Below are 283,589 nucleotides of genomic sequence, written 5' to 3'. Positions count from 1 at the left end.
TCTTTATCCACCGAGTGGTCCATCCATCAAATTGATATCTCTCCAATTTAGAGAGAAGGATGTCGTGTGGGACAGTGTCAAACGCTTTGCACAAGTCCAGGTAGATGATATCAACTGCTTTACCCTTATCCATCAATTCTGTGGCCCCATCATAGAAGGCCACCAAATTGGTCAGGCAGGATTTCCCCTTAGTGAAGCCATGCTGGCTGTCACCAAGCACCTTGTTGTTATTCATGTGCCTTAGCATGCCATCCAGGAGAATGTGCTCTAAGATTTTGCTAGGCACAGAGGTGAGACTGACTGGTCTGTAATTCCCTGGGTCTTCCATTTTCCCCTTCTTGAAAATGGGGGTTATATTTCCCATTTTCCAGTTGTCGGGAACTTCACCTGACTGCCATGATTTTTCAAATATGATGGCCAGTGGCTTAGCAACTTCATTCGCCAGCTTCTTCAGGACCCGCGGACTTGTGTGCGTTCAGATTTTTAAGATGGTCTCGAACCAGATCCTCTCCTACAGTGGGCCCAAGGTCTTCATTCTCACAGTCCCTGCGTCTATCTTCTAAGACCTGGGTGGTGCAGTCAGAGCCTTTGCCAGTGAAGACTGAGGCAAAGAAGTCATTCAGAACCTCAGCCTTTTCCAAATCCTGTGTAGCCAGTTCTCCCGAAAGCTTCCTCAGGAGCCTATGTTGTCCATAGTCTATTTTTTGTTTGCTATGTACCTGTAGAATCCCTTCCTGTTATCCTTAGCATCCCTGGCTAGGTTTAATTCTAACTGGGCCTTAGCCTTCCTAACCTGGTCCCTAGCTTCCCGGATAACATCCCTGTACTCTACCCAGGCTGCCTGTCCTTGCTTCCATTTTTTATAAGCCTCTTTTTTTCTTTGAATTTTCCTCAGCAGCTCCTTATCCATCCAAGGAGGTCTCCTGGCCCTCCTGCTGCACTTCCTTCTAGTTGGGATGCAGCACTCCTGAGCTTGTAGCAGGTGATCCTTGAATATCAACCAAGAGTCTTGGGCCCCCCTGCCCTCCAGGGCTATATCCCATGGAACCTTACTAAGCAGGCTCCTGAAGAGGCCAAAGTCTGCTCTTTTGAAGTCCAGGGCAGTGAGCTTGCTACACGCTCTTCTCACTGTCCTGGGGATCTCAAATTCGACCATCTCGTGATCGCTGCATCCAAGGCTGCCCTGGAGTACCACATTCTCAACAAGCCCTTCCCTGTTGGTGAGCACAAGGTCAAGCATGGCACCTCTCCTTGTTGGCTCCTCTATTACTTGCAGAAGGAAGTTGTCTTCCACACAACTGAGGAACCTCCTGGATTGCTTGTGCCTTGCAGTGCCATCGTTCCAACAGATGTCAGGGTGGTTGAAATCCCCCATGAGAACAAGGGCCTGTGAGCGTGAGGCTTTTCCTATCTGTCTGTAGAGTAGAAAAAATTAAATCCCCCAAAATGAAATCCCCTTGAGATACACACCGGATTTCCCAGCTTCCCACATTACCCATGAAGTACATCCAGGTCCCTGAGCAAAAGCAATCCCACAAGTGGGTTTGCCTTTACCCAAAGCAGGAATAAACCAGACTGTCTTCCCAGCAAATTCTTTGTGCACCACAGGAACTTTATCCCCCTCTACAGCATGTAAAAGTTCTGATTGGGCTGAGCCAGCCCTGTTGACAGACTCCCTAGAGTTGACCAACCAGATGGCTTTTGCTAAATGTGTATCCCAGTGTTTGAAAGTCCTACAACCCATTGCTCCCAGTGTAGTTTTTACCAGCCCATTGTACCATTTGATTTTCCCAGAGCCTGGTGCATGGTAGGGGATGTGATATACCCACTCAATGCTGTGCTCTTTGACCCTAAGTGTCTATAAGGTTGATCGGGAAATTGGTCAGTTCTCTCTGGGGTGCCGTGTTGCCATAAGACTTGTTTCTCAAGGCCCTGTGTGGAGCACAGCATATGTTTCCAGCCATCTAGTGGTTGCTTCTACCATGGTAAGCACATGGCACTTGCATTGGCCGGTCAGTGAGTGTGATATAGTCAATCTGCCAGGCCTCCCCATATTTGTACTTCAGCCGTTGTCCTCCATATCAGTGAGGTTTTAACTGCTTGGCTTGCTTAATTGCAGCACATTTCACACTCATGAATAACCTGGGTAATAGTGTCCATTGTTAAGTCCACCCCTCGATCACAAGCTCATCTGTATGTTGCATCTCTGCCCTGATGGCCTGAAGTGTCATGGGCCCACCGGGCCAAAAATAATTCACCCTTATGTTGCCAATCTAAGTCCATCTGAGCCACTTCAATCTTAGCAGCTTTATCCACTTGTTGCTTGTTTTGGTATTCCTCAGTGGCCCGACTCTTGGGTACATGAGCATCTATGTGGCGTGCTTTCACCACCAGGTTCTGTACCCAGGCAGCGATATCTTGCCACAGTGCAGTGGCCCTGTTGGGTTTACCTCTGCATTGCCAGTTGCTCTGCTTCCATTGTTGCAACCACCCCCACAGGACATTTGCCACCATCCATGACTCAGTGTAGAGATAAAGCACTGGCCATTTGTCTTATTCAGCAATGTCCAAGGCCAGCTGGATGGCTTTCACTTAGGCAAACTGACTCGATTCACCCTCTCCTTCAGCAGTTTCTGCAACTTGTCATCAGGGACTCCATACAGCTACCTTTCATCTTCAATGCTTTCCCACAATACGGCAGGACACAGTAAACAAGGCATATTGCTTTTCACTTTCTGACAGTTTATTATATGGTGGGGCCTCTTCAGCATTCATCACCTCCTCCTCTGGTGACTTTGGCGAATCCGTGATGACTTCTGGGATTCCTGGATGACTGGTATTTCCTCTTCAAGCTCGTTGTGTAATTAACATGGCCCATCTACTCCATGTAACATCGGTTGTATGATGTGTAGAGTGATTCGGAGAAAACTCCCAGAACAAACTTGTCAACAAAGTTTAAGTTGACAAGCAGGTATTATTTATTGCGGTGCCAGGAGACATGGGGGATAGCTCCTCCTAACGTGTGTCTCTGTATTGCTACACAAGCCATCCTTATATAGTCACTGGGCATATATGCATATTCATGAGGCTACATATGAATTATATCGTATGAATTACATAATTTTTCAGAAAGTTTCCCCGCATGTGCACAAAAATGTGGTGGTGGTCTCTCAGGGTCATTTACTTCTTCCAACAATCTTCATCACTTCCGGCAGCCTTTGAAGCACACACAGTAGATGTTTATACCAGCTTAATTGGTTCATTAACACTACGGTCATAGCAATCGTACTGTCCTTCTACTTATCAGTTAGTTTAGCTGCAGCCCATCCTGGACATCTGCTAGTCCCAGATACTCCCCATTCCCACGTCCTGTTTTTCTATTTTGTTTTTCTTGCACTTACTTTGTACTAAGGTCATAAGGACCTAAAACTGTCAACTACAATGGTTTATCTTATACAAGAATTCTCAGTATGTTCTCTAGCTGCACTCTACTTTTTTTTTTCTGTGAATCATGAACCTCAGTTATTTTCCATTGCTACTGTTACAAAGCCATCAAACTTGATGTTACTTAAAACTGATTCTACAAAAGTTTATATTTCATTTTGTGATTTTGTGCCTCCTTGTCTCAAATCCCCCCTTTTTCTGTCCTTTTGCAAATTCTTTTGCAACGTTTTATATACTACCATTACAATCTAGAGTCTTTTTCATATACTTTCTTGTTTCTACTTGATGCTTGATTTCATTTCTCTTCCAATTTTCATAATTTATCATTGACTGTTTACAATACCAGAAGGAACACTGTATCATACCACAAGTAATCAATATTAAAACAATTCATATTAATATTCCTGCAACCAGTTGCCTCAACCAGGAGAGACTAGGTAACCATGAAGTTAATTTTTTCCATATTTCTTCAAAACCCCAGGAGGTATCATCCTTGGCCATTTCATGAGATATTTTGTGTTGGAGTCGCAGGAGACACGCCTCATGCTCTCATGGTCAGCAAGTCTCGTTTATTTAGCAAGATACATCCACTTTTATAGCTTGCAGGGTTAGTTACATTGTCTGATAAGATACAGCAAAATCATTGGTCAGCCTGTGTCGACGCAGGGGTCTCCAGGTAACTGTGACCACCTCTTGTTTCAACATGTCTCGACATGTCCCAACTTGCCCAAGCAAGACCATTGTGCTATTCCAGCAAGATACCGTTGCTCTTATCTCAGCAAGATGCATATCCTGTTTCTTAAGCAAATCAGGGTAAACATTAACCACGAGATTGCTGTGCCCTGGAGGCCTACATTTCCACCAGCTGCACGGTATCATGCCCTTTGTTACTTAGCCATTCAGTTGTTAAGCTCTCTACACTTCCCCCGTTTTCTTTAACAGCAAGCATAGCCATTTTATGATTAAAAGCGTTCGATATCATTTTCTGTAAGCACTGCATAATACACGGCAAAAGCAATACTGCTAATAATATTACAACCACCACCAAAACAATTTTTTCTATTAAGGTAACAAGCCAGGGAGATAGCCCGAAAGACGCCAGCCAGTTGGTAAAGGGATCACTTGTTTCTTGTAACTTTCGCATATTGTTTCTCAACTGTGCCAATTGTTTGTGAATGGAGTTAGAATGGTCCGAGAGATTCATGCAGCACATACCTTCAAACTCATCACACCCATGACCTTGTGCGAGGAGTAAAAAATCTATGGCGGTTCGATTTTGGAGAACTGCATGCCGGACTCCTTCTAAGTCCATGGCTAGATTTGACAATATGTTTGTTGTAATGTTTATTTGTTTTCCTGTCCAACAATCTAATTTTCTTAATTGAGTGAGAGCTTGAGCAGATGCTATACCCGGAGCAAAAATACTGGCTAAAATAACTTCAGGAGGATCCCAGAGCGTAACAATATCGGAGCACTCTGGGCCCAGTTGTGTGGTGGCTCTTTTACGGCGTATATGAGTTTTATTGGCTTTAAGAACTGTCATTATGTCGGGTGCAAACATTGTTAGCTGGCCTATATAGCAGGGTCCTCCCTCCGGGCTTCTAGGGATTCCCTGCCACGCCCTATCACCGCAAATCAAGAAATATCCATCAGGCAAATAGCCTGTATTGGACGTTACAATGGTTTTGTGTGTGATGTTTTTGCAATAAGCGGTCTCATTATAGGGCCTATTTGAGGAAACATTTACTGAGTTATGTGGAAGCCCAAAAGGGTCCTTCCAAGAGTCAAAGTGAAAACAATATTGTGCAGGCGCAGAACCAAGCAGGTTAAATTCTTGGATTTCAGAGACATTTTTTCTTATATTGAGCTGAAAGGTAAAATTGGCTGGGACGCCTATCAAACATGTTCTAAAGGGGTCAGAAGCTTTAGCAAGAGCAAGGCATAAACTACTTTGGTTAACTTTTTCAGCCCAAGTGACCCACATGTTTTTTCGTTCCTCTATTTTGTTTAGAGTGTCCCAAGCTCCTGTGTTGAGGCCGAAAACGGCGACAAATACGATCCCAATCTTCAGGTTTAACTTGCCACAAAGGCGGAATACCCACATCTTTACCGCACTTAATCTCTAGAGGCACTGTGGCTAGTGCGGTTTGAATCTGGGAGAGAATCTCCTGAACCCGATATTTCAAATATCGTTGTTCCAGATCTTCCCGGTTCTCGACTAATGGATACGTTAAGGGGAGATTTATGGGAGGAGTTATACCTGCCTCCGCCAGCAGTGCTCTATAAGGATTATAATTATGATGGGGATTCCAGGTACAATTTACACAAGCACCATGTGCCTGTAATCGGCTTTGGGACACCCAAACCTTTTGGTGACAATTTCCACACTTAATTTTGATCCAAGCCCTATGATAATCTTGTAAACACGCTAAACAATGACGAGTAGGAGACAAAATCCGATCAAATGTTCTCATAAGTTCCCAAAACAAATGGAGTTCTGCCTCTTCTTGAGTCGAATAGGAAAAGCGAATCCCAAAACGTCTTTCAAGTGGTTCCAGCAACGGACGAAGGATCAGCTGCAGACGATGACGACGACGGAGTTCTGGGCTGTTCATTCGATTGAGCAGCTCGAGTCCAGCGAGCAGGGATCCACTTGGGTCCAAACACCAGGGGCCTGACAGTCGCAACGAATGTGGCCTAATTTTCCGCATCGAAAACACTTCATTCGGGTGGCTGGGGCTGCTGGACGAGTCTGCGCAACTGCCGCCTGAAGAGGTGCAAGGGCTGCCAAAACTTGGCTTTGAACTTTAGATTGGGCGTTAAGACCTTCACCAATTTTGTTAAGGGCTTCCACTACAAAAATTTGACTGCTTGAGGGGAGAGTATTTGCTTTATCTAAGAGATCTTGGATTACCCAGTTGCCAGGAGCAGTAGCGATAAGGGAGCGTGTGACTTGATTACCATTTTGTATAACACACTGCTTTAGGAGTGCGTCCTGCATGTGCTCCGCAACACCAGCTTTAGAAAGGGCTTGCATCAATTTGTCAATGAATGACCCAAGGGGTTCCTCTCGACCTTGTTTAATATTCATATACATAGGGGGCCCCCCCGGCTCCCAAATTTTGTCCATTGCCTTTTTTTCCACCCGCATGACCTCTCTTAATTTTTCTACTCCTATACCAGCCTGAGCATCTGTTCGAGTATAATCACCGTTTCCTAGTAATTCATTCATTGTAATTCCAAAAAGGGGGTCTCCTTGGGCACGAGGTAATGCTACTGAAGCAGCCGCTTCCTCCCCCCATCTTGCATCAAATGTAAGTTTCTGATGAGGGGTATAAATTAAACGAGCGATACCCTTGATGTCTACAGGCAGGAGAATCATTGAATTAAATAAGTAATCAAGCATCTGCTTGGCCGGTTCACTAGTAACCCCAAATTGAGAGACTGTAGCTCGGAGTTGTGCCAATATTTTCCAATCCATTTGAGTGATATCTACCCTATGACCGCCGCCTGGTCGAGGGTGGAAAATAACAGGAAAGGCCATAGAAGTAGCAACATGGTCTTGTGCCGCATCGGCAAGGACCCTATCTCCGTTTTCGACTCCGTGGCGTGCCAGAGCAGCCCAAACTTCCCGTCTCTGACTTGCCATAGCCTCCGCGAGGTCCGAAAGGGCTCCGGGGAACGGCTCCGTGGCATTAGGAGACAAAGGAAGGGAGTTTGGAGGAGACTCAGATGGCCCGTTTTCCATAATAGAGGCAGACGGGGGAGAGGGAGAGGGAAGAGGGGGGGGGGGGGTATCCGAGGGGGGAGGGGGAGGAGGAGGGGGGGGGGGTATCTCGACTGTCGAAACGGTTGGCGGATTAGGGGCAGAAGGATCATAGTGACGATTTTGATCTTGTGCCAAACGGGCACTTTCGGCCGCACGTTTTTCTGCCTGTACCATCAAGAGTTCGTTATGTATCAAGCGCCATAATTTGGATAATTTTTTAGCAATTTTATCATCGTCTAATGTAAGATCCCATAATTTATCGCCGTAGCGACGCCATTCCAACAATTGGTGAATAGAGTGGGGGTCACTAAAAATACCGAGGGACCAAGCATGGGAAAGAAGGGCAGGGAGGTCCTTATCAAAATCTAAGCCTTTTACCCCCCGACGACGGAGGAAGGCAGTAAAAAGATCATACGCCGCTTGCCTGTCCATATTTACTGGATCCGTTGCACCCTCCAGGCGTCGGCAGCGCGTAGCAGCAGAGCCTGCCGATGCAGCACTCTGGGCCAAAGCAGGAGACGAGCAGCCCACCGATGTAGCACTCCCGTTCTGCAGAAGCCGTCTTTAAATCGAGACCTGCACCCAACGCAACTCCTTCAGGCAAAGGGAAGGGTCCCTGTTCGGGCGCCAGTTGTTGGAGTTGCGGGAGACAAGCCTCATGTTCTCATGGTCAGCAAGTCTCGTTTATTTAGCAAGATACATCCACTTTTATAGCTTGCAGGGTTAGTTACATTGTCTGATAAGATACAGCAAAATCATTGGTCAGCCTGTGTCGACGCAGGGGTCTCCAGGTAACTGTGACCACCTCTTGTTTCAACATGTCTCGACATGTCCCAACTTGCCCAAGCAAGACCATTGTGCTATTCCAGCAAGATACCGTTGCTCTTATCTCAGCAAGATGCATATCCTGTTTCTTAAGCAAATCAGGGTAAACATTAACCACGAGATTGCTGTGCCCTGGAGGCCTACATTTCCACCAGCTGCACGGTATCATGCCCTTTGTTACTTAGCCATTCAGTTGTTAAGCTCTCTACAATTTTGTTTCCAAATTTCCTCCAGATGTGTTTCAATTCTGCCACTTTGATCTATATAGGAACAGCAACTTTTATTGATTATAGAACAAACCCCTCCTTGTGAAGCCAGTAACGTGTTTAGAGCCATTTGGTTTTGTAATACCACTTTAGATAGGCTAGCTATCTCTTTTTGTTCCGCTTGGATTATATCAATAGTTTTACTTCCTATTTCCTCTATTGTTGCCAAGATAGTTACGATTGCCTTCTCTAATTCACTTACTCCCAAAGATGGAATTTGACTTCATCTATGGGTGGATTCCCAGCATCCGGCCTGCGATAGATCATCTCTACAATGGCTGACTCCCTCAGAAACTGGATGCCTTTCTCTAGAATAGTCCACCTGGATGAACGACTCATAACATCGTCTTTATACGGAAACCTTTCTTTCACAGCTGCCAAGAGCCACCTCCAAAGTCTGAGGGACCCTTTCTCTTTTGCAATTGCTTTGTCAATTCCCCCTTCTCTAGCAAGTGATCCTAGCTGCTTAGATTCCCTACCTTCTAGTTTGTGACCATCAGCCCCATTGTCCCAGCATCAGAGCAACCAGGTGATGATGTGCTCCCCTGGTTGATGGGTAAAATCTTTTCTCATATTTCATAGCTCAGTTGAAGTCCAGGGTTGAGAAGTCACCTATTCTTCTTCTTCCTCTGATTCACTTAATAATAACCCCTGATCAGATGCTGTCCCTTGTAGTAAGTGCATTGTTTCTTCATCTTTCTTCGCTATACGGGTTGCTTTTTGTGCCTCTCTTTTGCTTGTCCCCTTGTGTACAGGGGCAACCTATATTGGCACAAATTGGTCCTCTGATATAGCTGCAGTGATTATCACTGTGGTTGGAGTGGCTGCAGTATCTGTTGTCGGGGTTGGTGCAGCCACTGTGCTTGGGGTTTGAGTAGCACGAGCAGCTGCGCTGTCTGTTGCTGTTGAGGTTTGGGTAGCTGTTGCACTTGTCGCTGGGGTTGGTGTAGTTGCTATGCTTGGAATTGGATTGGCTGTGTTGTCTGTTGTAGTCAGAGTTTGAGTAACTGCTGTATTTGTCACTAGGGTTGGTGTAGCTGCTGTATTTGAAGTTGGAGTAGCTGTGTTGTCTGTTGCTTTGCTATCAGATCCAGAGACATTTTTTTCCCTTAGAAGGTGCTGGATAGTGTTAAATAGGGCTCTGTAAGCATAGGCCAAGCCCCAGCACGTTGCCATGATTTGTCCCTCTCTGGCATGCCCAGGATGACAACATAACTCATTTAAATGTTTTGCTAATTTTTCTGGATTTTGCACTTATTCAGTGGTGAAGTTCAAAAGCACTGGAGGGGCCCACTGGCCTAGATACTTGCCCATACTATCCCACACACCCTGCCACTCATGACTGTCCAGCCTCAGGGAAAATCTCCTGGTCCTCCTACACCATCGTCTAACCCTAGACAAGACCCAAACCTGACTCCGCTGAACTTTCGAGATCAGATGAAATGGTCGTGGGTAAAACACACTCTGTATGTGTGCCAACATGGTGATCCCCATCACAATCAGCAGGCAGCTCTCAAGGGTATCCAAAGGCCATTCAAAGCATTCAGAACTATCAAATGATGCTGTAAATAGTCTGGTGGGGGAGCTGGGAATGTAGGGGAATGTCTCCTTCACAGGTTGGCCACCCGAGGAGGAAACAAAAGATGTGTAATTGTTAAACACTTCCATTATATACCTTCCGAAGTATAGAGGTGATGACCACACTGGGAACGCAAGCCAGATCACTTTCATGGTCAATGAGTCTATTGTATTACACGTCATTACCATAAAGTACAGTGGAACAAGAACCTTAGCCCAAGCCCCCCAGCCGATAAACACTAAAACAGCAAATACTGGCTGTAAGTAAGGTACGACATGCTGAGACTCCAACATCAAGAGTAATAACTTTGAGAGCCAATAAATCAGCATTGTGACAATTGACTATTAATCCAAAACAATGAATGTTTATCACAAATACAATTAGACACACCCTTGTCAGATCTGTTGTTATCTCAACCCTTCATGCCCCACGTTCGGAGCCACAAAAAACTGTCATGGTTTAAGCCCAGCCGGCAACCCAGAACCACGCAGCTGCTCACTCACTCCCCCTCTTTTCCTTCCCCTGCTCCCGGAGGGATGGGGAGGAGAATTCAAAGCATGTAACTCCCACGGGTTGTAATAAGAACAGTCCAGTAACTAAGGCATAATATAAAACCAATAGTACTCCTACCACCAATAATAATAATGAAAAAGGAAATAACAAGGGAAGAGAATACAATCGCTCACCACCCGCCACCTGATGCCCAGCCCAACCGAGAAGTGATCTAGCCCTTCCGGGTAACTGCCCCCAGTTTATATACTGGGCATGACGTGCTGGGGTATGGAATACCTCTTTGGCTACTTTGGGTCAGGTGTCCTGTCTCTGCTTCCTCCTGGCTTCCCCTCCTCCCTGGCAGATCAATGAGACTCAGAAAAGTCCTTGGTCAGAGTAAACATTACTGAGCAACCATAAAACGTCAGTGTTATCAGCGTTGTTCCCAGGCTGAAAGTCAAAAACAGCACTGCACCAGCTACTAAGACTGAGAAAAGTGACTGCTACTGCTGAACCCAGAACAGTATCCACCCCTTATTCCATACCATTCATGTCATGCTCAGATCCCACAATTTTCAATATACCATCACTCTTATCTCATATATATATATATATATACATCCACGCGCACACACAGATATCATTGCTTAGTGCATGGACCATTTCCTATAATGCTGCTGAGTTCATCCGGTCTATGATGTCAGGCTCCATCTCTTGTAACAGTCTTTCAGAGCAGGAGAGACGGTGTGCAGTGTTGGATGCAACCTGCTGATGACACCGTGGAACTCGTCTGGTAACTGCTGAGCTTGTCTGGTTTCGTCAAGTTCATTCTTTGTTGGGATGATGGTTGGAGGGAAGTCGGGACCAGTCGCTGGTGACCTGAAGACATCTAGCTGTTGGACTATAAAAGTGTTACATAGCAGGCAACAGCATATAATTGAGTTCATTGGCTGTTTTTCCCTAAAATCAAATCCCCTTGAGGTACACATCGAACTTCCCCATCTTCCCGCATTACCCACCAAGTATATCCAGGTCCCTGAGCAAAAGCAATCCCACAAGTCGGTTTGCCTTTACCTGAAGCAGGAATAACCCAGACTGTTTTCCCCAGCAAATTCTTTATGGGCACTACAGGAACTTTACCTCCCTCTACAATATGTAAAAGTTCTGACTGGGCTGGGCCAGCCCTGTTGGCAGATCCTCTGCTGTTAACAAACAAGGTGGCCTTTGGTAAATGTGCATCCCAATATTTGAAAGTCCCACCAACCATTGCTCTCAGTGTAGTTTTTAACAGCCCAATGTACTTTTTGATTTTCCCAGAGGCTGGTGCATGGTAGGGTATATGATATACCCACTCAGTGCCATGCTCTTTGGTCCAAATGTCTGTAAGGTTATTAGAATCATAGAATAGTTAGGGTTGGAAAGGACCTTAAGATCATCTTGTTCCAACCCCCCTGCCATGGGCAGGGACACCTCACACTAAACCATCTCACCTGAGGCTTCTTCCAGCCTGGCCTTGAACACTGCCAGGGATGGAGCACTCACAACCTCCCTGGGCAACCTATTCCAGTGCCTCACCACCCTAACAGTAAAGAACTTCCTCCTTATATCCAATCTAAACTTCCCCTGTGTAAGTTTTAACCCGTTACCCCTTGTCCTGTCACTAGGATCCCTAATGAAGAGTCCCACCCCAGTATTCTGGAAATGAGTCCCATTGTCTGACTCAATTCTCTCTGGGGTGCCAAGTCGCCACAAAATGTTTCTCAAGGCCCAGGATAGTGTTCCGGGCAGTGGCGTGGAGCACAGCATATGTTTCCAGCCATCCGGTGTTTGCTTCCACCATGGTAAGCACATGGCGCTTGCCTTGGTGGGTCGGTTAGAGTGTGATATAGTCAATCTGCCAGGCCTCCCCATATTTGTACTTCAGCCATTGTCCTCCATACCAGTGAGGTTTTAACCGCTTGGCTTGCTTAATTGCAGCACATTTCACACTCATGCATAACCTGTGCAATAGTGTCCATTGTTAAGTCCACCCCTCGATCACGAGCCCATCTGTATGTTGCATCTCTTCCCTGTTGGTCTGAAGTGTCATGAGCCCACCAGTCCAAAAATAATTCACCCTTTTGGCCAGGTTAATATATGGTTAGAAGGGTGGTGCCATAGTCAGGGCCACCAAGGGCCACTCTCGATCAGTTGCTGAGGTGAGTAGCTTGAGAGAGGACGCCTGCAACACCGGAGCGGAGAGGGGAGAGATCAGCGCCCAGGAGCCTCACCTCAAAGCGACAAGAGCCACTGAGGAGGGAGCCTCAAGTCCTCAACAGGACTTGCCCAGGACTCGGAAGCTCAGCTCCCGCGAGGGGCTGACTCACAGGGGGCGGAGCCAGGAGGCTCGGTGTCAGATTCAAACCGGCCACCAAGGGCCACTCTCGATCAGTTGCTGAGGTGAGTAGCTTGAGAGAGGACGCCTGCAACACCGGAGCGGAGAGGGGAGAGATCAGCGCCCAGGAGCCTCACCTCAAAGCGACAAGAGCCACTGAGGAGGGAGCCTCAAGTCCTCAACAGGACTTGCCCAGGACTCGGAAGCTCAGCTCCCGCGAGGGGCTGACTCACAGGGGGCGGAGCCAGGAGGCTCGGTGTCAGATTCAAACCGGCCACCAAGGGCCACTCTCGATCAGTTGCTGAGGTGAGTAGCTTGAGAGAGGACGCCTGCAACACCGGAGCGGAGAGGGGAGAGATCAGCGCCCAGGAGCCTCACCTCAAAGCGACAAGAGCCACTGAGGAGGGAGCCTCAAGTCCTCAACAGGACTTGCCCAGGACTCGGAAGCTCAGCTCCCGCGAGGGGCTGACTCACAGGGGGCGGAGCCAGGAGGAGTGGCACCAGCTGGGAGTGGCTAAAAAACCTTCCCAGGGAGCGCGGCGACCAGGAGCGCGGCGAACAGAGCCGGCAAACAGAGAGCGTCGAGGCAGAGGGTCGAGGCAGTTTGCGCGGCAGCCGGCAAACAGAGAGCGTCGAGGCAGAGGGTCGAGGCAGTTTGCGCGGCAGCCGGCAAACAGAGAGCGTCGAGGCAGAGGGTCGAGGCAGTTTGCGCGGCAGTTCGCGCGGGCAGGCGAGCGGGCAGGGGAGCGTTCCAACCGCCTCATCGAGAGAACTCGCCTGGAGTACAGGAGGGGGAAGGAGTGCTGAGAGACGTAGACGGATTGATTGACCAGATAGATCATGGTTACAACACGATCGAAAGCTGTAGTGAGTACTAATGTGGGTATCCAGACTGAGCCTTCCTGCAGACATGCAGCTGTGCAGGTCTCTGGCTGCAGCGAATGCCTGAGCCTGGCACTTGTGTTGGAGGGAGTCAGTGATACTGCTTGTGTTCGCTGTGAGCAAATAAATGACCTGCTCAGGCAGGTGGCTGAACTGAGGGAGGAGGTAGAAAGGTTGAGAGCCATTAGAGAGTGTGAAAGTGAAATAGATTGGTGGAACCGCACCCTAAGGCAAGGGCAGAGGGAAGTGGTTCAACAAGATATGGATCCCCTTCCCTCCTACCATCAGACAGAAGGAGAGAGCTTAATGGACAAGGATGGATGGAGGGAGGTTCCTCCTCGGAGAGGTAAGCGAAAACCCTCACAATCCCTTCCTCCCTCCCAGTTGCCCTTGAATAACAGGTACGAGGTCTTGGAAATTCAGGGCCAGGTGAATGGAGATGGTGAGGCAAATCTATCTAGTGAGTCGCCCAGGGCTAGTCACTCACCCACATACCTCAGAACTTCCCCAACCAAGAAGAAAAGAAGAGTAATTGTGGTGGGTGACTCCCTTCTGAGGGGAACAGAAGGGCCCATTTGTCGACCGGATCCACCCCACAGGGAGGTCTGCTGCCTGCCTGGGGCTCGGATTAGAGATGTTAAAAAGAAGCTCTCTGAACTGGTGCAGCCGTCTGACTACTACCCACTGCTGGTTTTTCAGGTTGGCAGTGACGAAATTATTACGAGGAACGTAAGGGCAATGAAGAGAGACTACAGGGCCCTGGGACGGCTGGTTAAAGGGTCTGGAGCGCAAGTGGTGTTTGCCTCCATACCTGTTACAAGCGAGGGTGAAGGGATATATAAGAAGACTCTGCAGGTTAATGTATGGCTACGTGACTGGTGCCAAAGGCAGGGGTTTGGGTTTTTCAGTCACGGGCTGCTGTATGGGACACCTGGTTTGCTGGTGACAGGCGGGATACACCAGTCCCAGAGAAGAAAAAGGGTTTTGGGGCAGGAGTTAGCAGGGCTTATTGACAGGGCTTTAAACTAGTTATGAAGGGGGGAGGGGATTTAACTGGGCCTGTTGGGGACAAGCCCAAGAGGAACATGCTAGGGATTGAAGGATGGCGGGCTAAGGAGGACTATCAATCTCTTGTTTCACTTGTGGGAAAGGATAGCTTTTTAGACCCTGTCCCGCAGGGGAAAAAGGGTACTAGGACTGGCTCCCTGAAATGCCTGTACACCAATGCACGCAGCATGGGGAATAAACAGGAGGAGTTAGAAGTCTGTGTGCGGGCTAAAGGTTATGATCTAGTGGCGATTACAGAGACATGGTGGGACAGTTCACATGACTGGAATGTGGTCATGGATGGCTATGTCCTTTTTAGGAAAGATAGGTCAGCAAAGCGAGGTGGTGGAGTTGCTCTTTACGTGAGAGAGCAACTAGAATGTATTGAGTTCTGTCCGGGGTCGGATGAGGAGCAAGTGGAATGTCTGTGGGTACGAATCAAGGGGCTGACTGGCACGGGTGATACAGTTGTGGGGGTCTATTACAGACCTCCTGATCAGGACGAAGGAGTTGATGAGGCTTTCTACAGGCAACTGGAAGTAGCCTCGCGACTACATGCCTTAGTCGTCGTGGGGGACTTTAACTACCCCGATATTTGCTGGAAGACTCACACAGCCAGTCATTCACAGTCTAGGAGGTTCCTCGAGTGCATTGATGATAATTTCTTAATGCAAATGGTGGACGTACCAACTAGGGGAGCAGCGCTGCTAGATTTAGTACTCGCCAACAAGGAGGGTTTGGTCGAAGTGGTGACGGTCAATGGCAGCCTTGGCTGCAGTGACCATGAGATGGTGGAGTTTAGGATCCTGTGTGGGAGGAATAGAATACCTAGCAAAGCCACAGTTCTGGATTTCCGAAGGGCCAACTTTGGCCTCTTCAGTCAACTGCTAAGGGAAGTCTCATGGGAAAGTGTACTAGGTGGTAAAGGGGCTCAAGATAGTTGGTTAGCATTCAAGGACCGCTTCTTCCAAGCTCAGGATCGGAGCGTCCCAATGAGTAGGAAGTCAAGTAAGGGATCTAGGAGACCGGCGTGGTTAAACAAGGAGCTGCTGGGCAAACTCAAGTGGAAAAGGAGAATCTATGGATTATGGAAGGAGGGGCTGGCCACTTGGGAGGAATATCGGACAGTTGTTAGAGGATGTAGGGAGGCAATTAGGACAGCTAAGGCCTCCTTGGAACTCAATCTTGCTAGTCGGGTTAAAGACAATAGAAAGGGCTTCTTCAAACACATAGCAAATAAAACTAAAACAAGAGGCAATATAGGCCCACTGCTAAATGAAGTGGGTACCCTGGAGACAGAGGATATAAAGAAGGCAGAGGTGCTAAATGCCTTCTTTGCCTCTGTCTTTACTCCTGCAGACTCTCCCCGAGGGCCCCGGATTTCTATAGCCCCAGAAGGAGTCAGGACAAAGGAGGAGTTTGCTTTGGTAGATGAGGATTGGGTTAGGGATCAGCTATGCAAACTGGACATCTGTAAATCGATGGGTCCGGATGGAATGCACCCACGGGTGCTGAGGGAGCTGGCGGAGGTCATTGCTAGGCCACTTTCCATCATCTTTGGTAAGTCGTGGGAAACGGGCGAGGTGCCTGAGGATTGGCGGATGGCAAAGGTCACACCAATCTATAAGAAGGGCAAGAAGGAGGACCCGGGTAATTATAGACCGGTCAGCCTTACCTCCATCCATGGAAAGATGATGGAACAACTTATTCTTGACTCCATCACTAGGCATATCAAGGATGAGGGGGTCATTAAGAACAGCCAACATGGTTTTATGAGGGGGAAGTCATGTATGACCAACCTTATAGCCTTCTATGAGGAAGTGACTAGGTGGAGGGATGATGGTAGAGCGGTAGATGTAGTTTTTCTTGATTTCAGTAAGGCATTTGATACTGTCTCCCACAGCATCCTCATAGATAAGCTAAGGAAGTGTGGGCTTGACGATCAAGTAGTGAGGTGGATCGAGAACTGGTTGAAAGGAAGAAGGCAGAGAGTTGTGGTCAATGGCGCAGAATCTAGCTGGAGGTCTGTGACTAGTGGAGTCCCTCAGGGGTCGGTGCTGGGACCGGTGCTGTTTAATATTTTCATCAATGACCTGGATGAGGGAACTGAGTGCACCCTCAGCAAGTTTGCTGATGACACAAAACTGGGAGGAGTGGCTGACACACCAGAGGACTGTGCTGCCATTCAGCGAGACCTGGACAGGCTGGAGAGTTGGGCGGGGAGAAACTTGATGAAATTTAACAAGGGCAAGTGTAGAGTCTTGCATCTGGGGAAGAACAACCCCATGTACCAGTACAGGTTGGGGGTTGACCTGCTGGAAAGTAGTGAAGGGGAAAGGGACCTGGGGGTCCTGGTGGATAGGAGGATGACCATGAGCCAGCAATGTGCTCTTGTGGCCAAGAAGGCAAATGGCATCTTAGGGTGCATTAGAAAGGGAGTGGTTAGTAGGTCAAGAGAGGTTCTCCTCCCCCTCTACTCAGCCTTGGTGAGGCCACATCTGGAATATTGCGTCCAGTTCTGGGCCCCTCTGTTCAAGAAGGACAGGGAATTGCTTGAAGGAGTCCAGCGCAGAGCCACAAAGATGATTAAGGGAGTGGAACATCTCCCTTATGAGGAGAGGCTGAGGGAGCTGGGTCTCTTTAGCTTGGGGAAGAGGAGACTGAGGGGTGACCTCATCAATGTTTACAAATATGTAAAGGGTAGGTGTCAGGATGATGGAGCTAGGCTTTTTTCAGTGATATCCAGTGATAGGACAAGGGGCAATGGGTGTAAACTGGAACATAGGAAGTTCCACGTTAACATCAGGAAGAACTTCTTTACTGTAAGAGTGACAGAGCACTGGAACAGGTTGCCCAGAGGGGTTGTGGAGTCTCCTACACTGGAGATATTCAAGGCCCGCCTGGACAAGTTCCTGTGTGATGTACTGTAGGTTACCCTGCTCTTGCAGGGGGGTTGGACTAGATGATCATTTGAGGTCCCTTCCAACCCTTGGGATTCTGTGATTCTGTGATTCTGTGGGTTTGGGTGTCCTGAACACGGGTCCCAAGTTAGTAGGCAAGGTCTGCTGGGGGCTGGTGGAGCTAGCTGGTCTGACAAAGGGGAAGAGTGGTTTAAGTTGGAGGCTTGCCAGATTGGTCAAAGATGCTTTAAACTAGATGTGTTGGGGAGGGTGGCATCATTCCATCCCAACACTCCCAGTCAGTTGCCAGCCCCTATAATAAATGGTTGGAGCAATGTAGAGGTATTCCAGCTGCTCCAGCCATTGGGCCGTCTTCATTTGGAGCTAGGCTCAGATGCCTCTATACAAACACCCTTAGCATGTGGATCAAACAAGAAGAATTAGAGTTGTGTGCACGTCTACGGGGGTATGATATAATAGGCATCACAGAAACATGGTGGGATGGCTCCTGTGACTGGAGTGCTGGAATGGAAGGTTACAGGTTCTTTCGAAAAGACAAGCCTGGCAGGTGGGGAGGGAGAGTTGCTATTTATGTTAGGGTTAGGCTGGAGAGTACGGAACTCTGTCTGGGGACCGGTGATCAGTCAACAGAGAGTTTGTGGGTCAGGGTTAAAGGGAGAACAGCTATGGGGTGTTGCGTATAAAAGACGGACTCTAGTTACGGTGAAATCTGAAGACCTTTATTTCACATCTAGCATCCCTTTTATAGTGTGCTAAGTGCTAAGCAGTAACTTTCCACTCTTTTACTCCCTTATCTTCCGGATTTAGCAAAACTGCTAGGGGTTAGAAATATTCACACAGTTTGGTCTGTCTTTGAGATGCACATCCTGCTTTATCTTGCAAACCGCCTGCTTTGTTTTGCTAACAGATCTTTACCCTTCATTGTTCTCTTTACAGTTCCCAAGGCTTAGGCCCGACCAGGGCATTGACAGCTGGTGTTTTCTTCAGGGTTCCCAAGGCTTGAGCCCAACCAGGGCAACAGCACCTGGTATTTTCTTTACTGTTCCCAGGGCTTAAGCTGGACCACGGCGATAACGCTTGGCTCCATTTCATTAACTATTTCTATCTGTTGCCCACACCTCCCTCTCCGCTCCAGGAGGGATGGGGAAGAGAATCTAAAGAATGTAACTAACTCCCACGGTTTGAGATAAGAACAGCCCAGTAACTAAGGTATAACACAAACCACTACTGCTACCACCAATAATAATAATGATAAGGGAAATAACAAGGGAAGAGAATACGATACCACCCATTGATACCCAGCCCGACCGAGCACTGAACTAGCCCTTCCGGGTAACTCTCAGTTACATCCTGGGCATGATGTACTGTGGTATGGAATACCTCTTTGGCTAGTTTGGGTCAGGTGTCCTGTCTCTGCTTCCTTCCAGCTTCCCCTCCTCCCTGGCAGATCATGAGACTCAGAAAGTCCTTGGTCAGACTAAACATTTGAGCAGAAACAAAATCATCGGTGTTATCAGTGCTGTTCCCAGGCCGAAAGTCAAAAAAACAGTGCTGCACCAGCTACTAAGAGGGACTAAAAATGACTGCTACTGCTAAACCCAGGACATTATCTGATTCGGAGAAAACTCCAGGAACAAATTCGCCAACAGTTTCAAGTTGACAAGCAGGTATTCTTTATTGCGGTGCCGGGAGACACAGGGCATAGCTCCTCCTAACGTGTGTCCCCGTATTGCTATACAGGCCATCCTTATATATGAGGCTACACATGAATTACATCATTTTCCAGAAAGTTTCCCACATGCATACAAAAAATGTGATGGTGGCCTTTAAGGGTCGTTTACTTCTCCCAACAATCTTCATAACTTCTGTCAGTCTTTGAAGCACCAGCTTAATTAACATTACAGACATAGCAATCATCCTGTCCTTCTACTTATCAGTTAATTTAACTTCTCCCATCCTGGACATCAGCTAGTCCCAAATACTCCCCATCCCCAGGTCTGGTTTTTCTATTCTGCTTTTCATACACTTTTTGCACTAAGGTCCTAAGGGCCTGAAACTGTGTTAACTACCTTCAAGCACCGCAGTTATTTTCCATTACAAAGCCATCAAACTTAACATTACTTAGTACTGATTACAATGTGCTTTTGTGCCTCCTTGTCTCAAATCCCCCCTTTTTCTGTCCTTTTGCAAATTCTTTTGCAACATTTTATATACTACCATTACCATCTAGAATCTTTTTGAAATAGTTTCCTGTTTCTACTTGATGCTTAATTTAATTTATTTTCCAATCTTCATAACTTATCATAGATTGTTTACAATACCAGAAAGAAAATTGTATCATACCACAAGTAATAAATATTAAAACCATTAATATCAATATTCCTGCAACCAGTTGCCTTAACCCGGAGAGATCAGGTAACCATGAAGTTAACTTTTTCCATATTTCTTCAAACCCCCAGGAGGTATCATCCTTGGCCATTTCATGAAATATTTTAGTTTGTTTCCAAATTTCCTCCAGATCTGTTTCAGGAACAGCAACTTTCGTTGATTCTTGTTCTGCTTGGATTATATCAATGGTTTTACTTTCTATTTCCTCTATGGTTGCTGAGATAGTTACGATTGCCTTCTCTAATTCACTTACTCCAAAGATGGAGTTAGCCATCTCACAAAACTATGAAATGCAGTGTTCCTTTCAGCAATAGGGTTAAACCCTCGCTTAATCCGTTTAGCAAAACATCTAACCCATGTTCCAAGATGGGGTATCACAGTTAGGGGTACCAGTTAGGGGTAGGGTATTATAAGCATTTTCTCCACATAACCAATACCATCCTTTCCCTTCAGGAACGGGCCACCACCTGACCACAATACCATCTATATTAATAGTGTGATTGCAATTTGAATAGTGACTTACACCTGTGGCATTTAAACAAACAATCTCATACTCTGCTTCCTGGTGTAATACATCTTTGTAAACAGGTATAATATTCTTTACTTGGATTAGGATTAACTATTCCAAATCTTAAATTTGTCCATGAGATAGTGTTGGAAATTGGAACACAAATTAATGGAAGGCCCTGATCTTCTCCTGATTCAGGCAACTGTGCACACACTCAACAGTCACTACAATTAACAACTTCAGTAACATTCTGCATTAATTTCAGTTATAAGTATTGGTCCCAAGCTGGTACGCCAGTTATCACATAAATCCAAATTATGACTGATGCTATTTCATATGTGAGGGTCCTGAAGTTTCGAACTGCCATGTCTTCTCTGGTTCTGGTGCTTTCTTTATTCTTGAATAATGTATCCAAGCAGGTTGTTCCTTTATCTTCACTGCTGTAAAGATGGTCAATATTATCTGGTACAGTCCACTCCATTTCTCCCGTAGAGGATCTCCTGAAAAATTCTTAACATAACCCCAGTCTCTGGATCTAAAAGGGTGAGTCGGATAATCCATGCCTCTCGCTCTTGTCCCCAGTATTCTCTTATTTCTAATTGTTTTCCCAGATAGACCAGAAACTCTCGGAGATAGCCTTCTCCCACTTCCAGAAGACTTTCTCCTTTAAACTGGGACTGATATGGTCTTCCATATAAAATTTTGCATGGGCTAGCCTCTTCTTTTGACCGAGGTTTAGTTTGAATTCTTAATAGAGCCAGTGGTAAGGCTTGGTAACAATATCTTGGTAAATTTTACTAATTTGTTGTTTGATCATCTTTTCTACTTGTCCACTGGCCTGAGACCTGTATGGAACATGTAGTTGCCAATCTATTTCTAATTTTTGCTAATTTCTTGTAACTATTTTGCGCTAAAGGGAGAGCCTCGGTCAGAAGAAATTGCCTCTGGTACTCCAAAATAAGGTATTATATCATTTAACAGTGTTCCAATTACTTGTCTTGCATTATTTATTATGCAAGGGAATGCTTCTGGCCAGCCTGAAAAAGTATTTGTTAACACCAACAAATATTGGTAACCTCCTGTTCTCGGTAATTCAGAAAAATTTATTTGCCAATGCTGTCCCAGGTAACTTCCTCCCCAGTTGTACCAATTTGTTTTCTATTTTCAATTTTAGGATTATTCTTGAGACAGAGCTGACATTGTCACTAATTGAACTATGGCATATAGATTCCTTTCTACAATTTGTTCATCTAAGTATTTATACAAAGAGTTGCTACCCCAATGAGTTTTATTATGTTCCTCCTGAACTAGCTTCCAGAGTTGGTTAGAGGGGATTACAATTCACCCATCAGGTATCTGAACGCAACCTTTTTTGTTTTCCTGTCCTTTGAGATCGCAAATCAATTTTCTATCCTCCTTAGAATATCTAGGTTTAGATTTCTCAATTGTTAGCTTGCCGTCAGGGATTAGGGGAATGATTTTAGATTGTTCAGCTTCTCGTTTGGCTTCAAAATCGGCCAAATTATTTCCAATTTCCTGATGAGAGTCACTTTGCTGATGCCCTCTACAGTACATAATAGCTACTTCCTCAGAATTTAGCTATCCATCCATTCCCCTTCACTTCCTTATTACTGTTTTAAGCACAAGCCACCCTCCTCCCCCACCAACGAGCCTTGAATTCTGGGTCTCTGAAGACTTGGAGGATTAATATACTGCAAAAGCTCTTTTTAGCTGCAGATAAAAGGAACCTAAATCCCAATACAGGGTTTAAAGAATAGTATATATCGTAAACTCCACCTACACAAAAACATGTACACAAAGAAGTCCCTACATATTCCATACCAGCCTTTTTCAGCACTTTCAGGAGGCTTTAAATAATGCTCAGATGATGACCATAGCCCCTAAATCTTTAGTCTTGTCCTTGTTTGTTTTTTTACCAGTTGAAGCACTACTATAATTACACACAACTTACCTAAATAGCAAGTCTGCTTTCTAGGAACTAATCCACATGGATTTTTTCAGGCAGACATAAGTTCACTTTACATGCCAACCTCCAAGAAACTAGGCAACTACTACTAAGTGCATGCTGAATGCTAGCTGACAGTTGTGACTTTTGGTCAGCTAAAATCACGGGCACAGTTAAATTGTATCTACTTGTACATTGTCATGGTTTAGGCCCACCTAACAGTTGTCAGAATACCAACTCTGTCAGTGTTGGCAACAAACCTGCATTATAGTAATAAGAAAAAAAAAAAAGTCATTCTTTGGAGACTAGAAATGTTTCTCATTGATTCATCTAGTGGTTGAAGAGTAAAAGCCATACAGGATTTAGCCAGTAAATAAAGAAAACTACTTTTTAGCAAAAAATTTTCCTCAGATATGCAAAACTTCATGTAAATCCATCACTCAAGTCCTACACCTGTTCCTGCCTTATTTGATTTCTCTCACTGCTTCTGCATCTGGCCTAAAGTAACATTAAGAAGGCGGATGCATTTAATTACTATTTTTGCACTACTTGTTCCTCATTTTATTCCCCACAGGATCTGAAACATTAGTTATTTTTCTTAGGTCTAGAATTGTCTCTTCAGAATCACATTTTTCAAATTATAAGGAAAGTTTCCTATAAACATCCATAGATCCCTTGGCTTCAACATAATAACCATAAACCAGCATCTGCTGAGTCCCAGGTGTTTTAGCACCTGTCAGAGTAACACCTTGTCAATCCCACTCTCCTATCTCAATTGTATGGTGGGGTTTGTTGCTGTGGTGATTTTGGTTGGTTTGGGGTTTGTTGTTAAGTATCCTTTATCTATGTATCCAGTATATGATTGGAGTCAAATCAATAGCCCTGCTGCATTATAGTACAACTACAAAGCAGTTTAACATGACTTATTAACTTGATCAGAGAGTACCAATATTAGCTCTTTTGAAGATTACAGTACACTATAACACTATACAGAAAGGTGATGGGAAAATTAACACCTCCAAGATTTACTATTAAAATCCCTCACAGGTATTTCCAAGATTGTTTAATGCAAAATACATTAAACATGCAATTCTCAACACATGGAATTCTCAACAATAAGAAAGCAGAACTACAAGAAAACAAACCGCTGAACCAGCGAACAAGAGGTTTGATACAATTACATGAAAATTAAAATGCTGATCTACAGATTTTTACATTGTGTGTTATTAGAAGCATGTACTGATGTTGACACAAACTTGTTGAAGCACATAAACAAAGTGTATCTCTTAGGCAGGTCTGGTATAAAAGGTGCTTTCACTTCAGTAGCAACACGCGCATGCATGCAATATACAGAGCCTATCAAGACTGACAGAAGAAGAAAGAAGAGAATAAAGCAAGACCTAAAACTTAAAACCTGTTCCTTTCATACAAGGACATACAAAGACAAAAATTACCCTTCGATCTCAGCATCTCTGATCTGGTTCCCAGAATACCGACATCAATTAGTAATACAGAAATTAAAACCATGCCCAAACCACTGATTATTAGGGCTATTAGGAATATTAGAGATATTAGGAATGATACCTCTGTGTGTGTGTGTGTCCTGGGTTCAGCAGTAGCAGTCATTTTTCTCCTTCTTAGTAGCTGGTGCAGTGCTGTGGTTTTGACTTTTGGCCTGGGAGCAACGCTGATAACACTGATGTTTTCAGTTGTTGCTAAGTCATGTTTACTCTGACCAAGGACTTTCTGAGTCTCATGCTCTGCCAGGGAGGAGGGGAAGCAGAGAGGAAGCAGAGACAGGACACCTGACACAAATGAGCCAAAGAGGCATTCCATACCACAGCATGTCATGCCCAGGATGTAGAACTGGGAACAGTTACCCAGAAGGGCTAGATCACTGCTTGGTCGGGCTGGGTATCGGTCGGCAGGTGATGAGCGGTTGTGTTCTCTTCCCTTGTTATTTCCCTTATCATTATTATTATTGGTGGCAGCAGTAGTGGTTTGTGTTATACCTTAGTTACTGGACTGTTCTTATCCCAACCCCTGGGAATTACATTCTTTCAATTCTCCTCCCCATCCCTCCGTGCCAGCTCTCTGCCAGAAGCTCCAGGCAGGACCACTCTCCCTGGCTGTGGTGGAAAGTACATCTCTCACATCTTGCCTGGTGTGGACTGGTACAAGTGCAACTGCATCTCATTTGATTTGTTTGAAGGCTTGTTACTGCTCAGGGGCCCATTTGAACTCATTCTTCTTCCAGGTCACGTGATAGAGAAAGCTTACAATCAGACTGTAATTTGGGAAGTGCATTCTCCAGAACCCCACAACACCTAAGAAAGCTTGTGTTTCTTTCTTATTAGTTGGTGGATACATTGCCGTTATCTTGTTGATCACATCTGTGGGGATCTAGAAATGTCCATCTTGCCATTTTATTCCCCAAAAGTGAATCTCCTGTGCTGGTCCATTGACCTTACTCCGTTTTATGGCAAAACTGGCCACCAGAAGGATTTGTATGATTTTCTACCCTATCTCAAAAATTTCTTCCACTTTATCACCCCACACAATTATGTCGTCAATGTACTGCAGCTGTTCTGGAGCTTGCCCCTGTTCCAGTGCAGTCTGGATCAGTCCACAGCAGATGGCAGGGCTGCATTTCTACTCCTGGGGCATTCAATTCCAAGCGTATTGGACGCCCATCCAAGTAAGAGCTAAGTGCGGCCTACACTCTGCTGCCAAAGGAATTGAGAAAAATGCATTGCTGATATCAACTGTGGCATACCACTTGGCTACCTTTGTCTCTAGTTCATATTGAAGTTCTAGAACATCCGGTATGGCAACACTCAATGGTGGTGTGACTTCATTCAGGCTACAATAGTCTAGTACTGGTCTCCACCCTCCATTACACTTTCACACTGGTCATATGGGGCTTTTAAACGGTAAGCAGGTTCTGCTGATCACTCCTTGTCTCTCCAGTCTATGGATCAGTTTATGTGGCAATCAGGGATTCTCGGTTGGTGCAATATTGCCACCAGTGAACTGCTGTGGTTGTGATTGGCATTTGTTCTTCAACCCCACAACAGAAGGATCCTCTGAGAGACCAGGCAAGGTGGACAACTGCTTCATTTCCTTTGTCTCAAAGCAGCTACACCAAAAGCCCATCAGTACCCTTTCGGGTCTTTGAAGTACCCTCTCCTGAGATAATCTATGGCAAGGATGCATGGAACCTCTGGATCAGTCACGATGGGGTGCTTTTGCCACTTCCTCCCAGTTAGGCTGAGTTCAGCCTCTACTACCGTCAACTCTTGGGATCGTCCTGTCAGTCCAGAAATACAAATGGCTTCCACCCTGTCAGGGTGAGGGTGGAGGGGTGTGTGTGGGAAGAGAATGTCTCCTTCACAGGTTGACCAGCTGAGAAGGAGAAGAAAGATGTACAATTGCTAAGCACTTCTATTATATACCTCTCAAAGTATAAAGGTGGTGACCACACTGGGAACATAAGCCAGATCAGTTTCACAATCAATGATTCTATTGTATTACAAGTCATTACCATAAAGTACAATGAGACAAGAACCTTACCCCAAGCCCCCCACCCGATAAACACTAACACAACAAATACTGGCTGTAAGTAAGGTACGACATACTGGAACTGTGAGATCAGGAACAACAACTTTGAGAGCCAATAAATCAGCATTGTGATAAGGGAGTATGAATCTGAAACAATGAATGCTTATCACAAATACGATTAGACACAGTCCTGTCAGATCTGTTGTTATCTCAACCCTTTGGGCTTGAATTGTCAGAAGAACTGTCGTGGTTTAAGTGCAGTCAGTAACCCATGCAGCCTGCTCACTCACTCCCCCCACCCTTTCTCTCCCCCCCCCCCCATTCCCGGAGGGATGGGGAGGAGAATCATAAGAATGTAACTCCCACGGGTTAAGATAAGAACAGCCCAGTAACTAAGGTATAACACAAACCACTAATGCTACCACCAATAATAATAATGATAAGGTAAGAGAATAACAATAATAAACAAGGGAATAATAAACAAGGGAAGAGAATACAATACCACCCGTCGATACCCAGACCGACCGAGCACTGAACTAGCCCTTCTGGGTAACTCTGTTACATCCTGGGCATGACGTGCTGTGGTATGGAATTAAAAAAAAAAAAAAAAAAGTAACTGGTCAGTAGCATTTTGAAAGGAATACAATGGAATACAATAGTACTGGCACATCACAAACTCCACATAGGTCACAACAAAATTTAAGAATTATGTGTTGTGCCAAAAATGCAGAGAAATTTACCATTAGCATATTTAGTTAGCTGCATTAGAAAGCCACTATACCAAAGAAACATCTCCTAAAAAACAAAAAAAAAGTAACAATTCACATTGCATCAGAGAGAAACAAAGAAATTAATCTCTAGACAGCTATATGACACAGGAAAGAGAAAGCCAGAGGTTTGGGGTTTTTTTGCACACACATTTGTGTGTGCTTTGTAGCCATATCAAGAAAAAGAAATCATCCTCTGCTATGCTAAAACTAAAATATTGGATTGTAAGCTTCACATGAGAATCAAGTGCTAATAAATCTTTCTGGAAGTTTAAACACACCGTCTGCGCAGAACCAGGCAATCACACTACCTCCACCACTGCTATCCCATCGACTACAGATCACAATTAGCCTATTTCCTCAGGTTAGTTGATTATTTTTTTAAAAAGACGATAGCAGAAAGATTAAAGCAAAGATTCCAATGCAAGCTAAGAAGGGGAATAAACCATAAGTCAAAATAACTGTATCACCAAGCTCTTCTTTCCCTTCCCATTCAACACCGGAGACCCAGCTTCTGCCAGACACATCTTACCTTCTTCAGAATTTAGAGTTACAAACAGACCCACTCTTTTGGTGCTTGTAACACAGTCCTTGCTTGATTACTCAGCTGAATAAGGCCGTTGTAGTCATCAGGTGCATAATACAGTACAAGTGTGATATATGATAATCAGCAAGAGAAGGAGGCTGTTAACCCAGGAAGCTGGGAAACAGGAAAAAAAAAAACCAAAAAAAAAACCAAAAAAAGGAGGAAGAGGGCAATTAAAAGCAAGGGGCTTCCTCCTAAATCTTTTGTCCCCACCCAGAACTGCTTCCCAGTTATGCAGGGGGCTGATGAGGAAACACACTTGCACCAGAAACAAACGGCTGGTGCACTGGTAAAGAAGATCTCACCTGGTGCTGCCAGGAAAAAGCTGCAGGTCATACTGGTAGGGGACTCTCCTTTGAAAGGAACAGAGGCACCCATCTGTCGGCCTGACCCAATCTCAATGGAGGTGTGTTCCCTACCTGGGGCATGGATCAGGGATGTTGCAGAGAAGCTGCCTGGTCTAGTAAGACCCACTGACTATTACCCACTTCTAGAGATCCGTGTGGGTGCTAGTGATATAAATAGCAGTAGCCTGGAGAACATAAAGAAGGACTACAGAGCCCTGGGAGAGGTGGTTAGGGGCTCTGGAGCTCAGATAGTCTTTTCATCAATTCTCCAGTATAAAGGGGAGGACCTTAAAAAGGCTAGGAGGATTGGCCAGGTTAATAAATGGTTAGAAGGGTGGTGCCATAGTCAGGGGTTTGGGTATCTAAAACATGGGAGGCCAGGTCTACTGGAGGCTGGTGGAGCTGGTCTGACAAAGAGGGGTAAGAGTGGTTTTGGTAGGAGGCTTGCCAGACTGGTCAAGAAAGCTTTAAACTGGATGTGTTGGGGGAAGGGGGCATCATTCCATCCCAGCATACCCAGTCAGTTGCCAGCTCCTTTCTTGGAGAAATATAGAGATATTCCAGCTGCTCCAGCCAATGAGCCAGCTTCATTTGGAGCTTGGCTCAGATGCCTCTATACAAACACCCGTAGCATGGGGAACAAACAAGAGGAATTAGAGATGTGTACATGTCTACAGGGGTATGATGTAATAGGCATCACAGAAGCATGGTGGGATGGCTCCTATGACTGGAGTGTTGGAATGGAAGATTACAGACAAGCCTGGCAGGCGGGGAGGTGCAGTTGCTATTTATATTAGTGATAGGCTGGAAAAGTATGGAATTCTGTCTGGGGACAGGTGATCAGTCAAAAGAAAGTTTGTGGGTCAGGGTTAAAGGGAGAAAAGCTATGGGGGACATTATTGTGGGGATCTGTTATAGACCACCTGATCAAGAGGAATCTGTGGATGAAGCACGCTACAGACAGATAGGAACAGCCTCACATTCGCACGCCCTTGTCCTCAAGGGGGACTTCAATCACCCTGACATCTGTTGGAGGGACGGTACAGCCCGGCAGATGCAATCCAGGAGGTTCCTCGATTGTGTGGAAGACAACTTCCTTCTGCAAGAAAACCACAGCAACTGAATTACTGGTTGTAGAAATAGATTTAAAGTAAATTCATACAGGGATATTCTAAACTGTGTATTTGGACTGTTCCTTATCAAAGGAGGAAAATAGATCAGACCACAAAGTGCTCCTTTTTCCCTTCAGTTTGCAGAATCATGCTTCCAGTAACGACTCTCACTGGGACAGATGAACAGCATGGGAACTGAAGTGGGGCATTAGGAGTGTACGGATCTCATTCATATCTTTCATGCAATCATGGAAATAAACTGCAGCATTCCTAGGGTAGAGCAATAAGCACTCTAGCTGCGTATAATACTTGCATTACATAGACTACACCAGCATAGTTAAAGAAAATCCCAGCATGAATGCACTTTAAGATAAAACAGCATTTATACTAATATAGTATATTTCCATATAGGAAAAAGAAATAAACTATATGCTGTAACTGCATTATGATAGATTTGTAGCAGAATATTAAGATATAGTGACTGCACAGTAGATCAGATCTAAAATATTTGAGATCCTGAATCTGAACAGTAATCATGCATACTGCAGGGCCTGGTACAAATATGAAATCTATAGCCAGAACATAGATCTTGGGGAATACAAAACATTGGCTTATTTTTATATCAATCTTTCCAAATTATGTATCCTGGAAAGAGACTGAGCATTATTGCATATGCTACAAAGACTACTGGAGTGGCTCCCATGATCCAGAAGACAAAATGTTTAGCATAACCCAAGTTATAGAATATCCTTTCAGTGGCAAGAAGAGCTTCCCATCTCCCCCAAAATGGCTATTTCGCACTAATGTTTTAGAGGATCACCAAACGCACAGTGTAGACATGCTATGCTGCCTTCTTTTGATATTCCTGTAACACAAGAAGTCTCCTGACAGCTTAGGGAGAAAAAAAAAAAAGTGTTATATTTGGGCATACCGAACACATTGTATCCATCCAAAGTGAAGTTGAAAAGAAAAAATACCAACCATCACAGTATACACCTTCCACAGAGAAGGATAGCCAAGAGCCCAGAGAACATAAAAGAACCTCCCTGAATTTTACTACTGAATTATAGCCACCTTCACATCTAGACCCATGCCATTAAGTAAAAGACAAATATAAGAAATACTTTCTAGATAGTCTCTGCCAGGGCAACCAGACTGTACAAATATTAGATTTATCAGTTCCCAGACCTGCCCTTGAAACAAATCTACAGCAGCAGAAGCAACTTCTAATCACAAGAAAGGTAAAACCTGAAAGTAAATAAAACAGAAGTTGTGAAAGAGTAAATTCTTCAAATGTACAGATTTCAAAAAGTAGCACCACAAACCAAGCTAGGAAATAAGGTGGGGGAATTCTTATTCCCCGTGAGTGAAATTGAAACTACCACAACTTGCCTGAGTCATGAATCGTGACTTGCCTGATCATGAATACTTCTGATTCTGTCTGCATTTCAGAAACCCATAAGAAAACAAAATACAACCATGCAGGACAAAGTGTACAGCCAAGAGTAAACCCATGAACTCATTGCTCAAAATGGAAATACAGTTTTGCTAGCTTCACCTCCAATGCAAAGGCCAAATTCTGCTTCTACTTAAGACTGATTTCACAAATACCACCTACTGATTTAATGCCCCAGTATAATCAGCTGCAAGTTCACTGAGCTAAATTCTAGTAGCTTGTTTCCTGTATAAATGTTAGTGAGACCCAAGTATGACAATACTGAGATAACATGAAACTTCACATTGCATTTTCAAATATCTACACTTAATTCAAGTAACTAGTAAAAAGTTACCAAATGCTGCAATGATCCCCCTTAATTTTAAGTATAATAAAATTAAAAGCAGACCTCATTGTTAGTACCTCCACTACCTTCCTCTTATCCCACTACCATCTCATTCCCACCTTCCTTGCTTCTCTGAAAAAAAACACAGCCTCTTTCCTCAGAGTTGCTGCCTTCTCCCCTCCTTCCTGTGAGCTCACAGCTCTTGGGGGGAAGTTGAACTTCCATTTTAACCTGAAAGATTCTATCATTCTTCCTCACCCAGGGGTTTCCACTTACTGTCAGTAGGTCAGCAGTATCATTAAAATATAGTAGTCTAGATGATAAAGAGGGGGGACCTATCTCCTAGAATGAATGAAGAACGCAGAAATAAATTCAAACAATAAAGCAATTTCTCTTTTACCTTTGAAGTAGCCATCAAGTAGTCTAGCTTAGTCTAGTAAGGAAGATAATACAAAATACCACTTAAGACCATCAGAAAAGTCAGCCACAGAGCAAAAGATATGGTTCTCAGCATATGCTCAGGTGCTATACCGACTTCTTCCAGTGATCAGAGATAGGAGGTAGGATCAAGAAGTGATCAAGTGAACAAGTGTTGGCAACAAACCTGCATTATAGTAATAAGAAAAAAAAAAAAGAAGTAATTCTTTGGAGACTAGAAATGTTTCTCATTGATTCATCTAGTGGTTGAAGAGTAAAATCCATACAGGATTTAGCCAATAAATAAAGAAAACTACTTTTTAGCAAAACATTTTCCTCAGATATGCAAAACTTCATGTAAATCCATCACTCAAGTCCTACACCTGTTCCTGCCTTATTTGATTTCTCTCACTGCTTCTGCATCTGGCCTAAAGTAACATTGAGAAGGCTCGTTTGGGTCAGGTGTCCTGTCCCTGCTTCCTCTCTGCTTCCCCTCCTCCCTGGCAGAGCATGAGACTCAGAAAGTGCTTGGTCAGACTAAACATTTGAGCACTAACTAAAAACATTGGTGTTATCAGCGCTGTTCCCAGGCCAAAAGTCAAAACCACAGCACTGCGCCAGCTACTAAGAAGGAGAAAAAATGACTGCTACTGCTGAACCTAGGACACCCTCCTAGTCACAGGGAAGGAAACCTAGGCGTAAGGTTTCGATAAACAAATGTTTTTCCTCATTGTGGTTGTTGTCGGGATGGTGATAGTGCAACTTGCTAATCTTTCTGTGGCTTGAATTCATTGTTAGAAAGTGCCAATTCAATTGTTTCTCACTTCTGTCCTCATTTCCTAAATGGTTTTAGGTAGGGACACTACACAAATCCCTGATGAAAGCAGACAACGTGGACTTAAGCGACCAGTGTCGTGAAGTGAGTGGCTTAACACCAGAGGGATTGGGCAAAGATGAACCACTGGACTGGGTTCTTCAGCAGGTGTGTTGCTCCTGGAAGTAGGGGCGATTCAGGGTGAAGCCTGAGGATGAGATTTGGTAAAAGACATAAACTTTAATTTTGCTTTTCAGTTTGAAACCACTAGCAGCAGGCTTTTGTGCTTATTTTAAAGCCAACCCAAAAGAGACCTGAACCATTTGAAATGGGAACCCTGTAGTTCTGAAACAGTTATATACAGTACCAGAGTAATTGATCTGATGCTTTAGTCCTTGGAAGATCTGGCTTCTGATTATTTCAGTAGGTCTACTTCTATTCCCAATTTCTTTTATTCAAAACCTTAAAAAGAGGCTGCTAAGAGCTCTACTTAATTTAGCAGTGCTAATCAAACTTTCAAAATTCAGTTGGTATGTTTTAATCTACAGGTTCACTGCTCTAACGTGTGTTATAAACCTTGTTCTTTTCTGGTTTGTTATTCTAAAAGCGAGCTGAAAACTTCAAAATTATACCTTGATAAAACATCAGCTGTGCTTGTTGTTTCACTCATTTCCAGATGAGCTTAATTAGTTTAGTGAATTATAAAGGAATTAGCGTATTGTGGTTTTTTGCTTTGTGTTTTTGTTTGTTTGCTTTTTGGTTTGGTTTTTTTTTTTCTTCTGTATTTTGCTCTTTGGATCATTTAATATCACACTGAGACAGTAATTCTGTAAATATATATGATCCTTGCTGTTCAAGAGGTCCTAAGTTACCTAGAAGATCTTAATGTAAGTAATGCATACCTATGCGGTTCCTGAAAACTTGCTTGCCTTCACTGTCTTTTCTTTATATGAAATGTGCTTGAAAGGAAAAATACAATTCTGCATTTTGGTGTAACATATAAAACTGACTTTCCACACCTTGTCTGAATCATTTGTAGGTGTGTTTTGGCAAGAAACTTGCTTGGGCAGTAGAACAGGTTTGTGTTGCTGTAACTTCTGGTGACACAGATAACTTGCCAGACTAGGTCCTAACCCTCTTTGATACTGACTGGTTAACTTCACTCTGGAGTTAGTATCTTGGAAAATAGAAATGTGTAACTTTTATGTGTCTCTTTTTGTGTCTTATGTATCTAGCATTAGCTTTGCTAGAGTCCAAGACCAAGAGGTGATATTTGGGGGGGGGTTTGTGTTGTGGTGGGTGTGGGTTGGTTTTGGTTTTAGTTAAAAAAGCTTCAAAATAACCCCTGAGAAAATATGCAGCTGCAGGTTTGATCTTGTCACAGATCTTGCACTAAAGACATCTGGAACAGCTTAGCCTAGTACACTCTGTTTACCTTTACAACAGACACACTTTAATTATACTCAGTACTTTGAGAGATTGTATCTTATTGCTGTAAATTGTACTGTAGGTGGGTCTGCTTTAGCAAATAAAAATAAATGCTACCTTTGTGTGTAGGTGGGTAGAGACTCTTAAAAAATCTCTCTTAAAAAATCTTCCCCCCCCCCCCCCCCCTTTTTTTTTTGTTTGGCATATCTATGCAAATAAATAATGATTTTGCAGTTAATTGTTGGGTGCCAGTTGTGATGTGGCACCCAAAACCTGTCATAGGTTTTCTGGAGCACACTTTACCTAAGCTTATCTCCCTTCCCTTCCATGTGTCCTGATCCCATGGGAGTTAGGAGAGAATGAATTCATCCTCTCTCTTGCAATGGTGGCAAAAAGGAAAATTCCATATTCTCTAATGGCAGATCCTTTTCTGTGCCTTTGAAGACAAGTCCATTAAATATTTTAATTGCATCATGTATTTTAAGGGTGAGTCAGGTATTTGTCAACACATAGTGGGTTTGTTTCTGTGTGTTCTCCCTCCCCCCCCCCCCAGTTAAGTGTTTAGCAAAAGCACAGGTGGGTGAAGAAGTGCTTTTTTGGAAAGGAGGAGGATAAGGAAGTAAACTTGTACCTTGATTGGAGATAATATCATAGAGTATGTGAAACTAGCTCTCTACACCCTGGTTGGATTGTGGTACAAAATTTGATGATGCAGCTGAAAACCTCAGCCGTTCTCTAATTTGTAACTGTTAAGCAGTTGATCAGCTACTGTGGGCCTGGAGTTTTTCCACTGACCACAGAAAGCCTCTTTCTATTACTATTTAGTTCTCATTCCAGCAATGATAGGGCCTACCAGAAATCTAATCTGTGGTTAAGTCTTTATTCTGCTTGTAACAAGGCACTTCTACAAATGATGCGTCATTTAAATTTTACTTCATATTCTTACAGCTTTATATCTCGCATGACTTACTACTTGGGTTTGTCTTAAATATTTTAAAATGGGGTTCCTCACCAATATATTTTTGCTGAGTATTTTTACAAAGTGAGGTTCTGAAGCACAGTGCCCCTGAAAAATGGAGGTGTTTGCTGTGGTGTATGTTCTATAAATTTTGCTGCAAATTTTTAAGTACTTGTGCAGGGTAATGGGCATTTGATTCCACAGATGCAGGCATAACAGGCATTTATGGGATCCAGCTGTATTTTCTGGACACAGAAATCATAAAATGTGTGCCCTTTGGAACAGTCTGCTTGATGTATTTAGTTCACAACGGCATTAATAACTTGCCTGTTGTTGGACCAATAACAGGGAACTTGCAGCTGCTGACTGAGGTGTGTTGCTAGAGTTGTAGAATGCTACTGAGTATAAAAATGTGAGGGATTGATTTATTTATTTATTTTCTTTTTTTTTTTTTTGTTCGGTTTTGCAGTGGTGTTGGTTTGTGGGGGTTTTTTGGGGGGGTGTTGTTTTTTGTTGTTCTTTTTTTTAACAAAGTAGATCACTTGTTCAAGTGTGTATACTAAAGGGAACAGTGTCTTACATTTCTTCCTGCATTACTGGGACATTCTTGCTAGATTTCATTGTTCACATCCTCAAATCACAGGACTGGCTTATTAGCATCTTATTTATATTTTTGTAAATAACTGCTGGAGCTTTGTTTTCCCACTTTGCAAGCTAGTAAGGGAAAAAACTATTTTCAGGTTGTTCTCTGAAACCTTGCAGGAGTGGAAGGTTGCTTTTAAAGAGCCAAACCGAAATGAACTCTGCCTTTCTCTTGGTTCCATTACTTGGTCATTAAAAAGCTGACATCTGAATGTGCTTCTTTGATTCTAACCATGGGGGTTCTAAGTTAAAGATTGAATACTGATTTGAAAGTGTTGTGGATCTCTTAATCCTTCCCATACAGAAAACCTGGCTCAATTGGTGTGACTTGCCTTAAGGCATGCTACTTTCCTTTTGCAAGGCAATATTTGCATTTATCCCTGACAAAGGATAAGTCTAAGTAAAGCTAATAATTCTGGAAAGCTTTCTGCAGTATTTAGCTACAATTACCATTTTACTTTGAATGATATATATATATAAAAAGGGAGAGGCTCTCATGAGAGCTGGGTCTGCTTTTGGACCTGTTGAAAGCATCCAGATTTTATCTATGGATTGACATTTAAGAATTAAAAAATAGCTTGAAAGACTGTCCTAATCTTGCTGAATTTCATTGTGTGAAATACGAGCTCACTCCTCTAGTTGAAATAATAGGGTTTTGTTGAGGGACAAATTCAATAAAGCAAAAGCAACAGCCCTGGGCGCGTGACCGTAGCCAGAGGCATACTGATTAGCATTTGTTACAGGTTTATATACTTTCACTATTGCATTAGCCATATACATATTCACAATTCCCATGTATAGGCGGGGAATATTATAACTAGCTCCAGGAACTTATTATCATAAGTCTCCTCCTCTTGGTGCCTGCACGCTGCTCTCTGGTGATCGTGGACAGGGTCTTGAGGATGAAGTGAGCAGTCTTCCTCATGTGGGCAGGGGTCTTCAAAATGAAGTAAGCAGTCTTCCTCACGGTGTACTTTTCACCTTTGGCACAGTTGGATGCCCCAGTAATCACAAAACTAGCTGAAACCAGCCATATCTGTTATTATCTGATAGCTGGCAAAGTTTTAGAACAGTGTGACCTTCCTGCAAAATTTATTGCAAGCAAAACAGGATGGGCAGACAAGGAATATCCAAAGCTAGCAGATGTTCGGGAGTCACTGTCTCCAAACTGATAATTAGAAGGATGATGTGAAATAATTCACTCATGTTTAGTGGGGCCACTAAATCCTGCTATCTCACCACAGACTTACAACACAAACATTGTTCTTTATCTTCAACCTAAGTTAAGCTAAAAGTACTTTAGCCCTATGTTTTCCAGGCACTAGCTTTCCTCATATCAAGTCATCCGTCCCATCCTCCCCTCCCCTTTTCTTTTACCTTTACAAATTCTTTTGCTATGTGACTCCATTTTGCTCAAGAGTTCTGGCCATTTTCAACTTGTTGTCTAATCTTGTGTCTTTAACAAGCTTTGTTTCTGTTATTGCAAACTCATACAGTTATATCCACATAGCAACACCTATATTTTGCGAAAGCCAATACATTTATGTGTTTATCATAATTGTGTTGTACATCAAGCCAAATACATCAATGATAGATTCAGTTCATATTCTTAAAAACAGTAAGATGAAGCACAACCTTTTTTTCTCCTAGTCTTCTAAAAAACTATGCACAAGTTGAAAATCCTGATATGTTGCCACTTTACCAGGTGGTTACAAATTACCAGTTCTCTGAAGCGAGTTTGGATGCCTATTGATCACCCAGCTGAGCTGCAGGTGCAATTTATTTTCTTGCATATCAACAAATTCAGCAAGAAACAAGCTGGTTTGAGCAGTTGGAAACAAGTGGGATGGGAGAGGCAGAAGAGTCAGTGGATTCCTCTGACCTAATAAATTGGTTATGAGTTTGTTGGGGTTTTGTGGTTTTGTTTTCTTTTTTGAGAAACTTGTTCTGCAGCCTTTTCTTCACAAAGCACCAGCTAAGTTTTCTTGGCTCACTTGCCAGCTGTCACACATTCATTTTGGATAATTGATTTTTAAGAAATTATTTTTAATGCACCTCTGAACCTTCAGACTGCAGAAAAAAAGCCTGAAAAGGCAGGAGGCTTGGTTTGTGGTGTGGTGTGGATTTGTTTTGATTTGTTTTTGTTTGTTTGGGGTTTTGTTCTTTTTCCTTTTGTTGTCTTTGAGTCCTGTGGTTGATGTTCCAGCTTCAGATTATTTGGTGACTGTGTCACCTTAATTAAAATGCCTAACAGATTCTGTGTTTTGGAATATTTGCTGGGTCTGAATTCAGAACTTGTTTTGGAGCAGATATTTCATAAACATTTGGTAAGTGTTACTGAGCAGGCTGTTCTCTCCACAATAGATACTTAGGATGTAGTTTCATAAGATTTGGTTTCAGCAGCAAAGCCAGCTTCTTTCTTGCCCCTGCACTGTACTTTGCCCTCTTTGTCATGTCAGTAAAACTCATTGTGAAGCTCTGCTGTAAACAGGATCACTGAAATGAGCAGGTAGGGTGGGAACTTCTAGGCTGCTTTGCTGTCCAAACTCATGTCCCATGAAACTACACACTTTGGTTGTATTTTCATGATCCAATATGCTTGATGGTGATAACCAGCTTAAGGCGTTTCTGCCCCTGCATCTCAAGCTGCAGCTGAATAAAACTTTTAGTGGCATCTTTCCATTAGGAAGGTGCTGCTACTTGGACCTCCCTCACTAATTGTATTCTCCCAGTACAAAAGTTTTGGGGGCTGCATGTTAAATGAGCAGGGCACTGCTCATAATCTTGCAAATAATCTGGTGTTGCAGTTTTCTGTCTAAGAAATAATTAATTAAAAATGGTCATAAAATGTTCAAATGGCATGGCTTGGACAGATCTATGTCTTGGCAGAAGGCTAGATTTTTGCATTCTTTCCTAGGAAGATTTAATGCTTTTAATTAGCTATTATTTACTTTGACACACAAAGACCCAATTAAAATGAGCCAAAGAAAGAAATAATGTGGAACTTTCAGCCTTAAGACAGTTTATCACAGTCCTGAGTCACAATGGTCTGTTTTCTATGCTCTACAAACTGTCACTGGACAGACAAAGCATGCCAACTGTTGTTCCATTTCTGTATTTCATATTCTACCTGCTCCTGAACCTTGCTAAACAAACCAATTTTTATGCAGAAAATTAGCTGTAGCCTACCCTCGCCTAAGCTTAAAGTTTCCAGTGCCTCTATGTAATTCTGAAGGAGCATGATGAATTTTCAAGTACTTTCCTATGTTTTATGTAATGGAAGGATGTGATAAATTTGGAGAGTACCTTCCATTTTTCTCCTTTGAACTCTTGCAGTCAATATAAGAGGTGTATGTAGGCTGTGTGTGTTCCTGACTTGAGAGCTCTGTGGTGACCTGGTGTGATGACAGCAAGGAGGAGGACAGGATAGTATTCCTTCCTGGAACTTTAGCTTCACAACAACATAAAAGATAAAAGTGTGTTGTGGTTTAAGCTCATCTGGCAACCCAGAACCACACAGCTGCTCACTCCCCTCCCTTCCTCCCCCCACTCCTGGAGGGATGGGGAGGAGAATCAAAAGAATGCAACTCCCACGGGCTGAGATGAGAACAGTCCAGTAACTAACGTATAACACAAAACCACTACTGCTACCACCAATAATAATAATGATAAGGGAAATAACAAGTGGAGAGAATACAACTGCTTACCACATGCCGACCAACCAAACCGACCCAGCCCACCCATGGCCACCCCTGAGCCTCTGCCAGTTGCCGCCGTGGCTGCAAAGACTGAGGACAGAGATGAAGACAGTTTTTTTTGACCCGGGCCCTATTGACCCCAAGAAGGAGCCTGTGCGTGCTCATCAGGCTGCTGTTGCTGCTCCTGAGGTTCTGACGCCTGTTAATTCTGATGCTGACCTGGATGATCCTTTTGACATGGAGCCGGAAAAGAAGCCTGATTTATATCCCCCAGATCCTCATGATAAATGGGCAGCTGTAAAGGGAGAAGTGAAATGGGTGGGGGATGCAGATATATTGTGTACTTTCCCTGTGATGTATGTGCTGGATCAAGACCCGTGGTGGGAAGGTCCCTCATATGCCCTTATCAGGGGTATCGGGCGGGCTGTGACAGACCGTGGACTTGGGGCCCCATATACAACTCATTTGATACAGTCTGTCTGTGATACTCATGTACTAGAAGTTGACAAAAATATCTATGATTCTATTGACGCTTGGAAACCTTTATAGATATTGCTGGCCACTTCTTCTGACATAGGCTGGCCACCTGTGTCAGAATAAGTGTGCATTTTGGTCAGTATAAAAGCCCAAACCTCATGCGATGTGGGGGAGGCAAAGCCTCTGCGGGGATGCTCGCTAGGGCTGAGCCTGCCACCTCACACTGAGATGATGTTTATTGGAGCTGGTTTCCTGATAGTCTTCACAGAGTCCTTGTGCCGCGTTCTGTACGTGGGACTGTGTAGTGGGAGTAATGATTGTCTGAATTTTGTGTTTCAAATATTGTAGTTGTGTGAAGTGTGCTTGTGGGATCCCATATGCATACGTATGTGTGTGTGTGTGATGAAAACAGATGGTGTTCTATGTATTTTTTTTGTTATCGTGTTCATGTAAAAGTTTTTAACAGGTAGTGGTTTAACATTTCAGGCAAGAAAGGGTTAATGCAAAAGTGTGGTTGCTGACAGGTATTTATGGTTGCTGCTGAAGCAGGCAGGCAGCTGTACCTGCTGCTGAGCAGGCTGCTGTTTGTAGCTGTGCAAAGCAGGGTGAACAACTTTTGAAAAAAAAAAAAAAAAAAAAAAAAAGGTGAGAGAGAAGAAAAAAAGGTAAAGTTGCAGAGCATGGGTAGACAAATGCGAATCCAGGTGATAGATTGGAAATCTATTCAGAGAGAGGCTCTGTCAAACAATGATTTTGATTGTTTGCAGGCGTTGCAGGAAAAGATTCTCGCCTTTCCTGTTAAGTACCATATTAACGCTCAAGGTCAGGCAGTAAATGCTGAAATGTCTCCCTTAAATTGGAAATTGCTATCTCAGTTAAGGCAAACTGTTTTTTCTACAGGCATTCAGTTTGAACCCACTAGGCAAATGTTGTCATATATTTGGGGAACAGATTTGCTGTTATATTAAAAGTATTGTGAAATTAATCCTCACCCCTTCGCAGTTGTTGTTATGGAACATGTATTGGCAGGAAGCCTGTCAAGAGGCGGTTGCAGTTCAGCGAGGCCAGGGAGATCCCCTGATTGGGGTGAAATTACAACACCTGATGGGAATTGGACAGTTCTCCAGTAAGGAGGCTCAAGTCCAGCTAGGTCCAGAATTGTTAAAAGAATCTATGAGACTAGCCTTGCGAGCTCTATCACAGATTAAAGATACTAGTGCAGCTCCTGCCTACATGAAAGTGACACAGAAAAAGGACGAGCCCTTCAGTACCTTTGTGAATAGGGTAGCTGATGCTATAAGAAAGTCAGGTACTCCAGTATACATGCATGGTATTTTACTGCGTCAGTATGCAATACAGAACTGGTGCCCTAATTGTCAAATGGATAACCATTGTGCTGCTACCTGTCGACGCAAACAGAACCGGTTGGGAAACAGGCAGCGGAGCACCATGACCCATCGCACAATGATCCCAAGCATGGGTCCTACAGCCCCTGCACCTCAACGTGTGTACGTAGCAAGTCAAACTCCATTGCCTTGCAACCAGCCACTGCCGACAACCTCGGAATGGACTTGGCAATCACAGTAGACACTACCTTGTAGTTTTTATCATCAGTGTGACCCTACAGTAGAATTGTATTGTGGTGGTTGTCAATCTATAAGATATCTTCACCAGAGTTGGCTGAAACAAAGACTTTTTGTATAGTCTGTCAAAATAACTTTTATGTAACCCGCTTATAGCACTTCAGAAATATTTAGCTGATTTTAGAAGTACAGATTTTGAATTACTCAAGTTTTTGAAAATCGAGGTTCGCTTCATAGAACTACATATACATTTGCTTTACAAGCTGCTTCGCCGTTATAGGTCTTATAATTATAGGGGGCTTGTTGCTTGGTTGCGCTTTGCAATGTTGTTCTGCTTGTTTACAATGACTCCTGACTCAGTCCTTATTCCTTTATAAAGAAAAAGGGGGAATTGTGGGGGATTAGCTTGTCGAAAAAGGTCATGTTCCCATCAACGAGCTGAAACAAGACATCTGTGTAGAACATGGTGCAGACTTACTAGCACCAGATAATGAGGAACTGAAGGACACCAGCAAACAGCAACATGCTATGACCAATCACAGCCAAGGACACTAAGCGATAAGTGCATGAGAAAGAGGATGGTGGGGGGGTGCACGGTGTAGCTGCAAAAGTGTAGAGCTTACGCAATACCTTATTTGTGCCAGAACCAATCAAGTGCCTAGTATTTGCATATTTACTGTTATATTAACCGAAGGTAGAAGCCCAATAAACGAAGCTTGCTGTTAACTCATATTGAGTCGTCCAAGTCTTCCTTTCACGATACAACCTGAGCAGTGATCTAACCCTTCCGGGTAACTGTCCCCAGTTTATATATTGGGCATGACATGTTGTGGTATGGAATAAGGGGTGGATACTGTCCTGGGTTCAGCAGTAGCAGTCTTTTTTTCTCCTTCTTAGTAGCTGGTGCAGTGCTGTGTTTTTGACTTTCAGCCTGGGAACAATGCTGATATCACCAATAATTTTAGTTGTTGCTCAGTAATGTTTACTCTGACCAAGGACTATCTGAGTCTCATGCTCTGCCAGGGAGGAGGGGAAACCGGGAGGAAGCAGAGACAGGACACATGACCCAAACTAGCCAAAGAGGTATTCCATACCAGATGGATTCCAATCCAGATGGATTTAGCTTGGCATCATAAGGGTGAATTATTTTTGGCCCGGTGGGCCCATGACACTTCAAGCCATCAGGGCAGAGATGCAACATACAGATGGGCTCACGATCAAGGGGTGGACCTAAAAATGGACACTGTTGCCCAGGTTATTCATGACTGTGAAACATGTGCTGCAATTAAGCAAGCCAAGCAGTTAAAACCTCACTGGTATGGAGGACGATGGCTGAAGTACAAATATGGGGAGGCCTGGCAGATAGTTTATATCACACTCCCACTAACCCGCCAAGGCAAGCGCCATGTGCTTACCATGGTGGAAGCAACCACCGGATGGCTGGAAACATACCCTGTCCAAAATCTTTGCCCTCTGACCAGTTCATGATGACTTCTAGAATTCCTGGATGACTGGGATTTTTTTCAGTTGTCCCTTTGGTCTGAAGGTAGGGTGGTTAGGCAAGCAGACATCACTTATCCAAGGAAGGGAAAGACACTGAAGGCCACAGCAAGCTCCATGTGCTTACCATGGTGGAAGCAACCACCGGATGTCTGGAAACATACACTGTGCCCCATGCCATGCCACTGGAACTCTATCTTGGGACTTGAGAAACAGATTTTGTGGTGACACGGCACCCCAGAGAGAATTGAGTCTGACAATGGGACTCTTTTCCGGAACTACCTTATAGACACTTGGGCCAAAGCGGTATTCCATACCACAGCACATCATGCCCAGTATACAAAACTGGGGGCAGTTACCTGGAATCACAGAATCACAGAATCTCAAGGGTTGGAAGGGACCTCAAAAGATCATCTAGTCCAACCCCCCTGTAAGAGCAGGGTAACCTAGAGTACATCACACAGGAACTTGTCCAGGCGGGCTTTGAATATCTCCAACGTAGGAGACTCCACACCCCCCCTGGGCAACCTGTTCCAGTACTCTGTCACTCTCACAGTAAAAAAGTTTTTCCTGATGTTCACATGGAACCTCCTATGCTCCAGTTTACACCCATTGCCCCTTGTCCTATCACCGGACATCACTGAAAAAAACCTAGTTCCATCATCCTGACACTCACCCTTTACATATTTGTAAACATTGATGAGGTCACCCCTCAGTCTCCTCTTCTCCAAGCTAAAGAGACCCAGCTCCCTCAGCCTCTCCTCATAAGGGAGATGTTCCACTCCCTTAATCATCTTTGTGGCTCTGCGCTGGACTCCTTCAAGCAATTCCCTGTCCTTCTTGAACTGAGGGGCCCAGAACTGGACACAATATTCCAGATGCGGCCTCACCAAGGCAGAATAGAGGGGGAGGAGAACCTCTCTTGACCTACTAACCACACCCTTTCTAATACACCCTAGGATGCCATTGGCCTTTTTGGCCACAAGGGCACATTGCTGGCTCATGGTCATCCTCCTATCCACCAGGACCCCCAGGTCCCTTTCCCCTTCACTACTTTCCAGCAGGTCAACCCCCAACCTGTACTGGTACATGGGGTTGTTCTTCCCCAGATGCAAGACTCTACACTTGCCCTTGTTGAATTTCATCAAATTTCTCCCCGCCCAACTCTCCAGCCTATCCAGGTCTCGCTGAATGGCAGCACAGCCTTCTGGTGTGTCAGCCACTCCTCCCAGTTTAGTATCATCATCAAACTTGCTGAGGGTGCACTCAGTTCCCTCATCCAGGTCATTGATGAAAATATTAAACAGCACCGGTCCCAGCACCGACCCCTGAGGGACTCCACTAGTCACAGACCTCCAGCCAGATTCTGCCCCATTGACCACAACTCTCTGCCTTCTTCCCTTCAACCAGCTCTTGATCCACCTCACTACCTGATCATCAAGCCCACACTTCCTTAGCTTATCTATCTATGAGGATGCTGTGGGAGACAGTATCAAACGCCCTACTGAAATCAAGAAGGGCTAGATCACTGCTCAGGTTGGGCTGGGTATCGGTTGGTGGGTGGTGAGTGGTTGTATTCTCTCCCCTTATTATTTCCCTTATCATTTTTATTATTGGTGGTAGCAGTAGTGGTTTTGTGTTATACCTTAGTTACTGGACTGTTCTTATCTAACTGTCCAGCCTTGGGGATCATCTCTTGGCGGTCCTCCTATATCGTCGTCTAACCCTAGACAAGACCTGAGCCGGACTCTGCTTAACTTTCGAGATCAGATTAAATGGTCGTGGGTAAAACACATTCTGTATGTTCTTTTTATTCCTGAAGGTTTCCCTTTTAATAATAACCAGAAGATGACACTCCTGAATAAGGTTTTGTTTTTGTTTGGTGTTTCTTGTTTGTTTTTCTTTTCAAAATGCTGATCTAGGATGCTAGCATGTTCACATTCTCTTGACATGTTTTCTTTATCCCAAGTCAAGTATCGTCTGTCTGTCTTGTGTCTTAATTTTTAGTTGGAGCAGGTGTGATTTGTCCTCCCACCTAGGTGTAAAGATAGCATAGAAGTCAAAATGAGCAGGTTTTTTATATGCTAACTTGGCAGAAACTTGATTGCGTATTCATGTATAAATCATTAAATTATCTCTGGCAATTTGATAATGTGATTCAAAGAAATTGCTTCACAGTGAAATAGAGAAATATAGGCTGAAATATAATCTGTTATAAGTAAGTAAATTAGTTCTGCTTGGTGATCATCCTTGTATAAATCAGTGTGCATACTATAAGGAATTTGGATGTTGGAAGTGAGACTGCCCTAAAAGGAATACCCACAAGGTGGCTCCAGTGACTGAATTAGAACTAGACTGGCGGGGATCTGGGGAATCTGCCCTACCAGATCCACTGGTTAAATTAAAGCTAGGGACTAGAGGAATTGAAGTGGAATTTTTAGTGGATATAGTAGCAACATATTCGGTGTTAAATCAGAGGGAAAAGAATTTGTTACAGTTGTGGGAGCTACTGGGCACCAAAAAACCAACCAACCAAACAAAACCCCATTCTTTCTGAAACCTTTAGAATACAAATTGGGAAAACAAATAGGAATGCATAAATTTTTATGCATGCCAAATTCTCTAAAATCTTTATTAGGGTGAGAAGCAACATTTAAAGAAGGCAAAATGGAATTTAGAGTTAAAAATAATCAATTAATTGCAGTTTTGAGTTTATCTTTAATTCAGCAGAAAAGCAAACAGAAGGACCTCCCTGAAATAGAAGAAAACCTTAATCAGGTATATCTGGGAGTATGGGTATCTGAAGTTCCAGGCAAGGCGAAAAATGCTTTGCCTCTTAAAGTGGAAATAAAAAAGGAGGGGGCTTGCCCAATTAGAATAAAACAATATCCCTTAAAATTAGAAGATCAAAGGGAATCAAAAATCACTGATAAATTTTAAAATATAGATTATTAATTGAATGTGAATTGGAATATAACACTCCTATCTGGACAGTAAAGGAATATGATGGGAAAAGTTGCAGACTGGTTCAAGATCTCAGGGCAATCAACAAAACAGCAGAGGATATTCATCCAGTAGTAGCTAATTCGTATGACTTATTGACTAAATTGAATAATAATTGGGAATGGTTTGCCATCCTGGATTTAAAGGACGCTTTCTTTTGCTTACCATTGTCTGCCCCTGGCCAAAGAAAATCAAAATTTATTGGCTTTCAAATGGGAAAACCCCTGAAACAGGAAGAAGGACACAGCTCACTTGGACAGTGTTACCTCAGGGATTTAAAAACAGTTTGACCATTTTTGGAAATCACTTGGCACAAGAATTAGAGTCCTGGGAAGCACCCACCCAGACAGGCACTTTACTAGAACATGTTGACAACCTGTTAATTGCTACTGAAACTGAAAAAGAATGTGTTCAATGGACTGTAGAATTGTTAAACTTTCTAGGACTTAAATGGATACTGGGTATCTAAATCAACAGCTCAACTAATTTGAACTCAAGTATCTTATTTTAGGATATGAAACAACAGGAGGACAATGAGAACTTGGAGCAGCTCAGAAGGAAGCAATCTGTCAAACACCATGACCATCCATGGTTAAAGATCTCTGGATATTTCTGGGAATGACAGGGTGGTGTCGACTCTGGATCCACGATTATGGTGTTCTGGTAAGACCACTATATGAGCTGCTGAAAGAAAATCCAACCTTTCTAAAAATGGACAGATGAAGCTGAAGAGGCGTTTAAAAGTTTAAAGACAGAACTCATGAGAGCTCCAGCTCTGGGGCTCCTGGACATAACCAAACACTTTTGGCTATATTCCTGTGAGAAACAGGGAATAGCCTTGGGGGTTTTGGCTCAAAAATTGGGACTTTATAAAAGAGCAGTGGCCTGTTTTTCAAAACAGCTGGATGAACCAAGTAAAGGCTGGCCTGGATGCTTGAGAGCAGTGGCAGCAGTTATCTTAAACGTCCAAGAGGCCAGAAAATTTACACTGGGACAAAAGATCACTGTGTTAGTGTCACATGCAGTGTCAACACTTCTAGAACAAAAAGGTACACACTGGCTTTCGCCATCATGTTTCTTGAAATATCAGGCTATCCTAGTAGAACTTGATGATGTGGAAATTGTGATCACTAATATTGCGAATCCAGCATCTTTCCTTCAGGAAACCCCCACTGAACTGTTGGGTCATGATTGCTTGGCCACTATAGAGGCAGTATACTTGAGCCAACCAGACCTGAAGGAGGAGCCTCTGGAGGGTGCAGATTCCTGGTTCACCGATGGCAGCAGCTTTGTTAAAGACGGTAAATGACAAGCAGGATATGCCATAACTACAACTTCAAAGATAATAGAAGCTAAACTATTACCCTTTAACACCTCAGCACAAAAGCCAGAAATAATAGCCCTGACTAGAGCCTTGGAGTTGTCAAAGGACAAGCGGATAAACATATGGACTGATTCCAAATATGCCTTTGGTGTAGTTCATGCACATGGAGCAATTTGGAAAGAACAAGGACTTTTAAATACCCAGGAAAGACAAATTAAACATGCGATGGAAATTCTGCGATGGTTAGAACCTGTACAATTACCTAATGAAGTGGCTATCATACATTATAAAGGACATCAAAAAGGTAACTCTGATCAAGAGATTGGAAATAATTTGGCTCATCATGAGGCTAAATGGGCAGCAGAAACAGAAAGAGTTGAGGTGATGTCCTTAATTTCTGACGGTAAACTGGTAATTGAGCAAAATATGCCTAGGTACTCCAAAGAAGATATGAAACTAATTGAAGACTTGGAAGGACAGGAAAATGAAAAGGATTGGATAAAAATACCTGATAGGCGAGTAGTGATCCCCTATAATCAATTATAGAAATTGATACAAGAAGAACATAACAAAATTCATTTGGGAAGTAATGCCTAGTATAAACATTTAAACAAACAGATCATAGGAAGAGATTTCTATACCATAGTGCAATTAGTGACAAAACAATGTCAACTATGTCTGAAATATAATCCTAAAACTGAAAACAGGAATCAGGTTGGGACAATTGGAAAAGGGAATTATCTGGGACAACAGTGGCAAATAGATTTTTCTGAATTACCTAGGAAATGAGATTATCGATATTTGTTGGTATTGACAGATACTTTTTCAGGTTGGCCAGAAGCATTCCCTTGCAGGGCAAATAATGCAAAACAAGTGATTAAAGTGCTATTAAATGAAATAATACCTCATTTTGGGGTACCAGCAACTATCTCTTCTGACCGCGTGTCCTGGGTTTAGCAGTAGCAGTCATTTTTCTCCTTCTTAGTAGCTGGTGCAGTGCTGTGGTTTTGACTTTTGGCCTGGGAACAGCGCTGATAACACCGATGTTTTTAGTTGTTGCTAAGTCATGTTTAGTCTGATCAAGGACTTTCTGAGTCTCATGCTCTGCCAGGGAGGAGGCGAAGCTGGGAGGAAGCAGAGACAGGACACCTGACCTGAACTAGCCAAAGAGGTATTCCATACCACAGCATGTCATGCCCAAGATGCAGAAATGGGAACAGTTACCCAGAAGGGCTAGATCACAGCTCGGGTCAGGCTGGATATTGGTCGGCAGGTGGTGAGCGGTTGCATTCTCTTCCCTTGTTATTTCCCTTATCATTATTATTATTGGTGGTAGCAGTAGTGGTTTGTGTTATACCTTAGTTACTGGACTGTTCTTATCTCAACCCGTGGGAGTTACATTCTTTATATTCTCCTCCCCATCCCTCTGGGAGCGGGGGGAGGAAGGGGGGGAGTGAGTGGGCGGCTACGTGGTTCTGAGTTACGGCTGGGCTCAAACCATGACACCGCGATACACAATTCAGTATGAAATTATTACAAGAAATCAGCAAGAAATTGGAAATTGATTGGCAATTACGTGTTCCATATAGGCCTCAGGCCAGTGGGCAAGTGGAAAAAATTAATCACTTCATTAAACAACTTGGAAAGATTTGTTAAGAAACTAAGTTATATTGGCACCAAGCATTACCATTGGCCTTATTAAGAATCAGAATAAAACCTGTCAAAGGAAGGAATTAGCCCATTTGAGATTCTATATGGAAGGCCATACCAATATCAATTTAAAGGGGAGAGCCTTCAAGAAGTAGGAGAAGAATACCTTCAACAGTTCTTAGTAAACTTATGAAAACAGTTAGAAGAAATAAATGGCAGTGTGTTAGGGACCAGGGCCAGAGGTTTAGATTATCCTATTCATCCTTTTAAGACAGGAAATTGGGTTTATATTAAGAACTTTACAGGTAATCCTCTTAAGGAAAAGCGGCATATCAGGTGCTGCTGATCACCTTCACTGCAATCAAGATAAAAGAGCAACCTGCTTGGATACATTACTCAAGCATTAAGAAGGAGCCAGAAGCAGAAAAACAACAGAACTGAGAAAAAGTATGGTGCATCGAGTCTTCAGGACCGACACATGTGAAACTACATTGATAATAATTTGGACTTGTATAATAATAGGTGTAGAAGCATGGAATCAAAATCTATATCTGAGATTTGATACAAAATGTTACTTGTGTCTTAAACAAGAGTGATCAGCTACCTAAAACGGGAGAGAGACCGGGTATTCCTTTAATTGGCCTCCCTATCCCCTTTAAGACAAATTGGAATAGATTGTGGAAAGATCCTATTTATACTGACAACAGCTGTACAAATTTATAGGTTTTAAGGATTCAAGCCTCAAATATGTCGGAAATTAAATGTGACCACAAACAAAACTCTTAAGGCGACATGTTGGTAGGAAATTGCCCATGTTGCAGCTGGGCAATGCAACTTCACCTTCAAAAACCTTTAACTAGTTATTGGAATGTTCCTGAAGGAAAAGGGTGGTATTGGTTATGTGGAGAAAATGCCTCCTAACTGGAAAGGAACATGCACACTAGGAGTAGTGGTTCCCGACTTACAGTAATTGACATTCATCCCTCTGGAACCTGGGTTTGTAGCATTAATAAAAGAATCAAATGAGGATATAATCCCATAGCAGAATGAAACACTGCTTTCCATAGCTTTGTTAGATGGCTTATTCCATCTCTAGGTGTTAGTGAATTAGAGAAAGCAATTGTAAATATCTCAGCTGCAATTGAGGAAGTGGAAAATTGAACTGCTGATGCTATTCTAGCATTACAAGAAGAAATAACCAGCCTGTCTAAAGTAGCACTCCAAAATCAAGTGAAATTAGGTACACAGTTAGCATCCCAAGGAGGAGTTTGTTCTGTAATCAATGAAAGTATTTCATAAGGTGGCGCAGGACGGCACCTCATGGAGATTTGAGGAAATTTGAGAAAAATTAACATCATGGGTGCCAAGTCTCTCCTGGTTGAGACAGTTGTTTTTAACTGTATTAGTAATAATAGGAATGGTTTTGATTACATATATGATGGTCCAATGTTCCCTTTGGTGTTGCAAACAACTAGTAATAAACTAAGAACAGAGTTAAACATCAGATAGAAACTGGAGAGTATTTTAGAAAAACTCTGGAACATAACGGAATGATTTAAGAAACTTTTGCAAAAGAATTTGCAAAGGAACAGAAAAAGGGGGGATTGAAATAGAGATATATAGGCTGAAATATAATCTATTATAAGTAAGTAAATTACTTCTGCTTAGTGATCATCATTGTATAAGATAAATGACCGTAGTTGACCTAGTTCTAGGACCTTGTAACCTTGTACAAAATTTATGGCAAGCAAAACAGAACGTGTAGATAAAGCTTATCTGAAATGAGCAGATGTTCAGGATGAGTTGTAGCTGAGTTAACTGGTAAGTAGAAGGACGGGGAGATATCATTCAATTATGTCAGTGGTGTTACTAAACTAATTAAGCTGGCATAAGCATTTATCTACTGTGCATGCTTCAAAGGCTGCCAGGATGAAAGTTCAAGGAATGTCAAAGTGATGAAGATTGTTGGAAGAAGTAAACGACCCCCAAAGACCACTACCACATTTTTGTGTGCATGCGGGAGAAACTTCCTAGAAGAATGATGTAATACATAAGTAACCTCATGAATATGCATGTACATAATGAATATGTATGCATACTGACTATATAAGGACTGATTGCTTAGCACTTCGGCAGAGACACGCTAGGAGGAGTTATCCCCCATGTCTCTCGGCGCCGCAATAAATACCTGCTTGTCAACTTAAACTTTGGTGAGTTCCTGGCGATTTCTCCGAGTCAACAGTACGTACTGTAGCACAGACCTTTATTGGCGCTGGGAGCACGTGGGGGTTCAAACCTCCATACACGTCCAAAGCACAGTAAATTTCAGGGTTTTCTTTTTTTTAATACTTTACTTTTCCAGCTCGATGTATCTGTGATATCTATCTTTAGATAAAATTATAATTTGGTAAGTTACATAACTGTATTTCTCTTATCCCACTGCACACTTTAGGGCTACAACAGTCTATTGGTTAGTGATAATCAAGATTCTTACAGATTTTTACCTTTTAGCTTAGTATTATTGATTAGCTGCTAATACCTGCAAGCTACGTGCTTAGTTCTTCGTTCAGATTGTTATCATATCTTACCATTAGGGATGTCCCTGCTTAGAAGCAATTTACAGAAGTTTAAGTGCTGAGTTATATTCATGCTAAAAAGTAAAGTTTTATTTTAACTAAGGCCTAACGGCTTGGTCTCACATGCTTGTCAATACCACTGATTTGAAACCAGATCCCCACACTATGAGGACCATCCTTTGTGTAAAGAATACTGATAAATCTAATAACTTACATCTGTTCCTGAGAAGAAGGATATATGTCTAGCTTAATTGTGGACTACAAGCTAAGCTTGTTCCTGGATTTTTACATTACTCTTTACCATAACATTTCAGGCCTAGTTAAATTGCAAGGATGCCTTTAATTCTGAAGCTTTGTGAATAATTTTGTATCTTGTCTGGTGCCATCAGCTGTGATAATGGTCAGTAGGCCAAAAGAAGCAAAACAGAAAACCTTTTTGCATTGCTAAAGGAAAGGATCCCATTTTGAAGACTTACTAGGAACTGCTAGAGGTCTGATGAGTAAGCAGTAGCTAAATTTTCTGTTATTTCTCAGAGGTGAATTAAAGAGGCAATCCCTCAGAGTATCCTGGTGTTCTAGAAATGGTTCAGTTGACAGCATGGATGTATTTTGTAACTAGATTATCTCATTATTTCATTACCATGTCAGGCACAGATGCAGTGGACTTTCTCAAGGATGAGAGCTATTTTTAGTTAAGGAAATAGGAATATCCAAATAGCTAGAGGCTTATTTTAGTGCTTTATCAAAAATTAATTATCAGATGCTGAAGAAAAATTTTTAAAAGTCCCCAAAGCAGTCCACATGAGGGCTGCTTGGTTTTCCATGATTTTTTTGCTTATTCTCAAATTTAAATTATTTTCATCTTTGCCTGTTTCAAGTATTAAACCCAGTTAATTTCATAATAACTTTGCCTCTCTTTCAGTCCTCTAGTATCTCCCACCACAGTGGGGTATCTTGCAGCTCCTCCAGGAGCTGTTGCTGCTGCTGCTGTCACTGCCACCCACACTCTGATTCTGCTCCAGCCTGGAGCACTGGTTCATATGCAGAGCTTGCCATATAACACAGGAATGAAGGAGATCCTTAGTTTTGTACAGGGGTATCAGGTCAGTATTGTTTTGGAGAAAACTCCAGGAACAAACTTGCCAACAAAGTTTTCAAGCTGACAAGCAGGTATGCTTTATTGCGGTGCCTGGAGACACGGGGGATAGCTCCTCCTAATGTGTGTCTCCCCTATTGCTACACAAGCCAACCTTATATAGCCACTGGGCATACATACATATTCATGAGGCTACGTATGGATTACATAAATCTCCAGAAAGTTCCCCGCATGTGTACAAAATTGTGGTGGTGGTCTCTGAGTTACCCAGAAGGGCACGGTTTCTCTTCGGGGGGGGGGTCGAACTCGTTCGGCGGTGGTATTGTATTCTCTTTCCTTGCTATTTTCTCTTATCATTATTATCATTGGTGGTAGCAGTAGTGATTTGTGTTATACCTTACTTACTGGGCTGTTATCTCAACCCGTGGGAGTTACATTCTCTCAATTCTCCTCCCCATCCCTCCAGGAGCGGGGATGGTCGGGGGAGCGGGGAGGGTCAGGGGGGTGGGGGAGGAAAGAAAGAGGGAGAAAAAAAAAGGGGGTAGGGAGTGAGTGAAAGAGCTTTGTGGTTGGGTTTAAACCACGACATTGTTTTGTCACTAATTGAACTGTGCTGTAGATTCCTTCCTACAATTTGTTTGCTAAAGTATTTATACAAAGAGTTACTACCCCAATGAGTTTTATTATGTTCCTCCTGAACTAATTTCCAGAGTTGGTTATAGGGGATTACAATTCGCCCATCAGGTATCTGAACCCCACCTTCTTTATTTTCCTGTTGTCGTGGTTTAAACCCAACCACAAACCTTGTTCACTCACTTCCCCCCCTTTTGCCCTCCCCCTGCTCCTGGAGGGACGGAGAGGAGAATTGAAAAGAATGCAACTCCCATGGGCTGAGATAAGAACAGTTTAGTAACTAAGGTATAACACAAATCACTACTGCTACCACCAATAATAATAATGATAAAGGAAATAACAAGAGGAAAGAATACAACACCTCAACACCAGCCGACCAATAATTCGCCCCACTCCCCCCAGCCAAGCACCAACTGATACCTCGTCCCACCCTGCAGTCCTTAGCCCTTCCGGGTAACTCTCTGTTACATCCTGGGCATGACATACTGTGGTATGGAATACCTCTTTGGTCAGTTTGGGTCAGGTGTCCTGTCTCTGCTTCCTCCCAGCTTCCCCTCCTCCCTGGCAGAGCATGAAGCTCAGAAAGTCCTTGGCCAGACCAAACATTTGAGCAGCAAATAAAAACATCAGTGTTATCAGCTCTCTTCCCAGGCCAAAAAATGAAAACATAGCACTGCACTAGCTCCTAAGGAGAAAAATAACTGCTACTGCTGAACCCAGGACAGTATCCACCCCTTATTCCATACCATTCACATCATGCTCAAATCCCACATTTTCAATGTACCATCACTCTTATCTCAGTGCACTCTTATCTTAGTGCATGAACCAGTCCCTATAAAGCTGCTGAGTCCATCTGATCCATGATGTCAGGCTCCATCTCTTGTAACAGTCTCTCAGAGCAGGAGAGGCTGTGTGCAGTGTTCACACTTGTGAATAACCTGGGCAATAGTGTCCATTGCTAAGTCTACCCCTCGATCATGAGTCCATCTTTATGTTGCATCTCTGCCCCGATGGCCTGAAGTGCCATGGGACCACCAGGTTCAAAATAATTCACTGTCCCCTTCAGCAGTTTCTGCAACTTGTTGCTGGGGACTCCATACAGCTGCCTTCCATCTCCGATGCTTCTAAAGCACTGGAGGGGCCCAGTGGACTAGATACTCGCTCATACTGTCCCACACACCCTGCCACTCATGACTGTCCAGCCTTGGGGAAGATCTCTTGGTCCTCCCATATTGTGCTCTAACCCCAGACAAGAAGCAAACCTGACTCTGCTTAACTTCTGAGATCAGACAAAATAGCCGTGGGTAGAACACAATCTCTGTGTGTGCCAGCATGCTGATCCCCATCACAATCAGCAGGCAGGTCCCAAGGGTACCCAAAGGCCATTCAAACCCTTCAGAACTCTCCAATGATGCTGCTGTACTTGTCAATGGGGCTGGTGTAGCTGCAGTGCTTGCCGGCTCTCCCACCACCAGCTTCTCTTTTCCTGAGTGCAGATCTTCCTCCTCTGCCTTGCTGGGAAATGCTGCCTGGACTCCTGCATCCTCCTGGGGCTCGGCGGGAGGCTTCCGGGGGATACTCTCGGCCGCCGCGGGGCTGGGCCCCACCGCGGGGCTAGGCTCCTCCGCGGGGTTCGGCTCCTCCGCGGGGCTCGGCTGCTCCGCCGCCTCCTCCCGCTGCTCAGCAGCCGCCTTACTCCCGGCCTCCGGCCCCGCTCCCACCGCCGCCTGGCCGCCGGGGCCGCTCTCCCGGGCCGCTTCGGCCGCCGCCGGCTCCCGGGGCTGCTCCCCCTCGGCTCCCTGCAGCCTCACGAAGACGGAGGTGAGGACAAGGGCTAGGACGGTGAAGAGCAGTGGTACGGCCAGGTACAAGTCCACGGCCACATCCATCTCTCCCTGCTGCCGGAGCCCAACCGTATTACAAGCCATTGCTATAAAGTACAGTGAAACAAGAAACTTAGCCCAGGCCCCACACTTGATAAACACTAACACAGCAAATACCGGCTCTAAAGTAATATACTACATTCTGAAACTCTGAGAAAAAGAGAAACAACTTTGAGAGCAAATAAATCAGCATTGTGATGACTATTAATCCGATCATCTCTGTCGTTATCTCAACCCTTCGTGCCCCACGTTGGGCGCCAAAAAAGTACTGTCGTGGTTTAAACCCAACCACAAACCTCGTTCGCTCACTTCCCCCCCTTTTGCCCTCCCCCTGCTCCTGGAGGGATGGAGAGGAGAATCAAAAAGAATGCAACTCCCACAGGTTGAGATAAGAACAGTTTAGTAACTAAGGTATAACACAAATCACTACTGCTACCACCAATAATAATAATGATAAAGGAAATAACAAGAGGAAAGAATACAACACCTCAGCACCAGCTGACTGATAACTTGCCCCACTCCCCCCAGCCGAGCACCGACCCATACCTCGTCCAACCCTGCAGTCCCTCTAGCCCTTCTGGGTCACTCCCAGTTACATCCTGGGCATGACGTGCTGTGGTATGGAATACCTCTTTGGCTAGTTTGGGTCAGGTGTCCTGTCTCTGCTTCCTCCCAGCTTCCCCTCCTCCCTGGCAGAGCATGAAGCTCAGAAAGTCCTTGGCCAGACCAAATATTTGAGCAGCAAATAAAAACATCAGCATTATCAGCTCTCTTCCCAGGCCAAAAAATGAAAACATAGCACTGCATTAGCTACTAAGAAGGAGAAATGACTGCTACTGCTGAACCCAGGACACCTGTCCTTTTAGATCTTGAATCAACTTTCTATCCTCTTTTGAATACCTAGGTTTAGATTTTTCAATTGTTAGTTTGCCATCAGGGATTAAGGACATGATTTTAGATTGTTCAGCTGCTCGTTTGGCTTCAAAATCAACCATATTATTTCCAATTTCCTGATCAGAGTCACCTTGCTGAAGCCCTCTACAGTACATACAGCTACTTCTTCAGGTAGCTGAAGAGCTTCCAGTAGCAGTAGAATTTCTGCAGCATGTTTAATCTGTTTCCCTTGTGTTCAAAAGTCCTCGTTCTTTCCAGATAGCACCATGTGCATGTACCACACCAAAAGCATATTTAGAATCAGTCCAAATATTTATCCTTTTATCTTTAGCCAGTTCCAGGGATCTCATTAATACTATTATTTCTGCCTTCTGGGCAGAGGTGTTTGCTGGTAAAGGTTTAGCTTCTATTACCTGTGAAGTGGTGGTAATGGCATATCCTGCCTTTTGTTTACCATTTTTCATGTAGATACTACCATCAGTAAACCAAGAATCAGCATCTTCCAGAGGTTTTTCTTTCAAGGTTGGTCGGCTCGAATACACAGTCTCTATGGTGGCCAAGCAGTTGTATGTTGGTGGTTCTGTCGATCGTTCCTGCAAAAAGGATGCTGGATTCACATTAGTGACCACAATTTCTATATCACCTTGTTCCACAAGGGTGGCCTGGTATTTTAAAAAATGTGAAGGAGATAACGAGTGGGCTGCTTTCTGTTCCAGGACTGCTGATACCACATGGGACACTACCACAGTAATCTTTTGTCCCAAGGTGAATTTGCAAGCCTCTTCAATATTCATGACAACTGATGCCACAGCCCTTAGGCATCCGGGCCATCCTTTGCTCACTTCATCCAGCTGTTTTGAAAAATACGCCAGTGCCCTTCTGTAGGGTCCTAGTTTCTGAGCAAGGACCCCCAAAGCTATTCCTTCTTCTTCATAGGAATATAGCCAAAAGGATTTAGTCACATCCGGAAGTCACAGAGCTGCTTCTCTCATTAGCTCTGATTTTTAAATTTCTCAAAGCTCCCTCTGCTTTATCAGTCCATTCTAAAGAGGGAGGGTTTCCTTTCAACAGTTCATATAGTGGTCTTACCAGAACACCCTAATCCTGGTGCAATTTTGTTGATTGCCCTGAGATCTTGAACTAATCTGCAACTTTTCCCTTCATATTCCTTTACTGTCCAGATAGGAGTGTTATATTCCAATTCATATTCAATTAATAATCTATATTTTAAAATGTATCAATGATTTTTGATTCCCTTTGATCTTCTAATTTTAAGGAATATTGTTTTATTCTAATTGAGCAAGCCCCCTCCTTTTTTATTTCCACTTTAACAGGCAAAGCATTTTTCACATTACCTGGATCTTCAGATGCCCATACTCCCAGATATATCTGATTAAGGTTTTCTTCTATTTCAGGGAGGTCCTCCTGTTTGCTTTTCTGCTGAATTAAAGATAAACTCAGAACTGCAATTAATTGATTGTTTTTAACTCTAAATTCCATTTTGCCTTCTTTAAGTGTTGCTTCTCACCCTAATAAAGATTTTAGAGAATTTAGCATGCATAAAAATTTATGCATTCCTATTTGTTTTCCCAATTTGTACTTTAAAGGTTTCATAAAGAAAGACTCTCTTTTTTTTTTTTTTTTTTCCCCTCTTTTTCCTGGTGGCCAGTAGCTCCCACATCTGTAACGAATTGTTTTCTCTCTATTTTGTCACCAAACAAATTGCTCCTGTATCCACTAAAATTCCACTTTATTTCCTCTAATCCCTAATTTTAATTTAATCAGTGGATTCCCCAGGTCCCTGTCAATCTAGTTCCAATTCAGTCACCGGAGCCACCCATGGCACTGCCCCCCCCTCCCTCCCCCCCCAGGGCAGTCTCACTTCCAACGTCCAAATTCCCCATAGCACGCACACCTGTCTGGTTCCACAGAAGAAGAGCCCACTCCCCCACCTCTGCCCGACATCCCTCCTCCCATTCTCAAACACAGGAGCTGCGTAAGCTCTTTTCACCCTTGGTTTTCCCTTTTTTTTTCTCACAGTTGCTCACCCTGCTCTGCAGGGGCTGAAGATGGCTGTCTGTGCAACAGCACTTCTGGTTTAACCCTTTCTTAACTCTGAATGTGAATCTGCCTCTTGTTGCCAGTGACAGCCGTCTCCTCCTCCTTATGAATATCTGATAGGACAGATACAGAGGGTGCTCCTCTCAGAGGTATTTGTGATACATAATTTTCCAACCTATCTTCCTGATTACTGATTTTAAACTTTAAACATCTTTCCCCAATATCACAGGCTGAACAGCATCTCTCCATCTTAACTTTCAGTTTTTTCCTGTTCTCTTCCAAAGCCAAAATTAAGGGATCTGGCGGAGCTATATTAATTTTGCATTCAATCTGTCACTCCATGTGGTTTCTTAAAGTCAAAAACATATCTGCATACATTAGTTCATCCCATTTTCCTTGCCACCTCAAAACAACATTAATTGTAACAATGTATTATAGTTCAGAGTTCCATTTTTAGGCCATTTTTCCTGATCTTCCAAAATATACAAAGGCCACTATCGGTTACAATATTTTATCAATGTTTTCTCATTTACCGAGCCCTCAGGAAACCCTCCAAGTTCTTTCCAGTGTGCAAAAATGCACCCTAAAAGACTTTTTTTCATGATCTCTTCACTCTGCTGATTTTCCATTATCAATCTCACATTCACACACACACACGGGATCCCACAGACACACTACACACAGTTATAACACTTGAGACAGAGACTAAAATTCAATCAAACAAACAACAGTTAATAACACAGTTATAACATCCTGTCACCAATACCAAATCACAAGACCAAATTCTTTACTGTAACAAGCCACAAAATAAAACAAATACCAGTAGAATCAAAAGCAATACTCCCTAACCCCTATGGCTTAGACCATATTGTAACATTAATGGGGGGTTTTCCTTGAACCCTTTATATTTGACCAGCCTGTCAGTGTCTCAAGAAGGACGAGACCCTTATGTCTGACCAGCCTGTCTGCGTCCCACTGTGGGAACTGTACTGGACAGCCCACTGTATTGGCGGGTAATTCGACTAACTTATTCAGGGACCCACGCTGACAGCATCACGAATCAAATCCCTTATGGACTGTTGATAGCACACTGGACCCAAAACCATTTCCACAAGATACCCCCTGCGTCTTGTATGACCCAAACCACAAGATGCCCTCTTGTCGTGGTTTAAACCCAACCACAAACCTCGTTCGCTCACTCCCCCCCTTCTTGCCCTCCCCCTGATCCTGGAGGGATGGAGAGGAGAATTGAAAAGAATGCAACTCCCACGGGTTGAGATAAGAACAGTTTAGTAACTAAGGTATAACACAAATCACTACTGCTACCACCAATAATAATAATGATAAAGGAAATAACAAGAGGAAAGAATACAACACCTCAGCACCAGCTGACTGATAACTCGCCCCACTCCCCCCAGCCAAGCACCGACCCATACCTCGTCCAACCCTGCAGTCCCTCTAGCCCTTCTGGGTCACTCCCAGTTACATCCTGGGCATGACAGTGCTGTGGTATGGAATACCTCTTTGGCTAGTTTGGGTCAGGTGTCCTGTCTCTGCTTCCTCCCGGCCTCCCCTCCTCCCTGGCAGAGCATGAGGCTCAGAAAGTCCTTGGCCATGTGAGGAATGTGGGTGTGATTCGTGTCAGTAACTTAGAAAACTATTGAATTTACTTTTACATTTAACTGTATTAACCAAGATAAACTTTAAACTAACACATGCTTAAGCAAGGTTGTAACCTCAAGCACGGACGTATAGATATGCTGATGCTAAGCCTGATGCTAACTGCAGATATCCGGTAATGTAAACAAGGCTTGAGACCTATTGTGTAGAAGTCACAAAACAGGAAGATTTGAGACCTTCGATTCAGCAATCTTCAAGGAAGGAAGATAAAGACCTCTAGCAGCAGACTGGCGCAGACTCGGATCATACCATAAAAGGACACTTTACAATATGTGAAAGGACACGTATACCAGATACAAAAGAGTATAAAAAGAGAGAATCTTTGGAAATAGGGGTGCATCGTAGGTGGAGCGGAGACTCCCCGGCGCACCCAGCACTGCTTGCTTATTGCCTCTCAATACTAATCAATTGTAAATAAAATTAATCAGACAAATTCACATCTGTGGCAAGTTTTTATAACAGCCAGACCAAACATTCGAGCAGCAACTGAAAACATTGGCGTTATCAGCACTGTTCCCAGGCCAAAAGATCAAAACACAGTACTGCACTAGCTCCTAAGAAGGAGAAAAATAACTGCTGCTGCTCAACCCAGGACATTATCCACCCCTTATTCCATACCATTCATGCCATGCTCAGATCCCACATCTTCAATATGCCATCACTCTTACATATATATATACATCTACATATACACAGAGAAAAACATCATTTCTTAGTGCATGGACCTATAAAGCTGCTGAGTCCATCTGGTCCATGATGTCAGGCTCCATCTCTTGTAACAGTCTCTCAGAGCAGGAGAGGCTGTGTGCAGTGTTCACACTCATGAATAACCTGGGCAATAGTGTCCATTGCTAAGTCCACCCCTTGATCATGAGTCCATCTCTATGTCGCATCTCTGCCCCGATGGCCTGAAGTGTCATGGGACCACCAGGTTCAAAATAATTCACTGTCCTCCTCAGCAATTTCTGCATCTTGTTGTCGGGGACTCCATATGGCTGCCCTCCATCTCTGACGCTTCCAAAGCACTGGAGGGGCCCAGTGGACTAGATACTCGCTCATACTGTCCCACACACCCTGCCATTCATGGCTGTCCAGCCTTGGGGAAGATCTCTTGGTCCTCCCATACTGTGGTCTAACCCCAGACAAGACCCAAACCTGACTTTGCTTGACTTCTGAGATCAGACAAAATGGTCGTGGGTAGAACACACTCTGTGTGTGTGCCAACATGCTGATCCCCATCACAAATACCCAAAGGCCATTCAAACCCTTCAGAACTCTCCAGTGATGCTGCTGTACTTGTCCCTGGGGCTGGTGTAGCTGCCGTGCTTGCAGGCTCTCCCACCACCAGCTTCTCTTTTCCTGGGTGCAGCTCTTCCTGCTCTGCCTTGCTGGGAAATGCTGCCTGGGCTCCTGCATCCTCCTGGGGCTCGGTGGGCGGCTTCCGGGGGATACTCTCGGCCGCCGCGGGGCTGGGCCCCACCGCGGGGCTAGGCTCCTCCGCGGGGTTCGGCTCCTCCGCGGGGCTCGGCTGCTCCGCCGCCTCCTCCCGCTGCTCAGCAGCCGCCTTACTCCCGGCCTCCGGCCCCGCTCCCACCGCCGCCTGGCCGCCGGGGCCGCTCTCCCGGGCCGCTTCGGCCGCCGCCGGCTCCCGGGGCTGCTCCCCCTCGGCTCCCTGCAGCCTCACGAAGACGGAGGCGAGGACAAGGGCCAGGACGGTGAAGAGCAGTGGTACGGCCAGGTACAAGTCTAAAGTAATATACTACATTCTGAAACTCTGAGAAAAAGAGAAACAACTTTGAGAGCAAATAAATCAGCATTGTGATGACTATTAATCCGATCATCTCTGTCGTTATCTCAACCCTTCGAGCCCCACGTTGGGCGCCAAAAAGAACTGTCATGGTTTAAACCCAACCACAAACCTCGTTCGCTCACTCCCCCCCTTCTTGCCCTCCCCCTACTCCCGGAGGGGCGGAGAAGAGAATTGAAAAGAATGCAACTCCCACAGGTTGAGATAAGAACAGTTTAGTAACTAAGGTATAACACAAATCACTACTGCTACCACCAATAATAATAATGATAAAGGAAATAACAAGAGGAAAGAATACAACACCTCAGCACCAGCTGACTGATAACTCGCCCCACTCCCCCCAGCCGAGCACCGACCCATACCTCGTCCAACCCTGCAGTCCCTCTAGCCCTTCTGAGTCACTCCCAGTTACATCCTGGGCATGATGTGCTGTGGTATGGAATACCTCTTTGGCTAGTTTGGGTCAGGTGTCCTGTCTCTGCTTCCTCCCGGCCTCCCCTCCTTCCTGGCAGAGCATGAGGCTCAGAAAGTCCTTGGCCAGACCAAACATTCGAGCAGCAACTGAAAACATCGGGGTTATCAGCACTGTTCCCAGGCCAAAAGATCAAAACACAGCACTGCACTAGCTCCTAAGAAGGAGAAAAATGACTGCTGCTGCTCAACCCAGGACACCCCTGCTTAGTTATAGCAGTCTGTCACTGATACCAAAATCACAAGACCAAAATCCTTAATGTAACAAGCCACAAAATAAATCAAATACCAACAAGATCCAAAACCATTTCCACAAGACACCCCCTGTGTCTTGTAGGACCCAAACCCCAAGATGCCCCCTGTTTCCTGGGGGTGTATACCAGTAAAATCCAAAACCTTTTCTGCAAGATGCCCACTGTGTCTTAGAAGGACCCAAATCACAAGAAGCCCCCTGCTCCTTGTGGGTATACACCAGTAAAATCCAAAACCTTTTCTGCAAGATGCCCACTGTGTCTTGGCAGGTCCCAAATCACAAGAAGCCCCTTGCTTCTTGTGGGTGTATACCAAACAGATGCTAGCAGCCGGGTATACGCCTTTAGCTATGAGATTTCCTATCTCGATTTATGGAAGGCTTCCAAACCTTGCGTACGCTTACCAAACCAACCCAATTACCAATTTAGTCTTTATGCAAGATGCCCCCTGCACCTTACAGACTATACAAAAGAAAAGAATACCTTTTATGAGATGGTCCTTGTCTGCTCCCGCAGCGATCTGAATGAGTCGAGGGGTCCCCCCGGGAAAAATTAACAAGGGCCCTAGAGAGCCCTGTCTTCAGCAGGTCCTGCAGCCGAGCAGAGAGCGTCCCTTTGTGGTCGCCAAATTGTTTCAGAAAAAACTCCAGGAACAAACTTGCCAACAAAGTTTTCAAGCTGACAAGCAGGTATTCTTTATTGCGGCACCGGGAGACACGGGGGATTGCTCTTCCCAACCTGTGTCTCCCCTATTGCTACACAAGCCGTCCTTATATAGCCACTGGGCATACATACATATTCATGAGGCTACGTATGGATTACATCAGTTTCCAGAAAGTTCCCCGCATGCGCGCAAAATTGTGGTGGTGGTCTCTGAGGGTCGTTTACTTCTTCCAACAGTCTTCATCGCTTCTGGCAGCCTTCGAAACATGTGCAGTAGATGCTCATACCAGTTTAATTGGTTCGTTAGCACCAGAGACATAATAATCCTCCTATCCTTCTACTTATCAGTTAGTTTAACTGTAGCCCATCCTGGACACCTGCCATTCCCAGATACTCCTTATCCCTGTGTCCTGTTCTTCTAGACTATTTTTCTTAGAACTATGTCAACTATAACAATTTATCTTGTACAAGAATTCTCAGTGTGTTCTCTAGCTGCACTCTATTTTTTTTTCTGTGTATCATGCAACTCAGTAATTTTCCATTGCTACTGTCACAAAGCCATCAAACTTAACATTACTTAAAACTAATTCTAAAGGTTTATATATTCCATTTTGTGATTTTGTGCCCCCCTTGTCTTAGTATGCAGCCCCTCTCCTTGATACTGAATTTGGACCCCCAAATAATGATCAGTGGGGATAAAACTGAGCAAGTGGGCGCTCTTCGAAATTATTGAACAAGTGTGAAAGCTCAGTGTCGGATATTGAACTAGCAGACTAAAGTCTAATATACAACTTGCCTTACTTATGTGATAAACATAGCCTAATTTGAAAGCAGTGGTTTAGTGTCTAGGGTTAGGGTTTGAGCTTGGGGAGGGAGAAGGCACAGAGGCCCAAGGTGAGCAGGACTGCCTAAAGCTTTCAGTCCCGGCCACATTTTGGTGGGAGCCCTACATATAGGGGTCAGTGTTTGACCTTCAAGACTCAAGTGTTAAAGCCTATTGAGACCAAACTTCTAGTACAAAAGGCTGTGACTTAGATGTGATAAGGAGAGGGACAGATGCCTCTGTCAGACAAATTCCAGGGCTAATTATTTTGGTTACAGGGAGGAACATTTTTTCCATTAAGACTGCATTACATGTTAACCTAAAGGAAAACTGCATTCACCAAATCATTTTGGACTGATAGCAAGTAGCATGGGGAACAAACAAGAGGAATTAGAGATGTGTGCACATCTACGGGGGTATGATATAATAGGCATCACAGAAACATGGTGAGATGGCTCCTATGACTGGAGTGTTGGAATGGAATATGTCTTGTTTAACATCTTCATCGCTGACATGGACAGTAGGATTGAGTGCGCCCTCAGCAAGTCTGCTGATGACACCAAGCTGTGTGGTCTGGTTGATATGCTGGAGGGAAGGAATGCCACCCAGAGGGACCTTGACACGCTTGTAAGGTGGGCTGATGCCAACCTTATGAAGTTCAACCATGACAAGTGCAAGGTCCTACACCTGGGTCGGAGCAATCCCAGGCACAGCTACAGATTGGGCAAAGAAGAGATTCAGAGCAGCCCTGCGGAGAAGGACTTGGGGGTGCTGGTCAATGAGAAAATGAACATGAGCCGGCAGTGTGTGCTCCCCCCACTTCTTGCCCTCCCCCTGATCCTGGAGGGACGGAGAAGAGAATCGAAAAGAATGCAACTCCCATGGGTTGAGATTAGAGCAGTTTAGTAACCAAGGTATAACACAAATCACTACTGCTACCACCAATAATAATAATGATAAAAGAAATAACAATAGGAAAGAATACAACACCTCAACACCAGCTGACCAATAACTCGCCCCACTCCCCCTAGCCAAGCACCGGCCGATACCTTGTCCAACCCTGCAGTCGTAGCCCTTCCGGGTCAACTCCCAGTTACATCCTGGGCATGATGTGCTGTGGTATGGAATACCTCTTTGGTCAGTTTGGGTCAGGTGTCCTGTCTCTGCTTTCTCCCGGCCTCTCCTCCCTGGCAGAGCATGAGGCTCAGAAAGTCCTTGACCAGACCAAACATTTGAGCAGCAACTAAAAACATCGGCGTTATCAGCTCTCTTCCCAGGCCAAAAAATGAAAACATAGCACTGCACCAGCTACTAAGAAGGAGAAAAATGACTGCTACTGCTGAACCCAGGCCATACTGTTACAAAGCCATCAAACTTAACATTACTTAAAACTGATTCTAAAGGTTTATATATTCCATTTTGTGATTTTGTGTCCCCCTTGTCTCAGTCTTGACTATTAAAAGAAGGCGCCCTGTTGCCTGAGAAGGAAGATTCAGGAGGCACATGCCATGGACTACCCTATGGTTTTATCTGCAGGATCATGGAAAAAACATGAGGAACGGGGATGGAAAATCCACCTCGGTTCTGGAGGAATGGGTGCATGAACTGAAAAGGAAAGAAAATGTCAATGATGATCCTCCCAAGGAGGTTGCTGCTTCAGTCTTTGGTGAGCAGCTTCCCAGATGGGGTGGAAGAGCTGATTTCACTTCAACTCCTGTGGTAAGAAATACTAATCCCTTTATACAAGAAGTAAATGGAGAATCCTATGATCATTGTTAGTGGGGCTGTGCCTCCAGCCAGGTGGAGGAGAAGGACAAATGGTTTTACTGAACCATGTGGATCAGGTGGACTGGCACATCAGTTCCACAGGAGTATAAGACTCTAGTAGATACTGGTGCACAGTGTACCCTGATGTCATCAAACTGTCAAGGGGTGTGTCCCGGGTTCAGCAGCAGCAGTCATTTTTTCTTCTTCTTGGTAGCTGGCGCAGTGCTGTGGTTTTGACTTTTGGCCTGGGAACAGCGCTGATAACACCAATGTTTTTAGTTACTGCTCAAATGTTTAGTCTGATGAAGGACTTTCTGAGTCTCATGCTCTGACAGGGAGGAAGGGAAGTCAGGAAGAAGCAGAGACAGGACACCTGACCCAAACTAGCCAGAGGTATTCCATACCACAGCACGTCATGCCCAGGATGTAACTGAAAGTTACCCGGAAGGCCTAGTTCACTGCAGGGTTGGACTAGATATCGGTCGGTGCTCGGTCGGGTTGGGTATTATTGGTCGGCAGGTGGTATTGTATTCTCTTCCCTTGTTATTTCCTTTATCATTATTATTATTGGTGGTAGCAGTAGTGATTTGTGTTATACCTTAGTTACTAAACTGTTCTTATCACAATCCATGGGAGACGAATTCTTTCTATTCACCTTCCCATCTCTCGTGGAGCAGGGGGAAGAAAAGGGGGGGGGGGAATGAGAGAGAGGCTGCATAGCTGATTTATGGCTGACTGGGTTTAAACCACGACAGTCCTTTTTGGCGCCCAACTTGGGGCAAGAAAGATTGAGATAATGACAGATCTGATTGGAGTGTGTTTAATCGTATTTCTGATAAGCATTCATTGTTTTGGATTAATAGTCACTTGTAACAATGCTGATTTATTGGCTCTCAAAGTTCTTTCTCTTGATCTCACAGTTTCATCATATTGTACCTAGCTTACAGCCAGTATTTGCTGTGTTAGTGTTTATCAGGTGGAGGGCGTGGGCTAAGGTTCCTGTCTCACTGTACTTTATGGTAATGACTTGGTCAGAAACAAAGAAGCACATTCAGATGTCAGCTTTTTAATGACCAAGTAATGGAACCAAGAGAAAGGCAGAGTTCATTTCGGTTTGGCTCTTTAAAAGCAACCTTCCACTCCTGCAAGGTTTCAGAGAACAACCTGAAAATAGTTTTTTCCCTTACTAGCTTGCAAAGTGGGAAAACAAAGCTCCAGCAGTTATTTACAAAAATATAAATAAGATGCTAATAAGCCAGTCCTGTGATTTGAGGATGTGAACAATGAAATCTAGCAAGAATGTCCCAGTAATGCAGGAAGAAATGTAAGACACTGTTCCCTTTAGTATACACACTTGAACAAGTGATCTACTTTGTTAAAAAAAAGAACAACAAAAAACAACACCCCCCCAAAAAACCCCCACAAACCAACACCACTGCAAAACCGAACAAAAAAAAAAAAAAGAAAATAAATAAATAAATCAATCCCTCACATTTTTATACTCAGTAGCATTCTACAACTCTAGCAACACACCTCAGTCAGCAGCTGCAAGTTCCCTGTTATTGGTCCAACAACAGGCAAGTTATTAATGCCGTTGTGAACTAAATACATCAAGCAGACTGTTCCAAAGGGCACACATTTTATGATTTCTGTGTCCAGAAAATACAGCTGGATCCCATAAATGCCTGTTATGCCTGCATCTGTGGAATCAAATGCCCATTACCCTGCACAAGTACTTAAAAATTTGCAGCAAAATTTATAGAACATACACCACAGCAAACACCTCCATTTTTCAGGGGCACTGTGCTTCAGAACCTCACTTTGTAAAAATACTCAGCAAAAATATATTGGTGAGGAACCCCATTTTAAAATATTTAAGACAAACCCAAGTAGTAAGTCATGCGAGATATAAAGCTGTAAGAATATGAAGTAAAATTTAAATGACGCATCATTTGTAGAAGTGCCTTGTTACAAGCAGAATAAAGACTTAACCACAGATTAGATTTCTGGTAGGCCCTATCATTGCTGGAATGAGAACTAAATAGTAATAGAAAGAGGCTTTCTGTGGTCAGTGGAAAAACTCCAGGCCCACAGTAGCTGATCAACTGCTTAACAGTTACAAATTAGAGAACGGCTGAGGTTTTCAGCTGCATCATCAAATTTTGTACCACAATCCAACCAGGGTGTAGAGAGCTAGTTTCACATACTCTATGATATTATCTCCAATCAAGGTACAAGTTTACTTCCTTATCCTCCTCCTTTCCAAAAAAGCACTTCTTCACCCACCTATGCTTTTGCTAAACACTTAACTGGGGGGGGGGGGAGGGAGAACACACAGAAACAAACCCACTATGTGTTGACAAATACCTGACTCACCCTTAAAATACATGATGCAATTAAAATATTTAATGGACTTGTCTTCAAAGGCACAGAAAAGGATCTGCCATTAGAGAATATGGAATTTTCCTTTTTGCCACCATTGCAAGAGAGAGGATGAATTAATTCTCTCCTAACTCCCATGGGATCAGGACACATGGAAGGGAAGGGAGATAAGCTTAGGTAAAGTGTGCTCCAGAAAACCTATGACAGGTTTTGGGTGCCACATCACAACTGGCACCCAACAATTAACTGCAAAATCATTATTTATTTGCATAGATATGCCAAACAAAAAAAAAAGGGGGGGGGGGGGGGGGGAAGATTTTTTAAGAGAGATTTTTTAAGAGTCTCTACCCACCTACACACAAAGGTAGCATTTATTTTTATTTGCTAAAGCAGACCCACCTACAGTACAATTTACAGCAATAAGATACAATCTCTCAAAGTACTGAGTATAATTAAAGTGTGTCTGTTGTAAAGGTAAACAGAGTGTACTAGGCTAAGCTGTTCCAGATGTCTTTAGTGCAAGATCTGTGACAAGATCAAACCTGCAGCTGCATATTTTCTCAGGGGTTATTTTGAAGCTTTTTTAACTAAAACCAAAACCAACCCACACCCACCACAACACAAACCCCCCCCCAAATATCACCTCTTGGTCTTGGACTCTAGCAAAGCTAATGCTAGATACATAAGACACAAAAAGAGACACATAAAAGTTACACATTTCTATTTTCCAAGATACTAACTCCAGAGTGAAGTTAACCAGTCAGTATCAAAGAGGGTTAGGACCTAGTCTGGCAAGTTATCTGTGTCACCAGAAGTTACAGCAACACAAACCTGTTCTACTGCCCAAGCAAGTTTCTTGCCAAAACACACCTACAAATGATTCAGACAAGGTGTGGAAAGTCAGTTTTATATGTTACACCAAAATGCAGAATTGTATTTTTCCTTTCAAGCACATTTCATATAAAGAAAAGACAGTGAAGGCAAGCAAGTTTTCAGGAACCGCATAGGTATGCATTACTTACATTAAGATCTTCTAGGTAACTTAGGACCTCTTGAACAGCAAGGATCATATATATTTACAGAATTACTGTCTCAGTGTGATATTAAATGATCCAAAGAGCAAAATACAGAAGAAAAAAAAAAACCAAACCAAAAAGCAAACAAACAAAAACACAAAGCAAAAAACCACAATACGCTAATTCCTTTATAATTCACTAAACTAATTAAGCTCATCTGGAAATGAGTGAAACAACAAGCACAGCTGATGTTTTATCAAGGTATAATTTTGAAGTTTTCAGCTCGCTTTTAGAATAACAAACCAGAAAAGAACAAGGTTTATAACACACGTTAGAGCAGTGAACCTGTAGATTAAAACATACCAACTGAATTTTGAAAGTTTGATTAGCACTGCTAAATTAAGTAGAGCTCTTAGCAGCCTCTTTTTAAGGTTTTGAATAAAAGAAATTGGGAATAGAAGTAGACCTACTGAAATAATCAGAAGCCAGATCTTCCAAGGACTAAAGCATCAGATCAATTACTCTGGTACTGTATATAACTGTTTCAGAACTACAGGGTTCCCATTTCAAATGGTTCAGGTCTCTTTTGGGTTGGCTTTAAAATAAGCACAAAAGCCTGCTGCTAGTGGTTTCAAACTGAAAAGCAAAATTAAAGTTTATGTCTTTTACCAAATCTCATCCTCAGGCTTCACCCTGAATCGCCCCTACTTCCAGGAGCAACACACCTGCTGAAGAACCCAGTCCAGTGGTTCATCTTTGCCCAATCCCTCTGGTGTTAAGCCACTCACTTCACGACACTGGTCGCTTAAGTCCACGTTGTCTGCTTTCATCAGGGATTTGTGTAGTGTCCCTACCTAAAACCATTTAGGAAATGAGGACAGAAGTGAGAAACAATTGAATTGGCACTTTCTAACAATGAATTCAAGCCACAGAAAGATTAGCAAGTTGCACTATCACCATCCCGACAACAACCACAATGAGGAAAAACATTTGTTTATCGAAACCTTACGCCTAGGTTTCCTTCCCTGTGACTAGGAGGGTGTCCTAGGTTCAGCAGTAGCAGTCATTTTTTCTCCTTCTTAGTAGCTGGCGCAGTGCTGTGGTTTTGACTTTTGGCCTGGGAACAGCGCTGATAACACCAATGTTTTTAGTTAGTGCTCAAATGTTTAGTCTGACCAAGCACTTTCTGAGTCTCATGCTCTGCCAGGGAGGAGGGGAAGCAGAGAGGAAGCAGGGACAGGACACCTGACCCAAACGAGCCTTCTCAATGTTACTTTAGGCCAGATGCAGAAGCAGTGAGAGAAATCAAATAAGGCAGGAACAGGTGTAGGACTTGAGTGATGGATTTACATGAAGTTTTGCATATCTGAGGAAAATGTTTTGCTAAAAAGTAGTTTTCTTTATTTATTGGCTAAATCCTGTATGGATTTTACTCTTCAACCACTAGATGAATCAATGAGAAACATTTCTAGTCTCCAAAGAATTACTTCTTTTTTTTTTTTCTTATTACTATAATGCAGGTTTGTTGCCAACACTTGTTCACTTGATCACTTCTTGATCCTACCTCCTATCTCTGATCACTGGAAGAAGTCGGTATAGCACCTGAGCATATGCTGAGAACCATATCTTTTGCTCTGTGGCTGACTTTTCTGATGGTCTTAAGTGGTATTTTGTATTATCTTCCTTACTAGACTAAGCTAGACTACTTGATGGCTACTTCAAAGGTAAAAGAGAAATTGCTTTATTGTTTGAATTTATTTCTGCGTTCTTCATTCATTCTAGGAGATAGGTCCCCCCTCTTTATCATCTAGACTACTATATTTTAATGATACTGCTGACCTACTGACAGTAAGTGGAAACCCCTGGGTGAGGAAGAATGATAGAATCTTTCAGGTTAAAATGGAAGTTCAACTTCCCCCCAAGAGCTGTGAGCTCACAGGAAGGAGGGGAGAAGGCAGCAACTCTGAGGAAAGAGGCTGTGTTTTTTTTCAGAGAAGCAAGGAAGGTGGGAATGAGATGGTAGTGGGATAAGAGGAAGGTAGTGGAGGTACTAACAATGAGGTCTGCTTTTAATTTTATTATACTTAAAATTAAGGGGGATCATTGCAGCATTTGGTAACTTTTTACTAGTTACTTGAATTAAGTGTAGATATTTGAAAATGCAATGTGAAGTTTCATGTTATCTCAGTATTGTCATACTTGGGTCTCACTAACATTTATACAGGAAACAAGCTACTAGAATTTAGCTCAGTGAACTTGCAGCTGATTATACTGGGGCATTAAATCAGTAGGTGGTATTTGTGAAATCAGTCTTAAGTAGAAGCAGAATTTGGCCTTTGCATTGGAGGTGAAGCTAGCAAAACTGTATTTCCATTTTGAGCAATGAGTTCATGGGTTTACTCTTGGCTGTACACTTTGTCCTGCATGGTTGTATTTTGTTTTCTTATGGGTTTCTGAAATGCAGACAGAATCAGAAGTATTCATGATCAGGCAAGTCACGATTCATGACTCAGGCAAGTTGTGGTAGTTTCAATTTCACTCACGGGGAATAAGAATTCCCCCACCTTATTTCCTAGCTTGGTTTGTGGTGCTACTTTTTGAAATCTGTACATTTGAAGAATTTACTCTTTCACAACTTCTGTTTTATTTACTTTCAGGTTTTACCTTTCTTGTGATTAGAAGTTGCTTCTGCTGCTGTAGATTTGTTTCAAGGGCAGGTCTGGGAACTGATAAATCTAATATTTGTACAGTCTGGTTGCCCTGGCAGAGACTATCTAGAAAGTATTTCTTATATTTGTCTTTTACTTAATGGCATGGGTCTAGATGTGAAGGTGGCTATAATTCAGTAGTAAAATTCAGGGAGGTTCTTTTATGTTCTCTGGGCTCTTGGCTATCCTTCTCTGTGGAAGGTGTATACTGTGATGGTTGGTATTTTTTCTTTTCAACTTCACTTTGGATGGATACAATGTGTTCGGTATGCCCAAATATAACACTTTTTTTTTTTTCTCCCTAAGCTGTCAGGAGACTTCTTGTGTTACAGGAATATCAAAAGAAGGCAGCATAGCATGTCTACACTGTGCGTTTGGTGATCCTCTAAAACATTAGTGCGAAATAGCCATTTTGGGGGAGATGGGAAGCTCTTCTTGCCACTGAAAGGATATTCTATAACTTGGGTTATGCTAAACATTTTGTCTTCTGGATCATGGGAGCCACTCCAGTAGTCTTTGTAGCATATGCAATAATGCTCAGTCTCTTTCCAGGATACATAATTTGGAAAGATTGATATAAAAATAAGCCAATGTTTTGTATTCCCCAAGATCTATGTTCTGGCTATAGATTTCATATTTGTACCAGGCCCTGCAGTATGCATGATTACTGTTCAGATTCAGGATCTCAAATATTTTAGATCTGATCTACTGTGCAGTCACTATATCTTAATATTCTGCTACAAATCTATCATAATGCAGTTACAGCATATAGTTTATTTCTTTTTCCTATATGGAAATATACTATATTAGTATAAATGCTGTTTTATCTTAAAGTGCATTCATGCTGGGATTTTCTTTAACTATGCTGGTGTAGTCTATGTAATGCAAGTATTATACGCAGCTAGAGTGCTTATTGCTCTACCCTAGGAATGCTGCAGTTTATTTCCATGATTGCATGAAAGATATGAATGAGATCCGTACACTCCTAATGCCCCACTTCAGTTCCCATGCTGTTCATCTGTCCCAGTGAGAGTCGTTACTGGAAGCATGATTCTGCAAACTGAAGGGAAAAAGGAGCACTTTGTGGTCTGATCTATTTTCCTCCTTTGATAAGGAACAGTCCAAATACACAGTTTAGAATATCCCTGTATGAATTTACTTTAAATCTATTTCTACAACCAGTAATTCAGTTGCTGTGGTTTTCTTGCAGAAGGAAGTTGTCTTCCACACAATCGAGGAACCTCCTGGATTGCATCTGCCGGGCTGTACCGTCCCTCCAACAGATGTCAGGGTGATTGAAGTCCCCCTTGAGGACAAGGGCGTGCGAATGTGAGGCTGTTCCTATCTGTCTGTAGCGTGCTTCATCCACAGATTCCTCTTGATCAGGTGGTCTATAACAGATCCCCACAATAATGTCCCCCATAGCTTTTCTCCCTTTAACCCTGACCCACAAACTTTCTTTTGACTGATCACCTGTCCCCAGACAGAATTCCATACTTTTCCAGCCTATCACTAATATAAATAGCAACTGCACCTCCCCGCCTGCCAGGCTTGTCTGTAATCTTCCATTCCAACACTCCAGTCATAGGAGCCATCCCACCATGCTTCTGTGATGCCTATTACATCATACCCCTGTAGACATGTACACATCTCTAATTCCTCTTGTTTGTTCCCCATGCTACGGGTGTTTGTATAGAGGCATCTGAGCCAAGCTCCAAATGAAGCTGGCTCATTGGCTGGAGCAGCTGGAATATCTCTATATTTCTCCAAGAAAGGAGCTGGCAACTGACTGGGTATGCTGGGATGGAATGATGCCCCCTTCCCCCAACACATCCAGTTTAAAGCTTTCTTGACCAGTCTGGCAAGCCTCCTACCAAAACCACTCTTACCCCTCTTTGTCAGACCAGCTCCACCAGCCTCCAGTAGACCTGGCCTCCCATGTTTTAGATACCCAAACCCCTGACTATGGCACCACCCTTCTAACCATTTATTAACCTGGCCAATCCTCCTAGCCTTTTTAAGGTCCTCCCCTTTATACTGGAGAATTGATGAAAAGACTATCTGAGCTCCAGAGCCCCTAACCACCTCTCCCAGGGCTCTGTAGTCCTTCTTTATGTTCTCCAGGCTACTGCTATTTATATCACTAGCACCCACACGGATCTCTAGAAGTGGGTAATAGTCAGTGGGTCTTACTAGACCAGGCAGCTTCTCTGCAACATCCCTGATCCATGCCCCAGGTAGGGAACACACCTCCATTGAGATTGGGTCAGGCCGACAGATGGGTGCCTCTGTTCCTTTCAAAGGAGAGTCCCCTACCAGTATGACCTGCAGCTTTTTCCTGGCAGCACCAGGTGAGATCTTCTTTACCAGTGCACCAGCCGTTTGTTTCTGGTGCAAGTGTGTTTCCTCATCAGCCCCCTGCATAACTGGGAAGCAGTTCTGGGTGGGGACAAAAGATTTAGGAGGAAGCCCCTTGCTTTTAATTGCCCTCTTCCTCCTTTTTTTGGTTTTTTTTTCCTGTTTCCCAGCTTCCTGGGTTAACAGCCTCCTTCTTTCCTCCATGAGCTACGGTAGGCACTTGAAGCCCCTGCACAGTTTGGGCCTGGAGCAAGCAGTCCCGCTTCCTCTCAGCTTCCCTGACATCCTTTAGCTTATTGACAGCGTCCCACAGCTCAGCCACCTGCTGCAGAAGGACCTCCACCAGTGAGCCCTGAGTGCAGCCCTGCCCATTGTGCACCCTTGCCTCAGGAGACTAGTGCAGGCTCTCTCTATACTCCGAGCTCTGCACTGCAGCCTCCCCTCTCATCGGCTCTGTCTGGGTGCCTACGCTGGCCACGGCTGGGGCAGCCAGAGCAGAGCTCCCAGCCTGGGTCCTGGTCATACGGTGGGCACTCACCATCCCACTCACCTGCCCACATGAACTACAGCACAAGCTTTCTCTACCCACCCTGTTTACCACATTCTTGCTCACTCATACTCCCTGGGGCAGGTTTTTAACCAGTCAGGGCTGGTGCCTCTCCTCCTGGCTCCGCCCCCTGTGCGTCAGCTGCTTGCATCAGCTGAGTTGCCTGCTCCTGGGCAAGTCCTGTCAAGGACTTGAGGTTCCCTCCATAGCTCTTGCTGTTCTGAGTTGAGGTTCCTGGATGGTGAGCTTCCCCCTGCTTAGGTGTTGAAGGCGTTCTCTCTCGAGCTACCATCATGTTCTGAGAGACATTCTGAGTGTTTCTCTATGGAACGTTTAACTTTTTCTGCAGTGCTTTAAGACTCCAGGAAGAACTACGTTACCAGTGCTTGCTAATGGGTTAAGCTATGCACGGGCAGCTTGAGGTGCTTTCTCTTCTGCTCATTTAGACATGAGCTGCTGGCGTTTTCTTCTGTCTATGACTGTAGGTATTTCTTTGCAGCATACATCAATTGTGCCAACGTTTAACTCGGTATTTTTATGAATAAAGGTGTCAAGTGAAAAATGTCATAGAATGGCTTTTTGGTAGGTAGGGAGGGAGAGCCCTTGTAATGGGAGCAATCACAACACTCTTCCAGCTCTTACCAGGAAGTGTCACAACAATGACAGTAAGGAACAAATAAGGCTGGTTTCTTGCTTTGTTCTTCTGTTTCCAGACAATATTTAAAGATAATAAATGTCAATAATGATAAACCAACAAAACCTCCACTCTAAATTTGCAGAAACAGCTCAGACAACTTGTATAGCTTGACTTCTCTAGCAGATGAATCTTTTCTAAAACAAAATTCATGGCACATAGAGGTCTTTGCAAAACAAGTATCCTGTTTCTATTGCTTCTTAATCTTAAGGTCTGTTCTCTTTTACATGTAACATGTTACTGGTAAGTTACAGTAGGTAACAGTAGGTTAATGTAAAATAATTTGTTTCTTAGAAAATCTTGACAAACTACAATGCTTTTTGTGTGCCAAGAATGATGGATAAACATTATCCTTTTTAGTAGACAGAATAAACTTCCATTACCAGAGAAGTCTGTATGGAAAACTGCACAGTAATTGAAATATATTAAAATACTTTCTTTTCTATGCTGGACTGAGTAAGATGGCCTTTCACATACCTTAATACTTTAATCACTACAACAGTGGCTAGTTCCTGAATATTGTAAATTAATTAAAGCCAAAGGCCAAATAAAAAAGGTGGGGGGACCATTTGGACAAGATCTCAATCCTCCCTAATTGCCTGCAGTGGAGCAAGTGCTGGATTTAAAGTATGCAGTGGCACTGTATGTAACACAAGTAATGTGGTGGAATGTTGTAAGGAAATAATATCTGCAGTAAGAGAAGTAAAAGGCCTTGATTTCTGCCAGTACTTCCTTTGGGTTTGAGTCCTAAATGAACAGGAACTTCTGGTTACTCTTTTAAAGGAACTAACATTCCTCCTCTCCAATTACCTGAAGTTACAAAACAGCGTTCTGCGATGTAGAAATGATGTTTTCACAATGCCTGGAATAAAGTACAGCAGATCCAGGTGTCAGTGTGAGTGCTTAGGGTTAGCCACGCTCTGCTTTATAAATGCCTTGGCATGATTACATTTCCTATCATCTCTCCTGTCCCATCAATCTTGGTGAATCAGCCTTCAACCTATTTGTGTCTGATAGAAGACTTGAATTGACAGTAAAGTATATGCTGTCAATCCATGGATTATTATTAGTGCTGGTATGTGCTAATTATATACTGGGTAATCATACTAGAAAATAAGCTTGTGCTATTTTTAGTAAAACAGATATAATTACTTTGTGTTCATTTACTGGCACTGTAGCCACCCTTTTCTGCTGTATTTATAGATAGGTAAAAAACATTGGTGAAGGTAATCAGTTGGGATGTGCATTCTAAGATAAAGAAGCTAATCCCAAGATGGCCCATGTTCTCCCTGGGCAACATGTAAGAGATCACTGTGTGATTGCTGCTCCTTTTTGTGCTTGGGCAGGTGTGTATTGCCAACCAAAGGCCAGAGCTTCTGCTTCAGTGCTGAGTTTGGAAAACTTGTGTACATTAACAAGGATTCTACAGAGAAGTAAAAGACCCTGTAACCAGAGCTCAAGGGAGATAAAAATATTTTCAGTAGTGCTAATATCATTGAGATGAGAGAGAGATTATAAGGCCTGACTCTACTGTGTCATTCCCAAAGGCATTTCCCTCAGCATTCAGTCGAGATTTGGCAAATTATGTAGAATAATAGGAATTTTACATTTATTTCTGGAACAGATTAACTGCATCTTCCCTATGATAATATCCCTCAGGAATGGCAATTACTGTTTATGATGTGCTCTCTTGAATAGTAATTTCTGGAGTAATTTCTCAGAATAGTTCTGTGATTGTCTAATCATATAATCATAGAATAGTTAGGGTTGGAAAAGACCTTAAGTTACTTTCAAGTAGATCACCAGTTACTGTGCAAGCTGAAATGCTGTCAGCACTGCTGGTCATTATGTGTGTATGGGCTCACTGGTGCTGGCTCAGAGTTGAGCCCTAAACTCTTCTCATATTGCTTCAAAATCACCACTTTTCTAGGGGGAATGTTAAACGGCCCTCACTTCCTATAGCACAACTGCACATAGCTGTTTACTGTTGCATCACAAATAGGGAGTTTCTTCCCACCCTGTGTTTGGGTCTGCATTTTAAATAAAGGACAATGCATTTGCATTCTTTTCATTTATTTGAACGTTATAATTTAAGAGCCTAAATGCAAGTTTTTCCCTTTATTTCTGCAAGTACCACTGCATTCATAACTTACAAAAATGTTTAAAATACAAAATGTACATGAAATTACAATGCAAGGCTCTGTAAACATCTAGAATTTAATCTTTATTGTCCCACATTTTTAAATATAAAACTTTAATTTGAACAATTTCCAAACCTCAAGGAATGACATCCTTTATGAGTATCAAAAATATAATTTCAAAGCTTTGTTTGTATTGGAACAAAACCGTGATGTTATATTAATTCTTTGGTTTAAAAAGGATGGTAATTACCCTGATAACACGTAAGTTTTACTACAGAAATTCAGATTGCTAGTTTGTGGTGATCTCAGAAATCACCCCTCTATCCCCCTGGATGAGTATACTACCACTTAATTTTTTTGGTTTAACATTGACCTTTGACCCTCCTTATAGAAAAGCTACCTCATCATTAAGGCTTTCCTTCAGGATAATCTAAATTATTAAAAAGTTTTTGAAAAGTACTTGGGGAGAAGAAAGGACTTAAGGGTAAGGAAGTGATGTCAACAAAATATCAACAGTTATTGAGTTCTGTGGTTTAATTCAATTTGCATAGAATCATAGAATGGTTAGGGTTGGAAAGGACTTTATGAGCACCTAGTTCCTACCCTCCTGCCATGGGCAGGGACACCTCACACTAAACCATGTTGCCCAAGGCTTTGTCCAACCTGGCCTTGAACACTGCCAGGGATGGAGCATTTACCACTTCTTTGGGCAGTCTGTTCCAGTGCCTCACCATCCTCACAGTGAAGAACTTCTTCTTTTTATCTAACCTGAATTTCCCTTGTTTTAGTTTGCTCCCATTACACCTTGTTCTATCGCTACGGTCCCTGATGAAGAGTACCTCCCCAGCATCCTTGTAGGCCCCCTTCAGATACTGGAAGGCTGCTATGAGGTCTCCACACAGCCTTCTCTTCTCCAAGCTGAACAGCCCCAACTTTCTCAGCCTATCTTCATACGGCTGGTGCTCCAGTCCCCTTATCATCCTCGTGGTCCTCCTCTGGACTTGTTCCAGCAGCATCATGTCCTCATGTTCAGGACACCAGAACTGCACACAGTACTCCAAGTGGGGTCTCATGAGAGCAGAATAGAGGGGCAGGATTGCCTCCTTTGACCTGCTGGTCATGCTTCTTTTGACGCAGCCCAGGTCCAACCAACTTGTGGTTGATTTCTGGGCTGTGAGCTCACACCGAAGCCAGCTCATGTTCATTTTCTCATCAACCAACACCCCCAAGTCCTTCAGAGGTTGTGCACTTTTTATATCACTAAAATTATGTAAGATTAACAGTCTTTCTTTACTCTTGTTATCATACAAGCTAAAATAATGACCCCTGTATTGAAGCTTTTACAAGGCAAATACAAAACTGCTTTAGTATCAAAAGCTTTTTTTTTAAAAAATTTCATTTTTAAATAGGAAAGCATCTCTATGTCTACAGGCATCAAGGTATTTAAAGGCATCAGAAAATTTAGTGCATAGCAACTGCAGATTGTTTGGGCTCCTATATTTTAGGTACAGTGTGAATTCAAGCTACTTGGAGAACTGACAAGGAGAGTCTGTGCCAGTAGGATTAAGGAGCATAAATCCCATATAGTATGAAAAGCTGAATCCTTTTCTAGGTTCTTTAATGTAAATGAGTAGAGGACAGAGTAAAGCACCATTGCTGAGGGACAATTGCAGTATCACACTTTTCAGATTACAGCCCTGCCCATTTTTTTTCCTGCAAATTTGAAAATTTGCACTGCTGAACAATACATTCACAAAAAGGATGCTGAAGATTGCCAGCACACACATAGTGTCCTTGCATTAAGTTATATGAAATAACTATGAAACATCAAGATAGTAGCCTTAGGCTGCACTCTTAAAAGGAAGTACATGATAAAGAGTTATAACTTCACCCGCTTAATGTATGGTCTTCTAAAAAGTTCATGATTCAGATTATTACAAAGATGTAGTTACAACTACTTGTAACTACTATGGTATTGCTTGGGCGATGACTTAAATGTAGGTGTAATGTTGTGCCTGCAAAAGGCTCAATGGAAATTTTTCCCTGTGACTGTCTGCTAAAATGCAACAGCAGTAGAATCTGTTTGCTCTCACAAGTATTAGAATGCAATTTTGGTATCCACTTTAAGACCATTTTACTGTCACTTTAAGAATCTCTGGTAAATTTTCTACAGAAAGACACATGTGCTCCACATATGTTAAACGGCTAAAATGTCTCAAATTGTCTTAACTAGTTTCAATGCAAATACAATTTCTATATTTGGAGATTTTAGAGTATATTTGCTCTTAATTTTCATTAGAACATCATGGCTCACCCAAATGGGGAACTAGAACTAACACCCTCAAGTGTTTTGAGGTTCCATGTATTTCTGATCTTACTTTGCCATGATTGCTGTACCCTGTGTGTTCCATGTTAGAAAGCTTTGTAAGCAACAGTGTCTTCTGGTGGAGGGAAGCATTTGTGGCCTGTGTAGGCAGTTTCAGATCCTCTCCTAGGTTTCTAATCATAGAGGCCTGAGATTTTTAATAACTATGTAAACAGATTGTCTCAAATGTATCATATTATGCAGGTAAGGGAAATGCATCTTTTGAGCACAGCATAAAGTTTACTGCTGCTATGAATCTCGTGTGTTTCTCTGGTAGTTTCTGCTTCCCACATTCACAATTAAACAAGGGAAAATTACACTACCTAATCCTTAATTCACAATAAATTACTTTTTAGCAAACTGATGTTTATAAGCATCTTAAATTTAAGGAACTGTAATTGTCATCTCCTCAGGACTTCCAAGTGGCATGGTCAGGCATACAGCATATGAAAGATACATGTGATCAAACAATTTATTGTATGAAAAACTTGAATGCCACTGAATCTGTGATTTCAAAACTGTATTCTGCAGGGATAACAGGAACACCTAGATCCTCAGCAAATATTGAAATTTCTCCTGTAACTATCATGGCTTTGATGTTGCTGTTCTTTAATCTAAAATCCTACTGCTCAAATTAGATTACAAATGTAACTTTCTAAAAAGCTATTTCAAGAAGGAGCCAGTGCTAATAAAGAACAGGAAGATTATCCACAAAGTTATATAAGTTAAATTTTGGAATGTCCTTTCCCAACACTTTCATGATGGAATGGTCTTTTTGCAGCCTATCAAGTAACATTTTCAGTTTATAAACAAGTGCAAATCTACATTTGGCTTTGCTTCCTATGAATCTAAGAAAGAAAACACTACAGTATTTATATACACAATGGCTTCCATGGCACTGGCTTCAGATGGCAGGTATGATTTGCCACTGGAAGATTGTATTAAAAAAAATAAACAATAGAAGCTTTAAAGGCTTTCCAAAATGACCAGAAGGTGTTACAAATCACCAGTTACAAACTATACTACCTCTAAGGGAAAGGAGCACACTGAAGATGTGTATTAAGTCTTTTTCCACATTCAGTACTGTGAATATTATAAGAGCAAACTAACATCGCCACACATCTGAAGCACTTACAATATAAAAGTATTCTATTTAAATACAGAAAGCAAAGCTTGTTTAACTTTAAAACAGTTAAAATATCTGGTGTAGATTCTGTGTCCATTTTAAGAAGTCTCTTTACAATATTTGAGGAACTATAACTAAAATGCTCTGTCTCTACATCAGAAATGTAACCCACTGAAAGGGCTTTGCAAGGATCCACTGTTCCATTTCATAAAGGCCACAGAGTTGGAAGCACAGTAAGTCTAAAGAGGAAGAGGATGAAGAAACATTTAGTTGTAAGCTTATCTGTTACTGGATTCCATCAGATATTCTTGTCTCCAGAGATCCAGGACATGTATGTGCAGACTGGTTGGCCATTGTTGGTCCGTGTAACACTGGGATCTGTGACATATCTCTTCCTATGATCTCATTCACTAGAAATAAAGGAAAAAAAAAGTGACTGGGTTTATGCTTTCCAAAAGGCAGAACTTATCAGTGTATCCCTTTTAAAAAGAAATATTTCAGTGCTAAGCCTTGATGCAGTTAAGTAACAGAGGATTAATAAGGAACTTTAGTAACAGTTGAGCAAGGGAGGGGGGGGGTGTGTCATATTTTCTCTTAGTATTACACTTTGCACTTACCATAATCCATGTTGGAGAATCCCTAAAACACCAGAAGAAAATAAGCATGTACATATTCATGACAACAAGGTAATTGAAAGGCACAACATAGGGCGGTCTAGTACAGGTTTTCCCATGGAACTCCTCCTGTTCAAGGGTGTTACAGGCACAACAAATACCTCCAGTAACTATTGGCTCTTTCAAGCTACTTATGGAACTTCCTCAGAACTTGGATTAAACTTCTTTTTAACACAGATACCTATTTAATTGGCCAGTTTTCTGAATACTTCCGTTTCTGAAACTGCAGTAAGAAAATCTTCCTTAGTTATGAGTCAGCTTTTTTCCAGTGAAGAATTAAGAGTGACTAATAGCAGGTCACATCAGGCTGTGCGTCTGTGTGTGTGTCAAATTCAGCAGAGATCAGTCAACCGTTACTACTTAAAAGTGATGGACATCATGGTGAATATGATAAAGCAGCACTTAAGTTATCAACAGATGACAATTTTGGAGTGATACACTAAAGCCTGGGCAACTGATTCCAGTCCAACTGACTTTGGAAGATGACAAAGATCCAACTCTAACTATTCTATGATTCTAAATGCAGGTACATAAATGTCCATTTTACTAAATGGGCAATGGTAAGTTTAAGAAAAGGGAATATTTTAAGTGGAGATGAAAATTATCACATTAAATAGTAATGAAAAATTTTAGATGACAACAAAAATTATTTAATAGAAGAGACAGTCATTCCTGTTTGTTGTTTTCCATGACTGAGTGGCAGTAGGTATGCAGTATGTCTTATTCAGCAGGAATATGAATTACAGTAATAAAAGAAAACCCCTGATATGAATTTGTTTAGACCTTCTATAAACAGGCATTTAACGGGATCCTTTTGTTGAATAAGGACCATTCCTAGTAAAAATAAGAAATTTTGTTTTGCTAGATAGCTGTTTCTGTTTGTTTAAAATCTTAGCAGCCTTGGAACCTAGGCTTTCACTCTTCTATTCCCCATTGGGTAGCTTCACAGAAAAATATTGATATACTTCACCACCTTTAATGCTTCCTTCATTTTCCATAGCAGGATTTAGCTTCCTACTAATCATTCCTGTCTGGTAGAAGCATAACAAAATGAATCTATGGGCAGTGTCGATTGCTCTTAATGTTTATAGGGTATTCAACAGTCTGAGCTTCACCTTTTGCTGCAGCACTAGCATGACTGGGTTTGAAAGAAAATGTAGTAATATTGTGAATGCTCTGAAGTATGTATAATGTGCATAAAACCCAACTCTGAAACCAAGTTTAGTCTAGATTATAGAATCATAGAATCATAGAATAGTTAGGGTTGGAAAGGACCTTAAGATCATCTAGTTCCAACCCCCCTGCCATGGGCAGGGACACTTAGTTAGGAAAGCTTTAAAATCACCTTATGTCATGCACCCATATGTAACCATGGAGGAGGTACTTGTTATCAGTCAGTCAATGGCAATGGTGTTCTCTTGGATGAGTGCAAGGACAGCTTGTTAAAAATGCACATTATTGCAGCCCAAAGGTTCAGATGAGCTATGTAGTAACCAACTCCCTTGAGCATCATGAGACTTAAAATTTATTTGGCTTCAAAAAATCTTTCATTCAATGAACTTCACTTTCACTATGACACTGAAAATTGTGTGACTGCAGGTAGGATCCTCATTCAAGTATTTTTATTATGCCAACACAATGTATAAGTAAACAGCTGTTAAAAAACAAGACTTCTTATTTTATTTTTTAAACAGAATTTAGATGTTCACTTACAAGAACTATGTTCCCATCAGTTTCTGTCAGGCACTCTTAGCTTGCTGTAACCACAGGACCTCTCACAGCTATAATCTTTTCTATGTGACTGAACAATTGCTTTGTGCTAATATAATATTGCAGCTGTTCAGTACTACTAAAACTTTGAGTGGTACAATAAAAACCGACATTAAATAAAACCACCTTCTATATTTTGCAATTCCTGGATGGTTACTTCCTTTAAGTTTTGATAGATGACATGTATCTGTATTGGCAACATCAGGGCAAACTGGACTATACTGTTGCAACGCTTTGTAGTTCCCACAGGCAAGGGTGTTAAACTGATCAACATGTAGCCATGTGGCAATAAATCTTCCTTAAAACATGTTAAACTGGGAATACAATAGCTGCTCGTGTGGTGTTTTATTTGCCAAAGTTCTGCAGGTTAGTTTGTGTTGTGTTGTTTTTAAAATAATCATGGGTTTGTTTACAAGAAGCTGTTTTATAGCTCAGTCATACCTCAAAGGCTCCGTCATACCTTCCCTTTTGCAGTTAGAGAACTTTTTTTTGGCAACATTCTTAGCATGTGGCTAAATACAGACTTATTGAATTTATAAGGATTTACATTAGAAACATCTACCACTTGTAAGGGAAATGCAGTGTCTGGTCTTCTTACCAACAGAAAATTCTAGCAGAGTAGTTTTACTTGCCAAAGTGATTTTGTGAGGATTGCTTATTTGTAAACCCAACCAGTGTGCATTTTTTTTTTTAATTATTTTAATGAGTATCTCACTGTGTATTTGTCAGAGCACCATGCAGGACTAAATGAAAGGCCTGAGTCCTGTTTCTGCTGTGCCTGGCAAAGGTGTTCTTTCACTTTTCACAGACCGTAGCCTCCTGCCTAAGACACCTCCCTATTGTATACCTTCCAAGAGTGCCCGTTTCTGTTGTCAGGAAATCTGTAAGCAACAAATGGATGGGGGAAGCCTGAAGGCTTGGGAAGGCTATATGTTGAGAGAGTTGTGGTCAATGGCTTGATGTCTGGCTGGAGACCAGTGAGTGGTGTCCCTCAGGGATTGGTGTTGGGACCAGTCTTGTTTAACATCTTCATCGCTGACATGGACAGTGGGATTGAGTGCGCCCTCAGCAAGTTTGCCGATGACACCAAGCTGTGTGGTTCGGTTGATATGCTGGAGGGAAGGGATGCCATCCAGAGGGACCTTGACACGCTTGTAAGGTGGGCTGATGCCAACCTTATGAAGTTCAACCATGACAAGTGCAAGGTCCTACACCTGGGTCGGAGCAATCCCAGGCACAGCTACAGATTGGGCAAAGAAGAGATTCAGAGCAGCCCTGCGGAGAAGGACTTGGGGGTGCTGGTCGATGAGAAAATGAACATGGGCCGGCAGTGTGCGCTTGCAGCCCAGAAAGCCAACCGTATCCTGGGCTGCATCAAAAGGAAGGTGACCAGCAGGTCGAAAGAGGTGATCCTGCCCCTCTACTCTGCTCTTGTGAGACCTCACTTGGAGTATTATGTGCAGTTCTGGTGTCCTCAACATAAAAAGGACATGGAACTGCTGGAACAAGTCCAGAGGAGGGCCACGAGGATGATCAGGGGACTGGAGCACCTCCCGTATGAAGATAGGCTGAGGAAGTTGGGCCTGTTCAGCCTGGAGAAGAGAAGGCTGCCTGGAGACCTAATAGCAGCCTTCCAGTACCTGAAGGGGGCCTATAGGGATGCTGGGGAGGGACTCTTCATCAGGGACTCTAGTGATAGGACAAGGGGTAACGGGTTAAAACTTAAACAGGGGAAGTTTAGATTGGATATAAGGAGGAAATTCTTTCCTGTTAGAGTGGTGAGGCACTGGAATCGGTTGCCCAGGGAGGTTGTGAGTGCTCCATCCCTGGCAGTGTTCAAGGCCAGGTTGGATGAAGCCTTGGGTGGGATGGTTTAGTGTGAGGTGAGGCAGGGGGGTTGGAACTAGATGATCTTGAGGTCCTTTCCAACCCTAACTATTCTATGATTCTATGATTCTATGATGGTAAAAGTGCTTCAAAGAAAGACCTGCCTGCAGAAGGCAACAGCCGAGATCAAAGCACTCCAGTCTTTGTGGTGCAGCAGCTTGGCTGCTGGGCAGGGTAGTGCTGGGCATGATGTGGTGACAGGCTGGGGGCAAGGGCCGGCTGTCTGATGGGCTGTGCACAACATGCTTGGGAGCTGTGGAAAGGATGAGTTAGAACCTGAGGAGTCCCGAGCTAGCATGCAGGCTAGCAGATGGCAAATGGGTGTTTAAATCAGAAGAGCAGCATTTCTAGATAAGGCTGGTTTTTACAGCCTGAGAAAAACATTGTAAAGAAGCCATACTGGGTATTTACCAAAATTAGGCAGCCTGGAAGTCCTTTGGAACAGCTCTCTGAAGAGCTGCACAACTGAGCTTTAAGGCACCAAATCCTGAGATGCCACCATGTATCTAATCCGGAAACGTTTAGCTTTATAAGAAGGTCATTCTGTGTTTACCAGCACTGGTGTAATTAACTTGTCTTACTGACAGTGGAGTGGCATAAATTAAAGACAAACACTTAAAATGTAAATCACGTAGTCAGTTCCAAGAGTTAAAATCATGCATAGAAATGTACAAGACTGAAGGTAAAACCATACCTATTGCATTTTCCTTTTTGTATTAATTTGTTATAGAGAAAATTGTATTTTTTTAAAGGCTTAAACAAAAATCCATAGGTTATCATTTGAATGCCATATCATTTGAATGACATATTACTTTCTTCCATACAGGGTCAATCACAGAATGTTTAGTGGTCTGTGATTAAAGCTGAAAAGTTAAGAGCATAAACACAGGTTTTCTATAATGTTGTCTAGCAAAATACAAGTTCTTGGGTGACAAACTGGGAGAGGAAATCAACTGCAACAGTCCTGAGCAAGAACAGAATTCAGGCTATAACAATGATTTGCATGCAGCAAGCTCACCACCCTGGACTTCGAGAGAGCAGATTTGACCTCTTCAGGAACCTGCTTAGTAAGGTTCCATGGGATATAGCCCAAGGGGGTGGGGGGGACCCAAGACTGTTGGTTGATATTCAAGGATCACCTGGTAGAAGCTCAGGAGTGTTGCATCAAATTAGAAGGAAGAGCAGCAGGAGGGCCAGGAGACCTCCATGGATGGATAAGGAGCTGCTGAGGAAACTTAGAGGGGAAAAAAAAGAGGCTTATAAAAGATGGAAGCAAGGACAGGCAGCCTGGGAAGAATAAAGGGATGTTGTCAGGTGTCGTGGTTTAAACCCAAACCACAAAGCTTGTTCACTCACTCCCCCCCTTCTTGCCCTCCCCCTGCTCCCGGAGGAGAATCGAAAAGAATGCAACTCCCATGGGCTGAGATAAGAACAGTTTAGTAACTAAGGTGTAACACAAATCACTACTGCTACCACCAATAATAATAACGATAAAGAAAAATAACAAGAGGAAAGAATACAACACCTCAACACCAGCAGACCAGAAACTCGCCCCACTCTCCCCAGCAGAGCACTGACCGATACTTCATCCAACCCTGCAGTCCCTAGCCCTTCTGGGTAACCCCCTGTTACATCCTGGGCATGACGTGCTGTGGTATGGAATACCTCTTAGGCTAGTTTGGGTCAGGTGTCCTGTCTCTGCTTCCTCCCAGCTTTCCCTCCTCCCTGGCAGAGCATGAGGCTCAGAAAGTCCTTGACCAGACCAAACATTTGAGCAGCAACTAAAAACATCGGCGTTATCAGCACTGTTCCCAGGCCAAAAAATCAAAACACAGCACTACACTAGTTATTAAGAAGGAGAAAAATAACTGATACTGCTGAACCCAGGACATCAGGGAAGCTAGGGACCGTCTTAGGAAAGCTAAGGCCCAGTTGGAATTAAAGTTGGCTAGGGATGTTAAGGATAAAATAAAGGGATTCTATAGGTACGTATCAAATAAAAGACAGAGTAGGGAGAAAGTGGGCCCTCTCCGGAAGCTATCAGGAGAACTGGCTACCCTGGATTTGGAGAAGGCTGAGGTTCTGAATGACTTCTTTGCCTTGGTCTTCACTGGCAAAGGCTCTGACTGCACCACCCAAGTCTTGGAAGGCAGACGAAGGGACTATGAGAATGAAGACCCTAGGACAACTGTAGGAAAGGATCTGGTGTGAGACTATGTTAAGAAGCTGAACTTACACAAGTCCATGGGACCTGATGAAATGCATCTGCATGTCCTGAAGAGGCTGGCGAATGAAGTTGCTAAGCCATTGGCCATCATATTTGAAAAATCGTGGCAGTCAGGTGAAGTTCCCAACGACTGGAAAAAGGGAAATATAAGCCCCATTTTCAAGAAGGGGAAAATGGAAGACCCAGGGAATTATAGACCAGTCAGTCTCACCTCTGTGCCTGGCAAAATCTTGGAGCAGATTCTTCTGGAAGGCATGCTAAGGCACATGAAAAACAACAAGGTGGTTGATGACAGCAAGCATGGCTTCACTAAGGGGAAATCCTGCCTGACCAATTTGGTGGCCTTCTATGATGGGGCTACAGAACTGATGGGCAGGGGTAAAGCAGTTGACGTCATCTACCTGGACTTGTGCAAAGCGTTTGACATTGTCCCGCATGACATCCTTGTCTCTAAATTGGAAGGACATCAATTTGATAGGTGGACCACTCGGTGGAGAGAGAACTGGCTGGATGGCCACATGCAAAGAGTTGTAGTCAATGACTCAATGTCAGGCTGGAGACCAGTAACGAATGATGTCCCTCAGGGATCGGTGTTGGGACCGGTCTTGTTCAACATCTTCATCGCTGACATGGACAGTGGGATTGAGTGTGCCCTCAGCAAGTCTGCTGATGACACCAAGCTGTGTAGTTCGGTTGATACGCTGGAGGGAAGGGATGCCATCCAGAGGGACCTTGACACGCTTGTGAGGGGGAGCTGATGCTAACCTTATGAAGTTTAACCATGGCAAGTGCAAGGTCCTACACCTGGGTTGGGGCAATCCCAGGCACACCTACAGGTTGGGCAGAGAAGAGATTCAGAGCAGCCCTGAGGAGAAGGACTTGGGGGTGTTGGTTCATGAGAAACTTAACATGAGCCTGCCGTGTGCACTTGCAGCCCAGAAAGCCAACCATATCCTGGGCTGCATCAAAAGGAGGGTGACCAGCAGGTCAAAGGAGGTGATCCTGCCCCTCTACTCTGCTCTTGTGAGACTTCACTTGTAGTATTGTGTACAGTTCTGGTGTCCTCAACATAAAAAGGACATGCAACTGTTGGAACAAGTCCAGAGGAGGGCCACGAGGATGATTAGGGGACTGGAGCACCTCCCCTATGAAGACAAGCTGAGAAAGTTGGGGCTGTTCAGCCTGGAGAAGAGAAGGCTGTGTGCATTCCTCATAGCAGCCTTCCAGTATCTGAAAGGGGGCTATAGGTTTGCTGGGAAGGGACTCTTCCTTAGGGACTGTAGTGATAGGACAAGGGGTAACAGGTTCAAAGTTAAACAGGGGAAGTTTAAATTGGATATAAGGAGAAAGTTCTTCAGTGTGAGGGTGGTGAGGCACTGGAACAGACTGCCCAAAAAAGTGGTAAATGTTCCATCCCTGGCGGTGTTCAAGGCCAGGTTGGACAAAGCCTTGGGCAACATGGTTTAGTGTGAGGTGTCCCTGCCCATGGCAGGGGGGTTGGAACTAGATGATCTTAACGTCCTTTCCAACCCTAACCATTCTATGATGCTTTAGAAACAAAACAATTTTTTTTTTCTATACTTCCATAAGAACACTTATCCCACCTTTCCTGTTTTCGACTATGTGGTGCATGGGCTATGCTGTCCTAGGAATACAGCTAGAAAGATTTCATATGCCTTTTTGCTTAACCTTAAAAGCCATCCAGTTAGCAATTAGATACTGGAAAACCAAGTTGCATGGCTTTTTTAATACATAACCTTATTTTTTTTATAGAATTTCCTTTCTTTCTTTAGCACAAGTTTCTAGGGGACAGCCGCAGAGCTTGTTCTGTGGTCAGGAATGTGGATCTCGAGTATGTTCTTAAGTGTCTCTATGGTCTGTCCAACAGGTTCATTTGTTTTGTGTAGTTTATACTTCTGTTGCCTCTTTGAAGAGAGCTGATCTCATGAGACTTGAGATGGAGGTGAACAGTTATGTGAGCAGGACCTTGATGCCTTCAGTCTACTGCCTTCTTCCTGCCCCCAGACTAAATTCCTGCCTGTTGGGTATGCTTGGTGCCAGGTGAACTGACTGCTAACCCCATGCCCTGGAGGTCTACTATCACAAGATGAGGAACCAGAAATGCATTGCACACTAAATTTTACACACCTACAATTGTTTTGGATGATCAGTGTCAAGTGAGTGAATAACATCAAAAGTGTTATCAAATGTTTTATGTAGTAACGGGCCAGGTTGCTAATCTTGAAATAATAACTGTATCAGATCAAGAGAGGGGTGGCACACACTATACTGCGTAGAGGTGTGGTGGATTCCTCCACTACAAAAGTGATAACTGCACTTGGAAAACTTGTTTGTCAGAAATGGCATGAATTAAACGCAGTACAGGTTTTTTTTTTATTGTTTCAGTTATATGGGGCTGTGAAATGGAAATTATTTTAACAACTTTCTTATGTCTATTTAACTGACCTCTTTGGCAGTTATCCCAAATTTCAGATTTTCAGCTGCTACCTTATTTGCAATAGTTTCACCTTTTTCTTGCCCAGTGTTTATACATCGTGTAAGCTGGCTGGTAAATTTATACCAATAGTTAAAAATAGATTGTCCAAAACAGAACTGAACATGGTGGGGAGAAATCCTTCTGCTACAGACAGATTAGACTGGACCTGTCAATAATAGCAATACTGTAGTCTTGTGTTGCAAAGGAGTGTTTTTTGTGGTGGTTTTTATTTTGTTTTGTTCTTCCTCTTCTTTGCTGTACTGAAAAGCCCTGGAATTCAGCCGGAGGCTCAAGCCCCTATAACCTCTCAAAAAACGCCATGAAGCAGCACACTAACATCAGTACCAGCAGAAAAACAGAGTAAAGATAACCAGCTCTGACTTCTGGACCTGCTATCAGGCTTGTAAAATCAGAGCAACCACCAATTCTGTTCGACTGGATTGTTCCCACTGTTTTGATTGTAAATAGTGTTCTGTTTGGTTTTTTAAGTCCCTACTGACCCACACACAACAGCCAAGCTACTGAGCTTGACAGAAAGCTGGGCCACAGCCCCTTGGAGGCTTCCCCCTCTCACCTTATCCTCAAAGCCAAGGGCTTTGCCTCTTGGTCACTGAAGGCTCGCTTGGGACAGAGCTGCTCCAGCTGTTTGCTGCATGAACAGTCAGACTGGTCCTGAAGATGTCTCTCATAAAACTTGCAATTTGCAATCCAGACTTCTAAGCACCCCACAACACAACATCTAATGCTTCTGGGACATCAGGGACAAGATGTGGGCATGTAAGAGATATATATAGTAGCATTTCTTTATTTCTGATGGCTTTCTAAATATTCTTACAATTAATCCACCCTTTTAAGACTGTTTTTAACACTATGGAGCAAGCTTTCATGGAATTGTGCATTTTAAATTTAAGACAGCTTTAAATGAGAACAGTTCAAAGAGCTTATCCCTGTATGTATGGAATTAGAGCAGGGTTTTGTCCTTCACTTACACTAATTTCCAGTCCTTTAACTGATTTTCTTTAATCGCAAGGTCTTCCTGTAGAGATTTCTAGACAGTTTGGGATTATTTCACTACTTTCAATTGCTGAGCAGCAGCAGTGTCACATCTACCAATTCCCAGTACCCTGGCTCCAAATAAGATTTAAGCAAGAGGTTATATATTACAGTTAATATTTCAACTGTTGCTTACTCTTTCAGAGCTGCTGTCTGGCATATCATCTATCTGAGGGGAATAGTCACTGTCTGTTGATCTGCTTGTTCTGAAACTGTTTTACTGACACTTAAAGGGTGGCTACAAAGCAGATGGAGACTCCCTTTTAACAAGAAGTCACACATAAAAGACAAGGGGTGATGGGCAGAAGTTCGTTACCACTAAAGAGATTACAACTGGACATGAGGAAAATTTTTCACACTGAGAACAACCAGCCACTGGAAAAATCTCCCTAGGGAAGTGGTGGATTAATCAGAGAATCATAGAATAGTTAGGGTTGGAAAAGACCTTAAGATCATCTAGTTCCAACCCCCCTGCCATGGCGTCATGGTTTAAACAAAAGTCATCCATAAATCATGCAGCTGTTCACTCACTCCCCCCCCTTCTTGCCCTCCCCCTATACACAGACAGACAAAGAGGAGAATCGAAAAGAATGCAACTCCCACGGGTTGAAATAAGAACAGTTTAGTAACTAAGGTATAACACAAACCACTACTGCTACCACCAATAATAATAATAATGATAAAGGAAATAAGAGGAAAGAATACAACACCTCACCACCAGCCAACCAATAACTCGCCCCAATCCCCCCAGCAGAGCACCGACCGATACCTCGTCCAACCCTGCAGTCCCAGCCCTTCTGGGTAAATCTCCGTTACATCCTGGGCATGACGTGCTGTGGTATGGAATACCTCTTTGGCCAGTTTGGGTCAGGTGTCCTGTCTCTGCTTCCTCCCAGCCTCCCCTCCTCCCTGGCAGAGCATGAGGCTCAGAAAGACCTTGGTCAGACTAAAACATTTGAGCAGTAACTAAAAACATCAGTGTTATCAGTGCTGTTCCCAGGCCAAAAGTCAAAACGCAGTGTTGCACCAGCCACTAAGAAGGAGAAAAATAACTGCTACTGCTGAACCCAGGACAGTATCCACCCCTTATTCCATACTATTCACGTCATGCTCAAATCCCACATTTTCAATATACTATCACTCTTATCTCAGTGCACTCTTAGTGCATGAACCAGTCCCTATAAAGCTGCTGAGTCCATCTGATCCATGATGTCAGGCTCCATCTCTTGTAACAGTCTCTCAGAGCAGGAGAGGCTCTGTGCAGTGTTCACACTCATGAATAACCTGGGCAATAGTGTCCATTGCTAAGTCCACCCCTCGATCATGAGTCCATCTCTATGTTCCATCTCTGCCCTGATGGCCTGAAGTGCCATGGGCCCACCAGGCTCAAAATAATTCACTGTCCCCTTCAGCAGTTTCTGCAACTTGTTGCTGGGGACTCCATACAGCTGCTTTCCATCTCCGATGCTTCCAAAGCACTGGAGGGGCCCAGTGGTGTAAATACTAGCTCATACTGTCCCACACACCCTGCCACTCATGACTGTCCAGCCTTGGGGAAAATCTGCTCCTCCTGTATCGTCGTCTAACTCTAGAAAAGACGCAAACCCGACTGCTTAACTTTTGAGATCAGACAAAATGGTCTTCTCTTTTTCTGAGTCCAGATCTTCCTCCTCTGCCTTGCTGGAAAGTGCTGCATCATCTCCTGCATCCTCCTGGGGCTTGGGCTCCTGGAGCTCAGCGAGCGACTGCCACGGGATGCTCTCGGCCACCACGGGGCTGGGTTTGGCCACGGGGCCCGGCTCCTCCACCGCCTCTTCCCGCTGCTCGGCAGCCACCTCCTTCCCGGCCTCTGGCCCCGCTCCTGCCGCTGCCTGGTCCCCGGGGCTGCTCTCCTCGGCCGCTTCGGCCACTGCCGGTTCCCAGGGCCGCTCCCCCTCAGCTCCCAGAAGCCTCACAAAGACGGAGTCAAGGACAAGGGCCAGGACGGTGAAGAGCAGCGGGACGGCCAGGTACAAATCCATGGCCACGTCCATCCTGCGCATATTACAAGTCGTTGCCATAAAGTAGAGTGAAACAAGAACCTTAGCCCAAGCCCCACACTTGATAAACACTAACACAGCAAATACTGGCTCTAAATAATGTACAGCATTCTGAAACTGTGAGATCAAGAGGAACAAATTTGAGAGCCAATAAATCAGCATTGTGACGAGTGACTATTAATCCAACCAGATCTGTCGTTATCTCAACCCCTCCTGCCCCACGTTGGGAGCAGGCGGAGGGCAAGAAGGGGGGGGGGTGGGGGGTGAGTGAAGGACTGCGTGATTTATGGATGACTTTTGTTTAAACCACGATATATGGGCAGGGACACCTCACACTAAACCATGTCACCCAAGGCTTCATCCAACCTGGCCTTGAAAACCACCAGGGATGGAGCATTCACAACTTCCTTGGGCAACCCATTCCATTGCCTCACCACCCTCACAGTGAAGAACTTCTTACTTATGTCTAATCTAAACTTCTCCTGTTTAAGTGTGAAACCATTACCCATTGTCCTACCATTACAGTCCCACAGGAAGAGTCCCTCCCCAGAATCCTTATAAGCACCCTTCAGATACTGGAAGGCTGTTATGAGGAATGCACGCAGCCTTCTCTTCTCCAGGTTGAACAGACTATCTTCATATGGGAGGTGCTCCAGTTCCCTGATCGTCCTCGTGGCCCTCCTCTAGACTTGTTCCAACAGTTGCATGTCCTTTTTATGTTGAGGACACCAGAACTGTACACAATACTCCAGGTGAGGTCTCACAAGAGCAGAGTAGAGGGGCAGGATCACCTCCTTTGACCTGCTGGTCACGCTCCTTTTGATGCAGCCCAGGATATGGTTGGCTTTCTGGGCTGCGAGTGCACACTGAAGCCAGCTCATGTTCAGTTTCTCATTGACCAACACCCCCAAGTCCCTCTCCACAGGGTTGCTCTGAATCTCTTCTCTGCCCAACCTGTAGCTGTGCCTGGGAATGCTCCAAACGAGGTGTAGGACCTTGCACTTCGTTAAACTTCATGAGGTTAGCATCTGCCCACCTCACAAGTGCCTCAAGGTCCCTCTGGATGGCGTTCCTTCCCTCCAGTGTATCAACTGAACTACACAGCTTGGTGTCATCGGCAAACTTGCTGAGAGCTCACTCAATCCCACTGTCCATGTCACCGACAAAGACTTTGAACAAGACTGGTCCCAACACCGATCCCTGAGGGACACCACTCGTTACTGGTCAACAACTGGACATTGAGCCATTGACCACAACTCCTTGCGTGTGGCCACACATCTTTATCCACCGAGTGGTCCACCTATCAAATTGACATTTCTCCAATTTAGAGACAAGGATGCCACGTGGGACAGTGTCGAACGCTTTGCACAAGTCCAGGTAGATGACGTCAACTGCTCTGCCCCATCCATCTGTTCTGTAGCCCCATCATAGAAGGCCACCAAATTGGTCAGGCAGGATTTCCCCTTAGTGAAGCCATGCTTGCTGTCATCAACCACCTTGTTGTTTTTCATGTGCCTTAGCACGCCTTCCAGGAGAATGTGCTCCAAGATTTTGCCAGGCACAGAGGTGAGACTGACTGCTCTGTAGTTCCTTGGGTCATCCATTTTCCCCTTCTTGAAAATGGGGCTTATATTTCCCATTTTCCAGTCGTCGGGAACTTCACCTGACCGCCACGATTTTTCAAATACGATGGACAGTGGCTTCACAACTTCATTCGCCAGCCTCTTCAGGACATGCAGATGCATTTCATCAGGTCCCATGGACTTGTGTAAGTTCAGCTTCTTAAGATGGTCTCACACCAGATCCTTTCCTACAGTTGTCCTAGGGTCTTCATTCTCATAGTCCCTGCTTCTGCCTTCCAAAACTTGGGTGGTGCAGTCAGAGCCTTTGCCAGTGAAGACTAAGGCAAAGTAGTCATTCAGAACCTCAGTCTTCTCCAAATCCAGGGTAGCCAGTTCTGATAGCTTCCGGAGAGGGCCCACTTTGTCCCTAGTCTATCTTTTATTTGATACGCACCTATAGAATCCCTTTATTTTATCTTTCACATCCCTAGCCAACTTTAATTCCAACTGGGCCTTAGCTTTCCTAACCTGGTCCCTAGCTTCCCTGAGAACATCCCTGTATTCTTCCCAGGCCACCTGTCCTTGCTTCCATCTTTCATAACCTTCTTTTTCTCCCCTCTAAGTTTCCTCAGCAGCTCCTTATCCATCCATTGAGATCTCCTGGCTCTCCTGCTGCTCTTCCTTCTTGTCAGGATGCAAGATGGGGATTCCTCAACACAACTCTGAACATCAATAAAGAAGCCTTTCTAAGTTCATTTATCTAATTGTAACTGAATTACTGATTTATCATCTGTGGGCCAGGTTAACCCAACACATTTAACCTAGTAATTTTCATGTTCTCTTCTGTTCTCTGCATTTGGAAGCAGTTTGTAGTCTCTCTCACTGCAGAGTAGTTGTACACTTAATCTGAACCCTCATAAATAGTTCTCATACTGCTCACAACTATATCCTTTTGACCAGCTGTTTTTTTCTTAAGTAAGTTTTATTGTTTTCCTGTAATTCCCCTTCTGAAGTTCATCACAGCCTGTAATGTTGAAACTGCTACTAAACAAAGTAAGACATTTAATTAATTTTTTTTAGGCAGTTTCTGTATGCTCCTTTGGACCAAATATAGAGCTGTTTCTCCTTGTGGGTTCTTATGATTTAGTGCTCCATGAAGCAGTCATCACACCCATTCTGAAAAGCATGACTCAAATATTCTATTAGTGTATTTCCTGTCTTTGTTGATTGGTTGATATCTTCCCACACGATTGTTACAGCTGCTCTCCTGTTCAGCAGTGTAATTTAGAACCTATGCTCTTCCTAATTTAAGCCTGAAATCTGAATCTGGAAGCATTCCATACTACTAGTTGATACAGTCAGCCTGTCTGATGCTAAGCATTCTTCAGTGTACAGAACTATTCTACTAACATTCCCTTTGTGTCCACAGTTGAGGGCAATGGTATTTGGGGGTTTGCTCTTCAACAATTACTCTGCACCTACCAGATTAAGTTGCACAGGACATACATAGTCTAGAAAGCTAAAATAATCTAAGATATAACTGCTATCTTATTAATTGATTTGCTGTTTCAAGATGTAGAAATGTTAACTCGTTTTGTGTCCTGGGTTCAGCAGTAGCAGTCATTTTTCTCCTTCTTAGTAGCTGGTGCAGTGCTGTGTTTTTGACTTTCAGCCTGGGAACAATGCTGATAACACCGATGTTTTTAGTTGTTGCTAAGTAATGTTTACTCCGACCAAGGATTTTCTGAGTGTCATGCTCTGCCAGGGAGGAGGGGAAGCCAGGAGGAAGCAGAGACAGGACACCTGACCCAAACTAGCCAAAGGGGTATTCCATACCACAGCATGTCATGCTCAGTATATAAACTGGGGGGAGTTACCTGGAAGGGCATTATAAATAGTAGCCACTTGCTTTACTAGTAGCATTTTGATATGTAAGGAAAGCAGAACTATGTCAGTTTTTTGAAAGGTGGTAAAGCATTGTGATTTATTTTAGGTTCATGCGCAAACTTAAGATCAGTCTACACACTCACTGTGTGAGAGTTTTAAGGCTACACACAGAGCTTGGTCACTTTCCTGGTAACAATTCCAAATCAACTGTAAACTTACAGGTATCCCCCTTTAAAAATCTATGGGGAAAGTTAAATGTGTTATATGTGCTTATATATATATGGGGAAAAAAGGGTCGGTATTGTTTAGCATTTTAGGCATGTTTATAATTAAGTGAAAAACACTTAAGAATAAGTATAAACACGAACATGACCAATATACCATGCATCAATTTCTAATATCATTATTTAAAAGTCACAGTGCAAAATTATCTCCTTTATATGTGACATGAAGAAGCTGAAAGCATCTTAAAATAAATCCAGTCGATTCTTCCCCATTAAGAAGTGCACATTCAACTAGAAACCTATTTATGACTCTGTATCCCAAATACTTGGATTGACTGTGCATGCCACTGCATTCCATCTATTTAAATTGACATTACTTCCTCTTTTTAAAAAGGGGAAGCATTCTATATTTGTCACACTTAACCGATCTGCCCACTCTACAGCCTTGCCCATATCTGACTTAAGATTTTTCATATCCTGTTGCTGAACTAGATCCTACAGCACTGAGGAAGTTCTGTGGCAGTTACATATGCTTTCAGTGGGGTTTTTTACTGAATAAGTGAACACCTGGTTCACAGCTTCTGAATTTCCAACTATTTCAGAATACACAGGTGTGCAATTATAGCAATACTTAAGTATTACATAGCTCCGTTCACTTGTAGATGTTAAGACTAATAAAACACTTTCCCCTTTCCTTCGTGCTCCAATTTCAAACATTTCAGTAAGCAGACTCACCCTCTAGATTTTCCACATAGGAGTTGGACATGAGTGCTGAATGTTGAGTCCATTTCTCTGTTGAACCTGATGGCTGGTATTCCAGGTCAGAGATAAAACTGTCTGTGTCAGAGAAGAAGACAGACATAACTACTGACTGGACTAAACCAAGATGTTACAGTTCACTCAACCAGGAAGTGACTTTCAATTTTCTTTTAATAGCACTAACACTAAATATTTTCACTTACAACTACTACATATGTCAACATAAGTATAAATTATCAGAGTGCCTATTAAAACCAATATCACTTATATATTTAGTTATTTTCAGTTAGCAGCCAGAGCCATAAAGGTAATAGTTAATATTTTTGGATGTCTGCCTAGTTGTATCATGATGAATTTTATACTACATATATCTAATTTTAGTATGTGTGTTAGTTTAGAACATTCCTCCTACAATTTTCTCAATCTGCTTTACTTACTGTGGTTAAATTAAAAGTGCTTATGTCATTTGACAGCACCTCCACTGAACAAGGCAGGCAAAAGAATACTAGTAAAAAACACCTTTATTTTTATTTTTATTTTTCCTAACCTTTCACCAGAGGAAACCATTGCTGTAAACAGGTGTTAGCTTCCCCTTTACTTGTCAGGCTGTCTGCATGTTCTGCCCTAGGTACTGATCTGCAGTCAGGCCACATGCAGGCTGAAGTGTTGGAAACCTAAGCATGATCTTGGTAGAGGTGGCTCTGGCAGACCAAGGAAAAGTCAGAAACAAGGAGGAAGTGGAGAACTGAATTCCCTTCTACTGTTTTTCCTGGAGGAAAAATGAATGTAGACTAGTGTATTTATTATTTTAACTAACAAATGCATGCTTGTTCAGTTGTGATCCATGACTGTGCAGAGTGTGCAAAAGTATACTTGGTTGGGTTTGGTTTGGGGGTTTTTCCCTGCCCAAGAGAGAGCTGCAAGTTTAGTACATCAAGCTTTAATACAATTAACAAAATTACTCTGAAAGCTGGCTAATTTGTGTCTCCCAGATAGAGCCACACATTTGCTTTGCCAGCATGATTTCTAAGCCCTGCTTAGGGATGACTCCTGGGAGAATGAAAGAGTCTGTTCTTATACTTCCTCCTGAAATTCAAGCAGTTCAAATTACTTCTTTGGATGACTTCTTATGCTTGTTTAAACCTTAAAGTTAGAGGAAGTGGAAAGTATGATCTGGGTTTCAATGAAAATGTCCGCTGCCATTTTGAAAGAAAGGAATAGATAAAAGACAAATTATTGTCAAATAATAGATTAAGAAAATAACATTTTTCTCACCAACTATGACAGAACCAGCGAGAAAGTGACATTTAAATAAAGATCAAATGAATCCAGGGAGATGGACAGAAAACTACCTTGGGATGAAACAAATTAACTTTTACTAGTAATCCTCTTTAAATCTCTGGCTTTCAAAGGAGCAGACAGAGAACAAATGCTGACAAAAAGCCTCTAGAAAGGACAGTGGAGTTAATTAACTCTTATAAGCAACAGTCTCTGCACCATAAACTCTGCATAGCTTAGATGATAAGGATTATCTATCACTTTAGCAGAGAAATAAGATTCAAAGCAGCTTTTCTAATTAATTTTGCACACTGAGGGCTCCTAATGAAGCTGCTGACAGCACTGAGGTTTTGCTCTTACAAATCCCTGACAAAACATGTCATGTGTAGCACATCTCCAGCCAGCACCTTCTGGAATGAAGCATTCACTTGCCTCAGGCACCTAATATTTATTTGTTGTTTGTGAAACATGGTAAATAATTCAACAGCCTTTTAAAAGCATGCAGTATAGCATAAAGATTTTGTTCAACATGCGGGACTTAAGGTAGTGGATAAATATACATTAAAATACCTTTCTACTTCATAATTTCATAAACATTTGAGAGAGGTTTTTACTTCCTTAAGCAATACTATAATGTGTTTCATACCCAAAGAATATAACACTAAAATCAAAACTATTACATTGAACTAGAAATGAAGCAAATGGACATCCTGTAGATCTATCTATTTAACTGGTAAAAGATCCATGCTTTTATGAACCACCTCCTTGTCTTGGTTCCTCCCTTAAGTAAAGAAAGGTTAAGAAAAACTTTAAACCCTCAGTTATACGCACCAACTTTGGTTCAAAGGATCTCTTCCTACAGAAGTCAAGAAACTTCATTTTTGTAGCACTACTTGGTTAAAAGTTTAGCCTGTCTATCCCTTACTGCTACTGAACTGAAGAAGGATGTGCGGGCAATGGGACTAGGCCTAAAAGATGTACTGGTTTAAGAAAAGTGGATCCCAAAAATATTCTAGAATTCATGGTTGTTTGCAGTGGTGTTGTGGTTTAAGCAGAGAGTGGGGATTTTAATATGCTTTGCAAAAAGATGTTTGATATAATTGTATAGCGGATCATATCAACTGTCTAGGTTTCACAGCATTTGCTGCATCCGCCCAGGAGTTTGTGGAATTTATAGGACAGGTGAGTGAATTGCTGTACCTACAGGTAATGAGGATCAGTAAACCTCAAAGAACATCATGGCTAGACTGCAGTGCACACTTCCTTGGGGACAGGCCTTTGTCATCTCCAGGTGGAACTCCATCAATCAGCCACATTCATGTGAAGAATCCCTGCAGCTACATCACAGGGGCTAGTGCAGTATATGTAGCCTGGTTTTGACTCCACGTGACCAGCAACCAGTGTCAACTTTCCCTAAAAAAAAAAAAAAAAAAAAAAACCCAAAGGCGCTGCCAGGCTATAATTAACCCTCAGTGCTCTCTGCTGTGGAGCAGACAGCTCATTCCGTTGGTCTGTGATCAAAACCAGTTGTATGGCAGGCTGTGTTTGCAATGGCAAGCTATCGAGGATGTGGTGGGTTGCCTTGCAAGTTATCCCAAGCTATAAGACAAGGTTTCTTCAAGTAATTTCAGGTTCAATGCCAACTTTACTAAGAAGTACTTTTTTTTTTTTTTATTTTTTTTTATTAACAGATAAAAAGGGCTGTTTGAAATGTTAGGAGGAATATAGTTTTTCTGTGCTTATTATGTTTATAGCTACATAAACAGACTGAATGTGCCTGCTGAGTCACAGCACAAGCTCTGCAGTTATTTGGTTCAGTAACAAATATCCCTGTTCATGTCATGGTTATGTCATCACACTCCAAATTTACGTATCATAGTGAACCACCTCATCTCATTTACCCTTTTCTCTCATGCAAGAAGATGGACGAGTCTAACATAGTAAGTATAAAGCATGAACCTTGGAGCTGGAGGACGCATGCTGCGCAGCAGAAAATAGTGTGAAAGCATTTAAGTGTATTTTAGCTGGTATCAGCAGGGCATGCCTAATGCCTTCCAGTTCCATTACTATTGTGAGTGTCTGCACCATGATGTAGACATGTCACCTGTGTTCACAAAGTAAGTTTCTACTCTTCTAAGTCTTAAATGGGAATCTTTTTGCAGTGGTGCAACTAGTTGAACTTACTTTGAATCTGTTACAAGGTGCTCTGTGGCTCTCGGGGCAATGGGAAGTCATATGTTAGCTGGTCATAGATGGCTGAGGATTTATCTGAGTTCTTTACACATCAGCAGTCTCTAAATGGTCTTCTCACCAGGTGCCTTGCTGGCACACATTTTATGAACACAGTGAATGAACCCACTAGAAGACATGACCGCTGACAGCCCATATGGATAACATCCTCTTCACCTTTCCTCACTGTTCCAACCTTTTCCTTTTAATATACTGCTCAGTCTGGATCTTTCTGTTTCATTCATAACACCCACCCATTTCTAAAAGTAAATTCCCATTCTCTTCCAATACATTTCAGGTTCTGACTTGTCATCATATGCTTATGAGGAGAATTAGAATTCCACACTGCTTTTTTTTTGTTATCTATCTCCATACTGCTTGACAATATATATTTAATATACAGAATACTAAGGAGGAGTCTGAACACAACCTTACTAAAGAATTTATACTAGTATAATTTTGGAAATGCCTATTATCAACACGAATATTCTGAGGGTTTTGTGTACAACGTAAGCTAGAGTTCTTGTCACACAAATCCTGCCAGGCATTCTACAAGATGCAACATTTTGTTCTGTGCTTCTGAGACAGCAAACCCCAAAAACTGAAGTTGCAGACAAACATCTCAAGTTGGAGTAGCACTGTCAAGAAGACAGGTTTTTGAGCTGCTCTCCTCCATACTAAGCTAGACTTTAGCATTCAATATTTTTAATGTTTCTGCAGACCTTCAATGCTCTGGCAGGATGCTGCCTTCATTAAGAATGACTTGTTAATGCGTAAGTTTTAAATATAGAGAAAAATACAGGATACAGTCATTCTCCAATGCTTTCTTACTAGTTACTCCTGTGAGTCTCCACAAGTTAAGCTGAAGCTACAGTAAAACGTTATCTGTGAAGACACACAAATTCTCTAGCAAAGATCAGGATAAACACTGAGCTTCCCAGCAAGAGAATTCATCAACTAGAGACTTATCACAGAACTACTAAAATGAATGAATACAAATGGCTTAGAATTCTGTATGGAATGTGTCTGACAAAGCAGCTTATTGCTTTGTGTACACAAAACTGTTAGAGGATTTCTAGTTATGATTTATAGTAAATCCACAGGATTGCTAGTCTCCAGTTTATATAATGGAGATGCAATGAATAACAAAATATAAGAGGATTAGTAGAAGGTCATCCTGATTTGCTGAATACAGCCTAAAATAATACCTTAAAAATGGTTAAATACAGTTGTGCATGTTAGAAATCTCATCACTGTAGAAAGTAATGAAATCCAAGGTAAACTTACTCCTAAACTGCAAACCACAAGATATTAAGTTTTAGATCAACAGTATTAGAATAGATTTAAATCTAAAACTTGACAGTGGGATAGGTAAACCACCACACTAGGAGCACTTTTCAAAAACAGTGGGGAAATCATATAACTAGATTGAGTCTAACTTTTTTTTTTCAAGTGGGGAAGAAATGGGACCTTTATTAGGGGAACGTACAACAAACAGAGCACAGGATGGATGATGGATGTTGGAAAGGACAAATATCAACAACTGCCTGTTTCTAGTCATTTCAGCTGCCTTGTTTACACCTATTTGCAGCCCTAAATATTCTGTGGTCTATATAGTCAGCTGTTAGCCTGAGGAGCTGGGCAGAGGGCAGACTTCCTGAAAGATGGCAAGGGAAAAAGAAGGTCCAACATACCGGGGTGGGTGGAGTAAAAGTGGAGGGGACAAAGAGCAAGAAGGTACTTCTACATACTTCCAGTCCAAAAGTTTACCCGCTTGTGCAGACTCACTACCGAAAAGACCTAAGTAGAAAGAAGTACTGTTTTTAAGAACACCTTTTAAGTAGTAGTATACAGTACAAATTACTTTAAAATTGTGTTATATTTTAAATGTTTTTTGTAATATCATTTATATTTAATATCTAAGTGTCCTCATGCATTTTGATCCCTTGTTTCTTCAAGTGAATTAGAAAGTGTTTCCTGTAGGAAGCAATTACGGGAAGAAGGGAAGCCAAACAAAAGATCAAATTCAAGGCGGAGATGAGAAAAGCCTAAAGACATCAACTAGATCCTGTTGAAAAACAAGAAAACAAAGAACCACCTAAACTTCATCAGAGGGAAAAAAAAAAAAAGTTAAAACGTGTACTTTGTGCAGACACCCAGGCAGAGGATCTGTCTTTAAATGATGTAATTCCTTTTCACTCTTAGTCTGAACAGAGCCCAGCTTGTTCTGACTGATGAAGGGCAAAGCAACACAAAAAGTTACCCCATGCTGGTCACTGACAAGCGTGCCTGGATCTGCAGAGAAGCTGTAAGTGGTGAATCCAGATGTGATACACTTTCTGGGAGATGCTAGATCGACTAATCCAGATGCTCTTGCCTTGAGCACTGATGTATGAAGCAGCTTTGTAGTTCTGTATTAAGCAGTGGATTGGAGGTTTTGAAGAAAAAAAAGCCTGACTGATCTAAGAAGAGGCAGTAAGATTCACTTTTAGGAGTCTTGCTTAAAGGGATTAGGTAACTACTACCCAGAACGTGTTGGGGTATTTTTTTAAAGAATTTTAAATACTACTCCAGAACAAAAGAACTTTGTAATTCCAGGACTAATTTTAGCATGAGGTAGCACTTCTATACTACACTCAAATTTTGTTAAAAGAAAGAAGATTATTTATGCTGGCAGGGTTGTTTGGGTTTTTTGTTTTGGTTTGGTTTTTTGTTTGTTTTGTTTGGGTTTATTTTTTGAGTTGTTTGTTTACTTTTTTAAGACTACTGATTTAAATATTTAAGGTCAGTAATCCAGACATGATTTATACAGTTCTCAATTGGTTTTGCATTAGTATTTTAAGAGGTTTATTTGCCTTAATTGCTAACCTATAAAAACCTACTTTCCAACTAAATATAGCTTAAGGTTTGATATATTAGCTGGGAGAACATACTGTACCAACATTCATTAATGTGTGCAATTATGTTTAGATTTTTTCCTTAATTGTTATACCATTAATGCAGAGTAACTGATTTGCTATTTGTGTCTAGCTCTATTTGTACAGACACTAAAATTTGATTACAGACAGAAGAAAAATTTTCAAATTATTTTTAAAAGCACAGTAATCATTAGAGACATTATAAAAAAGTGTTCCTGCCCAAACATGGTTTTTATTTAAAGCTGATTAAGCAGGAGAAGTTACTCATGCTGAGAGAATTGAGCAGCTTGTTTCTTTGCACTCTGCCCTTAAAGATTTTTGGAACAGCAGGTTTCAGGTTAGACATCTGATTTGTATTTGCAGATTGGAAATGAAGAAACCCAACCAAACCCCAAGCAGTCATTGAGTGGGTGTACTGTGAAACCCAACTGAAGGTAATCTCTACACTTGCAAACATATTGCTGCTGCCAACTGCTAAGTTCAGTGTTTAAAACCCTGTTCAGTTTTCCATATAGGAAGCTTAAAGAAGGTCCAATAGTTGGTGATTAAACTATAAAATTCTATAGCAAGTGTTATTTACAAAAAGAAACCAATGAAACTGTGGCCATTTGACTCGTGTATTGGTTATTCTTCTCTAATCTATTAGGAAGTGTGGCTCTTGCAGATTTTCCCATGATTCCATGTCTTTGCCAGCACAGAAACAACTTGGTCATTTCATGGTGTTAAACAATGGGAATAGTTTCTAAAAGCAACTAGTATTTGTGCTATGGGGAAAAAAAAAAAAAAAAGAAAAAAAAAGTTTTATTTTTACTGTCCACTGATTTTAATTTTTGAACCAGTACAAACTAATTGCCAAGATGCTCATAAATACTAAACACTTCTACTTATGTGGTGAAAAGCGTGAAGGGAAGAAAGATGAGAAAAAGGTAGGTTCTAATGTGACACAAAAAACCCCCAACAAAACACAACAGTTAAAGCTATTGTGAAAAAGATTCTCATCATCAACATCAAACAGCTTTTACACACCTTTTAAGGCCAGGTCTTCTGTTCTTCCAGTCCTATTAACATGACACGCTCTTTAAATTGCTTTGCATCTATGCCTCAAACAGTCTGATGTTTAGGATCTGATCTCTCGGTTGGTTTTTTTTTTTTTTCATTTGGTTGGACATGTTTGGTAATTGAACACTGTCCAAGTATTTGAAGTAGAGAACTTTACAGCCTGGCCTTTAGCACTAGAATGTCCTTGTTCTGTTGGTATTAAACAAGTGAATTCCTCAAAAGGCTAAAATGGTAAGGAGAAAGCAAACAGCTACTGTGAGCAGAGGTGCTGAATGATGACAGCAGAATTACAAAATGTCTGTGAAGAGACTAAGACAGTGCCAAAATGTCTGTGAAATATTTTCAAAAAATAGCCTGCCCTTTCCAACTGGGACCCCTCCAAGAAACAGAACTCCAAACTACATTTATTGCAACTTAAGATATAGTATGACGACTCTCACTGAAACCTACCAATAAGACCATCAGAAAAAGCTTCAAATTAATTCCTATACATAAGGTGTCAATGTGTAGGAGTTAATCCTCAAACCCTGTTTTATGAAAAAAAAAAACCAACAAAAACAACAAAAAACCCCAACCCACCCCCCCCACCCCCCCAAAAAAAATAATAAAAAGTCTATGGGCAAATTAGACTAAAGTACTTGAACTGCGTAACTACAAATTTACAGCAGTTTTAAACAACTTGTTGCTTTGGACACAAAAATATAACTCCATTTTGATAACACAAATTTACTGCTGTGAAGAGGAGTGTTCTAAACAAAACAAAACAACTCTCCCACACCCACTCTGTAGCTTAATGTAGATTATATCCTGGTATTAAAATACTATATCCACTTACCATCATCTAGTGTGATGTCTTGTAGTCCTATTGTTTGAAAATTCAATTCTTGATCTTCAGGTTCTGGTTTAATGTTAATACCTGCCCCATCTGGCAAGAATGGAGATGAACTGCATGTGGGGTGGTGCACCAGGGATGACTCTGTGTTCAGACTGCCCAGCACCAAACTGTGTGCTTGTGAGGAGTGCTGTTCCGAGTGACTTACAGTGGCTGGTGGGGGAGACAAGGTAGGTCCTGAGCTAGAAGACTGGTAAGGCATAGGTTGGAGCTGTGATGAAGAAGGTCCAGGCAGTGGTGAGAAGACCAAAGGGTGGGAAGCTGTTGGGGATGGGAATGAAGCGGATGCTGGATTTGTAGAATTATATGAGACCTGCTGCAGCTGGGGAGAAGACTGCCCAAGGGACTGACTCATTGCAGATAGGATGGAGCCCTGCCCAGCACTTGGACAGTGATATCCCATCCATGGCAGGTGAGAAGATGACTGTCCTGAATGAGCTGGGTGTGCTAGCAGGTGTCCTGCTGTACTTGATGTTGACACAGAACCTGGGCTTGCAGAATGAAACTGCATCGGTGGTAGGGCTTGGCAGCTAAGATTTATCAAATGAGGTACAGCTGTGCCTTGCTGAAATGAAATAGCATTGAATCCTTGGCTGGAGGCAGAGTTCATAGGAAGACCAGACTGTCCATTGTATGCTTCATTAGACTGCATAGGCTGGTAAGAAGGCCTCACAGGGGGTGCTGATGTTACCTGAAAAGACTGAACCACAGCAGGAAGCAAAACATGACACTCTTCACTTGGACTAAGGTTTCTGCCTTGCATATGTGGCAGGTGGGATACTGCTGAGGTCACCATGGCTGTGTATGGTGGTTGAACGGGACACACGAGGCTCCTGGGTGATGTAGACAGTAAATTGTTGTGAGGATGCCCTTGCTCTGATGAAGGCAATTGAGTTTGGATAGAATGCAGGCCCCGGACATTGCTTGTGTGATGCAGGGCCAAAGATGGAATGGCAGACAAATCCACCTCATCCCTGTGCTCTTGCTTCATTATAACTACAAAAAGTAAAATACTGCATTACAAACCAAACCCATTTGTACCCTGTGATAAATATACAGATATTGCTACCAGGCTTCAAACTTTCCTCAGCCTCTGAGCAAGGTGACTGCTGAACTTTGGCAACACAATTAGTTACAAACTAGCTCGAGTTGTGTGTGTTGTTTTAATTACAGCAGCTCTTTCAGCATATCCCCCAATTTCAATGATGGCAGCAATTGTTCTTATAATACAGTTAGAAACTGACACACAGCATTTATTTTTTAAGCTACTTGTATGCTCATGAAGAGATACTGATTTTAAGTACAAATAGCAGAAAAATGCCAACACAACTCCTAATTACTACTTTATAAAATACACTGTTAAATGAACTGTGATATATATTTATAGATAAAATGGATTTTAAAATGTCTGTGCAATAATAGCTGCAGTTATAATTAAATTTGCTTCTTATTTAAGCAGCGTCATTACTTAATTCCATCATTTAAATAATTTAAATATGGATTTCTCAAACAAAAATATAGTTTTAAGATGCATCTTGTAACTATCTTAGAAGGCAATATTCTTAAGAATGGCTGAAAAAGACCCCATAAATCTGATAACACAATTAATGTAGTGTATCAGATACCTCGCTAACATTGCTTGAATTACACAAGAAGGTAAGTAGGTAATTTTAGAGCACAAGTGAGCAAAACTATTTTAAATTGTGTAAACTAATGGAAGTTGGCTTTGCCAGCACAAACATTAGCTTCAAGAAGTTTATATTAATATTTGTATCTGTCTTGAAATACTCCTTCAGATATCTGACTGCACATCCTCCAAGCAGTACTACAGGGTTTAGCCCCATCACTGGGATCTTGTGAACTCCAACTACTCTGAAGAGGTATGAATTTCTGAAAAGAATGTAAGTGGCAGGCAAAGGAGCAGACATTTTTTTTTATTATTTTTTTTTTTTTAAGTCTTCCTTGTATCTAAACCTGTGTTGGGGGGTTCTGACATTTGAAGGGGGAAAAAATACATAAAACCTGTTCTACGATCTCACTATTCCCCATGTCATCACTAGTGTTACTTAAAGAGCAGCTTCTGAGATTCCTCATCATTCTCAAAGAGAAGTAGAATGCAAATTGTTCTGTAAAACACATTAACAAAGAAATACCTGTCTGTAATCATAGCACTGTAGCTTACTGCTCTGAATTCAGCTTTTCAATTAGACAAGCTTAAGTAAGTTGTTTTACAAACAATTCAAAGCTAATCTTACCTACCTGTCAGGTACAAGATTGTCTGAATTACATTCAAATGTCTACTTTGAAACACAAATTAAAATTCAACTTTTAATTTTTTTATTTAATACCTGGTGTGTAAGTAAAATGTTGAGACTGGCTTTTTTTCCTCTTGCCATTGCAGAGATAAAACTGCACCTGAACTGCGGCTGTAATGGCTTTGTTATGGTATGGAGGAACTTCAAGTATGATGTTTGCCTGTATGAAACAAGAGTTTTAAATGCAAATGAAAATGCTATTAATTACAGAAAAACTAAAGCACTTATTGCAAAACTAGAGCACTGATATTTTGAAATTGGTAAACTGCAAGTTTACGTGCATTAAACAGTAAAACAGTACTATAAGCAAACTTATTTGGAGACTTTTCCCTTCTTTTAAAAACAAGCGTTCTGAAAGTAATACTTTTAATTAAACAGACACATCATCTAAAGGATGCTTTATCTTCCAGAGCATAAAAAACCCCTCTAGCAGTCAAAGAACTGCATCTTGTATCATTTAGCTTTTGAGAAAAATTTTAATGCACTGGAAATTGTCATCTTAGTAAAATTATCTTCAGTTTTCTTTTTTTTCAATTTCTTTTTTTCACTGCATTCACAACAAGCATGCTATTTCCAGTTCCTTCAAAGCATCATCTTAATGGCTACTTTATAGTATTAAGCCAATTTGGAAGTCTCCAATTGTCTATCTGAAACAGCCAATAATCTACTTCACTAAATGAAGCCTAAATTTCAGAACAACAATGAAGATGTCTAGTTTCTTATTTTAAAACAGAAAGCTTCCTAAAGTAAGAAAAATTGTTTCTCACCCCTTGACACTTTTCCCTAATTATTTTCCCTTCTACCTCCCATTGAGGTCGTCCATCTGTTGAGAGAAATTTACAAGCAATTCAAGCAAAAAGCATTTTCTAAAACACTTAAATACTTAATCTTAAAAATACTTAAATAATTAATACAAAACTCCATTTATTTTCAGTCATAAAGAGGCCATTCAACTGACAGAGGTCCTGTAAACAAAGTATGAAGTATAGAGATGCTTTAGAAGTTTCTACAATGTCCACAAGTTGACTGTTGCACAGGATTCTGCATTTGAACAGAAGCTGCTGGTTACATTCAGTTAGAGTCAATTCCAAAGGAGTCAGTGTGCACTGTAAGTATACAGAGGGATTTTTTTATCCCATTTTTCTAAAAACCTTTTTGAAAGGTAGCTAAATTGCTAACACCTACGATTATCCAACACACATGCTGATGACTTCCAAGCCAAGTCACCATGTAAGAGAGAACACAGACCTTCATGCACATACCCACAGGTTATACATGCAAAACAAACACCCTCCCCTGACCTGAAAGGCCTTGTGGTTCAAACACAGGGCAAGCAGTCTGTGTTGTGAGGTGTGAGGGAAGTAAATTGCCCAGTGACCCTATTTCTGCTCTGACCTTACATAACCCCTTAGCCTGAACGTAACTCTCGGTGCTCTTTGTTACTGATTTTTGTACAAGTTATCAGGGAACCTGTTGTCTAGCAGCAGTACTTCTTCAAAAGGCGTTCAAGTTGTGTGTCCAAATGCATTATTACATAAAACCTCCAGTTACCTTGCATTTGCTAATTAAAAAAGATCCAGCTCTTTTACTTAAATATTTAAGGAAACAGCGTAGATGAATTGGACTTGGTTGCCAACTTCTGTTTTTAATGATTGACTTTTGCTACTGTTTTCCCAAAAGTTCAAAACAAGTATTCAAGTCACAGCAAATGATAATTTAGGTTGTTCAAATTTTATGTTCTCTATATTAAAGAAGTATTAAGACAGTTACTCCTAAATTTTCAACTAATTTTCATGCATTTAATCTAAGTAAGAAATATGAAGATCGAGATGCATATCCAGAAGAGCTGCATAAGCAGGAAGGAATGATGAGTAACTGAAGATCTTTGAGTAATATGTATGTATGTACCTAAGTGTGTGTATAATACAAAACAAAAATAAGAAAACTTGCAAAATATTCATTATATCTAGTTGCAGTAAAAGTATTCAGTGGGGTTTTTTTTGGTGGTAAATTCTCTAGTTTATGGAGTTGCATCATTATAAAAGTGATAAAAGAGAGAAAAGAACATGGGTTTAGGGAAACAAAGCAGCTTTCAAACCTGTATTTGCATTTAAAGAAAGATGTTTTAGAAATATTCATCCAAAATCTGCAAGTTTCTTGCTTACTTGGAGAGTCCTATATGTTAAGACTGAAAAATTTAATATTGGTTTTATTTCATGAGGTCAGTATGAAGCAGTTAATTTTTCCTACCAATTTCACTGCATAAAGGACACATGGTGTCTTTAGTACAACTGAACTATGTGCCTGAAATATAATTGTGAACTCTACTGTTCTAATACACATGTGTAAGCCTACTGCAGTTCTCACCCATGACTACGTGCTGCCTAGAAGACTGAACTTGGATTCTAGAGAATGAGAATCATGTAGCAAACTAACTATAACATTTCTGATTTCTTGGCAATTAAGTAATTGACAGGTGTCAAACTCACTGATGTTTAACACATGTACAAGAGGTCACTACTGTTCATACCACTGCTTACTGCCAGTATTTTACCTTAGATGCACACTTGCCTGTTTACAAATTGGACATAGACACAGCTGAAGGATATATTGCACCCCAAATCTGAGCCAGATCTTGAGACTTGTTAAAAATTGCAGCCCTGAAGAGTAACTTCTACATAAAATATTATGCAAATATATGAGGAAAAAAATAATCAGTAGTGTTTTCTAACTAATGTTTATTGCATTAGCTTAGGAGTAAGTCAGTTCCTGTGCAATGATTAAATCAGATGTAACATCAATGCCAAATAGTACATTTCCTTTTAGAATTTTTCTTTTTTTTAATGACAAAATACACAGTAAGATACGTCAACAGCATCTTTCAAATGCACACAATTCCAAGTTAGTCTGTAATTGTCTTCTTGAATCTCAAGTACTACTTCATTAATAATTGTTAACCAGCATGTAGTTCAATGCCCAACCTGGAGTTTTGGATTACTCCTTATGACTATTTTTGTTTTACTTTTAAAAAACATCCCTACTTCCTAAAATCAAGCTCAGGCTTGTGGTTTTGGCTTTTTTTTGAAGCAAAAACTAAGACAGCGCTTACCTTGCCCTTTTTCAAAAAATATAATTTTGGATTCTGGAAGAAAATTGGATCCTGTCACCACCATTTTGTGGCCTCCATTTACTGAGCAACTGTTGATGCTGTACTTCTCAATCTGAGGGAGTTCTTGAGCAGATCGCTGCGCTTTAAAAATAACCCCAAACAATTAAGGGAAAAAGTATTATTCTCAACTTTAAACATAGTGACATGTCTTCTACGATCCTATCTTGAAGAATTGGGGTGAAACCAAACTGACCATCTATTTACATATACAAATATTTTTTGTATTATTTTTGTTTTTAAAATTATATTGAAATGTTATAAATATAGAAAAGAAACACTAAGAAGCCATGAATCCCAACAGTCTCTACTGTTACAGCAAATTTTATATTTAATTTAAGAATATTAGTTTAAAAATTATTTTACTGTTTTGTAGAGAAAATTAATTCTAGGAGAAATTCAGCTTGTTTAAGGTCACATTTTGATTCCTCAGTGCCAGCATTTAACAAATGAACTCTCTAAAAGTTCAGCTGTGTATTAGATAATACTGTATGAAGACAAGTAATGGTATAGACTCTTTTAAATTAAATGGTATTAGTTCTTCCTGAAATTAGTATTTATTTCACAGAGATACATCATCTGCCTCTGCTCAGATTCAGGAATCACTGAAGCTGCTAGCTGCGTGACTGCAGTATTAGGTTTAAAGCCTATAACATTGGTTTTCCTCCAAACCTTCAGGCTGCCACTTGGCAAGTCCCATCTTTCTATAAAGCTGTATTCATTTTTTGTAATTTAGCTCTTTACACACAATGCTTTTTACACACACTTGTTACATATAAATCTGGCAATAAATATTGTCAGAATGACAATACTACTAACACATGCAGAAAACATGAGTACAAATTATGTACAGTTAAAGCAATCTTACAGCATTCAACAGGTATGGAAGCAGTCTGCAGGGATAAGACTTTTCCACTAGGTTGTGGGATGTGAACACGAAACACAAGCCGCACTCTGGTATTCTTTCTTCCAATATCTGTCTCTCCTTTACGGAGCTCTATATCTGAATTGCGAAGTTTCAAAATACCAGCACAATCGATACTGCAGGTAGGTGAGGACAGATGGATCAGAAGAGAAATGGAAGAAAATGAATCAAACTACTGCCAAATATAGTCTGTAAACCTTTCTTTTGTTAAAGAATAAACAGCATTCTGTTTTACCCCATGTTATGCTATTTTAAATGTTATTTTAAATGTCTGAGACTAAAAGATCTGCTAGTGTAAAAAATGGCAGCAACATTTTGTTGTTTGTTGAAACATTTTGCCTTGTAAATGTCTAGCTGCTGCTTTTTTGAACCTTTAAAAGGTTATGTGTTATTGTACAATGTTTAACCTTTATAGTAAGTTATTTAACATAATAAACATCATCAGGAGCAAGAGACCTATATTTAGCTCTGCCTTAGGAAGGACTAGAGAATGACAAAAGTGTAGTCATCAAATCCCAGTTACCATTAAACATAGCTCTTGGTTATTCATATGACACACATACTTTAATCAAGTAATACATATACGTAAACTTGGGAGGAGTATTCTCTTGCACATCATTGTGGGTTCATAGCCTTCAATGGAATTAGCATGAAGTCTGCAACTAGGAAAATTCAGGCTGACTTCAGAAGAAATAAATGTGCTATATAAACAGATGTGCTTTGCTCTGTTCCCTGACCCTCCAAGCTAGAATGGAGCTATTTAATTGTTGCTATAACTAACCATTAAACTATTATTTAGCACATTCTACCTGGCAAGATCTTAAAAGTCAGAATAATGCAACTGCTAAAAATAAAATAATCAGAACAAGGAGAAGGCCTACTATGATACCACAAGTTAAATCACCACATTCAGTCAAGAAAGAAAGAACTAAGCTGTATGACTATTTTCACAGAAAAAAGTTTCATGTCTTCATAAAATCAAAGAAAATCTTCATTGCCAGTAACCCACAGTGGAGTCATATGTATGTATGGATTGTATGAGGAAAAATAATCCCAGAAGTGCTCATCTATTTCCCTGTCAATCTTACAAGCTTCCCTCTCTCCTCCTTTACTTCTGACTACCTGAACACTGACACATTTAAATAGACGTGTCTATCTTAACCATGAACCACATTTGCAGAAAAGATGCTATTCTACAAGATTTTCTTTCACAGAATCACAGAATCACAGAATCCCAAGGGTTGGAAGGGACCTCAAAAGATCATCTAGTCCAACCCCCCCACAAGAGCAGGGTAACCTACAGTACATCACACAGGAACTTGTCCAGGCGGGCCTTGAATATCTCCAGTATAGGAGACTCCACAACCCCCCTGGGCAACCTGTTCCAGTGCTCTGTCACTCTTACAGTAAAGAAGTTCTTCCTGATGTTAACGTGGAACTTCCTATGTTCCAGTTTGCACCCATTGCCCCTTGTCCTATCACTGGATATCACTGAAAAAAGCCTAGCTCCATCATCCTGACACCTACCCTTTACATATTTGTAAACATTGATGAGGTCACCCCTCAGTCTCCTCTTCTCCAAGCTAAAGAGACCCAGCTCCCTCAGCCTCTCCTCATAAGGGAGATGTTCCACTCCCTTAATCATCTTTGTGGCTCTGCGCTGGACTCCTTCAAGCAATTCCCTGTCCTTCTTGAACAGAGGGGCCCAGAACTGGACGCAATATTCCAGATGCGGCCTCACCAAGGCTGAGTAGAGGGGGAGGAGAACCTCTCTTGACCTACTAACCACACCCTTTCTAATGCACCCTAAGATGCCATTTGCCTTCTTGGCCGCAAGAGCACATTGCTGGCTCATGGTCATCCTCCTATCCACCAGGACCCCCAGGTCCCTTTCCCCTTCACTACTTTCCAGCAGGTCAACCCCCAACCTGTACTGGTACATGGGGTTGTTCTTCCCCAGATGCAAGACTCTACACTTGCCCTTGTTAAATTTCATCAAGTTTCTCCCCGCCCAACTCTCCAGCCTGTCCAGGTCTCGCTGAATGGCAGCACAGCCTTCTGGTGTGTCAGCCACTCCTCCCAGTTTTGTGTCATCAGCGAACTTGCTGAGGGTGCTCTCAGTTCCCTCATCCAGGTCATTGATGAAAATATTAAACAGCACCGGTCCCAGCACCGACCCCTGAGGGACTCCACTAGTCACAGACCTCCAGCTAGATTCTGCGCCATTGAGCACAACTCTCTGCCTTCTTCCTTTCAACCAGTTCTCGATCCACCTCACTACTTGATCGTCAATCCCACACTTCCTTAGCTTATCTATGAGGATGCTGTGGGAGACAGTATCAAATGCCTTACTGAAATCAAGAAAAACTACATCTACTGCTCTACCATCATCCCTCCACCTAGTCACTTCCTCATAGAAGGCTATAAGGTTGGTCATACATGACTTCCCCCTCATAAAACCATGTTGGCTTTCACCTCTGCACAAAAGAAAATAAGAAAAAGGCACATACAACTACACAGCTAAGTTACGCTGTGACGTACCTGGATGACATACTATTTTCAGGAAGAAGTGGTATTTCCAGAACTTTTGTGCTGGCAATTATTATCTCTTGACTAGCTGTTGCAACTGTTTTTCCAGTGATTCGGTGCACCTGGTAGAATGCATGAGGTCTTAAGTACCGATCATCTGCTGTGCCAATGAACATCTGTAGGTTTACTGGCTTTTCGCTGTAGCCCAGGAGCTGATGAAAAAGTAGATGTCATATTAAAGTATTAGTTGACTTTTACTGCACTTGTGGATGCATTATATAAATGCACAACTAGTACAAAGGCTTAGGAGTCAAAGAGTAGCATTTAATTACAAACTTTTTTAGTCTCTTCAGAAATCAGAAAACAGAGTACAGGCATCTGTCTGTCCTCCAGTACAATTATCAGGAACAACATTTACCAGAACAAACTAATATCAAAATATCTTTATTGCTTTTAGACCTCTCAATCCTTATGTACAGGATTTCTACAGCAAAGCTATGGTATGCGATAGGTGTGTTTCTGATACTGATTTTAATTAAAGCTAAATTACCAATTGTACTAAGATACACCTAGTTTATAGAAATACAAAAACTGTTTTTAAGTTTAGTTTTTCTATTACAGAATGTGGTAGTGACTTTTATTAAAATTAAGAGGTTCAGTGAATGAAAATGTATCATGTTAGGGCAAAGAAAATTTAATTCATAACTAGATCATGTATGGTTTAACTTTTGGCAAATTAAATGTATGAAAAACCAAAACTGGGTAAATATTAATTCATGCATCTTTCCTTTTCTTAAATATAAGACTAACCACCAATGCACTTGGTTGTCATAAAACCACCTGTTGCTTGAGCTAAAAGTGGTAATTCTAGGCACAAAACACACTGAAACATCAGGAAAAAAATTAACAAACGCTAAAGTAAAATGCTAGTTTTATGAAACTACATTGGTAACAATTATCCAAATGATTTAAAGAAACTAATTTAAACAACCATAATATGCAGTTTTAAATCTGAAAGCTATACAATCTCTTACACATCCATGAAGTCCGCTTCCCCTTCCTGCGGCTGGCAGACTGATGCACAATTGCAATTGATGTGCAAGTTATGCAATTTCTAAAAAGCAATGGAGCAAATTTACATTTCATCAACTTGGACATCAACTGATGTTCAAAGGGAGGGAGGGCCAGACAGTCATTCTTTAAATGTGGTTGTGTCATGTCAATATTTTTGTCTTTAGGGAAGAGTTATTTGGTCACACAACAATATTATCCAAGCTCTTTACATAACTAACACTTAAAGCCCGAAAAAAACCCAATTTAACCTACTTAGAAGAGTAATTTAACAACACCAGTCAGCAGTACAAAAAAGCAAAGCACACCCACACGCAGGAATCAGAAGCACCACTGTGGATTCCTTGTACCTTGATGCTCTACTATCGCCAGGAAGATATATGTACACCAAATGAATGCCTGTTTTCTATATTCAAGTTACCTACCTTTCTCATCAATTTTATTAGAAATTTCTCAATTGAGAACAGAAATTTGGTTTCCAACAAAGTCTGGAACTCTACATAGCCATTCTTGAAGCTTTCAGAGGATGATCAGGGGGCTGAAGCACCTCCCGTATGAAGATAGGTTGAGAAAGTTGGGGCTGTTCAGCCTGGAGAAGAGAGGCTGCATGGAAGACATCATAGCAGCCATCCAGTATCTGAGGGTGGCCTACAAGGATGCTGGGGAGGGACTTCATTAGGGACTGTAGTGATATAACAAGGGGTAATGGGTTCAAACTTAAACAGAGGAAGTTTAGATTAAATATAAGGAAGAAGTTCTTTACTGTGAGGGTAGTGAGGCACTAGAATGGGTTGCCCAAGGAAGTTCTGAATACTCACATCCAGGTTGCACAGAGCCTTGGGTGACATGGTTTACTGTGAGGTGTCCCTGCTCATAGTTAAAAATAATTCACCCTTATGTTGCCAATCTAAATCCATCTGAGCCACTTCAGTCTTAGCAGCTTGATCCACCTGTTGGTTATTCTGGTACTTCTCAGTGGCCTGACTCTTGGGTACATGAGCATCTACATGGTGTACCTTCACCACCAGGTTCTGCACCCAGGCAGCGATATCTTGCCACAGTGCAACAGCCCAGATGGGTTTACCTCTGCATTGCCAGTTGCTCTGCTTCCATTGTTGCAACCACCCCCACAGGGTATTCGCCATCATCCATGAGTCAGTATAAAGTACTGGCCACTTTTCTTGTTCAGCAATGTCCAAGGCCAGCTGGATGGCTTTCACTTAGGCAAACTAACTCGATTCACCCTCTCCTTCAGTAGTTTCTGCAACTTGTTGTAGGGGGCTCCATACAGCTCCCTTACATTACTGATGCTTTCCCACAGTACCGTAAGACCCATCAATAAACAAGGCATACTGCTTTTCACTTTCTGACAGTTTGGTAGGGCCTCTTCAGCACATATCAACTCCTCCTCTGGTGACATTCCAAAGTCTTTGCCCTCTGGCCAGTCCACGATGACTTCTAGAATGCCTGGACGACTGGGATTTCCTGTTCGATCTCATGTGATTAGCGCAGCCCACTTAGTCCATGTGGCATCAGTTGCATGATGTGTAGAGGAGGCCCTGCCTTTAAACATTCAGCCCAGCACGGGCAACCAGGGTGCCAGGAGGAGCTGTGCTTCAGTGTCAAACACTTCTGAAGCCGTTCAAACTCCATAAAGCCATATTTGTCTTACCAATGTAATGCTGTCAGTCTGTAAGGCAAAAAAAAAACTTGCCAAAAGCAGGAAAGTCCTCCCTGCTCTCTCATAACTCCCTACCCCCAGCCCCAAACTATTCATTCTACAGGACAAAAATGGCACATAAACCTGAGTACTATATTTTTTTATTTAAGAATAATAGTTCTCAAACTGTATTAAAGATTTTGCTGTAGTTTATGTGTATGCAATTTGTTTACATCTTTACTTGTATCTTGTTTCAATATATACACTAGAGGATTTAGATTTCAATGTATGCTTTTTTCTTTCTAACTCCCTGTGTGTATATATATATAAGATAGAAGTACTTTTATGTTATGTAGCATGTGTTTAAAAGATATCTGCTGTAGAAGCACTAAATGACTTTGGTTTTATTGTGCTTTACTGCAAAACCATTCCACGTGCAATAAAAGCAGAGCAAAATGTAATGAACCCTGTTGTGATATGTTCATGGATGTCTGAATTTATCTTTTTTGTTAGTGTACAATATGAGTTGTACTTAATGGAATGATGTATGCTTCTTTATATAACAATGAATAAGAGATGCTTACGATATGTATTGGCTTTTCAAAGTAACTTATGCTTTGTTTTAAAGTATTTTTATGGGACATCATATGCCACCATCCATGAGTCAGTATAGAGATAAAGCAAAACAAATTCCTTTAATGCAAATATTAGAGCAAGACAAGCACCCAAGGGAAAAACCTAAAGTTAAAAACCGAATGCAGTTCACAAAAGCTCAGAAGACACTTGTCAGCTAGAATCTCTCGAGTTTCTACCCTCATTAATGATGTGTTTAATTTCAGTTCCAGCACCTTGGGTTATGAAAGTTGTCTCTACGTCTCCATAACTAAAGCAACACAATGCTCAACATGAAGAAATGTGCCGATCCAACTTTCAGATTCCAGCCTAGTCCGGGCATCCTCAATTTTCTCTAGATTGCAACACAGACTTAAACACTTGACCTTGCCTCTACTGTGCTACAAAATCTAGCATGTTTGACAATAGGAGAAAGTTGGAGTTGGTTAGGCCATGGTATTGTCATGAGAAGGAAAACATCGAGCAAATTTGTAGGGAACATGAAAGTTGGATGAAGAGCTCTGATTAAGAATGGAAATGGAAGGATAAGGAAAGATATTCAAGAAAAGATGGGATGCAGATAACCAGCATTTGTTTGGAGGGAGAGAAAGGAAAGATACAAAGTTTTAAGAGGAAAAAAGAAAGAATGAAAAATTTCAATGTAAGCTACTAGAGAAGAAGCAGAGTTCGATAAATAGCCCAAATAATATGATTAGGAATCAGACTGAGAGAAGAAATTCATCAGATAAAAAGCTTACAGGGACGAAATTGCTTAGGCAAGGAAAGTGGAGCAGATAGTCCAAGACATTTAAATCCCGCTGGTAACCTTTATTTATATATATATAGAATCATAGAATAATGAATAGTTAGGGTTGAAAAGGACCTTAAGATCATATAGTTCCAACCCCCCTGCCATGGGCAGGGACACCTCACACTAAACCATGTCACTCAAGGCTCTGTACAACCTGGACTTAAACACCGCCAGAGATGGAGCATTCACAACTTCCTTGGGCAACCAATTCCAGTGCCTCACCACACTTACAGTACAGAACTTCCTCCTTCAATTCAGTCTAAACTTCCCCTGCTTAACTTGGAAACCGTTGCCCCTTGTCCTATCACTACAGTCCCTAAGGAAGAGTCCCTCCTCAGCAAACCTAAAGCCCCCCTTCAGATACTGGAAGGCTCCTATGAGGACTGCACACAGCCTTCTCTTCTCCAGGCTGAACAGCCCCAACGTTCTCAACCTATCATCTTCATATGGGAAGTGCTCCAGTCCCCTGATCGTGGCCCTCCTCTGGACTTGTTCCAACAGTTGCATGTCCTTTTTATGTTGAGGACACCAGAAGTGCACACAGTATTCCAAGTGCACTCACGAGAGCAGAGTAGAGGGGCAGGATCACCTCCTTTGACCTGCTGGTCACGATCCTTTTGATGCAGCCCAGGATATGGTTGGCTTTCTGGGATGCGAGCACACACTGAAGCCGGCTCATGTTCAGTTTCTCATTGACCAACACCCCCAAGTCCTTCTCTTCAGGGCTGATCTGGATCTCTTCTCTGCCCAACCTGTGCCTGGGATTGCTCCGAACCAGGTGTAGGACCTTGAACTTGCCATGGTCAAACTTCATAAGGTTGGCATCAGCCCACCTCTCAAGCGTGTCAAGGTCCCTCTGGATGGCATTCCTTCCCTCCAGCATATCAACCGAACCACACAGTTTGGTGTCATCACCAAACTTGCTGAGGGTGCACTCAATCCCACTGTCCATGTCACTGACAAAGATGTTGAAAAAGACCCGTTCCAACACCGATCCCTGAGGGATACCACTTGTTACTGGTCTCCAGCCAGACATTGAGCCATTGACCACAACTCCTTGCGTGTGGCCATCCAGCCAGTTCTTTATCCACCGAGTGGTCCACCTATCAAATTGATATCCCTCCAATTTAGAGACAATGATGCCACGTGGGACAGTGTCAAACGCTTTGCACAAGTCCAGGTAGATGACGTCAACTGCTCTACCCCTGACCATCAGTTCCGTAGCCCCATCATAGAAGGCCACCAAATTGGTCAGGCAGGATTTCCCCTTAGTGAAGCCATGCTGGCTGTCATCAACCACCTTGTTGTTTTTCATGTGCCTTAGCATGCCTTCCAGAAGAATCTGCTCCAAGATTTTGCCAGGCACAGAGGCGAGACTGACTGGTCTATAATTCCCTGGGTCATCCATTTTCCCCTTCTTGAAAATGGGGCTTATATTTCCCTTTCTCCAGTCTTTGGGAACTTCACCTGAATCTCTGATAAATAACATCTTATTAAGTTTTCTTTCTTCTAGATTTAGTTAAGCATATGTACATTGTTAGTGGTGTGATTATTTTTTTTACACATGCTGGTAAGCCAGAAACATGCATGATACATATTTCTCTTGCAGTAGGACACTTAAGCAGTGTAATGTAACAGTTTACATGCTTAGTTCTCTCATTCTGGTGTCTGAGGAAATGAAGTACTGAACTTGAAATTAAAGCCAGACAACCTTTCTGTAATAAGAATGAAAGGGCGTGTGGGGATCATATTAAGGTAAGGTTTATTTCTCTCTAGTCAGAAGCATCCTGTGCCAGATACCATTTCATCATTAAAACCTCATGACTGAGGTTTTATCACAATCAGGTGGGACCAGAGGGAAAACTTTTTAGATTGAGACTGTTTGCATGAATCTGTTTCCAAGATTTGTCCTGGTGAAGTCTACCAAAAATCTTACTTTAATGTAATTTGAATACTTTGTTCTCCTTTACAAATGGAACACTTGAAAGGTGGCTTATGTCACTGGAGAAGGCTGGGAGTTTGAGGTAAGGACTAAATTTTTTTTTAAATTTTTTTTTTCCCTTCTCTTTGATGTATGCATTTATTCCTTGCAACTGACTTTTTAAACTGTGCTGTGTTGCGGAAACCCTATCAGAGGTATTGCTGTCTTTACATGTGTGTGGTTTGATGGAATAAGAAAAATAAATACAGGAAGTGTTAGGCTTTAATGGTTTCACCAAAGAAGTGGAGTTTGGGAAAGAACTGTGATTTGACTTTTAGTGTTGTTAAAGAAAGGGTCGTCACAATCTGTCATCAGCCACAAAAATTTTTCCACATGAAGCAGCTTATTCTGTGCACAGTCAGCAAAATGCCTTACCTGCACTCATATTGCTATATTAAATAATTAAAGAACAGAATTCGTGTTGTTTGTACTTTGTCTCTTGGTTTCATGCTTCTGATAGAGCTAGTTTGGAGGTGACACCTTTACTCATGTATTTCTGCTCCTATTCTCTTAGTACTGATAGTTTTACCTAGAAATTATTTGTATGTTGGTCTATCCCATGGGGTGGTGGTTCTCTATTTTAATAGCTAAAGCTGTGCTTCCAGATCAGGTGTTTTGCTTTGGAATTTCTTCATTGCAGAGCAGGCTCACATTAGGTGGGCTTACAACTTTTGCTTATTTATGTGAAATAAGGTATTTTCAGCAAACTTTTATTAGTGAAGCTCAATTTCTGATTTACTTAAAAAAATAAAAAAAGCCTTTCAATATTTTCATTTTTGAAATAGTATTTGTTTCAGTTAAAATGAAGCACAGGACTCGCTGTTGAACCAGCTGAATCCTGTTCTGTATAGATCTATATTTGACAATGTCTGTGGTAATAAGTTTTGAGTCTACCGCTTACAAAATCTTCTAAAAGCTGACTGCATCTAAAGATAACCTGAAATATTCTAAAGCAGAAAGCTCTCCTGGTATGTGACAAAGTTTTCCTGTTATATGTTGAGTTTTTTTGTTTGTGTGGGTTTTTTTCTTTGTTTTTTGTTTTGGGTGGGTTTTTTTTCCCCCCAGCAAATTTGCTGGGGAAGACAGTCTGGGTTATTCCTGCTTCAGGTAAAGGCAAACCCACTCGTGAGATTGCTTTTGCTCATGGACCCAGATATGCTTGGTGGGTAATGCGGAAGGATGGGGAAGCCCAATGTGTACCTCAAGGGGTTTTGATTTTAGGGGAAAACAGCCAGTGAATTCAATTATATGCTGTTGCCTGCTATGTAGCACTTTTATAGCCCACCAACTAGATGTCTTCAGGTCACCAGCGACTGGCCCTGGCTTCCCTCTGATCATCATTCCAACAATGAACTCTGACAAAACCAGACGAGCTCAGCAGTGACCAGATGAGTTCCACGGTGACATCAGCAGGCAACAATCCAACACTGCACACTGTCTCTCCTGCTCTGAAAGACTGTTACAAGACATGGAGCCCCCCGACATCATGGACCTGATGAACTCAGCAGCTTTATAGGGATTGGTCCATGCTCTAAGGGACCATAAAGATCATTATTCATTTGTTATTCTGGCCTTGGCACCACTGTTTCTCCTCTCTTACCTTGCCTCATCCCCCATTGCTCTTTTCAGGGTGAAGACTTAAGTCCTCCCTGGAGCTGGCTGGTGTGCCACTGGGAACACAGCTTGGAACCCCATCAAAGGCCAGGCAGCACATATTACACAAGAACTGGAGATAGCTGTGAAGATAACAGGCAAGTCTGTGGAAGTTAGTAACAGGAGGCAGGAGGAGCAACTGTATTGTTATGTTTAACAGCTCTGGTGAGAACTGGGCAGAGGACTGTAGGTGGGTTTTTTTGTCGTGTTGGACATGACAGAGTGGCACAAATGAGGATTTAGCTCATGGGCTACATAAATGTTATAGAGCAGGCAACAGCATGTGATTAAATTCATTGGCTGTTTTTGCCAAAATTAAATCCCCTTGAAGGGTCTATGCCAAGGATGCATGGAGCCTCTCAACCAGTCACAATAGGGTGCTTTTGCCACTCATTCCGTGTTAGGCTAATTTCAGTCTTTAGCACAGTCAGCTTTTGGGATCCTCCTGTCACTACAGAAATACAAATGGGTTCCACCCCTTGATAGCTTGATGGCATCAGGGTACACTGTCCACCAGTATCTACTAGAGCCTTATACTCCTGTGGGACTGATGTGCCAGGCCATCTGATCCGCGCAGTCCAGTAAACCCGATTGTTCCTCTCCTCCACCTGGCTGGAGGCAGGGCCCCACTAACAGTGATCATAAGATTCTCCACCTATGTCCTGTAGAAATGGATTAGAATTCCTTATCACGGGAGTTGGAGTAAAATCTGTTATTCCACTCCATCTGGGAAGCTTCTCACCAAAGACTGGAGCAGCAACTTTCTTGGGAGGATCATCCTTGACCTTTGATTTCCTCTTCAATTCATGCACCTTTATCTCCAGAACTGAGGTGGGTTTTCCATCCCATTTTCTCATGTCTTCTCTGTGATCCTGCAGATGAGACCATAGGGTGGCTCGTGGCGTGTAACTCCTGTATCTTCTCTCGGGCAATAGGGCACCTTCTGTTAGTAGCTGAGACGTGGGTTGATACATGTGGGGAGCTGGATATGTCAGATGTTTTTTTCAATTGTTTGATCTCCTGGGACAGTTTTTTCTACTGCTGAAATGATGGAAGGGGTGAGATTGTCTTCAAGCTCTCAGAGTTGATGACTCAATTAATCGATTGTTGGTGGTTCTGCATCACTCCAGGTCACTGATGCCAATGAGTGGGCATATGATGATGGTGCACTCTGTGTAAGTTTCTGCCGCATGGGTCATGTACATTCAACTTCAGCTGGACCTACAGGTGCATTCCTGCCATCCAGCCTATGATAGGTCTTGTTTAGAATGGCTGATTCCCTCAGGGACTAGAATCCTCTCTCTGTTGTGGTCCACTTGCCTGAGTGACTCATAACATTGTATACTTTCTTTCACATCTGCCAAGAGCTGCCTCCAAAGGCTGAGGACTCGTTTGTCTTTTGCAATCCATTTGTCAATTCTTTTTTCCCTAGCAAGTGATCCCAGCTGCCTGGTTTCCCTACCTTCTTGTTCGTGACCGTTGGCCCCATTGTCCCAGCATCGGAGCAACCAGGTGACTATGTGTTCCCCTGGAAGATGGCTGAAATCTTTTTACATATTCTGCAGCTCGGTCGAGGTTCAGGATCAACAAGTCACCTCTTCCTCTTCATCTAATTCCTGTAGTAATAACTCTCATTCAGGTGGCATCCTCTAGTACTCACATTGGGTCTTCATGTTTCTTCACTGCACGAGTTGCTCTTTGTGGATGTCATTTGCTTTTCCCCTTGCTTACAGGGGCAACTGATATTGGCATGGATTGGTCCTTTTGTTTATCTACAGTGTCTGTTCACTGGGACCGGAGTGGCTGCACTCTCTTTCACTTGGCTTGGAGTGGCTGCAGAGTCTGTTTTTCAGGGTTGGTGTAGCTGCTGTGCTTGGGTGTTGAGTAGCTGCATTGCCTGTTGCTTTACTATCAGATCCAGACACATCTTTTTCCTGCGCCTTAGAGTACAGGGCTATATAGGTGTAGGCCAAGCCCCAGCACGTTGTGGCAAGTTGTCCCTCTCTCGTATAGCCAGGACGACAGCATATCTTGTCTAAGTGTTCTGCTAATTCTTCCGGATTCTGCATTTGTTCAGGAGTGAAATTCCAAAGCACTGGAGGGGCCAGCTGGCTTAAGTGCTTACCCATATGATCCCACACACCCTGCCACTCAGGACTGTCCAGCCTCGGGGAAGATATCTTGGTAGATCGGGATCACTGTGCGGCCACTTTGAAGGCATTTGTTCAAATGGCAAGGCTGGAAAAATCTGTTCTTACATCACACTCACAGAATTTCCTACTTGAGAACAGTGACATACTTACTTCTGAAAGTTTGTCTTGTCCTTTTCCAGCACATTGTAAGAAGGACCCGGCTGATGAATACACCAGGGAGTTCATGGAATATTTACAAACAGATCCTTTTAATGTAGTGGGGAAAATTTATGATACATGTAAGAGAACTGGGAGAAGGCTCAGCTTTTCTATATTGTGTAAGTTTCTTGTGGTAGTGTTGCCACCTTTCCAAAGAGAATCCATTGCACCTTTTATACCAAGCTATATTAAATTTAGGAGGGCGACCCTGACCTTTCATGCATGTCTTGGTTTAAGCCACCAATGACTGTCCAGCCTCAGGGAAGATCTCTTGGTAATATTCTTTAAGTCATTTAACCTTAGACAAGACCCGAGCTGGACTCTGCTTAGCTTCCGAGATTGGATAACATAGGGCATTCTCAGGGTGGTCATGCCATAGGCAAAACAGAGAGAGCATACGCAGCAACAAGCTGGTTCTTAGCAAAAGGAGTAGGGTGCTTTCAAGGGCATTGAAAGGATGTTCAAGTTCTTTAACTTTTCCAGAATCTGTGCCTACTGTAAATGGCCGGGGGGGGGGGGGGAGGGGGGGGAGAGGGGGAGCTGAGGGTGTGAGGTAATATCTCCTTCATAGGTTGACCCCCTGAGGGAAGGAAAATGAAAGATGGAAAGATGTATAATTGTTAAAAATTCCCATTACATGCCTCCCATAGTATAGAGGTGATGACCATGCTGAGAACCCATACCAGCCAGTTTCATGATCAATGACTCTATTGTATTACAACTCTATTGTATTACAGCTCTATTGTATTGTATGACTCTATTGTATTACAAGTCATTACAATGAAATGAGGACCTCAGCCCAGGTCCTAAATCTGATAAACATTAAAACAGCAAATACTGGCTGCAAGTAAGGTATGACATGCTGATATTCTGAGATGAAGCGCAACAACTCCAAGAGCAAATCAACATTGTCACAAGTGACCATTAATCTGAAACAATGAATGCTTATCACAAAGATGATTAGACACACACTGCTCTGATCTGTAGTTATCTCCACCCATTGGGCACCTGTGGAGACGTGGCTAACAGAGAAAGGTCACGTTCCCATCAACGAGCTGAAATAGAACATTTGTTTAGAGAATGGTGCAGACTTACTAACACCAGATAATGAGGAACTGAGGGACATCTGGAGGGAAGCGCCATGCTCTGGCCAATTACAGACAAGGACACTAACTAATAAACAAGATAAGCACATAAAAATAGAGGATATAAAAGTACACAGTTTAACCGCAAAAATAATGAGTTTACGCAATGCCTTACTTATGCCAGAACCAATCAAGCGCCTAGTATTTGCATATTCATGTATTACTGTTGCTATATTAACCGGAGGTAGAAGCCCAATAAACGAATCACACTTATGGATCACAATGGTCATGTCTTGATTCCTCCCTGCTGCAACAGGCACCAGAAAAGAATTGTCATGGTTTAAGCCCAGCCAGTAACTCAGAACCACAGAGCTGCTTGCTCACTTCCCCCCTTCTTCCCTTTCTGCTCCTGGAGGGATGGGGAGGAGAATCAAAAGAATGTAAATCCCACGGGTTAAGAACACTCCAGTACCTAAGGTATAATACAAAACTACTACTACTGCCACCAATGTTAATAACAAGGGAAATAACAAGGGGAGAGTATACAATTGCTCACCACCCACCAACCAATACCCAGCAGTGATCTGGCCTTCTGGGTAACTCCTTCCAGTTTATATACTGGGCATGACATGCTGTGGTATGTGAATACCCCTTTGGCTAGTTTGGGTCAGGTGTCCTGTCTCTGTTTCCTCACGGCTTCTTGTGCCCCTCCTCACTGGCAGAGCGTGATACTGAAAAGTCCTTGATTGGAGTAAACATTACTTAACAACAACTAAAAACATTGATGTGTTATCAGTGTTGTTCTCAGACTAAAGTCGAAAACAGAGCACTGCACCAGCTATTAAGAAAGAGGAAAATGACTGCTGCAGCAGAACCCAGGACAATTTCTTGTCCTAAGAAGTGCTGAATACTAGATTAAATCCTGAAAGTTGATGTTGGTGTCAAAGCCAGTGCTATGCTAGCTTTACTCTTGCTGCTTGCAGAACATCTAGCATTTTCAGAACTTTGGCTTAGGGACTCATGTATTTGATACTAGGTGCTACAGTTAATGTGTAGAGGTGCTTATTGTTTTTTGAAACTGTTTTCTAGAAATATTGGCCTGCCCAGCTGTCAGGGTTTCAAACAGTCTGCTTTCTTGTCTTCTCTGCTTTTCATTAAACGAAGGACCTTTCTAAGTCATCACTCATTTCTCCTTCCCCAGACATGGTAACTTTTAAAAGTAGTTGCTCTCTTTTTCCCCTTTGTTCCATGTGATGCCACTGATTATCCAACACTGCCTTCCCAAGCAGTATTTTGAGGAATGTGGGAGTCCTCTTTAGGTGCATCACTTTTCTTTGAAAATTGTGACATGATCAAAAATTACAGAAAAGACCAGACCAACAGTTTTTCTCATATACTGGAAGTCAGGTGGATAGGAATAAGTACAAGCACATAGCAGGATGGAACTACATGGATCCTAGGAACAAAAGCAGAGTCTGATTATTATGACTGTTGAGGGGCAAACCAAAAAGCAAACACCCAACAAACAGCATCTGGGGCTCAAATACTCAGTCAGTTATTTGCAATACGAACTTTCAGAGAATTATCTATTGACAATGAATTTCTTGATGCAAGGAGCAGGACACCTCTGATCAGAACTGCTCTGTGTTATTTTCAGGCTGTCTTGCTTATCTCATTTCCAGGCCCTTTAGCCCATGCTCCCTTCCTTCTTACCTAGCCTCAGTCTGTTCAGCTTTCTGGAATTTTCCATGCTGTACATCTTTTTGATTTCTTCCAGACCCAACTTTTTATGCTTTCATTGTTTCCCTTTTATCTGTATGGATAACCCAGCTCCTACATGCAGCAGTGTTTATCATCAATATACTTGTCTTTTTTTATTTGATTTGTCATGGTGAATCCTTCTGTAAGAAAAGTTGAATGACAACACTGTCTTTTGAAATAAATCTGCAAGGGCTGAGGCCTTCAGGCATCAAATCACTGATTTGAAGAAGATATTTATATGTACTTTCTAGGCGTCAGGAAGACTACTTTTAACAAGACTGGGGTGGTTAATTAATGACCTTGCATCAAAACACAGCATTACTGACAAAGCAAATGGTGACTCTAAGACTTTTTGTTCTTTGCTTATCTGCCCACCCAGTTTTATTACCCTCCTCTTAAATACTTACATTTCATTATCACAATGTATTTGTGACTGGGTTTCATAGAATCATAGAATAGTTAGGGTTGGAAAGGACCTTAAGATCATATAGTTCCAACCCCCCTGCCATGGGCACGGACACATCACACTAAACCATGTTGCCAAGGTTTTCTGCAACCTGGCCTTGAACACTGCCAGGGATGGAACATTTACCACTTCTTTGGGCAGTCTGTTCCAGTGTCTCAACAGCCTCACAGTGAAGAACTTCTTCCTTTTATCTAACCTGAATTTCCCTTGTTTCAGTCTGCACCCATTAACCCTTGTTCTCTCGCTATGGTCCCTGATGAAGAGTACCTCTCCAGCATCCTTGTAGGCCCCCTTCAGATACTGGAAGGCTCCTATGAGGTCTCCACACAGCCTTCTTTTCTCCAGGCTGAACAGCCCCAACGTTCTCAACCTATCATCTTCATATGAGAAGTGCTCCAGTCCCCTGATCTTCCTCGTGGCCCTCCTCTGGACGTGTTCCAACAGTTGCATGTCCTTTTTATGTTGAGGACACCAGAATTGCACACAGTATTCCAAGTGCACTCACGAGAGCAGAGTAGAGGGGCAGGATCACCTCCTTTGACCTGCTGGTCACGCTCCTTTTGATGCAGCCCAGGATACGGTTGGCTTTCTGGGATGCGAGCACACACTGAAGCCGGCTCATGTTCAGTTTCTCATTGACCAACACCCCCAAGTCCTTCTCCACAGGGCTGATCTGGATCTCTTCTCTGCCCAACCTGTGCCTGGGATTGCTCCGAACCAGGTGTAGGACCTTGAACTTGCCATGGTTAAACTTCATAAGGTTGGCATCAGCCTACCTCTCAAGCGTGTCAAGGTCCCTCTGGATGGCATTCCTTCCCTCCAGCCTATCAACTGAACCACACAGCTTGGTGTCATCACCAAACTTGCTAAGGGTGCACTCAATCCCACTGTCTATGTCACCGACAAAGATGTTGAACAAGACCAGTACCAACACCGATCCCTGAGGGACACCACTCGTTACTGGTCAACAGCTGGACATTGAGCCATTGACCACAACTCCTTGCGTGTGGCCATCCAGCCAGTTCTTTATCCACCGAGTGGTCCACCTATCAAATTGATGTCCCTCCAATTTAGAGACAAGGATGCCACGTGGGACAGTGTCAAACGCTTTGCACAAGTCCAGGTAGATGACGTCAACTGCTCTACCCCTGTCCATCAGTTCTGTAGCCCCATCATAGAAGGCCACCAAATTGGTCAGGCAGGATTTCCCCTTAGTGAAGCCATGCTTGCTGTCATCAACCACTTTGTTGTTTATCATGTGCCTTAGCATGCCTTCCAGGAGAATGTGCTCCAAGATTTTGCCAGGCACAGAGGTGAGACTGACTGGTCTATAATTCCCCGGGTCATCCATTTTCCCCTTCTTGAAAATGGGGCTTATATTTCCCTTTTTCCAGTCTTTGGGAACTTCACCTGACTGCCATGATTTTTCAAATACGATGGACAGTGGCTTAGCAGCTTCATTCGCCAGCCTCTTCAGGACACGCGGATGCATTTCATCAGGTCCCATGGACTTGTGTAAGTTCAGCTTCTTAAGATGGTCTCAAACCAGATTCTTTCCTACAGCTGTCCTAGAGTCTTCATTCTCATAGTCCCTTCGTCTGCCTTCCAAGACTTGGGTGGTGCGGTCAGAGCATTTGCCAGTGAAGACTAAGGCAAAGAACTCATTCAGAACCTCAGCCTTCTCCAAATCCAGGGTAGCGAGTTCTCCCGATAGCTTCCGGAAAGGGCCCACTTTCTCTCTAACTTGTCTTTAATTCACTACGTACTTATAGAATCCCTTTATTTTATCCTTAACATCCCTAGCCAACTTTAATTCCAACTGGGCTTTAGCTTTTCTATCCTGGTCCCTAGCTTCCCTGACAACATCTCTGTATTCTTCCCAGGCCGCCTGTCCTTGCTTCCTACTTTTATAAGCCTCTTTTTTCCTTGGAATTTTCCTCAGCAGCTCCTTATCCATCCAAGGAGGTCTCCTGGCCCTTGTGCTGCACTTCCTTCTAGTCGGGATGCAACACTCCTTAGCTTGTAGCAGGTGATCCTTGAATATCAACCAACAGTCTTGGGGCCCCTGCCCTCTAGGGCTATATCCCACTGTCCGGGGTTCAGCAGTAGCAGTCATTTTTCTTCTTCTTAGTAGCTAGTGCAGTGATGTGTTTTCATTTTTTGGCCTGGGAAGAGAGATGATAACACCGATGTTTTTAGTTGCTGCTCAAATGTTTGGTCTGGCCAAGGACTTTGTGAGTCTCATGCTCTGCCAGGGAGGAGGGGAGGCCGGGAGAAAGCAGAGACAGGACACCTGACCCAAACTGACCAAAGAGGTAGTCCATACCACAGCACGTCATGCCCAGGATGTAAGTGGGAATTACCCGGAAGGGCTAGTTTACTGCAGGGTTGGACAAGGTATCGGTCGGTGCTCGGCTGGGGAGAGTGGGGCGAGTTATCGGTTGGCTGGTGTTCAGGTGTTGTATTCTTTCCTCTTATTTCCTTTAGCATTATTATTATTGGTGGTAGCAGTAGTGATTTGTGTTATACCTTAGTTACTAAACTGTGCTTATCTCAACTCATGGGAGTTGCATTCTTTTCAATTCTCCTCTCCGTCTCTGGGAGCAGGGGGAGGGAAAGAAGGGGGGGAAGTGAGTGAACGAGGTTTGTGGCTGGGTTTAAACCATGACAACCATGGAACCTTACTAAGCAGGTTCCTGAAGAGGTCAAAGTCTGCTCTCTTGAATTCCAGGGTAGTGAGTTTGCTGTAAACTCTTCTCACTGTCCTGAGGATCTCGAATTCGACCATCTCATGTTTGCTGCAACCAAGGCTGCCCTGCAGTGTCAAATTTCCAACCAGCCGTTCCCTGTTGGTGAGCTTCAGGTCAAGCATGGCACCTCTCCTTGTCGGCTCCTCTATTACTTGCAGAAGGGAGTTGCCTTCCTCACAATCGAGGAAGCTCCTGGATTGCATCTGCCGGGCCGTACCGTCCCTTCAACAGATGTCAGGGTGGTTGAAGTTACAGGATCTTTAGAAAATCCCTGCCCCTAGCAGGCGGGGAGGGGGAGTTGCCCTTTATGTTAGGGATAGGCTGGAGAGTATGTAACTCTGTCTGGGGACAGGTGAGCAGTTTACAGAGAGTTTGTGGGTCAGGGTTAAAGGGAAAACAGCCATGGGAGACATTACTGTGGGGATCTGTTACAGGCAGCCTGATCAAGGAGAACCTGTGGATGAAGTACTCTACAGACAGATAGGAAAAGCCTCACGTTCTCAGGCCCTTGTTCTCATGGGGGATTTCAACCACCCTGACATCTGTTGGAACGATGGTACTGCAAGGCACAAGCAATCCAGGAGGTTCCTCAGTTGTGTGGAAGACAACTTCTTTCTGCAAGTAATAGAGGAGCCAACAAGGAGAGGTGCCATGCTTGACCTTGTGCTCACCAACAGGGAAGGGCTTGTTGAGAATGTGGTACTCCAGGGCAGCCTTGGATGCAGCGATCACGAGATGGTCGAATTTGAGATCCCCAGGACAGTGAGAAGAGCGTGTAGCAAGCTCACTGCCCTGGACTTCAAAAGAGCAGACTTTGGCCTCTTCAGGAGCCTGCTTAGTAAGGTTCCATGGGATATAGCCCTGGAGGGCAGGGGAGCCCAAAACTCTTGGTTGATATTCAAGGATCACCTGTTACAAGCTCAGGAGTGCTGCATCCCAACTAGAAGGAACTGCGACAGGAGAGCCAGGAGACCTCCTTGGATGGATAAGGAACTGCTGAGGAAAATTCCAAGAAAAAAAGAGGCTTATAAAAAAGTGGATGCAATGACAGATGGCCTGGGTAGAGTACAGGGATGTTGTCCAGGAAGCTAGGGACCAGGCTAGGAAGGCTAAGGCCCAGTTAGAATTAAACCTAGCCAGGGATGTTAAGGATAACAGGAAGGGATTCTACAGGTACGTAGCAAACAAAAAACAGACTAGGGACAACATAGGCCCCCTGAGGAAGCTTTCGGGAGAACTGGCTACACAGGATTTGGAGAAGGCTGAGGTTCTTAATGACTTCTTTGCCTCTGTCTTCACTGGCAAAGGCTCTGACTGCACCACCCAGGTCTTAGAAGGTAGATGCAGGGACTGTGAGAATGAAGACCTTGGGCCCACTGTGGCAGAGGATCTGGTTCGAGACCATCTTAAAAATCTGAACGTGCACAAGTCCATGGGACCTGATGAAATCCATCCGCGGGTCCTAAAGGAGCTGGCGAATGAAGTTGCTAAGCCACTGTCCATCACATTTGAAAAATCATGGCAGACATCCTTCTCTCTAAATTGGAGAGATATCAATTTGATGGATGGACCACTCGGTGGATAAAGAACTGGCTGGATGGCCACACACAAACAGTTGTGGTCAATGGCTCGATGTCTGGCTGGAGACCAGTAACGAGTGGTGTCCCTCAGGGATCGGTGTTGGAACCGGTCTTGTTTAACATCTTCATCGCTGACATGGACAGTGGGATTGATTGCGCCCTCAGCAAGTTTGCCGATGACACCAAGCTGTGTGGTCCGGTTGATATGCCGGAGGGAAGGGATGCCATCCAGAGGGACCTTGACACGCTTGTAAGGTGGGCTGATGCCAACCTTATGAAATTCAATAATGACAAGTGCAAGGTCCTACACCTGGGTCGGAGCAATCCCAGGCACAGCTACAGATTGGGCAAAGAAGAGATTCAGAGCTGCCCTGAGGAGAAGGACTTGGGGGTGCTGGTCGATGAGAAAATGAACATGAGCTGGCAGTGTGCGCTTGCAGCCCAGAAAGCCAACCGTATCCTGGGCTGCATCAAAAGGAGCATGACTAGCAGGTCGAAAGAGGTGATCCTGCCCTTCTACTCTGCTCTTGTGAGACCTCACCTGGAGTATTGTGTGCACTTCTGGTGTCCTCAACATAAAAAGGACATGGAACTGCTGGAACAAGTCCAGAGGAGGGCCATGAGGATTATCAGGGGACTGGAGCACCTCCCGTATGAAGACAGGCTGAGGAAGTTGGGGCTGTTCAGCCTGGAGAAAAGAAGGCTGCATGGAGACCTCATAGTAGCCTTCCAGTACCTGAAGGGGGCCTATAGGGATGCTGGGGAGGGACTCTTCATCAGGGGCTGTAGTGACAGGACAAGGGGTAACGGGTTAAATCTTAAACAGGGGAAGTTTAGATTGGATATAAGGAGGAAATTCTTTCCTGTTAGGGTGGTGAAACACTGGAATCGGTTGCCCAGGGAGGTTGTGAGTGCTCCATCCCTGGCAGTGTTCAAGGCCAGGTTGGATGAAGCCTTGGGTGGGATGGTTTAGTGTGAGGTGTCCCTGCCTATGGCAGGGGGGTTGGAACTAGATGATCTTGAGGTCCTTTATAACCCTAATTATTCTATGATTCTATGAGGACAAGGGCATGCAAATGTGAGGCTGTTCCTATCTGTCTGTAGCGTGCTTCATCCACAGATTCCTCTTGATCAGGCGGACTGTAACAGATCCCCACAATAATGTCCCCCATAGCTTTTCTCCCTTAAACCCTGACCTATAAACTTTCTTTTGACTGATCACCTGTCCCCAGACAGAGTTCCATACTTTTCCAGCCTATCGCTAATATAAATAGCAACTGCACCTCCCCGCCTGCCGGGCTTCTCTGTAATCTTCCATTCCAACACTCCAGTCATAGGAGCCATCCCACCATGCTTCTGTGATGCCTATTACATCATACCTCTGTAAACATGTACACATCTCTAATTCCTCTTGTTTGTTCCCCATGCTACGGGTGTTTGTATAGAGGAATCTGAGCCGAGCTCCAAATGAAGCCGGCTCATTGGCTGGAGCAGCTGGAATATCTCTATATTTCTCCAAGAAAGGAGCTGGCAACTGACTGGGTATGCTGGGATGGAATGATGCCCCCTTCCCCCAACACATCCAGTTTAAAGCTTTCTTGACCAGTCTGGCAAGCCTCCTACCAAAACCACTCTTACCCCTCTTTGTCAGACCAGCTCCACCAGCCTCCAGTAGACCTGGCCTCCCATGTTTTAGATACCCAAACCCCTGACTATGGCACTACCCTTCTAACCATTTATTAACCTGGCCAATCCTCCTAGCCTTTTTAAGGTCCTCCCCTTTATCCTGGAGAATCAAGGAAAAGACTTCCTGAGCTCCAGGGACCGTAACCACCTCTCCCAGGGCTCTGTAGTCCTTTACGTTCTCCAGGCTACTGCTATTTATATCACTAGCACCCACACGGATCTCTAGAAGTGGGTAATAGTGGGACTTATTAGAGCAGGCAGCCTCTCTGCGACATCCCTGATCCGAGCCCCTGGTAGGGAACACACCTCCCTTGAGATTGGGTCAGGCCGACAGATGGGTGCCTCTGTTCCTTTCAAAGGAGAGTCCCCTACCAGTATGACCTGCAGCTTTTTCCTGGCAGCACCAGGTGAGATCTTCTTTACCAGTGCACCAGCCGTTTGTTTCTGGTGCAAGTGTGTTTCCTCATCAGCCCCCTGCATAACTGGGAAGCAGTTCTGGGTGGGGACAAAAGATTTAGGAAGAAGCCCCTTGCTTTTAATTGTCCTCTTCCTCCTTTTTTTGTTGGTTGGTTGTTTTTTTTTTTTGTGTTACTATTTCCCAGCTTCCTGGGTTAACAGCCTCCTTCTTTCCTCCATGAGCTACAGTGGACGCTTGAGGCCCCTGCACAGTTTAGGCTTGGAGCTTCCTCTCAGGTTCCCTGATATCTTTCAACCTATTGACACCGTCCCACAGCTCAGCTACTTGCTGTAGGAGGACCTCCACCAGGGAGCCCGGAGTGCAGTCCTGCCCATTGTGCACCCTCCCCTCACGAGACCAGTGCAGGCACTCTCTACACTCCGAGCTCTGCACTGCAGCCTCCCCTCATCGTTTGCTCTGTCTGGGTGCCTACGCTGGCCACGGCCGGGGCAGTGAGAGCAGAGCTCCCAGACTGGGCCCTGGTCATAAGGCACGTGCTCACCATTCCGCTCGCCTTCCCATGCAAACTGCTGCACAGACTGCCTTGACCAGCCCTGTTTGCTGTGCATACTGCCTCGACCCCAGCTCCTGGTCGCTTGCGCTCCCTGGGGCAGGTTTTTAACCAGTCAGGGCTGATGCCGCTCCTCCTGGTGCCACCCCCTGTGAGTCAGCTGCTCAAGTCAGCTGAGCTGCTGGCTTCTGGGCATGTCCTGTTGAGGACTTGATGCTTCCTCAGTGGCTCTTGCTGTTCTGAATTGAGGCTCCTGGACCTTCCCCCTACTCAGGCATTGAAGGCATTCTCTCTCGAGCTACTCTCCTCAGAAATTATATATATAACAGCTCTATAACTTTAGAGGTGTTCCAAACCTGATGTAGTTATAAAGCATGACAGAATTTACTTGCCAGAGAGGAGGAATAAACTATAAAAAGAAAAAGATAACATGTTTATACTACAGTATGAGTATGAGAAAAAGAATGGGGACTGATTATGCCAATCCTATGAGCACTTTGCATCTGATCTCACATAGTGGTGAGTTATTTCCAACCACTGGTCTAGGTTAAGTAGATCAAATACATTTTTAAAGTATTGTCTGCTAAAGTGAAATATTAAGTACTGAAACACTGTCTGACATCTTGCTGGAAGAGGAAATATTATGGATTATATCCCAGGTTTTGGGGAAAAGACAAACCCTACTGTAACCTGGATGTCATCAGATTTTTTTTTCCTTTCCTATTTGTCTTATAAATATTTTATAACTGTTGTCTGATTTGCCTTATAAATGAACAGTTAAATATTATCTTAACCTGGACTAGGATTAAGATAGAGTATTAAGCAACATTGAGGTGAATAAGTACAGAGATATTGCTTTCACCCAAGAACATGACAAACTGATAAATCAAGGCAACTTAAGAATTCCTACAGTTCCTTGGCACAATCTTCCCCATGCCCGGTGAATGAGAGGGTGGATTCCCTTTTAAGCTCCACGAGGCATCTATCACCGTAGATATTAAAGGAGACATCAGTGACTATCCCTAACTAGTCCAGAAGTCTTCCCAGCATAGAGTAAGATACTGTGTACACACCTGAACTCCAAAAGTCAGGGAGAAACACATCACAGCTTGCGCACACAGTTATACCTGCATATGCCAAACCCACACATTCTTCAAAGAGAATGACAGCAAAGCTTTCTTATGAAAGCCAAGCCTGATTTACCAGGACCTTACATCTAACTCTGAGCTCAACAATAATTGGATGGTATTTGCAAAGTATTTAAATCATACACTTCAGATGCCATTAGCATTTGAAATATTTAGCATTAGCTAAAGAACCCAGCCAAAGCAATCAGCAATGGCAGGTACCAGTTATCAAAACAGTCAGTACATCAAGACCCTATGTTAGCCAGATGAGGACTGTTGCCTGCACTACTGGATTTTTTTGAAACTCAAAAGAGGGTAGAGTGAAAGAGGGTAGATTTACATTATGTATTAGAAAAAAAAAAAAATCTTCCCTGTGAGTGTGGGGAGGCACTGACACAGGCTGCCAAGAGAAGCTGTGGCTGCCCCATCCCTGGCAGTGTTCAAGGCCAGGCTGGATGGGGCTTGGAGCAACCTGGTCTAGTGGAACATGGCGACATGGTCAAGTGTGAGATGAACTAGATGATCTTTAAGGTCCCTTCCAACCCATTCTATGATTCTGTGATTGAAACTGTCATAAGAGACAATAAATCTTGCATGATTCTGGAACTGACATCCAAAACAAAACAAGAACATAAAAAACAACCTCACCCCCCCAAAAAAGGGCAAGAACAACTCCTACTTGCCCTTATAGATAACCAGTCCAAATCTAATGAAATTAGGTGATACCTTGCTTTTTAAAGACAATAGCTACCATTACACTGAGTAATAACCTTTGGTTCATGCTAAAAAGAGTAAAGTTTAATTTACTCCAAGCATTTAAGTGAAAGTTAACAGAATGTACGGGTACCATTTCACAGAAATAACCTAACAGAAACACAGACAAGAGGCATTTACAGTGTTCAGAAGCTGTCTCAACACCAAAAGATAGATGATTTCTGATTCAAATGATTCTATATCATACTTGAGTATAGCTTCAACTAATCTATTATTGTGATTTTTCTTATCTGTCCTCAGGTGTACCCCTTCTTCCTTAAAGTTTGTGTTGAATACGTTAATACACTATTACACAGTGAATCCATTCACAAGCATAAAACTACATGCAGCATAAAATTGTGACTTTCACTGTAACTGTAGCAAATGAAGTTTTTGAACATGAAAAATAACTTTTGCATTGAACAAGTTACATTTAAGGGAGAAAATCTTACCCGGGAAGGACTGTAAGCTTCACACAAAGTAACAATTCACAGCATTATAAATACCAATAATGGTAGTTAAAAAATTATCTTCTATTCAAGAAAACCAAACTTCCTACCTTCACTACAGGGTGTCCTCCAGTAGACGCTTTTACTGCTCCTCTGCTTCCTTCTGTTTCATAGTGAGCTCTGTGATGAGTTTTAGGCTGGACTTCTATTTTCAGTTCACACTGCCCGTAATGACTTGGTAAAGGCCAATCAAGAGGTGGCAATGAAGATGTGCTGCAATCGAGATGAGCACACTATGATGAAATGAACTATGCTATCTGGCCACAGTACAAAGTAACTTAATTGTAAAATACTGACAATGATGTCACTTTCCTAACAAATGATGACCAAGTAAGAATATCTATTAGCCTAAAACTTACATGAAAATTCAAATATTTTGCTGGTGCATTAAAATATTCAAATTATTTCCTTTGGGGTTGTTAAAGTGGAATTTCTTCCTTCCAATACTCGATTAAAAGAATGGTACTGTATGACTCCCCCTGCCCCACATTGCCAGTGCTATTCTATAGTGGCTTTACATTAATTTTTTTATCCTCATATATATCAGAAAGTAATTTCAAATGTTATTTAGAGAGAACAGTCTAAAGTCAATTTACAAGTCATAGTTTTAACTCTCTGCATTATGATCTTCCAGCTTGTTGGTTTTGGTTTGTCTAAGATTGGTAAGCACTGCACTTTGTTAACAATCATTAAAATGAACCCTATATGATGACTAAAAATTTTAAAGCTAGTAATCCTATCTAACCATAAAGACTTACTGCAAAAACCAAAGACATCTACAGCGCATGCTTAGCTTATCCACAGATTCTATATGCCCTTACACACAGTAGCAAAGTTGCTCCAGGAAAGAAGAAAAATACACAGTAATGGAAGAATCTCAAAGGGAAATAAGCCACATGGTATCACCAGTGTTTTCACACCTATCCTTTTACCTGCATAGATATATAGACTTATGATTCTAATATGGTGAATGGTCAGATTCAAGTCAGTGAATACTTGGTAAAGCAAATTATTTTATGAATGTTTAGAAGTTAATGTTTAGAGCATTGTGTACCGCACAAGAACATTTACAATAACAATAAGCTTCTATTAAAATAGTTTTGTACTACCATACTCTGACCAACAAGGAAAGCAAATGAGGTTTTGAAGAGACGGACAAATATTGGTTTGTATCATCATTTGAGAAAGCTCAAATTCATTACTTTCTTCTTTAAAGGAAGTCGGGAAAACAGCCACCACCAATACCTACAAATTTCCACAAACACTAATAGCCACAGGTCCAAGAAAGATAAATTATACCTTCTTGAGAATTTAGCTAAGACCCATGAGACATATCCACAGTTGAGAAAGAAGATAATATTTGGACTGAACAAAAAAAAGAAAAGAAAGCTCTGCCTTTAGTAAGTATCTGGATGGACTTGGGCTCAGCCTGCAGCACCACACATAGAATCATAGAATAGTTAGGGTTGGAAAGGACCTTAAGATTATCTAGTTCCAACCCCCTTGCCATGGCGGGGACGCCTCACAATAAACCATGTCACCCAAGGCTCTGTCCAACCCAGCCTTGAACACTGCCAGGAATGAAGCATTAACAACTTCCTTGGGCAACCCATTCCAGTGCCTCACCACCTTCACAGTAAAGAACTTCTTCCTTGCTCCAGACCAGAGTGTGTCTAAACGTATTTGTGATAAGCATTTATTGTTTCGGAGTAATAGTAAATCATCATAATGCTGATTTATTGGCTCTCAAAATTGTTGCTCTTGATCTCACAGTTCTAGCATATCATAACTTACAGCCTGTATTTGCTGTTTTAGTGTTTATCAGCTGGGGACCTTGGGCTAAGGTACTTGTTTCATTGTACTTTATGGTAATGACTTGGAATACAGTAGACTCATTGACCATGAAACTGATCTGGCTTGCATTCCCAGTGTGGTCACCATCTCTATACTTTGGGAGGTATATATTAGAAGTGATTAGCAATTACAAATCATTTTTCCCCTCCTTGGGTGGTCAACCTGTGAAGGAGACATTCCCTTACTTTCCCAGCCCCCATCACCAGACCGTCTACAGCATCATTTGAGAGTTCTGAAGGTTCTGAATGACCTTTGGGTACCCTTGAGACCTGCCTGCTGATTGTGATGGGGATCACCATGTTAGCACACATATAGAGTGTGTTTTACCTGTCATCCAGGGGAGCATGTCATCACCTGGTTACGCTGATGCTGGGACAATGGTGACGAAGGTCACAAACTTGAAGACAGGGAAGCTAAGCAGCTGGGATCACTTGCTAGGGAAGGGGGAATTGACAAAGCAACTGCAAAAGAGAAAGGGTCCCTCAGCTTTCAGAGGCAGCTCTTGGCAGCTGCGAAAGAAAGGTTTCCATACAAGGATGATCTTATGAGTCATATGGCAAACTGGACCATGACAGAGAAATGCATTCAGTCTCTGACGGAATCAGCCATTGTAGAATCATAGGTTAGGGATAAAAAGGACCGTGGGATCATATACTTCCAACCCCCCTGCCATGTGAAGAAACACCACACACTAATCCATGTCACCCAAGTCTCTGTCCAACCTGGCTTTGAACACCGCCACAGATGGAGCATTCATAGAATCATAGAATTATAGAACGGTTAGGGTTGGAAAGGGCATGAAGATCATCTAGTTCCAACCCCCCGCCATGGCGGGGACGCCTCACACTAAACCATATCACCCAAGGCTCTGTCCAACCTGGCCTTGAACACTGCCAGGGATGGAGCAATCACAACTTCCTTGGGCAACACACTCCAGTGCCTCACCACCCTTACAGTAAAGAACTTCTTCCTTATATCCAACTGAAACTTCCCCTGCTTAACTTTGAACCCATTACCCTTTGCCCTATCACTACAGTCCCTAATGAATAGTCCCTCCCCAGCATTCCTGTAGGCCCCCTTCAGATTCTAGAAGGCTGCTATGAGGTCTCCACGCAGCCTTCCCTTCTCCAGGCTAAACAGCCTGTCTTCATATGGGAGGTGCTCCAGTCCCCTGATCATCCTCATGGCCCTCCTCTGGACTTGTTCCAGCAGTTCCATGTCCTTTTTATGTTGAGGACATCAGACCTGTACACAGTACTCCAAGTGAGGTCTTTCTAAGCTGCAAGCGCACACCGAAGCCGGCTCATGTTCAGTTTCTCATCACCCGACACCCCCAAGTCCTTCTCTACAGGGCTGCTCTGAATCTCTTCTCTGCCCAGCCTGTAGCTGTGACTCGGATTGCTCTGACCCAGGTATAGGAACTTGCACTTGGCATGGTTAAACTTCATAAGGATGGCATCTGCAAACCTCACAAGCGTGTCAAGGCCCCTCTGGATGGCATCCCTTCCCTCCACCATATCAACTGAACCACACAGCTTGGTGTCATCACCAAACTTGCTGAGGGTGCACTCAATCCTACTATGAATGTCGCCGACAAAGATGTTGAACAGGATCGGTCCCAACATCAACCCCTGAGGGAAACCACTCGTTACTGGTCTCCAGCCGGATACTGAGCTGCTGACCACAACTCTTTCCGTATGGCCATCCAGCTAGTTGTTTATCCACCGAGTGGTCCATCTATCAAATTGATGTCTCTCCAATTTAGAGACAAGGATGTCATGTGGGACAGTGTCAAACGCTTTGCAAAAGTCCAGGTAAATGACATCAACTGTCCTGGGTTTAGCAGTAGCAGTCATTTATTGTCCTTCTTAGTAGCTGGTGCAGCGCTGTGTTTTTGACTTTCGGCCTGGGAACAGAGCTGATAACAACAAAGTTATTAGTTACTGCTCAAATGTTTAGACTGGCAATAGGACTTTGTGAGTCTCATGCTCTGCCAGGGAGGAGGGGAAGCTGGGAGGAAGCAGAGACAGGACACCTGACCCAAACTAGCCAAAGAGGTATTCCATACCACAGCACGTCATGCCTGGGGAGGCAACTGGGAATTACCTGGAAGGGCACAATCTTTTCGGTCGAGCTCGTTTCGGTGGGTGGTATCATATTCTCTTCCCTTATTTCTCTTATCATTATTATTATTGGTGGTAGCAGTAGTGATTTGTGTTATACCTTAGTTACTGGACTGTTCTTATCTTAACCCGTGGGAGTAACATTCTTCTGATTCTCCTCCCCATCCCTCAGGAGGAGGAACCACGACAGTTCTTTCTGGCACCCAACGTGGGGCACAAAGTGTTGAGATACCGACAGATCTGACCGGAGTGTGTCTAATCATATTTGGGATAAGCATTCATTGTTTTGGATTAATAGTCAGTTGTCACAATGCTGATATATTGGCTCTCAATGTTGTTTCTCTTGATCTCACAGTTTCAACATACTGTACCTTACTTGAGCCGGTATTTCCTGTGTTAGTGTTTATTGGCTGGGGGCCTTGGGCTAAGGTTCTTGTCTCATTGTACTTTCTGCTAATGACTCGTAATACAATAGAATCATTAATCATAGAATCATAGAATCATAGAATAGTTAGGGTTGGAAAGGACCTCAAGATCATCTAGTTCCAACCCCCCTGCCATGGGCAGGGACACCTCACACTAAACCATCCCACACAAGGCTTCATCCAATCTGGCTTTGAACACTGCCATGGATAGAGCACTCACAACCTCCCTGGGCAACCAATTCCAGTGCCTCACCACGCTAACAGGAAAGAATTTCCTCCTTATATCCAATCTAAACTTCCCCTGTTTAAGTTTTAACCTGTTACCCCTTGTCCTGTCACTACAGTCCCTGACGAAGAGTCCCTCCCCAGCATCCCCATAGGCCCCCTTCAGGTACTGGAAGGCTGCTATCATGAAACTGATCTGGCTTATGTTCCCAGTGTGGTCACCACCTCTATACTTTTGGTGGTATATAATAGAAGTGCTTAGGAATTACACATCTTTTTTCTCCTTCTCGGGTGGTCAACCTGCAAAGGAGACATTCTTTTACCCTCCCAGCCCCCCTCTCAGACCATTTACAGCATCATTTGAGTTTTGAAGTTCTTGAATGGCCTTTTAATACTGTTGAGACCTGTTTGCTGATTGTGATGGGGATCACCATGTTGGCACGCATACAGAGTGTTTTGCCCACGACCATTTTGTCTGATTTCAAGAAGATATAGGAGGACCAAGAGATTTTCCCCAAGGCTGGCCAGTGCACCGAACAAGTGCAAAATCCAGAAAAATTAGTAAAACACTTAAATGAGGTGTGTTGTCATTCTGGCCATACCAGAGACGGACCTGGCAATGTGCTGGGGCTTGCCCTATGCTTACAGAGCCTTGTTGAACACTATCCAGCACCTTCAAAAGGAAAAAAATGTCCCTGCATCTGAGGGCAAAGCAACAGACAGTGCAGCTACACCACCCCCAGCGACAAGTACAGTCGCTACTTAAACTTTGGCTGCACAGCTACCCCAGCAACAAGTACAGCAGCTACTCAAACTTTGAATGCAACAGACAGCGCAGCTACCACAGCTCCAAGCACAGCAGCTACACCACCCCTAGAGACAAGTTGCTACTCAAACCACAGTGATAATCACTGCAGCTAAACCAGAGAACCAATTTGTACCAATATCGGTTGCTCCTGTACACAAGAGAAAAAGCAAAAAAGAGGCAAGAAGGGTGAAGCAAGATGAAGAAACAATGTACTCAAGACCCGAGCCAGCATTTGATAAGGAGTCATCATCACATGACAAAGAAGAAGAAGAAGAGGTGACTCCTTGACTTCGGACTTCAACTGAGCTATGGAATATGTGAAAAGAGTTTACCCATCAACAAGGGGAGCACATTATCACCTGGTTGCTCCGATGCTGGGACAATGGGGCCGATGGTCACAAACTAGAAGGTACAGAAGCCAAGCAGCTGGGATCACTTGCTAGAGAAGGGGGAATTGACAAAGCAATTGCAAGAGAGAAAAAGTCCCTCAGTCTTTGGAGGTGGCTCTTGGCAGCTGTGAAAGAAAGGTTTCCATACAAGGATGATGTTATGAGGTGTTCAGCCAAGTGGACTACTTTAGACAAAGGCATCCAGTCTCTGAGGGAATCAGCCATCCTAGAGATGATCTATCACATCAAGCAGAATAACGGGGATATACCCAGAGACCCAGATGAAGTCGAATGTACACGACCCATGTGGCGAAAACATACACGGAATGCACCGTCATCATATGCCCACTCATTGGCAACAGTAACCTGGAATGACATAGTGCCACTAACAGTGGATGAAATGATTCATAAACTCCGAGAGCTCGAAGACGATCTCACCCCTTCCATTATCTCAGCTGTGGAAAAACTGTCCCAGGATCTCAAACAACCGAGGGAATGATCTATCTGATTTATCCAGCTCCTCACGTGTACCAACACACGTCTCAGCTATTAACAAAAGGTGTCCTATTCTTCAAGAGAGAAGATACAGGAGGTATATGCCATGGGCCACCCTATGGTTTTACCTGTGGGATCACAGAGAAGACATGAGGAAGTGGGATGGAAAACCTACTTTAGCTTTGGAGGAACTGGTGAGCAAATTGAAGAGGGGAGCAAGGCCCAAGACTCATCATCCCATGAGAGCTGCGGCTTCAGTCTCTGGTGAGCAGGCCCCCAGATGGAGTAGAAGAGCTGACTTTACTCCAGCTCCTGTGATAACGAAGAATAATCCCTTTCAATATGAATTAAGTGTTCAAAGTTGTGATGACTATTAGAGGGGCCCTGCCTCCAGCCAGGTGGAGTTAGGGGACAATAGGATTTACTGGACTGTGTGGATCAGATGGCCTGGCACATCAGTCCCACAGAAGTATAAGGCTCTAGTAGATACTGGTGCACAGTGCACTCTAATGCCATCAAGCTGTCAAGGGGTGGAACCCATTTATATTTCTGGAGTGACAGGAGGATCCCAAGAGTTGACTGTACTGGAGGCTGAAATCAGCCTGACTGGGAGGAAATGGCAAAAGCACCCCATTGTGACTGGTCTAGAGGCTCCATGCATCCTTGGCACAGACTACCTCAGGAGTGGGTACTTCAAAGACCCAAAAGGGTACCGATGGGCTTTTGGTATTGCTGCTTTGGAGACAGTGGAAATGAAGCATCTGTCCACCTTACCTGGTGTCTCAGAGGATCCTTCTGTTGTGGGGTTGTTGAAGGTCAAAGAACAACAAGTGCCAATCATGACCACAACAGTGCACCGGCAGCAATATCACACCAACCGAGACTCCCTGATTCCCATCCATAGGCTGATTTGTAGACTGGAGAGCCAAGGAGTGATCAGTAGGACCCGCTCACCCTTTAATAGCCCCATATGGCCAGTGTGAAATTCTAACGGAGAGTGAAGACTAACAGTAGACTAATGTGGCCTGAATGAAGTCACACCACCATTGAGTGCTGCCATACCACAGATGCTAGAACTTGAACTGGAGTCAAAGGCAGCCAAGTGGTATGCCACGATTGATATTGCCAATGCATTTTTCTCAATTCCTTTGGCAGCAGAGTGCAGGCCACAGTTCGCTTCTACTTGGAGGGGCGTTCAGTACGCTTGGAACCGACTGCCCCAGGGGTAGAAACACAGCCCTACCATCTGCCATGGACTGATCCAGACTGTGCTGCTATAGGGGAAGTTCCAGAACACTTACAATACATTGGTGACATCATTGCGTGGGGTGATACAGGGGAAAAGGTTTTCAGAAAGGGAGGGAAATAATCCAAATCCTGCTAAAAGCCGGTTTATGCCATAAAACGGAGTAAGGTCAAGGGACCTGCACAGGAGATTCAATTTTGGGGAATAAAATGGCAAGATGGACATCGCCAGATCCCAACAGATGTGATCAACAAGATAACAGCAATGTCTCCACCAACTAATAAGAAAGAAACACAAGCTTTCTTGGGTGCTGTGGGGTTCTGGAGAATGCACATCCCAAATTACAGTTTGATTGTAAGCCCTCTGTATCATGTGACCCAGAAGAAGAATGATTTTAAATGGGGCCCTGAACAACAAGAAGCTTTTGAACAAATTAATCAAGTCCATGCAGCAGCTGTTGGACCAGTCCAGACTGGGGCAGAAGTAAAAAATGTAATCTACACCACAGCCAGGGAGAATGGTCCTCCCTGAAGCCTCTGGCAGAAAGATCCAGAGGAGACTCGGGGTTAACCCTTCGGCTTTTGGACTCGGGGATACAAAGTATCTGAGGCCAGCTATACCCCAACTGAGAAAGAGATACTGGCAGCCTATGAAGGAGATCAAGCTGCTTCAGAAGTGACTGGCACTGAAGCACAGCTCCTCCTGGCACCCCGGTTGCCTGTGCCAGGATGGATGTTCAAAGGCAGGGTCTCCTCTACACATCATACAACTGATGCTACATGGCGTAAGTGGGCTGCACTAATTACACAACGAGCTCAAACAGAAAATTTGAGTCACCCTGGAATTCTTAAAGTCATCATGGATGGGCCAGAGGGCAAAGATTTTGGAATGGCACCAGAGGAGGAGTTGATACATGCTGAAGAGGCCCCACCATATAATAAACTGTCAGAAAGTGAAATGCAATATGCCTATATCCTTTGGAAAGCACTGGAGATGGAAGGCATCTGTATGGAGTCCCTGACGACAAGTTGCAGAAACTCCTGAAGAAGAGGGTGAATCGAGTCAGTTTGCCGAGGTGAAAGCCATCCAGCTGGCCTTAAACATTGCTGAATGGGAAAAGTGACCAGTACTTCATGGGTAAACCCATCTGGGCTGCTGCACTGTGGCAAGATATCGCTGCCCGGGTGCAGAACCTGGTGGTGAAGGTATACCATGTAAGATGCTCGTGTACCCAATAGTCAGGCCACTGAGGAACACCAGAACAACCAACAAGTGGATAAAGCTGCTAAGATTGAAGTGGCTCAGATGGACTTAGATTGGCAACATAAAGGTGAATTTCTTTTTGGCTCGGTGGGCCCATGACACCTCAGGCCATCAGGGCAGAGATGCAACATATAGATGAGCTCATGATCAAGGGGTGCACTTAACAATGGACACTATTGCCCAGATTATTCCCGAGTGGGAAACGTGCTGCAATTAAGCAAGCTAAACAGTTAAAGCCACTTTAGTATGGAGGATGATGGCTGAAGTACAAATATGGGGAGGCCTGGCAGACTGATTATATCACACTCCCACCAACCTGCCAAGGCAAGCGCCATGTGCTTACCATGGTGGAAGCGACCACCAGATGGCTGGAAACATAGGCTTGTGTCCCACGCAACTGCCTGGAACACTATCCTGGGCCTTGAGAAACAGATTTTGTGGTGACATGGCACCCCAGAGAGAATTGAGTCAGACAATGGGACTCATTTCCAGAACAACCTTATAGACACTTGGGCCAAAGAGCATGGCATTGAGTGGATATATCACATACCCTGTCATCAGCGGGCAAATTGTCAATCCAGCACTGCACACCATCTCTCCTGCTGTGAAAGACTGTTACAAGAGATGGACCCTGACATGGACCAGATGAACTCAGCAGCTTTATAGGGATTGGTCCATGCACTGGGGAATGATATCTCTCTCTTTGTGTGGGTGTGGAGAAATATATATATATATTTTTTTTTTTTATATAAGAGATGAGTGATGGTATATTGAAAAATGCAGGACCTTAGCATGACGTGAATGGTACGGAATAAGGGGTGGATAACATCCTGGGTTCAGCAGGAGCAGTCAGTTTTCTCCTTCTTAGGAGCCGGTGCAGTGCTGTGTTTTTGACTTTCAGCATGGGAACAACGCTGATAACACCAATGGTTTTAGTTGTTGCTAAGTAATGTTTACTCTGACCAAGGACTTTTCAGTCTCATGCTCTGCCAATGAGGAGGGGAAGTTGTGAGGAAGCAGAGACAGGACACCTAACACCAACTAGCCAAAGGGGTATTCCATACCACAGCACATCATGCCCAGTATATAAACTGTGGGCAGTTACCCGGAAGGGCTAGATTGCTGCTCGGGTGGTGCTGGGTATCAGTCAGCAGGTGGTGAGTAGTTGTGTTCTCTTCCCTTGTTATTTCCCTTATCATTATTATTATTGGTGGTAGCAGTAGTGGTTTTGTGTTATACCTTAGTTACTGGACTATTATTATCTCAACGCATGGGAGTTACATTCTTTCAATTCTCCTCCCCCTCCCTCCAGGAGTGAAGGGAGGAAGAAGGCGGGGGGGAGGAGTGAGTGAGCGGCTGCGCGGTTCTGAGTTACCGGTTGGGCTTAAACTATGAGAAGCACCTTTCCAAGAGCCATGGGAGGAACAGGACTATTTCTCTTTCTTATTACTGAAAGGAAGAAACGTGAACAGTAAATCATCTCCACAAGCACTCAGTTGACAGCAAGGACTCTTCTTCCCCCAGTTAGAATGTCTGATGACTGGTCCTTACACAGCAAGAGTATTTACTGGGTAGGAGAGAACAGGTGATATCAGCGATAACAGAGGGAACTGACAGCAATGCAGTGTACACCCAATCCTTCCAGAAACTTACCACAGGGCAAGACATACTGCCTAAATGCTACTATTGACTATCAACTAGACCTTGCCATTCCCTTTTAATAGCTACTGAAGGAGAACGACTCAAGTCTTCAGTCTGAAAAAGAAAGAAAATGTCAGGATTAGAAAATATTAAAAAGAATTTAAAACGAAATGTAGCATACAAGAAATTTTTCTTTATTATTCCTGGAAACCTCCCCCGCCTATGTAACCAAATATTCTATGCCAAAAGAGCTGGCATACAGAGTGAAGTTCTCACTAAGAGAACTTGGTATAACAACACAGACACCACAGACTGTACAAATTACTGGGAGTTTATTATTAAACTCAGTCAAGCAAAAAGGTATTTGTTGCTTGCGACTACTCTGCATACAGCCTCTCATAGACATTTACATCTTTTGCAATTAGCTAATAAAAACACAGCACAAGCTATATCAGACTTTTCATTATCCTGAAAAAATATTTGGAATACTAGAACAAAAACAGAGACAAGAAAATAACCAAGTCTCAGTATTTTGTCATTCTTCAAAAACAAATATAAAACATCAGCATGACAGAGCAAGCAAGCAAGCACACAGCACTTGTACAGATGCCTAAAACATCACCAAATTTAAAATATTTCAAAATACAGTTCTCCAAATAAATTACATCATCTTCGAGGCTGTGCTTCATCAAACTGATGTTTTCCAGATGTAGCAGGGTAGAGAGTTACAGCTGCTTTCCTTTGAGAGTTTGAGGTTGAATACCCAAGCTGTTGTTTTTCCGATTATTTTTGTTGCTCTCTCCATCACCCTCAAATTCTCAGCAGCAGTGGAATCTTAAAAAGTTCTAGGGTACACTGACATCCACCTTTCTGCCCTGTATGGATATCAGTTTAATATATTTCTGCTTCCATATCACCCCTTTCACTTTTTCCAAGAAAAATGCTGTAGAGATATAAATTGAACTGGATCAGTGATTGTTCTGTGTTCAGCAGTAGCAGTCATTTTTCTCCTTAATAGTAGCTGGTGCAGTGCTGTGTTTTTGACTTAAGCGTGGGAAAAACCCTGAGAGGAGAAAGTGATAAATGCTGAAGAGGCCCCACCAGACAGTAAACTGTCAGAAAGTGAAAAGCAGTATGCCTTGTTTACTGATGGGTCCTGCAGTACTGTGGGAAATCAGAGATGGAAAGCAGCTGCATGGAATACCCTATGACAAGTGGCATAAACTGCAGAAGGAAAGGGTGAATCAAGTCAGTTTGACGAGGTGAAAGCCATCTAGCTGGCCCTGGACACTGCTGAACGAGAAAAGGGGCCAGTACTTTATACTGACTCATGGATGGTGGCAAATGCCCTGTGGGGGTGGATGCAGCAATGGAAGCAGAGCAACTGGCAACACAGAGGTAAACCCATCTGGGCTGCTGCACCATGGCAAGATATCACTGCCTGGGTGCAGAACCTGGTGGTGAAGGTATGTCATGTAGATGCTCATGTACCCAAGAGTTGGGCCACTGAGGAACACCAGAAAAACCAACAGGTGGATCAAGCTGCTAAAGACTCAAGCAGCTCAGATGAATTTAGATTGACGACATAAGGGTGAATTATTTTGAGCCCGGTGGGCCCATGACACTTCAGGCCATCAAGGCAGAAATAAAACATACAGATGGGCTCATGATTGAGGGGTGGACAGGTTATGCATGAGTGTGAAACATGCTGCAATTAAGCAAGCCAAGCAGTTAAAACCTCACTAGTATGGAGGACAATGGCTGATGTACAAATATGGGGAGGCCTGGCAGATTGACATCACATTTCCACCGACCCACCAAGGCAAGTGCCATGTGTGTACCATGGTGGAAGCAATCACCAGATGGCTGGAGACATATGCTGCGCCCCGCACTACTGCCCAGAACACTATCCTGAGCCTTGGGAAACAAGTCTTGTAGCAACACAGCACCCCAAAAAGAATTGAGACAGACAATGGAACTAATTTCCAGAACAACCTTATATTGAGCCAAAGAGCATGGCATTGAGTGGGTATATCACATCCCCTAAGATTCACCAGCCTCTGGGAAAATCAAACGGTACAGTAGGCTGTTAAAACTACACAAAGAGCAATGGGTGGTGGGACTTTCAAACACTGGGATACTCATTTATCAAAAGCCACCTGGCTGGTCAACACCAGGGGATCTACCAACAGGGCTGGCCCACCCCAGTCAGTACTTACATATACTGTACAGGAGATTAAAGTTCCTGTGGTGCACATAAAGAACGTGCTGGGGAAGATATCCTGGGTTATTCCTGCTTTGGGTAAATGCAAACCCACTCGTATGACTGTTTTCGCTCAGGGACCTAGATATACTTGTTGGGTAATGTGGGAAGATGGGAAAGTCCAATGTGTACCTCAAAGGGATTTAATTTTTGGGGAAAACAGACAATGAACTCAATTATATGCTGTTGTCTGCTATATACTTCCATAGCTCATCAGCTACATGCCCATCTCCACCACTCCAGGCTTTGAAAAGAAGATATGCACTGTCAGGATCATCAGCAGAGAACAAAGTCATGAGAGAAGCCAGCAGCAGCAGAACTGTCCTCAGGTCACCATCAACTGACCCTGAGTTCCCTCAGATCATCACACCAAAGAATGAACTTTGATGAAACCAGATGAGCTCAGCAGGGACCAAACGAGTTTCTTGGTGTCATCAGCAGGCAACAATCCAACACTACAAACCATCTTTCCTCCTGCCCTGAAAAACTATTACAATAGATGAAGCCTTACATCATGGACAGAATTAATTCAGCAACTTTATAGGGATTGGTCCATGGACTAAGGAATGATACCTCTCCCTCTGTGTGTATGTGTATATATAAATAGATATATTTATGTGAGACAAAAAGGAATGATATACTGAAAAAAAACAACCCAACAACCCAACAAAAAACAAGATCCAAGCATGATGGCAATGGTATGGAATAAGGGGTGGATACTGTCCTGGGTTCACCTGTAGCAGTCATTTTTCTCCTTGGTAGCTGGTGCATTCCTGTGTTTTTCACTTTCAGCTGGGAATAACACTGATAACACACCGATGTTTTCACCTGTTGCTAAGTAATGTTTACTCTGACCAAGGACTTTTCAGTCTCATGCTCTGCCAATGAGGAGGGGCATGGGAAGCTGGGAGGAAGCAGAGACAGAACACCTGACCCAAACAAGCCAAAGGGGTATTCCATACCACAACACATCATGCCCAGTATAGAAACTGGGGGGAGTTACCAGGAAGGCCCAGATCACTGCTCAGGTCAAGCTGGGTATCCGGAGGCAGGTGGTGAGCGTTCATCACTTGTGTTTATTGTTTTCCTTCCCTTTTCCCCTTATTAATTTTATATTCTCTCCCCCTGTTATTTCCCTTATCATTATTATTATTATTGGTAATAGTAGTAGTTTTGTATTATACCTTAGTTACTGGACTGTTCTTTTCTCAACCAGTGGGATTTACACTTTTTTGATTCTCCTCCCCATCCCTCCAGGAGCGGAGGGAGGAAGAAGAGGGTGGGGTAGTGAGCGAGCAGCTGTGTGGTTCCAAGTTACTGGCTGGGCTTAAACCATGACAGTGATCTAACTTCTTTTCATTTTGAAAGGCAAATTTTTGAATCCTATTAATTTATCAGAGCCCCAGCTTGTCCTGGATTTACCAGTAGCCGTTTTGCTTCTTCTTAGTAACTGGTGCAAGCTCTGTGTTTTAACTTCCAGCCTGGGAAGAGAGCTGATAACACCGATTGTTTTTAATTGTTAAGTAATGTTTATTCTGGCCAAGGACTTTGTGAGTCTCATGCTCTGCTGGGGATGAGGGGAGGCTGGGAGGAAGTAGAGACAGGACACCTGACCTAAGCTAGCCAGAGGTATTCCATACCACAGTATCAGTATGTCATGCCCAGGGAGGTAACTAGGAGTTACCCAGAAGAGCACAGTCTCTCTTCAGGGGGGTCGAACTCGTTCGGTGGTGGTATCGTATTCTCTTCTCTTGTTATTTTCTCTTATCAATATTATCATTGTTGGTAGCAGTAGTGATTTGTGTTATACCTTAGTTACTGGGCTGTTCTTATCTCGGGGGGGGGGGGGGTGGTGAGTGAACAAGCTTTTGTGGTTGGGTTTAAACCACAACACAGCTGTATCTACAGCTGCTTCAAGTCAGCATTTGGGGGGCAAATGGAAACAAATTTACATATATTTTGAGCACTTGTCAATATGAAGCAGTATTAATTTTGTACCAGATGCTGAATATAGTAAAGTAAATCAGAAGCTGCTAGCTTTACTGCATTTACAGATCTGTTCTCAAGAAAATACCTGTTGTGGTTTAAGCCCAGCCGGTAACTCAGAGCCACACAGCTGCTTGCTCACTCCCCCCATTCTTCCTCCCACTGGCTCCCGGAGGGATGGGGAGGAGAATCAAAAGAATGTAACTCCCATGGGTTGAGATAAGAACAGTCCAGTAACTAAGGTATAATTCAAAACTACTACTGCTACCACCAATAATAATAATAAGGGAAAGAACAAGGGGAAAAAATACAACCATTCACCACCTCCCAAAGCAGCAATCTGGCCTTCTGGGTAACTCTTCCAAGTTTCTATACCGGACATGACGTGCTGTGGTATGGAATATCCCATTGGCTTGTTTGGGTCAGGTGTCCCATCTCTGCTTCCTCCCTGGCAAAGTATGAGACTGAGAAAGTCCTTGGTCAGAATAAACATTACATAGCAACAACTAAAAACATCGGTATTATCATCCGTATTACTAAGGTCCTTTGCAACCCTAACTATTCTATGATTCTACAATCTCTAGAATGGCTGATTCCCTCAGAGACTAGATGCCTTTCTCTATCGTGATCCACGTCACTCAACGACTCATAACAACGACCTTGTATAGAAACCTTTCCTTCAGAGCTGCCAAGAGCTGCCTCCAAAGGCCGAGGGCCCAATTCTCTTTTGGAATCGCTTTATCAATTCCCCCCTTCCCTAGGAAGTGATCCTGGTTGCTTGCCTTCCCTACTGTAGTGACAGGACAAGGGGTAACAGGTTAAAACTTAAACAGGAGAAGTTTAGATTGGATATAAGGAGGAAATTCTTTCCTGTTAGGGTGGTGAGACACTGGAATCGGTTGCCCAGGGAGGTTGTGAGTGCTCCATCCCTGGCGGTGTTCAAGGCCAGGTTGGATGAAGCCTTGTGTGGGATGGTTTAGTGTGAGGTGTCCCTGACCATGGCAGGGGGGTTGGAACTAGATGATCTTGAGGTCCTTTCCAACCCTAACTATTCTATGATTCTATGATTCTTGTTCGTGACTATCTGCCCCATTTTCCCAGCATCAGAGTAAGCAGGTGACGTGCTCACCTGGATGATGTGTGAAATCTTTTTGCATATTCTGTAGCTAGGTTGAGAAGTCACCTTTCCTTCTTTCTCTTCCTCTGATTCACAGAATAATAACTCTTGTTCAGATGCTGTCCCATGTATTAAATGCATCGGTTCATCTGTCTTCACTGTACGGGTTGCCTCGTGTTTGCTTTTCCCCTTGCTTACAAGGGCAACCGATTTCGGCACAAACTGGTCCTTTGGTTTAGCTGCAGTGACTATCACTGTGGATGGAGTGGCTACAGTGTCTGCCACTAGGGTTGGAGTGGGTGAAGTATCTGTTCTGGGGGTTGGTGCAGCTGCTGTGCTTGGGGGTTTTAGTAGCATCAGCAGCTGCATTGTCTGTTGATGTCATGGTTTGAGTAGCTGCTGTACTTGTCACTGGGATTGGTGTAATTGCTGTACTAGAGTTCGAGTAGCTGTGTTGTCTGTTGCTTTGCCATCAGATCCAGAGACATTTTTTCCCTTTGAAGGTACTGGATAGTGTTGAACAGGGCTTTGTAAGCATAGCCCAAGCCCCAGCACGTTGCCATGATTTGTCCCACTTTGGTATGACCAGGATGACAACACACCTCGTTACTAGTTCTTCTGGATTTTGCACTTGTTCAGTGGTGAAGTTCCAAAGCACTGGAGGGGCCCACTGGCCTAGATACTTGCCCACACCATCCCACACACCCTGCCACTCATGACTGTCCGGCCTCAGGGAAGATCCTTTGGTCCTATATAGTCATATAACCTTAGACAAGACCCAAACCCGAACCTGCTTAACTTTCAAGATCAGGCAAAATGGTCATGGGTAAAACACACTCTGTATGTGTGCCAACATGCTGATTCCCATTCACAATCAGCAGGCAGGTCTCAAGGGTACCCAAAAGCCATCCAAAACCTTCAGAACTCTCAAATGATGCTGTAAATGGTCTGGTGGTGGGGGCTGGGAAAGTAAGGGAATGTCTCCTTCACAGGTTGACCACCCGAGGAGGAAAACAAAATAAAAAATAAAAAAGATGTGTAATCGCTAAACACTTCCATTATATACTTCCCAAAGTACAGAGATGGTGACCACACTGGGAATGCAAGCCAGATCAGTTTCATGATCAATGAGTCTATTATATTACAAGTCACTACCATGAAGTACAGCGAAACAAGAACCTTAGGCCAGGCTCCCCATCCGATAAACACTAAAACAGCAAATGCTGGCTCTAGGTAAGGTACGACATGCTGAAACTCCGTGATCAAAAGCAATAACTTTGAGAGTAAATAAACCAGCATTGCAATGATTGACTATTAATTCAAAACAATCAATGGCTATCACAAATATGATTAGACACACTCTGGTCAGATCTGTCATTATCTCAACCCTTCGTGCCCCATGCTGGGCACCACAAAGAACTGTCGTGGTTTAAGCCCAGCCAGTAACTCAGAACCACCAGCCGCTTGCTCACTCCCCACCTTCTTCCTCCCCCCACTCCCAGAGGGGAGTAGAGGAGAATTGAAAGAATATAACTTCCACGGGTTGAGATAAGAACAGTCTGTTAACTAAGGCATAATACAAAACTACTACTAATACCACCAAAAATAATACTAATAATAAGGAAAAGAACAAGGGGAGAAAATACAACTGCTCACCACCTCCCAAACAATACCCAGCGATCTGGCTGTCCTGGTAACTCCCCCCAGTTTATATACTGGGCATGACATGCTGTGGTATGCAACACTCCTTTGGCTAGTTTGGGTCAGGTGTCCTGTCTCTGCTTCCTCCCAACTTCCCCTCTTCCCTGGCAAAGCATGAGACTCAGAAAGTCCTTGGTCAGAGTAAACATTACTTAGCAACAACTAAAACCATCAGTGTTATCAGCACTGTTCCCATGCTGAAAGTCAGAAACACAGCACTGCACCAGCTACTAAGAAGGAGAAAAATGACTGGTATAGCTGAACCTACGACAATACCATTCAGCCTGCACTATTAGGTGAGCATCAGCAGTAAAACTGCTATATTTTTAACTCACCACAGCTATTTTATCGGTTGGAAACTGTGCATTGAACTCCAGTGAACTCTGATAGTCCAGAACTTACCTAAGTTTGAAGTTTAGTGCTGCATTACTCTTAAAATACCTGGAACATGTTTAAGAATAAGAAGCTCAGCTGCTTCAGAAATGAGCAAGAATTTGGTATTGGAAAAAGGTTAAAGGTTTCTCTCTTCTGCAGCTTACACACAGCACAGCAGTGTTTGCATTGCTCATAAAGCCACCTGACTTTACACTCAGAATCCAGATCAGCTGCTGACTGTGGAGTTTCTTCAAGTAATTTTAGATGAAAAGATAAAAAGAAATAAGAACCCCTGTTATTTAAACGCCCTAATTTTTCAGATTTTATAGTGAAGCACATTTGTAGACATTTCCACATGTTTAATTACAAAATTCTACCCAGTTCATCACCAAATTACTGTTACAATAGCTTGTGACTTAGTCTTTCACAGAAGTTTTCTAAATTTTTTGTTTTCTTTACATGATTAAAAACCTTATTAACAATGCAGTAGCCTACTATTAAAGTGTCAAATCATGTCAGGAAAAAAATAATGAGTGACAGTCATTCTAAAAGTTGAATTAAATCAAATCTTAGCATGTTGTTGAAACAGCACCAATCTATAAGGATAACAGGAAGGGATTCTACAGGTACGTAGCAAACAAAAAACAGACTAGGGACAACATAGGCCCCCTGAGGAAGCTTTCGGGAGAACTGGCTACACAGGATTTGGAGAAGGCTGAGGTTCTTAATGACTTCTTTGCCTCTGTCTTCACTGGCAAAGGCTCTGACTGCACCACCCAGGTCTTAGAAGGTAGATGCAGGGACTGTGAGAATGAAGACCTTGGGCCCACTGTAGGAGAGGATCTGGTTCAAGACCATCTTAAAAATCTGAACGCGCACAAGTCCGTGGGATCTGATGGAATCCATCCGCGGGTCCTGAAGGAGCTGGCAAATGAAGTTGCTAAGCCACTGTCCATCATATTTGAAAAATCATGGTAGTCAGGTGAAGGTGGAACTAGATGATCTTGAGGTCCTTTCCAACCCTAACATTTCTATGATTCTGTAAGTTGACTTGTGGATCCTAAAATGCTGTTTCATATGCATGTGCCTTGCACGTATTTGTAAGCCAACACAACCTGACATAGAACTTGACATTATGTAAAACCTAAGCAGGAAATGGGGACAAAAGGAGAATTTAAGTGGACAGAGATATCAGACCAACAGATATGAAGTCACTTCACATAGCAAGGTCAGTTAAAATTTGCATGAATGCAAAGTAACAAATCAGGTATGTGTGCTGCCCATGTAAAACAAAGCAAGCTTGTTATCACTGATTAAGTAAAAAGTGCTCTGTCCAATGATTGCATTCTCAAATTGAATTCATGCTTAGGCTAAATCATGACAGTCAGGTGAAGTTCCCGACGACTAGAAAAAGGGAAATATAACCCCCATTTTCAAGAAGGGGAAAATGGAAGACCCGGGGAATTACAGACCAGTCAGTCTCACCTCTGTGCTTGGTAAAATCTTGGAGCACATTCTCCTGGATGGTATGTTAAGGCACATGAAAAACAACAAGGTGCTTGGTGACAGCCATCATGGCTTCACTAAGGGGAAATCCTGCCTGACCAATTTGGTGGCCTTCTATGATGGGGCTACAGAATTGATGGACAAGGGTAAAGCAGCTGATGTCATCTACCTGGACTTGTGCAAAGCCTTTGACACTGTCCCACACGACATCCTTCTCTCTAAATTGGAGAGACATCAATTTGATGGATGGACCACTCGGTGGATAAAGAACTGGCTGGATGGCCACACACAAAGAGTTGTGGTCAATGGCTCGATGTCTGGCTGGAGACCGGTAACAAGTGGTGTCCCTCAGGGATCGGTGTTGGGACCGGTCTTGTTTAACATCTTCATCGCTGACATGGACAGTGGGATTGTGTGCGCCCTCAGCAAGTTTGGTGATGACACCAAACTGTGTGGTTCGGTTGATATGCTGGAGGGAAGGAATGCCATCCAGAGGGACCTTGACAAGCTTGAGAGGTGGGCTGATGCCAACCTTATGAAGTTCAACCAAGACAAGTTCAAGGTCCTACACCTGGTTCGGAGCAATCCCAGGCACAGGTTGGGCAGAGAAGAGATCCAGATCAGCCCTGAGGAGAAGGACTTGGGGGTGTTGGTCAATGAGAAACTGAACATGAGCCAGCTTCAGTGTGTGCTCGCATCCCAGAAAGCCAGCCATATCCTGGGCTGCATCAAAAGGAGTGTGACCAGCAGGTCGAAAGAGGTGATCCTACCCCTCTACTCTGTTCTTGTGAGACCTCACCTGGAGTATTGTGTGCAGTTCTGGTGTCCTCAACATAAAAAGGACATGGAACTATTGGAACAAGTCCAGAGGAGGGCCACGAGGATGATCAGGGGACTGGAGCACCTCCCGTATGAAGACAGGCTGAGGAAGTTGGGGCTGTTCAGCCTGGAGAAGAGAAGGCTGTGTGGGGACCTAATAGCAGCCTTCCAGTATCTGAAGGGGGCCTATAGGGATGCTGGGGAGGGACTCTTCATCTGGGACTGTAGTGACAGGACAAGGGGTAATGGGTTAAAACTTAAACAGGGGAAGTTTAGATTGGATATAAGGAGGAAATTCTTTCCTGTTAGGGTGGTGAGACACTGGAATGGGTTGCCCAGGGAGGTTGTGAGTGCTCCATCCCTGGCGGTGTTCAAGGCCAGGTTGGATGAAGCCTTGGGTGGGATGGTTTAGTATGAGGTGTCCCTGCCCATGGCAGGGGGGTTGGAAGTAAATGATCTTGAGGTCCTTTCCAACCCTAACTATTCTATGATTCTATGATTCTATAAACCTACAAGTGTTCTACTAGTAATACCAAGGGAGTTTTATAATGTGATTAATGCAAGCTTCCAAAAGCTCATACTCTTACCTCATCAAGACTATAGGCTTCTGCCTTCAGCAGCTATTAAAGGGAACTCAGAAGATGGAACCTTTCAGTAGCATCCTCAGCAGAAGCCACTGCATTTAAAATTGTCAGTTCAGTGATAATTTTATCAATATTAATTTAACATTGCTAAAACAGAACTGATTCAGGCTGCACAAATTGATAAGGAAACATCTAATGTTCATCATTAGGATAGCCAAATGTGTCTATATGGACTTCAGTATTCAGACCTGCAGAAGTCAAGGCCCAGCTCATGGGCTGACTATATGCAGGAAGAGACAAACCCCCAAAACAAGATTGCTTGTTTGCATTTTACTGTGGCCCCACAGCAGTACATGTGGGACAGAAGGAAAAACAAAGCCTATGAGAGCCATTAAAAATAATTCAGTTAAAAACATACCTTTCATTTGTAGCAGGCTTCCTGAGTAACTCATAGGACAAATAGCTGGGGCTCTGTGCAGACAAACTGCTAATGCTTATACCTCAGCTGAAGCACATATGCAATTAGCTCAATTAGTCTAATGCTCTCCTGGACTCCTTGCTTAGAAATCTTTTAAACACAGCTGAAAATGATATAACAAATCATTTTAGCCACTCTGTACAACATGTCCCTGCCTCTGTAGTCACTAACTCCAGTTCTTATTCCTTTTGCTGGTTGAGATTCACTTCTACTACAGTGATTCTTTTATTATCTCTTAGTTTTAGCAAAAGTAAGATTTTCCACTTACAGCTCCTCCCAACACATCAACAAGGGAAAAGCTCACTGACCATACAATGGGCATGCCACATTTTCATCCCAAATTTTTGCAGAGATTAACCAACAGCATTTCCTGTGACAAGTCAATGCAAACACAGCAAACAAAAAAAAAAAAAAAACCCACAGCAAACCCCTGAGAATCTCAAACTATAACTATGAACCAATACTATGGTCCTTTTCAAGAATGCTTGTAGAGCCAATAATACTGCTGTGGATGCTCTTTGTTACCTAGTGTCGTGGTTTAAACCCAACCACAAACCTCTTTTGCTCACTCCCCCCCTTCTTGCCCTCCCCCTGCTCCAGAAATCTAGGAATCTAGGAAAAAGCAACTTTTTCCCTGGTGAACTAATTTTGGAGTTAAGATTTGTGGGGTTATTCCAGCTGCCATAGTGGCTTATCAACAGAGTTTTTAAACAATGTTTACATTCAAAACATCACTGTTCTGCTGCTAGCAGACCCACAGTTAACTGTGCTTTTGGAACACTGATACAGTATACTATCAAGTAAAAATCTATAGTCTATAATTTCAGAACAAAGCAGAGAGCCAAATCCCATGTACAACTGTCATGGTTTAAGCCCAGCTGGTAACTCAGAACCATGCAGCCTCTCACTCACTCTCCCCTTTCTTCCCCCCCCCCCCACTCCCGGAGGGATGGGGAGGAGAATCAAAAGACTCTCATGACTTCTTCCCTCCGATCATCACCCCAACAAAGAACGAACTTTGATGAAACCAGATGAGCTCAGCAGTGACAAACTCGGCAGTGTCATCAGCAGGCAACAATCCAACACTATACACTGGCTCTCCTGCCCTGAAAGACTGTTACAAGAGATGGAGCCTGACATCATGGACTGGATGAATTCAGCAACTTTATAGGAATTGGTCCATGGACTAAGGAATGATATCTCTGTGTGTGTGTAAGACAAAAAGCAATGGCACATTTTAAAATATGGGATCTGAGCACGACATGAATGATATGGAATAAGAGGTGGATACTGTTCTGGGTTCAGCTGTAGCAGTTATTTTTCTCCTTAGTATCTGGTGCAGTGCCTGAGAACAGTGCTGATAACACGCTGCTTAAACCACGACAACAGCTCAAAGATCCCATATTAAACACTGCCTGAATTTCTCTGGATTCATTAATGGAGTGCGAACGTTACAGCAATAGCCTAGCTTATTAAAAATCTAAGAAATTCAAAGTTCTCTTGCTTGTCTCATTTAAGTGCTTATTTATCTCCAAAGTCAGCGATTTGCAAATATTTTCACTTTCAAGTTTTTCTAACATAGCATAGCTGGTGTTATTTCTATTCATCAAAATAAGTACTTAGCAGACTAAGCTTGCCTAAAGTCCACTCACATTGAAACATTTAGTCTTCTTAAAATTAAGGCCAAAATCCCAATAGATTAAAATAGTTAATCTAGTTAAACAGTTAAAAATAGAACCTAATTCTGTTCCTCTCTATTCCCTGAGTTACAAGAGGAATCATAGAATAGTTAGGGTTGGAAATGACCTTAAGAACATCTAGTTCCAACCTCCCTGCCATAGGCAGGAACACCTCACCCTAGACCATGTCGCCCAAGGCTCTGTCCAACCTGGATTTGAACACTGCCAGGGATGGAGTATTCACAACTTCCATGGGCAACCTGTTCCAGTGCCTCACCACTCTCACAGTAAAGAACTTCTTCCATATAGCTAACCTGAACTTCCCCTGTTTTAGTTTAAACCCATTACCCTTTGTCCTATTGCCACAATCCCTGACCTCCATCCCTGGAAAGGTGATGGAACAACTTATTCTTGACTCCAACACTAGGCATATCAAGGATGAGGGGGTCATTAAGAACAGCCAACATGGTTTTATGAGGGGGAAGTCATGTATGACCAACCTTATAGCCTTCTATGAGGAAGTGACTAGGTGGAGGGATGATGGTAGAGCGGTAGATGTAGTTTTTCTCGATTTCAGTAAGGCATTTGATACTGTCTCCCACAGCATCCTCATAGATAAGCTAAAGAAGTGTGGGCTTGACGATCAAGTAGTGAGGTGGATCGAGAACTGGTTGAAAGGAAGAAGGCAGAGAGTTGTGGTTAATGGCGCAGAATCTAGCTGGAGGTCTGTGACTAGTGGAGTTCCTCAGGGGTCGGTGCTGGGACCGGTGCTGTTTAATATTTTCATCAATGACCTGGATGAGGGAACTGAGTGCACCCTCAGCAAGTTTGCTGATGACACAAAACTGGGAGGAGTGGCTGACACACCAGAAGGCTGTGCTGCCATTCAGCGAGACCTGGACAGGCTGGAGAGTTGGGCGGGGAGAAACTTGATGAAATTTAACAAGGGCAAGTGTAGAGTCTTGCATCTGGGGAAGAACAACCCCATGTACCAGTACAGGTTGGGGGTTGACCCGCTGGAAAGTAGCGAAGGGGAAAGGGACCTGGGGGTCCTGGTGGATAGGAGGATGACCATGAGCCAGCAATGTGCTCTTGTGGCCAAGAAGGCAAATGGCATCTTAGGGTGCATTAGAAAGGGAGTGGTCAGTAGGTCAAGAGAGGTTCTCCTCCCCCTCTACTCAGCCTTGGTGAGGCCGCATCTGGAATATTGCGTCCAGTTCTGGGCCCCTCTGTTCAAGAAGGACAGGGAATTGCTTGAAGGAGTCCAGCGCAGAGCCACAAAGATGATTAAGGGAGTGGAACATCTCCCTTATGAGGAGAGGCTGAGGGAGCTGGGTCTCTTTAGCTTGGAGAAGAGGAGACTGAGGGGTGACCTCATCAATGTTTACAAATATGTAAAGGGTAGGTGTCAGGATGATGGAGCTAGGCTTTTTTCAGTGATATCCAGTGATAGGACAAGGGGCAATGGGTGTAAACTGGAACATAGGAAGTTCCACGTTAACATCAGGAAGAACTTCTTTACTGTAAGAGTGACAGAGCACTGGAACAGGTTGCCCAGGGGGGTTGTGGAGTCTCCTACACTGGAGATATTCAAGGCCCGCCTGGACAAGTTCCTGTGTGATGTACTGTAGGTTACCCTGCTCTTGTGGGGGGGTTGGACTAGATGATCTTTTGAGGTCCCTTCCAACCCTTGGGATTCTGTGATTCTGTGAAGAGTTCCTCCCCAGCATTCTTATAGGCCCCCTTTAGATACTGGATGGCTGCTATGAGGTCTCCACACAGCCTTCTCTTCTCCAGGCTGAACAGCCCCAACCTTCTCAGCCTGTCTTCATACAGGAGGTGCTCCAGCCCCCTTATCATCCTCATAGCCCTCCTCTGGACTTGCTTCAACAGCTTCATGACACCAGAAGTGCACACAGTACTCCAAGTGGGGTCTCCGATAAGAGAAGCAGCTTTTCCAAGTATATGGCCATATACCACTCTATCTAAACTACTTCTTTTCTGTCAGATTAAGCAACACCGCCAGCAATCCTAGTTTCCAGTGGTAACCACCAGATAATTGCAGGTAACATACTCTCAAGTTGCCATTAAGTATCCATCACTAAAGAGATTCCTGATCTGTGGATGCATCTATCAAAGCCTGTTTGTTCATCACCACTGGAACAAATAAACTACTTTATATCCCATCACTTCTCAGTGCTCTAGATTAAATTTGTCTTCAGACTGCTGCATAACATCAATTTATACAGTAATTTTTAAAATCAATGTCTAAGTGTCTAAGAATTCCATGAGGGAAGACAGTAAAAGAAACTAGGTTTTATTTCAAATTTGTTTAGCATTACTGAATATTGCCTGATTATCTACCAGACACAGAAACACCATCTGTTCCTATCAAATACTTCAGGGGTTAAAGAAAGAAAGAAAAAAAAAAAGTGAACAATTCCTTAAATTTACTACCCTGCAAAGTGCCTATTTGCTTGAGACACAAAGAAACCTGAGACACATAACCTGAAACTTACTGTTCCGCTAGCCATTCATATTTAAGTTTATAGCAAAAGAAAACAAACCAACAAGCCTAAAATCAAAAATAACAGATTCTATAATTTTCAATTCCATCATCATTGCCCACTCTTCTGACAAAATGCACCTTGCTACCTACATCAGTGCTGGCCAGGTCGGTGATGGTTGTTAACTCTAGAACACCCCAACCATGGTTGTTAACATCATAAATGTTGCTAATCTCTTATGAATTGTACTTTTAGTCACAAGTCCTCACCAGAAGCATTATATTGATCACTCAGGAGATGTTTCTGGATCATCCCTATATTCTTTTTATTCCCCTTGATCAAGTTTGTAAAACAGACTTTCTCACAGGAGCTATATATCTTGTAACTAAGAACATTAACTTTTCTAAAGCAACTATGTGTGTGTGTATATATATACATATATCACTTCAAAATACGATTTGCTACTCATCTCCCTTATACAGCAGCTTTGTACTTGAGAGCCTGACTGGACACTAAATAAGAAAAAGTTAATAAAAGGGATCAGTCTTGAAGAGCTTCCCGATATTACATGGGTCCATTAATATTTATGAAATAGCTACTAAATACAAATTTCACAAAGTTTCAAGGACTTAAGGACACACTTAAGATAATTCACATGAGAATACTAACCCCTTTCAGATGGTGCCTCAATGTGAACCAGCACATCAAATTTAGATATTTGAATATGAACACACTCTAGAATAAACACTTTCTCTGGTATTCTTCTGGACTATTTATAACCTATACTGACATAGGCTATCTAAATAATAAAGTGAACTTGAAGCATCTGTTACCCTTCCAATGGCCAATACAGAATTTGGGAAAGGAGCAAAAGAAAAAGAGAATCCAATTAATAAAAGAATCTGAAACAACTATATGGGAAAGCCCAGAAATATGCCTCAAAGAGATTTAGTGAGAAACAAATACACACCTTGATTATTTTTTTTCTGTGAGTAAAACTCAAGCTCTAATAGTAGATGTACAAGAAAGTTGTAAAATCAGCATCTTTATGAAATGTTGGGGTAATAAGCAAATGGGGAGGTCACATCTACTATCACTACATCAAGATACCCAAAAGAAAGGGATTTTCCAAGTGGAAGGGAGGGAAGCATGAGTCACACAGATAAAGCCATTTCCTATCCATCAACCTGGGGAGAGGTTGGGGGGGGTAGAAGAAAGAGGTAACTTAAATAACAGTAACAAGAGTAACTATGCAATAAATAAAATTATCAAATAACTTATTACCTCATAATAAATAAATATTCAAAAAAACATTCCATTCATTAAAAATAAATATTCCCTAAAATTACCAATTTAATCTGCAACCAAAGGAGTGCTCAGCTGCCCAGGTATTTCATTAATGACATCAACAGACACCCTCACTATTCCTAGATACAGGAGACACTACCTAGTTCCTTTTTCCCTATTTGAAAAGAATTGCTGCAGCAGTGGCTCTGTCCATCTTCACTTGTCTAGACTTACCTTTGACAAGGAAGCAGAAGTGTAACTCAGCACATAATGCACACTCAATTTTCATATGCTACATGCTATCAGACTATGGGTTTCTGTGATGAAATAACAAGCTGTCATCTAACAAAAGGGTTTGTATGCCATCTGAAATACTATTAAAAACCTTGTCGTGTTTTAAAAAAAGTCAGCCATAAATCACGCAGTCACTCTCTCACTCCTCCCCCTTCTTGCCCTCCCCCTACATCCAGAGGGACAGAGAGCAGAATCAAAAAGAATGCAACTCACACAGGTTGAGATAAGAACAGTTTAGTAACTAAGGTATAACACAAACCACTACTGCTACCACCAATAATAATAATGATAAAGGAAATAATAAGGGAAGAGAATACAACACCTCAGCACCAGACGACCAATAACTCATCCAACCCCACCCGACCGAGCACTGACTGATACCTCCGCCAACCCCGCAGTGCCCTAGCCCTTCCAGGTAACTCTCCATTACATCCTGGGCATGACATGCTGTGGTATGGAATACCTCTTTGGTCAGTTTGGGTCAGGTGTCCTGTCTCTACTTCCTCCCAGCTTCCCCTCCTCCCTGGCAGAGCATGAGGCTCAGAAAGTCCTTGGTCAGACTAAAACATTTGTGTTATCAGCTCTGTTCCCAGGCTGAAAATCAAAATAGCACTGCACCAGCTACTAAGAAGGAGAAAAATGACTGCTACTACTGAACCCAGGACAGTATCCACCCCTTATTCCATACCATTCACATCATGCTCAGATCCCACATTTTCAATATACCATCTCTCTTATCACAGTGCACTCTTAACTTAGTGCATGGACCAGTCCCTATAAAGCTGCTGAGTCCATCTGGTCCATGATGCCTGGCTCCATCTCTTGTAACAGTCTCTCAGAGCAGGAGAGGCTGTGTGCAGTGTTCACACTCGTGAATAACCTGGGCAATAGTGTCCATTGCTAAGTCCACCCCTCAATCATGAGTCCATCTCTATGTTGCATCTCTGCCCTGATGACCTGAAGTGCCATGGGCCCACCTGGCTCAAAATAATTCACCCTCCCCTTCAGCAGTTTCTGCAGCTTGTTGCTGGAGACTCCATACAGCTGCTTTCCATCTCCGACGCTTCCAAAGCACTGGAAGGGCCCAGTGGACTAGATACTCACACATACTGTCCCACACACACTGCAACTCATGACTGCCTAGCCTTGGGGAAAATCTCCTGCTCCTCCTATAACGTCATCTAACTCTAGACAAGACCCAAACCCAACTCTGCTTAACTTCTGAGATCAGACAAAATGGTAGTGGGTAGAACACACTCTGTGTGTGCCAACATGCTGATCCCCATCACAATCAGCAGGCAGGTCCCAAAGGTACCCAAAGGCCATTCAAAACCTTCAGAACTCTCCAATGATGCTGCTGTACTTGTCCCTGGGGCTGATGTAGCTCCTGTGCTTGCCGGCTCTCCCACCACTAGCTTCTCTTTTTCTGAGTCCAAATCTTCCTCCTCTGCCTTGCTGGGAAATACTGCCTGGACTCCTGCATCCTCCTGGGGCTCGGCGGGCAGCTTCCGGGGGATGCTCTCAGCTGCTGCAGGGCTGGGCTCAGTCGCGGGGCTGGGCTCGGTCGCGGGGCTGGGCTCGGCCACCACCTCCTCCCACTGCTCAGCAGCTGCCTCCTTCCCGGCCTCTGGCCCTGCTCCCGCCACCGCCTGGTCCCCGGGGCCGCTCTCCTGGCCCACTTCTGCCACCACCGGCTCCCGGGGCCACTTCCCCTCAGCTCCCCATAGCCTCACGAAGACAGAGGCGAGGACAAGGGTCAGGACGGTGAAGAGCAGTGGGACAGCCAGGTACAAGTCCACAGCCATGGCCACGTCCATCCCTCCCTGTTGCCAGAGCCCACCCGTATTACAGGTCATTGCCATAAAGTACAGTGAAACAAGAACCTTAGCCCAAGCCCCACACTTGATAAACACTAACACAGCAAATACCAGCTCTAAGTAATGCGCAATATACTGAAACTGTGAGAGCAAGAGGAACAACTTTGAGAGCCAATAAATCAGCATTGTGACGAGTGACTATTAATCCAGTCAGATCTGTCGTTATCTCAATCCTTCGTGCCCGACGTTGGGTGCCAAAAAGAACCGTCGTGGTTTAAACAAAGTCAGCCATAAATCACACAGTTGCTCTCTCACTCCCCCCCTTCTTGCCCTCCCCCTACACCCGGAGGGACAGAGAGCAGAATCAAACACAGGTTGAGATAAGAACAGTTTAGTAACTTAGGTATAACACAAATCACTACTGCTACCACCAATAATAATAATGATAAAGGAAATAAGTGAAGAGAATACAACACCTCAGCACCAGCCATCCGATAACTCGTCCAACCCCACCCGACCAAGCACCAACTGATACCTCCTCCAACCCTGCAGTGCCCTAGCCCTTCCAGGTAACTCCCCGTTACATCCTGGGCATGACGTGCTGTGGTATGGAATACCTCTTTGGCTAGTTTGGGTCAGGTGTCCTGTCTCTGCTTCCTCCCGGCTTTCCCTCCTCCCTGGCAGAGCATGAGGCTCAGAAAGTCCTTGGTCAGACTAAAACATTTGTGTTATCAGCTCTGTTCCCAGGCCGAAAATCAAAACACAGCACTGCACCAGCTACTAAGGAGAAAAATGACTGCTACTGCTGAACCCAGGACAAAGCTCAAAAGCGTGTTCCACAATTTTAAATGTTGCTAAGTATTGCGCACTTACTGAACACAGAAGAAAGGAGGAAAACATGGTCAGGACTTGATAGCTGAACTAGATTACAAACCTTCAGATAGCATTCAGAGAAGAAGGTGCTATCTGCACACTTCACACTGTGACACATGGGAGGCAAGTTACCCCTACTTCTACCAGGGGTCGGGTTATCGCTGCCAAGTGTGCATGCTGCTTGATCGATACTCCAGTTTACTTCATGCACTACTTTGGGCTTGATAAACTTTTTTAAATGTCTTGATTGCATTATTAACCTTAATATATGTCACAATTTATATAACAATATACTGCTATATAAAATATGTAATAACTATATAAATTGCAACTAATATCTAACTATGACAACTGAGGCAGTCACTTTTGGCATCTGCCATAAACTATGTAGAAACAGTAAACAAACAGTAAAATTTTTATTCAGTTCTGCTCAGTTCCCCCCACTACAAGAGGAAGCAAACTTAACTCAATATCTATTTTTGTAACTATTTTATAGTCATCCCACAGAAGAACCATAGATCCACACCCCATCTGGCCACATGCCTATGTGTTCATGTGCTTTTACCCTTCAGTACTGCTCACCATTAACCTGTTAGCCTGCAAGCTGACAAAAACACCAGGTTCAGACTGCTGAGTATCCTACATAATTATAATCCAATACAAACCCACACAAGTAAGAAAAAAAAAGTTATTCTTTTGATAGAATGAAAAGATTCTAGCAACAGACTGAACACCTTTTACTAAGAGATGAGCAAACTGCAACAGAATTAAAGAAAACCCGAAAAACAGTTTCAAAGGGGCTCGAGCACCTCCCATATGAAGACAAGCTGAGAAAGTTGAGGCTGTTCAGCCTGGAGAAGAGAACGCTGCATGGAGACCTCATAGCAGCCTTCCAGGATATGAAGGGGGCCTACAAGAATGCTGGAGAGGGACTCCTCATCAGGGACTGTAGTGATAGGAAAGGGGTAATGGGTTTAAAGTAAAACGGGAAGTTCAGGTTAGATATAAACTATCATCTTTACTGTGAGGGTGGTGAGGCACTGGAACCGGTTGCCCATCGATGTGGTAAAAGCCCCATCCCTGGTGGTGTTCAAGGCCAGGTTGGATAGAGTCTTGGGTGACATGGTTTAGTGTGTGATGTCCCTGCCCATGGCAGGGGGGTTGGAACTAGATGATCTTAAGGTCCTTTCCAACCGTAACTATTCCATGATTCTATGACAGTAAATGTATCTGTCAACACAGTATTTGCATATCTAGTAAACCAGAATTTTCCATCTAGCAGTTTTGAGTCTTTACTGTTAAATATGTTCATAAACGGATATGTGGAAGGATGTTAAATAAGTAAATAAATAAAACCCAACACACAGGAATATATTCAGCAGTAAACCTAAAATGTTCATTGTTAGAATTCAGATGGACACTTAAATCTGTTTGCACCCGTAAGAAGCTACCCTTCAGGAAACTCTTAAAGCTATTATTCACTTGTCTTGTTTTAAGGAAGCTTCACTGTACCCTGAAAGTATTGGTTTATATCTCACACATTTGTGTTTATAACTTCCTTCTCAGGTACTCAATAGTAAAAGTTACAGCTGAATTTTTTCCATTAGTTCTTTGCCTAAAGCATGCTTGGAAAGGGTCAGCTACAGCAATCTTTACAAGATGACCGAGTGCTTCTATATTCCACAAGATGGACACCCCTGAGAATATTCATGAATACTCAGAGAATGGGAACAGGGATTCTAAAACATTTTCTCAACAGGCTTGTTCATTGGAAATAATACATCAAGACGTTAAAATGATGCAAGAATGATACCTGAATTTGGAAAAAGCCACCAGAAATTGAAATTGCATAAAAATTAGCATGTTGCCACAAAAGCCAGCATGCACTTTTCAACAAGTTGTGCTTCCGAGGGAGGGTCCCCAAAAAGAACACTTCTTCAGTAAGCTTGGCTTACTGGGCAACAGTTAATTCCAGATTTCTGTTAAGAATTTAAAACTCTGAGACGGGAGAAAAAAAAAAAAAAAAACACAAACAAACAAAAAAACCCCCAACACCTCCCCCCCCACCCCCTGAAAAGAAAAAACAAACAAACAAACAACAAACCAACCACACAATCAAATACCAAACCCAAAACCCCAACCTCCTACAGGGCATCTCTGTAGAAACAGTTCTTTATTTTGCTTCGCTCACTTTGGGAGAGGAGGTGGGGGAATTTCAAAACCATTAATATTTTCTGAGCCATTCTAAAATTAAAAACACAGAATGAAAACAAGCGCTTTGCAAGGATGAATTTGCAATAAGAACATTCTATTTTGTCATTAACTTTCAGTATTTAAGTTTTGCCTTTTTAAAATTAAAGTATGTGGAGGATCCTAACCTATCCCCTGGCCCCCACTTTAAGAAAGAGAAATTGCTTCATCCACTACATCCTTGAAGAGCAAATCTTGAGCATTGCCTGTAGACAGAATGGTACTATTTTAATCAGTTATTTAAAAATCAATACAGAACAGCATGGAAGCATTTAAACCTATAATATAGCTTTTATACAGATAATTGCACTTTACAGACATTAATCAAATGTAGCTGTCTTACAAAATGTCCTCATAAAATATGCCTGCAGCTCCCAGTACCTCCCTGCCCCTTATTTTTAAAACCTAGTAGAGCAAGGAAAGGTTCAGGAATCAAATAGATAACTTGAATGAGTAATCATAGCATCCATCCATCCAACAGCAATGCTGCTTAAAGAGTTCTCATTTCTACTCCACCCACTGCTATACAGTTGGAAAGACCACAGAACTGTTCCATCTAAAAGGTAACAGAATGGGAAGGAGAATGAATTTTCCCCCCAGAGTGAACTAGTTCCCTCTTCTGAGCCTCCACAAATCCTCCTGCTAGCACGTGACAGGACTACAAAAGGAAAAGATCTAGTTAACTCAGCACCAAGATGGTGGAAATGCCCTTGGAACTACTACAGCCCAGCAATCAATTCTTTTTGGATGATTTTCAGTATGGCATGCAAATTTTTTCTCAATTCTATTTCTAGAATTCTATCAGCCCAAAGAAGCAAGTAAAACCAAAAGCAAATAAACTCCCCACTTTCTTCTGTAGTTTCACAGTTTTACAAAATCATGCATTTCTTCAGCTATATTAAAAATGTTAACTGCTCAGATGGAACAGCAAAGAGTGCAGAAAATCTGCAGACATTTGATTCAGCTGGGCTCTGTGCATGCATGCAAACAAGCTATCTTTAAATAAAACTAATCTGATGTTACAATGCATCTATTGTATTCTTAAAAGAAAAAGATGGATGTTTGGTGTCTCAAATTGGTTTTCCTAATTATATCACCTACCTGCCTAGAAGTAGTTTTCTTTAAGAAGTCTTAATGCATCACTGAAATATAAGCACATTTACATGTCTATTTAAGATGCACAGGAGGGGACAAATGGGAGAGAAGGACTTTCTAATCACTTACCGAAATAGAGGAGTATGACTAGGCTTTGGTTTGCTCCAAGTAAAGTGTGAAGGAACAGAAAGAAATTGCTCTCCAGGCAAATCTTTTTTCAATGTGTGCTGAGATCCAGAGCAGTCATCTACTGCAGTTTCAAGGGATGATGGTAAGTCACCTTGTTCTTCAGAACAGATATCTATTTTTCCAGATAAAGTGACAGTTTGATCCTCTGAGGTCTTTCTTGTTTTTAGAGGAATATCAGTTTCCGTACAACACTGAAATGGTGAAAGGCCAGAATTAAGACCTTGTATGTTATGGATGGAAGTGTTTAGCCAGGTGTCTTCTGTTATGCTTCCTCTGGGAGAATGGCCAGGTGATGGAGTTGGAGAATGGTGAGGAGAGAGAGAACCAGCATAGCAAATCTCAGCACTGGAGTGTCGTCGCTTCCCACAGGGGGATGTAGGTCTTGATGAGGGCCTTGATGTTGGTCTAGGACTTAGCCAATTTTCATCTGTAATACTAGTTCTAGGAGAATGACAGGGAGACTGCCTAGGTGACAAGACATGCCCAAATCCATATGGCTGCTGCCAAGATTCATCACTGGGGCCTCTTGGAGAACCACCAGGGGATGCCAAAGGAGAGCCCAGGGTAATTTGAGTAGCTGCTTCATTTAGCTCTGAGTCTACATCATCATAAACGTGGGAAATAGATTCACAAGAGGAAGCATCTGAAAACCAACTTTTGGATGAAATGCTGCTGGCAGGACTTGGACTAAGGGATGATTCTCTATATGATGGTTCAAGAGGAAGATAGAGATGGTCCCGTGAAGGCCTTTCCATACACTCATTTTCTGTGCTATTTGTGTGCACTTCATCTTCATTGGCTTCAATACCTTGATGACAGTTAGGTGAAATAGATGTAATTTGAATACTAGGACACTCAAAGAGTTTGGGTCTACCTAGTGGATTATATTTGGATTCTGGTACCTCACAAGTTCCTTCATAGTTCTTATGACTCTGAAGTCTTGTTGGTGGTGAAAGAGGAGAGAAGTGAGACTGCAATCCATGGCAAGGAATACAAATTGGCTGATTTACAGAGGATGATGGTTGGTCTACATTAAAGATGTCTATGGATGCACAGTCATCTGACTCAAGATCTGAAAACAACATTAAAAAAGAAAGGACAGAGTCAGAATGCAACACTTGTAAAAATGCCATAAAAAACCCCTTATGTTTCACAGGTATGGTCTGTTTTCAACATTCTAGGCATTTCCTATCACGTTAGCCACACAAAATAAAGCTAATGCTTGATTTTAAAATTTTCACAGCCATATTTACAGCTGAATAGGACTACAGCGTAGCTTTGTGTCACAAATCTTCAATCAGATTCCATAGTTTCATAGAATCGTAGAATAGTTAGGGTTGGAAAGGACCTCAAGATCATCTAGTTCCAACCCCCCTGCCATGGGCAGGGACACCTCACACTAAACCATCCAACACAAGGCTTCATCCAACCTGGCCTTGAACACCGCCAGGGATGGAGCACTCACAGCCTCCCTGGGCAACCCATTCCAGTGTCTCACCACCCTAACAGGAAAGAATTTCCTCCTTATATCCAATTTAAACTTCCCCTGATTAAGTTTTAACCTATTACCCCTTGTCCTGTCACTACAGTCCCAGATGAAGAGTCCCTCCCCAGCATCCCTATAGGCCCCCTTCAGGTACTGGAAGGCTACTATGAGGTCTCCATGCAGCCTTCTGTTGTCCAGGCTGAACAGGCCCAACTTCCTCAGCCTGTCTTCATACGGGAGGTGCTCCAGCCCCTGATCATCCTCGTGGCCCTCCTCTGGACTTGTTCCAGCAGTTCCATGTCCTTTTTATGTTGAGGACACCAGAACTGCACACAATACTCCAGGTGAGGTCTCACAAGAGCAGAGTAGAGGGGCAGGATCACCTCCTTCGACCTGTTGGTCACACTCCTTTTGATGCAGCCCAGGATACAGTTGGCTTTCTGGACTGCGAGCTCACATCTTCAGTGGCTGAAAATACAATATACTCAGAAAATGGGTTTAAAATCTTGAAAGTATCTAAGCTGGAACACTCAATTCAAACGTTCTATATCATAACTACATTCCATTCATAAAGATTTTTAATCATAATCTATTAAAAATATGTTGGACATGAACCATACTATGATACTTTCTGCAAGCCCACTAGGCAGTACTTAAAGGAGATAAAAGCACCAGAATTTAACACCAGAAAGCATCTTACAGTGACTCAAACTTCAATGAAGACTACGAACAACTAAAAATATTCAAGAGACCTAACAAAGATTATTAAAGATATTACAAAGAATCTTTTTTTTGTTGCTTAGAAACTCTCAAGTGCCTATCCCACAGAATATAATTTTTCAAGTGCAGTTTCACAAAGTTTGAGCACAATTTGTTCAGAAAAACAAAACAAAAACAAAGCCTCCAAAAATATTATCAGATCCCATTAACTTATCCAGAACACAGGAAATATTCCAAAGAAAAACAAGCAACTGAGAGGGAGGAGGGAGTGCACGTCCAGGTAATGCAATCAGCAGCTTTGTCTCACAGAACCAAAGCAGATTTTCTTGCCCCACTTCTCAATATTGAATTGACTGCTAGTATGAGACATTTGTCTGAAATGAGTAGAAAACACAGCTTTTATTTTGTAACCAGTATGCTTCCACTCCTGTTTCTTTCCCCTTGTAAAATAGAGTCTTCCTTCTATAATTATAGAAAGTAAGTATACAGGAGACCTGTGGTAGTTCACTAGTTTATCATCCCTTAACAGATGAAATTAAGTGTTCTTGGACCATCTCCATTAGACACTGAAACTAGCCTCAAATCCTGCTAACAATATTGTGTCTACAATCCAAGTAATATATTGTAATGACAAATCACTTTGAGAGCTTTTGACCCATCACTAACATTTAACTTCTTCATTAAGATTATAGTTTCTAGTGTTTTGCATGTGGAGTTTTACTTCTGAAAGTATTTTTTTTTTTTTCCAGCAGTAGGGGAATATTACGCAGAAACATAAATGTTTCTGCAACCTAAAATGCTCCTATATCAAATATGACAAAGAGACACCATATTCATACAATTATTTTCCATAAATCAAGACTGAATGGCATTAATTGTATCTCTGGGTATTAGCTCTTTTTGTCTTTTTAAAATTATCTTTATCCCGAGTATTTGTAGATTATTAATACTTGGTTTGAAATAAATCCAGTCTCCCTCACAATCAGTTAAAATATCCAGACAGGAAGCCATGTATTATAGGTCTTACATGGGGGGGGGGGGGGGGGGAAGTATGTTGATGAAGTCATTCTATTATCAGATTCACTAACAGCAATCAGCTTAAAATTAACTAAAACAAAGCAAAACAGCATCTCCTTAGAGACAACAAGGGAGCATTTTTAAATGGAAAGAAAGCATACTGTTAACAAGGAATGGACTATGTTCCCCAGACTTCAAGAAGAATTAAATTAAAAATCTGATGAAGGCTCATGGGGCAGGGAGCAGCTCTATTAGTAATTTACCTATTAAAGGACACATAAAATTGCATTCAAGACTCGTACTAAGTTTTATAAGCAATGTGTGATTTTTATATAGACTACATATAGTCATACACGTTATCCATATTTGTCCTGGGTTTAGCAGTAGCAGTCATTTTTTCTCCTTCTTAGTAGCTGGTGCAGCACTGTGTTTTTGATTTTCGGCCTGGGAACAGTGCTGATAACACCGATGTTTTTAGTTACTGCTCAAATATTTAGACTGACCAAGGACTTTCTGAGCCTCATGCTCTGCCAGGGAAGAGGGAAAGCGGGGAGGAAGCAGAGACAGGACACCTGACCCAAACTAGCTAAAGAGGTATTCCATACCACAGCACGTCATGCCCAGGATGTAACTGGGAGGGACCCAGAAGGGCACTCTCTTCCCGGTCGGGCTCGTTTCAGCGGGTGGTATCGTATTCTCTTCCCTTGTTATTTCTCTTATCATTATTATTATTATTGGTGGTAGCAGTAGTGATTTGTGTTATACCTTAGTTACTGGACTGCTCTTATTTCAACCTGTGGGAGTTACATTCTTTCTATTCTCCTCCCCATCCCTCCAGGAGCAGGGGGAGGAGGGAGGGAAGTAGTAGAAACTGCCTGGCTGACTTGCCTACAGGGCTTAAGCCACAACAATATTATATAATTAACTACTATTATGTATTATGAGCACAAAAAAATCAGTATAGGTCAATTTCTAAATATGCATACTCTAAAAGGATCAGGATACTCAGGAAGGACTCTTGTTTATAATACAAATAATTAACACAACCTCACTACATTGAAAACCACCAAAACTGCATGTCCCTATCCTTTCACCAGGATAACAAACTTTTTTTAATAAACTTTAATTGGGAGTCTTTCTTTTTGACATTTCCCATCACAAAACATGAAATGCAGACAGCAGGTTTTCCACATCTATCAGTTTATTTGCTTGCAAGATCACGTGTCTTTCCTTCCTAACTCATTATTAGTATTAGAAGCATAGGTGTAATCGATGGGAACCTAACAGAGAGTTGATTCCCTCTCATGACTGAGAATCGTTACAAAGGATGTTGTTTGCCACAGTGTATTCCGTAGAGTAAGTATGTTTATGTTCATTGTGACTGTCAGAAAAAGGCAGGAAAACATAGGTGTGCAGCTGTTCTACGACCTTCATAGAATCATAGAATAGTTAGGGCTGGAAAGGACCTTAAGAACATCTAGTTCCAACCCCCCTGCCATGGGCAGGGACACCTCACACTAAACTATCCAACACAAGGCTCTGTCCAACCTGGCCTTGAACAGCACCAGGGATGGAGAACTCACAACTTCCTTGGGCAACCCACTCCAGTGCCTCACCACCCTAACAGTAAAGAATTTCTTCCTTATATCCAATCTAAACTTCCCCTGTTTAAGTAGTAACTCGTTACCCCTTGTTCCATCGCTACAGTCCCTGATGAAGAGTCCCTCCCCAGCATCCTTATAGGCCCCCTTTAGATACTGGAAGGCTGCTATGAGGTCTCCATGCAGCCTTCTGTTGTCCAGGCTGAACAGGCCCAACTTTCTCAGCCTATCTTCACACAGGAGGTGCTCCAGTCCCCTGATCATCCTCGTGGCCCTCCTCTGGACTTGTTCCAATAGTTCCATGTCCTTTTTATGCTGAGGACACCAGAACTGTACACAATACTCCAAGTGAAGTCTCACAAGAGCAGAGCAGAGGGGCAGGATCACCTCCTTGGACCTGCTGGTCACGATCCTTTTGATGCAGCCCAGGATATGGCTGGCTTTCTGGGATACGAGCACACACTGAAGCCGGCTCATGTTCAGTTTCTCATTGACCAACACCCCCAAGTCCTACTCCACAGGGCTGACCTGGATCTCTTCTTTGCCCAACCTGCAGCTGTGCCTGGGATTGCTCCGACCCAGGTGTAGAACCTTGCACTTGGCATCATTAAACTTCATAAGGTTGGCATCAGCCCACCTTACAGGTGTGTCAAGGTCCCTCTGGATGGCATCCCCTCCCTCCAGCATATCAACCGAACCACACAGCTTGGTGTCATCAGCAAACTTGCTGAGGGCGCACTCAATCCCACTGTCCATGTCAGCGATGAAGATGTTAAACAAGACCGGTCCCAACACCGATCCCTGAGGGACACCACTTGTTACAGGCCTCCAGCCAGACATCGAGCCATTGACCACAACTCTTTGTGTGTGGCCATCCAGCCAGTTCTTTATCCACTGAGTGGTCCATCCATCAAATTGATATTTCTCCAATTTAGAGAGAAGGATGTCGTGTGGGACAGCGTCAAACGCTTTGCACAAGTCCAGGTAGATGACATCAACTGCTCTACCCTTGTCCATCAGTTCTGTAGCCCCATCATAGAAGGCCACCAAATTGGTCAGGCAGGATTTCCCCTTAGTGAAGCCATGCTGGCAGTCACCAAGCACCTTGTTGTTTTTCATGTGCCTTAGCATGCCATCCAGGAGAATGTGCTCCAAGATTTTGCGAGGAACAGAGGTGAGACTGACTGGTCTGTAAGTCCCTTTGTCATCCAATTTCCCCTTCTTGAAAATGGGGGTTATATTTCCCTTTTTCCAGTCGTCGGGAACTTCACCTGACTGCCATGATTTTTCAAATATGATGGCCAGTGGTCTAGTAGCTTCATTTGCCAGCTCCTTCAGGACCCTCAGATGCATTTCATCAGGTTCCATAGACTTGTGTACATTCAGGTTTTTAAGATGGTCTTGAACCAGATCCTCTCCTACAGCAGGCCTAGGGTCTTCATTCTCACAGTCCCTGCATCTGTCTTGGAAGACTTGGGTGGTGTGGTCAGAGCCTTTGCCAGTGAAGACCGAGGCAAAGAAGTCATTCAGAAACTCAGCCTTCTCCAAATCCAGGGTAGCCAGTTCTCCTGATAGCTTCCGGAGGGGGCCTATATTGTCCCTAGTCTGTCTTTTATTCGCTACTTACCTATAGTTTCCCTTCCTGTTATCCTTAACATCCCTAGCCAAGTTTAATTCTAACTGGGCCTTAGCTTTCCTAACCTGGTCCCTACCTTCTCAGACAACATCCCTGTACTCTTCCCAGGATGCCTGTCCTTGCTTCCACTTTTTATAAGCCTCTTTTTTCCTTTGAATTTTCCCCAAATCCAAAAAGCATGCTTAAGACTGTGGAAACAATATATTTGGAAGTCTAAGTCACATGAACCATTTTTAGACATGATCATTAAAGAGGTAGCTTTATTTCAGTTTGCACACACAACCCCCACCCCCCTTACAGTGATGTGTTAAAATAACCCGTTAGTTGATCATACTAAGGGCAACCCTAACTACTATGACCTTTACAAATCATGTCATTAATTCTACTAGACCATTTACCAATAATTATGTTTGCCCTGCAGAGAGAATCCAATCTGGAAGAGAACTAAAATTTGAAGGAAGTAGTAAACATAGAAAGATGAATGTAACTTGGGCAAAAGAAATGAGAAAAAGGAAACAAGAAAAAAAAAAAAAAAAGCCCACCAAAAAAAGCCCAAACCCAACCTAGCCAATAACCCTTAAGATGGAAATAAGTGACAATGGCTCAAAAAGCTCCAAAACAGGTCTTCAAGAAATCAGAGAGTAAACTCAGGCAAGTCTCACAATAGAATCATAGAATCATAGAATAGTTTGGGTTGGAAAGGACCTCAAGATCATCTAGTTCCACCCCCCCTGCCATGGGCAGGGACACCTCTCACTAAACCATCCAACACAAGGCTTCATCCAACCTGGCCTTGAACACCGCCAGGGATGGAGCACTCACAACCTCCCTGGGCAACCCATTCCAGTGTCTCACCACCCTAACAGGAAAGAATTTCTTCCTTATATCCAATCTAAACTTCCCCTGATTAAGTTTTAACCCATTACCCCTTGTCCTGTCACTACAGTCCCTGACGAAGAGTCCCTCCCCAGCATCGCTATAGGCCCCCTTCAGGTACTGGAAGGCTGCTATTAGGTCTCCACGCAGCCTTCTCTTCTCCAGGCTGAAAAGCCCCAACTTCCTCAGCCTGTCTTCATACGGGAAGTGCTCCAGTCCCCTGACCATCCTCGTGGCCCTCCTCTGGACTTGTTCCAACAGTTCCATGTCCTTTTTATGTTGAGGACACCAGAACTGCACACAATACAGCAGGTGAGGTCTCACAAGAGCAGAGTAGAGGGGCAGGATCACTTCCTTCAACCTGTTGGTCACACTCCTTTTGATGCAGCCCAGGATACGGTTAGCTTTCTGGGCTGCGAGCGCACACTGCCGGCTCATGTTCATTTTCTCATCGACCAGCACCCCCAAGTCCTTCTCCGCAGGGCAGCTCTGAATCTCTTTTTTGCCCAGTCTGTAGCTGTGCCTGGGATTGCTCCGACCCAGGTGTAGGACCTTGTACTTGTCGTGGTTGAACTTCATAAGGTTGGCATCAGCCCACCTCACAAGCGTGTCAAGGTCCCTCTGGATGGCATCCCTTCCCTCCAGCGTATCAACCGGACTACACAGCTTGGTGTCATCGGCAAACTTGCTGAGGGCACACTCAATCCCACTGTCCATGTCAGCGATGAAGATGTTAAATAAGACCGGTCCCAACACCGATCCCTGAGGGACACCACTCGTTACCGGTCTCCAGCCGGACATCGAGCCATTGACCACAACTCTTTGTGTGCGTCCGTCCAGCCAGTTCTCTCTCCACCGAGTGGTCCATCCATCAAATTGTTATCTCTCCAATTTAGAGAGAAGGATGTCGTGTGGGACAGTGTCAAATGCTTTGCACAAGTCCAGTAGTACAATAGGCAAGTAGAAGGCAAAAAAACTTATGGAGAAGCCAAAGGGAAAAAAACATTTAGTTATGGAAATCCAGTTACTTAATAGGAGGGCCATTACATCCAAACAATCCTACTGGGTGAGCAAAGGAAGTAAAGAAGTGGAGTTGGCCAAGTCCTGAGGCCTTTACTGCCCATAAAAATATAAGAAGCATTCAAGAAACAGATACTAGCTCGTCAGATTACTAAGGCAGAGCATAAAACCCACCACAAGCACACAACAAAATACAAAGATCAAGAGAAGCAGTGACATTCACATCAAACGCCTGCCATGACTCTGAAAAGTCAGGTGTGTTAAATGCTTTTTTTTTTTAGTAAAGTCAACTGAGTAAATTGCTTACAAAGTTAATAGCAATGCAAAGTGAAGAAAAGTAGACTAAATAAAAGGTTAAAAAGTACGGAAAAATTATGGGCCAGTAAGTTTAACTTCAGGTTTAGAAGTAGTATTAATAGTCTATTTGTTCCAGTAAGCATTTAAAAGGAGACAAGGAAACAAAACAAGTCAATGTTTGCCAAGAACAAAACCATGTCAAACAAATTTTGGTTTACTATCAAAAGAGGTCTTCTGGATAGCTAGCACAGAAAGAAACTCAAGCTTTGTTTTAACTTAGGACTTCTAACACTACCACGCACAGAGAAGCCACTGAGTCTTTAGAAATTTAGTGAAGGCTTCTTCCCCACCCTGCCAAGATCAGGTTTACTGCTGAGGGGTCATGAAGTCAGCAGATGCTCTATATTCACAAAGTGCTTATAAACTATATAAAGCTGTAGACCTTACATCAGGCATCTGTGTCATCCTTAATCCATGAGAAGCAGGAGGTCTGTTATTTTGAATGTACATTTGCTACAGTCAGGAAAGACTAGTTTACAGAAGCTCCTGTTCAGTATTAAAAACAACACCAGCTCATCCCTTACTAAGCTGCTAACTACACTTCAACATAAGCTGTCTAACTGGAGAATATAATTAAATAATACCCAGAACAACTGTGCCTAAAGTACATTCTGCTCACTATTTGCCATATCAGACTGCACATTCAGGACTTGTAATGCTTGCCCATCAGTTGTTCACTTCTCAACAATTGATGTACTGGTACATGCACATGTGCAGCTGTTCAGTGAGCCAGACTTCTCTACAGAAGGAAGGTCAATTACTATCAAATGTCTGAATATGAGCCCTGTGCCAAAATTATCCAAAATACTTTATTATTCTAGGTTTGTGAGCCCATAAGCAAACAGGTTCAGACAATAGGAGTTGTTATAAGGTACTAAGAAAGTGCAACACGACCTAGATCTTATAAAAATACTACTGTGAAAACAGGATCGTCAATCAAGTCCTTTAAATAGCATGAGCAAAGACTTGACCATTGCCACAGACATCATGTGTGTTCTCAGGCAAATCATTTAATCTCTCTCCACTCCCAACCTTTAGAAGAATTATAACCTTGTTTTTCAGTTGTCATGACAGAAATACCTGTAAATAAGAACAAAAAAGCATATGCAGCTCAATTTTTTAAATCCAGTATCCTACTGATTTGCAGCAGTTCATATACTTCTGGGGATGAAAGAGGAGTCTTAATCTTCACAAAGAACCCAAAATACTCAATAGTCATAGTTTTCCTTTTATGTATTTAAAAAGGCAACCGATGAGAATTCTTGCTGGTATGCTACCACATTAAAGCTCTCTAACTGCATATTTGAACTCCAGTTTTTCCATTGCAAGCTGTAAGCTCTCCAGAGACACTTCCTACAAGCTTAAGCAGCAACTTAAAACACACAAACCCCCCTAAAAACCACAGCAATGCATTAGTTTATAAGAGTATAACTGGCTAGTAAGCCACCAAATATGATACTAAAAAAGTATAAATTGTGAAAGCAATTTAGGTAGCAAGGTGAAGCAGGAGAAAGACGCATCCTTACAGACCAAGTTTAGCAACACACAACGCAGTAGTGCAAGTTTATGCTTTCAGAAAAGTCTCTTCATCAAGGATTGTAGCGATAGGACAAGGAGTAATGGGTTTAAACTAAAACAGGGGAAATTCAGGTTAGCTATATGGAAGAAGGTCTTTACTGTGAGGGTGGTGAGGCACTGGAACAGGTTGCCCAAAGAAATGGTAAATGCTCCATCCCTGTCAGTGTTCAAGGCCGAGTTGGACAGAGCTTTGGGCAACATGGTCTAGTGCTAGGTGTCCCTGCCCATGTCAGGGAGGTTGGAACTAGATGTTCTTAAGGTCCTTTCCAACCCTAACCATTCTATGATTCTACAAGTTAGAACAACCATCATCTTACAAAGCAGTTCTCTCTTTTCAATGATTTTGTGCTGTTTCATGGGCACATCAGATTACTCAAAGAGGATAAAAATAAGTTTTACTTGTCAATCATGTACACAAGAGGCAGCTCTATCGTGCCCATCAGGACTTGACTGTTTTTCTTGTACATTTTCAGTATTCTTGCTTAACACAAGAAAATGAATCTTCTCAATAATGGGAGCTTGGCAATGAGTCTTTTCCAGATTCTAGTCTGGATGAGAATTCATTGTCCTTGATAGAAATGCAGAAGAATAATGAAGCTGCATTAGGTTAAGCAAGAGAATAATGCAGCATAAGAAATGTTTACAACTGACATGGAATAAAATAAGAACATACTGGCTCTCAGGGTGTAATTACGTGTTACTTTTTTTAAGCAGCAACTACCCTAACATACACACACACACTCACACACAAAGGGGGGGAGAAATAAGAAGGAAGATATTTTTAACCCAGATGATTTTGTCAATCAGATCTGCAGTGCACTAACATAAACACCTGTATATATATATATATATATATATATATATATATAACTAACAGGATGGCAAGCTTTGGGACATGAGGAGAAATCAACCAGGCCAGAAACTGCAGGCGTTTTCACTATCAAATGAACCTAACATGCAACTACTGACCTGGTATGCATTTAAACTAGAATGGCTGTCAGTGTACATCCAGCTTCACACTGAAGTAACAGAATTGAGTTCCAAATAGAGAAGTAACAGTCATGAAATTTTATTTGGGGTGTAAGAAAAACAGACTAAACACACATGAAAAATCTGCTTAAGCCATGAAGCATATTTCAGAAAATTATGTATTTCTGTTGCAGTAAATGGAGTTAACGTCATTTGAGGTTTTTTGAAGTTCAGGTTAGATATAAGGAAGAAGTTCTTTACTGTGAGGGTGGTGAGGCACTGGAACAGGTTGCCCAAAGAAGTGGGAAATGCTCCAATACAGCATACAAGGCCAGAGCTTTGGGTGACACAGTCTATTGTGAGGCATCCCTGCCCATGGCAGTGGGGTTGGAACTAGATGCTTTTAAGGTCCTTTCCAACTCTAACCATTCTATGATTTTATGAAAGACACTAGCATTTACTCTCAAAAGCCTAAATTTGACAAATTACACTGACAAAATATAGACACTGACCTAATTTAAAGAAGCTATGCAATATACAAAATGGTGACAGATATTCTTAGTTTCTTTGGATTAAACAAGATATTCTCTTGTGGCCTTGTCACTTGAGTACAGCTATCCCAAATGACACCATTAAAGCCTTTTGTAATCACAGTTATTCTATCTCATTAACTTTGTGTTTCTGATGCAGGGAGTAACTACTAGAAAGCATCCAAGATACAAGCGAGTAGTTATAAATCACTGTAGACATTATTACAGCCCATTATGCAGCCATCACAAACAGTGAATCATTGTTACTAATGGTTAATAAACGGACTGTGTTTTCAGCTTCTCATTCTGTTTTTAGTGTATGCTTTCATTTTGGGTATGAAGGGTTACTCTGCAAAACAACTTCAGTTAGAAGGTTTGTGCCCTATCCTAACTACAGTCACAATTCCATTCCCTCTCCAGCACAGTACAAATGCTACCTATCACTCAATTTATGTTTAAGCTGTCTTCCCATTTATTCTATTTACCAAAGCTTAAAAAAAAAAAAAAAATCTGGGATTAAAAAAAAATAAAAAATAAAAATCCAACACATTTCTCCCAGCACTTGTTCCCAAAATGCAAAGTTAGCAGCCACTAAAACATGACGATTCTCATTAAGCACTGAATTGAAAATTATTTGCCTCCTGCAATCTTGAAGAGCCTCATACATAAGAAAGTGGAAAAATAACAGTTTGAAAGGACCTAAGAGTTAAGTCCAAAGAGGAATATTTATATTTCAAAAATAACTCCACTAACTTGTTAAAAAAAAAAATAAATCCAGAACAACTCAACACCATTCAGCAATTTCGCTATATTAAAAATATTTTTCATTTTTTAGAAGTGATGATTCATCTTCAAAATGCAGTCTGAGAGCAATTTTTTAAACAAGCAATTCCTATTAATCTAAAGATTAATATGAATAATATAATTTAAATTTTGGGAGTAATAAATTAGCTGTGAGTACCTGCTTACATTTCTATCTACAAACATGTTTTATGCAGCCTCAAATGAAGTTTATTTCTGCTAAAATTACAAAAAAAAAACCCACAAAAAAAAAAACCAAAAATAATCAAAAAACACAATCCCACAGAACACACACCAAAAAAAAAAAGCAACCAAAAAAAAAAAATCAACACCCCAAAAAACCAAAGAACCCCAAACAAAAAAAAAAATCCAAACAACCAAAACAGCAACACAACACAAACCCAAACTAAACCCAGAGTTCTATTTTCATTAATTTATTGCTGATAGATCACGGGTTTGTAGTCAGATCCCCAGAAAGCTGATTCTTCTCTCCTTCACCCAGGTACATAAAAATGAGGACTGGGCTCCCCAAAGAAAACTGACAAAAGTGTCTTCTACCACACCTATCATCCTTTGTCCGAAAAGTAACCACAAGCATTCAGTGCCACCAAGACATTTAATCAGAAGAGCCATGTAAATGATTAAGTTCAGCTGTTCGGTTAACTCACGAGATAAGCAGGTATTCAGGCTGTGTTGTGGCCCGCACATCAACCAGTTCTGCAGATTTAAACTGGTATTCCCTGAATGACTTTGAACAGTTCCACAATTTTCTTAATGTTCTATTTTTGCCAGTATTTCACAAGAATACTCACAGATGGGTGTAGTAAAGGTAGAAGAAAATGTTGGTTTGTTAATAAGCTTGCTCCTGCCTTGCAATTTTACTTAGCCTTACTATTCATTTCACTCAAATTCCACTGTCATTCTAACCCCTCATGGCATGCCCGGACAAATGCAAGGACTTGGATGTTGGTTTACAGGCTGGGCTTCCTGCCAAGTCTGCTCTACCTACTTCTCTGGCCCACTAGGGCAGCTTTAGGCAACAACTCCCACTTTGTAGCAGTTCTGGATCAAAAGTATGTGATCACAAAAATGAATTTTAACAACAGCAACCCTCAGTCAGCTTACACCTGAAGTTCACAATTACTGCCAGCATCCAGCCCTTAATTTTCCACTCAGTCTAATTATAAGCCTACTCTCTTTCCTACCACAGCTTGGCTTTCTTAGTATTGCTTACTTTAATCACCATCTTAGGGAAAACAACAAAAAGTTCAAGCATACTGCAAACTTCTGTAAACAGCTTAGACTGTTTTCTATTCTCTACCAGCGATCCCTGACAGCAATACCTGTCACGAACACATATTTAAGAAGTGAAGAATACATATTAATGATCAAGGCAAAGCTATAAAGACTAGTTTTATGGTGGTATTTCAGTACAAATCGTTGGTTTTAAGACTTTTACTACACATCTAAATTAAATGACACATACATAGTGCCAATTCTACAGAGATCTCTGCCTAGCTACTAAGAAAAAAAATCAATGCCCTTAACATATGAACAGTCAGAGCACTTAACATATGGGCAGGAGGCAAATGCTGAGCAGCCCAAGCAGCTCACAGAATCTCACAGAAACTGGGTCAGACACGGAAACCTTCAAATGAAAAGATCAGGTATTACTTTGACAGTCACAACAGCAAAGCATATATTTCAATCCTGATATTCAGTAACGACCTCAAACCAGTAAACTAACAGCTCTAAGCTAGAGGGGAAAAAAACTCAAAGAAAAAAAAAAACCCCAAAAAAAAACCTAACACACCCAAACAAGATGTTTTCAAATAAACTAAAGATCCAAAGCCAGATCAAATGTCCTTATCCAGAGTGAGGCTCCAGCTCACAAAAACATTTTGAACTGTCACTGAATTCATCACAGGATGGGGATATTTTCAATACTTTTCATACCATAATGTTGAGGAGAAAAGTAAGAGAGATTGTAAGACTCATCTGTAACAAGATTACTAAATAGTATTACTTAACCAAATATTAAGTCACAGGAAATATGCAGAACCCCATTTTCAGCTTCTTTCAGTTTCCAAGAAAATAAACTAGACATAAACTAGAAGTCCAAGGAGGGTACTTTTATCAGTATTTTTAAAGCACTAATTTTATGGGAAAACAAATAAAATGAACCATGGATGATTACTTATATTAAAAGATAATATGAATTTCTCCTCCTCCACTCCACAAGAACAAAAGGGTGAAATTTCACACAGTACTCTTGTGCCTTATTATTTCTGATGAAGTCTTCTAAGAGCAAAAGACAGTAAAACATTTCAGACAGGATTCTAAACAGCAGTATCAACAATTTGTCACTCAGAATTTCCCAAGTAATTAAATAATTTTCTGAATTTGCAGCCTCTAACTTTAAGTTAGTCCCCATTTTACACACTAATAAAAAAATAAAGTTTGGATGTTATAGAACCTTACAAGATCCTGAATTCCCAGCTTAGTACTACATATTCCAAGTTCTTTAAAGGCCCTGCTCCTCTTTCGCACAGTTTGGCACTAAACACCACATTGCATTCTCAGCAGAAATTTTTAAAGTAGTGTGAAGACCTTAATGCAGTTTGCTTGCTTAATGCTTAATACATTCGAGGAAAACTTCCCAAAATTATATTGTATAGTATTGCAAAACTGGGGGCAAAGGAGATGGGGGCATCATTAGAAAAATATTCAAGATAAATTCAATTTTTCCAATGTCACATACTGCATCCCCATATATGCATATGTGCATATACTCTGGCAATCCTTCTAATAGGATATTTGAAGGCAGAGACCTATTCTAAACCTTGCCCCTGAAGGCCACATCTGTGCACAGCAGGCAAGACCATCTCCAGTATTCTGCAAAGCAGTGGAATTACTGAGTTACAGATGCAGGATTTCTTACTGAAAGTTCCAACAAACAGATCGTTCATGATCCGAAGATCAAATTTTCAAATTTGCCTTAAAAATAGTTTTAACTTATCAAGCATGGAAAATTCTCTATATTCAGAGTAAAATCTGAAGTGCTTGCTAAGAAATGCTACCAAAATACCAATATTAAAGTGAATTGAGTACCACTAGTATTTCCAGTTTTCTGAGCAACTTGTTTTCTCATTCTCATCTACCATTGACAGAGAAACATAGCTCAGACCAATAGTTTTATATTAAAAGAATACTAATAGGGGTGTCATAATTACTTTTGTTGTAATTTGTTAACATTTCCCATTGTCTTCTTACAGTCCTGTAATGCATTTATTTAGCCAGCAGAATTCAGGCCCCTTCTCAACAGTACCATCTTCCTATTCCACTAAATTGGAAAATGGGCAAAGAAAATCTCTCCTTATATGAAGGAATCTATAAAAACTAAATCACAGCATCAAGAAAGTTAGAGATTTTGTAAGAAATCCACCCCAAGTGTTCACTTTGGATTACACACAGACTGTATCAAACAAATATTTTCTATAATCAACTTATGCAGACAACTAAATCAGAGAACAAAACATGGCTGCATCATTTAGCCTGGACAGTCATGTTCCAGAGCTACATTATCATCTATCCAGTTAGACTTAAGATAATGCATTACCGATTAATACTTATTTCAAGTAAGTCAGAAAAAACAGCACACGGCCATCGAGCTCTGGTACAGCTACACACAGCACAGCTGGCTCTTACTGATTCCTCACATCACGATTCACAGGGAATATTTTATATTCTATATTTTAAAGAAATATGAGGATTTTCTAAACGGGATTTTCAGGCTCCAATACTGCAAAACAAAATAAAATGGAAACCCATTTGTTTCCAAGTTTGTAAGAACACACTGGAGTAACTACAATGCTTTTCATACGGGGAACAGTCGAGTCGAAACTTTCCATCACAAGAGCCCCGACAAATCCCGAGCGCAGCCCCATTAGTTTTGTCGCTCCGTGCCCTATGCCAAGTTTAACGAAACACTCACCCAAACCCTGCGGGGCCACCGGAGCCAGCACCGAGGAGGATCACGGGCAGGTCCCCGCCGCTACCTGTGCCGAGACGCGGAGCCGCCTATGTGCAGAGGGGTCTAGGCCCACCCGATCTGATCCGATCCGATCCAACTCAACACCACCCCACCCCCCGCCAAAGCACCACGCCCGAGGAGGCTCCTCCCGCGCGACGACCACTCTAGAGTTTCTTTTTCCACAGAAAGTTATACCGACGGTGAGCGGCCCGGTGAGTCTCGATGGGACGGGTTAGACTGAAAACAGGAAACTGAAAGCCAACATCCCCCCGACAACAGAGAAGCGCACCTGCAGGCCCCAGCGGCGGCCCGGGACTCGGCTGGCCGTCTTCCCCGAGAATCAGTCTGAAGTCGAACTCGTCGGCGGCGCCGCAGTTTGCTGTAGTCATGGGGAGGAGGGAGAAAAGTGTGGCGCGTAGGGAGGAGAAGGAGGAGAAGGAGGAGAAAGAGGAGAAGGCGGCCGCGGCACGGAGCTCAGGCGTGAGTTTATCTCTCCTTACCTTTCCCTCACTCTCTCTTCCCTCTCTCTCTTTCTTTTTTATTTTCTTTCTTTCTTTCTTTATCTTTCTCTCTCTCTCTCACTCTCCCTCGCACAGTGACGTCAGCAACACCAGCGATACCTCGTGACCCGCGCCAACGCTACAGAGGGAGGTGGGGGGACGCCTCGCGGCAGATCACATGCCGTGGAAAGACCGTCTCGGCTATTGTAGTTGGTTGTAGCTGCTTGGGCAGGCTGGAGCGGGCTCCCAATCCGCGGGAGCCAGCTGACATAAAGGGGCTGGGCAGTGGAGTGAGTTGTATTCGGCCTTCGTTTGGCCCGGCCCAGAATTCTCTGGGACACGGGTTTTGTGTTAGTCTGCTAAAGCATTGTGTGTGAATAGGTGCTGCTCTTGGTACCAGTTAACGGCTCGGGTAATTAGGTACGTTGGCGTGAGCTGAGGAATGCAGCTTGCATAACAAATGCTGGCTGAAAGACTAAGCTGTTAGCTACTTTCCAGACTCCTTAGAAGCAACTGCGAAGAGATGAATTAAAAAACTCCTTAGCAACGTGTGGCATCAATGAAGGGAGCTTATGGAGATGTTACAAAGAACACACGTTTCAGAATACTCTGCCTGTACAATAATGTACCATTGCCTACTGTTTTGCTTTGCATTAAGGTTGAAAAGCAAAAGGGTAAAAAAAAAAATAAATTAGAATTCAAGCTGTTCTTCTAGAACATCTGTTTCCAGCAGCAGATGGTGGTGCAGAAACCATAACTGGCCTGATGTGTCTGGAATTTGTAGTCTAAGGAATCCCAGAACAAATTAATGAAACCATCACTGAGTGCTGTGGAATTAGTGAAAGATTAATCCTCAATTATGGAATTTGGGGAGATTTTAGCTTTCTGCTGAAAGCTGGGCATTGATAGGAATTAAGCTACTCGCAGCCAGTCCCATTTGCTTATAGGCAGTTATGTGATATGCACAGCTTTATGTTATGGACTGTGAAACTCATTAATCAAAAATATCATTGCTGTATCTTTTAAACATCAAAGGACCAGGTTTAATTACTTAGTTGAAAAATTAACTGGAGTACAGGAATGTAGAAATTGCAGGTTTATTGGTTTATACTGTTTGAGTCATAAATAACTAATTCAAATTGTTTCTATGCACAGGGTCTTTTTGTGTTTGTTGCTGTTTAGGCATATCATAATCCCATGCATGGATTTCTATCTAGATGTTCCCTTTACAGACTCTGAATGAAAGTGAGAAAAGAAGGCTAACATGAAGAGATATTGGCTACAGTGCAAAATTCCCAGTCCAGCAGGCTTTTACAAGAGTTTGGTTAATTCTGTCTGTGCACTCCTAGAGGAAGATGTAATCTATGCTCAAGAAAACAAGCCTAAATGAAAAGCTACTTTGTGACCCTGCAATTGTAGTGGAAACAGAAAACATCATATTAAAAAACACTGTGTAGAACTTGCAACAAGAGGAGCTTGCCCAAGTGAAAATGGGAAGCTGCTTCTAGTGCCCAGAATACAAAGCAGCCATGTGTTTATCTTTTACTTAATCTTCTAATGCACTGTCCTTTCTACTGTCGCTTCCCCCACGCCACTAGCTATTTCTTTATCTAAAATGCATGAGCAACTACAGCTACTGTTCCTACAATATGTAAAGGTTGATGCTCTTGTTAGGGTAGCCAACTCCCTCTCCTGAAGGAAGCCCATTGGCCTGTAGCCTCTTTTTACCTCTAAATTCAAGGTCATGTAGCAAGAGAAGCTGGAAAAGAATGTGTAATTGCATTAACCATGGTTAAGAAAAAACATCATGCGTTCTTGAATGAAAACAGATCTACGATGAACAATTCAGTAAAATACACTGTATATAAAATGGCTCTTAGCAGCTTATTTTTGTCTAAAAACTTTAGGGTGATCTTTCACATTTTCAAAGCAGATATATTAGAATTTTTCTTGTTAATTGTTGTGTCAGATTACAGCATGTGGAGTAAACCTAGCAGTTTCCTCTTCTGCTATAGCAGTAAATTATTCGTTATGCCTGAGAAAAATACAACCAAACTTGTTCTCTCCATAAGGGGAAATGTGAACACAAACATGTATTTGATCCGTGTTCTTTAATAAGATGCTCCAAGTATATTTCTAAACAGAATGCTACATGAAAAATATGTATATTATTGTCTTGTTCCTTTCCCTTAACTGTAAAACAAATGTTCTCTCCCCTGTTTGAGATAGTATTCATTCAGAAAACTATGATATGTGCAGGTCATGAGGCAGTGCTTTAAGTGCTACCTACTGCTGTTAATTAAAAAGAAAAAGAAGTATACATCCTAAAATAGAGTGATTATGTCATGACCATCTAACTAACAAGAATTTACAGAATATGTGGAAGTTAAGGTGGCATTGTGAGCAATTAATAGCTATTTACAGTCATCTTCATTCAGCTTTTTACATCAAAATCAGATATATCTGTGTTCAGAACTTCCCTTTCTTGCCAGCAATATCCTTTCTATTTGTCTTGTCTTCACCCTAATTTTCATTTTGTTGTCTCTGTCCTTCTGCACCAAAATGAGCATCCTTCCCATTTGAATTTGTAAAAAGAAAACTATTTCCAATCCCTTTCTATATGGCTAAAGAACGATTGGGGGTGTGACTGAGAGTGAGTTGGCAGAAGCCCTAAAATGACTGATGTGAACTTGCATCAATTTCCAGGGACTTATGTCAAGCTCTGTGCTTGAGGTACATGGCAGGGATGGCTGATTTGGCTTTTGCTTGCTATCGAGAGGTGAAACAGTATCAGTAATAAGGGCAAATTTATTTCACTTGTGGTTTTGTGAGCAGGGGTGCTTTCATTTGTTCATTTATTTAATATGCATAGGTGGTTTCTGTCCTTGCCACTTTTAGGCTGCGGTACTGCATCCAGATGGGATACACCTTGGTCTGGTCAGAAACTGGAGATATTGCATGTGTCTCGAGAAGGAAGGAATGAGCTTCCTGTGGTACTTGAATCCTTTCCAAACTGGGGCTATTTTCTAGGCATGTTGTGAATTTCAGCTGCAAAAACCTAAGGGCTGCATTGTGCTGTGTTTTATTTTCCACACATCATCCTATGCTGGATAGCTAGGAATTCTGGATCTTCAGCCACATCCCAGATCTGTATTTGTCTTGCAGCAATAGGGATTCCTCCCCCCTTCCTATGGGTAGCAAATCAAACCCAGCTGTGCAATTGTAGCCAGGGTAGGCTTTGGAAGAAGCATGGTCAGGCATTTGTTCTGCATGATTCAATAAACCAAACAGCCTCAAATTAAGAATATAAAGCATGAGGTTGCATTTTGTGTGCTTGATCTCATTCCCATTTGTGGTTGAATCTGGACCTGTTTAGAAGCCACACATACCAGCATGGCATAGAAAGGGCATATGAGAAAGCACAGAGAAAGACTCCTGGAATCAGCAGATAGTGTTCCTTGCCTGTGTCTATGGTTATGCCTTCTACAGCTGCTATTGAAGAAAGCATAGGTACAAGGGAATTTTTTTGACCAGTGTGAATGTATACTTACACACTTTAACTCATTTGCGAATGTCATACAAAAAAACCTATCGCTACCTTTATGTCTCTTACAGCTAACAAGGCACATCCATTTTTTATGCATGAAGAATGGGGTTATGTGGGAGAAAGACACTATTTCAGTATAGAGGCTATGTTCAAGAAAGTTAAATTGAGCAGTCATATAGAAAAGGGGCTTGCTTTCTGCATTCAGGGTCATAGGTTATTTATATTTAATATGTGACATCTGGCATTTAAAATAATTTCCTTGGCTAATTACCAGTGTCTGGGTGAAATATGAAACTTCTGTCATTGGGGAATTAAAAGGAAAACAAAAACAAAAGTAGATTGTATAGCATTGGAAAGTTTTGTAGGAAAATTAGGAGTTGTCCTAATTCAGGCATTAGGATACACAGTAACAGAAGATAGAGTAAAAAAGAATAATGTAACTGACCATGGGTGAATTTTAAGTTTCCAGTGAAAATCTGCAGTCATCCTTTTCAGACTTCCTGTGTCATGACTGTTAATTACAGGACTCCTATCTAGATCCTGTGCACAGCATTTGATCAATGGGGCATTTGTAATAGCGATTACAAAGTTTAAAAGGGAAAAAAGAGATTGCCTACAAGGTATGTGTTGACAAAACCATACCTACATAAAAACTTAATGAGGTCACACAGTCTCATTTAACCATTTTACAGTTTTCCCAAGAAGTTTCATTGCTCTCCTAAACTTACTGCAGTCATATCAGTACACTTTAATATCTTTTTCTTCAGTATGTTTTCACATTAAACAATCATTGCTTTGCTTTATTGTTTAACATTCTGCCATGTAAAGCAGACATTACCTCATAAAGTTTGCTGCTGCTTTATATTCCTATAGTTTTATGGAGCAGGTTGGAATCCCCCCCCCCCATCACATGTTAATAAGACTGGAAGGTCTAGAAATCTGGCACTTAACTGCATGGCTCTCTTCACAGATTTACATAGTATTTTGCTTTCACTTGATGATCTGAGAGCAATGTAAAATTATCAGCTACACTATTACTGATATCAATATATAAGGACTCTCCAGGCATGGGTATTTGCTTCTGAAATTATTGCTTTTACAGATACCTTAGAGTCTTATTACAAAGCCTAAAGTGGTTTGTGCATGAAATCAGATGATAACTCAGATTGCTACCAGAACAAGAACAAACTCCTCTAGTGCACAGTGATGTTTGCGTAGAGATAAATATTTGTGGAAACTCAAATGAGGTTTCATAAAAGCTCTTAGGCTTGATACAAAGACTAAGGCGGCATTTTACTTACTTTTCTATATTTTACCTTTTTTTTTTTTTTTTTTTTGACTTTTCATTAGCCAACAGACAGTCCTCCACTATAGGACTGGGATATAGAAAATACAGATTCTGTTTCAAGCTTCCAATTTCTTTTAGTCTAATTTTCAGACTTTCTGAAAGCAGCACAAATAACTTGTGCTTTATATAGACACTGAAAACACAGCTTTCATTTCCCTCTGAGTGTCCTGGGTTTACCAGTAGCCATTTTGCTCCTTCTTAGTAACTGGTGCAAGCTCTGTGTTTTGACTTTAAGCATGGGAACAGCACTGATAACACAGATGTTTTTAGTTGTAGCTCAGTAATGTTTCCTCTGACCAAGGACTTTCTGAATCTCATGCTCTGCCAGGGAGGAGGGAAAGCCAGGAGGAAGCAAAGACAGGACACCTGACCTAAGCTAGCCAAAGAGGTATTCCATACCACAGTATCAGTATGTCATGCCCAGGGAGGTAACTGGGAGTTACCCGGAAGGGCACAGTCTCTCTTCGGGGGGGTCGAACTCGTTCGGCGGTGGTGTCATATTCTCTTCTCTTGTTATTTTCCCTTATTATTATCATTGGTGGTAGCAGTAGTGATTTGTGTTATACCTTAGTTACTGGGCTGTTCTTATCTCAGCCCGTGGGAATTACATTCTCTTGATTCTCCTCCCCATCCCTCCGGGAGCAGGGAGGGTCGGGGGGGGGGGGGGGGGGGGGAGGAAAGAAAGAAAGAAAGAGGGAGAAAACGAAAAGGGGGGGGGGGGTGAGTGAATGAGCTTTTGTGGTTGGGTTTAAACCATGACAGTTCTTTTTGGCACCCAGTGTGGGGCACGAAAGGTTGAGATAACAACCCATCTGACCGGATTAATAGTCACTCGTCACAATGCTGATTTATTGGCTCTACAAGTTGTTTCTCTTGATCTCAAAGTTTCAGAATGCTGTAAATTACTTACAGCTGGTATCTGCTGTGTTGGTGTTTTTCAAGTGTGGGGCTTGGGCTAAGGTTTTTGTTTTATTGTACTTTATGATAATGACTTGTAATACAGTAGAATTATTGATCATGAAACTGATCTGGCTTATGTTATCAGTGTGGTCACCACCTTTATACTTTGGGAGGTATATAATAAAGGTGCAACTGATGCTACATGGATTAAATGGGCTGCACTAATTACACAACGAGCTCGAATAGGAAATCCCAGTCGTCCAGGCATTCTAGAAGTCATCATGGACTGGCCAGAGGGCAAAGATTTTGGAATGTCACCAGAGGAGGAGGTGATGCGTGCTGAAGAGGCCCCACCATATAACAAACTGTCAGAAAGTGAAAAACAGTATGCCTTGTTTACTGATGGGTCCTGCCGTATTGTGGGAAAGCATCGTAGATGGAAGGCATCTGTATGGAGTCCTTGATGACAAGTTGCAGAAACTGCTGAAGGAGAGGGCGAATCGAGTCAGTTTGCCAAGGTGAAAGCCATCCAGCTGGCCCTGGACATTGCTGAACGACAAAAGTGGCCAGTACTTTACCTCTACACTGACTCATGGATGGTGGCAAATGCCCTGTGTGGGTGGTTGCAGCAATGGAAGCAGAGCAACTGGCAACGCAGAGGTAAACCCATCTGGGCTGCTGCACTGTGGCAAGATATCGCTGCCCGGGTACAGAACCTGGTGGTGAAAGCACGCCACATAGATGCTCATGTACCCAAGAGTCGGGCCACTGAGGAACACCAGAACAACCAACAAGTGGCTGAAGCTGCTAAGATTGAAGTGGCTCAGATGGACTTAGATTGGCAACATAAAGGTGAATTATTTTTGGCCCGGTGGACCCATGATACTTCACGCCATCAGGGCAGAGATGCAACATAGATGGGCTCGTGACCGAGGGGTAGACTTAACAATGGACACTGTTGCCCAGCTTAATCATGAGTGTGAAACATGTGCGGCAATTAAACAAGCCAAACGGTTAAAGCCTCTTCGGTATGGAGGACGATGGCTGAAGTAAAAATATGGGGAGGCCTGGCAGATTGACTATATCACACTCCCACCATCCCGCCAAGGCAAGCGCCATGTGCTTACTATGGTGGAAGCAACCACCGGATGGCTGGAAAAATACACTGTGCCCCACGCCACTGCCCAGAATACTGTCCTGGGCCTTGAGAAACAGATTTTGTGGTGACACGGCACCCCAGAGAGAATTGAGTGAGACAATGGGACTCATTTCCAGAGTAACCTTATGGACACTTGGGCCAAAGAGCATGGCATTGAGTGGGTATATCACATCCCATACCATGCACCAGCCTCTGGGAAAATCGAACGGTACAATGGGCTGTTAAAAACCACACTGAGAGCAATGGGTGGGGGAACTTTCAAGCATTGGGATACATACTTACCAAAGGCCACCTGTTTGGTCAAAACCAGAGGATCTGCCAACAGAGCTGGCCCAGCCCAGTCAGAACTTTTACATATTGTAGAGGGGGACAAAGTTCCTGTGGTGCCCATGAAGAATTTGCTGGGGAAGACAGTCTGGGTTATTCCTGCTTCAGGTAAAGGCAAACCCACTCGTGGGATTGCTTTTGCTTAGGGACCCGGATATACTTGGTGGGTAATGTGGGAAGATGGGGAACTCCAATGTATACCTTAAGGGGATTTGATTTTAGGGGAAAACAGCCAATGAACTTAATTGTATGCTGTTGCCTGCTGTGTAATACTTTTATAGCCCATCAACTAGATGTGTTCAGGTCACCAGCAACTGGCCCTGACTTCTCTCCAACTATCATCCCAACAGAGAATGAATTCTGATAGAACCAGATGAGTTCTGCAGTGAAGGAACGATCAGCATCAGCAGACAACGATCCAACACTGCACACAGCCTTTCCTGCCTTGAAAGACTGTGACAAGGGATGGAACTTGACATCATGGATCGAATGTACTCGACAGCATTATAGGGATTGGTCCATGCACTAAGAAATGATTTCTTTTTCTTTGTCTGTGTGTGTATGTGAAAGTATGTATATATATGTAGGAGAGATGGTATATTGAAAATGTGGGATCTGAGTATGACGTGAATGGTATGGAATAAGGGGTGGATACTGTCCTGGGTTTACCAGTAGCCGTTTTAGACTCATAGAATCATAGAATGGTTAGGGTTGGAAAGGACCTCAAGATCATCTAGTTCCAACCCCCCTGCCACAGGCAGGGACACCTCACACTAAACCATCCCACACAAGGCTTCATCCAGTCTGGCCTTGAACACTGCCAGGGATGGAGCACTCACAACCTCCCTGGGCAACCCATTCCTGTGCCTCACCACCCTAATAGGAAAGAATTTCCTCCTTATATCCAGTCTAAACTTCCCCTGTTTAAGTTTCAACCCGTTACCCCTTGTCCTGTCACCACATTCCCTGACGAAGAGTGCCTCCCCAGCATTCCTGTAGGCCCCCTTCAGGTACTGGAAGGCTGCTAGGAGGTCTTCACGCAGCCTTCTCTTCTCCAGGCTGAACAGCCCCAACTTCCTCAGCCTGTCTTCATACGGGAGGTGCTCCAGTCCCCTGATCATCCTCGTGGCCCTCCTCTGGACTTGTTCCAGCAGTTCCATGTCCTTTTTATGTTGAGGACACCAGAACTGCACACAATACTCCAGGTGAGGTCTCACAAGAGCAGAGTAGAGGGGCAGGATCACCTCTTTCGACCTGCTGGTCACGTTCCTTTTGATGCAGCCCAGGATACTGTTAGCTTTCTGGGCCGTGAGCGCACACTGCCGGCTCCTGTTTATTTTCTCATCAACCAGCACCCCCAAGTCCTTCTCCTCAGGGCTGATCTGGATCTCTTCTCTGCCCAATCTGTAGCTGTGCCTGGGATTGCTCCAACCCAGGTGTAGGACCTTCTCGTGGTTGAACTTCATAAGGTTGGCATCAGCCCACCTTACAAGCGTGTCAAGGTCCCTCTGGATGGCATCCCTTCCCTCCAGCATATCAACCGGACCACACAGCTTGGTGTCATCAGGAAACTTGCTGAGGGCACGCTCAATCCCACTGTCCATGTCAGCGACGAAGATGTTAAACAAGACCAGTCCCAACGCCGATCCCTGAGGGACACCACTCGTTACTGGTCTCCAGGCAGACATCGAGCCATTGACCACAACTGTTTGTGTGTGGCCATCCAGCCAGTTCTTTATCCGAGTGGTCCACCTATCAAATTGATATCTCTCCAATTTAGAAAGAAGGATGTCGTGTGGGACAGTGTCAAATGCTTTGCACAAGTCTAGGTAGGTGACATTAACTGCTTTACCCTTATCCATCAATTCTGTAGCCCCATCATAGAAGGCCACCAAATTGGTCAGGCAGGATTTCCACTTAGTGAAGCCATGCTGGCTGTCACCAAACACCTTGTTGTTTTTCATGTGCCTTAGCATGCTGTCCAGGAGAATGTGCTCCAGGATTTTGCTAGGCACAGAGGTGAGACTGACTGGTCTGTAATTCCCTGGGTCTTCCATTTTCTCCTTCTTGAAAATGGGGCTTATATTTCCCTTTTTCCAGTCGTCGGGAACTTCACCTGACTGCCATGATTTTTCAAATATGATGGACAGTGGCTTAGCAACTTCATTTGCCAGCTCCTTCAGGACCCGCGGATGGATTCCATCAGGTCCCATGGACTTGTGCATGTTCAGATTTTTAAGATGGTCTCGAACCAGATCCTCTCCTACAGTGGGCCCAAGGTCTTCATTCTCACAGTCCCTGCGTCTACCTTCTAAGACCTCGGTGGTGCAGTTGGGGCCTTTGCCAGTGAAGACCGAGGCAAAGAAGTCATTCAGAACCTCAGCCTTCTCCAAATCCTGTGTAGCCAGTTCTCCCGAAAGCTTCCTCAGGGGGCCTATGTTGTCCCTAGTCTGTTTTTTGTTTGCTACGTACCTGTAGAATCCCTTCCTGTTATCCTTAACATCCCTGGCTAGGTTTAATTCTAACTGGGCCTTAGCCTTCCTAACCTGGTCCCTAGCTTCCTGGACAACATCCCTGTACTCTACCCAGGCCGCCTGTCCTTGCTTCCATTTTTTATAAGCCTGTTTTTTCCTTTGAATTTTCCTCAGCAGCTCCTTATCCATCCAAGGAGGTCTCCTGGCCCTCCTGCTGCACTTCCTTCTAGTTTTGATGCAGCACTCCTGAGCTTGCAGCAGGTGATCCTTGAATATCAACCAACAGTCTTGGGCCCCCCTGCCCTCCAGGGCTATATCCCATGGAACCTTACTAAGCAGGCTCCTGAAGAGGCCAAAGTCTGCTCTTTTGAAGTCCAGGGCAGTGAGCTTGCTACACGCTCTTCTCACTGTCCTGGGGATCTCAAATTCGACCATCTCGTGATCGCTGCATCCAAGGCTGCCCTGGAGTACCACATTCTCAACAAGCCCTTCCCTGTTGGTGAGCACAAGGTCAAGCATGGCACCTCTCCTTGTTGGCTCCTCTATTACTTGCAGAAAGAAGTTGTCTTCCACACAATCGAGGAACCTGCTGGCTTGCTTGTGCCGTGCAGTGCCATCGTTCCAACAGATGTCAGGGTGGTTGAAATCCCCCATGAGAACAGGGGCCTGTGAGCGTGAGGCTTTTCCTATCTGTCTGTAGAGTGCTTCATCCACAGGTTCTCCTTGATCAGGCTGCCTGTAACAGATTCCCACAGTAATGTCTCCCACGGCTGTTTTCCCTTTAACCCTGACCCACAAACTCTGTAAACTGCTCACCTGCCCCCAGACAGAGTTCCATACTCTCCAGCCTATCCCTAACATAAATAGCAACTCCCCCTCCCCGCCTGCTGAGCCTGTCTTTCTAAAGAGCCTGTAACCTTCCATTCCAACACTCCAGTCATAGGAGCCATCCCACCACGTTTCTGTGATGCCTATTATATCATACCCCTGTAGATGTGCACACATCTCTAATTTCTCTTGTTTGTTTTGCTCCTTAGTAACTGGTACAAGCTCTGTGTTTTGACTTCCAGCCTGGGAAGAGAGCTGATAACACCGATTGTTTTTAATTGTTGTTAAGTAATGTTTATTTTGGCCAAAGGCTTTGTGAGTCTCATGCTCTGCCAGGGACGAGGGGAGGCCGGGAGGAAGCAGAGACAGTACACCTGACCTAAGCTAGCCAAAGAGGTATTCCATACCACAGTACGTCATGCCCAGGGAGGTAACTGGGAGTTACTCAGAAGAGCACGGTCTCTTTTCGGAGGGGGGGGTCGAACTCGTTCGGCGGTGGTATCGTATTATCTTCTCTTGTTATTTTCTCTTATCAATATTATCATTGGTGGTAGCAGTAGTGATTTGTGTTATACCTTAGTTACTGGGCTGTTCTTATCTCAACCCGTGGGAGTTACATTCTCTCGATTCTCCTCCCCATCCCTTTGGGAGCGGAGAGGGTCGGGACAGGGGGGAAGGAAAGAAAGAGGGAGAAAAAGAAAAGGGTGGGGGGGAGTGAGTGAATGAGCTTTTGTGGTTGGGTTTAAACCACGACACTGAGGGTAATAAAACTTCTGTTGCTCCTCTTTAGATGAGGGTAATAAAACTCTGTTGCTCTTCTTTTCACTTAGATTGCAGATGGCTCCAAGTAAGAACTCTCAAGTCTGGAATACTTATACACTGTGTTTGATGAGTCAAGCAGCCTGGCTAGTGATTCAGAGGTGATTTGGGCTAATATTTATCTTTGTACTGGAAAAGGAAAAGGATCACACAACTATTAGAGCAAAATGGAACCCCATTCTCAGCCTTTAGGTATTCTATTATAGGATCTATATATAATGTGATACTCTTGTGATATGGTTTTGTTTTGTTCACATGTAATGCCTGTGCAGTTTAAGGTGTACCAGTTTTTCTGTATTCCATATATACATTTGATGTCCTTTGATTAGTTTAGATATAACCACAATTTCATGTGCTTAAGTCACTCCTTTTAAATTGTAATTTAATAAATGATACATAGCCCTTGCTTATCAGTAAATTAAGGTTTCTTTATCAGTATATTAGTTGTCTTCGGGGTAGCAAAAAACCATTTTCCCTCATTACAGCTTTTCACCATAATTCATAATAAGCAACCAGAATAAATGTATTACTAATCTTTTCTTGATAGGCTTATTCCCAGGTTTCTGTATGAATCCTGATGGGCTCACTGTTCAGTGAGAAGGATTGTTACCCTTTTGCAAATCACTCTTTTATCCTTACTTAGATCAGACTAAGCCAACATAAAACAATAGCTTCTAATGCTGCAGAAAACTTTAAATGCTCCCTGGTAGTTTGGATCGTGGACATCTAACCTTTTCTTCATGGAACTGGATCCATTTTGTAGTCATTAGATTATATATGCTCACACCACTTGCCTGATGAGCTTTCTGACCAGACATCTTAATTTGGCTACAAGAACTTTCATCTGAGAGGCAAGAGGTGTTAAGCAGGATTACCATATCCCAACTGTGGCAGGTGCTTGTGTGTCTTATTTGCTGTGATCCATTCCAGTATAAAGTCAAACAGGCCAGCCAGGTGGTTTGCATTTATTTTTAACTTTGCATTGGAATAGAGGCAGTAGTTTTCATTAGCAGCTCGTGCCTCAGTTGTTTAGTTGATTGAATTTCTGCCTGACTTGCTGTCCAGATTGTGTATAAGGGTGTCAGTTCTTCTTTGACAGAGCAGCGGCTGGGAGGTTTAATTCAGTCACAGAATCAATCCTCATTACAGTGTTTCATCTAATATTATGGTGCTGGTCTGGGTCCATATCTTTCTACCCTAACCCCTTCTCAGGAATGGGCTTAGCTGCAACCTCTGGCTCTTTATGTCAGACTGGACTGGGATAAAAGTACTGCTGTATATTAAAAATGTATGGAAAGTAAAAAAGACAAAACATAGAAAGGAATAACTAAGTATTCTTCCAAGCTGGAGAATGAGCTATTCCATTAATAAAGTGATCGCAGTAAGATCTGGAAGAATATCACTGAGTAAAGGTTCACCCATTTAAAATTAATGTATTTTTGCTGTCTTTGCAGATCCTGTATATTAATTCATCAGAGATGTATAAAGAATGGTTTAGCTGTTAATTTATATTGAACAAAACACAGAGTTTAAATGAATGCTCACATAAGACTTCTATTTTGAATACATGTTAAAAATCCATTTTATCCCAAGGATTTATGTCATCTAGGTGGTGAGCAAAACCAAATCATATGGTCAGTCCTTTTGCTTTCATTACAACTAAGGCCACAGATGTCTGAATATGCACAAATTATCTGCCTACAGGTGCAAAATAAAATGCTTGACTTGCTGCTTACTCCTTTGGAGACCAGGGTCTGCTGCTCCCATATGCTGAAATAATATCAATAAGCCACAAGGAAGTAATGACATGCTGCAGAACAAATATTTTCAGATTAAGAAAACTGGTAAGAAAAGACTAAACTTGTTAAATTCAGTATTATGACATTATTATTTGATCAGTAAATAATTCTATGAAGTCCTTACCAAACTTAAATAGATTATCTTCCCATTCTAAGATGAAATTTGTCTGAAACAATTGTATAAGGCCTAACATTAACAGTGATTCATAGAATCATAGAATAGAATAGTTAGGGTTGGAAAGGACCTCAAGATCATCTAGTTCCAACCCCCCTGTCATGGACAGGGACATCTCACACTAAACCATCCCACCCAAGGCTTCATCCAACCTGGCCTTGAACACTGCCAGGGATGGAGCACTCACAACCTCCCTGGGCAACCCATTCCAGTGTCTCACCACCCTAACAGGAAAGAATTTCTTCCTTATATCCAATTTAAACTTCCCCTGTTTAAGTTTTAACCCGTTACCCCTTGTCCTGTCACTACAGTCCCTTCTAAAGCATGACTTTTGAGGGTTCAAAATATTTTTTCTTATGTATTTCACTGCATAATATCCTTTTGAGGCATTAAAACTGCTCAGGATTGACAGACTAAAGATACGATTAAGTGTACAATATGTTATGTGCCTTTATCACTTAAAATGTCATCCACTTTACATTTAAAGTGTTCAAGACTGCATTGGTTACTGTTAAAAAAAAAACCACAAAAACCCTATTCATTTTTATTCTTTCTTAGTTTGATTTTTTTTTTTTATAAAACATTTGTTGATACCAAGGCTCACAATCTGTTGATTAATCAAAACCCAGCCTAAAATTGCAAACTGTGTCACAGGAAAATTGCTCAGCATGCAGGCTACTCTCTAATCCTGTCAATTACATCTAGTTTCTGTCATTGTTAGGCAAAAATGGCATAGCAGTTATATCCAGAATGGTAGTAGCATTTGGGAGGGAAAGAATATGTTTCAACTGATTAAAAAATACCATAGACTTCTACACATAGAATCATAGAATAGTTAGGGTTGGAAAGGACCTCAAGATCATCTAGTTCCAACCCCCCTGCCATGGGCAGGGACACCTCACACTAAACCATCCCACACAAGGCTTCATCCAACCTGGCCTTGAACACCGCCAGGGGTGGAGCACTCACAACCTCCCTGGGCAACTGATTCTAGTGTCTCCCATCTTCAAGGCCTTTTCTACAGACAGAAGACTAAAACAAACCAGAGTTTTAGCAGTGACTGCTATGAAACAAGTATCTGGATGAAAAAGAATGCAAAACCCCTGAATATCTAAAAAAAGTCAGAACTATTGCAAGACAGAGTAAAATGTTCTTTCATAGGGACATAATGAGGTTTTAAAGATAAGTTTTTGATAAAGATAATACAATGGGGAATTTGATTACCATTTGAGAAAGAAAAAAAAATAAATAAAAAAATCAAGGAACAACAAGAAAGATCCACCACCTGGGAATTCATCTAATTACAAGGGAAAAAAGCTTGAAGACTATTATTTTGCCTATTCTGTCTCCCTTTACTCTTCCTTTTTTTATAGACTAAAAGCCAAGCAAAACATTCTCAAAAAGGATGGATAATTTTCCAAGGCAAAATATCTACTGCTGATATGGCATCTAGCTTATAAAATTTTATTCTATGATTATAAAAAAAGAAAATAGGTAGATTGTAGATATAAGGGGATTTTATGTAAACATCTAGAAGAGGAGGATGTTATAAGAGGAGAGTAATGTCAAGAGCTGAGTAAATACACTTACATGTAGGCAACACTAAAAACGCTCTCCACAGAACCCCAGCAAATAAAATGAAGGAAATAGGTACCTTATATACAGACTCTTACCTGGTTAGCCACTGAGACAGCAGGAATAGAGGGTAAAGGACTGAGATCCAGTATAGGACAAGAAAGGACATGCTTTCCAAAGCTTACAGTAGTATGACTGTGCCACTGTCACTGTAAACAGATTCATAGAATCACAGATTATTATGGTTTAAGCCCAGGCGGTAACTCAGAACCATGCAACCACGCACTCACTCACCCCCTGCCCTTCCTGCCTCCCCTCCTGGAGGGATGGGGAGGAGAATCAAAAGAATGTAACTCCCACAGGTTGAGATAAGAACAGTCCAGTAACTAAGGTATAACATAAAACCACTACTGCTACCACCAATAATAATAATGATAAGGGAAATAACAAGGGGAGAGAATACAACCGCCCACCACCTGCTGACCGATAACTAGTCCCAAACGAGCAGAGATCTAGCCCTTCCAGGTAACTGCCCCCAGTTTATATACTGGGCATGACATGCTGTGGTATGGAATTCTCTTTGGCTAGTTTGGGTCAGGTGTTCTGTCTCTGCTTCCTCCCGACTTCCCCTCCTCCCTGGCAGAACATGAGATTCAGAAAGTCTTTGGTCAGAGGAAACATTATTGAGCTACAACTAAAAACATTTGTGTTATCAGTGCTGTTCCCATGCTGAAAGTCAAAAACACAGCACTGCACCAGCTACTAAGAAGGAGAAAAATGACTGCTACTGCTGAACCCAGGACAGTATCCACCCCTTATTCCATACCATTCACATCATGCTCAGATCACACATTTTTCAATATACCATCACTCTTGTTTCATATATATATACAACCAGACATACACACAAAGATAGAGATATCATTCCTTAGTGCATGGACCAATCCCCATAAAGCTGCTGAGTTCATCCGGTCCATGGCTCAGGGCCCCATTTAAAATCATTCTTCTTCTGGGTCACATGATAGAGAGGGCTTACAATCAAACTGTAATTTGGGATGTGCATTCTCCAGAACCCACAGCACCCAAGAAAGCTTGTGTTTCTTTCTTATTAGTTGGTGGAGACATTGCTGTTATCTTGTTGATCACATCTGTGGGGATCTGGCGACATCTATCTTGCCATTTTATTCCCAAAAATTGAATCACCTCTGCAGGTCCCTTGAACTTACTCTGTTTTATGGCAAAACTGGCTTTCAGCAGGATTTGGATTATTTTCCTCCCTTTCTCAAAAACATCTTCCTCTGTATCACCCCACAAAGTGATGTCATCAACATATTGCAGGTGTTCTGGAACTTCCCCTATAGCAGTGCAGTCTGGATCAGTCCATGGCAGATGGTAGGGCTGTGTTTCCACCCCTCGGGCAGTCAGTTCCAAGTGTACTGGACACCCCTCCAAGTAAAAGCAAACTGGCCTGCACTCTGCTGCCAAAGGAGTTGAGAAAAATGCATTGGCAATATCAATTGTGGCATTCCACTTAGCTGCCTTTGACTCCAGTTCATACTGAAGTTCTAGCATCTCCGGTATGGCAGCACTCAATGGTGGTGTGACTTCATTCAGGCCACGATAGTCTACTGTTAGTCTCCACTCTGTTAGACTTTCACACTGTCCATATGGGGCTATTAAAGGGTGAGCGGGTCCTACTGATCACTCCTTGGCTCTCCATTCTATGGATCAGCTTATGGATGGGAATCAGGGAGACTCGGTTGGTGCTGTATTGCCGCTGGTGCACTGTTGTGGTCGCGATTGGCACTTGTTCTTTGACCTTCAACAACCCCACAACAGAAGGATCCTCTGAGACACCAGGCAAGGTGGACAGCTGCTTCATTTCCTCAGTCTCCAAAGCAGCAATATGAAAAGCCCATTGGTACCCTTTTGGGTCTTTGAAGTACCCTCTCCTGAGGTAGTCTGTGCCAAGGATGCATGGAGCCTCTGGACCAGTCACAATGGGGTGCTTTTGCTACTTCCTCCCAGTCAGGCTGATTTCAGCCTCCAGTACAGTCAACTCTTGGGATCCTCCTGTCACTCCAGAAATATAAATGGGTTCCACCCCTTGACAGCTCGATGGTATCAGGGTACACTGTGCACTGGTATCTATTAGAGCTTTATACTCCTGTGGGACTGATGTGCCAGGCCATCTGATCCACACAGTCCAGTAAATCTGATTGTCCCCTACCTCCACCTGGCTGGAGGCAGGGCCCCTCTAATAGTCATCACAACTTTGAACACTTAAGTCATATTGAAAGGGATTAGTCTTCTTTATCAGAGGAGCTTGAGTAAAATCAGCTCTTCCACTCCATCTGGGAATCTTCTCACCAGAGACTGAAGCCGCAGTTTTCATGGGATGATCATCCTTGACCTTTGTTCTCCTCTTTAGTTTGCTCACCAGTTCCTCCGAAGCTGAAGTAGTTTTTCCATCCCACTTTCTCATGTTTTTTCCGTGATTCCTCAGGTAAAACCATAGGGTGGCCCATGGCGTGTATCTCCTATATCTTCTCTCTCGAGCAGTAGGACACCTTTTGTTAATAGTTGAGATGTGGGTTGGTACACGTGGGGAGCTGAATAGATTGGATAGATCATCTCTCAATTCTTTGAACTCCTGAGACAGTTTTTCCACAGCTGAAATGGTGGAAGGTGTGAGATTGTCTTCGAACTCTAAAATTTCTATCGACATTGATTTGCATAATGACGCCCTTTGTGACAGTGCGGGCAGATTCCAGGTGTTCCCATTTTATTATTTACTTTTACTTTTGGACAGTCCTTTCTCAGATAGCCATACTGACCACACAAAAATCACTGCTGTGACTTAACTGACAAGGCCACAAATCACAGAATCACAGAATCCCAAGGGTTGGAAGGGACCTAAAAAGATCATCTAGTCCAACCCCCCTGCAAGAGCAGGGTAACCTACAGTACATCACACAGGAACCCGTCCAGGCGGGCCTTGAATATCTCCAGTGTAGGAGACTCCACAACCCCCCTGGGCAACCTGTTCCAGTGCTCTGTCACTCTTACAGTAAAGAAGTTCTTCCTGATGTTAACGTGGAACTTCCTATGCTCCAGTTTACACCCATTGCCCCTTGTCCTATCACTGGATATCACTGAAAAAAGCCTAGCTCCATCATCCTGACACCTACCCTTTACATATTTGTAAACATTGATGAGGTCACCCCTCAGTCTCCTCTTCTCCAAGCTAAAGAGACCCAGCTCCCTCAGCCTCTCCTCATAAGGGAGATGTTCCACTCCCTTAATCATCTTTGTGGCTCTGCGCTGGACTCCTTCAAGCAATTCCCTGTCCTTCTTGAATTGAGGGGCCCAGAACTGGACACAATATTCCAGATGCGGCCTCACCAAGGCTGAGTAGAGGGGGAGGAGAACCTCTCTTGACCTACTAACCACTCCCTTTCTAATGCACCCTAAGATGCCATTTGCCTTCTTGGCCACAAGAGCACATTGCTGGCTCATGGTCATCCTCCTATCCACCAGGACCCCCAGGTCCCTTTCCCCTTCACTACTTTCCAGCAGGTCAACCCCCAACCTGTACTGGTACATGGGGTTGTTCAGAGACAGATCGTGTTGTCTAGACCCAATATTTATACAAGCAACTAACATATCATCTATGCTAGGATTCGTAAGGGTCGCAATACTTTCTGTCAGTCAGGGTTAGCATTTTCAATAGCAAGTTGTTTGAAAAGATATTCACGTGCTTTCTCATTGTTGATCTGTTTTTCCAGAGCCTCATTAAGTCAGTCTAAAAATTTAAAAAATGGTTCGTTTGCCTCTTGTTTGATTTGGACAAAAGGCTGTCTCTATTTACCGGCTGCAGTAACAGCTTTCAAAGCACAAAGTGCCAATTGTTTAACTTGCTGCAAGCCTGCCTGGCAAATCCTAGCTTGCACAGCATTGGTGCTAAAATCAGCTTGTCCCAGTAATGCATCAGCAGTGACCACTCGCAATGGGTCACGCCCCCCTAACGCTAAGTTTTCAGTAGCCTGGATGCCCATGAGCTGCCTCATTTTCAGTTCCCACATAGTGTATTGCATGTCTGTCATTATCAAATGAAACAATGTTTTAAAATCATTTGGGGTGAATACATGAGTATCACAGAAAGACTGTATCAAGTGGGTTGTATATGGGGCCCCAAGTCCATGGCCTGTCACCGTTCACCTGATATCTTTGATAAGAGCATACAAGAGACCTTCCCACTGCAGGTTTTGATCAGGCACATACACCACAGGGAAAGCACGCAATACATCTGCCTCCTACGCTCATCTCGCTTTTCCCTTTACAGCTGCCCGTTTATCATGAAGTTCTGGGGGATATAAATCAGGCTCCTTTTCCGGATCAATAAGCCCTGGGTCAAAAGGATCATCCAGGTCAGCATCAGAATTATCAGGTAGCAGAGCCACAGGAGCAACAACAGCAGGCTGAGTTTTTGGTCTCATGGCAGAGTCCACCAAAGAGGGTGGTGGTAAGGGAGCCAAAGGTGTCGCTTCTGCTTCCTTTGATTGTGAGCTGACATGAGCTTTTTAAAGTTTCAAAAATAATTCACCAAGGGCTCAATAAAGTGGTGGCAACTTTATCATTTTTTGTGGTGCAGTCCCACAGATTAACACCAATTTTATCCCAAAACTTGGAGGTATAAATATTAGTGGAATTAATAGATGGGTCAGCTTTTGATGCCCATAGAAAAGCATGTTTCAATTCTTCTTCATCTACTTTTTTCCCATACTTCTTAAGAATATTAGCAAAGACTTCTAAAACATTTCTTTGCTCTCCTGTTAAAGCAGTCCCCATTGTTCTCAGCCGCTTACCCTCGTCCTGCGATAGGCAACTGAGTGCGCTGGATATGCTTCCTTTCAGAGTGTAGTCCCTTAGTTCGGCTGAGCTACGCCACTGGATCGACACTGGATTCGTGCCCCATGTTGGGTGCCATTTGAAGCATATTGTGACATGGACTCAGGTTGGTGAGGATACTGAGATAGAGCTTTATTACAATGAAGCCCTTTTATCCCCTTATTCAGTACTTTCCCAGCATGCACGAGCATGCCATGTTCAATCTCATTGGATTCTGTGAAAATACCCTAGGTTAAACACGCATACAATAGTCCAGTCACAATGCTGATCACACGCTGTTCAAGCAACGACAGTTCCTCCTTCTTGCTTCACATCTTGCCACGTCCTCTGACCTTCAACTGAAATTCTTTGTTACATCAACATCCTGGCTTATCGCCCCAAGGCTTGTTCAGTTACATTTCCTGTCTCTCAAAATCCTAACTTATCACCCCAAGGCTTGTTCGATATCAAGGCCTCAGAGATTGTTTTCAAAGTGTTGCTCAAGCTCATCATGCAAATCCTATCGCCTTCACCTCCCACAACTGGATGCTTTTCTCTAGCATGGTCCATTTGGCTGAACAACTCATAACATCATCCTTGTATGGAAAACTTTCTTTCACAGCTGCCAAGACCTGCCTCCAAAGACTGAGAGACTTTTTCTCTCTTGCAAATCCTTTGTGAAGTCCCCCTTCCCTAGCAAGTGATCCCAGCTGCTTAGCTTCCCTACCTTCTAGTTTGTGACCGTTGGCCCCATTGTCCCAGCATCAGAGCAACCAAGTGATGATGTGCTCCCCTGGATGATGGGTAAAATCTTTTCACATAATTTTGTAGCTTGGTTGAGGTCCAAGGTCGAGAAGTCACCTCTTCTTCTTCCTTTTCCTCTGATTCATGTAATAATAATTCCTGATCAGATGCTGTCCTGTGTAGTAAGTGCATTGATTCTTCATCTTGCTTCATCTTTCTTGCCTCTTTTTTGCTTTTCCCCTTGTGTACAGGGGCAACCAATATTGGCACAAATTGGTCCTCTGGTATAGCTGCAGTGATTATCATTGTGGTTTGAGTGCCTGCAGTATCTGTTGTCAGGGTTGGTGCAGCCACAGTGCTTGGGGTTTCAGTAGCACCAGCAGCTGCGCTGTCTGCTGCTGTCGGGGTTTGGGTAGCTCCTGTACTTGTCACTTTGTCTGGTGTAGCTGCTATGCTTGGAGCTGGAGTAGCTGTGCTGGCTGTTTTGGTCAGAGTTTGAGTAGCTGCTGTACTTGTCACTGGGGCTGGTGTAGTTGCTGTACTTGGAGCTGGAGTAGCTGCATTATCTGTTGTAGTCAGAGTGAGTAGCTGCTGTACTTGTCACTAGGGTTCATGTAGCTGCTGTATTTGGAGTTGGAGTAGTTGCGTTGTCTGTTGCGTTGCCATCAGACACGGAGACATTTTTTTCCCTTTGAAAGTCCTGGATAGTGTTGAACAGGGCTCTGTAAGCATAGCCCAAGCCCCAGCACATTGCCATGATTTATCCCTCTCTGGTATGACCAGGATGACAACACACCGCATTTAAGTGTTTTACTAAAATTTTTCTGGATTTTGCACTTGTTCAGTGGTGAAGTTCCAAAGCACTGGAGGGGCCTACTGGCCTAGATACTTGCCCATACTATCCCACACGCCCTGCCACTCATGACTGTCCAGCCTCAGGGAAGAACTCTTGGTCCTCCTATATCATCGTCTAATCCTAGACAAGACCCAAACCTGACTCTGCTTAACTTTTGAGATCAGACAAAATAGTTGTGGGTAAAACACACTCTGTATGTGTGCCAACGTGGTGATCCCCATCACAATCAGCAGGCAGCCCTCAAGGGTATCCAAAGGCCATTCAAAACCTTCAGAACTCTCAAATGATGCTGTAAATAATCTGGTGGGGGAGACGAGAACCTAAGGGAATGCTCCTTTCATAAGTTGTCCACACAAGGTGGAAAAAAAAGATGTGTAATTGCTAAACACTTCCATTATATACCTCCCAAAGTATAGAGGTGGTGACCACACTGGGAATGCAAGCCAGATCAGTTTCATGATCAATGAGTCTATTGTATTGCAAGTCATTACCATAAAGTACAGCGAAACAAGAAACTTTAGCCCAAGCCCCCCAGCCGATAAACACTAAAAGAGCAAATACCAGTTGCAAGTAAGGTACAATGTGCTGAAACTCTGAGATCAAGAGCAACAACTTTGAGAGCCAATAAATCAGCATAGTGATGAGTGACTATTACTCTGAAACAATAAATGTTTATCACAAATATGATTGGACACACTTTGGTAAGATCTCAACCCTTCATGCCCCACGTTGGGCGCCACAAAGAACTGTCATGGTTTAAGACCAGCCAGTAACTCAGAACCACGCAGCCACTCGCTCACTGCTCCCCCTTCCTCCCCCCACTCCATGGGGGATGGGGAGGAGAATCGAAAGAATGTAAGTCCCACAGGTTGAGATAAGAACAGTCCAGTATCTCAGGTATAACACAAACCCACTAGTGCTACGACCAATAATAATAATGATAAGGGAAATAGCAAGGGGAGAGAATACAACCGCTCACCACCCGATGACCGGTACCCAGCCCGACGCGACCAGAGATCCAGCCCTTCCAGGTAACTGCCCCCAGTTTATATACTAGGCATGACATGCTGTGGTATGGAATCCCCCTTTGGTTAGTTTGGATCAGGTGTCCTTTCTCTGCTTCCTCCTGACTTCCCCTCCTCCATGGCAGAGCATGAGACTCAGAAAGTCCTTGGTCAGAGTAAACATTACTTAGCAACAGCTAAAAACATCGGTGTTATCAGCATTGTTCCCATGCTGAAAGTCAAAAGCACAGCCCTGCACCAGGTACTAAGAAGGAAAAAAATGACTGCTACTGCTGAACCCAGGACATCATGAAATCAACAAAATGCCAGATTTCTAAACAAAAGGATGGAACCAAGGGTTTTTTTGGAAAAAAAATAAATTAATATTTATAAAAGAACTTAAAATTATAAAATGCAAGGAGGTGCTAGTATTTTCATGAAAATGTCTTCATTTACTTATTAAGCCCCTTTACTGAACTGTATGTCCTCACAGACAACAAAAGACGATGTCTCTGGAATCTGCTACTTGGTTTTCCATTTTAATTAAAACATATACAGCTTCTCCAGTTTTGCTCAATTAAAAAAGAGGCAACAATCAATCAATCAACCATGAAATGGTTTCTGCTGGGCAGGGATTCAGCAGGAAGTAGTCAGCAGGACTCTATGTACCCACAGTCACTATAATGCATGACTTTTTTAACATGCAGTAGGGTTAAGCTGTCCTGATGGCTTTGACGTGCTTTTGCTCAGCAGGAAAATGCTGAAGGGAACAACAGCTGTCCTTCTCGGTGCTCTCATGCAGGCAGACTAATCCTCTGGGTTTACACAGAAGGGAAACATTAAGAAGAAAAGCCTACTAAAGCACCAGAGGCACCAAATGGGAAACTGCTCAGTTTTACCTATTTTAAGGAAAAGTGGGTTTTATGCTTTTAAAATCTTTACAGTAGCATCTTCCAAAACCAATCTATATTTTAAAGATCCATATCACAGAATACTGCTTCATATTTATTATCACAAAGGGAGGGGTGTGTCTGCTACATTATGACCACAAACTGGAAATGAATCTTTTCCAGTCAAGACAGTACATGGAAGTCATTCGTCTAACAGCTTCCAAAATTGTAAACCAAGTTCAACTGGCTACCAGACTCTGACTGTGTGCTTCATACAAAACAATTGGTATGTACCAGTGAATAGACAAAAGCTCAAACTAAAAATAGTTTCAACATTAGTATTTATATTCCTTCAGAGTATTAAAAACAGACTTGCTGGATTTCTTGCACTTTTCCTCATTCGGAATGCCCTAACAAATTATACTGAGGCTGTTATAAAATTGATTGCAAGAGTTTAAAATTAAGCTTTAAAATTAGACTAGAAAACAATTGTAAGCCAAGAAATGTTAGGGTAAAACTTGAAAGAAATCCAAACTTGTTAAGGCATAGAGCTTCATATAGTATATCCAAACAATGTTAACTCTTTCCTATAGTAGTACTTTAGTCAGAAATTGGATCAATTTTTAATATGATTTTAATCTGGGATTTGATTCGGAGAAAACTCCAGGAACAAACTTGCCAACAAAGTTTTCAAGCTGACAAGCAGGTATTCTTTATCGTGGCGCCGGGAGACACGGGGGATAGCTCCTCCTAACGTGTGTCTCCCCAGTTGCCACACACACTGTCCTTTTATATTCACTGGGCATACATACATATTCATGAGGCTACGTATTGATTACATCATTTTCCAGAAAGCTCCCCGTATGCGTACAGAATTGTGGTGGTGGTCTCTGAGGGTTGTTTACTTCTTCCAACAATCTTCATCACTTCTGGCAGCCTTTGAAGCATGCACAGTAGATGCTTATACCAGTTTAATTGGTTCGTTAGCACCAGAGACTCCTATCCTACTTATCAGTTAGTTTAGCTGTAGCCCATCCTGGACACCTGCTGTTCCCAGATACTCCTTATCCCTGTGTCCTGTTTTTCTAGACTGTTTTTCTTAAAACTATGTCAACTATAACGATTTATCTTGTGAGAGAATTCTCAGTGTGTTCTCTAGTTGTACTCTATTTTTTTTTCTTCTCTATGTATCCTGCACCTCAGTAATTTTCCACTGCTGCTGTTACAAAGCTACTAAACTTAACATTACTCAAAACTAATTCTAAAGGTTTACATATTCCATTTTGTGATTTTCTGTCCCCCTTGTTTCAAATTACAATCTCTTTTTACGGTAAATGATGCCCAACATTTGGTATTAATGTACAGTGTTCCTGCTGTCAATAACTTTGTGAAATATCTAAAACTCTTCTGTTAATTACATATAACATCAATTCACTGTGTGAGGTTTCAGTTTAGGAAATAGCAATATAAACCACGTATAGCTACTAAGAATCACAAATAAGAAAGATCCTAAAAGGAAAGGAATGTTTGCCAGTAAACTGTACAAGACCAAAGGTTAAGTAATTCTCAGAACATGAGGTTATGGGTTGAAGTAGTTAAAGGGAAAATATCCCAGAAATACATTTCAGAAAATGAACTAATTAACCCATAACATCAGCAGAATGACAGGTATTTAAACAGAAGGGTGTGAATAATTCCTTTTTGGGAAATCTACTTCAATATTTATAACATAACTGGCCCAAATATGACTCAAAATTAAAAATTAAATTAGAATTGTGTAGGGTTTAAATTCCTTTGTACTTAACATCTCTGCATTTCTCAGTAGTGGCTCAATCACTAAAGAAAAACAGTATTCTTAAAAGGAAGTTTTTATATTTTGCCTGCTTCAGTTTAGGGTGTATTTCTAATAACACTTTAAGCCAACCTAACTTACAGTTGCCATAGCCTTCCACCCTACCCTTAGCTGCTCAGTGATTTGTGCTGATGTGAGCACTGTGCAGGAAGTCAGCTCAGGGACTTGAGCCAGTTAAGAACTAGCTCTCCAAAGAAAGCAATGTTCTGTCTCTGTTCCCTGAACTGGCTCATTATATGGTAGCATGAGTGGCGCCAGGGAGGGACCTCAGCAAGCTCAGTATCATGCACATTTGATATAAGGTCCTAGAGAACCCCTGGGACCGTCAGCTGTCCAACAGTCAGGGGTTAACCATCTTTATATGAGCCCCATAGCTCACAGTCTAAATAGTGACTTGAACTATAATTAGCTTCAGATTCCACTAATACAGCAGCTAGTAAATTAAACAGATGAAACTTCACTAAACCTGGTACTTCTGACAAGGGAATAGTAACATCTTTCAGCAGAAAGTCACAAATCATCCACCATGACTTGTTATAAATTGTTAGCTAGAACCAATGGAGGAAATGTGAAGTGAGATAGCTGCACCAGTCTAACACTTCCCCATTACAGAAAGGAGTGTTTCTGCATTCTTCCTCTCATATGACCCTGAGAGAACTGACTTAACTCACTAAACCAGATGGAAACATCTCACTTTTGTTGTGTTAATTCTCTGCCTGGAGCATGTGGAGACAATGTTCTTGCAGGAGAATGGACATTTGGTACATGAACTTTAAATAACCTTGAATGTGGAGATGCTGTTCTCATAGGAGAATGGACATCTGGTATATGAACTCTGAATAACCCCGAAAGATACAGCAAGGCCATGAGAGGCCCAAAGAAGCTCGAGCAAATAAGATAAGAAGCAAAGCTAACGAAGCAGCTGGAGAATGCAAGATAAGAAGAAGCAAGGCTATGAAGTAACCACAACATTAACATACGCACAAGAGATAGTAACCAATTATTGTATTAGTTTGGACACATGCTAAGAGATAGTAACCAATTATAGTACTAGTTCAGACGTGTGCTATCATAATGCACAAAGCAAAGCAACCAATTAAAAAATGTGTGATCGTGTGTATAGGCAGTAGAATGATATAAATATACGCTTGTCACACAATAAAGTGTCTTATGCTGGATTCACATTGGATTGGGCATAGTCCATTTCTTCCCTCAGGGGCAGTATATGGTGGGAATGGAATCACTTTCTTTCAGAAGCAGGAGTTATTTTCAGCTCAGCTCAGCCTGCCACCTTTGCCTATGAGGCTATGGATGCCCGTTCTAGTATGACTGCTCCTGGGTTCAGTGGTTACCTCTGCCAGCCACCTACACAGTGATGTGTTCAACACTCCCTTCTCAGTGACAGTTAAAATAAGCCTCATTAGCTCACACAGCTTAAACAGCAGATCTTCCTTAACTGGTTTTGAAAATCAGGATGGAACCTGTACCTTGGTCATAACTTTATCACCTCAGTTTTCTTCACCAACAACCCACCTGCCTATGCCCCAGAGCCAGTTCTCTGAGGTATTTTATGGGTGTGTACCAGAGCTCTTTCATTATGCACCTATTTTGCAATGAGGCCACAACAATGTGAAAGACAGAGCTTTGCATGTAGCTCTTTCTTGTTTCCTGTTCCTCTGCTGTAGCGCCTTCTACACACCTTCCCCATAAAATAAAAGGTAATTTGTACCAACTGAACATGCCCAGATTTAAAAAAAAAAAAAAGGTAATGATAACAATGAACCTGCTGCTTCAACATAAATTGTTGATTGCTTGCCTTGTGCTAAAGTGTAGAGAGGAAAAACAAAAGCTTTTAAAACATGAGGTATCTGCAGGTTGGATCAAAAAACAATCTATGGAGAATGAATACAGGGCAGAAAATGCACAATCCCAGGTTTCTGACCTACAAGACTTGCAGGAAAAGCTAGCTCAAGTCAGGCAGACTACAAAAAACAAAGGAATCGGTTCAACGTGACTGCATGCCAGAGCACACTCTAATCTAGGTGTCATGGTTTAAGCCCAGCTGGTAACCCAGAACCACGCAGCCGCTCGCTCACTCCCCACCCCTTCCTCCCCCCGCTCCTGGAGGGATGGGGAGGAGAATCAAAAGAATGTAACTCCCACAGGTTGAGATAAGAACAGTCCAGTATCTCAGGTATAACACAAAACCACTACTGCTACCACCAATAATAATAATAATGACAACAAGGGAAATAACAAGGGAAGAGAATACAACCGCTCGCCACCAGCTGACTGATACCCAGCCCCACCCGAGCAGCAATCTAGCCCTTCCAGGTAACTGCCCCCAGTATATAGACTAGGCATGACATGTTGTGGTATGGAATTCTCTTTGGCTAGTTTGGGTCAGGTGTTCTGTCTCTGCTTCCTCCCGACTTCCCCTCCTCCCTGGCAGAGCATGAGACTCAGAAAGACCTTGGTCAGAGTAAACATTACTTACCAACAATTAAAAACATTTGTGTTATCAGTGCTGTTCCCATGCTGAAAGTCAAAAACACAGCACTGCACCAGCTACTAAGAAGGAGAAAAATGACTGCTACTGCTGAACCCAGGACAGTATCCGCCCTTTATTCCATACCATCCACATCATACACAGATCACACATTTTTCAACATACCATCACTCTTGTTTCATATATATATACAATCACACACACACACAAAGATAGAGATATCATTCCTTAGTGCATGGACCAATCCCCATAAAGCTGCTGAGTTCATCCGGTCCGTGATATAGGGCTCCATCTCTTGTAACAGACTTTCAGAGCAGGAGTGACAGTGTGCAGTGTTGGATTATTGCCTGCTGATGACACCGCGGAACTAGTTTGATAACTGCTGAGCTCATCTGGTTTTGTCAAAGTTCATTCTCTGTGGGGATGATGATTGGATGGAAGTCAGGTCCAGTTGCTGGTGACCTGAACACATCTAGCTGGTGGGCTATAAAAGTGCTACATAGCAGGCAACAGCATACAGTTGAGTTCATTGGCTGTTTTCCCCTAAAATCAAATCCCCTTGAGGTACACATCAGAGTTCCCCATCTTCCCACATTACCCACTAAGTATATCTGAGTCCCTGAGCAAAAGCAATCCCACGAGTGGGTTTGCCTTTATCTGAAACAGGAATACCCAAACTGTCTTCCCCAGCAAACTCTTTATGTGCACCACAGGAACTTTATCCCCTTCTACAGTATTTAAAAGTTCTGAATGGGTTGGGCCAGCTCTGTTGGTAGATCCTCTGGTGCTGACCAAACAGGTGGCTTTTGGTAAATGTGTATCCCAAAGTTTGAAAGTCCCATCACCCATTGCTCTGAGTGTAGTTTTTAACAACCCATTGTACTGTTCAGTTTTCCCAGAGGCTGGTGCATGGTACGGGATGTGATATACCCACTCAATGCCATGCTCTTTGGCCCAAGTATCTATAAGGCTGTTCTGGAAATGGGTCCCATTGTCTCACTCAGCTCTCTCTGGGCTGCTGTGTCTCCACAAGATTTGTTTCCCAAGGCTTAGAATAGTGTTCCGGGTAGTGGCGTGTGACACAAGCCTATGTTTCCAGGCATCGGATGGTTGCTTCCACCATGGTGAGCACATGGCGCTTGCCTTGGCGGGTTGGTGGGAGTGATATAGTCAATCTGCCAGGCCTCCCCGTATTTGTAATTCAGGCATCATCCCCCATACCAAAGAGGCTTTAACCATTTTGCTTACTTAATTGTAGCACATTTCACATTCATGAATAACCTGGGCAATAGTGTTCATTGTTAAGTCCACCCCTCGATCATGAGCCTATCTGTATGTTGCATCTCTGCCCTGATGGCCTGAGGTATCATGGGTTCAAAAATAATTCACACTTATTTTGCCAATCTAAGTCCATCTGAGCCACTTCACTCTTAGCAGACTTATCTACTTGTTGGTTGTTCTGGTCTTCCTCAGTGGCCCAACTTGGGTTCATGACCATCTACATGGCGTACCTTCACCACCAGGTTCTGCACCCGGGCAGCGATATCTTGCCACAGTGCAGCAGCCCAGATGGGTTTACCTCTGCGTTGCCAGTTGCTCTGCTTCCATTGCTGCAACCACCCACACAGGGCATTTGCCACCATCCATGAGTCAGTGTAGAGGTAAAGTACTGGCCACTTTTGTCGTTCAGCAATGTCCAGGGCCAGCTGGATGGCTTTCACCTTGGCAAACTGACTCGATTCGCCCTCTCCTTCAGCAGTTTCTGCAACTTGTCATCAAGGACTCCATACAGATGCCTTCCATCGACGATGCTTTCCCACAATATGGCAGGACCCATCAGTAAACAAGGCATATTGATTCTCACTTTCTGAAAGTTTATTATACGATTGGGCCTGTTCAGCACAGCTGAAGCAGCTGCAGGATGAGGCCAAGAGCCGGGGGAGGAAGGGGGGGAGTGTGCGAGCGGCTGCATGGTTCTGAGTTACTGGCTGGGCTTTAAACCACAAGTTCTTTGTGGCACCCATCGTGTGGCACATAGGGTTGAGAGAACAACAGATCTGACCAAAGTGTGTATAATCATGTTTGTGATAAACATTTATTGTTTCAGAGTAATAGTCACTCATCACTATGCTGATTTATTGGCTCTCAAAGTTGTTGCTCTTGATCTCAGAGTTTCAGCACATTGTACCTTACTTGCAACTGGTATTTGCTCTTTTAGTGTTTATCGGCTGGGGGGCTTGGGCTAAAGTTTCTTGTTTCGCTGTACTTTATGGTAATGACTTGCAATACAATAGACTCATTGATCATGAAACTGATCTGGCTTGCGTTCCCAGTGTGGTCACCACCTCTATACTTTGGGAGGTTGTCGTGGTTTAAACCAATCCACACAGGTCGTCCACTCACCCCCCCCCCCGACCCTCCCCACTCCCGGAGGGATGGGGAGGAAAATCAGGAGAATGTAACTCCCATGGGTTGAGATAAGAACAGCCCAGTAACTAAGGTATAACACAAACCACTGCTGCTACCACAAATGATAATATTGATAAGAGAAAATAACAAGAGAATACGATACCACCGCCGAACGAGTTCGACCCCCCCCGAAGAGCCAGAGCCTGCCCCTTCCGGGTAACTTCCAGTTCCCCCTCCAGGCATGACGTGCTATGGTATGGAATACCTCCTTGGCTAGTTCGGGTCAGGTGTCCTGTCTCTGCTTCCTCCCGGCCTCCCTCGTCCCCAGCAGAGCATGAGACTCACAGAGTCCTTGGCCAGAATAAACATTACCTAGCAACAATTAAAAACAATCGGTATTATCAGCTCTCTGCCCAGGCTGGAAGTCAAAACACAGAGCTTGCACCAGTTACTAAGAAGGAGCAAAACGGCTCCTGGTAAACCCAGGACAGTATCCACCCCTTATTCCATACCATTCACATCATGCTCAGATCCCACATTTTTCAGTATACCATCAGTCTTATCTCAGTACACTCTTAGTGCATAGACCAGTCCTTATAAAGCTGCTGAGTCCATTCGGTCCATGATGTCAGGTTCCATCCTTTGTAACAGTCTTTTCAGGGCAGGAAAAGCTGTGTGCAGTGTTGGATTGTTGCCTGCTGGTGATAATTCTTCACTGCAGAACTTGTCTGGTTCTATCAGAATTCATTCTTTGTTGGGATGACGGTTGGAGGGAAGTCAGGGCCAGTCACTGGTAACCTGAAAACATCTAATTGATGGTCTCTAAAAGTATTACACAGCAGGCAACAGCACACAATTAAGTTCATTGGCTGTTTTCCCCTAAAATCAAATCCCCTTGAGGTATACATCGGACTTCCCCGTTTTCCTGCATTACCCACCAAGTATATCCGGGTCCCTGAGCAAAAGCAATCCCACGAGTGGGTTTGCCTTTACCTGAAGCAGGAATAACCCAGACTGTCTTCCCCAGCAAATTCTTCATATGCACCACAGGAACTTTGTCCCCCTCTATCATATGTAAAAGTTCTGACTGGGCTGGGCCAGCTCTATTGACTGATCCTCTAGTGTTAACCAACCAGGTGGCCTTTGGTAAGTGTGTATCCCAATGCTTGAAAGTTCCCCCACCCATTGCTCTCAGTGTGGTTTTTAACAGCCCATTGTACCGTTCGATTTTCCCAGAGGCTGGTGCATGGTAAGGGATGTGATATACCCACTCAATGCCATGCTCTTTGGCCCAAGTGTCTATAAGGTTATTCCGGAAATGAGTCCCATTGTCTGACTCAATTCTCTCTGGGGTGCCATGTCGCCACAAAATCTGTTTCTCAAGGCCCAGGATAGTATTCCGGGCGGTGGTGTGGGGCACAGCGTATGTTTCAAGCCATCCGGTGGTTGCTTCCACCATGGTAAGGACATGACGCTTGCCTTGGCGGGTTGGTGGGAGTGTGATATAGTCAATCTGCCAGGCCTCCCCATATTTGTACTTCAGCCATCGTCCTCCATACCAGAGAGGCTTTAACCGTTTGGCTTGTTTAATTGCAGCACATGTTTCACAGTCATGAATAACCTGGGCAATAGTGTCCATTGTTAAGTCCACCCCTCGGTCACGGGCCCATCTGTATGTTGCATCTCTGCCCTGATGGCCTGAAGCGTCATGGGCCCACCGGGCCAAAAATAATTCACCTTTACGTTGCCAGTCTAAGTCCATCTGAGCCACTTCAATTTTAGCAGCTTTATCCACTTGTTGGTTGTTCTGGTGTTCCTCAGTGGCCCGACTCTTGGGTACATGTGCATCTACATGGCGTACCTTCACCACCAGGTTCTGCACCCAGGCAGCGATATCTTGCCACAGTGCAGCAGCCCAGATGGGTTTACCTCTGCGTTGCCAGTTGCTTCGCTTCCATTGCTGCAACCATCCCCACAGCGCATTTGCCACCATCCATGAGTCAGTGTAGAGATAAAGTACTGGCCACTTTTCTCGTTCAGCAATGTCCAGGGCCAGCTGGATGGCTTTCACCTCGGCAAATTGACTTGATTCGCCCTCTCCCTCCGCAGTTTCTGCAACTTGTCGCCGAGGACTCCATACGCCTGCCTTCCATCTCCGATGCTTTCCCACAATACGGCAGGACCCATCAGTAAACAAGGCATACTGTTTTTCACTTTCTGACAGTTCGTTATATGGTGGAGCCTCTTCAGCACGCATCACCTCCTCCTCTGGTGACATTCCAAAATCTTTGCCCTCTGGCCAGTCCATGATGACTTCTAGAATGCCTGGACGACTAGGATTTCCTATTCGAGCACGCTGTGTAATTAGTGCAGCCCATTTACTCCATGTAGCATCAGTTGCGTGGTGTGTAGAGGAGACCCTGCCTTTGAACATCCAGCCCAGTACAGGCAACCGGGGTGCCAGGAGGAGCTGTGCTTCAGTGCCAATCACTTCCGAAGCAGCTCGAACCCCTTCATAGGCTGCCAGTATCTCTTTCTCAGTTGGGGTATAGCTGCCCTCAGATCCTTTGTACCCCCGGCTCCAAAAACCAAGGGGTCGACCTCGAGTCTCCCCTGGGGCTTTCTGCCAAAGGCTCCAAGTAGGACCATTTTCCCCAGCTGCGGTGTACAGTACATTTTTGACATCTGGCCCAGTCCGGACTGGTCCGAGGGCTACTGCATGAACTATCTCACGTTTAATTTGTTCAAAGGCTTGTTTTTGCTCAGGACCCCATTTAAAATCATTCTTCTTCCGGGTCACATGATAGAGAGGGCTTACAATCGAACTGTAATTTGGGATGTGCATTCTCCAGAACCCCACAGCACCCAAGAAAGCTTGTGTTTCTTTCTTATTAGTTGGTGGAGACATTGCTGTTATCTTGTTGATCACATCTGTGGGGATCTGTCTACGTCCGTCTTGCCACTTTATTCCTAAAAATTGAATCTCTTGTGCAGGTCCCTTGACCTTATTCCGTTTTATGGCAAAACCGGCTTTCAGCAGGATTTGGATTATTTTCCTCCCTTTCTCAAAGACTTCTTCCGCTGTATCGCCCCACACGATAATGTCATCAATGTATTGCAGGTGTTCTGGAGCTTGCCCCTGTTCCAGTGCAGTCTGGATCAGTCCATGGCAGATGGTAGGGCTGTGTTTCCACCCCTGGGGCAGTCGATTCCAAGTGAACTGGACTCCCCTCCAAGTAAAAGCAAACTGTGGCCTGCACTCTGCTGCCAAAGGAATTGAGAAAAATGCATTGGCAATATCAATTGTGGCATACCACTTGGCTGCCTTTGACTCTAATTCATACTGAAGTTCTAGCATGTCCGGTACGGCAGCACTCAATGGCGGTGTGACTTCATTCAGGCCACGATAGTCTACTGTTAGTCTCCACTCTCCGTTGGACTTTCGCACTGTCCATATGGGGCTATTAAAGGGTGAGCGGGTCCTGCTGATCACTCCCTGACTCTCCAGTCTACGAATCAGCTGATGGATAGGAATCAGGGAGTCTCGGTTGGTGCGATATTGCCGTCAGTGCACTGTTGTGGTCGCGATTGGCACTTGTTGTTCTTCAACTTTCAACAACCCCACAACAGAAGGGTCCTCTGAGAGACCAGGCAAGGTGGACAGCTGCTCAATTTCCTCAGTCTCCAAAGCAGCAATACCAAAAGCCCATCAGTACCCTTTGGGGTCTTTGAAGTACCCTCTCCTGAGGTAGTCTATGCCCAGGATGCATGGAGCCTCTGGACCAGTCACAATGGGGTGCTTTTGCCATTTCCTCCCAGTTAGGCTAATTTCAGCCTCCAATACAGTCAACTCTTGGGATCCTCCTGTCACTCCAGAAATATAGATGGGTTCCACCCCTTGACAGCTTGACGGCATTAGGGTACACTGTGCACCGGTATCTACTAAAGCCTTATACTTCTGTGGGACTGATGTGCCAGGCCATTTGACCCACACAGTCCAGTAAATCCGATTATCCCCTACCTCCACCTGGCTGGAGGCAGGGCCCCTCTAATAGTCATCACAACTTTGAACACTTAAGTCATATTGAAAGGGATTATTCTTCGCTATCACAGGAGCTGGAGTAAAGTCAGCTCTTCCACTCCATCTGGGGGCCTGCTCACCAGAGACTGAAGCCGCAGCTCTCGTGGGATGATGAGTCTTGGGCCTTGCTCCCCTCTTCAATTCGCCCACTCGTTCCTCCAAAACTGAAGTAGGTTTTCCGTCCCACTTTGTCATGTCTTCTCCGTGATCCCGCAGATAAAACCATAGGGTGGCCCGTGGCGTATACCTCCTGTATCTTCTCTCTCGAAGAATAGGACGCCTTTTGTTAATAGCTGAGACGTGTGTTGGTACACGTGAGGAGCTGGATAAATCAGATAGATCGTCCCTCAATTGTTTGAGATCCTGGGACAGTTTTTCCACAGCTGAAATGATGGAAGGGGTGAGGTTGTCTTCGAACTCTCGGAGTTTATGAATCATTTCATCCACTGTCAGTGGTACTATATCATTCCAGGTTACTGTTGCCAATGAATGGGCATATGATGACGGTGCATTCCGTGTTAGTTTTCGCCACATGGGTCGTGTACATTCGACTTCATCTGGGTCTATGGGTACATCCCCATTATTTGGCTTGATGTGATAGATCATCTCTACGATGGCTGATTCCCTCAGAGACTGGATGCCTTTGTCTAAAGTAGTCCACTTAGCCGAACGACTCATAACATCATCCTTGTATGGAAACCTTTCTTTCACAGCTGCCAAGAGCCGCCTCCAAAGACTGAGGGACTTTTTCTCTCTTGCAATTGCTTTGTCAATTCCCCCTTCTCTAGCAAGTGATCCCAGCTGCTTGGCTTCACTACCTTCTAGTTCGTGACCATCGGCCCCATTGTCCCAGCATCGGAGCAACCAGGTGATGATGTGCTCCCCTGGTTGACGGGTAAAATCTTTTCGCATATTCCGTAGTTCAGTTGAGGTCCGAGGTCGAGAAGTCACCTCTTCTTCTTCTTCGTCATCATGCGATGATGACTCCTCCTCAGATTCTGGACCAGGTGGTGAATACATTGTTTCTTCATCTTGCTTCACCCTTCTTGCCTCCTTTTTGCTTTTTCTCTTGCGTACAGGGGCAACTGATATTGGTACAAATTGATCCTCTGGTTTAGCTACAGTGATTTTCACTGTGGTTTGAGTAGCAACTGTACTTGTCGCTGGGGATGGTGTAACTGCTGTACTTGGAGCTGGGGTAGCCGTGCTGTCTGTTGTAGCCAAAGTCTGGGTAGCAACTGTACTTGTCGCTGGGGATGGTGTAACTGCTGTACTTGGAGCTGGGGTAGCCGTGCTGTCTGTTGCAGCCAAAGTCTGGGTAGCAACTGTACTTGTCGCTGAGGATGGTGTAGCTGCTGTACTTGGAGCTGGGGTAGCCATGCTGTCTGTTGCAGCCAAAGTTTGGGTAGCTACTGTACTTGTCGCTGAGGGTGGTGTAGCTGCTGTGCTTGGAGCTGGGGTAGCCGTGCTGTTTGTTGCAGCCAAAGTTTGGGTAGCAACTGTACTTGTCGCTGAGGATGGTGTAGCCGCTGTACTTGGAGCTGGGGTAGCCGTGCTGTCTATTGCAGCCAGAGTTTGGGTAGCGACTGTACTCGTCGCTGGGGGTGGTGTAGCTGCTGTACTTGGAGCTGGAGTAGCTGCACTGACTGTTGCTTTGCCCTCAGATGCAGGGGCATTTTTTTCCTTTTGAAGGTGCTGGATAGTGTTGAACAAAGCCCTGTAAGCATAGGCCAAGCCCCAGCACGTTGCCGTGATTTGTCCATCTCTGGTATGGCCAGACTGACCACACACCTCATTTAAGTGTTTTACTAATTCTTCCGGATTTTGCACTTGTTCGGTGGTGAAATTCCAAAGTACTGGAGGAGCCCACTGACCTAGATACTTGCCCATGCTATCCCACACACCCTGCCACTCATGGCTGTCCAGCCCCGGGGAAAATCTCTTGGTCCTCCTATATCGTCGTTTAACCCCAGACAAGGCCCAAACCTGACTCTGCTTAACTCTTGAAATCAGACGAGATGGTTGTGGGCAAAACACACTCCGTATGCGGGCCAACATGGAAATCCCCATCACAATCAGGAAACAGGTCTCAACAATATTAAAAGGCCATTCAAGAACTTCAAAACTCTCAAATGATGCTGTAGCTGGTCTAAGAGGGGGACTAAGAGGGTAAAAGAGTGTTTCCTTCGCAGGTTGACCACCCGAGAAGGAGGAAAAAGATGTGAAATTGCTAAGCACCTGTATTATATACCTCCCAAAGTATAAAGGTGGTGACCACACTGGGAGCATAAGACCGATCAGTTTCATGATCAATGATTCTATTGTATTGCAAGTCATTATAAAAAAATACAATGAGATAAAAACCTTAGCCCACGCCCCACACTTGAAAAACATTACCACAGCAAATACCGGCTCTATGTAATGTACAGAGTTCTGAACCTGTGAGACCCAGAGGAACAGCTTTGAGAGCCAATAAATCAGCATTGTGATGAGTGACTATTAATCTGGTCAGATCTGTCGTTATCTCAACCCTTCGTGCCCCACGTTGGGTGCCAAAAAAGAACTGTCGTGGTTTAAACCAATCCACACAGGTCGTCCACTCACCCCCCCCCCGACCCTCCCCACTCCCGGAGGGATGGGGAGGAAAATCAGGAGAATGTAACTCCCATGGGTTGAGATAAGAACAGCCCAGTAACTAAGGTATAACACAAACCACTGCTGCTACCACAAATGATAATATTGATAAGAGAAAATAACAAGAGAATACGATACCACCGCCGAACGAGTTCGACCCCCCCCGAAGAGCCAGAGCCTGCCCCTTCCGGGTAACTTCCAGTTCCCCCTCCAGGCATGACGTGCTATGGTATGGAATACCTCCTTGGCTAGTTCGGGTCAGGTGTCCTGTCTCTGCTTCCTCCCGGCCTCCCTCGTCCCCAGCAGAGCATGAGACTCACAGAGTCCTTGGCCAGAATAAACATTACCTAGCAACAATTAAAAACAATCGGTATTATCAGCTCTCTGCCCAGGCTGGAAGTCAAAACACAGAGCTTGCACCAGTTACTAAGAAGGAGCAAAACGGCTCCTGGTAAACCCAGGACAGAGGTATATAATGGAAGTGTTTAGCAATTACACATCTTTTTTTTTCCACCTTGTGTGGACAACTTATGAAAGGAGCATTCCCTTAGGTTCTCGTCTCCCCCACCAGATTATTTACAGCATCATTTGAGAGTTCTGAAGGTTTTGAATGGCCTTTGGATACCCTTGAGGGCTGCCTGCTGATTGTGATGGGGATCACCACGTTGGCACACATACAGAGTGTGTTTTACCCACAACTATTTTGTCTGATCTCAAAAGTTAAGCAGAGTCAGGTTTGGGTCTTGTCTAGGATTAGACGATGATATAGGAGGACCAAGAGTTCTTCCCTGAGGCTGGACAGTCATGAGTGGCAGGGCGTGTGGGATAGTATGGGCAAGTATCTAGGCCAGTAGGCCCCTCCAGTGCTTTGGAACTTCACCACTGAACAAGTACAAAATCCAGAAAAATTACTAAAACATGTAAATGCGGTGTGTTGTCATCCTGGTCGTACCAGAGAGGGACAAATCATGGCAACCCTTTTCAAAAGGGAAAAAAAATATCTCTGGATCTTTTGGCAAAACAACAGACAACACAGCTACTCCAACTCCAAATACAGCAACTACACCAACCTCAGCAACAAGTACAGCAGCCACCCAAACCCCAACAGCAACAGACAGCACAGCTGCTGGTGCTACTGAAACCCCAAGCACAGCGGCTGCACCAACCCTGACAACAGATACTGCAGCCACTCCAACCACAGTGATAATCACTGCAGCTAAACCAGAGGACCAAGTCGTGCCCCACTTTGGGTCCAAAAAAAACTGTTGTGGTTTAAGACCAGCCAGAACCTCAGAATCACACAACCGCTTGCTCACTCCCCACCCTTTCCTCACCCCACTCCCGGAGGGATGTGGAGGAGAATCAAAAGAATGTAATTCCCACAGGTTGAGATAAGAACAGTCCAGTAACTAAGGTATAACACAAACCCACTACTGCTGCCACCAATAATAATGATGATTGATTGAAGGCTTGGCTTCGTGAACGAAGATTTGGAAAGGGCTTTACCCATGCTTTATTACAAGTGCGATGAGGACTAAAAGGGCAATGTGGGATAGGCAAATATGGTTGGAAAAAAGGCTGCTTGATCACTCTGGATGTTTCTGAACAAGACTGTCATCTCCTGGGTCAATCTTGAGTGACCAATATCCCGAACCACCTGCATGCAGGGTTGGGTCTGCGTCTTCCAGTGCACTTTATCACCTGCCGTTTCATCCCTCGCCTGTCACTACAGGGCTTTGCAAGTGTGAATAAGCCTTTCGGGCCTGCGCAGTGGATTTTTTAGGTGAGGCACAGCATGCGTGGAACTGGCCCCACCATTTACACCTGAGGTTTATCTGCCAGGGCCTAGCAAGCTTGGACGGTGACAGCAAAGTCCTCAGGTCATAGGTTTGGTTAGAGTGTCCTTCCGTTAGATGGAAGGCCTTACAAGGCTAGATGAGCTCCATTTGCACCAGTTTGAAGTTAGACTTTTCCTTCTCCTAGGATGTTTACCCTAAGTCTAGTGAGCAGGATTGATTGATGATGGCTTAGCTTCGTGAACAAAGACCCAGGAAGGGCTTCAATGGAAGAGAATACAACTGCTCACCACCTGCCAACCAATACCCAGCCCGACCAGAGCAGCAATCTAGCCCTTCTGGGTAACTGCCCCCAGTTTATATACTGAGCATGACATGCTGTGGTATGGAATACCCCTTTGGTTAGTTTGGGTCAGCTGTCCTGTCTCTGCTTCCTCCCAACTTCCCCTCCTACCTGGCAGAGCATGAGACTCAGAAAGTCCTTGCTCCCAGGCTGAAAGTCAAAACCACAGCACTGCACCAGCTACTAAGGAGAAAAATGACTGCTACTGCTGAACCCAGGACATATAGGGAACAGAGACAGACCTGACCCCACTTGCAGGCCCTTTGTTGCTGTTTTAAACATGCATCTTTACTGTGACAGACCAAAGATGATATTAACTTAGCAATTAAAGAACAAGTATCAGAAGATTCAATGCTTTGATCTGCACCAGTTAGTCAGACTACCATTAAGGCCATCTGGGTATATTATGTATAGATATTTATCTGACAACACTTTAATCAATTTGAATAAATTAATTAATTTAGGCTACATGGTAAATTATAACAGCTAAGTCTCAAAACCCCCTCCTTTATTCATTTATACTTAAAATCAGCAACCCAGCCTTTAAGGTAAATTGCAGTTATAGGGACAAATTCTAGGAAGTAAATGTAATATTTACATCTGTTTGTACTTTGAGACTAATAAGAATATGGTGTTAGGCAATACCAGCTTAATGGTTTCTTCCTTCCCTCTGCACCATAGAAGCATGCCATCTGCTGAGCTGTTTTGGCACGACCGTTTGTGAGACCACACTGTTAGCCAGACCCAGGGAACTGACCCACCCTTGTCCTTGATTTGGGAGGAGAGGGGGAGGATTGTTCAGCTCAGGGAAGTTCCCTGGTCTGATCCACAGTGTGGCCCCACAAAAAGCTGTGTCAGCACAACTGTTCAGGGTTGTAGTGGCTGCAATAAGCAATGCTGACCAAGGATATCTTAAGTGTCATCGTGTCATGAGACAGAAGTGCAAGAGCAGTACTAGCCACTGTGCATGCCTACAAGGGGCAATAGCTCCAGAGAAACACTCCAATACACTGCCACTGGATCCATGTTCTTTACAAATGCCAGTAAAAAAAACTGTGAACAAGTATATAAACAAAAAGCTTTATCTCAAGGACAAATGCTGTGAATACATTGCTGTAAAGTGATTTCAGAAGAAAACCTGTGATGAGGCTGATTAATACTGAAACTTGGAGAAATTACTCTGCAAAATAATGAGGTTTATTGCAAGTGATAAAGACGGGGCTATTGAATTATTTGCTATAAGATTTTCTGCTGTTAATCTTCATTTTAGAGATACATTTGCATTCCATAAAGAGAATAATAATTACTTTGAAGGATCAAAGGTCCTACAGGGACCTGTCAAGGTCCTACACCAGGGTCGGAGCAATCCCAGGCACAGCTACAGGTTGGGCAGAGAAGAGATTCAGAGCAGCCCTGTGGAGAAGGACTTGGGGGTGTTGGTCGATGAGAAACTTAACATGAGCTGGCAGTGTGCGCTCACAGCCCAGAAAGCCAACCGTATCCTGGGCTGCGTCAAAAGGAGTGTGACCAGCAGGTCGAAGGAGGTGATCTCTACTCTGCTCTCACGAGACCTCGCTTGGAGTATTGTGTACAGTTCCAGTGTCCTCAACATAAAAAGGACATGGAACTGTTGGAACAAGTCCAGAGGAGGGCCATGAGGATGATCAGGGGACTGGAGAACCTCCCATGTGAAGACAGGCTGATAAAGTTGGGCCTGTTCAGCCTGGAGAAGAGAAAGCTGTGTGGAGACCTCATAGCAGCCTTCCATTATCTGAAGGGGGCTTACAAGAATGCTGGAGAGGGACTCTTCATTAGGGACTGTAGTGATAGGACAAAGGGGCAACGGATTAAAACTTAAATAGGGGAAGTTTAGATTGCATATAAGGAGGAAGTTCTTTACTGTGAGGGTGGTGAGGCACTGGAATGGGTTGCCCAGGGAGATTGTGAATGCTCCATGCCTGACGGTGTTCAAGTCCAGGTTGGACAGAGCCTTGGGTGACATGGTTTAGTGTGAGGCGTCCCCGCCCATGGCTGGGGGGCTGCGACTTGATGATCTTGAGGTCCTTTCCAACACTAAGTATTCTATGATTCTATGACTTCAGCCTATATGGACACTAATCCAAACCTTTTCTAAAGTATTAATTCCCTAGACAAACATTTAGAAGTCTGCTGTGGATTCAATAATTATTTTAAAATATTCTTCGTTTTCAGGAAACTATAGAGGGAGGGCAAAAGAAGTAAAACAGGGTACTTGATTTTAGATTCGACACTTGACTGAATTGCTTATCAGCTGCCATAATCCCTATTGTGGACTAGTAAGAGGCAATAAAACATCCAGGGTTTAAAAGATACAGTCCTCTTAAAAATCATAACCTCTGCTCAGAAATAGGAGATTTCCATCACAAACTCACATTGCTGCATATGCATCAAAACCCATGGGTAATCAGAATTACAACCAGTTTACCATTAAGTAATGCAGATGCCGGCCCACCAACTTCTCCCACTGTGTATGTACATCACAAGCATTTTTGGAGCTACAGCTCATGCTGGCACAGCCAGCCTGGCTAAAAAGCAGCTGCATTAGCTGTTGCTAACAGAACCCTTGCAGCACAGATTTCATTGCAGGGGTGCATTATGTTCTATGAAACTGCAGAATTACTTGAGAAGTTTAGCTAGCTCCGAGATGTGTTTTGGTCTGGCTGTTCTGTCAGGAGCCACTCATTTTAACTGGTATTTTAAAAGTAAGTCATGGTTTAAGCCCAGCCAGTAACTCAGAACCACTCCCCCCCCCCCCCCCCCCATACTCCCGGCAGGATGGGGAGGAGAATCAAAAGAATATAAATCCCATTGGTTGAGATAAGAACAGTCCAATAACTAAGGTATAATACAAAACCACTACCACCACCACCAATAATAATAAGGGAAATAACAATGGGAAAGAATATAAAACTAAAAGGGGAAAAGGAAAAGAAAACAATAAGTACAAGTGATGCACAAAATGATTACTCACCACCCGCCAACTAATACCCTGCCTGACTTAAGCAGCAATCCGGGCCTTCTTGGTAACTACTCCCAGTTTATATACTGGGCATGACATGCTGTGGTATGGAATACCCCTTTGGCTAGTTTGGGTCAGGTGTCCCATCTTTGCTTCCTCCAGGCTTTCCTTGCCCCTCCTCAATGACAGAGCACAAGACTGAAAAGTCCTTGATCAGAGTAAGCATTACTTAGCAACAACTAAAGCATCAGTATGTTATCAGAACTGTTCTTAACCACTTGGATTACTTAATTGCAGCATGTTTCACATTTGTGAATAACCTGGGCAATAGTGTCCATCGTTAAGTCCACCCTTTGATCACGAGCCTATCTATATGTTGCATCTCTGCCTTGATGGCCTGAGGTGTCATGAGCCCACTGGGCTAAAACTAATTCACCCTTATGTTGCCAATCTAAGTCTATCAGAGCCACTTCAATCTTAGCAGCTTTATCTGCTTGTTGGTTGTTCTCATGTTCCTCAGCGGCCTGAATCTTGGGTACATGAACATCTACGTGGCATACCTTCACCACTTATGGTGACTTCACTACTTATGGTAGCTTATGGTTCTGCACCCAGGCAGAAGTTTAAGCCCAGCTCAGAATCACGCAGCCACTTGCTCAGTCCCCCCCCTTCCTCCCCCCACTCCTGAAGGGATGGGGAGGAGAATCAAAAGAATGTAAATCCCACAGGTTGAGATAAGAACAGTCCAGTAACTAAGGTATAACACAAAACCACTACTGCTACCACCAATAATAATAATGATAAGGGAAATAACAAGGGGAGAGAATACAATTGCTCACCACCCGCTAACCAATACCCAGCCCCACACGAGCAGTGATCTGGGCCTTCTGGGTAACTCCCCCCAGTTTCTATACTGGGCATGACATGCTATGGTATCAAATACTCCTTTGGTTAGTTTGGGTCAGGTGTCCTGTCTCTGCTTCCTCCTGACTTCCCCTCCTCCCTTGCAGAGCATGTGACTCAAAAAGTCCTTGGTCAGAGTAAACATTACTTAGCAACAACTAAAATCATCAGTGTTATCAGCCTTGGTCCCATGCTGAAAGTCAAAACCACAGCACTGCACCAGCTACTAAGAAGGAGAAAAATGACTGGTACTGCTGAACCCAGGACAGGTTAGATCTGCAGTTATCTCAAACCTTCATGCCCCACGTTGGGCGCTAAAACGAAGTGTCATGTTTAGGTCCAGCCAGTAACTCAGAACCACGCAGCAGCTTGCTCACTCTCCCCCCTTCTTCCTCCCTCCACTCCCAGAGGGATGGGGAGGAGAAGCTAAAGAATGTAACTCCCATAGTTTGAGATAAAAACATTCCAGTAACTAAGGTATAATACAAAACTATTACTACTACCACTAATAATAATAATGATAAGGGAAATAACAAGGGGAGTGTCCTGGGTTTACCAGTAGCCGTTTTGCTCCTTCTTAGTAACTGGTGCAAGCTCTGTGTTTTGACTTCCAGCCTGGGAAGAGAGCTGATAACACCAATTGTTTTTAATTGTTGCTAAGTAATGTTTATTCTGGCTAAGGACTTTGTGAGTCTCATGCTCTGCCAGGGACGAGGGGAGGCCGGGAGGAAGCAGAGACAGGACACCTGACCTAAGCTAGCCAAAGAGGTATTCCATACCACAGTACGTCATGCCCAGGGAGGTAACTGGGAGTTACCCGGAAGGGCATGGTCTCTTTTTGGAGGGGGGGGTCGAACTCGTTCGGTGGTGGTATTGTATTCTCTTCTCGTTATTTTCTCTTATCAATATTATCATTGTTGGTAGCAGTAGTGATTTGTGTTATACCTTAGTTACTGGGCTGTTCTTATCTCAACCCATGGGAGTTACATTCTCTCGATTCTCCTCCCCATCCCTCCGGGAGCGGGGAGGGTCAGGGGCGGGGGGGAAGGAAAGAAAGAGGGAGAAAAAGAAAAGGGGAGGGGGGGAGTGAGTGAATGAGCTTTTGCGGTTGGGTTTAAACCATGACAGGGAGAGAATATAAAACTAAAAGGGGAAAAGGAAAACAATAAACACAAGTGATGTACAATACAATTGCTCACCACCTGCCGACCAATACCCAGCCTGACCTGAGCAGCGATCTGGGCCTTCTGGGTAAGTCCTCCCAGTTTCTATACTGGCTATATAAACTGGTACATGATGTGCTGTGGTATGGGATACCCCTTTGGCTAGTTTGGGTCAGGTGCCCTGTCTTTGCTTCCTCCCAGCTTCCCTTGCCCCTCCTCACTGGCAGAGCATGAGACTGAAAAGCCCTTGATCAGAGTAAGCATTAGTTAGCAACAACTAAAATATCTGTGTTATCATCACTGTTCTCAGACTTAAGTCAAAACCACAACACTGCGCCAGCTACTACGAAGGAGAAAAATAACTGTTACAGCTAAACCCAGGACACAATATAACTCCAATTACATGCAAATATTATCTGCCTTAGGTGCTCTCAGAAGTCACAGACCTTGCAAAGCAAACTGTTTCCCTATGTACAGTGTTCTTTACTCAGGATGGGTCTATTGCCATGATTCTCACTGTTTGTAGGGATGATTTGATGCAAAAAAATTACAACTCTAATTTGACTAATATTAACCCTGCCCAAAACCAAGGTGTAGAATTGCAAAGGTTAGGCTGCCAGGTGGTCCTTCTCTGGGCTTGAAGCTAATGAGGCTCTGGCTGCAGTGACCTTACTAGGCGATGAATACTGACTTCAGTAGCCCCTTTTATTGAAGCACTCTCCATTCCCAGGTACTTTCTCTCACCTAGGATGGCATCTTGCCATTGTACCACCACTAACACTTGTGTGAACCCAAAGTGAATCAGATCAGGGAATCTATTCATCTGAAAAATGCAAATCTGAATGCAATCTGAAAAGCAACTGTAAGCAAGTGTCTGTGCTGGCACGGCAAAGGTCACACCAATCTATAAGAAGGGCAAGAAGGAGGACCCGGGTAATTATAGACCGGTCAGCCTTACCTCCATCCCTGGAAAGATGATGGAACAACTTATTCTTGACTCCATCACTAGGCATATCAAGGATGAGGGGGTCATTAAGAACAGCCAACATGGTTTTATGAGGGGGAAGTCATGTATGACCAACCTTATAGCCTTCTATGAGGAAGTGACTAGGTGGAGGGATGATGGTAGAGCGGTAGATGTAGTTTTTCTTGATTTCAGTAAGGCATTTGATACTGTCTCCCACAGCATCCTCACAGATAAGCTAAGGAAGTGTGGGCTTGACGATCAAGTAGTGAGGTGGATCGAGAACTGGTTGAGAGGAAGAAGGCAGAGAGTTGTGGTCAATGGCGCAGAATCTAGCTGGAGGTCTGTGACTAGTGGAGTTCCTCAGGGGTCGGTGCTGGGACCGGTGCTGTTTAATATTTTCATCAATGACCTGGATGAGGGAACTGAGTGCACCCTCAGCAAGTTTGCTGATGACACAAAACTGGGAGGAGTGGCTGACACACCAGAGGACTGTGCTGCCATTCAGCGAGACCTGGACAGGCTGGAGAGTTGGGCGGGGAGAAACTTGATGAAATTTAACAAGGGCAAGTGTAGAGTCTTGCATCTGGGGAAGAACAACCCCATGTACCAGTACAGGTTGGGGGGTGACCTGCTGGAAAGTAGTGAACGGGAAAGGGACCTGGGGGTCCTGGTGGATAGGAGGATGACCATGAGCCAGCAATGTGCTCTTGCGGCCAAGAAGGCAAATGGCATCTTAGGGTGCATTAGAAAGGGAGTGGTTAGTAGGTCAAGAGAGGTTCTCCTCCCCCTCTACTCAGCATTGGTGAGGCCGCATCTGGAATATTGCGTCCAGTTCTGGGCCCCTCTGTTCAAGAAGGACAGGGAATTGCTTGAAGGAGTCCAGCGCAGAGCCACAAAGATGATTAAGGGAGTGGAACATCTCCCTTATGAGGAGAGGCTGTGGGAGCTGGGTCTCTTTAGCTTGCAAAAGAGGAGACTGAGGGGTGACCTCATCAATGTTTACAAATATGTAAAGGGTAGGTGTCAGGATGATGGAGCTAGGCTTTTTTCAGTGATATCCAGTGATAGGACAAGGGGCAATGGGTGTAAACTGGAACATAGGAAGTTCCACGTTAACATCAGGAAGAACTTCTTTACTGTAAGAGTGACAGGGCACTGGAACAGGTTGCCCAGGGGGGTTGTGGAGTCTCCTACACTGGAGATATTCAAGGCCCGCCTGGACAAGTTCCTGTGTGATGTACTGTAGGTTACCCTGCTCTTGCAGGGGGGTTGGACTAGATGATCTTCTGAGGTCCCTTCCAACCCTTGGGATTCTGTGATTCTGTGATTCTGTAATGAGCGATGGAGGTTGCAATAAGGAGTCAAGGACTTGATAACTTGGTTTGTACCACAGCCTATTATGTGAGACTTGATAACATTCAATGTCTCTAACAGAGGAACTGGAACTGTAAGGAGATTAAATTACTGGTGAGTATGAATAGCTCAATGAAATAGCTCAGAATAAACGTCGTCAGCTTTTATAGTCCCTTCCCTTAGCTGCATCTCCACACTTCAAGAAAGACAGTGTTTAACATGTTTGAATTGAACACTACAGTAGTTTCTTTAGTAGTTTTGAGTGTCTCTGAGAATTGCATGTTGTTTCAGGAATAATTAGTCCCAAGATTATCCTGGCAACATACTTCAAACACAGTGTCATTGATGAGACTCAAGGACAGGTAGCAACTTCTTCAACTGATGGTCGTTCAATACCCCTTTTTGGCATTCTTCAGTCCACCTCTCATCTCATTAGAATATAATGTTTCACAAAAAATCTCCTGCAGTCCCTATTAAGTACTGGATACCAGTTCCTTCTTTTTAAGCACGCAATTTAAAAAAATCAAACAGAAAAGGGCTTGAGGACAAATTCCTTGCCTAAATAGCTTTTAAATTTTTGAGAACTGAAATCCAAAATATTTAACTTTAATCCATATAGTTTACCCAGCATTTCATCTTTTAGAAGTAATTCAGTCTAAAGCTTTATAGTCAGCCAGCAAAAAATTAAAACAATGCTGATCTCCATTTTAAATAATGTCCTCTTAAGAATCACATGTAAGAAAGTATGTCACTACTTCCATGTTTGTAGTGAGTAGATCTGAATCCAGGGCATTATCTGTGGAGGACTGGCTTGTCGAAAAAGGTCAAAAGGTCACATTCCCATCAACAAGCTGAAACAAGACATCTGTGTAGAACATGGTGCAAACCTCTCACGCCAGATAATGAGGAAATGAAGGACACCGGCAAACAGCAACATACTATGACCAATCACAGCCAAGGCTACTAAGTGATAAGTGCATGAGAAGGAGGATGGTGGGGGGGTGCACGGTGTAGCTGCAAAAATATAGAGCTTACACAATGTCTTATTTGTGCCAGAACCAATCAAGTGCCTAGTATTTGCATATTCACTGTTATATTAACCGAAGGTAGAAGCCCAATAAACGAAGCTTGCTGGTAACTCATATTGAGTCGTCCAAGTCTTCCTTTCACGACAAATGGTGACCCCGACATGATTCGAACACGGAGCGGAGGGTACCGACACCACGGCCGTGAAAAAGTGGCACTTGGCTCCGATCTTGCCCCGGAGGGTCAAAGCGGCGCATCGCGCGAAAGGACGACCATATAGATGGGATCTGGGCGCTGCCGGACTTGCAGTGGCTGCATCGGCAGCGTTGCACCAAGGAGGAGGAGCAGCCGAAGCCTCGTAGGGCAACGGAGCGCGAGTACCTTAAAAGGGGGTATGGAGAGGCAAGCTGCCCTGAATTTATTAAATTGCTTTTTAGAAAAGCGTAGTATTAAGGAGAAGGAGTTAAAGAAGGAATTAGAGGGAGTGGTAGCTTATGGAGTAGCGAGAGGTTGTTTCCTCGACCCCAGTACGATCTTTGACAGTGACGAGTGGCAGAAACTAGGAGATAAGCTGTGGGCAGCCACCCTTGACGGTGATAAAACGGTAAAGCATTTGGGAAAAACCTGGCGGGTAGTTGCTAACGCGTTAGATCAGCGCCGTGCCGAGTGGCTTGGCGCGGTCTGCTCTAACACCCCGGGGGGGGGGGGGGGGGCGAGAGACCCGTGGCCCTTGCCGCCCCTCACCAATACGGTTTATATACCGCCCACCGTGTCCCCCCCCCCCCCTCAGTCCTTGCTTCCCGGGGTCCAGCTGAAAAGCTGCCCCCCAGGGACGCAGAATCTGGGGGCGTGAGTAAGCTGGTGGAGGAGGGAAACCTTCAAATTGGCAACAAGGGCATGGGTATTGATCGTGAACGTATATGGAAAAAGATAGCTGCACAGGCTGCCCAGGAGGGGGATCTTGAGGCTGCCGCTGATATGTTACAGGCATTCCCGGTGACCTATCAGCAGGGGCCTCAGGGTGGCCTTACTGCTAGTATCACACCGTTAGATTGGAAATTGCTGTCGCAGCTGCGAGCGACAGTGAGCGAATGTGGTATTCAGGGGGAGCCCGCTAAACAAATGTTGGATTATATCTGGGGGGGGGGGGGGGGGGGCTGTTACTCCCCAATGATGTCAAGAGTCTCACCCGCCTCATATTAACCCCACATCAGCAGTTGTTATTTAACGCATACTGGCAAGCATTTTGCCAAGAATCAGTGGCCGAACAACGCCACCCCGGGAATCCTTTATATGGGCTGACTATCCCCGAGCTGATGGGGTTGGGTCCTTTTCTACGTACAGAGGCGCAGGCCCTCTTAGGGCCTGATAAAATCAGGGAGACAATGGCCACGGCCGGGCGCGCCATAGGTCGAATTAAGGCCCCTGGTGGACTGCCCTCCTATATGTCCCTGAGGCAGGGCCGGGACGAGTCACTAGGTTCCTTTGTAGACAGAGTAGCCGCAGCCATAAAATCGGCTGGGGTGCCGGAATATATGCAAGGAGCTACCTTAAAGCAGTGTGTCTTGCAAAACGGAAACAGCGTTGTTCAAAATCTTATAGTGACACTGCCAGGGAATTGGAGTGTTGAGGAGTTATTAGAACGTGCCGCGCAAGTCCCTACCGGTAATCAGGCTATGTTAGTGAATGCCATCAAAGAATTAAGAGGGGGATTGAAAGCACAAGCAGTAACATCCCGAAACCAAGTGCTCGCAGCCCTCGCTCCTCTCCGCTCTCCCAGCCAACCAGTACCAGCAAAAAGCTCTGAGAGTCCGCTGTTTCCGATGCTGCCAGCAGGGCCACCTCCGGCGAAACTGCCCCGCCGGGGCAGTCTGGTGTCCTCAATGCCAATCTGCTGCGCACTGCCCTGCCGCTTGCCGAAGACTACAGGGAAACGGAGGACAGAACGTGAGGGGGACCCGCATGATGACACAAGTAGCCCCCCACATTGCTTCCCCCCACCCCTGGCCACCCCTGAGCCTCTGCCAGTTGCCGCCGCGTCTGCAAAGACTGAGGACAGAGATGAAGACAGTCTTTTTGACCCGGGCCCTATTGACCCCAAGAAGGAACCTGTGCGTGCTCATCAGGCTGCTGTTGCTGCTCCTGAAGTTCTGACGCCTGTTAATTCTGATGCTGACCTGGATAATCCTTTTGACATGGAGCCGGAAAAGAAGCCTAATTTATATCCCCCAGATCCTCATGATAAATGGACAGCTGTAAAGGAAGAAGCGAGATGGGTGTGGGATGCAGATGTATTGTGTGCTTTCCCTGTGATGTATGTGCTGGATCAAGACCCGCGGTGGGAAGGTCTCTTGTATGCCTTTATCAGGGGTATTGGGAGGACTGTGGCGGACTGTGACGGACCGTGGACTTGGGGTCCCATATACAACTCATTTGATACAGTCTCTCTGTAATACTCATGTACTAGAAGTTAGCAAATATGTCTATGATTCTATTGATGCTTGGAAACCTTTATAGATATTGCTGGCCACTTCTTCTGACATAGACTGGCCACCTGTGTCAGAATGAGTGTGCATTTTGATCAGTATAAAAGCCCAAGCCTCATGCGATGTGAGGGAGGCAGAGCCTCTGCGGGGACGCTCGCTAGGGCTGAGCCTGCCACCTCACACTGGGATGATGCTTGTTGGAGCTGGTTTCCTGATAGTCTTCACAGAGTCCTTATGCCACGTTCTGTACGTGGGACTTTATAGTGCGAGTAATGATTGTCTGGATTTTGTGTTTCAAATATTGTAGTTGTGTGAAATGTGCTTGTGGGATCCCATATGCATACGTATGTGTGTGTGTGTGATGAGAGCAGATGGTGTTCTATGTATTTTTTTTGTTACCGTGTTCATGTAAAAGTTTTTAACAGGTAGTGGTTTAACATTTCAGGCAAGAAAGGGTTAATGCAAAAGTGTGGTTGCTGACAGGTATTTTTGGTTGCTGCTGAAGCAGGCAGGCAACTGTAGCTGCTGCCGAGCAGGCTGCTGTTTGTAGCAGTGCAAATCAGAGTGAACAACTTAAAAAAAAAAAAAAAGAAAAAAAAAGGGGGGGGGGGGGAGAGAAGGAAAAAAGGTAAAGTTGCAGAGCACAGGTAGACAAATGCGAATCCAGGTGATAGATTGGAAATCTATTCAGGGAGAGGCTCTGTCAAACAATGATTTTGATTGTTTGCAGGAAAAGATTCTCGCCTTTCCTGTTAAGTACCAGATTAACGCTCAAGGTCAGGCAGTAAATGCTGAAATGTCTCCCTTAAATTGAAATTGCTATCTCAGTTAAGGCAAACTGTTATTTCTACAGGCATTCAGTTTGAACCCACTAGGCAGATGTTGTCATATATTTGGGGAACAGATTTGCTGTTATATTAAAAGTATTGTGAAATTAATCCTCACCCCTTCGCAGTTGTTGTTATGGAACATGTATTGGCAGAAAACCTGTCAAGAGGCAGTTGCAGTTCAGCGAGGCCAGGGAGATCCCCTGATTGGGGTGCAATTACAACACCTGATGGGAACTGGACAGTTCTCCACTAAGGAGGCTCAAGTCCAGCTAGGTCCAGAATTGTTAAAAGAATCTATGAGACTAGCCTTGCTACTGGGGAGATCATCATCTGCCTTGAAAGGACTATTCATTGTTCCAGGTGTCATCGATGCTGATTATATGGGTGAAATTACGTTAAATTATTTATGCATCTTTGGTGATGAACAAACTCCAGCGGTTATTAAGCACTTTGTACAAACAGAAGATAAAGCCTTCTTTTAAGGCGTACTATCGAGATCCTAATACAGATCTGTGGCAGGGACCGGCAGAAGTAATATATCTGGGCCGTGGTTACGCCTGTGTTTGTGCTTCTGCAGGACCCTTGTGGGTACCATCCAAGTGACTAAGACCAGCTGTTGCAGAAGCTCCAGTGATGGCGTCTCCGAGCTAGTGTATGGACCCTGACTCGCAGACCCGGGAGGAGCGTTGCTTGCGCCGAGCGCTACAGCCACTAATAGAAGAACTTAACTCCTTAATCAACACAGAGCTTTCGTTGAGCACGGTCTCCCTCCTAGATCCGGTCCATGGCCACAGGCATATAGTGGTACAACTGAGATTGGTGATACAACAAGTGCTTCGATAACTCTGTAGTTTTTGTCACCAGTGTGACCCTACAGTAGAATTATATTGTGGTGGTTGTCAGTCTATAAGGCATCTTCACCAGAGTTAGCTGAAACAAAGACCTTTTGTATAGTCTGTCAAATTATCTTTTATGTAACCCGCTTATAGCGCTTCAGAAATACTTAGCTGATTTTAGAAGTTTCACTTCATAGATCTGCATATACGTTTGCTTTACAAGCTGCTTCGCTGTTATAGGTCTCATAATTATAGGGGGTTTGTTACTTTGTTATGCTTTGCAATGTTGTTCTGCTTGTTTACAACAACTCCTGACTCAGTCCTTATTCCTTTATAAAGAAAAAGGGGGAAGTGTGGAGAGTTGCTATGTTGCTGAATGGTTAAAAGATAAAGGTCATGGTGACATACTGCAGCTGGTGCAGATTTCAGATGGAGAAGTACAAGGGAGCAAGAAGAGCGCGCCCTGGAGATAGACTGCGGCAGAAGCAGAACGATAATTAAGTTTGTGACCTTCAAATTGTTTAATGTTTATCTCACTGACCAGACTCCTTGTCCCTGGCTCTATTTTGTATCCTGTTCTGTTGAACTCCGTTACTGCATCACAAACCAATGATCTTGTAACATGTAGAAGCTACAAACCAATGATCCTGTAACATGTAGAAGCTACGAACCAATGATCCTGTAACATGTAAAAGCTATAAGCCAATGATCTTGTAACATGTAAAAGCTATAAGCCAATAATCTCTCTGTAACCAAACTATAAACATGCAAGCAAGGTATACATGTATCCATCTGCTTAGCAATAAACGAGACTTGTTGGTCATCATCTGATGAGCTCGTCTCCCGGCGATTCCCACACGGTGGCGGCGGTGCTGTGCCTGCCGGTAGGGTTGCATGTGCGTGGGCTGCGGAGGTGGCTGCGGAGGTGGCTGCGGAGGTAGCTGCGGGCCACGCCGCCGGACCTTGCCGTGCACCCCTTGGACACTGCGGCAGCTCTGGATGGTGCTGGACGAGACGGACGCCCTGATGGGTGACTTTCGCAGGGCTGCTGGAGGAGATTCTGGCACACGCGCCCCTGGCCGCCGACTCATCCAGGGCCAGTTGGCCCCGGGAAGGAGAGGACCCAGGTGGTAGTGATGGTGGTGGTCAGAGCAACCTTCCCCACGGGATTGATCCTGACACTAGGGAAGTTCACCAATGTGGGCCAGTTTGTTTCTCCCGCCACTCAGAACCTGCACCCTCTGCCACTCCACGTCTAGCAGAAGTTTGTTCATATCAAAGGCTGCAGGACAAGCTGCCTGAACTGCTGCAGCTCCTCAAGGAGCACCAAGCATCAGGTGGTGTTATCTTCTGCAAAAGTGCCAGCACTGTCAACTGGCTGGCCTATATATATATGCACCTGAGTTTGCAGGGACAGATGTCAGCAGCTGCTCAAACCAACATCTTTGCCTCCTTCCAGAAGGGTGACATGTCTCTTCTTGTCTGCACTGACCTTGCCTCTCAGGGGCTGGACACCATCAGTATGCAGCTAGTGGTCAACTATGACTTCCCAGGCACCCTGCAGGACTAACTGCTCTGCATGGGGCAATTTGGATGGGTTGGAAGCAAGACACCTGGAGCTGTGGTTAGTTTTGTTACCCATTGGTCAGATGTGGACCTGGTGTGGAAAATAGAGACTGCAGCCTGGAAAAGCACAGGTCTCCAGGATGGACTCCTCTGTTAATAAGCCTCCACCTAACAAGGGTTGATTCAGGTTGCAGAGCAGTAATACATGGCCTAAGTGGGAAATCCACTGTTCTGGAAGCTGCAAGTCATTTCCAGAGGCATTGCGGCTCACAGCTTTCCAAAAAGAAGCTAGTGAGTAACAATACATTTGGAGAAGTCTGAAGAATGATCTCATCAGTTGATTTTGTTTGTTTTTGTTTAGACTTCCAACTTAAATCCAAATCAGAATGAAAGCATGCCTCTGTGATGTGCAGCTTTTGCATTTTCATTGCTTCCCACCACCAGCAGCTAAACATTCATTATTAAAGCTTTAAAATTAATACTTTGGCAGGAAAGAAAGAAAATATTTTCCTAACTTTGATAAAACTTTAACCAATTATAGATACAATTTGTCCTTTAGTCTTTCTACATGTATCTGATTTTTCTTGTCATGTACCATTTCATTTGGAGAACTCTAGACCAGATACCTCTAAAGTTTTGTGGGAATGAGAAGGCACAATAAAGCTTGAGGCTTTTTCAAGATCTTAATGTCATTTTAATGTTCTGTCCGTCCGTGTCCTCGTCCCCCTCCCCCCCCCGTCCCCCCCCCAAGTCTGTCCCTGAAAGGGGTTCCACCTGGTGTTTTCTGCTATCTGGCTAGAGAGGATCTTCGGCTTTTGTATTTATGCATGTACTGAGCTGGAGTGGTCACTTAAATTCAGGCAACATAACTTGTCAAAGTCTTCACACCCATGCTTATGTACTAAAAGCAAAAAAATCAATCACTGTCCTATTTTGTTTTGCATGATCAAGGTGGGGAGCACTTTGGCTTTTGTTCTTTGCAAATTGGTAACAAGTCTCTAGATGATATGGAGGAAAAGCAAAGCAGTGATGTCTGGGCTCCAAAACCAAGGTTTCACCAATGCGTTGGTTAGATACACTGGGAGTCTTGGGAACCTGGAGATAGATGCTGTTACTTCCAAAGACACAATCCTTTGCTTTCTTTATCCCCTTCTCTGCTTAAGGAATCTTAAATCACACAAGAGCAGCTTCTTGACATTAGCCTTTGAGAATAGAAGATTCAAATATGATAGTTATTTATTATATTATTAGTACTTACAATAGTTACTTATGCTAATGATGAAACCTGCTTTAGATGATCCTGCTTGAGCAGGGGATTTGGACTAGATCATCTCTCATGCCAACCACAGGCTGCTTGGCTTGCCGTTCCCTTCTGGGTGGCACTCTTATAACAGAGGAGGCCATCCCTCACATCAAGGTCTGGCATGGCATTTGTCCCCACCGCTCCACGCCTGCTGGGTTGCAGCCAACATCGGAGCTAAAGGTTCTTTTTGGTGGCAAACACAGAGGCCAACCCAGTCTTGCCCTTGACTGTGGTAGGAGGCATTTGGCCAGCCTCAGTCCTTGCACCTCGTTGTCAATGCAGAGTTTCACCTCCCTCATCCAGGAACCAAGTCGCTATCATAGCAAAGCACATGCAGATTTACATTAGCATTGTAACTACTACAGGGTGCAGCATCGCTTTGAAGATGCTGGTGGCAGTGGGGGACCAGTCAAAGAAAATTTCCCACCAGTGATGTTCTCCCACCCTCTTACTTTGTTCCATTACCTGCTTTATAACACTACCATCATATTAGAATCTTTCTAGCTTCTGCATTACCATTTTCTAGCAGCTGCTGTAAATTTGTGTGCTCTAACATCTCTTTTGCAAGTGACAAATTCATACAATACAAGGTGTAGTTTCTTATTAGCAACTGGCTAGTAAATACAGGTGGTTTATACACAAAATCACAGCTTCTAATAATAGCTACATTGCAAGCACACATATTCAAGTTGTTACTTTTCAGTTGCCCCCAAGTGATGTTTTGCAATCATTTGTTTTTCTCCTCCTCTATCTCATCCTGCTCAGGGTCTTCAAGGTCAGCTCCTGCATCTGAGGCATTGAGTTCTTCAAATTGTCTGTCCAGCTCATGGTATGGCTTGACAAACTTTGCAGGCAGCCACCACAGACCTGTAGGTAGGAGGACACAAACCTGCCCCCTCCCCCAGGTTATCAGTTCCACTGGCCCTTCCCATTTCCGGGGGCCCAAAGGATCACAATACCACATTCACCTTTAAGCCACAAAGATTTACACCCATGGCAAATGAGGACTGAGCTGTTCACAGAATCACAGAATCCCAAGGGTTGGAAGGGACCTAAAAAGATCATCTAGTCCAACCCCCCTGCAAGAGCAGGGTAACCTACAGTACATCACACAGGAACTTGTCCAGGCGGGCCTTGAATATCTCCAGTGTAGGAGACTCCACAACCCCCCTGGGCAACCTGTTCCAGTACCCTGTCACTCTTACAGTAAAGAAGTTCTTCCTGATGTTAACGTGGAACTTCCTATGTTCCAGTTTGCACCCATTGCCCCTTGTCCTATCACTGGATATCACTGAAAAAAGCCTAGATCCATCATCCTGACACCTACCCTTTACATATTTGTAAACATTGATGAGGTCACCCCTCAGTCTCCTCTTCTCCAAGCTAAAGAGACCCAGCTCCCTCAGCCTCTCCTCATAAGGGAGATGTTCCACTCCCTTAATCATCTTTGTGGCTCTGCGCTGGACTCCTTCAAGCAATTCCCTGTCCTTCTTGAACAGAGGGGCCCAGAACTGGACTCAATATTCCAGATGCGGCCTCACCAAGGCTGAGTAGAGGGGGAGGAGAACCTCTCTTGACCTACTAACCACTCCCTTTCTAATGCACCCTAAGATGCCATTTGCCTTCTTGGCCGCAAGAGCACATTGCTGGCTCATGGTCATCCTCCTATCCACCAGGACCCCCAGGTCCCTTTCCCCTTCACTACTTTCCAGCAGGTCAACCCCCAACCTGTACTGGTACATGGGGTTGTTCTTCCCCAGATGCAAGACTCTACACTTGCCCTTGTTAAATTTCATCAAGTTTCTCCCCGCCCAACTCTCCAGCCTGTCCAGGTCTCGCTGAATGGCAGCACAGTCCTCTGGTGTGTCAGCCACTCCTCCCAGTTTTGTGTCATCAGCAAACTTGCTGAGGGTGCACTCAGTTCCCTCATCCAGGTCATTGATGAAAATATTAAACAGCACCGGTCCCAGCACCGACCCCTGAGGAACTCCACTAGTCACAGACCTCCAGCTAGATTCTGCGCCATTGACCACAACTCTCTGCCTTCTTCCTTTCAACCAGTTCTCGATCCACCTCACTACTTGATCGTCAAGCCCACACTTCTTTAGCTTATCTATGAGGATGCTGTGGGAGACAGTATCAAATGCCTTACTGAAATCAAGAAAACTACATCTACCGCTCTACCATCATCCCTCCACCTAGTCACTTCCTCATAGAAGGCTATAAGGTTGGTCATACATGACTTCCCCCTCATAAAACCATGTTGGCTGTTCTTAATGACCCCCTCATCCTTGATATGCCTAGTGATGGAGTCAAGAATAAGTTGTTCCATCATCTTTCCAGGGATGGAGGTAAGGCTGACCGGTCTATAATTACCCGGGTCCTCCTTCTTGCCCTTCTTATAGATTGGTGTGACCTTTGCCATCCGCCAATCTTCAGGCACCTCGCCCGTTTCCCACGACTTACCAAAGATGATGGAAAGTGGCCTAGCAATGACCTCCGCCAGCTCCCTCAGCACCCGTGGGTGCATTCCATCCGGACCCATCGATTTACAGATGTCCAGTTTGCATAGCTGATCCCTAACCCAATCCTCATCTACCAAAGCAAACTCCTTTGTCCTGACTCCTTCTGGGGCTATAGAAATCCGGGGCCCTCGGGGAGAGTCTGCAGGAGTAAAGGCAGAGGCAAAGAAGGCATTCAGCACCTCTGCCTTCTTTATATCCTCTGTCTCCAGGGTACCCACTTCGTTCAGCAGTGGGCCTATATTGCCTCTTGTGTTAGTTTTATTTGCTATGTATTTGAAGAAGCCCTTTCTATTGTCTTTAACCCGACTAGCAAGACTGAGTTCCAAGGAGGCCTTAGCTGTCCTAATTGCCTCCCTACATCCTCTAACAACTGTCCTATATTCCTCCCAAGCGGCCAGCCCCTCCTTCCATAATCCATAGATTCTCCTTTTCCACTTGAGTTTGCCCAGCAGCTCCTTGTTTAACCACGCCGGTCTCCTAGATCCCTTACTTGATTTCCTACTCATTGGGACGCTCCGATCCTGAGCTTGGAAGAAGTGGTCCTTGAATGCTAACCAACTATCTTGAGCCCCTTTACCGCCTAGTACACTTTCCCATGAGACTTCCCTTAGCAGTTGACTGAAGAGGCCAAAGTTGGCCCTTCGGAAATCCAGAACTGTGGCCTTGCTAGGTATTCTATTCTTCCCATACAGGATCCTAAACTCCACCATCTCATGGTCACTGCAGCCAAGGCTGCCATTGACCGTCACCACTTCGACCAAACCCTCCTTGTTGGCGAGTACTAAATCTAGCAGCGCTGCTCCCCTAGTTGGTACGTCCACCATTTGCATTAAGAAATTATCATCAATGCACTCGAGGAACCTCCTAGACTGTGAATGACTGGCTGTGTGAGTCTTCCAGCAAATATTGTTAGTTATTATTTAAAGTCCCCCACGACGACTAAGGCATGTAGTCACGAGGCTACTTCCAGTTGCCTGTAGAAAGCCTCATCAACTCCTTCATCCTGATCAGGAGGTCTGTAATAGACCCCCACAACTGTATCACCCGTGCCAGTCTGCCCCTTGATTCGTACCCACAGACATTCCACTTGCTCCTCATCCGACCCCGGACAGAACTCAATACATTCTAGTTGCTCTCTCACGTAAAGAGCAACTCCACCACCTCGCTTCGCTGACCTATCTTTCCTAAAAAGGACATAGCCATCCATGACCACATTCCAGTCATGTGAACTGTCCCACCATGTCTCTAATTGCCACTAGATCATAACCTTTAGCCCGCACACAGACTTCTAACTCCTCCTGTTTATTCCCCATGCTGCCTGCATTGGTGTACAGGCATTTCAGGGAGCCAATCCTAGTACCCTTTTTCCCCTGCGGGACAGGGTCTAAAAAGCTATCCTTTCCCACAAGTGAAACAAGAGATTGATAGTCCTCCTTAGCCCGCCATCCTTCAATCCCTAGCATGTTCCTCTTGGGCTTGTCCCCAACAGGCCCAGTTAAATCCCCTCCCCCCTTCATAACTAGTTTAAAGCCCTGTCAATAAGCCCTGCTAACTCCTGCCCCAAAACCCTTTTTCTTCTCTGGGACTGGTGTATCTCGCCTGTCACCAGCAAACCAGGTGTCCCATACAGCAGCCCGTGACTGAAAAACCCAAACCCCTGCCTTTGGCACCAGTCACGTAGCCATACATTAACCTGCAGAGTCTTCTTATATATCCCTTCACCCTCGCTTGCAACAGGTATGGAGGCAAACACCACTTGCGCTCCAGACCCTTTAACCAGCCGTCCCAGGGCCCTGAAGTCTCTCTTCATTGCCCTTACGTTCCTCGTAATAATTTCGTCACTGCCAACCTGAAAAACTAGCAGCGGATAGTAGTCAGACAGCTGCACCAGTTCAGAGAGTTTCTTTTTAACATCTCTAATCCGAGCCCCAGGCAGGCAGCAGACCTCCCTGTGGGGTGGATCCGGTCGACAAATGGGCCCTTCTGTTCCCCTCAGAAGGGAGTCACCCACCACAATTACTCTTCTTTTCTTCTTGGTTGGGGAAGTTCTGAGGCATGTGGGTGAGTGACTAGCCCTGGGTGACTCACTAGATAGATTTGCCTCACCATCTCCAATCACCTGGCCCTGAATTTCCAAGACCTCGTACCTGTTATTCAAGGGCAATTGGGAGGGAGGAAGGGATTGTGAGGGTTTTCGCTTACCTCTCCGAGGAGGAACCTCCCTCCATCCATCCTTGTCCATTAAGCTCTCTCCTTCTGTCTGATGGTAGGAGGGAAGGGGATCCATAACTTGTTGAACCACTTCCCTCTGCCCTTGCCTTAGGGTGTGGTTCCACCAGTCTATTTCACTTTCACACTCTCTAATGGCTCTCAACCTTTCTACCTCCTCCCTCAGTTCAGCCACCTGCCTGAGCAGGTCATTTATTTGCTCACAGCGAACACAAGCAGTGTCACTGGCTCCCTCCAATACAAGTGCCAGGCTCAGGCATTCGCTGCAGCCAGAGACCTGCACAGCTGCATGTCTGCAGGAAGGCTCAGTCTGGATACCCACATTAGTACTCACTACAGCTTTCGATCGTGTTGTAACCATGATCTATCTGGTCAATCAATCCGTCTACGTCTCTCAGCACTCCTTCCCCCTCCTGTACTCCAGGCGTGTCCTCTCGATGAGGCGGATGGAACGCTTCCCTGCCCGCTTCCCTGCCCGCTCGCCTGCCCGCGCGAACTGCCGCGCAAACTGCCTCGACGCTCTCTGTTTCAAAAAAAAAAAAAAATTTTCCTCCAGGCTCACCCCAGAGCTGCTGGGGAGGGAAAAGGTCTCCCAGAAGCCAAGTTTCTCATCAAGAGATGCTCCGCTCGCCCTCCGAGCCGGCTCTGCCGGCACCCACAGGCTCCTCTCGCCAGCGGGACGGCGCCGCTTTGTTAAACACGGGCCAGAAGTCTTAATGAGCGATGGGGACACCCAGAACCAGCCCTGGCCGCATCCGGACACGATGCCCCTATCCTGCCGCAGGGCCGCTCCACAAAAATCCAGCCCCTCGCTGGGGCGGCCAGCCCCTGGCACCCCATAGCGAGGATGGCAGTGTCCCTGGTGCCAGGTGCTGTTGACTGACAGTCAGGGCAAGAGCTGATAAATTCTGCTTTTCTTGAGAAGAAGACAGGTTAAACTGTCTCCTTAAAGCAGAGGCATTCTGATGAAAAAAAGGAATGTGAAGCAGCTGCAGAAGTAAACTGCACAGTGTTAACAGTCAAGGAGTCAGCTATGTCATTACCTGCACTTAAAGGGCCAGGTAGGTTGGAATGTGACCTAATATGACCAATAAAAACAGAATAATTAGTGCAGCAGCCAATACAGAAGCCCTATGAGCCTTTGCTCCGACATCCTAACATGACCCAACCAACTCAGCAATGTCTGTAAATTTTCCTCTGACTGGGGCTAACACAGCCCCACAATCCCCACCTGCACCCTCATATGCTAGCTGAAATAAAAGTGCATGATCAGCTCCGTGACCATCAGTCTGCTTTTGTATAGCTTTGTCCAGTCAATCTATAAAAGACACATAGGGATCCTGAGACTATCCTCCCTGCTGAACACCTGCAAAAGTAGTAGTCTTCCCCTGATCCAGGCACTCAGTGGCAAACAGTCTTCCATGCGTCCAGTATGGTTCAGTCTCTCCTTCGAGCGGGTATGGGGGGTTTCTACAAACTCACCCCAGTACTTTAACACTCCCATGGGGTTCTTAGCTCCCCACAGTTCAGGTCCTACATTAGTGCAAGTCTCTATTTTATCCCACAACATGCTCCATGGTTCCTGCATCCACCCCAGACACCCCACAGGAGGAGCCACGGCCCAAGGCTCTTTCCATATCTTTCTCCCCTTCGATTCCATCCTCCCCACTATCCGATGTACTCCAGATATCTCCATCCCATGTTTTGGGATCCCAATCTGGTTGGGTTACTACTGCCCGTTCCCGTGGTCCAGTTTCCGCACCAGGCTTTGGACAATGCCACAGGGCAGTCTGCATGGCATACAATGTTGCTAATTTCTCTAGGTTTTTTTTACTGCCACCCTGGTGCTGCTTGGGTGGCGGCTAATAAAGCTTGTTGTTGCACTACCCCTCTCGCTTTTTCAGTTAGCAGTTCTTGTTTCAACTAATCTACCTGTTCCTCCAAGTCCCCACGTTAATTTAAACACACTAAGCAGGGCTCCTCCCATGCGCCCAGCGTATTGCAGGCGCTCTTTGGGCTTTGTTTTTGGTATCTCCACAAACTGCCCCCAATACTTCAACAGATAGAGAGGGCATTTTTCACTCCATGGCTCCGGCCCCACCTGAGTACAAGTTTCCCACCTGTCCCACAACGTACTCCACTGCTCAGGGGTTCATCCTGGCCGTTCCACTGGCAGAGCACCAGGAGCCGAATTGGAGGGTAGCTTCCTCTTGAACATGGTTACACAACTCTATCACAACTAAAATGTGGCACAATCCAATAGCTGTGCAACCCCATGACACTGCCCCACTCAAGCGTGGCGTGATCTGGCAGCTGTGCAACCCCACTACACGGCACCACTCACAACCCCATTGATATGGGGATAGACTCCACAACTTGTTAAGGTTGTAAAGTAGGTGTGCTTTATTCAGCGCTGAGGCACATGGGGGATTGCTCCTCCAAAGGCATGCACACCTCAGCATTGTTCTCCTTCATATTTATCCTCTAAACTATTACATATTCATAAGGTTACACAACACGCCTATACATATTCATGACCAATCCCCACTTCATATTATAATGAGGTACAAGGTCCTTGCTTGCCTAGTGTCTCCTGGTGGTCATGGGCAAGGGTCTCAAGATGAAGTAAACGAGTCTTCCCTGAACTTTTCATCTCTAGTCGTTGCTCATGTTCCCTGGTGATTTAGTCACTGTCCAAACCGCAAAGCTGATTTCAGCCAGTTTAGGGGTCCAGAGAACAGGAGTTACTGTCTCACCCCCATGCCTCAGAACTTCTCCAACCAAGAAGAAAAGAAGAGTAATTGTGGTGGGTGACTCCCTTCTGAGGGGAACAGAAGGGCCCATTTGTCGACCGGATCCACCCCACAGGGAGGTCTGCTGCCTGCCTGGGGCTCGGATTAGAGATGTTAAAAAGAAGCTCTCTGAACTGGTGCAGCCGTCTGACTACTACCCACTGCTGGTTTTTCAGGTTGGCAGTGACGAAATTATTACGAGGAACGTAAGGGCAATGAAGAGAGACTACAGGGCCCTGGGACGGCTGGTTAAAGGGTCTGGAGCGCAAGTGGTGTTTGCCTCCATACCTGTTGCAAGCGAGGGTGAAGGGATATATAAGAAGACTCTGCAGGTTAATGCATGGCTACGTGACTGGTGCCAAAGGCAGGGGTTTGGGTTTTTCAGTCACGGGCTGCTGTATGGGACACCTGGTTTGCTGGTGACAGGCGGGATACACCAGTCCCAGAGAAGAAAAAGGGTTTTGGGGCAGGAGTTAGCAGGGCTTATTGACAGGGCTTTAAACTAGTTATGAAGGGGGGAGGGGATTTAACTGGGCCTGTTGGGGACAAGCCCAAGAGGAACATGCTAGGGATTGAAGGATGGCGGGCTAAGGAGGACGATCAATCTCTTGTTTCACTTGTGGGAAAGGATAGCTTTTTAGACCCTGTCCCGCAGGGGAAAAAGGGTACTAGGACTGGCTCCCTGAAATGCCTGTACACCAATGCACGCAGCATGGGGAATAAACAGGAGGAGTTAGAAGTCTGTGTGCGGGCTAAAGGTTATGATCTAGTGGCGATTACAGAGACATGGTGGGACAGTTCACATGACTGGAATGTGGTCATGGATGGCTATGTCCTTTTTAGGAAAGATAGGTCAGCAAAGCGAGGTGGTGGAGTTGCTCTTTACGTGAGAGAGCAACTAGAATGTATTGAGTTCTGTCCGGGGTCGGATGAGGAGCAAGTGGAATGTCTGTGGGTACGAATCAAGGGGCTGACTGGCACGGGTGATACAGTTGTGGGGGTCTATTACAGACCTCCTGATCAGGATGAAGGAGTTGATGAGGCTTTCTACAGGCAACTGGAAGTAGCCTCGTGACTACATGCCTTAGTCGTCGTGGGGGACTTTAATTACCCCGATATTTGCTGGAAGACTCACACAGCCAGTCATTCACAGTCTAGGAGGTTCCTCGAGTGCATTGATGATAATTTCTTAATGCAAATGGTGGACGTACCAACTAGGGGAGCAGCGCTGCTAGATTTAGTACTCGCCAACAAGGAGGGTTTGGTCGAAGTGGTGACGGTCAATGGCAGCCTTGGCTGCAGTGACCATGAGATGGTGGAGTTTAGGATCCTGTGTGGGAAGAATAGAATACCTAGCAAAGCCACAGTTCTGGATTTCCGAAGGGCCAACTTTGGCCTCTTCAGTCAACTGCTAAGGGAAGTCTCATGGGAAAGTGTACTAGGCGGTAAAGGGGCTCAAGATAGTTGGTTAGCATTCAAGGACCGCTTCTTCCAAGCTCAGGATCGGAGCGTACCAATGAGTAGGAAGTCAAGTAAGGGATCTAGGAGACCGGCGTGGTTAAACAAGGAGCTGCTGGGCAAACTCAAGTGGAAAAGGAGAATCTATGGATTATGGAAGGAGGGGCTGGCCGCTTGGGAGGAATATAGGACAGTTGTTAGAGGATGTAGGGAGGCAATTAGGACAGCTAAGGCCTCCTTGGAACTCAATCTTGCTAGTCGGGTTAAAGACAATAGAAAGGGCTTCTTCAAATACATAGCAAATAAAACTAACGCAAGAGGCAATATAGGCCCACTGCTGAACGAAGTGGGTACCCTGGAGACAGAGGATATAAAGAAGGCAGAGGTGCTGAATGCCTTCTTTGCCTCTGTCTTTACTCCTGCAGACTCTCCCCGAGGGCCCCGGATCTCTATAGCCCCAGAAGGAGTCAGGACAAAGGAGGAGTTTGCTTTGGTAGATGAGGATTGGGTTAGGGATCAGCTATGCAAACTGGACATCTGTAAATCGATGGGTCCGGATGGAATGCACCCACGGGTGCTGAGGGAGCTGGCGGAGGTCATTGCTAGGCCACTTTCCATCATCTTTGGTAAGTCGTGGGAAATGGGCGAGGTGCCTGAGGATTGGCGGATGGCAAAGGTCACACCAATCTATAAGAAGGGCAAGAAGGAGGACCCGGGTAATTATAGACCGGTCAGCCTTACCTCCATCCCTGGAAAGATGATGGAACAACTTATTCTTGACTCCATCACTAGGCATATCAAGGATGAGGGGGTCATTAAGAACAGCCAACATGGTTTTATGAGGGGGAAGTCATGTATGACCAACCTTATAGCCTTCTATGAGGAAGTGACTAGGTGGAGGGATGATGGTAGAGCGGTAGATGTAGTTTTTCTTGATTTCAGTAAGGCATTTGATACTGTCTCCCACAGCATCCTCATAGATAAGCTGAGGAAGTGTGGGCTTGACGATCAAGTAGTGAGGTGGATCGAGAACTGGTTGAAAGGAAGAAGACAGAGAGTTGTGGTCAATGGCGCAGAATCTAGCTGGAGGTCTGTGACTAGTGGAGTTCCTCAGGGGTCGGTGCTGGGACCGGTGCTGTTTAATATTTTCATCAATGACCTGGATGAGGGAACTGAGTGCACCCTCAGCAAGTTTGCTGATGACACAAAACTGGGAGGAGTGGCTGACACACCAGAGGACTGTGCTGCCATTCAGCGAGACCTGGACAGGCTGGAGAGTTGGGCGGGGAGAAACTTGATGAAATTTAACAAGGGCAAGTGTAGAGTCTTGCATCTGGGGAAGAACAACCCCATTTACCAGTACAGGTTGGGGGGTGACCTGCTGGAAAGTAGTGAAGGGGAAAGGGACCTGGGGGTCCTGGTGGATAGGAGGATGACCATGAGCCAGCAATGTGCTCTTGTGGCCAAGAAGGCAAATGGCATCTTAGGGTGCATTAGAAAGGGAGTGGTTAGTAGGTCAAGAGAGGTTCTCCTCCCCCTCTACTCAGCCTTGGTGAGGCCGCATCTGGAATATTGCGTCCAGTTCTGGGCCCCTCTGTTCAAGAAGGACAGGGAATTGCTTGAAGGAGTCCAGCGCAGAGCCACAAAGATGATTAAGGGAGTGGAACATCTCCCTTATGAGGAGAGGCTGAGGGAGCTGGGTCTCTTTAGCTTGCAAAAGAGGAGACTGAGGGGTGACCTCATCAATGTTTACAAATATGTAAAGGGTGGGTGTCAGGATGATGGAGCTAGGCTTTTTTCAGTGATATCCAGTGATAGGGCAAGGGGCAATGGGTGTAAACTGGAGCATAGGAAGTTCCACGTTAACATCAGGAAGAACTTCTTTACTGTAAGAGTGACAGAGCACTGGAACAGGTTGCCCAGGGGGGTTGTGGAGTCTCCTACACTGGAGATATTCAAGGCCCGCCTGGACAAGTTCCTGTGTGATGTACTGTAGGTTACCCTGCTCTTGCAGGGGGGTTGGACTAGATGATCTTTTTAGGTCCCTTCCAACCCTTGGGATTCTGTGATTCTGTGATTCCTTCCTCTTATCAATAGCCTTGGTCCTCCCACTCTGTTCCGGCAAGCACGGGAAAGGAGGGGAGCTCGAGCAGCTCCTGTGTTTGAACCTGGGAGGAGGGATGTTGGGCAGAGGTGGGGGAGTGAGCTCTTCTTCTGTGGAAGCGGATCGGTGTATGTGCTATGGGGAGTTTGGACATTGGAAGTGAGACTGCCCTGGGTGGGGGGGGCAGTGCCATGGGGTGGATCCGGTGACTGAATTGCAACTAGACTGACGGGGACCTGGGGAATCTACCCTACCAGATCCACTGGTTAAATTAAAATTAGGGACTAGAGGAACTAAAGTGGAATTTTAGCGATTACAGGAGCAAGTTATTTGGTATTAAATCAGAGAGAAAAGAATTCGTTACAGATGTGGGAGCTACTGGCCACCAGGAAAAAAAAAAAAAAAAAAAAAAAAGAAGAGAGTCATTCTTTCTGAAACCTTTAAAATACAAATTGGGAAAAAAAATAGGAATGCATAAATTTTTATGCATGCCAAATTCTCTAAAATCTTTATTAGGGCAAGAAGCAACATTTAAAGAAGGCAAAATGGAATTTAGAGTTAAAAATAATCAATTAATTGCAGTTTTGAGTTTATCTGTAATTCAGCAGAAAAGCAAACAGGAGGACCTCCCTGAAATAGAAGAACACCTTAATCAGGTATATCTAGGAGTATGGGCATCTCAAGTTCCTGGTAAGGTGAAAAATGCTTTGCCTCTTAAAGTGTAAATAAAAAAGGGGGGGGGGCTTGCTCAATTAGAATAAAACAATATCCCTTAAAATTAGAAGACCAAAGGGAATCAACAATCACTGATAAATTTTAAAATATAGATTATTAATTGAATGTGAATTGGAATATGACAATCCTATCTGGACAGTAAAGGAATATGATGGCAAAAGTTAAAAGTTGCAGATTGGTTGAAGATCTCAGGGCAATCAGCAAAACAGCAGAGGATATTTGTCCAGTAGTAGCTAATTCATATGACTTATTGACTAAACTGAATAATAATCAGAAATGGTTTGCCATCCTGGATTTAAAGGACGCTTTCTTTTGCTTACCACTGGCCAAAGAAAGCCAAAGTTATTTGCTTTTGAATGGGAAAATCCTGACACAGGAAGGGAAACTCAATTAACTTGGACAGTATTACCTAAAGAGTTTAAAACAGTCCAGCAATTTTTGGAAATCAGCTAGCATGAGAACTAGAATCATGGAAGCCACCTACTCAGACAGGACTCTGTTACAATATGTGGATGACCTATTAATTGCTACAGAAACAAAGGCAGAATGTATCCAGAGGACAGTGGAATTATTAAATTTTCTGGGACTGAATGGTTATTGGGTATCCAAATGAAAGGCCCAACAAATCCAAACCTGAGTTTCCTACCTAGGATATGAAATAGCAGGAGGACAGACAGAACTTGGAGCTGCTAGAAAAGAAGCCATTTGTCAGACTCCATGACCGTCGACCACCAAGGAGCTCCAGGCATTCCTGGGAATGACCGGATGGGTGCAGACTTTGGATCCATGATTATGGTGTTCTGGTAAGACCACTATATGAACTGTTGAAAGGAAACCCTCCCTCTTTAAAACGGACTGATACAGCAGAGGGGCTTTTAAAAATTTAAAAACAGAGCTAATGAGAGCTGCAACTCTGTGGCTTCCGGATGTGACTAAATTCTTTAGGATATATTCCTATGAAGAACAGAGAATAGCTTGGGGGGTCCTTGCTCAGAAACTAGGACCATACAGAAGGGCAGTGGCATATTTTTCAAAACAGCTGGCTGAAGCGAGCAAAGGATGGCCCGGATGCCTAAGGGCTGTGGCGGCGGTTGTCATGAATATTGAAGATGCTCGCAAATTCACCTTGGGACAGAAGATTACTGTGCTAGTGTCCCATGCGGTATCAGCAGTCCTGGAAAAGAAAGGAGCCCACTGGTTATCTCCTTCACGTTTTTTAAAATACCAGGCCACCCTTGTAGAACAGGACAATATAGAAATTGTGGTCACTAATGTTGTGAATCCAGCATCCTTTTTGCAGGAACAACTGACAGAACTACTAACATACAACTGCTTGGCCACCATAGAGACTGTGTATTTGAGCCGACCAGACTTGAAAGAAAAACCTCTGGAAGGTGCTGATTCTTGGTTTACTGAGGTAGTAGCTTCATGAACGAAAGCAGGTGAACGAAAGGCAGGATATGCCGTTACCACCACTTCACAGGTAATAGAAGCTAAACCTTTACCAGCAAACACCTCTGCCCAGAAGGCAGAAATAATAACATTAATGAGATCCCTGGAATTGGCTGAAGATAAAAGGATAAATATTTGGACTGATTCTAAATACACATTTGGTGTGGTCCATGCACATGGTGCTATCTGGAAAGAGCAAGGACTTTTGAACACACAAGGGAAACAGATTAAACATGCTACAGAAATTCTACAATTACAAGAAGCTGTTCAGCTACCTGAAGAAGTAGCTATTATGTACTGTAAAGGACATCAAGGTGACTCTGATCAGGAAATTGGAAATAATTTGGCCGATTTTGAAGCCAAACGAGCAGCTGAACAATCTAAAATCATGTCCTTAATCCCCGATGGCAAACTAACAGTTGAGAAATCTAAACCTAGGTATTCAAAAGAGGATAGAAAATTGATTCAAGATCTAAAAGGACAGGAAAATAAAGAGGGTGGGGTTCAGATACCGGATGGGAGAATTGTAACCCCCTATAACCAACTCTGGAAGTTAGTTCAGGAGGAACATAATAAAACTCATTGTGATAGTAACTCTTTGTATAAACACTTAAACAAATTGTAGGAAGAAATCTATATACTATAGTTCAATTAGTGACAAAACAATGTCAGCTATGTCTTAAGAATAATCCTAAAACTGAAAATAGAAATCAAATTGGGACAATTGTGAGAGGAAGTTATCTGGGACAGCAGTGGCAAACAGATTTCTCTGAATTATCAAGAAAAGGAGGTTATCGATATTTGTTGGTGTTAAAGGATGCTTTTTCAGGCTGGCCAGAAGCATTCCCTTCTAGGATAAATAATGCAAGACAAGTGATTAAAATATTATTTAATGAGATCATACCTTGTTTTGGAGTACCAGAGGCAATTTCTTCAGACCGAGGTTAACACTTTAGTGCAAAATTGTTGCAAGAAATTAGCAGAAAATTTGAAATTGATTGACAACTACGTGTTCCATACAGGCCTCAGGCCAGTGGGCAAGTAGAAAAGATGAACCATCTGATTAAACAGATTAGTAAAATATGTCAGGAAACAAATTTATATTGGTACCAAGCTTTACCACTGGCTCTATTAAGAATTCGAACTAAACCTTGGTCAAAAGAAGAGGTTAGCCCATTTGAGATTTTGTATGGAAGACCATATCAGTCCCAGTTTAAAGGAGAAAGTCTTCAGGAAGTGGGGGAAGGCTATCTCCGACAGTTTCTGACCCATCTGGGAAAACAGTTGGAGGAGATAAATAAGAGAACAGTAGGGACAAGAGCAAGAGGTCTGGATTATCCGATTCACCCTTTCAGATCTGGAGACTGGGTTTACGTTAAGAATTTTTCAGGAGATCCTCTACAGGAGAAGTGGAGCAGACCGTACCAGAGATTACTGACCACCTTTACAGCAGTGAAGATAAAGGAACAACCTGCTTGAATACATTACTCAAGAATAAAGAAAGCACCAGAGCCAGAGAAGACATGGCGGATCAAACCTTCAGGACCCTTGCGTATGAAATCTCATAATTTGGACTCATGTGATAACTGGCGCACAAGCTTGGGACCAGAATTTATACCTGAAATCAGTGCAGAATGTTACTAATATTTTTAATCGCAGTGACTGTTGGGTATGTGCACAGTTGCCTAAATCAGGTGAAAGCCTGGATCTCCCATTGATTGGAATTCCAATTCATAACACTGTCTCATGGACAAATTTGTGGGTGAACACTAGTAATCTGTATCCGAAGGAAAGGTTAAAATTTGGAATAGTTAATCCAAGTAATAAATATTACACCTGTGCACAAAGATGTATTACACCAGGAACCAGGGTAGGAGATCATGCTTGTTCAAATGCCACAGACGTAGGTCACCATTCAAAATGCAATCATACTATTAATATAGATGGTATCATAGTTCAGTGGTGGCCTGTTCCTAAAGGGAAAGGATGGTATTGGTTATGTGGAGAAAATGCTTACAAGATTCTCCCCCCCAGCTGGAAAGGAGCATGTACCTTAGGTGCTGTAATACCCAATTTTACTATTATCGAGAGGTATCCTTCCAGGACCTGCATTAGAAGTTTTTCTAAACGGATTAAGCGACGATTTAGCCTTATTATTGAACGGCACACTGCATTTCATAGTTTTATAGTAAGTGGATTATAAATTATAAATATCTCAGCAACCATAGAGAAAATGGAAAATAAAAACATTGATATAATCCAGGCAGAACGAGAGATAACTAGCCTATCTAAGGTGGTATTACAAAACCGAATGGCTCTGGACATGTTATTGACATCACAAGGAGGGGTTTGTTCCATAATCAGTGAAAGTTATTGCTCCTATATAGACCAAAGTGGCAGAATTGAAACAGATCTGGAGGAAATTTGGAAACAAACTAAGATATTTCATGAAATGGCCATGGATGACACCTCCTGGGGTTTTGAAAAGAATATGGAAAGGGTTAACTTCATGATTACCTGATCTCTCCTGGTTGAAGCAACTGGTTGCAGGTATATTGGTGTTAATTATTTTAATATTGATTACTTGTGGTATGATACAATGTTCTCTCTGGTGTTGTAAATGCTATGATAAATTATGAAGACTGGAAAAGGAGTGAAATTAAGAACCAAGTAGAAACGGGAAATTATTTCAAAAGACTTTTGATGGTAATGGTAATATGTAAAATGTTGCAAAAGAATTTGCAAAAGGACAGAAAAAGGGGGGATTTGAAACAAGGGGGACAGAAAATCACAAAATGGAATATATAAACCTTTAGAATCAGTTTTAAGTAATGTTAAGTTTGATGGCTTTGTAACAGTAGCAATGGAAAATTACTGAAGTGCATGATGCATAGAAAAAAAAAGAGTGCAGCTAGAGAATACACTGAGCATTCTTGTACAAGATAAATTGTTATAGTTGACAGAGTTTTAAGAAAAACAGTCTAGAGGAACAGGACACAGGGATAAGGAGTATCTGGGAATGGCAGGTGTCCAGGATGGGCTACAGTTAAACTAACTGATAAGTAGGAGGATAGGAGGATTATTATGTCTCCTGTGCTAACGAACCAATTAAACTGGTATGAGCATCTACTGCGCGTGCTCCAAAGGCTGCCAGAAGTGATGAAGATTGTTGGAAGAAGTAAACGACCCTCAGAGACCACCACCACAATTCTGTATGCATGCGGGGAACTTTCTGGGAAATGACGTAATGTACGTATGCCCAGGGCCTATATAAGGACAGCTTGTGGAGCAACAGAGAGACACACGTTAGGAGGAGCTATCCCCCGTGTCTCCCGGCGCTGCAATAAAGAATACCTGCTTGTCAGCTTGAAAACTTTGTTGGCAAGTTTGTTCCTGGAGTTTTCTCCGAATCATGAGTAAGCATGAGTAAGCAGTAACATTGTTAAACAAATGGCTTAAAACCCCCTTACATCGGTTAACCCTTCACATCACTATCACAACTAAAACGCGGCGCAATCCAGTAGCTGTGCAACCCCACTACACGGCCCCACTACACACTAATACGTAATACGTGGCGCAACCTGGTAGCTGTGCACTCCGCTACCCGACCCCACTAATACTTGTTATACCCAAATAATTCTCTCACGCTTTCTCAGACCCGGAATCACATCCTTGTCGCCAGTTATGTTCCAGAGTTCAAGGATTCTGGTTTGAGAGAAACGCCACACAACAAAGAATCACAACTAGTTTATTAATACAGGGAAAATATAGAGATAACAAAAGATACAATAAAGGATATCTCTGATGTTTGGTTATCTTACCAACCCCAAAGACTATGTAATGACAACCAGGAAATCAGCTCCAAGAAACATCATAGCAGAGCGAGGTGGCAGGCTCAACCTTAGCGGGCGTACCCACGGAGGCAACGTTGACCTGGGTGGCATGAGGTTCTGCCTCCCCGCATCGCCTGAGGCTCTGGCTTTTATACTAGCAAAAATGCACACTCATTCTGATGTAGGGGGCCAGCCTACATCAGAAGTGGCCAGCTATGTCTAGAAAGGTCTCCCAGGGTCGGGACTTTTCCAGGGATGAACCAAAGCAGGACTTTTCAGGGAGGAGCCACCATGCACAAACAGTACTTTTCTATTTTTGTGTGTTTCACCATGGACCATTATCTAGTGTCACTGACTGTTGCCTTCGTTGGCGTGGCGACCTATCTCAGGAACGGCACGGCGACCAACCCCAAGCCGCTTGGTCCATCTGCTCACAGACACCAATGTGGTAGACGGCAAATGGCATTTATTGGCGGGTAACACGGCGTTATATACCCTGAGTTTACAACGTCACTTTCGTCTGCTTACATCACAAACCAAGCGTTACTGGCTCTAGGGAGAGGGGCCTTATCTTCTTATCTTTCTGTACAGCGCGACATCTTGCGACCGCCGAACCCTAATTACCACATTTTCCCCCTCCCTATGCTTAACTAAATAGGCCAAAATATAAAAGTATAAAAACATGCACCATAATTTCATGATAACAATAAAATTGGCTAAAATCTAATAAGTTCTAAAAGAGGTATATCATTATCTACTTATCTTGAGGCATATATCGCAGACAAACATGAATATAAAACATAAGGCACGTAGAGCAAGAGGTACCCAGGGGGCAACTAGGATCAGTGAGGTTGCTAGCTCTGATAGGGTCTCTAAATATCCTTGAAGGCTTTGCTATAGTATTTACCTATTGGGTAGTGTGTCAGTTGTGGTAGTTGAGATAGGTCGTCAAGTCAACGAAGGCAACAGTATATCTTTCGGATTTATTGGCAAGTAGACCCTCTGCCCCCCATCTGTCACCCGGACCAGGAACGCTAATTTGGCTGATGGGGTCCAGTCGGCACACGCTATCTTTATTTTCCTCCAGTCCGTGAGGGGGAGTTCTCCCCCTTTGTCCATCTTCGTTTCCTCCTCCTCTAGGCTTGAATCGGTTGTGAACCACTCGTCCCAGCTGGTGCCTGATTCAGAGTCAGAGCTCGATTAACTGGTTACTTCCGGTTCCCTGTGCCTTTCTGTCGGTGGGCTCCGGCCCCGCCCGCTTTTCTTGTGGGTGGGCCGCTCCCTCTCTCTTGATTCGCCCCCCCTTCTACTCGGCGGGCTGTTTGCCGTAAGAGGATATTTTTCCAGGTGGCCGCTCCGATCGGCTTTCTGCCCCTCACTCGCGCTCTCCTCCCTTTCCCGGGTGCCCCCACCAGTTCTCTCCTCCCCGTTCTCCTCCCCCTCCTTGTTGCGTGCACATGATAATACCGGCGCTTTCTCCTTTTTCCCGCCACGGGTGTCTTCGCCCCGCCCTCCGCCTTTCTGCTCGGTGCCATCTTGGGGCGCATATGGTGGCGGTCTAGGCCAGGCTGCCTCAGACTCCGCTTTCTCCGCGGCTCTCCTGGCCTCCTCGGCTAGCCTGCCCCAGAAAGATTTATGTTGATTCTGTCCCTCCGTTAACATGTCGGGGCCCGTGTCGGGACCCGATTGAGGGGACAAGTCGCCCTCTTGGAGATCTTTGGGCTCAAGACAATCAGCATCATCTGGGGGGTGCAAAGTCTGCGTGGCCGCCCCGACTCCCAATTTCGGGGTGGCCAACAAACAGTTCTCTGCCGCTTTCCAGGTCTCCTGCTCTTGTATGTCCTTTTTCAGAGCCTGTACAACTTTCCCCCATGACTTAAGATTTTTCCCACAACCCGAAGACATAGTTTCTTCGGATAACACTTTAGTACATTTATCCCACACTTCGGGGTGGAGAATATCCACCGGCTGGGCAATAACCCCAGTTTGCAAAAGCCTCGCAACTGCGAGAGTAAAATCTTTAGGTTTACAATCAATACCCCACTGACTATGTAACTGCGATACGACCTTCGCAAGGGCTTCCATCCTCCTTGTTGGTCCGGGAGCGTCCTCCCCGCCGGGCTGGTCCAGCCGCTCTGGCTGCCATTCACCCGTCCAGGCGATTCCCAAAAACCCTTTCCCGGGTTTCGGCACCACTTGTTGCCTTCGTTGACTTGACGACCTATCTCAGGAACGGCACGGCGACCAACCCCAGGCCGCTCGGGCCATCGGCTCGCAGACACCAATGTGGTGGACGGCAAATGGCATTTATTGGCAGGTAACACGGCGTTATATACCCTGAGTTTACAACGTCACTTCCGTCTGCTTATGTCACAAACCAAGCGTTACTGGCTCTAGGGAGAGGGGCCTTATCTTCTTATCTTTCCGTACAACACGACATCTTCCGACCGCCGAACCCTAACTACCACATTTCCCCCCTCCCTGTGCTTAACTAAATAGGATAAAGTATAAAAGTATAAAAACATGCATTATATTTTCATAATAACAAAAAAAATGGCTAAAAACTAATAAGTTCTAAACGAGGTATATCATTATCCACTTATCTTGAGGTATATATAAGGCATGTAGAGCAAGAGGTACCCAGGGGGCAACTAGGATCAGTGAGGTATAATTGGAGATGGCAAAAGGAGACTTCGAATAAGAACATTTCTAAAGCAGTTGCTGGCGTTCTACCAACATAATGTCGACTCGTTCTAGCCGGCTCCTGACGAACGATATAAGCTTGTTCAGGACACAGGGTCCAAAAATCAGTGCCATCACGATCATTACAATAGGCCCCACCAGGGTAGATATCAGGTTGGTTAGCCATGGTGAACGGTTAAACCATGTTTCATACCACCCTTGTTGGGCTTCTCTGTTCCTTTTTCTTTTTTCTAGACCTTCTCTAAGTTTGGTCATGGTATCTCTGACAACTCCAGTGTCATCTGCATATACACAACATTCCTCTCTAAGCGCTACACACACCCCTCCTTGCTGTAAAAACATTAAATCTAATCCTCTCCGGTTTTGCAACACTACTTCGGAGAGTGATCTGACGGATTTTTCTAAAGCAGTTATTGATTGCTCAATTCTTACCAGGTCCTCGTCTACGGCCGTCCTTAGTGCTTTGAATTCTTCGCTCTGTTGTACTAGCGAGGCTACTCCTGTACCCACTCCCACACCTCCTAGGATCATTAATGTGGCTACTGTTAGTGCTGTGAAGGGTTCTCGTTTGGACAAGTGATGTTCTGAGGTGATCTTTGAGTGATAAACAAACTCTTCAGAATGATAGAAGATTCTGGGGACTATTGCCACTTGTATGCAATAATCTGAAGATTCATTAAAAAGTTTCAATGACAAACAAGGTGTGACTCCTATAGTGGAACAGACCCACTTGGCGTTACTAGCCGGCAGTAACCATCTTTCTGGTCTTTTAGATGGTAATGGTCTCTTTTCCTTAACACACAACCGTCTTTTGTGTTCAGGAACTTTCCCTACACACATGCCTCTTCCTGTCACTTGAGTTAATGTAATTCCTTGTTTTTCTGAGCCCCATGTACACTGCGCTGGGTTAATGGCATTTGAGAGTCTGGGTTTTTTAGTGACTCCCACAGCCTCGTAAAAGGGCGGTCTTATTCCATAACACAACCAGCAATGTTCAGTAAGACTCGGGTTAGTTCTGTTCAACACCAGGTAACTGACTTGCATCAGTTTCCAAAGGGAGTTACCCCCAAGGAATTCGTTGGGGTTTTTGACAGTTTGAGTGGGGGTGGGGGTATTTGTGGTATCGGTCGTTTCAGGAGCTGTTGTTACGTCATCCGGTGTCTCTTTGGCTAAACCATCAGTCAGTACCAGGTTGGGGCCTACTGATAATGTATCATTTGGAACTGTTTCCTTTTTGATGAGAAATAGTCCACCTCTATCCGCTCCTGGTTCCCAATACCTAAGTCCCCAAGTTCTACCAATTACCCATCCCGGGTCCTCTGGCCGCAATATGTCAAGTCTTATATGCTGACAATTGGTGTCACTGTTAGTACGCCGACACCATGCCAATTGCAAGCCTCCACTAGAATCATGTCTAGGTGGCTTGCATCCATCAGGTCCCCAACTTGTTTTTATGAACTTGTCTTCTGTTGAAGGAGACCATGAGGAGGCGATTGTTTCACAACCCCAATAGGCACAGTAGTACTGATTTGGTTGATTGCAGTATCCTTTCCCAGGGTTGGAAGCAGGGCATATGTAGTAGCCTTTTAAGTTTAGACATAGCGGTATAGGTACTAGCTGACACAGGGTGGCATTAAAACTGGGAGCCCCTGGAGTTATGATAGTTTGCATAACCTTAGCACTTTCCCATTGATATAATGCCCATTTAAATGGCTGGTGAGCCTGGTGACTTATTTCACCCCCTGTTCGTGGCAACACCCAAAACAAAATAATCAGGATGCACCGAAAGGGTGCAGCTTCCTTCCCTGTCCCAAGGCAACCTGGTTCGTACTTATTTTCTGTCCAAAACCTTGAGGTCGTTTCAACCGGGAGGTCCCCAAATCATCCCGTGTCCTGGCACATTGCCCTTCTCTGGATTCTGTCGAGCTGTCGTTCTTTCTTGTCAGCTGGGAGTACGGGTTACGGGGGCGGCCGATGACAAGATCCTGCGGATAAAAACTCACAGTTTTCGTTAGTTTTATTTTGGAGGTCTGGTTTGATGGACTTAAGCGGACACCACTTAACTCTGCCATCCTTTTTAACTGCAGCATACCCTCGCCCTGTGAGGACTAGCCTCCATCCTTGTTCCCATTCTCCCAGCTCATTTCTAATTATGACTGACAGGCCCTCATCTAGTGCTCAAGTGGCCCAATGTTTTTGGGAGGGGCTATTTACCTCGTCCCCCCTGGGGAATTGATTTAGTGCTAACAGAGCAGTCGCTAGCAGGCGTGCTTGGTCTCCCGAGGGAATGGTGTTGACAAAACCTTCTGCCTTTGCCAATACCTCTAACTTAGATTTCAAAGTTTGATTCGCTCGTTCAACTATGGCTGGCCCGGTGCTATTATACGGGATCCCATGTGTTAGAGTGATACTCCATTTAGAAGCAAATGCCTGTACTGATTTGGAGACAAAATTCAGACCGTTGTCTGTTTTAATCTGATTGGGGACACCAAGCCACGCCATGGCCGTCAGCCAATGTTGGATGGTCGCTTTAGAGTCGGTTCTGAGGTGTTGCGTGGCTATGATCACTCCACTATATGTATCTACAGTTACCGCCAACCACGCCCGAGGTTTCAACAGCTGACAAAGCGTAAAGTCCGTCTGCCACACCTCGGAGGCCTTAAGACCTCTGGGATTGACTCCACTGGACCACAGTGGTGTTTTCTGACAGTGGGGACATGTGGCGACTATGTGCTTCACATCAGCGACCGAAATCCCACATTTCTTTGCTAGCGCTTTGGCTCCAATATGGAGAGACTCACGTAGCTGACGGGCGTCTCTTAGCGTCCACAGTCCTTTTGTGGCGGCGTCTGCTTTGTCGTTGCCGGTTTGGAAGAAACCTTTGATTGGGTCATGACTGTTAACATGGATGACCGATATGGTGCCCTTTCGGGAAAATAGTGCTTCTTCTAGCATCAAAGCTACTGTAGATGTTGACACACCGGGACCTGACATGGCCAAGCAAAGCTTGGCCACGAACATCGAGTCGGTCACTATGTTAAGGTGTTCCATTGGGAACAGTCCGCACGCCAGTACCACTGCCATCACTTCTAGCTGTTGGACTGAAAGCGTGTGGTCAGTCATTTTAATGCAGTGCCATTCCCCTTCCGATTGCCATACTGCCGCTGTGGTTGAAGTCACTGAGGATGCATCTGTGAAAACTGTTGGTCCCTGTTAGGGTTGGTCCATGACCTTCCATGGGAGGTCGATGTTGACAAGTGCCAACATTTGAGTCCAGGGAGGCTTCATAGCGTACCGGACTTCTCCACCAAATCCGACGAGGGCTATGGCCAAATACTCTGTCATCGCCACTGATTGTATTGGAAGCTGTTTGCGGAAGGGTAGAAATATCCTGGCAGGTTCAATGCCCAGGTGTCTTAGGGCGAATTTCCTGCCTTTCATGATTAAGTTACCAAGGCACTCAATTCCTGGAGAAAATGCACGAGACGGTTTTCCCAGGACTATCCATTGTATTGGGCGGGCCTTTTCAGGGGGGCCCTGGGCTAATGCTCCTACTCCCCCTCCTTCCGTAAAGTGTGCATACAGATCGAGCGGTATATCCGGATTCCACCTGGCGAGCGTACATGACGATATCTGCTGCTCGATAAAATCTAGAGAGTTCATTGCTTCCAGCATTAGAGTTTTTGTTTCCCATGGGTTCTTCCCTTTTAGAAGGTCATGCAAGGGGGCCATGGTTTCAGGAGGGATCAGGACAATATTGAGGAGCCATTGCAAGGACCCTACTAACTGTTGTACATCATGGAGCGTCTTGATGTGCCGACGGATTTTTACTAGGGGAGGGGTTATGTAAGGACTTGTGATCCCCACTCCCAAAAAACTCACACATGGTCCTCTTTTAATTTTCGCGCTTGCAATTTCGAACCCGTTTGTTTTCAAAGTCTCCGAAACCATTGATACTAGCTGGTCCACCTGATTTCCTGACGGTGCGGCAATCAGGATATCGTCCATATATTGAATGATGGTCGCGGTCGGATCACTGCGCCGAATCGGTATCAACACCCGGTCCACTGTAATCTGGCAAATAGTGGGCGAGTTGATCATTCCTTGAGGCAACACTTTCCATTGGAAACGTAGGTTGGGGCATTGGCTGTTTGGGAATACAACAGAGAAAGCAAACCGGCCCTTGTCTTCCTCATGCAGAGGTATCGAAAAGAAACAGTCCTTAATATCAAGGACAGCACAAGGTTGTCCTTCTGGTATCATAGAGTTCATGGGCAACAGCGTTTGGACAGGACCCATTGGCTCGATTCTCTTGTTTACTTCACGCAGATCATGAAGGAGGTGAAATCCCTTACCATTCCGCTTGGGTATAACAAAAACCGGGGTGTTCCATGGGCTGGTGGAAGGTTCTATATGACCTTGTTGTAGTTCGCGGTCAACTAGCTCAAGAAGAGCATCCATTCGAGGCTTAGACAGGGGCCACTGCTCGACCCACACTGGATCGGATGATTTCCATGACAATCTAATTGGTGGAAACGGGCGCGTGGCAGTGGCCCTTACTATAAATTTGTCACCTTGGCTTTTAATAGGGCTAAAGCGTCCCTACCCAGCAGGGGTGGGACTCCTGACATAACATATGGAAAAAGGGTAATTGTTTTCTCCGGTCCTTTTTCAGTATGAAGCGTGATTGCTATCAGTTGGGCGCTCTTCCGAGCTCGGGATAATCCCCCACTCCACCCACCATAGGGGCGTCTTTCAATTTCCAACACGGGGGCCAGTTTGTCTCAGGGATAACGGTAACGTCTGCCCCAGTATCAATCAGGAAAGGGACACTGATGGTGGTACCAGATAAGACATTATGGAGGGAACAGACCCCCCACACCACTGGCGGGTTATCACAGTTCACGGCCAGGGCCACCCTGGGGTCCCGCTCCCAGGGGTTGGTCCTTGTTGAGCCTGGGGTAGGGACAGATCTGGCTGAACCGTTGGTTGGACCATAAAGCTGGTTGCTTCTTGAGGGGGTAATGGGTTCGGGAGTGCCTCGCCCCATCTGGGGTTGGCATAGTTGGGCCGCCTCATGTCCCAAGTGGGAGAGGACTGTGCGCGGCCCAAGTGTCCTCTCCCCGCCCCCATTTCCCTGGGGTCTAGATCTACATTCCTTAGCCAAATGCCCTTTTTTCCCGCAGGTCCAACACGGTCCTCTGGGTTCGTTCCGACACGGGGGAGGCGCTATTAGTGGCTTTTCCAACTGAGGACAGTTTGGTGCAATGTGGCCCACCTGGCCACACTTAAAACATGCTATCACATTAGCTATCGTGGTGCGGACAGCCGCCTGGATCGGGGCCAGTTGCTCTTCTTTTGCGACATGCTTAATCATGTCCGCAATACTTGACCCCACCAGCAATGATCGTAAAATTTCTTTGGTTGTCGAATTGCATTGCTGACGTAAGCATTCTGTGACGACCGTGCCTTTCTCTTCCGCAGGCAGGGACGAAGAGTCGCCCGCTGCCTGGAGGCAATCTACAAATTGTGTAAAACTCTCACTTTCATTTTGTTTTATTGTAGACCATGGCAATGGCTTGACGACGACTCTAGAAGCTTCACGAATAGCTTCTCTGGCTGCACGGGTAGTTGTCATTACTTCATAGGGCCGCAGGCCCTGGGCCTGTGCCTGGGGGGTAATCATTGCTGGATCTATACCCATTAATCGCTGCAGGCTGGAGCCGTGTAGCGGATGATCCACCCCGGTTACTTGAGCTAGTTGTCCTATACAGTTGTGTTCCCATTCTTGTTTAAAAACAATCATCCCTGCCCCGTCAAAAATCATTCAACAAGTTTGTTTTATATCGAACGGGAGCATATCATCTCCCCCAAAAACACCATCTATGAGGGTGGAGACCATGGCAGAATTAAACCCTTTATCCGCGATTGCCTTAACAATCACTTGTATATTGTGGTAGTTAGGGTTCGGCGGTCGGAAGATGTTGTGTTGTACGGAAAGATAAGAAGATAAGGCCCCTCTCCCTAGAGCCAGTAACGCTTGGTTTGTGACATAAGCAGACGGAAGTGACGTTGTAAACTCAGGGTATATAACACCGTGTTACCCGCCAATAAATGCCATTTGCCGTCCACCACATTGGTGTCTGCGAGCCGATGGCCCGAGCGGCCTGGGGTTGGTCGCCGTGCCGTTCCTGAGATAGGTTGTCAAGTCAACGAAGGCAACAAGTGGTGCCGAAACCCGGGAACGGGTTTTCGGGAATCGCCTGGACGGGTGAATGGCAGCCAGAGCGGCTGGACCAGCCCGGCGGGGAGGACGCTCCTGGACCAACAAGGAGGATGGAAGCCCTTGCGAAGGTCATATCACAGTTACATAGTCAGTGGGGTATTGATTGTAAACCTAAAGATTTTACTCTCACAGTTGCGAGGCTTTTGCAAACTGGGGTTATTGCCCAGCCGGTGGATATTCTCCACCCCGAAGTGTGGGATAAATGTACTAAAGTGTTATCCGAAGAAACTATGTCTTCGTGTTAGCGTAAGAATAAACACATAACCACCGGAATGGTTATGTGAGGTGCTTTATTGCAGCGCTGGGAAACCAGGGGCACTCGCCCAAATCTGGCTTCAACCTCGTCACATCACGTCCGCAATTTATATCCTAAAAGTTTCACAGTTAATACATATTCATCATAGGTTACAACATTTAACTAATACATATGCATTAGGGATTGCCATATCCATCTATTACGACATCAGCCTCTTCTGCGCTTGCGCGGCCCCCTCTGGTGGTCGTCTGGTGGTCGTTCCGATGAAGTAAGAGTCTTCCTCAGATGAAGTAAGAAGTCTTCCTCAGGTTGTCCTTTTCACCTTTCCCCCACTTGAGTAAATTCCAATCCTTGTGTAAACGTTAGCACCCTCTTATCTTCTTTCTGGTATGCTCTTCCGGCTATCTTATACACAGGTTCCACTTGGGTATAGTCTCCAGTACATACTTTTCTAAATCATTTTATACTCCTTTTACCATATTTGGCTATGCTATGTTTTTGTAGCATTGGGTACAAGACAGCTGTGATATATTGCAACATTAGAACCGCCGTGATACAAAACCACGAAGTCACAGCATTTTCTAATATACAAAACCTCACTATTAATTTATAAATTTCTCAAACATAATAATTTCTACTATTTTATACAATTGTTTTATCATACAAAATTCTGCTCTTTCCAACATTCGGGTTGTGGGAAAAATCTTAAGTCATGGGGGAAAGTTGTACAGGCTCTGAAAAAGGCCATACAAGAGCAGGAGACCTGGAAAGCGGCAGAGAACTGTTTGTTGGCTGCGAGAAACTATAGTCTAGGGTATTGTTTATTAAGATTTATGTTAAGCCCAATGTAAAGGTTAGGCAAACAGCCACCAGACACAGCATACACAAGATAAGATAACCACAATCGCTTACACCAACTAAACCAAAGACTGCTTATGCAAACATAAGATAACTGCAAGATGTTCCAGGAACTGGCAGAGATAAGACAAACAACTCCATATAAGGACATAGGAGTAGAGGGGTCAACAATGGGAAAAAAGAGGAAGACTTCTTACTTCGGCCTCAACGACCATCAGGAGGCAGAAAACGACCCCCTAACAACAGCTGAAGCATGCGCAGAGTACCTCCACTACTTCATGAACACGGAAGTAAAGATGTATAAAAAGGGACTGTTTGAACTGCTCAGCACGGCAGTTGGCGGAGCGCAGACTCCCCTGTCGTCCAGCGCTGTCTTTGCTCATATTCTACTTGCTATAATTAATAAAATTTTAATTGGATTATGATCCGTTGTGGTCTCAATTTATAACAATTTTCAGGTGCCGTGACTCGGATAAGGAACGATGGGCTTTGGTCCTCCGGGGAGGCGCCCCGCGACATTTCGCGGCCCCGCGACCAACAGCTTACCTCATCCTTACCGACGAACCTAAATTCTAGAATAATGAGCAAAGGAGAAACCGGTAAAATCCCATAAAATTCTGTGCACGGGAGTCCGGACGAAGACGCAGGACGCGTAAGTATATTGCGAAATTATTCGCAGAGCGAAATTGTTCGCGGCGAAATTGTTCGGGCAGGATTGGGTTTCCTGGAATATAACGAATGAGAGGTTCGATATACTGAACCAAGTGAGTGTGGACCCTTAAGTACTGCGTTTCCCATCTCCCGCGAGGGACTGGGCCAGGAACAAGGGGGAGCGAGTGAGTGTATATTTGTGGATATTCCAGAAGATGGGGGCGAAGGGCAGCAAGCCTTCGACTCCCATGGGAAGGGTACCCATTGTACCTAAGAATACCCCTCTGGCATATATCTTAGACAATTGGAGATATTTCCCTGGAACCCTAGGGAAAGATAAGCAAAAAAATTATAGAATATTGTACTAAGATATGGGGAGGGAAGAAGATTTTTAAAAATGTTTTTTTGGCCAGTCTATGGGTCAGAAGAAGATTGGGTAAGACAGCAATTAAACCTCTGGGTTAATAATAAAAATACCCTTAACCCTGAGGAGAGTCAATATGCGGAAGTGTGGCTAAAAAGACCGGGAGCTAGACTTTACCCGCTGAATGAGATAAAAACTAAACAAAAGAAAAAGAAGGTATAATACGAAGCGGGGACAGATACTAAATATGTATAGGCGTAAGGGAATAAATGTAAAGGAAAAACGACCCTGGGGGTGCATACTTTGGAGGAACGATCCCCATGCACCTCAGCGCTGAATAAAGCATACCTACTTTACAACTTTAACGAGTTGTGGAGTCAATCCGCGTATCAATTTGGCGAGCCAGCCAGGAGGCCTCTGTTCGGCTGCAGGATCGGGTGAGGAGCGGATATCCTAAGCCCCCCAGGCCGCTTGCCTGGAGGAGCTCCGCTTCTCATCCGCTCACTGTGGGGACAGACAGTGACCTGCGCCGGCTGCGGAGAGGCAGTATGCTTGGAATTTAGGTACTTGGGGGGGCCTGTAGGGCGTACGCGTGGCCCGGGGCTGCTGGTAAGGCGTGCAGAGACGTCTGGCGCACAGCGGAGTTCCCCTTGGCAGGTAGGGCTTGCAAGCTGGGGGCTCGTCGACCAATAGCGCGGCTGCAAGCGATCCTGGAGGCGGATCGGGCGAGCCCGGGTTTTCGCTGCATCCCAAGTTTTGGGAGCCAGGGCGGACCTGCTAATGACCGTGTAGGAAGCAGGAGAAGGGTAAGCGGAACCATAGCGTGAGTGTGTGGGATCCCATGTGTTTCTGTGTGACTGAGACGTAGCGTAGCTACAAAGCGAGTGTGGAGTCCTAATCCGCGGTTCCGTGTCTCCGCGAGGGGAGCGGCCGGAGACGGACGAAGCGTTTATGTTTTTCTGTCCTGTGTCTTGTCTGTGTATAACCATCAAGCAGCTTAGAAAGCGGGGGAAGGTCCGGCTACCCCTCCCGCAGTGGATAACTTTTCGAAATACAAGGGCAAGGGAATTTCCTATATGCCCTGTGAGAGTATGTGCCTTGTAGGAGTGTAACTGTATGTGACGGGTGGCATTTCACGTGGATATTGCCACTCAGGACACCGGTGGGGCAGATACTGCTCGGGGTGTCTTACAAAACACTGCCAGGTAGAAAATTATAATTATCTAATCGGTGACCAGAAATAAAAGATTACTTTGTGGAGAAAAGCCACAAAATCCTGGCGGACTTCCGGGAAGTTAGAATGGAAAACTGAGAAAGGGTTTATAAAAGGTATCAAAGAAAATTTGAGAAGATGTGGTTACAAAGGAAAAAAATAAAATGGGAATACAACAATTAACGTCTCTCTTTTTGGGACAATCAACGGGGGATATTAGGAAAACCTTCGTAACCTGACATATGAGTGCATAATAAGTTTTGAACAGTGGAACCTGCTGTGGATACTAGGGCAGTGTAAATTTTGCTGGAACTGAAACTATGTTCTAATGACAGGGGAGTTGATCTGCAGAACCCAGAGATACTATCTTACTGAATCCCCTGAGAATATCATAAAACTTGTGTGTAGGTGCTCTCATATTTTAAGTGCATTTGCAGAGCACTGGGAAAGAGAAGCTATAGAGATTTGTAAGAGATTGTTTGAAATGGGAGCCGGTCAAAACAAGGGAATTCTGAAGAAAAGCCCATTGGGTTACATTTTGGCACATTGGAAAGAACTGGGAGGTTCTTCTGGGGGCTCGGTAAACAAGAAAACATTGGTAAAATATTGTAACCAATGGTGGCCTTTATAAACTTTGGAAAATCAGGAAAAATGGCCTAAAAATGGAACTCTGAATTCTAATGCATTTTTTTACAATTTATGTTGGTTTTGAGGTGGCCAAGAAAATGCAATGAAGTAATGTATGCAGATATGTTTCACTTTAAGAAAGCACCTGAAGTGGCAGACAGAATGTGAAATTAATATAACTCTGCCAGATCCCTAATTTTGGTTTTGGAAAAGGACAGGGAAAAACAGAAAGCTAAGCTGGAGAGATGTTGTTCAGCCTGTGATATTGGGACAGTCATCAAGAAAATTATATATCACAGGTACCTCCAAGAGGAGCACCCTCTGCCTCTGTCCTATCAGATATTGATAAGGAGGAGGAAATTGCTGTCACTGGCAACAAGCAGCACATTCACATTCAGGGTTAAGAAGGGGTTAAACCAGAAGTGCTGTTGCAGAGACAGGCATCTGTAACCCCTGCAGAGCAGGGTGAGCACCTGTGAAAAATAATAAATAAATAAATAAAAAAGGGAAAACCAAAGGGGAAAGGAGGGAAGCTCCCGCAGTTCCTGTGTTTGAGCATGAGATGGGTGCTGGGGCAGGCAGACAGACATGTTGACAGACGGGATTGAACGGTTGATGAATAAATGTGGATGGGAGTGAAGGAGGAAGCATGGAGAGTGTATAGGAATTGGAAATAGGTAGAAAAGAAAAAAACTGGGTCGTGCTACAGCCACGGCTGCGCTGGTTGCTTTAAAACTGGTGGAGGACGAATGTCGGACAGAAGTGGGGGAGTGACCTCCTCTTCTGTGGAACCGGATCGGTGTGAGTGCTATGAGGAGTTCGGACGCTGGGAGTGAGACTACCCTAGTGGGAGTGCCATGGGGTGGCTCGGGTGACTGAATTGGAACTAGGCTGACGGGACCAGGGGAATCTTCCCTAGCAGATCCACTGGTTATAATGGAATTTTTGGTTGATACAGGTGCAATGTATTCAGTTTTAAACAAAGCTTTAATACCTTTGGGGACGATTATATGATGATAAAAGGGGCGACTGGCCAAGGTGAAAAGGCTTATTTTTGTAAACTACTAAAATATCAATTGGGAAAACAATGGGGCATCCATAAGTTTTTGTATATGCCTAACTCCGCAAAAGCTCTTTTGGGGAGAGATTTGTTAGAACACTTGGGAGCAGCCATTACTTTCAAAGGAGGCGAGATCACTTTAAAAGTAAAGGACCAACAGTATATAGAGATGTTAAAAGCTTAATTTTGATCACTAATCATGTCGAGGGAGAAGTCAGATTGAAGATATACTGGATCAGGTATTCCCAGGGGTATGGGCTACAAACATACCTGGAAGAGCTCTTAAAAGAATACCAGGTACAAACGGGGAACGTGCTGTTACAGTACGTAGATGATCTGCTCATAGCAGGGAATAATAAGGAGGATGTAAGAAAAGAAAGCATTCGACTTCTAAACTTTCTTGCACAAAAGGGTCTACGGGTATCACAAGAAAAGTTACAATTTGTGGAGGAAAAAGTGAAATATTTGGGACATTATTTGTTTAACGGCCAGAAAATATTGGAGCCAGTCGCATTAAAGGCCCAGTGACGAGACCCCACTGGAAAGTAATCAGTACTCCAGGGGACACCAAGATAACCCTGAAAAGATAACGTAATGATAGAGACTTTATTTAATTATTTTGCCGCATTATCTTTTGGTATAAAGTGTGTATTGCTGTTTATATTTGCTATAATTATTTCTCTTTTCTATTATATATGGAAGCGTACAAAGTGTGTTGAAGGAAATTGCTAAACTTATGCAACCACACAATAGTGAATATAGAAGATATGCTGATGTAAATAATGTATGTACTCTAGATATACGAATTAGGTGTAATAATTTGAATTGCAATTGTTATCCATTTGCTTGTTTTAGGTGTAAGGTATGTCAGGATAGATGGTGGACACACTGTGAATGTGGATGCCCTCCAATAGGAGTTTGCACACAGTGTTGGAAAATCCAAAGAACTCTCACTGAGTGGAAATTAAAACAATTAGAGTCTAAAACAAGAAATTATTTGGGAATCCCATGAGTGGTGGGAGATTTTTGCCAAAGGAATAAACCCTCAATATTATTGTTACCACTCCAATGAACCAGTCCCCTTTATAGCCAAAATTTTGATTATAAAGTATAGAAGGGAAGTACTAACTGTATCTTGCTTTGCCCCATTAGTTAAGGCTGCAAAGTGGGAAGCCTATGTAAACAGGCAGAAAGCCCGAAACAGCTGTTCTCCTGAAGAATTCCCTTGCTGCCGAGAAGATGGTACACCCCGTGGCTCGAAGCAACCGAGTCGACGGGCGAGGCAGAGGAGGAATAAACTGTGGAGAAAAGAACCAGAACAATGGGATGCAAAAACAGCAATGGCCGAACTTCCCCAGGACTGGTAAAAATATACTTAAATTGGCAAAATTGACAGACACCCTTTTTCCTGGTATACCGTTAGTTTTGTTATTGATAATAACCCAAGCAAATGGAAACCCGCATGAACCATTAAAGTGGGAATTAATATCCTGGGAAACATCCAAAGTGATAACCACTTTCACTGGGACGGGACAACCTGAATTCCCTGTACAACCTTTATGTAGAACTCCAGAAAAGGTTAGATCAACATAAGAAAGATCGTGAGGCGGGCAGGTCATGGTATGAAAACTGGTTTAATATTTCACCTTGGCTAACCACTTTGTTGTCTGCTTTAGCAGGACCGCTTATTATATTGGTTTTGGGACTTATATTTGGGCCTTGTATATTACGCTATATTTTACACTTTATTAGAGAACGGTTTGACATAGCTAAACTGCTTATTTTAGCTACGAGATCTGGGGCAAAATATAAGAGTGTATCTATTAAAGAGGATGAAGATTATTGTGAATGCGTCATGCCACGTGAAAGTTATGCCTATTGTAATTGTGAGGTATTACCTTGTGAGTGTTATGGTAAATGTTGGGATTGTGGAAAAAGGTTTGCTTGCAGTACCGAGAATGAAAGCAGCGTCTAATAAACAATAATAGGATAAAAGAAAAAGGGGGGATTGTGAGAAACTATAGTCTAGGGTATTGTTTATTAAGATTTATGTTAAGCCCAATGTAAAGGTTAGGCAAACAGCCACCAGACACAGCATACACAAGATAAGATAACCACAATCGCTTACACCAACTAAACCAGAGACTGCTTATGCAAACATAAGATAACTGCAAGATGTTCCAGGAACTGGCAGAGATAAGACAAACAACTCCATATAAGGACATAGGAGTAGAGGGGTCAACAATGGGAAAAAAGAGGAAGACTTCTTACTTCGGCCTCAACGACCATCAGGAGGCAGAAAACGACCCCCTAACAACAGCTGAAGCATGCGCAGAGTACCTCCACTACTTCATGAACATGGAAGTAAAGATGTATAAAAAGGGACTGTTTGAACTGCTCAGTACGGCAGTTGGCGGAGTGCAGACTGCCCTGTCGTCCAGCGCTGTCTTTGCTCATATTCTACTTGCTATAATTAATAAAATTTTAATTGGATTATGATCCGTTGTGGTCTCAATTTATAACATTGGCCACCCCGAAATTGGGAGTCGGGGCGGCCACGCAGACTTTGCACCCCCCAGATGATGCTGATTGTCTTGAGCCCAAAGATCTCCAAGAGGGCGACTTGTCCCCTCAATCGGGTCCCGACACGGGCCCCGACATGTTAACGGAGGGACAGAATCAACATAAATCTTTCTGGGGCAGGCTAACCGAGGAGGCCAGGAGAGCCGCGGAGAAAGCGGAGTCTGAGGCAGCCTGGCCTAGACCGCCACCATATGCGCCCCAAGATGGCACCAAGCAGAAAGGCGGAGGGCAGGGCGAAGACACCCGTGGCGGGAAAAAGGAGAAAGCGCCGGTATTATCATGTGCACGCAACAAGGAGGGGGAGGAGAACGGGGAGGAGAGAACGAACGGGGAGGAGACAACTGGTGGGGGCACCCAGGAAAGGGAGGAGAGCGCGAGTGAGGGGCAGAAAGCCGATCGGAGCGGCCACCTGGAAAAATATCCTCGTACGGCAATCAGCCCGCCGAGTAGAAGGGGGGGCGAATCAAGAGAAAGGGAGCGGCCCACCCACAAGAAAAGCGGGCGGGGCCGGAGCCCACCGACAGAAAGGCACAGGGAACCGGAAGTAACCAGTTAATCGAGCTCTGACTCTGAATCAGGCACCAGCTGGGACGAGTGGTTCACAACCGATTCAAGCCTAGAGGAGGAGGAAACGAAGATGGACAAAGGGGGAGAACTCCCCCTCACGGACTGGAGGAAAATAAAGATAGCGTGTGCCGACTGGACCCCATCAGCCAAATTAGCGTTCCTGGTCCGGGTGACAGATGGGGGGCAGAGGGTCTACTTGCCAATAAATCCGAAAGATATACTGTTGCCTTCGTTGACTTGACGACCTATCTCAACTACCACAACTGACACACTACCCAATAGGTAAATACTATAGCAAAGCCTTCAAGGATATTTAGAGACCCTATCAGAGCTAGCAAGCTGAAAATATAGCTCACATATGGTCAAATCTGTTTAAGAAACAAAGACATATTGAAAACTTTTTAGTTTTACTTTTTCTAAACTATTTTTTCTATGCTTTCTAAACATCACATCACTTACTGTTCACATCCTAATGACTGTCTACATGCATAATTAATTGTTCTTTTCTGTCTGTCCTTTTTCTACTTTCTTTGTAACTCTTATTTTAGACTTTATGGGCATAACTACAACTGCATATGAGTTCTATCTTATGGGCACTACGAGGACATTCAAATACTTCTGTTGCACCTTGCAAGGTGCCTTAGTGTCAGGTGTCCTAACAGCCATGTGGAAAAAATGCCTTCTACCACTCTGGTAATCTGACAAAATCCACATTTTTGCAGGTTGCACCGCTCCCTGAAATGAGCTTGTATACCTGTTGTCCCTAGACATCACTCTTTCCTCTTGAAACAAGGGGGACAGAAAATCACAAAATGGAATGTATAAACCTTTAGAATCAGTTTTAAGTAATGTTAAGTTTGATGGCTTTGTAACAGTAGCAATGGAAAATTGCTAAAGTGCATGATACATAGAAAAAAAAATAGAGTGCAGCTAGAGAACACACTGAGCATTCTTGTACAAGATAAATTGTTATAGTTGACAGAGTTTTAAGAAAAGCAGGCTAGAAGAACAGGACACAGGGATAAGGAGTATCTGGGAATAGCAGGTGTCCAGGATGGGCTACAGTTAAACTAACTGATAAGTAGGAGGATAAGAGGATTATTATGTCTCCTGTGCTAACGAACCAATTAAACTGGTATGAGCATCGACTGTGCGTGCTCCAAAGGCTGCCAGAAGTGATGAAGATTGTTGGAAGAAGTAAACGACCCTCAGAGACCACCACCACAATTCTGTACGCATGCGGGGAACTTTCTGGAAAATGACGTAATGTACGTATGCCCAGGGCCTATATAAGGACAGCTTGTGGAGCAACAGAGAGACACACGTTAGGAGGAGCTATCCCCCGTGTCTCCCGGTGCCGCAATAAAGAATACCTGCTTGTCAGCTTGAAAACTTTGTTGGCAAGTTTGTTCCTGGAGTTTTCTCCGAATCACTCTCCTCTTACTCCTGAAATGTATTTGTGAGCCCAATTTACATGTTAGTGGTTGAGTGTGTGGTAGAGAAGTTCTCCATACATATTCTGACCAGTTTCTCTGGGAGAACCAGCTGCAGAAAGAACTTGCAGAAGACTTGCCGGCAGGCCTTGCGGAAGTTTTCTGAGAGGAAAGTATAAATGATGGGGTTGATGCAAGAGTTCCCGTAGGCTAGGCAGTGAGAGACGATGTGGAAGGTGAAGGAGATGTTCAAGTGAAACTGTCCAAACTCTGCCCACATTGTGATGATGTGGTGTGGCAGCCAGGAGAGAAGGAACACAGCAACCACAAGCATCACCGTCTGTACTGTCTGGAAAAGACAAGGTCACAAACTAAATGGTTTCAGCGATCAAGTGAGTCTGTAGGATGAGTGAGTTTGTCTTGCTCTGTCAGTAGTGAAGGCAGCACAGGCAACACTAATGACTGCCAGGTGGGCAAATTATGATATTATGAAAAAGGATGCTAAAACCCAGTCCTCCTCCCTGGAAAACAAGGATTGCCTGGTTTTGGCTCAAACAATTAACTCTACAGGCAATGGAGATAGTGCCCATAAAACCTCAAACTATTGTTTGAGTTGAGGTTTGAGTTGCAGAAGCTGCAACTATGTTATATGGAAGAGTAGAAATAATATTCCATAGGATTTGGAGGCTGAGGAACATTAAGGCTATTGAAAATAACTGCAGGGGAAAACAGTCTGGCTGCAAGAAAACATGACACTGAGAGAAGTAAAAGAGACTGACCTGGGGGTCCTGGTGGATAGGAGGATGACCATGAGCCAGCAATGTGCTCTTGTGGCCAAGAAGGCAAATGGCATCTTAGGGTGCATTAGAAAGGGAGTGGTTAGTAGGTCAAGAGAGGTTCTCCTCCCCCTCTACTCAGCCTTGGTGAGGCCGCATCTGGAATATTGCGGAGTTAGCAGTGCTTATTGACAGGGCTTTAAACTAGTTAGGAAGGGGGGAGGGGATTTAACTGGGCCTGTTGGGGACAAGCCCAAGAGGAACATGCTAGGGATTGAAGGATGGCGGGCTAAGGAGGACTATGAATCTCTTGTTTCACTTGTGGGAAAGGATAGCTTTTTAGACCCTGTCCCGCAGGGGAAAAAGGGTACTAGGACTGGCTCCCTGAAATGCCTGTACACCAATGCACGCAGCATGGGGAATAAACAGGAGGAGTTAGAAGTCTGTGTGCAGGCTAAAGGTTATGATCTAGTGGCAATTACAGAGACATGGTGGGACAGTTCACATGACTGGAATGTGGTCATGGATGGCTATGTCCTTTTTAGGAAAGATAGGTCAGCGAAGCGAGGTGGTGGAGTTGCTCTTTACGTGAGAGAGTAACTAGAATGTATTGAGTTCTGTCCGGGGTCGGATGAGGAGCGAGTGGAATGTCTGTGGGTACGAATCAAGGGGCAGACTGGCACGGGTGATACAGTTGTGGGGGTCTATTACAGACCTCCTGATCAGGACGAAGGAGTTGATGAGGCTTTCTACAGGCAACTGGAAGTAGCCTCGCGACTACATGCCTTAGTCGTCGTGGGGGACTTTAACTACCCCGATATTTGCTGGAAGACTCACACAGCCAGTCATTCACAGTCTAGGAGGTTCCTCGAGTGCATTGATGATAATTTCTTAATGCAAATGGTGGACGTACCAACTAGGAGAGCAGCGCTGCTAGATTTAGTACTCGCCAACAAGGAGGGTTTGGTCGAAGTGGTGACGGTCAATGGCAGCCTTGGCTGCAGTGACCATGAGATGGTGGAGTTTAGGATCCTGTGTGGGAGGAATAGAATACCTAGCAAAGCCACAGTTCTGGATTTCCGAAGGGCCAACTTTGGCCTCTTCAGTCAACTGCTAAGGGAAGTCTCATGGGAAAGTGTACTAGGCGGTAAAGGGGCTCAAGATAGTTGGTTAGCATTCAAGGACCACTTCTTCCAAGCTCAGGATCGGAGCGTCCCAATGAGTAGGAAGTCAAGTAAGGGATCTAGGAGACCGGCGTGGTTAAACAAGGAGCTGCTGGGCAAACTCAAGTGGAAAAGGAGAATCTATGGATTATGGAAGGAGGGGCTGGCCGCTTGGGAGGAATATAGGACAGTTGTTAGAGGATGTAGGGAGGCAATTAGGACAGCTAAGGCCTCCTTGGAACTCAATCTTGCTAGTCGGGTTAAAGACAATAGAAAGGGCTTCTTCAAATACATAGCAAATAAAACTAACACAAGAGGCAATATAGGCCCACTTCTATAGCCCCAGAAGGAGTCAGGACAAAGGAGTTTGCTTTGGTAGATGAGGATTGGGTTAGGGATCAGCTATGCAATCTGGACATCTGTAAATCGATGGGTCTGGATGGAATGCACCCACGGGTGCTGAGGGAGCTGGCGAAGGTCATTGCTAGGCCACTTTCCATCATCTTTGGTAAGTCGTGGGAAACGGGCGAGGTGCCTGAGGATTGGCGGATGGCAAAGGTCACACCAATCTATAAGAAGGGCAAGAAGGAGGACCCGGGTAATTATAGACCGGACAGCCTTACCTCCATCCCTGGAAAGATGATGGAACAACTTATTCTTGACTCCATCACTAGGCATATCAAGGATGAGGGGGTCATTAAGAACAGCCAACATGGTTTTATGAGGGGGAAGTCATGTATGACCAACCTTATAGCCTTCTATGAGGAAGTGACTAGGTGGAGGGATGATGGTAGAGCGGTAGATGTAGTTTTTCTCGATTTCAGTAAGGCATTTGATACTGTCTCCCACAGCATCCTCATAGATAAGCTGAGGAAGTGTGGGCTTGACGATCAAGTAGTGAGGTGGATCGAGAACTGGTTGAAAGGAAGAAGGCAGAGAGTTGTGGTCAATGGCGCAGAATCTAGCTGGAGGTCTGTGACTAGTGGAGTTCCTCAGGGGTCGGTGCTGGGACCGGTGCTGTTTAATATTTTCATCAATGACCTGGATGAGGGAACTGAGTGCACCCTCAGCAAGTTTGCTGATGACACAAAACTGGGAGGAGTGGCTGACACACCAGAGGACTGTGCTGCCATTCAGCGAGACCTGGACAGGCTGGAGAGTTGGGCGGGGGGAAACTTGATGAAATTTAACAAGGGCAAGTGTAGAGTCTTGCATCTGGGGAAGAACAACCCCATGTACCAGTACAGGTTGGGGGTTGACCTGCTGGAAAGTAGTGAAGGGGAAAGGGACCTGGGGGTCCTGGTGGATAGGAGGATGACCATGAGCCAGCAATGTGCTCTTGTGGCCAAGAAGGCAAATGGCATCTTAGGGTGCATTAGAAAGGGAGTGGTTAGTAGGTCAAGAGAGGTTCTCCTCCCCCTCTACTCAGCCTTGGTGAGGCCGCATCTGGAATATTGTGTCCAGTTCTGGGCCCCTCTGTTCAAGAAGGACAGGGAATTGCTTGAAGGAGTCCAGCGCAGAGCCACAAAGATGATTAAGGGAGTGGAGCATCTCCCTTATGAGGAGAGGCTGAGGGAGCTGGGTCTCTTTAGCTTGGGGAAGAGGAGACTGAGGGGTGACCTCATCAATGTTTACAAATATGTAAAGGGTAGGTGTCAGGATGATGGAGCTAGGCTTTTTTCAGTGATATCCAGTGATAGGACAAGGGGCAATGGGTGTAAACTGGAACATAGGAAGTTCCACGTTAACATCAGGAAGAACTTCTTTACTGTAAGAGTGACAGAGCACTGGAACAGGTTGCCCAGGGGGGTTGTGGAGTCTCCTACACTGGAGATATTCAAGGCCCGCCTGGACAAGTTCCTGTGTGATGTACTGTAGGTTACCCTGCTCTTGCAGGGGGGTTGGACTAGATGATCTTTTTAGGTCCCTTCCAACCCTTGGGATTCTGTGATTCTGTGATTCTGTGATTCTTCCTTTGTTTCTGTAGCAATTAATAGGTCATCCACATATTGTAACAGAGTCCTGTCTGAGTAGGTGGCTTCCATGATTCTAGTTCTCATGCTATCTGATTTCCAAAAATTGCTGGACTGTTTTAAACTCTTTAGGTAATACTGTCCAAGTTAATTGAGTTTCCCTTCCTGTGTCAGGATTTTCCCATTCAAAAGCAAATAACCTTGGCTTTCTTTGGCCAATGGTAAGCAAAAGAAAGCGTCCTTCAAATCCAGGACGGCAAACCATTTCTGATTATTCTTCAATTTAGTCAATAAGTCCTACAAATTAGCTACTACTGGATGAATATCCTCTGCTGTTTTGTTGATTGCCCTGAGATCCTGAACCAATCTGCAACTTTTCCCATCATATTCCTTTACTGTCCAGATAGGAGTGTTCTATTCCAATTCACATTCAATTAATAATCTATATTTTAAAATTTTTCAGTGATTGTTGATTCCCTTTGATCTTCTAATTTTAAGGGATATTGTTTGATTCTAATTGAGCAAGCCCCCCCCTTTTTTATTTACACTTTAAGAGGCAAAGCATTTTTCGCCTTACCTGGAACTTCAGATACCCATACTCCCAGATATACCTGATTAAGGTGTTCTTCTATTTCAGGGAGGCCCTCCTGTTTGCTTTTCTGCTGAATTAAAGATAAACTCAAAACTGCAATTAATTTATTATTTTTAACTCTAAATTCCATTTTGCCTTCTTTAAATGTTGCTTCTCACCCTAATAAAGATTTTAGAGAATTTGGCATGCATAAAAATTTATGCATTCCTATTTGTTTTCCCAATTTGTACTTTAAAGGTTTCAGAAAGAATGCCTCTCTTCTTTTTTTTTTTTTTTTTTTTCCTGGTGGCCATTGGCTCCCACATCTGTAACGAATTCTTTTCTCTCTGATTTAATACCAAATAACTTGCTCCTGTAATCGCTAAAATTCCACTTTAGTTCCTCTAGTCCCTAATTTTAATTTAACCAGTGGATCTGGTAGGGTAGATTCCCCAGGTCCCCGTCAGTTTAGTTGCAATTCAGTCACCGGATCCACCCCATGGCACTGCCCCCCCACCCAGGGCAGTCTCACTTCCAACGTCCAAACTCCCCATAGCACGCACACCTATCCGCTTCCACAGAAGAAGAGCCCACTCCCCCACCTCTGCCCGACATCCCTTCTCCCAGGCTCAAACACAGGAGCTGCTCGAGCTCCCCTCCTTTCACCCTTGGTTTTCCCTTTTTTTTATTCTCTCACAGTTGCTCACCCTGCTCTGCAGGGGCTGCAGATGCCTGCCTCTGCAACAGCACTTCTGCTTTAACCCTTTCTTAACTCTGAATATGAATCTGCCGCTTTTTGCCAGTGACAGCAATCTCTTCCTCCTTATCAATATCAGATAGGACAGGTGCAGAGGGTGCTCCTCTCAGAGGTACCTGTGACACACAATTTTCCAACCTATCTTCCTGATTACTGTTTTTTAACTTTAAACATCTTTCCCCAATATCACAGGCTGAACAGCGTCTCTCCATCTTAACTTTCAGTTTTTCCCTGTCCTTTTCCAAAGCAAAAATTAAGGGATCTGGCGGAGCTATATTAATTCTGCATTCAGTGTCTCACTCCACGTGGTTTCTTAAAGTGAAAAACATATCTGCATACATTAGTTCATCCCATTTTCCTTGCCACCTCTAAACAACATTAATTGCAACAATGTATTATAGTTCAGTGTTCCATTTTTAGGCCATTTTCAGGCCATTTTCCCTGATCTTCCAAAATATACAAAGGCCACCATTGGTTACAATATTTTACCAATGTTTTCTTATTTACCGAGCCCCCAGGAGACCCTCCAAGTTCTTTCCAGTGTGCCAAAATGCACCCTAAAAGACTCTTTTTCAAGATCACTCTGCTGACTTTCCATTATCAGTCTCACATTCACACACACACACGGGATCCCACAGACACACTCCACAGAGTTACAACACTGGAGACAGAGACTAAAATTCTATCAAACAAACAACAGTTAATAACACAGTTATAACAGTCTGTCACCAATACCAAATCACACGGCCAAAATCCTTAACGTAACAAGCCACAAAATAAATCAAATACTAACAAGATCCAAAACCATTTCCACAAGACACCCCCGGCGTCTTGTAGGACCCAAACCACAAGATGCCCCCTGCTTTTTGTGGGTGTATACCAAACGGACGCTAGCAGCCGGGTATACGCCTTTACCTACAAGATTTCCTATCTCGATTTACGGAAGGCTTCCAAACCTTGCGTATGCTTACCAAACCAACCCAATTACCAATTTAGTCTTTATGCAAGATGCCCCCTGCACCTTACAGACCATACAAAAAAAAAAAAAGAAT

At 43.7% G+C, this 283,589-nt stretch overlaps 2 protein-coding genes across 8 annotated transcripts; both read right to left on the bottom strand.

Annotated features, from left to right (window-relative positions):
• Nucleotides 1-52,725: 52,725 nt before the first annotated feature.
• Nucleotides 52,726-54,908, bottom strand: LOC136004332 (cytochrome c1-like). Of its 2 annotated transcripts, none has more exons than XM_065660757.1 (2): nucleotides 54,844-54,908; nucleotides 52,726-54,344 (listed from the first exon to the last, which is right to left on the bottom strand). In XM_065660757.1, exon 2 carries the CDS (start codon nucleotides 54,340-54,342, stop codon nucleotides 53,539-53,541), a length of 804 nt encoding a protein of 267 aa, XP_065516829.1. In that variant the 5' UTR covers nucleotides 54,343-54,344; nucleotides 54,844-54,908; the 3' UTR covers nucleotides 52,726-53,538. The 2 variants fall into 2 exon arrangements, with proteins under 2 accessions (XP_065516829.1, XP_065516830.1); XM_065660758.1 differs by having other exon boundaries at nucleotides 54,785-54,858.
• A 4,457-nt stretch (nucleotides 54,909-59,365) lies between these two features.
• LOC136004357 (nuclear factor of activated T-cells, cytoplasmic 3-like) lies at nucleotides 59,366-187,453 on the bottom strand. 6 transcript variants are annotated; one of them, XM_065660821.1, is made up of 12 exons: nucleotides 186,968-187,452; nucleotides 169,995-171,126; nucleotides 136,816-136,978; nucleotides 113,954-114,153; nucleotides 111,356-111,528; nucleotides 110,431-110,571; nucleotides 108,089-108,144; nucleotides 107,355-107,481; nucleotides 104,950-106,002; nucleotides 96,607-96,708; nucleotides 75,230-80,461; nucleotides 59,366-60,706 (listed from the first exon to the last, which is right to left on the bottom strand). In XM_065660821.1, exons 1-11 carry the CDS (start codon nucleotides 187,065-187,067, stop codon nucleotides 80,337-80,339), a joined length of 3,372 nt encoding a protein of 1,123 aa, XP_065516893.1. In that variant the 5' UTR covers nucleotides 187,068-187,452; the 3' UTR covers nucleotides 59,366-60,706; nucleotides 75,230-80,336. The 6 variants fall into 6 exon arrangements, with proteins under 6 accessions (XP_065516893.1, XP_065516895.1, XP_065516897.1 ...); XM_065660823.1 differs by lacking the exon at nucleotides 96,607-96,708 and having other exon boundaries at nucleotides 186,968-187,453; XM_065660825.1 differs by lacking the exons at nucleotides 59,366-60,706; nucleotides 75,230-80,461 and adding an exon at nucleotides 99,113-99,321 and having other exon boundaries at nucleotides 96,622-96,708; nucleotides 186,968-187,453.
• Nucleotides 187,454-283,589: the final 96,136 nt, after the last annotated feature.

Source organism: Lathamus discolor, chromosome W, assembly GCF_037157495.1.
Source record: "Lathamus discolor isolate bLatDis1 chromosome W, bLatDis1.hap1, whole genome shotgun sequence".
NCBI classification, from domain to species: Eukaryota; Metazoa; Chordata; class Aves; order Psittaciformes; family Psittacidae; genus Lathamus; species Lathamus discolor.
This window is presented reverse-complemented; position numbering and strand designations above follow the sequence as displayed.

Bases quoted from the DNA above. Each gene is read 5' to 3' on its own strand.
- LOC136004332 (XM_065660757.1), bottom strand. From the start codon at position 54,342: ATGGCTTGTAATACGGTTGGGCTCCGGCAGCAGGGAGAGATGGATGTG.
- LOC136004357 (XM_065660821.1), bottom strand. From the start codon at position 187,067: ATGACTACAGCAAACTGCGGCGCCGCCGACGAGTTCGACTTCAGACTG. The intron at 171,127-186,967 runs GTGCGCTTCTCT...TGTTGTTTTCAG, and splicing joins GCCGCCGCTGGGGCCTGCAG to ATCTTGAGTCAGATGACTGT. The intron at 136,979-169,994 runs GTAAGTGATTAG...TCTCGATTGCAG, and splicing joins AGTCATACTCCTCTATTTCG to CACATCTTCATTGCCACCTC.